Source organism: Hemitrygon akajei, chromosome 5 (genome assembly GCF_048418815.1).
Source record: "Hemitrygon akajei chromosome 5, sHemAka1.3, whole genome shotgun sequence".
Taxonomy (NCBI): domain Eukaryota; kingdom Metazoa; phylum Chordata; class Chondrichthyes; order Myliobatiformes; family Dasyatidae; genus Hemitrygon; species Hemitrygon akajei.
The window spans coordinates 52,142,612-52,381,574 of NC_133128.1; the positions used below are offsets into that span (position 1 = coordinate 52,142,612).

General features: G+C 40.7%; 2 protein-coding genes across 6 annotated transcripts; both read right to left on the bottom strand.

The window, feature by feature from the left end:
* Positions 1 to 6,512: 6,512 nt before the first annotated feature.
* LOC140727788 (cyclic AMP receptor-like protein A) lies at positions 6,513 to 198,060 on the bottom strand. Of its 5 annotated transcripts, XM_073045555.1 has the most exons (14): positions 197,421 to 197,533; positions 196,384 to 196,557; positions 192,191 to 192,243; positions 187,368 to 187,422; positions 166,169 to 166,225; positions 162,675 to 162,735; positions 121,241 to 121,328; positions 92,702 to 92,791; positions 64,692 to 64,730; positions 61,845 to 61,923; positions 53,175 to 53,222; positions 46,120 to 46,202; positions 10,274 to 10,421; positions 6,513 to 7,492 (listed from the first exon to the last, which is right to left on the bottom strand). In XM_073045555.1, exons 4-14 carry the CDS (start codon positions 187,413 to 187,415, stop codon positions 7,328 to 7,330), a joined length of 906 nt encoding a protein of 301 aa, XP_072901656.1. In that variant the 5' UTR covers positions 187,416 to 187,422; positions 192,191 to 192,243; positions 196,384 to 196,557; positions 197,421 to 197,533; the 3' UTR covers positions 6,513 to 7,327. The 5 variants fall into 5 exon arrangements, with proteins under 5 accessions (XP_072901656.1, XP_072901657.1, XP_072901654.1 ...); XM_073045556.1 differs by lacking the exons at positions 196,384 to 196,557; positions 197,421 to 197,533 and adding an exon at positions 197,915 to 198,060; XM_073045553.1 differs by lacking the exon at positions 196,384 to 196,557 and having other exon boundaries at positions 6,513 to 7,480; positions 197,421 to 197,797.
* Positions 198,061 to 210,775: 12,715 nt separating this feature from the next.
* On the bottom strand, positions 210,776 to 212,125 carry LOC140727791 (mid1-interacting protein 1-B-like). Its single transcript, XM_073045557.1, has one exon. It carries the CDS (start codon positions 211,813 to 211,815, stop codon positions 211,351 to 211,353), a length of 465 nt encoding a protein of 154 aa, XP_072901658.1. The 5' UTR covers positions 211,816 to 212,125; the 3' UTR covers positions 210,776 to 211,350.
* Between the last annotated feature and the right edge of the window lie 26,838 nt (positions 212,126 to 238,963).

Sequence of the window (238,963 nt, forward strand, 5' to 3'; positions counted from 1 at the left end):
TTAATTTTAGTGACAGTTGATGACACCATTACTCGGTGAAGCTTTTGTATTATCTATACTCCTTGTATTCCAAGGGATTATCATTCATTCTTTATAGATTGCTGATGACACCTCCACGACTAACCAGATGTCGAGGAAATCCAAAGAAACAGTGCATTTAAACAAGTGACCTGATGCCATGGGATCTCACGGGTTAGGGCTATTAATCAAAAAGTACACACATGGCCTGCAGAATTTTCTGCTGAATGTTTATTGGGTCAGTTCACCTATTATGAGGAGTGTGGGTAGATTTATTGTTAAAATAATTATTTTTGAAACTGCTTAGTTTCAAGTTTAAAGAAATTTTAATTAGTGTTTTCTTTAAAAAATTGGAGGTTGTCATTCTAGTTTACCTTAATACAAAACCACCATAAAAATGTCATCTTGATTTACAAATAAAACAAAGCCCAAAGGCGTTTGTATTCTTTACTGACCCAGTAACATCAAATGCAATGTTGCAATGTTTGCTCTTTCTGCAGTTTGTCAGTTTACAAATTTTTGCTATGTTCATATTACTCAGATTGAAGCTCAAGGATTTTGTCCTTGCTCTGGTTAGGCATATTCTTTCCCTTCTATTTTATAATTCCCAATTATTTTATTTTGCAATAAAAGCAATAATATAAGGAACATTAACCTATATGCAAACGTACTCAAGCAAAACAGTCAGTTAGTGAATCCTTGTTAATTTATCCATGGCAATCCTATTTAAAATATAAAATTGGAAACCCCCGTAATAAAGAATATTTTTTCCCTTTGTTTTTACTGAATTGGGGAGTTTAGAACTAATAATTAAAAACAGCTCGTCATCCTTCAAGCTTTTTTCTCCACCATGCATCTTTTTATTTTCTTGCAGTGAAGTCTCAGTAAGCTGTCTTCCACTGTAAGTCATTCTTTTACATATGTGGAATTGGTTTGTTTCCTTTCCATTATCAACTGTTTTTTTAAAGTTAAGCTCAGCATCAATCAAATATGACTTGCTTCTGTCTTTAACTTTGCTCATAACATTTTCATGTTAATCAACCACACATGAAAAAAAAAGTTAAATTTTCCATTTCACCCTAGCTACAAAGTTTCCCAAAGTATTTAACTAGGTTTACAGGAATTTTGGAAATTTTCTATTCTGTTGATTTTGTAACAATTGGAATTTTACACCAGGTACAGCCACAAAGATTGTATATTTGAAAAATTGTTCAGAATTTTATCAATTATATCTTGTTTTCCTTGCTGATGCTAGGTCTCCGCCAACAGTAAAGAGTACTATTCAAAGATAATTTTCATCCATCTCTAGCATGTTTTGCCTGTGACATTCATGTAAATAGTATATGAATATTGCATTGTTTGATGGTGTATTGGACTCTCAGTCTAATATATGAAATGACTGCTTTTGCATTTGGAAATAACCTTATGTTAAATAGCACTTCCAACATAAAGAAAATACTCCTAAGTACTTCGCACAGGTACTATTGGGGAAACAAATGCCAGGTCAGAATAACAATAATAGAAGTGATCTGAAGCTTGGTTACTGAGATTTGTGGGAAGCCTTAGCAGATCTAGAAGATGCAGAAAGATTAGGGAAGAAATTTCAGAGTACAAGGAATTGATCAGGCTGAAAGCTTGGCTGCCAATGGTGCTGCAGAGGGTGCAGTGCTTGAGGAGCCGAAGAAAATGGGAGGTGGGTGTTCCGCTAATATTTTACAATGGGAAAAATTGCACTGCGGGTGAAGTTACATGAGTAAGTGGGAGGGGTGAGGCAAACTAATGATAAAAGTGTACAAATTTAAAGACATTGGGAGTAAAAATGGTTCAACAATAGCAGAGGTAATAGACTACTGGGATTCAATATAGTATAGCCTACTGAGAAGAGGTTTGGATGAACTAGTCTTCCACAGGTCAGAAAGATATGGATGGAAGTTTAAATATTGTTGCATGAGGTTGCTTGTAAAGGACTGAGACTAACTGCGATCAAGCTAGCATACAGGCTATTCATCTTTACTAAGTATAGACTGCTGGAGTAGATGGGCTGAAGTGCCCTATGACTCCGTGTTATGAACAGGTTTGGAGTGAGGCAGGAGGTATGTGTGGGAAAGATTGAGATGTTTCCTGTTCCGCTAATATTTTACAATGAGACGAAATTTCACAGCAAGTAGCTTTACAGGGTCAATTTCAATGTGCAATATCTGTAGGTTTATCAATGAGGGTTGGAGCCTCTGATTATAGTTCTTGTTCTAACAACACAATTAAATTTAATTAAGTTAATTGTGTGGTCTCACTAGCCTCCCCAGGATCCTGGACACCTTCAAAAGGCAATCCCTCAAAAAGGAGGCATCTATCATTAAGGATCCCAATCACCCAGGACTTGCCCTCTTCCCACTGGTACTGGCAAAGAGGAGGTATAGGAGCCTAAAGACACACACACAATGTTTCAGAAACACAGTCTTCTGCTCCACTATTAGATTTCTGAATGGACAAGTGTGAGGTGTTGCACTTTGGGAAGGCAAACCAGGGTAGGACTTGCATAGTGAACTGCAGGTTGCAGAGGACTATATTAGATCAGAGGGATCTGGGAATACATATCCATATTTGATTGGACACACCATCAAAGGTTACCGGGAGAAGGCCGGGAAGTGGGGCTGAGGAGAGGAAAAAGGGATCAGCTGTGATTGAATGGCAAAGCAGACTCCATGGCGAAGGGTCTCGGCCCGAAACGTCGACATCGCTTCTCCCTATAGATGCTGCCTAGCCTGCTGTGTTCCTCCAGCATTTTGTGTGTGTTGTTGTTTGAATTTCCAGCATCTGCAGATTTCCTCGTGTTAATTCTGTTCTTATGTCTTATGGTCATAATTCCTTGTAAGTTTTGTCACAGGTAGATAGGCTTTTAAACAAAGCTTTTGCCACATTGGCCTTCATAAGTCAATGTATTGAATAAAGGAGTGAGATGTCATGTGAAGTTGTATAAGACGTTGGTGAGGCCTAATTTGGAATATTGTGTGCAGCTTTGGTCACCTACCTACCGGGAAGATGTAAACAAGGTTGAAAGGGTGCAGAGAAAATTTGCAAGTATATGAGGACCTGAGTGAAAATAGGGGACACCTCGCTCTCCCTTATCAGGGAGAGAGAGAGAACCTGTGGGTTGTCGAATTCTGATGAAATGTGAAACTTCCAGGGTAACTGCAAGGTCTGTGTCTTTGCTATTGCTTAGCACACGTTTGGGCTCAGTGATTGTACCAATGCGTGTTTAATTTTGCTGGTGGGGGGAAGGGGGATTGCTGCTTTGCTGCCACTTACACGCGGGAGGGGGAGCTGGGGGGGTATTTCTGGGTTGTCACCTTTAACTATCATTCATTCTTTGGGGCACTTTTCTGTTTGCATGGATGTTTTATGAAGAAAAGCATTTCAGGATGTATATTGTATACATTTCTTTGACATTAAACGACCTTTGTACCTTTGAGTTAAAGAAGAAGGTGGAATAGGCTAGGACCTTATTCCCTAGATTGTGGGAGAATGAGGGGAGATTTGATAGAGGTATACAAAATGATGAGGGGTATAGATAGGGTAAATACAAGCAGGCTTTTTTCACTGAAGTCGGGGAGACTAAAATTAGAGGCCATGGGTTAAGGATGAATGTGAACTGTTTAATGGAATCATGAGAGGGGACTTGTTGATGTGGGACAGTAGCATAGTGGTTAGCACAATGTTTCACTGTACGGACGACCTGGGCTCAATTCCCACCGCTAACTCCTGTAAGGAGTTTGAACAATTGCCCTATGACACACGTGTTTCCTCCTGGTGTTCTGGTTTCCTCTGGTTTCATTGTAAATTGTCCCACGATTAGGCTAGAATTGGGCAGCATGGCTCAAAGGGCTTATTCTGTTTTGTATCTCAATATATAAAAAAAATACTTTTTCACTCAGAAGATGGTGAGAGTGTAAATTGGATGCATGTTTGATTTCACCATTTAAGAGAATACTGGATCGATACATGGATGGGAGGGCTATGGTCCAGGTGTAGCTCAGTGGGACTTGGCAAAATCATAGTTTAGCATGGATCAGATGGGCTGAAGGGCCTGTTTTTATGTTGTAGTACTCTATGACTATAATATGATTGCACAATGGTATTTTTCAAATCAGCATGCCATTAACTAAATTTTACAGCAGTATTCAACAGTAATTTCCCTTATGAAATTGTTGTATAATTATGTGGAATGTTGATAGCTCTTCTTTATAGCCTTTGAAACATTTTTTGATACTGAATTACTCCTTACATATTGCAACAATCTCTACATCTCATAGTTTTCCCATGTTATAAACTGTAATACCATGAACTGAGAAAACCTAAAGATCCCTCCAATACAATGCTATGACTACTGAACAGGCTATCTGTTCTGAATGAGCAGTGTTAGGATTAACAGCAGTCGCTTTTCCTAACACTATAGTTGAGTACTAAGAAAAGTAATTTCAACATAAGTTGTGGATCAAAGGTAACTACCTGATCATTCAGTGAGATGATTCTGTGTTTAAACCTCACTTCAGAGACCTAGGTGGACTTTGCAGTACACAACTACATAAGTGCCATGTTATTTCAGACATTCTTTTGAAGTTGATGTTGAATTGCTCTCTTTGACATATAAGATTCCATGAAACTATTTCAGGAGCAGAAGATTCTTCCCAATGCAATGGGAAATCCTGAAATGCTGAGAAGTTCCTTTAACATCAAGAATATTGTGTTATAAATGTAGGTTCTCCCATTACAAATAAAACAGTGAAATAGACATTATTGTATTTTATACATTGAATTATTTCTCAATGCCTAATTCAGTTTTGTTGTGGGATGAAAAGAAAGCCTGGTAGGGATTTAAATTTCTGACAACACACACAAAATGCTGGTGGAACACAGCAGGCCAGGCAGCATCTATAAGGAGAAGCACTGTCGATGTTTCAGGCCGAGACCCTACGTCCACCCTTTAAATTACAGGTCTTTCCCAGATTACAGTAGTGTTTTGTTCCTGTGAACTGCTTGCAACCCAGACAGTTCATAAGTTGGAAATGTGACAATGAACTAAGTTCCCAGGCTGCAGGAGATGCCTGCAGCCCTGCAGTAGCTGGCAAATCCATCATGCCAGTCTCCCAAATGCTTGCTCATATATACTGTATGGATGTTTGTAACTCGGGACAACCTGTACCTGTTGTTGCTTTCCAATGATGTTAATAAAAAAGAAAAATGGGCAGGAAAAATAAGAAAAAGAAAAAAAAGAAAAAGAATGTCTAATACTACCCATTCTACATTCACCAAAGTTGAATTTCAGTTCCCTATGCTTTAAAGGATCGCCCAAATGCATAATTATATAAAGAAAGAATAAAGAACTGAACAAAAACACAAAATGCTGGCAGAACTCGACACCCAGTTTACTTGAAAGATGAATTCTATTGTTATAATGAACTCTCATTCTCATTTAATGATTTAATGAAAATGAGAATGAGACATTACAAGAACAATTTATATATATATATATAAACATTTTTAACAGCAAAGTACCTCAATCAACTTTACACAGGTGCCATCAAATAAACTTTTACACCAAGCCTTAAAGGAAATATTGGAGGAGATGACCAAAGGCCTGGTTAAAGAGGTAGGTTTTAAGGAACATCTTAAAGAAAGAAACAGAGACAGGAGGTTAGGAAAGGAATTCCACAGCTTAGAGTCTTGCACTGGCCCTTTTTGGTCCTATTAAATTAAAAACCCAACTGCCAGAGAAGACCTATGGGTGAAGCAGCATCAGCATAGGCAAAGAGTTGGTCACGTTTCAGGACAAGACCAAATTCCTGCAACAGATTGTTCTTTGCTTCAGCTTTCAGAATCTGCAGTCTTTTGTGTTTCCATTGGTCCAATTAAATTTGGGAATGATTAAGAAACAACTCTGGAGGAGTATGTTATAAAGCTGGGGATGAATTCAGTGCTAGGGAGGGATTTAAAATTAAGGTGCTGCTTAATAGATCAGCAAATACAGGCTTGATTGATGAACAGTTATGGGCTAGATTACAAACACAGGGATGGAATGAAAATGTTGAGATGAATTCTCACTTAATGCTTCTTGAGTGGTGCTAGCTCATCACAAAGTAAGGTTACTAGTATTCTACTACTGCAGTCTCAGCAGCTTAGTGTTAATAGGATATTCTGTTTTTATTTCAGATTTCCAGCATCAGCAATATTTTATTTTTGTACAACCAGAGTGCAGAATTTCTCTGCATAATGGAATTGATTGCTTTTTTTTAATGCAAGGTTAAATTGTGCGTAGATTTTTAAAAATATGCCTTGGAGCAATTGGAACCAAGAAAGCAATGTTATCTATATTTTCTATAAACACTGTAACAAAACTAGCACAGTCAAATGAAGAATGGTTCTAATGGATGTTGTTTTGACCTTTCCAGCCACAACTCTATAATGCTCTTTAAAGGAAATCTTCAGTTTAAAAGTAGCACGTTCAATAATTTTATATGAATAAAATAAAATATCAAGAATTGACACATGCCAACATTACTAAATTAAAATGAGCAAATAAGTTAGAGTCTTGTTGTCCTGAACATTTAGATATCTGTAATGTTTTTTTTGTCTCTGAAGAGTTCTCTTCGGTACTCTGGCACCATAAGTAACATATGTTAAAATAAAACTATAAACATTTTTGAGAAGTGAAGTAGTAGTTCTGGCCTTCCACCTCTTGTCACTGTTTTCTGTTAAGGGTTCTGCAATTATTCTTTTCAACTTTCTTCTGCTTTCCTCTCTCCCTTCCCCACCCCCACAAACAGCCTGTTTTCCCTGCAGAGAGTGCTATATAAGGACAGACACAATAGTTTCACAACATAATTTGCTCCACGATCTGAACCAGATTGCTTAACCTACCAAATTGAGGATGTTATGTATGAAAAGGGTTCATACTTAATTTATGTTTAAAAAAAAACATATTTAAAACAAAGTGTCTTCAGAAAAATATATAAATGCTTACACTTAGGTTATCACATACATTTACTCCAAATATTTTTCTTCATTTTTTTTGGTCTGAAGCACAGAAAAAAGAGGCAGCTGAAAGGAACAATCTCTTTAACTGATGTGTTTGTGTTTAGTACGATGCCTCTTCTGTAAATCTGAAGCTTCTGTTCCAGTTTTATGACATTAAATATTAAGAGCCTAGAATTAATAATGAAGGTTGACAGCTCATCTCTACTGTCACAGAGGGGTTCTTCCTTTGTCTAGGAGTCCAACAGTGCACATATTCAGTTGAAGGGAGTTTCTGTTGTCAGGGCCTCCTGTCCCTAGACGTCATGGTGGATGAATAAATTGCTCCTGTGCCATCGTCACATGAGTCTGAGGAATCACTTTCCAAATGGGGCTTGTAACGCACTGGCCCGGGCTGGTACTCCATAATCAATGTTGTATCAGAAAATCTGGACTGGAAAGCAAGCTGAAAATGTTAACATGTCAGACTCTGCAATAACGGAATAACTCAGGAACATGCTCGAGATAGTTTTGTCTTTCTTCCTCCAAAAATAGCATGTGAGAAAACTTAATTAAAAAAAACTTCATAGCAAAAACAGATTATACTAAATAAACTGCACAAAATACACTTCATGCAACAAAGATATCTTCATTCTTTCAACTGTTTTACGAATATACCAGGGATTTTTAAAACCAATGATTTTTAAAACCAACACCACACTTTTTGATTTGGTTACTAATGAGAAAGTTAATCACTGATGCAATAGTGTCATATTATCATTTCCAACACACAAGCTACATTAGTTATGTTGGAAGTCAGTACTAAAGCTAAAGCCAGAATCACAATTAGAAATAAACATTAACACTAAATTTACTGGAAAAGCATTGTGAAAATGTTTGAAGGATGAGGAATCTAGTTTGAAGGTCAAAGTTAATAACAAATTATTTAACTGATGAAGCCAATGATGAGACGTAACACAAACAGTAGCTAAGAAAAGATTTAAATGTATTTTCACACTGAAATTCTATCAATTCTGGCCTAAATTCTTGAATCTGATCTTCAGTCTGATGGAGATATTGTTAAGTACTGTGTTGACATGTGAATTTTTTTGTTACATTATTATTAACTGGCAGAACAGCAGGGTGCAGTAGGAGATAACTGTAATAAACACAGATTTCTCCATGCTCTGACCCTTTTGCTCACTGGAAGCACAGAAATCACACTGGTATATCAAAAGGCAAGTCACAGATTTCCTGTGATCTCAAGGATGCTTCTGCAATCCCAGCCTAAGAGAAAGATGGTAAATTTTACTGTTGAATTTTCATGTCTGGTTCGGTTATAGGGACGATGAGTGGGAAGATAAGGGGACTCTTAGTCTAGTAAACAGCATGTAATTCTGTGCACTTTATTGTCAATATTCTATATGAAGTTTATCTGAGAATGTATTTCCCCCTTTTTCCAGAAGTAGCAGCAGCTCTGTTCCTGGCACAATCACAGAATCTTGAGCGAACAATAGTAGCGAGGGTAGCACAGCACCGACACCAACAAGCTGTTCATCGTTTAACAAGAACTGAAAGGGTATAGATTTTTGACATAAACTTAGCTTTTCTTATCAACTCTGCTGCTCTGCAGAGCTTGACAGGAAAAAGAGACTACAAGTAATGGCAATGCAGAACCATGTTTCCAAAATCTTGTCTGTGGGTTATATGGAAAAACATTAAAACATATTGGACTCTGGAGAAAAAAGAAAAAAAATAACACAGCACCAACATTCTTTGATTTAAAATTAAATTCCACTGAATTTATTAAGAAACTTAAAAGCCTGCAAGGCCTTTAAGTGATTCCACAGGATTGTTTGGAAAAGCAAGAAAATAGGCAAGGATTCAACTATTTTGGATTTCAGCCTTGACTGATACTATATGACAGACTGAATTTCTGCCCTAAAACTATAGGTATAGAAGCAGGGGGCGTGGGATACAGTTCTGGATGTTCCTATGTCTTTGCTCAGATTCAAGATACTTTTTCCAAAGTAGTTAGCAAAGGAGTAAAGGCTGTCATAAAACCTGATATCCTGATCAAGATCTTTTATTTAAATACATTCTCTTAAAACAGGCGTCATTTGGGTGTTCTTTCGGGACTGTTTGGCCTGATGTCCTTTAATGAGCGAACTTGTTGAACAACTTGGGGTCTCTTTGGTGGCTAGATAGTCTCCATCCTCTAATGATATTTGAATTAAGGGACCATGTGAAATTTCAAAGTTCAAGGTAAATTTAAAGTACACATGTCACATATACAAACGAGATTAGTTTTCTTTTGGGAATACTTAGTAAATCCAAGAACACCACATACAACAGGGCAGACAAACAGCTAATGAAAGAAAAATAATCAATAAACAATAAATATCAAGTTTGTGGGATGAAGTGTCCTTAAAAGTGAGTCTATAGGCTGTGGGTACATAGCTTGAGGGATCAGCAACTGGGATTCCTGCCAGGCACAATGCAATCTTATTCAACTTTTGGAAGTAAGAGTACTGTAGTTCTCTCCCTTTGACAGAAGCCCAGAAAAATGACGTGGGGATATTTGTCACTTCTGTGTAACTGTAGATGATGCAGTCTGAGACTAGCTTAATAAATGTTAGAGTTTGTAACTTTATAAAATTTAAATGCAAATACAGGGCAAATACACTCAGGAGAAAATCATGTATGAATCTTCATTCAAAACTGTACCTTTATGAAATATATTTAGCAACTGAGAAAATACATTTCTAACTGACAATGTTTGGCTGTGAAACAAGGGTGTCACTTCAAAGGCTGAAGATTAAAGTTTTCAAGGTTTTGTGAAGAAAACTCTGTTATATTCAAATCTCAAATGATATGTTTCTTCTGGTATTATAGATGGGGGTAAAGATGTGAGATAGCAGCCAATCAGAATTGCATTGTGAGAGTCACATCCACCTAATTATGAGAATTGCATCTTCATTCATGATCTTTTGTAGCCAGCCTAATTTTAATAGTGCAGCTGATCTGTCACTCAACAAGGCTATGAAACAATTCACCATCTTGTCTTTCAAAGTCCTCTAGCTACTTAGGGGGATGGAGTTGCTGATCTTTCAAAACTGCAGATTTGTGACAAAAATTTGTAACTTATGAAAACACTACAGAAGATTGTTCAGGAGAAAAAAAGGCATGGAAGCAAATGAAATGTTTAGGACAGGTATAGGAATTTTTACTGATTAATGATTGTTACCTGCAAAGCTGTTAAATTCAGCTGGCCCCATGTCTCTCTGTCAAACCCAAACACAATTGCATTGGCCAGTCCATGAAGTGGAGCAGTAATAACGTGAAGGAGTGTCAGGACAAAAACGGGATGGTTAGGATCAAATGCATTGTGCAACCTAATATCGGAAAGAGAGAACAGAAGACATTGAACAAATTGTGCATATTTTTAACAAACTTACCAAAAACATAAAGACTAAATTTCCCCGTCAATTTACTTTTGACAGAACCATTAATGTGTGCAATGGAAGAGAAGTCAGAGTCAAAATAAATGGAGATCATCCTGGAGCTCAGCTGCAATAAATATCCTAAATTTATTGACTTAATTTCACCATATTTGCAGTTTTTTCAATATTCACAGTGGCCATATAATTCAAATATATTTCTGTATCCAGAGACTTTAAAATCTCATTAACTCTTTAAAACATTTTCCTTTAAGTATAAGTAATTTTCAGCTAACAGCTCCATATAAGAAATATTTCAAACTTTGAGGACTCCTTATAAAAGATGGATTTTTTGTGCACAGGGATTGGAGAGCAACAATAGTGGATAGTGATCCTAAAGTAGGACATCATAACATTTTCATGAGAGCACGAAGTTATTTGAATGATTCTCTAAAATTAATAATAATTAAATTGGAACCAGCATGCAAAAATACATAAACAGTAACTTGAGTCTCAATGTGGACAAGCCGACAGAGATGATTGTGGACTTTAGTAAGGTGCAGGCTGATCGCTCATTGCTACATATAAACAGCTCCTCCACGGAGAGAATTAGGAACACCAAGTTTCTGAGAGTGCACATAATGGACAATCTCACCTGGATCCCTCAATACCACCTCTTTGGTCAAGTAGGCGCAGCAGTGTCTCCACCTCCTGAGAAGATTGAGGCAAGGAGGGTTCCTCCACCACCCCCTCCCCTCTCTCCCCATTTTAACTTTTAAAGGAGCACCATAAAGAGTATGCTGGCGAGCTGCATCACTTGGTATGGGAGTTACAAGGCATCTGACCACAAGACACTGCAAAGGATTGTGAGGGCTGCTGAGCGGATTATCAGGGTGACAGATACTTATCTGGAGCACTGTATACCCTTAGCAATCTCAATGATCCCTCCCATCTGCCCAACAATCTCTTTGGCCCCCTATCAGATACAGTAACATTAGGACAAGAACAATTAGGATGGAAACAGCTTCTTCCCCCAGGTTGTGAAACTACTGAACTCCCTGCCATCATCTGGGTCTCAACTTGTGTCATAAATGCACCTTATTATTTTTTAATTTCTTTGTGGTGATATTACTTTATGTATCATGTTGTGCACCTCGGTCCAGAGAAAGGTTGCTTCATTTCAGTATACGTGTGTTCGGTTGAATGACAATAACCTGAACTTGAAGCTACTATACAGTTAACCCTGAATTAAGTTAACTTGAAAGCAGCTTCTATTTTGCTGTGATCATGGCAGAAGGTCCTGCTGTAAAGTGCATCCCTGTTATGAAATAAAATATTTGATGACTTTATGTCTTCTGACAATTATGACTACACATCTAATGTACTTCAAAAGCTAAAGAGCTTGATTTATCCCAATGTCAGGGAAGTTGCTATATAAGTTTCTTTACATGAGTTGTGTACCAATAAAAGAGCAACAGTACAAAAGCCAGTATAAACATTGGATAACTTGTTTGTTCCTTTGCACAATAACTGAACAATACCCATGCAACTAGAATATAGCTGGAGAGGAATCGTAAAATATTACCTTGGAATATATTTTCAAAGGCCTAATTTAATTTAATACAGTTGAATTTCCTTAAAACACATCACCCTGAGATAGGAATGTGGTTAAAAGATACATATTTGGTTGCCAGGCTGTCTATCCATTTCGATTAGTGTACAGTACAAGAATTGCTTTTTATTGTGCATAAGTAAAATTGTTAAGTATCAAAATGGATGCAGCACAATCAACTTAGTTTTGTGTAATTCAATTCAGAAACTCAGTAAATGTTTCAACTAGATCAAGGCATTGAAAGCAAGGCAAATTCACTGTCAGGACAAGCAAGGTGGTTTTGAGTTTATCAGAAACATGCAATAGTTACTGATTCAGTACAAATCCATCTCCTTTAAACCAAATTTAAAATGGCACGAGAAGGTATAAGTTTTTACTTTTGAGCACAATTGGATTAAATAAATTCAGCCTATTTGCATATCTTAATTTTAATTCACTACTGCAGTAAAATTTAGGATAAAGCTATAGTATAAGCGAGCTTGTAGCTACAAAAAGAGTTAACACACAATTCATATGAACCGGTGATTGAAATGCAAACTCCTGCACTAGCATACAAGTGCTGTTTAAGCAACCCCACTGGGTGCCTGTAGTGTCGCTTCAGAGGGAGAAGTAACATTTATTTCTGACAGACCACCTACACGTTTAAATTAGCTTTTTTTTGAAGTTAAGTGCTTGGCCTTTTGTCCCAGCTAAGCTGCCCATTTTCAGATTGTTTGCTTGGGCTTTACTTTCTAAATCTGTGCTGCTCAAGCTATTTTGTTAGTCAGAACACAAAAGTGTAATCATTAGGATTGACCTTCAACAAAATAGCCACCTGAATTAGTGCGAATGCCTTTCTCCATTTGAAGCAATGAAACATGTAGTGCATTTTCCTGCAGCTAACAAGATGTAGATGCCATAATAATAACATTAAAGTTAGTTGAAAGATTTCAACTAATTAACAAAATGAGGTTTGATTGCATTGAAGTGAAACCACGTATTGAATGAACTATATAGGTTGATGTGATTTTAACAAGTTGAAATTGTTATATCGCCCTCGAAAAGATTAACATCCAAATGCTACTAACATATGGAATGACACATGAAAATAAATCAAACAATTTTTTAAACCAATTTAGGCTCAAAAATTACAAAATGTCATCAAATCTTATAATGGTTACTCAGAATTGATACTGCCAGTGGATAATAACAATAGAAAACTGGATTTTGAGCTCATTTTGCTTAATTTCTCCGAAGTACAATTGTAAAAAAAATCATTTAGAATCGCATGCTACCAACTCTGGGATATTTACCAATCTATTAAATAAGGCAATTATTTCAACACAGCCATTTTCTGTGAAAACTTCTAAAATTACATATATTTGATACCCAATTCAAGAGAAGATTAATGTCTTGTCAAATGGAATATAATTATTTCTACATAATTAACACCATGACCACACCCTAATTTTTCTGCCTTTAAAATATTCTATCCAAATTTAACCAGCTGACAACACTTCTCTGGTATTGGTACCCTGCTTCAAGGAAAATATTAGATCTCTGCTTCATCAGATCCCAATACGAAACTATCCCTAACCTTACTGAGATACCTTGCATAATATTTTCTGAAAATATATTAATGTATCCAAGGAACACAATAAATTTGTCCTGGAATATTCATCAAAAGAAATAGTCTGCTTTCTGGGTTTATAAAATAATTTTTTAATTTTATATATATGCATGCGCCAAAGGTCTTGGGGCTGAAGCTTCAGACCCTTGTTTGGACTGTGAAGGCGCCTCTCTCACAAACAAAGAAGATGATGGATTAGTTAATGAAATCCATTAAAACACCTTCACCTTTGAAATGTATGGCAAACCCAGAGATGTGCTGAATCAATAAGCCAGACAGAGGCTTACTTCCATAGAAATAGTTACCATTACCTTGATATAGTGTGTGACAACCAACAGGTTTGAGACAATACATAAAGCATTCAATCAGAATAACTGTGCTTTTATATCTATAGTTCTTTATTATACATATGAACATAATACTTAACAAGGCTTTTTGGTCCATCTCAGCACCTATATCCCCATGAAGGGTACTCCAACTGCAATGTAAGCAAGATTTCTACAATTTCATCAATTGACTTTTAATCTACCATTTGCCATTAAACGTAATACTCCATCCACTTTAATTTAGCTTATTGAATGGTTTCCTTTAATGTTTTGCAAGCTTGAACCTTCATAATCCTCTGATCCTCCATATCTCTGAACTTTCCCTTGTAAAATTCTGATGATTGTTGCTCCCTCATTTGGAATTATGTAAGTTACCTCTGACTTCATTGTTACATATAGATCTGAATACCACATCTACTAGTATTATATCCATATCACTGATATGTACATTTGAGAGAAGCACACAGAGGAGAGCGATGAGGGTCACTGCTACACATGATCAGTCCTACAGAAAACCCTGCAACTTAGTTTCTTTTAATCCAATTTGATTTTCTGTAGGTCTTCAAAGTGTTTGTATCCATAAGTCAACATCTAAAGAAAAACAATCCACTGAGAAACTATCTCCTATCTCAGTTCTGAATGATTGGCTCCTTTTGCTAATTGGATTCTCATACCAATGAAACAGACTGTTAGCATCCTACCCTGTCAATCCTTTACAGAATTTAAACATTTCAGTGAAAACAACCTTCACTCCTCTAAAATCTACCCTTCCACTCCACCTCTAATTTTCACCCACCACTGCCTCGACAGCCCTCACATACGAGAATCAATCTCTGCAACACCTAAAAGATTATTTCTTCTCCAGTAGATTTACAGCCGTACTTCAAACTTTTTAAATAAAGACCAATCTCTAGAGGCATATTAAGCCGTTATGCATATAAAGACTACTTTAATTCAAGCAGATTATTCATTGTTAAACTGCAAAAAAGAACATGACAATTAAAATTACCAGTTGGATCCAACACTTTGTCAGCGCTGGAAGCATGGTGACATTTGTGGCCTACCTCCAGCTCATCCTTGGATTGTGTTGGTCCTTGATGCAAATGATGTATTTCACTGTATGTTTCAATATTTTGATGTACACGTGACAAATAAAGTTAAGCTTTCACCTTTGGACCATTTAGTAATCCAGGTAAAAGGGCAGAGCAACTCCAGAAAACATTCCAGTGCAGAACTCCTTTTATCCAGCACCCTCAGGGCCTTAGTGGGAAATGATGAGCACACATACCAGAGCCCAGACAGTGGATGGAGTCACAGCACCAGGGGCCCAAATAGTGAAAGGGAGCACGGACTGGGGCCACCAATGAAGTGAGCATGAGGACCAGGACCCCCATCAGTGGAAGAGAGCACAGGGACCCGGGCTCAGTCAGTGAAAGGGCCAATGGGGACTGGGTCCATCAGTGGAAGGGAGCACAGGGACCCGGGCTCAGTCAGTGAAAGGGCCAATGAGGACCAGGACCCCCATCAGTGGAAGGGAGCACAGGGACCCAGGCTCAGTCAGTGAAAGGGCCAATGGGGACCAGGACCCCCATCAGTGGAAGGGAGCACAGGGACCCAGGCTCAGTCAGTGAAAGGGCCAATGGGGACCGGGTCCATCAGTGGAAGGGAGCACAGGGACCCGGGCTCAGTCAGTGAAAGGGCCAATGGGGACCGGGTCCATCAGTGGAAGGGAGGACAGGGACCCAGGCCCAGTCAGTGGAAGGGCCAATGGGGACTGGGTCCATCAGTGGAAGGGAGGACAGGGACCCGGGCTCAGTCAGTGAAAGGGCCAATGGGGACCGGGTCCATCAGTGGAAGGGAGGACAGGGACCCGGGCTCAGTCAGTGAAACGGCCAATGGGGACCGGGTCCATCAGTGGAAGGGAGCACAGGGACCCGGGCTCAGTCAGTGAAATGGCCAATGGGGACCGGGTCCATCAGTGGAAGGGAGCACAGGGACCCGGGCTCAGTCAGTGGAAGGGCCAATGGGGACTGGGTCCATCAGTGGAAGGGAGGACAGGGACCCGGGCTCAGTCAGTGAAAGGGCCAATGGGGACCGGGTCCATCAGTGGAAGGGAGCACAGGGACCCGGGCTCAGTCAGTGGAAGGGCCAATGGGGACTGGGTCCATCAGTGGAAGGATCTGAGGCAATCAGTACGTGGTGAGACTGAGGCAGAAGCACTGGGATTTCTGCATAGTCGGATAACATACTTGCTGTAGCTCAGGGGTGTCAAATTCATTTTAGGTCACGGGCTGGATTGAGCAAAATGCAGCTTCATGCGGGCCGGATCAGTCGGACGCGTGCGAACGCAGCTTTCGTTGCCTCTGTTTTTTCAGCCTGCTCTCATGTGTCTCAGTCTCTGCTATAACTACAAAGTGTTTCACTTTACAAATTCCGTTTCTTATGAAGAAGACTGCCGAGCAAGACTGCCGAATAAACACTAAAAACCCTGAAAACCTGGTATCTGAATAAACTTAGCATTAGCCATATCATACGCCATAGGCGCTTCGATTACTGGGGCCAGCTTTAATAGTAATTAGATATTATCTTGCGGGCCAAAGATAATTCCACTGCGGGCCGGATTTGGCCCACGGGCCTTGAGTTTGACATATATGCTGTAGCTGGAACCATACCTCACACAAAAGGGAGACTGTTGTGGCTATTGGAGGTCAGTTATTCCAGCCCCAGGATGTCAATGCAAATTCCTCAAGACAGTGTCCTCGGTCCAACCACCTTGAGCTGTTTCATTAATGACTGTCCTTCCATTATATCCCAGATGTGCAGATGTTCACTGATATATACAGTACATTCAGTTCACTTGACAACTTCTTAGCAAATGAAGCAGGGCAGGACCACAACAACGTTCATGCATGAGTTGATGAGTAGCAAGTAATATTCGCGGCCACAAAAGGGCCAGAAAATGACCATCTCCAATGACAATCAATGGCATTGTCATTACAAAATTCCCCACTATTGATATCCTGTGAGAAACTCAAATGAACCAGCAATGCAAATACAGCAGGTCAGAGGCTGTGTTTCCTGTTGTGGGTGTCTTAACTCATGATACCCCAAAACCTCCCAAACAAATCTTGATTTGCACTTATATTCTGACATGAATCCTGGGTCTAAATCCTGCACCCATGCCGAACTTGTCAATTTCATCAACTTTGCCTTTAACTTCCATCCTGTCCTTAAATTCACTTGTCCATTTCTGACATCTGCCTCCCCTTTGTCAATCTCTGTCTCCATCTCTAGAGATGAACTGTTGACCAACAACTTTAATAAGCCTATCAATTCCCACGGCTACCTTGACTACATCTCTTCCCACCCTGTCACCTGTGAAAATGCTATTCCCTTTTCTCAGTTCCTTCGGCTCGACTATATCTGCTCCCAGGATGAGGAATTCTTTTCCAGACATCACAGATGTCCTCCTTCTTCAAAGAATGGGGTTTCTCATTCTCCACCATTGATGCTGCCCTCACCCGCATCTCCTCCATTTGCTGGACTTCCATGTTCACCTCATCTTCCTGCCTTAACAGTGATAAAGTTCCTTTTGTCCTTACCTACCTCTCCATGAGCCTGCACATCCAACATATTATTCTCCACAACTTCTGCCATCTCTAAAGGGATTCCACCATCAAAAACACTGAACACATCTTTACCTCCCCCACACTCTCCACTTTCTGCAGGGATTGTTTCCTCTGTGATTCCTTTGTCCATTCATCACTTCCCACTGATCTGCCTCCCAGGACTTATCTCTGCAGGTGGCCAAAGTTCAACATTTGCCCATTCATCCCTTCCATTAGGTCCCCAAGCAGTCCTTACAGGTGAGGCAACGTTTCATGTTTAAGTCTGCTGGAGTCATCTGTTGTATCTGGTGCTCCTGATGTGGCCTTCTCTATATTGGTGAGACCTATTGTAAATTGGGGGACTGCTTCATTGAGCACTTCTGTTCCATCCGCCAAAAGCGGACCTTCCCAGTGGCCAAACATTTTAATTCCCATTCTGACATGTCAGTCCATGGCCTCCTCTTGTGCCACAATCAGGGTGGAGGAGCAACACCTTACAGTCTGTCTGGGTAGCCTCCAACCTGATGGAATGAATATTAATATCTCTTTCCAGTTAAAAAAAATTCCACCCCTCCCCTCTTCTATTCCCCACTCTGGCCTCTTCTCTCCTGCCTATCACCTCCCCCTGGTGCCCCTCCTCCTTCCCTTTCTCCTATGGTCCACTCTCCACTTCTATCAGATTCCTTCCTCTCCAGCGCTTCACCTTTCCTAACCCCCCTGGCTTCACCTTCTAGCTATCCTCCTCCCCCTACCTCTTTTTATTCTGGCATCCTCCCCTCATTTCCAGTTTTAAAGAAAGCTTTTGGCCTGAAATGTCAGCTGTTTATTCATTTCCATGAATGTGGCCTGACCTGCTGAGTTCTTCCAGCATTTTGTGTGTGTTGATGTAGATTAACTTAGGTTTTATTTATCTTCATTTGTCACATGTACATCAAAATGTCTTGCACTTGCTGCCAGCTCCTTAAAAATGGGAGGTTTTCACACTATACTCATCCTTACTCACCCCTTCCTATCACCACTCTCTGTGCCTCTCCAGACTCCCAACACTCTGCCAATGAAAATGGGTTATGTACCAGAACTCAGTACCAGAACATGATATGAAACCATTTTTATACGGGTAGAGGTACATGATTTTTGATTGAATGACAGACAGATGAAAAGCACCATGAAAAATGCACTTTTTAGAATTACAAACTTTTGCCTTGAATGTTTCCCTATTATTGATGCAGAAGTGAAACCTTGTGTTTAGAATTTAATGCTTATTATGAATTATTTTTGGATGGCAAACAAAGATAAAAACAGGAATTTTTTGGTTATCCAGTGGTTAAAACTGCAAAATTAAAGGACTATAACTAAATATTGATTTCTATTTACTTACATGACTGCAAGTTAAGACTTCACGGTATTTTACCTATTTTCTGAACAAAATTTAAATAAAAGATTTATATTTTGTGTTTTTAAACTGTTATTAGTGTAATGATTTTTTTCAGTGAGTGTACAATAATGGATGGATTTCCTGTGATAGTTTCCAGTCCTTGTTTCCAATAGAAGACACCAAATGGAGGCTTCAACGAATTGTACTAAAGCTTGGAGAAATTTTATAGGTATGATCTGTTGACTATCAGCTTAGAATCCCAGGCAGTGACCTGGAATCAGAGATCTTGATGCCAGTGACACCATGTAAGACATATACAGGAGAAAAAGAACACAATTCCAACTTACTCATCATTTTAAAAAGGTACATTCTTTTATTTTCTATATAATAATTTGATCAATTTACATTGTATTTTTAAATAATTTATTTTTGTTAAGTTTGTGTGTGTGTGTTTATCTCATTTAAATGTAATGTTGCACGCTCTCAGGTTGAGGCTTTTCATTCCAGGATGAAGGAGATGTCTTCCTTTTTTAAACAAAGGGGCTTCCCTTCTTCCACCATCAACTCTGCTCTCAAACGCATCTCTCCCATTTCCCGCACATCTGCCCTCACCCCATCCGCCCAGCACCCCACTTGGGATAGGGTCCCCCTTGTCCTCACCTACCACCCCACCAGCCTCCGGATCCAATGTATAATTCTCCGTAACTTCCGCCACCTCCAACGGGATCCCACTACCAAGCACATCTTTCCCTTACCACCCCTTTCTGCTTTCCGCAGGGATTGCTCCCTACGCGACTCCCTTGTCCATTCATTCCCCTCATCCCTTCCCACTGATCTCCCTCCTGGCACTTATCCTTGCAAGCGGAACAAGTGCTACACCTGCCCTTACACTTCCTCCCTCACCACCATTCAGGGCCCCAGACAGTCCTTCCAGGTGAGGCGACACTTCACCTGTGAGTCGGCTGGTGTGGTATACTGTGTCCGGTGCTCCCGGTGTGGCCTTTTATATATTGGTGAGACCCGACGCAGACTGGGAGACCATTTGGCTGAACACCTATGCTCTGTCCACCAGAGAAAGCAGGATCTCCCAGTGGCCACATATTTTAATTCCACGTCCCATTCCCATTCTGATGTCTATCCATGGCCTCCTCTACTGTCAAGATGAAGCCACACTCAGGTTGGAGGAACAACACCTTATATACTGTCTGGGTAGCCTCCAACCTGATGGCATGAACATCGACTTCTCTAACTTTCGTTAATGCCCCTCCTCCCCTTCTTACCCCATTCTGATATATTTAGTTTTTTTTCCCCTCCCTTTTTTTTCTTTCTCTCTCTGCCCATCACTCTGCCTGTTCTCCATCTCCCTCTGGTGCTCCCCTCCCACTTTCTTTCTCCCTAGGCCTCCTGTCCCATGATCCTTTCCTTTCTCTAGCTCTGTATCCCTTTTGCCAATCACCTTTCCAGCTCTTAGCTTCATCCCTCCCCTCCGGTCTTCTCCTATCATTTCGCATTTCCCCTCCCCCTCCTACTTTCAAATCTCTTACTATCTTTCCTTTCAGTTAGTCCTGACGAAGGGTCTTGGCCCGAAATGTCGACAGCGCTTCTCCCTATAGATGCTGCCTGGCCTGCTGCGTTCCACCAGCATTTTGCGTGTTGCCCTTTTTATTTTTGTTCTTTTTTTCAACAGTTGATTATGATATTGACTCCTCAAAAAAGGCAAAGGCTGGGTGCACTGGAGATTCCCTCAGACTGACCTACAAAACCAGTGGATTCAATTTTCTTGACTATTGAATGATTGGGTCTGAGAAGTCCCCAGCCAGGGGACAGAATAGCTGGTTAGTTACAACTTTTCATCGAGCAAGTACTATGCCACAAGGATTAAGAGGTGATTTACTATACTCAAAGAAACTTCAAACAACATCTTCTCTCAAGGACTAAGGACACTGGCATCTCCAACTGTGCTGTGGGTCATGGTGCTGTACTTAGTGAGTTTATCATACAAAACCCTCTGTTCTATGATCACCATCACAGCAGGAATGGAGGTTAGAGGGCCGGATGCGGCCTGTGGCAGAATGTTGTTCATTTTATTTTGAAGGAGATTCTGTGGTGCAGCAATTAAAACATATTAATCTGTGTTACTTTAATTGAACATGCTAACAGCAATAAGTTGGCAATTCTATCTTATATTTCCAATAAATTATTATGAACAGTTCAGCATTATGTTGATATGCCAGCACACGTAAAATAACACTTCAAAGATAAAACTTTAAATAAACATGTAGTAGTTATGACATTACCACATGCCACTTTTAAAAAAATGGAAATTACTTCGATTAGATTTCTTTTAATTTACCATATGTTCTATGAAGATACTGTTCAGTCACAAATAATTAGGTAGAGGTAGACTCTTAGGGTAAACAAAATTGCTGGTAATGAAAGAACAAAGATTCAAGACTGTATGATTTCACTGAATCATAGAATGGATAGAGCAGAGAAGGAGATAGAACACAGAACATGAGATCATTCAGCCCATCAGGTTTGGGTTGGCTCTTTCCCATTCCTGGCCTCTTCCCCATAGCTTTACAAGTTATTCCACACCATACATTATGCCATTTAAGGAACAATAGAACCTGTCTCGTCCACATCGGAAGGCAATGCATTCAGATTTCACCCACACAATGTGAAAATAAGTTTATCGTAATACCGCTTTTAACTCTATTCTCCTTTATTTTATACCTGTGCTACCTAGTCCTTGATCCTTCCATCATCACAAGCAACAGCCTGTCACTTTCCACCCTGTCCCATCATCTCTCAAATCTCTCCACACTTCTCCAAAAGAAAATCATTCCTTGTAATTGCAGTCCCTTATTATATGGACTACATTTAAAACATCTTTTCTGGACCCGGTCTATGGTTCACATTCTTTCCGTAATGTGGCAACTAGAATTGAGGCCAGACTTGCATTTTAGAAGAGTTGATTTGAATTTCCCTGCCTTTATAAGCTATGTTTTTTCCTTAAAGTCAGAATTTAGTAGGTTTTACTAACTGCTTTCACAACTTGCCCTGCCATTTTCAATGACTTGTACAAATAACTCCTAGATCCCTCTACTTCCGCACCCTTTTTAGAGCAGTCTTCTTTATTTTATACTGGCTCTCCTTTTACTTTACACCGAAAGTTATCACCTTATATTTCTTTGCATTAAAATTCATCTGTTATGTATTTGCCCACTCCAGCAGCCTGTTTATATACTTAGGTAGTCTATGCCTATTTTCTTTACAGTTCACAATACTGCCAAGTTTTCTGACACCCATAAATTTAGAAATTCTGGCTTAAATCTCTGCATTTTGGTCTTTAGTACAGATCACTAAAAATAATGGTCTAGCCCTAAAAGCAATCCCTGGGGAACACTGCTATTCACCTTCCTTAAGACTAGACAACAACCATTCATCACAACCCATTTTTGTTAGTTACATATTTTTGACAGCTTTGAATCCATGCCGTCTGTGTCTTTTTTAACCCCCGTGATTCAGCTTTACTGGTAGGTCTGTTATGCAGCACCTTATCAAAAGCATTCTGGAAGTCTATGCATACTAGTTTGACTGTGGTATCTTCATCAAGTCTAAGTATTATCTCATCAAAACATTCTACTGAATTTGGTTAAACAGGATTTACTCTTACCAAATCTGTACCAACTTGCATTAATTCATCAACTTTCATTTGTAGGTGTCTCCCTTTCTGATTTTTTTGTAATCAACCTGTTCTTGCTGGTACTTACAACCTGTACTTGTCACAAGCAGCCTTCTTTCAGCTTTAGCTTCTGCTGTATCTTTTGTTGTCATCCAGGGAGCTCTCCATTTGTTTGTTCTTCTTTTGCCCCTTGGGAGAACATGCCTTAACCATACCACAGCCATTTCTTCCTTAAGGGCAGCCCATTATTCTGCCGTAGTTTTGCATGTTAACATTTGGTTCCAATTTACCTGAGCCAGATCCAATTTCATCCCACTGAAATTGCCCTTCCTCCTGTTAATTATTTTCACTTTAGTTTGCTCTTTTTCCTTTTCTTTAGCTAACCTAAATCTTCAGTGTTATAATCACCAGCTCATAAATGCTCCTTGTCTGTAACTTGATGCACTTGACCCACTTATTACTTCGAACCACCCTTTACTCTGATTGTTTATTCTTACTCTGACTCTAGTTGCCCGTTCACCTTATGCTATTACACTCTGCCCCTCCCAATACATGCTGGATGTCATTGCCCTTGCCACTGCCTTTTCTGTTTTATTTGCCTTCCTAAATACCAACTAATTTCAAACATGTCTTTTGTTTCCTCTTGCCAAACCAGATTAAATCCTCCCCAAGAGCACCAGCAAACTCCTTTACAAATTGTGTTCTTTTTTGAGGTGGAATCCCATCTTGCTTGTTGAGATCCTAACTCTGCAGAAACTGTCCGCGTTTCTCTAGAATTTAAAGATTCCCCTCCCCCCCGCCACACGATCTCTCTAGCCACCTTTCATCTGGCATATCTTCTAAATTCTGCATTTACGTGCAGCATTGGTAATACGTGGCCATTACTACCATTTAATACCTTTTTTTTAAACTCAAACTTTTTCCATCCTAGATCCGTAAACTCTGCCTACAGGTCTTCATCCCTCTTTCTGCTCATGTAACTAACTTGGACCACAGCCTCTGGCTCTTACACTGTTTCTTCAAGTTGTTCAGTGACCTCTTTGACCTTGGCACAACATACGGAGTCACATCTTTAACTACATAAATCTCCACATGTTCCCCTATTAAATCCTTATCACTATTCATTGTGGCTGCTGGTCCTTAATGTGCCTTGTGGCACATCAGGCAGCAAGCTTGCAAGGAGCCAGCCAAATACGAACCCGGGACCACTTGCCTCGAAGTCCAGTACGGATGGTACTACATCATCAGCAGGCTTATCACTATTCATTAACAGCATCAATTTCTCTAGAAATGCAAGATGTTCTTTATTGCAGAAAGGTTATACCACACATCGACAAAGTAAGTCCAATATTTGACAATATTAGTAACTAAGAGATCCAAGTCACCTTTCCTTTATATTCCTGCAGCCATGAATGAGCCAAATAATGCAATATTTGAAGTGCAGTTAATGACTGTCAGTATATGCATTAAACGTTAGTCACTTTTAAATAATTCTTCAATTCAGAAGACTCACCTTCACATTTCAAACACTTGTCTATTCACAGCGGCCAGTTTGTTAGGTACATCCTGTATCTAATGATGTGGCCACTTAGTGTATGTTCGTGGTCTTCTGCTGCCATAGTCCGTTCATTTCGAGGTTCGGTACGTTGTGAATTCAGAGCAGCTTCTCTGTACACCACTGAACTAATGCATGGTTATTTGAGTTACTGTCGCCTTTCTGTCAGCCTGAACCCGTCTGGTCATTCTCCTCTGACCTCTCTCATTAACAAGGCACTTTCACCCAGAGGAACTGCAGCACTCTTTTATTTTTTGCACCATTCTCTGTAAACTCTAGAGACTGCTGCACATGACAATCTCAGAAGATCAGCAGTTTCTGAGATACTCAAATGCACTCTGGCTGGCACCAACAGTCAAAGTTACTCAGATCCAGTTGCTTCCCTATTCTGATGTTTGGACTGGACAAAAACTGAACCTCTTGCATGTTTTACACACTGAGTTGCTGCCATATAATTAGCTGATTAGATATTAGCAATAAACAGCAGTGTACCTAATAAGGTGAACACTGAGTAAGTGGCCAATATTAGTTGAATATTTCATTAAAAACAATACTGTTTTTTTTGTGTAGGTGACTGCTAAAAATGATAGTTCATTTCTGATCTATTATTTTGTTTTTATTTTGTTACACTTTATGTAGAGATACAGCACGGAATAGGCCTTTCAACTGTACTGCCCAGCAATCCCAGATTATCCCTGCCCTAATCACGGGACAATTTACAATGACTAATTAACCTACTAACTGGTATGTCTTTGGACTGTGGGAGGAGATCAGAGGAAGTGGAGAAATCTCTTGCATTCCACGGGGAGGATGTACAGACTCCTTACAGATGACATTGGAATTGAACTCCGAACTCCGACATCCCGAGCTGTAATAGTGATGCGCTAACCGCTACACTACTGTGGCGCCTCTGCAAGTTCTGACAAGAACAAACTTTGAAAAGAATACAAAAGTGTTTTTGATCTTGCCATGCTGATGGCAGCAGGATTTGACTGGAGTAACAGCCAGATTTGTCATGCTTTGGCTTAAAAATAGAAGCCAGACAGAAACCCTTGTAAGTACAAAGTACAGTTTCTCATCAGCATGAAGGCTTATATAACTTGTAACACACACAAAGTGCTGGAGGAACTCAGCAGGCCAGGCAGCATCGATGGAAAAGAGTAAACAGTTGACATTTTGGGCTGAGAGCCCTCATCAGGACTGGGGAAAAAAAACAATAAGAAGTCAGCGCGAGAAGATTGGGGGGGGGGGGGGGAAGGAAGGGAGGAAGAAGTAAAAGGTGGCTTGAATTTCCAGAATCTGCAGATTTTCTAGTGTTTATATAACTTGTGCTTGCAACTACTGTTGACAAAGAACTTCACATTATTAAGCAAGTTCAAATTCTCCAATTATTTTAATGGTTTGCTCACTTCAGTTAGACCCTCCCACTGCGTATGTCATCATGTAATCTTTAATTGGTGTATACCTGCATCAGCTGCTCCACGTGTTTAATTTTGCTCAGACTGCTTGATTGGCACCCTGCTTTATAATGGCTCATCACTGCATGTCAATTTGCCTCTGTTTCAGGAAAATTATTTCTTTAAATCATCTCACTTCCAGCAAATCTGGTAGAATGGCAAATCCACTGGCTTTAAAAGGTACTGGAAGTTAAAAAAAAATAAAAGAAAACCCAAAATCTGCAGTAGTATGGTGTCTGAAATTAATTCCAAGATATGTCCCATGTGGCAAAGCCATTTATCTTGCTGTCATAATAAGAGGCATTGCTGACATGTTGTAGATAGTTAATCATCTGTTGCGGCTTTTACAGCTAAATATACTTTCAATCATTCTACAAATCATGTTCTGTCACTGAACTATGTCCACAAAATAATTGTTTACAAATAATTGTAGAGGTGGTGTGGAGTGGGAAATAAATACAAAACTTAGTAGAGTTAATTGACTAATACAATATAAATAAACGCACAACTAAGTATTTTGATTTAAAGTTCACTGAATGTAAAGGATAGACAATCAATACTAGATAAAAAGCCACATCAACATTATTTCTCTCATTAAATACTGTGGGAAACCACAGCATGGTGACACTGACTGAAGTTGTCTGTCTCAATCAATACTAGTGAAAAACTGATCCATTAGTTTGACTTGTATTTGGAAGACAAGAAATCTCTTGATCCTGTGAAACTCTCAGACTGATAGCTGGGATTGTATCCATAGAAACAGACGTTGTCAAATGCTTCTGCTAAGAAACAGTTGCAGACATAGAACCCTCACAATTTGGGAAAAGGGATTTTACGTTCCCAGACTCTATCTCCACCTAGGCGCCGTGACTGCAATTCCAGAAAGGTTGCAAATTTGTGGAAATCAGATTTAAATATCAAAAAATCTGTGCAATGCAACTAGTGCTGATTCTATCGCTGACCCATTAACTGTACCACAAGCAACTAATAGGTACAGTGTTACCATGTCAATAAAATAGCAATGAGAAAAACAATGAGTAACCACATTCATTATTTTGCTGCAAAATGCTTTGGGCAAATAAAGTTAAGAAAGTGAGAAATATTTTTGTATTAAGAGGGGGAAAATAATGTTGTGGCCACGTATCCTGGGAGAAAATCCACGATAGTTTCAGGACTTCATATTTTTTATTTATTTATGAAGAGTTTTTCAGAAAATAAATTTTTGTCATCCATATACTTCTAGATTCCCGTCTACAGCTCAGATTATAGCATTGAAAATGGATAAAATCCAACATTAGGGATGGGTGGAGCAGGAGGGGCACAATGAAACAGTTATGTTGCTGTGTCAGCGGTTTCATTTTATTGTAAGTATTAAAATCTTATTACAGCTTTGGATTGGATACTTTAACAGTAAAATTTTTTGTTTCTCCTGATTATAAAGGAGTTGTTAAATATCTGAGCAACACACACAAAAATGCTGGTGGAACGCAGCAGACCAGGCAGAATCTATAGGAAGAAGTACAGTCGATGTCTCAGCCCAAAACGTTGACTGTACTTCTTTCTATAGATTCTGCCTGGCCTGCTGCATTCCACCAGCATTTTGTGTGTGTTGCTTGAATTTCCAGCATCTGCGGATTTTCTCGTGTTAGCGTGTTAAAAATCTGACTGTCATTATGCAACTCTTATTACGATACCACTCCCATTATTTCACATCAATTTTCCATAATACAGCTCCCTGGTTTGTGAAACTGTTCATTAAAAATAAGTAAATATCAGTCTCCCTTTGTATTTCCATTTAAAGCACCTCTTCAACTATCCACATAAATACAGTATGGAAATAAAAGAAACTTATGATCTACAGTTTTGTATAAAATCTGAAGATCTGTGAAACTATTATTTTGATTTTTGTCACTGAGATCTTTCTCCCTCTGTGTGAAGTTTTTAATTGATTCTATTGCATTTCTTTGTTCTACTGTGAAAAGAAAACGAATCTTTGGGCAGTATTTGGTGTCATATATGTACTTTGATAATAAATTTACTTAATCTTTGAGAGGCAGATAGAGGATATGATAATGATCCTCTGGCTTTTATCAGTTTGGAACAAATTCTATTAAGTTCAGCGAACAGCTTAACATTCACCAATGTACCATTACATTAAAATTTTAAGGAGACCTTGTATACACTTTCAATAGTTTAGCCCTAAACTAGAATTACTAATTTCAATTCAGTACAGAAATCTATTATGATGTGTGTTTATCACAAGACTCAGCTGAAAATGGTTTCCGTTAAAAGTATTCAAGCAAATATCATGATGTAACTCAGAGTTACCAATAATGTATTTTTCTTATCCCAACCTTTTAAGTTACTGAGAATAAAAGCAGTCTTGCATCAGAATTAAACATAATTTTCTTCCACTTGATACCAGACAGTTGATATAGAACATAGAATAGTACAGCATAGTACAAGCCCTTTGGCCCACAATGTTGTGCTGACCCTTAAACCCCGCCTCCCATATATCTCCCCACCTTAAATTCCCCCATATATCTGTTTAGTAGTCTCTTAAACTTCACTAGTGTATCTGCCTCCTGACTCAGGCAGTGCATTCCACACACCAACCACTCTCTGAGTAAGAAGCCTTTCCCTAATATCCCCCTTGAACTTCCCACCCCTTACCTTAAAGCCATGTCTTCTTGTATTGAGCAGTGGTGCCCTGGGGAAGAGGCACTGGCTGTCCACTCTATCTATTCCACTTAATATCTTGTACACCTCTATCATGTCTCCTCTCATCTTACTTCTCTCCAAAGAGTAAAGCCCTAGCTCTGTTAATCTCTGATCATAATGCATACTCTCTAAACCAAGCAGCACCCTGGTAAATCTTCACTGTACCCTTTCCAATGCTTCCACATCCTTCCTATAGTGAGGCGACTAGAACTGGACACAGTACTCCAAGTGTGGCCTAACCAGAGTTTTATAGAGCTGCATCATTACCTTGCGACTCTTAAACTCTATCCCTCGACTTATGAAAGCTAACACTCCATAAGCTTTCTTAACTACCCTATCTACCTGCGAGGCAACTTTCAGGGATCTGTGGACATGTACCCCCAGATCCCTCTGCTCCTCCACACTACCATATATCTTGCCAATTACTTTGTACTCTGCCTTGGAGTTTGTTCTTCCAAAGTGTACAACCTCACACTTCTCCGGGTTGAACTCCATCTGCCACTTCTCAGCCGACTCCTGCATCCTATCAATGTCTCTCTGCAATCTTCGACAATCCTCTACACTATCCACAAAATCACCATCCTTTGTGTCGTCTGCAAACTTGCCAACCCACCCTTCTACCCCCACATCCAGGTTGTTGATAAAAATCACGAAAAGTAGGGGTCCCAGAACCGATCCTTGTGGGACACCACTAGTCACGACCCTCCAATCCGAATGTACTCCCTCTGACTTCTGCAGGCAAGCCAATTCTGAATCCACCTGGCCAAACTTCCCTGGATCCCATGCCTTCTGACTTTCTGAATAAGCCTACCATGTGGAACTATTAGGTGTGAAACCTTATAGTAGACCATTGCTAACATAATGTAATGATGAGCAATAATATTGGAGAAGACAAATTGTACTGAAAGCAGCACAAATTGAACTGATATCAATGTATTAGAAAATAAACTTCCATATACACTATAGCATGGTTTCTAATAGTTTAAATGTATATAATTAGTTGACTGTTGGATGCTGCACAGTGAGATGTTTGCAGCAGAGTATAAAATAGTATAACTATTGTCTACTTAATGTGGGGAAATATCAAGAGCAGCAGTTGCAGTGCAGTTTAAAATGACTATCAAACTGAATAAAATTCACTCCAAATTATCAGTATATAAAATTATATAACGTACATAATAACCTTGAAAAATAACCACCTTCTTTATAAAACTGCTAAAGATCTGATGAAAAGTTAATTCTGTTTTTTCTCTCTGATGCTGCCTGACCTACTGAGTATTTGCAGCATTTTCTGTTGTAACTTCTAATTGAGGATTTACTGAACGCTGCTCAATGTTCCCATCACCACAGGGAATAGACGGTTTGATATTTAATATCAAAAAGCCAGATTAAGTAAACAAATGGAATTGTCTAATTATATTTTCTCCATAGTGAAATGGTATTGTTAGGGTCCTCTCGTTATTGAAACATGGCTTTAATACATGGTAGGTTAGTTATACTGGCACATTAGGTCAAGTAGCTGAACTGCTGAAACTGTAATAAAAGGAACATTCAAGCAAAAATGCCATTCTTTAGATTGTATTTCCTGGGATGTTGCATAATGGTTCAAACTAGATCAATAATGTCCACAATGAACAGTACTAAAATAAAAAAATAAATTCCAGATTTAATACATTCACTGGCAGTGGGGGTTTAACGATGGACTCAGATGTCAATGCTTCACTTCGGTCTACCCAGGTACCCTCTAAGAAATCCAGTGGCAAAGTAATTTTACCTGGGAAAATCGACACTTGCGCCCAAGTTAGGGTCTAAAACCCCGCAGATTTCAATGGGAATTCTAGACCTGAAGATTGAGAGGCACATTTTAAACATTATTTTGTTTTAGTGCTTTTAAGTGCTGTAATGCATTTTAAACTAACTTTACTTTTCATTGACTTCAATCTTTATAATTTTATCCATGTATTCATGTTAGAGATATTGTTGACAAAAAAGCAGCCTTGCCTTTTGTCAGAGACAATTGTGGGCATTTGGGGAGGTGGATCACTCCGCTATGTTGCCTGTGGCCTGCTGCTGCCCTCAGGAACTAGAACAGATAATTGAGCAAGTGCAGGGATCACGACAGCATTCCAGCAGCAAGCCCAGTTTAGTACGATCTGGCCCAATGAGATTGTAATTAAATTTAAATACTGCTACCAAACAAGTCTGAGGCAAAGGCACAATTCCAATACACACCATATAACTTACTGTGGAATTGATAGAATATCAACTTAATAATAAACTCATGGACGGAGGTGAAAGTTTCCTGATTTTAAGTTACGGATGCCAAGTAAATGAATAATTTCTCAAACATCCTCCAAACAAAGAGACTGCAGATGCCAGAAAATGGAGTGAAAAACAAACTTCTGGAGGAATTTAGTAGTTCAAGCAGCATCAGGGCTAAGATCATCGGGGAAACTAAGTACAGCCAAGGCGACCACTTTACTGAACACATTATAAACATGAGATACTCTGCAGATGCTGGAAATGCAGAACAACCCTCACAAAATGCTGGATGAACAGTAGGTCAGGGAGCATGTATGGAGAGGCAAAATGCAGTTGGCAGTTCAGGCCCTTCATCAGGAAAGGAAGGGGGAAAAGCCAAAATAAGACGGTGGGTGGAAGGGAAGGAGCACAAACTGGCAGGTTATAGATGAAACCATGTGAGAGGGAAGGTGAATTGCGGGGTGGATGAAAAAAGTTCACAAGTGGTGGGTGGAAGAGGTAAAAGGCTGAAGAAGAAGGTGGACCATGGGAGGAAGGAGGAGGAGGGGCATCAGAGGAAGATAGTGGGCAGGCGAGGAGAATAAAAGGGATAAGAGAGGAGCCAGAATGTGGAATAGAAAAAAGAGAGAAGTGGGGGGGGGGGGGGGAGAGAAGTTACTGGAAATTAGAGAAATCAGTGTTCATGCCATCAGCCTGGAGGCTACGCAGATGGAATATAAGATGTTGCTCCTCTACCCTAAGAGTGGCTTCATCAAGACCACAGAGGAGTTCATGGACTGACATATGGGAATGGGAAATAGAATTAGAATGGGTGTCCTCTGGGAAATACTGGCCTTTGTGGGGTACAGAACAAAGGTGCTTGACAAGGTAGTCCCCCAGCTCTTACCAATGGACAGGAGGCTGCACTGGGAGCACCGGAAACAGTAGAAAACTCTGATACACTCACAGGTGAAATGTCTGGGTAATCTTCTGACATTTCTTCCCCCATCCCCACTCCTTCTCACTTTTTCCATTCCCCACTCTGGCTCTCCTCATACCCCTTTTCTCCTCACTTAATCTGTCCATTTCCACTCTTCTTTTCTTATCTCTATTATCCATTCTCCTCTTTTATCAGATTCCTTCTTTTTCAGCCCTTTACCTGTTCTACCTATCACCTCCCAGCTTCTTACTTCATACTTCCTTCCCCATCCACCCACATACCTTCTCCTCTCAGCTTTCATCGGTAACCTGCCAGCTTGTAGTCCTGTTCACCAACCCCCCCTCCCCCCACCCCACCTTCTTATTCTGGCCTCTTTCTCCTTCCTTTCCAGTGCTGCTGAAGGATCTTGACCCAAAAGGTCAACCATTGATTCCTTTTCATTGATGCTGCCTGACCTGCTGGGTTCCTCCAACATTTTGTATGTGTTGCTGAGCACATTCATTCTGTCTACAATGGCCATCTTGAGTTCCAGATTGCATTAAACTCCCTTTGCCTTTTCTTCAGCCAGAGTGGGCAAGCTGGAAGCAACCTCGCACTTCACCTGGTCTGTTTACAATTCACTGAAATTTCCAACTTCAGATAACTCATACCATCTGTATTCATTTTCCCTCTTCTTGCTGTACTCAACACCCTGTTTCCAACCTCCCCCCCCCCCCAACCCAGTTTCACAGGTGGCACAGTAGGTTAGTGGTTAAAGTAACACTTTACAGCACCAGCACTAGCTGTAAGACTGGGGTTCAATTTCCACTGCTGTCTGTAAGGAGTTTGTAGTTCTCTCCACAACTGCATAGGTTTCCTCTGGATGTTCTGGTTTCCTCCCACATTTCAAAGATGAACAAGTTAAGGTTGGTAAATTGTGGGCATGCTATGTTGGCACCAAAAGCATGGCAACACTTGTAGGCTGCCCCCAGCACATCTCGGACCGGGTTGGTTGTTGATGCAAACAATCCATTTCACAGTATGTTTCAATGTACATGTGACAAAGAAAGCTAATTTAATCTTGATGAAGGGTAAGGGCCCAAAACATCATTTCTATAGAAATGCCTGACCTGCTGAGTTCCTCCAGCAATTTTTGTGAGTTGCTTTGGATTTCTAACATCTTCAGAATCTTTTGTGTTTATAATTTAATCTTTCTTTTTATTTCCAACCTGGTTCTGTTTAATCATCACCCCTCCCTTATCTAGTTCCACATCATCTTCCTGACCTCTCAGTTTCCAGAGTCTAGAGCCCACTGCTGCATCAACATCACTTTCTAGCCTCTGACTCTACCTCTTTCTCCATCTTCACAGACGCTGTTTGACCCACTGAGCAGTTTGCTTTTTGACCTATCTTCTAATTAAAAGCTCATGACTGTACTGGAATTTTTGGTGTATGCTTTTGTTTGGTGCATCATGTTGTTTCAAGTTCAGCTACATTAATGAATGGTCCTTGAAACCATTTTCAGATTGTACATTTTTGGTTGCATTTCTAGAAATAAAGGTCCAGTCATACTTAATTCAAAGGTAAGATGTGAACAATATTAGCTATTGCTGTATCAGGGTTTATCTGTACCTGCACATTTGGAAAATACTTCAAAAATTATAATTAAAATATTATTCTTAGAGAAAACTATCAACCATTAATGATTATACTTATAGAGATGCACAATCTTTATATTCCACAATGTACACACTTTGTTCTTTTATATCAAAAACTTAATCAATTTCTGGAGACACAAATCACAAACCAATCATTATTAATGAGCCTGAATTTTGAAAACTGCGTGCTAGTGCCACTGATTGGACTTGGAATGTAATTTTTAATTAACGGTCCACTTACTAAACTGCAGGAACTTTGAAAAAGAGTTTTACCAAAGTGAAAATTAATATCCCATATGTTCAGGGACTTTACTGTTGCTAAGTTTTTAATAGAAAAAGTTTTATTTGATTTTCCTCTGTTCGCTCATCTATAAATAATGATGAGACATGGAGCAAGAAGGTAGAACAAAGCCAGAACATGAAATAAACCTTTATTCAATAAAACCATGCAACTACAAAAATCTCAAAACTCAACAGTACATCACAAAGCACAGCTACTTAAATGGATTACCCAAGAACATTCAAGACATTGATAGGAACAACAACCAATTAGTGAAAGTCAGCCTGGGTTTGGTTGTCAGCTGTTCAATAGGCATTGGTTGGTTTAGCGGTGTAATACCTCCCTCTTGAAAATCATTAACTGTAGGATTTGAGCCGAGGGTTCATTTAGATTGGAACAACCAGCTTATGCTGGTTATCAGTCCTTCTCAGTGAATGCAGGCTGCCACTTTCTTGTCACAATGTTGCTTGTGGCTGTGCTGGCATTGGTGGTTGGTTTGGTTGGGTTAATCAACACTTCCAAGCGATGAAGGTCCAGCTCTGTGTTTGATGATCAGGCAACGAACTTGTGCCTTCAGGAGCACGCAGCCACAAATGGTTGATGTGGCGACGCCAGTAATGTCTGTCCACGATGAATCCATAGAACACTTTTCCCATTTTTTGACAATCTGACATGGTACTCAGGGGTCCTGCACATCCTGATGCTGCCTAGCCCACACTACAGCTCTTGGCTTGAATGACTTCACTTGCCACAATCTTGGTTGCTGGATGCTGTGGCAGCATTGCATCCAACACTGTGCTTCGGCTAGAGACTCTCCCTTGAGGCCAGGATGTGGTGTAATTCGATGTGTCAGCAGAAATATGTTCAGAGTCTCAGCTGATGCTCCTTACCCTCTTGATTTCAGAAGCAATTGTTCTGCTTGCCCGGTTGTACTGTGGATGAAATTTGGGTGAACAGATGTGGACAATTCTGCTGTTCTGGCAGAATGCAGCAAAACACTGTGAACTGAATTGAGCTCTGTTGTCAGAAACAAGCACACTCAAAACGCTGGTCCTGCTGGTAGAATGTTTTGGTTTCGACTAGAGATTAAAACGCCATGTTGTTCAACTTAGGAGTGTTGTGTCAGCCAATCAGCATGGTGGGATCGGCAGAAAGTTCTAGAGAGAGGGGACAGAAAGAATTTTCAGTGAAGGACAGTAGTTACAGATGAGAGAGGACTGAGGGGAAGATGCCACAGAACGCTGTTGGAAAGAGGGTTGCCTTTGCTCAAAGTGCTTTGTGCAGATGAATGGCTCCAAGAAGGAAGGGCCATCACTCCTGAGGAAGAGCCAGTTTGGTCAAGAAGGATTTTGAGTGAAGTCCAGAATGTGGTGGGTGTTTTCACGCAGACTGTGGGTCCAGTGCATGAGTATATGATAAATGCAGTATGAACCCCAGTGGTCATTGTGCACATTAGACTGGCTTAACCAGAATGGGCCCTTTTATTTATTTTTTCTTTCTTTTTCCTATTAACTGTTCAATAAAGCTGAAATTAATAAATAAGCCTTCTTTATAATTTTATGTGGTGTACAATCTGTTTTTTCTTGCTCAGCACATCTCCAGATACTTCATTGCTGTAATGCCAGTCAAGGTTGAGGAGGATGTTGTACTCTTCTACTGATGTCATACACCATATCCATAATTGTGGGCAGTATTTACACAGCACTTGCTCCAATCGAGGTTTCTTTAATCGGAATATCGTAACATTCCTGTTTGCTTGAACCCCACATAATACCAACCCTAGACGTATATTGTTTATGAAAGGTAGCCTTCTCATTACTGAGTTACATGGCTGTTAAAAGAGCTGGCTAATGAGCCGTTTGTTTACGAGCCCAGTGAGGGGACTCCAGTGTCAACCAGGACAAGGTAGGTACACCTGCTGATTGGGCCACCGAAGTCAATATATACTCAGCCTGAGACCATAGTTGTGGATCTGAGTACATTGCTTGCATACAGATGTGATATCTTTGTCATTGCCCAGCCTGTACTCAAAGCTTCTTGCTAGGACTTTCATTTGATTGATGCCCAGGTGACCAAGGTGGAATTGTTTCAGTACTTTTGGTTGAAGTGTTCCTGGGCACTACTCTCTCTCCAAAATTTTGGCAAGTGCACAGTTGAGAGCAATGAATGATGTTGGTAGAAGAGTACAACTTTTTCCTCAACCTTAACCGCCCATACATCAATGAGGTATCTGGAGATATGCTGACGAACAGGATTTGCAACTGTTTCATTCTGATCTTATCAACTGTGACTGGAAGAACTTCAGCAGCATCTGATACAACCCAGTGAACTTCCTGATCAATTGAAATCGTAGCTACAGCTGCGTCTTTGTTTTCAGTAACCCATTGATTCATAAGTCTGGAGAGGGCATCTGCCTGACCAAGTTCCTGGGTACTTGATTTCAAAATCATAGGCAAATAACACCATTGCCCATCTTTGTAGATGGTTAGCTGTACCCCACTGGGATACCTTTCTAAGACCCAAAGATGGACAACAGTGGCTTGTGATCAGTAGAAAGAGTGAAGCATCTGCCATAAAACATTTTGTGGAATTCTTCACAGTGACAATGATTCCCAAGGCTTCCTTCCGATTTGTGCATAGTTTCTTTCTGCTGCAGTCAGTGATCTGGCTGTATTCACACAGCTTTATGGAACTATCAGGGAAGATATGGGATATGACAGCTCCCACATGTAGTTGGACAAATCTGTCATAACAACTGGCAACTCTGGGTTGAAATGCATCAAGAGAAGATCAGATGACAGTGTATTCTTCACCTAATCAAAAGCCTCTTCTCATTCTTTGGACCACTTCCACGTGGCACCTTCGTTGAGCAGGGTGGTGGAGTGGCTCCTTTCAGCCACTGCATTGCTGGGTGGAATGCTGAATAATGACCGATCGTGGCCAAAAATTATCATAAAGTGCTGACACCAGATGATGTCCTTAAGAAAGCAGTGATATTTTTGGGATCTGGGTGTCAACCATGCTCATCTATGATAAACTCCATATATTTGATTGAAGACAGCAGTAGGTTGTAACCTTTCTGCCCTAAGCTGCAGTCCAAAGACTAGTAGTTTGCACAAAACATGTTCCAGACATAGTTTTGTCTGATCCGTGCCCATCACAATGATGTTGTCAAGGTAAGCAGCAACACTATTAATACTTCTCAGCATGATGTTCATAAGCTGTTTGAAAACTGAAGGAGGTGCCTTTACTTCAAAAGGAAGACGGGGGAAAAACAACCCCTTAAATGTTGTAATGGTGAGAGGCTTCCGTGAATTTTCCGCCACTCCTAACTGGAGATAGGTTATAGCCAAGTCAAACTTTGCAAAGTAGCAACCACCGTTCAATTTTGCAAAGGTCTGCAGGTAGTGGTGATGGGCACTGGCCTGACTCCAGAGCCACACTGAGACTAGCTGAGAAGTCTGTACACAACCTCACTGTGCCACTGGCTTTCTTAATGATGATTTTCAGAGCTTCCCAATATGAATAGCTGAAAGCTTTATTCACACCAGCCTGTTGACTTCTAGCCCTTGCCCAACCATTGGTAAGCCTGCATATGGTACTGGTCTTTAGGGACAGAATACGAGCTTTGCACTTGGGCAGAGAAGTCTGCTTGCAGTTTGGTGCAGCAACCTAAATTTTTTTGAAACATTACCGCACAGCACTGTTGTAGTTGTTGTCGTATGGTCTCACGTACTGATATTGGTATGGCGATGACTGACATGATTTGAACAGCCAATGTCTTTGTACAGACCTCCTCCAGAGATCACGCTTGTCCATCCAGTCAATGCCAAGGACATTTAGATCTTACTGGTCTGTTAGGTAACACACACCATTGACTTGATAACTATTCAGCTTCACCAGTTTGCAAATCAGCTGGAGGGTTCCAGAGTGATGAGTTGATTTGACTGGTGGGGACCCAAGTGCCTAACACATGCATTTGGAGGTAACGGTGATGTCTGACACCATATCGAACTGTGCTTCGGCCAAATGATTGTTGATAAATACACTGACATACCACCTCCTGGACTGTAAGTCAACTTTGAATGTGGCCATTAAAATCTTTGTAGATTTTGATGGCTTCTGAAACTTCTTGTCCTTGTGCTTCACTAGCCTCGAACACAGTGAAGGATGGCAAAAGCATTCTTTGTGACCACAGCATTAGCATTAGCAGGATGGCCAAACACTGACATTCTTGAGTGACAGCTTATAGAGCCACATCAGGAAGAGCGCACAAGTCTTCTGCTGAAATTATTCAAGGTGATATATTACAGCACCTTGTCACCAATTTGTTGTCCAATCACAAACAAGAGAAAATCTGCAGATGCTGGAAATCCGAACAACACACACAAAATGCTGGAGGAGGGGTCTCAGCCGGCCAGACCTCATCTAAGAAAAGAGTACAGTTGGTATTTCGGACCGAAACGTCAACTGTACTTTTTTCCTAGATGCTGCCTGGCCTGCTGAGTTCCTCCAGAATTTTATGTGTTGCACCAATTTGTTGTGTTCACTTGCTTACAAAATACTGATCAGATCTGAAGCCAGGAGATAAAACCAAGCCAGAACACAAAATAAACAAATTCTCAAAACTCAACAGTGCATCCCAAAGCACTGCTATTTAAATAGTTTACCCAAGAACATTTGAGATGTTGACAGGAACAACGACCAATCAGTGAAAGTCAGCCTGAGATTGGATGTCAGCTGACCAATAGACATTGGTTGTTTCAGTTCCCCATTACAGCTTTACATATTCAAAGAAAAGATCACTTTATAGCTATAAGAAAACAAAAATTAATAACCAAAAACTGAGCTTTGACCAGCAACCAATCGGGAGATCAGAAGCTTGAGAAGATAGAATTTCACTCAGGTCTGCGGACCAAATATAAAAGGCAGTAACTTGCAGGTGAGAACAAGATTCCTGGATGACATGTTGCCTTCTGGAAGCCAGGGTCTGGAACATCTCAGACTGAGTCTTCGGCATTCTTAAGTGGCAGGGTAAACATAGCAGGTATGGGCAAGTAGGAACAAATGAGGTGCTTAAGGAGTCTAAGAAATGCAAGAGTACACTTAAGAAATAAATCAGGGGGGCTAAACGAAGGCATGAATTTTTTTTTCTACAGATATGTAAAGAGCAAAAGGATTGCAAGAAACAAAATTGGTCCTCTGGAAGATCAGAATGGTAATCCATGTATGGAGCCAAAACAAATGGGGGAGATCTTAAATGAATTATTTGCATCTGAATTTACTCAGGAGATGGACACAGAGTCTATAGAAATGAGGCAAAGCAGCATCAACTTCATGGACCCTGTACAGATTACAGAGGAGGAGGTGTTTGCTATCCTGAGGCAAATCAGGATGGATAAATCCCCAGGGTCCGATAAAGTGTTCCCTCGGACCCTGCGGGAGGGAGTGCAGAAATTGCTGGGGCCCTAGCAGAGCTATTTAAATCATCCACTGCAACAAGAGATGTACCAGATTATAAAGAGAATATTCAATGTTGTTCTGCTGTTTTAAAAATGTTTCTAAACACATACCAGGAAATTATAAACTGGTGAAACCAACATCAGTTGTGGGAAAGTTATTGGAAGGTATTCTAGGAACCAGATATGTAAGTATTTGGATAGACATGGACTGATTAAGGACAGTCAGCATGGCTTTGTATGTCAAACCAATCTTACGGAGATTTTTGAGGAAGTTACCAGGAAAATGGATGAAGGCAAGGCAGTAGATGCTGTTTACATGGACAAGGCACTTGACAAAGTCCTGTATGGGAGGTTAGTCAAGAAGGTTCAGTTGCTCAGCATTCAAGATGAGGTATTAAATTGGATTAGACATTGGCTTTGTGGGAGAAGCCAGAGAGTGGTAGTAGATGGTTGCCTCTCTGACTGGAGGTCTGTGACTAGTCGTGTGCTGCAGGAATCAGTGTTGTGACCATTGTTGTTTGTCATCTATATCAATGACATGGATGATAAAGTGGTTAACATGATCACCAAATTTGCAGTTGACACCAAGATTAGGGGTGTAGTGGACAGTGTGAAAGGCTATCATGGCTTGCAGAGATCTGCATCTACTGGAAAAATGGCAGATAGAATTTAATGCAGACAAGTACGAGGTTTTGCACTTCAGTAAGACCAACCAGAGTAGGTCCTGCACAATGAATGGTAGAGCACTGAGGAGTGTGGTAGAACAAAGTCATCTGGGAATATAGATAGCAAACACGAGGAAATCTGCAGATGCTGGAAATTCAAACAACAACACACACAAAATGCTGGTGGAACACAGCAGGCCAGACAGCATCTATAGGGAGAAGTGCTGTCGACTTTTTGGGTCCTGACGAAGGGTCTCGGCCCAAAACGTCGACAGCACTCCTCCCTATAGATGCTGCCTGGCCTGCTGTGTTCCACCAGCATTTTGTGTGTGTTGTTGTGGGAATATAGATGCCTAATTCATTGAAAATGGTGTCGTAGGTAGATACCATTGTAAAGAAAGCTTCTGGCACATAAATCAATATATTGAGTACAAGAACTGGGATGTTATGTTGAGGTTGTATGTTGGTGAGGCCTAATTTGGAGTATTGTGTGCAGTTTTGGTCACCTACCTACAGGGAAGATGCAACCAAGGTTGAAAGTTTGCAGAGAAAATTTACAAGGATGTTGTCGGGTTTGGAAAATCTGAGTTATAAGGAACGATTGAATAGGTTAGGACTGTACTCTTTAGAATGTAGAAGATTGAGAGATTTGTTAGAGGTATACAAAATTATAAGGGGTATTGATAGGGTAAATGTAAGCAGACTTTCCTCTAAGAATGAGTGGGACTACAACCAGAGGTCATGGGTTAAGGGTGAAAGATGACAAGTCCAAGAGGAACAAGAGGGGAAACTTCTTCACTCAGAGGGTCATGAGAGTATGAAATGAACTGCCAGCACAAGTGGTGTATGTGGGCCGGGTCTCAACATTTAAGAGAAGTTTGGATGGGTACATGGATGGTAGGGGTATGGACGGTTATGGTCCCGGTGCAGGTCAATGGGAGTAGGCAGTTTAAATGGCTTTGGCATGGACTAGATGGGCCAAAGGGCCTGATCTGTGCTGTACTTCTCTATGACATATCTGAGGAGTTGTAGGAGATGGGATGAAAGTAAGTTTTGATTGGAGTTCAAAATAGGTTTTAATCAACTGGCAACAGCCTTACATTACAGGATCTCATCAATATAATGGATTTGCAGAAATTATTTTGTAGAGTGTGAATAGAAAATAAAGTAATTGAAAATGAAATATGGCAGAAACACTGAAATTTTAGAGACAAAACCAAAAGGAGATTACAAGGCGTAAAAGGAGATTACATTTTGTGGTTCAAATGTAATACATTGTTCAAGCTTCATTATACTGACATTGAGGATTGTGAAAGCTTTTGTTAGATTACCATCTGGTAATCATTGTTGGAAGCACTTTTTATTCTAAAAGATACACAATTTCAGCAGTGGTTGCATACATAAAAGGCTGAGCCTCTAGAAGTAGAACAACATAATGGTAGATACAGTGTACAACATAATGTCAAAGCTTATTATTTTTATTTACGTATTTACTTACAGTACTGTGCAAAAGTTCTAGGCATACATATATAGTTAGGGTGCCTAAGACTTTTGCACAGTACCGTAGTAATTTTAGATATTGCACTGTACTGCTGCCGCAAAAAAAACAACACATTTATGACATGTGAGAACTGATAAACTGATTCTGATAAGGGTCTCTGTTGTGGACTGAGAGTGGGAAGGGGGCAGGGAGAGGGGAATCATGATTGGGATACAGGGGAGAGCAGAGGGAATAGGAAGTACTTGAAAGACATTCTGTAATGATCAATAAACCAATTGTTTGGAATCAAATTACCTTGCCTGGCGTCAGCACCTGCGCCACCCAACTTCCCCACCCAAGGCACTCCTCCTCTCTCACCTGTATCACACTCCTCCCTCGCCATTTCTAACATCCTTTGCTCCTGCCAGATTTACAAACTCGCTGTCTGCTCCACATCAACAAATACAGTACTGAGCGAAAGTCTTAAGCACCCTAGCTAAATATACATGCCTAAGATTTTGCACAATACTGCAGAGTAGGCTGTTCTGTCCACTGAGCCTCACTGCCCAGCAACTCCTGACAAACCTGTTTCATCCTAAGCTAAACACGGGACAATTTACTGTGGGAGAAAACCAGAGCACCCGGGAAAAACACAGGCATTCTAAGGAGAGGACGTACAGACTCCTTACAGGTGCTGTAATTGAACTCCAAACTCCAGAACACCCTGAGCTGTACTAGCATTGATCTAATCACTACGCTACCATGGCACCCACACTACCATTATCACACAAACTTCGGTACGGTGTAATGATGGTACATGGCACAGTGGAAGGGCCTGTTCTATATCCCCAAAAGATCATATATCTGCAGATTCTTTAAAGTTGAAATAAAAACAGAAAATGGTAGACATACTCAGCTGGTCAGGAAGCATCTGTGGAGAGTGAAATAAATCTACTTCTCTACCACCTCCATATTCTTCCTTTTCTTCTCATCATTACAGCACTTACTTAATTTACCATGGAAATTGTAATTATTCAAAGTATATTTAAAGACAAATGTCAGAAATTTTTAATTCTCAAGAAATATTTGCTGAGACTGATGGTTAACTAAGCAAAAGACAAATTGCAAGAGGAATTCACTGGGCCGATTACCATCTGTGGGAGAAAAAACCGCCAATGTTTTAGGTCAAAACCCTGCATCAGGACTAAGGTGGTCAAGAAGACTTGTGATACAAATCAGAACACTTAAGCAGTGTATTTGAAATTACAAAAGTAAAGGTAACAAATCTAGCATTCATAGAGAAGATATTAGTTTTAAGAAATCATTACTTTATATTAAGATTAATATTTTGTGATTTACATACTATCTGCAAATATACTGTACTTGCAACAAGAACAACTATAGGTGCTGAAATCCATTAGGGAGTGATCAGAACATAAGCTATGAAAAACAATTTTGTGAACAAAAACAAACACAACAACAAAGGCTGTGGATGAAGCATGCGATTCATAGTCTGCTGAGGGCTAGATCTGTCGCATTCAAGGCCAGTGATCCAGAACTGTACAAGAAGTCCAGCTACAATCTAAGTGCAAAAAAAAATTCCAACTGAATGAATTGGAATAAAGGAACCCTTAAGATAAAGGAACCCTTAGGAGAGAATGATCATAATATGATAAAAGTTCACCCTGCAATTTGAGAAGGAGAAGCTAAAGTCAAATCTATCAGTATTACAATGAACTAATACTGTAAATAATGTAAGGTCAAATATATCAGTATTACAATGAAGTAAAGAAATTACAAAAGCACGAGAGAGGAGTTGTCCAGAATTGATTGAAAGGGGGCACTTACAAGGATGACGGCAGATCAGCTGAAGTTTCTGGGAGCAATTGGGAAGGTGCAGGATAGATATATCCCAAGGAAGAAGTAGTTTTCTAAAGGCAGAATGACATAACTGTGACCAACAAGGGAAGTCAAAGCCAACATAAAAGCCAAAGAGAGGGCATACAGTAGCGTAAAAATTAGTGGGAAGTTAGAGGTTTGGGAAGCTTTTAAAAAACAACAGAAGTCATGAAGAAGAAACAGATGGAAAATGAAGATAAGCTAGCCAATAATATTAAAGGGGATACCAAAAGTTTCTTTAGGTGTATAAAGAATAAAAGAGAGATGAGAATAGATATTGGACAACTTGAAAATAATGTTGGAGTGGCAGTTATGGGGGGAGGGGCAAGGAAATAGCAGATAAACTGAATAAGTATATTGCATCAGTCTTCACTATGGAAGACACTAGCAGCATACTGGAAGTTTGGAAGTGTCAAGGGCAGAAGTGAGTAAAATTGCCATTACTAGGGAAAAGGGACTTGGGAAACTGAAAAGTCTGAAGGTAGATAAATCGCTAGGCCAGATGGTCCACACTCCAGGGTTGTGAAGGAGGTCACTGAAGAGATTGTGGAGATAGACGTAATAATCTTTCAAGATCATTACATTCTGGCATGGTTCCAGAGGCCTGGAAATTTTCAAATGTCACACCGCTCTTCAAGAAGGGAGAGAAGCAAAAGAAAGGAAATTACAGACCAGTTAGTTTGACCTCAGTGGTTGGGAAGATGTTGGAGTCCATTGTTAAGGATGTGGTTTGGGTGTTCTTGGAGGCACATGAAAACATAGGCCAAAGTCAACATGGTTTCCTCAAGGGAAAATCTTGCCTCACAAATCCATTTGAATTCTTTAAAGAAGTAACAAGCAGGATAGACAAAGGGGAATCAGTGGATGTTGTGTACTTGGATTTTTGGAAGCCTTTGACAAAGTGCCACACGAGACTGCTAAATAAGCTAAGAGCCCAAGGTATTACTGAAAAGACACTAGCATGGATAAAGTTGATTGGCAGCAATGATTGGGAATAAAGGAAGACTTTTCTGGTTGGTTGGTGACTAATGGTGTTCCATAGAGATCTGTGTTGGGACCACCTCTTTTTATGTTATATATCAATGATTTGGATGACGGAACTGATGGCTTTGTGGCTAAGTTTGCTGATGATACAAAGATACAATAGGTGGAAGGACAGGTAGGGTTCAGGAAGTAGAGAGGCTACAGAAGGATTTAGACAGATTAGGAGAATGGGCAAAGAAGTGGCAGGTGGAACAGTGTCAGGAAGTGTATGGTCATGCACTTTGATAGAAGAAGTAAAAATTGAATTTTGAATGTTTTGAATTTTCTCTCTGAAAAGGGACTTGGGAGTCCACACATAGGATTTCTGAAAGGTTAATTTGCAAGTTGAGTTGGTGATGTCGAAGGCATTTTGAGAGGCCTAGAATATAAAAGCAAGGATATAATGATGGTGCCTTACAAGGCACTGGTGAGGCCTCACTTGGGAGTATTATTAGCAGTTTTGGGCATTTTATCTAAGAAAGGATGTGCTTAAATTGGAGAGGGTTCATAGGAGGTTCATGAAAATGATTCTAGGATTGAAAGGCTTATCGTATGAGCAGCGTTGATGGCCCTGGAATTCAGAAGAATGGAGGGGTTGGGGGGTTGGGGAGTTGGGGGAATCACAATGAAACCTTTCGAACGTTGATAAGTCTCGACAGAATGGATGTGGAGAGGATGTTTCCTATAGTGGGGAATTCTAAGACCGGGGGCACTGTCACAGTATAAGAGGGACATCCACTTAGGACGAAGATGAGAAGGGGTTACTTTTGCCAGAGTGGTGAATCTGTGGAATTTGTTGCCACTAGCGGCTGTGCAGGACAAGTCTTTGGGTACATTTAAGGCAAAGGTTGATAGGTTCTAGAGTAGTCACGGCATGAAGGGGAACAGGGCTGAGAGGGAAATGGATCAGCCATGATGACATGGCTGAGCAGGCTCGATGGGCTAAATGACCTTATTCTGCTCCTACGTCGTGTGGTCTTAGATTGTAAAAGGGAAGCCTCAGTCTGCCAGTTGCTGCCTGCATCTGTTAGCTCCCTATTGATTATGTGCCCAAAACAGTCCATACCATCGATGACTAGGTAAGAATGTCAACTTTTTTTTCTCAATTTACAATGTCATTTGTTCGTTATTTCTTCCATTATGTGCATTTTCTTGTGCACCTGTGAAATTTTCTCAAAGATCATGATGGATTTGAGATTAAAGGATGGTGTGACATAATTTCTACATGGACTTGGATACTTAAATCAATCTTATATACTGACACCAAAGATACAAAATCCCCCGTGGGTAGAAACTTAAACTTAATATCCTTACCATATGTCCTTTGTCTTCCACTTCCAGAATTCAGGTAAATTTAAGTTGAGTTGAATTTTGAAGTGAAGAAGAATGTACACCCATTATAATATTGTAACTTTAGCACAGAACCTAGAGTTAATTTCTAGTCCTTCACATCTGACATCTAAGTGTTACATTTTCAACTGTGATCGTCCTTTTAATGTGGGGTATTCTTGGGGGAGAGTATGAGTGGTGCAGATTAGCACATGGAACATTAACTTCCAGATATTTTCTTGGATCTCTGGTTGCTTTTTCACTCTTTTACCAGAATTTATTTTATTTTGCAAATAGAAGTCCAAATAAATTGATTGTAATTGACTAATTGAATACACTTTCATCACATTTATCAGTGAGATTCCAACTGTGAATGAAGTGGATAAATGATTTTGGAACATCCATTAAATCAGAAGAAATAGGTTTATTTTTAAAAAATTATGACACTTGCTTAAAAATCATATTGTTTTGTGGACTGAAAGATAGGCTCAAGACTTGAAAATTACATTAATTTCTGCAATGAGGATAACTTTGCCATTTGTGAACAAAGCATCATGGTAGAATTCTCTTAAATAAGAAAATAAAACCAATTTCCCTACCCCCACCCAATACACAGAAGATATAGAATGAGTCATCTTTAATCTGACAGTAATCAGCTGGTAGTCATGCTTCTTGGCTACAGTAATCTATAATTACTGTAGCTTTATTAAGCTCCAGAAGCAGAAGTCACACTTATTTTCACTCACCTGTTAATAAGAGGGAAAAGGGATACTGCCAGGTATACAGATGGGTACCACTTAAGTGGCTTGATTTCCAGAGCTAATAAGATCTATAAATGAAAACAATAATCTGTAAATCATTTGTAAATAATTTCTTACAAAGATAATCTTATCAAATAGTTGACATAAAGTTCATTGTTAAAAATAGAAAGAAAGGCAAACCTGTGCATCTATTTTAAAATAATAATATTCATTCTTCTCTAAACATCCAGCTTCTAGAAAATATATTAATGTGGAGAAATGTAATAACTCAGAGAAACACAAGAACAGATACCATGGTCATGAAATAGATTAAATCAGAGATATAGCTGACTTGGTTGAGTGGTGTCACAACAACCACTTCTCACTCAACATCAGCAAAACTAAAGAGCTGGTTGTTGATTTCAGTAAGGGGAAGCAGGGCCAGTTACATTGGGATATTGCCAGTGGAGAGCTTCAGAAATTTTAAATTCATGGGTGTTAACATATCAGTGTACCTGTCCCGGGCCCAACACATAGATGCAATCATAAGGAAAGTGCCCCAGCATCTTTACTTTCTTAGGATGTTAAGGAGGTTCAACTTGTCGCCAAGCACTCTAACAAGCTTCTACAGATTTTATACTGGAAGTATCCTGATTGGTTGAATCATGGTCTAGTAAGGCAATTCTAAAGTGCAGGAATGTAAGAAGTTGCAGTGATTGGTGGATTCTGCCTAGCACAGCAGGGGCACATCCCTCCCTACCACTGTTAGTATCTACAGGCGGCACCACACATCAAAGACCCCTGCCATTCAGTCCATGCAGCTAGGAGGAGGTACAGAAACTGAGGTCCCATGCCAACAGGTTCAAGAACAACAACCTTCCTTCAACTACATGGTCCTTGAACCAACAAAGGGCCTGTAATGTGCTGTAAATTTCTGTTCTATGTTCCACAATTTAACAACATTAGGACCACTCTAAACAATTTGCACTAAAACTGCCTTTGTTCTTTATTTCTTTCTTTTAAAAAAAATCTTTTTATTAATTTTAAACAAACATAAATGAAACATGAATACAGAGAGTTTGAGAGTACATAATTAATAGATTAAGTATACATTCAAATAGATGATAATCCATTTATATATAATAACCTCCCAAACTCATAGTAATTACGAAAAAAGGAGAAAATAAAAAAAATCCCCCGCCAAAAAAGAAAAAAAAAACCTAACCAACATGGGCCATTGCATTATGTCAAATATACACAGTAGCGTCAATAACTCCGTACCTCCATCCAAATAATTAAGGATAATGAAAGTAAGGTTTAGGAAAAGTCGGTTTAGCTCATATGAAAATGTTGAATAAATGGTCTCCAAGTTTCTTCAAATTTAACTGAAGGATCAAAGACAACACTTCTAATTTTTTCTGAGCTCAAACAAGAGATAGTTTGAAAAAGCCACTGAAATATAGTTGGAGGATTAATTTCTTTCCAGTTCAATAGGATAGATCTTCTAGCCATTAATGTAACAAATGTAATCATCCGCCGGGCTGAGGGGGATAAACAACTATTATCCACCATTGGTAAACTGAAAATTGCAGTAATAGGATGCAGTTGCAATTTGATATTCAGAACTGTTGAAATAGTGGTGGCGTGTTGGGGAGGAAGCATTAAGAAGAGGGACGCCTCACGTCTTAATAAGCTGGTAAGGAAGGCGGGCTCTGTCGTGGGCAAAGTACTGGAGAGTTTAACATCGGTAGCTGAGCGAAGGGCGCTGAGTAGGCTACGGTCAATTATGGATAACTCTGAACATCCTCTACATAGCACCATCCAGAGACAGAGAAGCAGTTTCAGCGACAGGTTACTATCGATGCAATGCTCCTCAGACAGGATGAAGAGGCCAATACTCCCCAATGCCATTAGGCTTTACAATTCTACCGCCAGGACTTAAGAACTTTTTAAAAGCTATTATTAATGCTTTTTGAGATAGTGATTTAGATGCATATCATATTCTTTACTGAGTTAAGTATTATATGTAATTAGTTTTGCTACAACAAGTGTATGGGACATTGGAAAAAAGTTGAATTTCCCCATGGGGATGAATAAAGTATCTATCTATCTATCTAGTACCGAAAATATCTTTCCAATAATTTTGCAAACAAGGGCAAGACCAAAACATGTGGGTCAATGAAGCAACTTCAGAATGACATCTGTCACAGGTTGGATTAACATGAGAATAAAATCGAGCAAGTTTATCCTTGGACATGTGAGCCCTATGAACAACCTTAAATTGTATTAGGGCATGTTTAGCACAAATAGAGGAAGAATTGACTAATTGTAAAATTTTCTCCCACTGCTCAGTGGGTATAAGACAATGAAGTTCTTTTTCCCATTCCTTCTTAATTTTTTCTGATACTTCTGGCTGATACTTCTTTATTTCTTGTAAAAGTTATGCACAGTACATGTTTTCTAGTGAATGCTGCTTATAGAACACCACGTGTTTGTGAAACTTTAATTGCACCTATGCATTGATGTACCCGTGCATAAGATAATAAACTTGAACTTAAATCGATTCTTTTTTAAGCCACATTTTACAAACTGTAACAGGAGTGCTTCAGTTTATCAAGATTCAAAGATATACTGAATATACAAAAAAGGCTATTCATTATTTCATTAAAGATTAAGGTGGCTGTGTTTGAAAATTTGAAAAAAATAAATTGACTAATTACAGATGTCTTGTTAGAATACAACATGGCTGATGTATGACAGAACTTCTTTAAGTTAAAAATATTTTTATTTTAAATTCTATTTATAAGTGCAACTTTATCCAAACAATATTCAAAAACATATCTATCTATTAAATGGAGTTTGTGAAAGATCTAATCTTTCTGGCATCTAACATCAATCAAATAAATCATCAATGTCAATCAGGATTTAAAATCCATATTTAAAAAGACATCTTTTGGAGTTGGGACAAAAGGGAGAATATACAATTAATAGGGTTTTTTTTGCATTCAGATGTACATTCTTTTAGAGATATTCACAAAAATAAGATGCAGATATTTGGTGGCAATATACAGTAGTTGTCAGTATTAGCAGAAGCCACAGAGTGGCAGCATTCACCTTTTACTGTTACAGAATTAACCACGGCTTCCATTTTCAGTTCTTATAACAGCGAATAGAAAAGCATAACTAAGTCCTGTAACTGTTGGCGGAAACCACCTTCCATAATTATAAGAGATACATTCATTCACCTTTGGAACTTAGCTTACATTCAGATAATGGAAAACATTAAACATTCTCAAAATATGGCTGACTGCATCTAGGATTCCACAGGTGCACTGCAAGGCTGTGTGCTTAGCTCCCTGCCCAACTTGCATTACATTTATGACTGTGTGGCTAAGCACAGCCTTAACGCCATATTCAAGTTTGCTGATGACACCACCCTCAAATACCAAATCAAAGGTGGTGATGAATCAGCATACAGGAGGGAGATTGAAAATCTGACTGAGTGACACCACAGCACCATCCTCTTACTCAATGTTCAGAGACCAAGGAGCTGATATTGACTTTAAGAGGAGGAATAACCAGAGGTCCATGATCCTCATCGGAGGATCAGAGGTGGAGAGGGTCAGCAACTTTAAATTCCTCACTGTTATTAGTTCAGAGGACCTGTCCTGGGCCCAGCACGTAAGTGCAATTACAAAGAAAGCATGACAGTGCCTTTTCTTGCTTAGGAGTTTGTGAAGATTCAGAATGACATCTAAAACTTTGACGAACTTCTATGAATGTGCAGTGGAGAGTATATTGGCTAGTAGCATCATAGTCTGGTATGGAAACACCAATGGCCTTGCACAGAAAATCCTACAAAAAGTGGTGGATACGGATCAGTCCATCACAGGTAAAGCTGTCCCCACCATCGAGCACATCCACATGAAATGTCATCGCAGCAAAACAGCATCCATCATCAAGGGGCCCCGCCACGTGCTCTCCTCTCACTGATGCCACAAAAAAAGGTACAGGAACCTCAGGACTCCAGGTTCAGAAATAGTTTGTATCCTTCAGCCATCAGGCTCTTGAACCAAAGGCAATAGCTTCACTCAACTTCACTTCATCATTGAAATCTTTCCACAACCTGTAGACTCACTTCCATGTTCTTGGTATTTATTGTTTATTTAATTATTATTATTTCTTCCTTTTTGTACTTGCACAATTTGTATCTTCTGTACACTGGTTGAACCACAAGCTGGTGTGGTCTTTCATTGATTCTATTATGGGTATTATTATATTATTGTTTTGTTACATCTGCAAGAAAATGAATCGCAAGGTTGTATATGTACTTTGATAATAAATTTATTTTGAACTTTGAATTTTGAAACAACTTGAGATTGCTACCTACTGTCCAAAGTAACACAATAACACATTGCTAATGCTAATTTGCACCAATTAACAGAATTATATAATGATCATCTGTTGAAGCTGCATATAACCAATAGAGCAACTTCCTACTTGTTTTCTTGTATCTGTGGTTTACAAAACCAATTACATTCCACTGCACATATCTAACAGACATATCTTAAGCTTGATCAGGTCCAGTATATCCAAGAATATTGTGGGAACCTGAAAAAGAAATTGTGGGAGCCCTATGTGAGATACATCTATCACCGTTTGCCACAGGTGAGGTACCAGCAGACTGGAGCGTAGCTAATGTTATGCTTTCATTTGAGAACGGCTGCAAAGGGAAAACTGGGAACTGTAGACCAGTAAGCGTAGCATCTGTTGTAGGTAATTTACTGGAGGGGATTCTGAGGGATTAGATTTACAAGCACTTAGAACAACATGGCTGATTAACAACAGTCAGCAGAGCCTTGTGTGTGGGGGATCATGTCTCATGAACCTGATTGAGTTTATTAAGGAAGATCAATGAGGGTAGGGCGGTAGATTTATTCTACATAAAAATCAGTAAAGCCTTTGATAAGGCAGTGGCTGCATCACTGCCTGCTATGGGAAATGTACTTCCCTCAATGACAGGACTCTACAGATTGGTGCAGACAGCCCAGCACATCTGTAGATGTGAACTTCCCACTATTCAGGACATTTACAGAGACAGGTGTGTAAAATGGGCCCAAAGGATCATTGGGGAACCGAGTCACCCCAACCACAAACTGTTTCAGCTGCTACCATTTGGGAAGCGGTACCGCAGCATAAAAGCCAGAACCAACAGGCTCTGGGACAGCTTCTTCCAACAGACCATCAGACTGATTAATTCTCACTGATACAATTGTATTTCTATGCTATATTGACTGTCCTGTTTTACATACTATTTATTACAAATTACTATAAATTGCACATTGCAAATTTAGACGGAGACATAACTAAGATTTTACTCCTCACGTATGTGAAGGATGTAAGTAATAAAGTTAATTCAATTCAATTCATAGTAGGCTGCTATGTAAAGTTAGATTGCATGGGATCCAGGAAGAACTACCTAATTAGATACACAATTGGCTTGACTGAAAGCAGAAAGTGATGTGGAAGATTTTTATTTCAACTGGAGGACCTTGACTATATAAATGACAAACTATTGTTATTTCTCATCTATATCAACTACTTGTATGAGAATGTACAATGCTAGTTAGTAAGTTAGTTAGTTACAAAGCTGGTTAGTAAGTTTGCAAATGACACTAAAATAGGTGGGATCATAGACAGTGAAGATGATTACCAAGAATTACAGTAGGATCTCGTTCAGCAGGATCAATAGACCAAAGTGTGGAAAACACACAAAATGCTGGTGGAACACAGCAGGCCAGGCAGCATCTACAAGGAGAAGTACTGTCGACGTTTCGGGCCGAGACCCTTCGTCAGGACTAACCGAAAGGAAAGATAGTAAGAGATTTGAAAGTACTATCTTTCCTTTCAGTTAGTCCTGACGAAGGGTCTCGGCTCGAAACGTCGACAGTGGTTCTCATAGATGCTGCCTGGCCTGCTGTGTTCCACCAGCATTTTGTGTGTGTTGTTGTTTGAATTGCCAGCATCTGCAGATTTCCTCGTGTTTGTAAAGTGTGGAAAATGGAGGTTCATTCAGAAAAGTGTGAGGTGTTGCATCTTGGGAAGTGAATCAGGATAGGACGTTTACAGTGAATGGTATGGCCCTGGGGAAAGTTATAGAACAGAGACCTAGGAGTATAAATATAATGTTCCCTTAATATGGTGTCACAGGTAGATAGAGAAGAAGGCGGCTTTTGGCATGTTGGCCTTCATCAGTCAGGACATTGAGTATAAAGGTTGGGACATTATATTGCAGTAATACAAAACGTTAGTGAGGTGACATTTGGAGTAATGTGTTTAGTTTTGTCATTCTGTTGTAAGAAAGATGCCATTAAGCTGGAAAAATGCAGAAAAGATTTATGAGAATGCTGCCAGGACTTGAGAGACTGAGTTAAAGACAGAGGCTAGAACTTTCTCCATGGGAGCAGAGGGAATGAGGGGTGATCTTATAGAGGTCTATAAAATCATGAGGGGCATAGGTAGGATGAACGCATATGGTCTTCTCTCCAGAGTCAAGGAATCAAGAATGAGATAGTTTGGGTTTAATATGACAGGGAACAGATTTAACAGGAACTTGAGAGGAAATGTTTTCACCCAGCTGGTGGTCCATATATGGAATGAGCTGTCAGAGGAAGTGGTTGAAGCAGGTACATTGACAACATTTAAAAGACACTTGGACAGGTATATGCATAGGAAGGCTTTAGAGATACATGGTCAAACATAGGCAAATGGGTCTAGATTAGATTGGCACCTTCGTTGGCATGGACTGGCTATGCCAAAGGACCTGTTTCCATGTAGCGTGACTTGAAATACAATAAACTTGCAAGACCCACATCTCAAAAAGGAAAATATAAAACAGAACTTCACGAGGACTCCTTAATTATAGGCAAACTGGAAAAAAAAAATCCTGGTATCTGCAACCTGTGATGAAATGCCAATATCCAACCCACAACTGTTGCTTGCTGTAAATGTTTCTACTGCTTTAAAATGATTTTATCTTCACAATATTGGAAAAAATGTACCTTGCTTCTTTCCCTTTCAGGATCATACGGGCCAGACCAAATTAAAACCTGAAAGAGAAAGACAGGACACTGAAAAAAGACTTAAGTAACAAACGCTACACCATTCAGATCAGTTGAACTAAAAGCTTGAGCACTATGAACACCACTTAGTTATCAAAATGGTGTCTTCTTTCGTTAGGGTATCAGCACACCCATGGAATTCCTGCAAGAAGTACACAGTGTGGGCAAGGCATCAATCCCCATATAAGGCTTGGTTGATGACAGTACTGCCATTTTAGAATTAAATACTTACCAGCTAAAACTCTCTCTTCAAAACATCTGCAATATACTTAGTTCAGCACTGGGCTGAGAGCTTTTTAAAGGGTTCTTCCACTAATATAATAATTGCTAGTTGATCTATTCTGGCACATGGAGCAATTCTACCAATCCCTGATGCTCTCTACCAATAGATTTTGCAAATTGTAGTTCAAATGACACATAGGCCTAAAGAATCAATATTACCGGTGGAATGGGTAGAGGATGTGATGAATATAAAGTGGTAGAAAAGGAAGAAGTGAAAATAGTGAAGGATAGTTTTCTCCTACCTCAAAAAGTCAGAAAGAAATATGGGGTTTGCTGAGCTTCTATAAGAATAACTTCACTGAAAAGTAGTAGTACTGCAAGCAGAAGACCAATAGAAATACCCCAATCCCTTCTCTCTGAATCCCTTCATGCTGTGTCCAATCAAGGATCTATCAATTTCTGCCTTAAATATACATAACGACTTGGCCTCCACAGCTGCCTGCGGAAAAGAATTTCACAGATTCACCACTCTCTGGTTAAGGAAGTTGCTCTTCATCTCCATTCTACAAGAATGCCCCTCTATTCTGAGGCTGTGTCCTCTGGTCTTAGACTCTCCCACCGTAGGAAACAACCTCTCCACATTCACTCTATCAAAGCCTTTCACCATTCAGTGGGTGACCTCACTGAAACTGCTCATCCTTCTGAATTCCAGTGAATACAGGCCCAGAGCCATCAAACACTCTTCATATGCCAAGCCATTCAATCCTGGAATCTTCTGCACACCACTGTTGGAGAATGTGGTTATTGTTGCCTTCCTGTCTGCTTGAACCAATTTGGCCATTCTCCTCTGACCTCTCTCACTAACAAGGTTTTTTCACCCACAGAACTGCTGCTCACTGGATTTTGTTTTGATTTATTCTCTGTAAACGCTAGAGAGTGTTGTACGTGAAAATCCCAGATCAGCATTTTCTGGCACCAACAATCATTTCACAGTCAAAGTCACTTAGATCACATTTCTTCCCCATTCTGACTTTTGGTCTGAACAACAACTGAACCTCTTGCCCATGTCTGCATGTTTTCGTGCATTGAGTTGCTGCCACATGATTGGCTGATTAGATGTTTGCATTAACAAACAGGTGTACAGGTTTTTCTTGGGGAAGAATCGTGTTATAGTGAAGTTAGTGTACTAGCAGCAAATTTTCTGGACTACTGATCTAGAGATCAAAGGTAAAATGGCAGTAGGAGAACTTAAACTCATTTAAGATCTGGAATTAATATAAAGTTTACCTCAGTAATGAAACTGTGAAAATCCATCTAATTCACCAATGCCTTTTGCTTAAGGGAATCCACATCCTTGGCCATTAAAGCCTAAATGTGACACCAGGCACAGCAAAGCAGCTGATTCTTAACTGCCTTTTCATTTCATAAACGATAGCATTGTCAGTGACAAGTCTTGTGAAATAATAAGTAATGAATGAGCTCAAAATTACCCTTTGCTCTGTCACAATTACTCTTAACACTGGTGGTTGTGTCCTCAGCTCCTAGTCTATTCCCTTTACACTCATGACTGTGTGGCCAGATTCTCTTCTGACTCCACCTGCAAGTTTTTTTTAAGTTGATACCACCGTAGTGGGTCGTATTTCAAATAGCAATGAATCAGAGTGGAGGAAGGAGATAGAAAGCTTAGTTACATGGTGTCGCGACAATAACCTTTTCCTCAACATCAGCAAAACAAAAAAGCTGGTCAGGAAAGGGGCAATGCATATGCTCCTGTCTACATCAATGGTATTGTGATTATAAAGATTGAGAGCTTCAGCTTCCTAAATGTGAACATCATGTAGATGCCATGATGCTGAATATACTTTTCGCTACCTCAGAAAAGCAGTCAGCATAACACAGGCCCTGCCCACCCCACACTCTCTCTTCTCCTTTCATCCTTTGGGCAGAAGATACAAAAGCCTGAATGGACACACCACCAGGCTTATAATGACAGCTTCTACCTTGCTGTTATAAGGTTATTAAATAGCTCCCTAACAGAATAAGATAGCTTTGTGACCTTACAATCTACCTCATGTTGATCTTGCACCTTTCTGGTTACCTGCATTGCACTTTCTCTGTAGCTGTTACAATTTATTCTGCATTATTACTGTTTCACCTTGCACTGTGTAATGATTTGATCTGTATGAACAATAACAGTAATTACTAATTTTCTTATCATTCTGCTACACCTAATGACAAATCGGACACTAAAATCTCTGTCCCCCACTGATCTTTGGCTCACACTCATACTAATCACTCCCCATTTATGATTTCCTGCAAGTGACTCTCACCTTATCTCACCAGCTCACATCAAGTCTTGCCCTCCTGTGGCTACTCTCCCAGTGCACTATGGGGCCAGAATTAAACCACTTCCTTCTTGCATTCTACAATACATTTGATTGCTTGACTTGTAAGGCCTTGTATGCTTCTGAATGTTATTGCAGTGGGTTAATAAATGTTTGTTGGTTCAAAATGCACTGTGACATTAATGTAGCTAAACAGTATTGATGTGTCTGAACAGGTGCCATTCTATTCATAGGTCTACAATGAACACTGCTGGATTTAGTTAAATAAAAGAAAAATATTTAAACATAAAGATGAAGGACTCTCATGATATTTTAACACTAGCATTTCCTCTCCACTGTTTCATACATAATAATTCTACTTCTATGCTATTTTCTAAATTAACATATTGCAAGTATCTGAGGTTCAAACTACAAATACATAAAATCATTAGTATCTTCTTGCTTTGCCTCGCGTGGCCCTCCCCCAAATTGTAATTCTCATGCGTCAGAAATGAGAGGGTACAAAGATGGTTGTAATGTGCAAACTGAAGTGGAAGAAAGTGAAAGATACACTTTCAGAGAATAAGGTACATATGAAGGAATGAAGGGACATCACTGAGACAATGTGAATGAGAGTAGAAGTCAAAAACAGGAAGGGAGTAATCATCCTACTGGGAGTATTACACAGATCGCCAATAGCAACAAGGACACTGAAGAGCAGATAAGCAGGTAGAATTTGGAAAGGCACAAGAAAAAATGGGCTCCTGAGGGTGTAAAGGTAACCAGGAAGGACTTAAGAAAGTACTTAGAAGAGCTAGAAGGGGAAGGCCTTGGTGAGTAGGATTAATGAAAACCCCCAAAGCACTCTACATATGAAGAATAGAAGAATGACTGGAGTGAGAAGACAGCTCAGGGATAAAGGTGGAAACATGTGCCTAGAGTTGGGGTAGGTAGGGGAGGTCCTTAATGAATGCTGGTCTTCATTAAGCACCTTGATGAATGTGAGGTCAGTGCAGAAGAGAGAAGCAGTGTGTTGACGTTAAGATAGAAGCAGTATTGGAGCTTTTGAAAATCATGAGGATAGGTAAATTCTCAGAGCCAGATGGAATAATCCCCAGATTACTACGGCAAGTGAGGGAGGAGATTGCTCAAGCACTGAGGGTTATCTTCGCGTCTCATTAGCTACAGGAGAGTACCAGAGGATTGGAGGATAGTAAATATTGTTCCTTTATTCAAGAACAGTAATAGGGATAATCCCGGGAATTGTAGATCAGCAAGTTTTACATCAGAGGTGGGCAAACTAATGGAGAGAATTTATGAGCATTTTGAGAAGCATAGTCTTATTAGGGATAGTCAGCTTGGCTTCATGAGGGGCAGGCAGGTTGTGTCTTAAGAGCCTAACAGATTTTTTTGAGTAAGTGACAAAACAAATTGATGAAGGTAGAGCAGTGCATGTGGATTTTAGTAAGAAGTTTACAAGTTTCCCCATGGAAGGCTCTTCAGAAAATCATGAGGTATGGGATCCATGGAAAGTTGGCAGCATGGATTCGGAATTGGTTTGCCCACAGAAGGCAGAGGATGGTAGTCGGTCCAAATTTTGCCTAGAGGTGGTGACCAGTGATACTCCATTGGGATCTATTCTGGGACCCTTGTTCTTTGTGATGCTTAGAAATGATCTGGATAAGGAAGTGGAAGGATGGGTTATTAAGTTTGCAGATGGTGGTGTTGTGGATAGTGTAGAAGGTTATCATAGGTGGAAGAGTATGATAGGATGTAGAACTGGGCTGAGAAGTGGCAAATAGAGTTCAGTCTGGAAAGTGTGAAGTGATACACTTTTGAAGATCAAATTTAAAGGCACTGAATAAGTCGAATGGCAAGATATTCAGTAACGTGGAGGAATCTTGGGGTCCACATTCAGAGATCCAACAAAGTTGCCACACAATTTGACAAGAGTAGCTAAGAAAGCGTATAGTGCGTTGGCCTTCATTAGTTTGGGCATAGAATTTAAGAGCCCCAAGTTAATGTCATAGCTCTATAAAACTCTGGTTAGACCGCAATAGGAATATTGTATTCAGTTATGGTCGCTTTATTATAGGAAGGATGTGAAAGCATTAGAAAGGGTGCATAAGTGATCTACCAAGACACTGTCTGGATTGGAGACCATGTCTTGTGAGGAAAGGATGAACCAACTGGGTTTTTTGCTCTTTGGAGACGAAGGAGCACGAGAGGCAACTTGATAGAGGTATATAAGATTATGAGAGACATAGATAAGTTGGACCATTTTCCCAGAGTGGCAAAGGCTAGTACCAGAGGTCATCTTTTTAAGATCAGTGGAGGAAATGCAAGCAACCATTCTTGCAAAGTCACTAACCTACTGCCGGACTGCATCCAGACAGTTACATTGACTTCCTGATTTCCCAGCCTTTAACCTTGTCTGAAAGGCCTTTTGCCTAAAGTTATTAGATTGTTATCTAATAATTATTAGATATTAGATAATCCAGTTATTAGAGTGCCTTTTTTTCTACTAAGGTTCCTACCACGGTGTGCAAAACCCTTGCAGTATGCTCCTTTAGTTGTAGTGCCATTGTTTCACTGTTTTCTAGATCAGTTACAGATGTAATATACTGCATTTTAGCCAGTGGCCAGCTAACTTTAAGAAATGTAGATTAGTAGTAACTGGTGTTATTTACTCACAATACTAGCTCTTTGTTGAAATGAGCAGCAAAGAAGTGCAATGTAGCTGCAATCAATATAATCTGCAGGCAGAAAGAAGATGGCTTGCTGCCTGGATTGGAATGAATGGGTCTGGGCTAATTGCAGATGATGATTCCTCCACCATTTTTGGGAATCATAAAACTTAGTTCCCTGGCTTAGACAGTTAAACAATCAAATAAATGGTCAATGTCCCCTTTCACATGGTGATAAGATACACATGAATGCAAAATTAATGCATTTTCAATGGTAGCCCATGTTAACTGAACAAGGCAATTAGTGAACACTTCTGATATAACATTGTGTGCATTTAAGAAAAAGAAATAAGGATATTGGATAAAATCAATCAATTGGGAGACCATTAAGAGTATTTCATACTTAACACCACAACCTGGTTGAAAAATCAGTATTTAATCTTTAGGTTTCATTCATCTATTATGAAAGAAAATATCTAATATTGAAATATTCATCTTTATCTGATTCATTTTCTTTAAGATTCAAGTTTTATTATTTTTGAAAACTGAACCCAAATAGTAAAAATACAAATTTTCAATCACAAGCTGGGCATTTAAAATTTTCTCTATAACAACTATCATCCAAGAAATTAAACTTGCAGTATTAAAAGATTGCATTTTCATATAATATTAGTTATGCAAGAATTTGTGGTGTTTAAAAAGATCCACCGTTACAAACTTTTTTTTAATTGAAGTCGGAAAGGAAAAAGGACTGCACACAGATTTCAGTCAAATTTACTTATACTTAATACATCTTATTAATGATAAAATTTAAAAATATATATATATACTATTTTTTCCCAACAAATGAATGCTAAATACAGATTATAGCAAGAGGTAATCTTTGAAGGAAGCATTAACAAAGCATGGATCTTGTAGAAATTAAGCAGACTACACGGTAGGTGAGTGCCCGAGTGTTGATTCAGTGGGAGGCATTAGCTTAGACAACCTCAAGCAATTTATTATCACAAAGAAGCTTTCATGAAAACGTACACGCTCACTATGCCAGGCATTGTTAGCTATATTGATCCTATAGAGGGCAGAGATGCACATAGTGTCCCCTTCCATTAGGAACACAGCTACCCAGCAATTTGAAAAAAAAATTACCAAATGGCCATCAATTACTTTCACTGCAGCACTGAATAAAATAGGATGGTCCTGAATAGTTCTACTCTAAAGTTAGGCTTAAGATAATTTAACTGAGAGCTGGCAAGTGGGCAGCTGGAGTGAATGTTGGTGGCTTGGTGGGAGTGGGGAGGAAAATCAGCATTTAATGTTATACAAAGACATATCTCATAAAAGAACATATTGACTAATCATCACTTTAAATATACACTGAATCATTTTCTGAAACAAAATGTCCCAAACAATTTCAATAGTTCAAGGTTGAAAAAGTAAAATTAGTGTTATATTTTATTTGACACTATTAACAGTCTTCTTCACTGAACAAGAGCTACCAGACACATTCCAGGATTTAATAATAAAATATAGCTCTAGAAGAGTTTAAAAGAATGAAAAAGTTACAAGTTACAACTGATGAAGGTAAAGCTATGACCAATGAAATTTACAACAAACATCAAAAGAATCGACTGTATATTCAGCCCTCTGGGACAGATCTACATTCCAGTTTTAAGCAAACAAAATGTTTAATGCAGTACATAAACAAAATTTGGCATCCAGCATCCTAAGGACATACTTCTACTCAAAGTGGAAAGAGATAGGGAAGTTTAGGGTAGAAAACTCCAGAGCTCAGAACCTTGAGAAAAAAAAAGCAAAACAGAAGTAAACACAGTCACCAATGGTGCAGTAATTATATTTTAGCATTATACAGGCCAAAATTACTTATTTATGATACTGAAGGAGACTATTCAGCCCATCAGATCCACCTGGCTCCCATGTCAGTAACACCGTGAGTTCCATTTCCCCTCTCCTTATTTCCTTGTGTAATAGTCAGAGAATTATAAACAAGCACCCAGAACTGAACATCCGACATTTTCACCTTGAGTAAACATTTTGAAGTTGCCACTTACAAGGATGGTTAATGATCTATGAAGTTCTCTGAAAATGCTAAGAAAATATAAGGAGATTGAAATGACTTAAATTTGAAAAGTTGTATCTCCGGGTATTGATTGATTGATCACAGATGTATCCATCAGGAACTGTTTTGAAAAGCCATTAGCAGTGATTAAATTGTGAAGCAGACATAACTACAGATCATCATGAGATCAAGGAACAGTGCTGCAGAGTAACGTATTCTCATTCTCATTAATCTCATTGGAGAAATGCCTGGCTTCGCTGGGTCTCAGAGGCCTAATAAATTGAAAAAAGTAAGACAGCAACCATCTGCTTGTACTGAGATAAGAAATAATGGGTCCATTCTAAAACATCTGCCATGGCATCCATGGCCTCAACAGTGGGCAGAAGAGCTAGCTGTTGCTATGGCAATAAGAGATAACTAGAGGCCTAGGTTACGACAGCAAAATACTTACATGCTGAAAGCAGAATATACATGTGGATATACATCAGTAGAGATCAATTCTATGTTCTTTTGTGCCTGATTCGCTCAATACCAGTAACAAGGATGCTCTACAATTGAGATGTAAAAAGAACAAGCAAAAGTTCAGTTGCAACAGAATGAAAATAGCCAAAATGGATTGGACCTGGACTGGAATTAAGATGTAATACTATTTCACTGGAATAAAACAAGGAAATAGAGGGAAATAGGACTTGAAAACAAGATTGCTCTCCTTACTGAACCCTGGAACTGTATGAGAACTTGGGATCTCATACTAACACTCTAAAGGAAGAACCCTGGATCTGCGATTTAGAAAACAACGGGAAGCCATAAGCCTAACTATCACTGATCACTTTGTACCATGGCAGTTGGCATATTATGCAAGATGTGAGTGAAAACAGTATTTTCACTGATAGTGCGGATATGTGGTTTGAAGCTTATTGCAGGTTAAATTTAAAACAAAGATTGTTAACATTCTAGTTCTATTTCTGATGGTTAGTTACCAGTTGATGTTAGTGGCTTTATCTCCATTTTTGTCCCTTTGCAAGATGCAGAATATTTACAGCAATTTTCCAAATTTACATACTGCAAATATCCAGTTTTCTTTCCCCAGCAAAAACACAACAAATTCATCTCAGATGATATCCATTACATAAAGCTAATTGATGGCTTAAGAATTAACTTACATAACAAAATACCTTGATCAACTATTTATGAGGATCCATTAACAAGAGGAAGTAGATTCACAGAAGCAATCAAACGTGTTGAATATGGTTCTTTTTTTGTCAGACTTTACTTCAGCAGTTTAAATCTGAATGCTTACCCTCTGTTTGGCTACATAAAATATGTGAATGTAGCAGGACATCATCAAAAAGATGAGGACAAACAATGGGATGTACCATCTGCAAAAAACAATTGAACAAAATAAACACAACAGTTTACAGCATTGCTTTTTTAACGAAAATGGCATTATATTGTTCATAAACAGCACAACTACTAGCCACTACACAGAACAATCAGAGTAGATCCATATAATACCATTATTGTATCATGAAAACATAAAGTTTGGGAGACTGAAAAACAGAGAATATTTTAAATGCAATAAAAGACACTGAATTTTAAATGTTTTAAGCCTGTGAAAACAAGATGCAAAAACATACATTCCAGGTACAATGGAATAAGTTATTATCAAAGACTCAGCTAGAAAGGTACCACAATTGGCCTTTGAAAGAGCATTTCTACTCCTCTCTACTATCCAGTGAAAAAGTATATTCCTGACTTCAGCAAATAACACATTCAATTTCAGCATTAATTTAACAATATGCCTAAAATATACTAAAATAAGACCCACTGACTAAAATAGAAATAGATATTGACTTAGAAGTCCGTGACAGAAAAGGGCAAAGTAAAAATATAATCCTTCACAACATGAGAACATTCAAAGGGCTTTACGAAGAAACACAACAGTCAATTTGTTCTCAAAATCACCCACAAGTATTATAATCATAAATAGATAACAAACAGATAATTTGTTTTGCGAGGGTGATTGACTAAGGTACAGGGAATCATTCTTAAAATAGTGCCGTGAGAAAATGTATGGTCACAAATGAGGGGCTGAACGACTGGAAGACAGAAAATGCAGTCCCTTAATTCAAGAAAGATGGCAAGGGTAAGTCAGGTAATTACAGGCAGTTAGTCTAATATCAGTGGTCGGGAAATTACATTAAACTCTCTTTTATCAGGCATTCATGTGTCTGGAATTCTCAAGCAAAATTTTGCTTTCATTAAAATAAGCTAGAACAGTGAATTTTATTTCAGGTGTCAGCAAAATATATGCGAAGAGACTTTTTTTAGTTTATTTAAGTTTATACATAAGGACAATGCAGTTGTAAGCTGAGTAATAGCAACATTCTTTGAAGACCTGGCACTTCATGTTATGGTGTGTTCAGTAGTTCATTTAATTCATTTTTGTGGCACTTTACATTAATATTGCTTAGCATTAAACTACAGAAGTATACTGTAAAACATTCTTATTTAAAGGGGTAAGGAGATGACTTATAGTTCAACAATTCATTTAAAGGTTTAGCCATAGCAAACCAGTGTGTGTGGTTTAGTGTTTTCATTCCATTCTCATGCAATCAGCATTCCTATGAATGCCTGACAGCTCACAGTATATTGTAATGGCAAAAACTCTAAGAGCCGTGACTGAAAACATAAGGATTGATCAGTAACAGTCAGCACAGGTTTGTTAGTGGTGAATTTAATTAAGATTGAAGTGTTAAATGAATGTATTGATGAGAGCAGTGCAGTTAATTTAGCTTACATGGATTTCAGGAAAACCTGTGACAAGGTCCCAGATGTCCAAATGATTAGAGCCCATGGGATCCTAGGCTAGTTGACAATTTGGGTCCAAATGATTAGAGCCCATGGGATCCTAGGCTAGTTGACAATTTGGGTCCAAAGAAACAAAAAGATCTTGATGTACAATTCCAATAATCCCTGAAGATGACAGCACAGGAAGATATGGTGGAGGTCAAGGCATAAAGAATGACTGCCTTATTTAACCAGCACTTCGAGTACACAGGTTTTGGTAAAACTTTATACATATTGTGAGAGGATACACTAGGGTGTAGCCTTTTTCAGTTATGTGGAGCATAGGATGGGATAGATGGCAGGGAATTATCTCCCATATCGGATGCAGATAAATTCAAAGGAAATAGAATGGGGGTCCGGGTAGGAGATTTAGATGGGATCTGAGGGTGACGTTTCTCACCAAGAGAACAGTGGATAGCTGAAACACAGTGCCCGAGAGTACTGCAAACAATCTTGACAGCACTTAATAAGTATGTAGATGAGCACTTGAATCTCCTGGGCACAGAATGCAATGGGCAAAATGATTAGCATAGACATGGTGGGCCAAATGGCCTGTTTCCATGATTTTACGGCTTTATGAGAATAGATGGCAAAATTTGAGTGTCAGCAGTGAAAATGTATTCATAAACAAACTGTCAGCCAAGCTCTGCTGTGTTTAAATTAGGGACACACTAAGGACAAACATGAAGTTAGAGGTCCAAAATCAGAGTTAAGAAGCACTCTGTTGGATGAAAGTTGTAGTTAATGACTGACTTCTCTGCAGCAATAATGCAGTATTTTTGGAAATTAAGGTCATTAGAGATAATGGCACTTTGGATGGCAATGCTACGTGGAATAGAACTGATAGAATCGCTGTGCATCATGAGCAGCCTACAGATTTCGGGGCAGTCTATTTCATATTTAGAGTGTTCCTGAACAGTCACTTTCAACATAGGTACACCAGTATCATGGCATATGTTTTTCAGTATATTCTAGGCAGTTTTGGTTATTAAACTACATGGAAGCAAAACCTCTGGTATCTTCAGAATATTCACCAGTTTTAATATGTAATATAAATACGAAGCTTGCACAAAACCTTATTCAACAACATGTTGAGGGATGGCAACAAAATAGGGAGCATACATCGTTTACAATAAGGATTTAAGTGCCATGATCCTTTAAGGGCACTGAACCTCAATGTTAAAGTATGGCAATGAATTTTTATAACGCTATACTTGATAAGTATAAGAAAGAGTACATTAAGATGGCGATCAACACTAGAAGAAAAGAGAATGTAAATAACTTGAAGTATACTTACATGCCAAATCTCCAGATAACATGTTCATCTGAAATCCAGCTGGAAAGAAAGAAGTATTCTTTAAAGAGGAAATAGAAATAAAGAGCAGCTGAAACCATTAAAAATTACTAAGTACATAACACAATATGTACAAGGTGCAGAACAGTTGTAGTAATAATCTAATTTTACACGCTTCAAAGAAAATGGATACAATCTGCATTTTTAAAAAAAACTATGAATAACATAATCAGTTTATCAGAAGACTCCTGCTTCTAAAATCAACAGTTCATTCTATCAACATAATTTATAACTGAAGGATTAATTAACATTACTGATAAAATATCTTTAGCATTCATCCAAAATATGATTTCTATATGAAAATATTTATTCCTATAAAGAGAAGAAAATAGCTTCATACATATTGAACATTTTGTTGGCAGGCTTTATTTCAGAAGTTTAATTCTTAATGCTTACCCTTCATTTAACCACATAAATAAAGGCAGCACATGTAACAGCATCAAAAAATGAACACCTTAATTTACAATTAACAGAAATCTTCTCGGTCACAGAGTAAATAGATCATATAATAAATATGACCAAAAATAATGGGAATTCTTAAATGTGTTCATATCATTAATCAAAGTTCAAAGTAGATTTATTATCAAAGTACATATATGTCACAACATACAACCCTGAGATTCATTTTCTTGTGGGCATACTCAACACATCTATAGACTAATAACTATACCAGGATCAATGAAAGGCCACCCAACTAGGGTGTTTGTCCAGAGTGCAGAAGACAACAAACAGGGCAAATGAAAATATAAATGAACAGCAATAAATAACAAGAACATGAGATGAAGAGTCCTTGAAAATGAGTTCATTGGATGTGGGAACATTTCAATGACGGGGCAAGTGAAGTTGAGTGAAGTTATTCTCTCTTGTTCAAGAGTCTGATTGCTGAAGGGTAGTAACGGTTCTTGAACCTGGTGGTGCGAGACCTGAGACTTTTATACCTTCTACCTGATGGCAGCAGCAAGAACAGAACATGGCCTGGGTGGTGGAGATCCCTGATGGTAGATGCTGCTTTCCTACAACAGTTTTTCAAGTAGATATGCTCAATAGTTGGGAGGGCTTTACCCATGATGTACTGGGCTGAAACCACTACATTTTGTAGGATTGTCCATTCAAGAGCATTGCTGTTCCCATACCAGTCTGTGATGCAGCCAGTCAATATATTCTCTACTACACATCTATAGAAGTTTGTCAGAGTTTTAGTTGTCATGCTGAATCTTCACAAACTCCTAAGGAAGTACAGGTGCTGCCGGGCTTTTTTTACAATTGGACTTATGTGCTGGGTCCAGAACAGGTCCTTTGAAATAGTAATTTAAAGTAACTAACCCTCTCTACCTCCAATCCTCCAATGAGGATTGACTCCTGGACCTCTGGTTTCCCTCTGCTGAAGTCTACAATCAATTTCTTGGCCTTGCTGACGTTGAGTAAGAGGTTGTTGTTATGGCACCACTCAGCCAGATTTTTAATCTTCCCCACCAACCCCCCAGTATGCTGATTCACCTCCACCTTTGATTCGGCCCATGACAGTGGTGTCATCAGCAAACTTGATTATGGCATTGGAGCTATGCTTAGCTATACAGTCATAAGTGTAAAGTGAGTAGAGCAGGGGGCTAAGTACAAAGCCCTGTGATACACCTGTGCTGATGGAGATTGTGGTGATGATGTTGCCAATCCGACCTGACCCGAGTCTACAGGTGAGGAAGTCGAGAATCAAATCTGAGTCTTGTCACTTGCATAAGTTCGCTGATGACTCTGCGGTAGTTGGGTGTATCAGAGGTGGGCAAGAGTTGGAGTATAGAGGACTAGTGGACAGGTTTATGGAGTGGTGCAGGAGGAATCACCTGCTCCTGAATGTGGCCAAAACCAGGGAGGTGGTGAGTGATTTTAGGATTGTGATGAGTCCTGGGAGAAGACGTTGCGGTGGTGGAGAAGTACAGATACTTGGGTGTTCACCTCGACACAGACTCCACCGGAAAACTGACATCAAGGCTGTTTACAAGAAGGGGATGAGCAGACTCTATTTTCTAAGGAAGCTGAGATCCTTCAATGTGTGCACAGAACACTGGAGATTGTTTACCAGTCTGTTGTAGCGAGTGCACTCTTCTTTGCGGCTTTATATTGGGGGACCAGTATCAGTGCTAGAGATGCAAGAAGACTAAATAAACTAAATAAAAGACTAAAAGGCTGGATCCATCCTCGGCAACAACCCGGACTCTTTTGAGTTAGTGATGAACAAGAGGTCACTTAACAAACTGTTATCCATTACAACAATCTGGCAATCCTCTCCATGACCTACTGAATAAGCAGAGGAGCACGTTTTCAAACAGGCTCATTCAGCTTTGCTGTCACAAGGATCATTACAGAAAATCTTTCCTATCAAATGCAATAAGCAAATACAACAGTTCATCTCTGTTCGACAGCAGAACAAAGATCATAGTACAATAGTCTGTTTTATTACTTAGTACATTATTATTGCACATTGGTAATTTATTATTGTGTATATTATCATTCCACACTTTATTATCAGTTACGTCCGCACACTGCTAAGTGTGTTTTTAAATGTTGCTGCTGTAACAGAAGTGTATCCCACCTGGGATCAATAAAATACTTATTATTGTTATCCAATTGCACAAGGAGATATTGAGGCCAAGGTTTTGAAGCTTACTGATTAGTTTTGAGGGGATAATGGTATTGAATGCTGAGCTGTAGTCGATAAAGAGCATCCTGATGTATCCATCTTTGCTGTCCAGATGTTCCAGGGTAGAGTGAAGAGCCAATGAGATGGCATCTGCTGTTGACCTGTTGCTCTGGTAGGTAAACTGGTGTGAATCCAAGTCACGTCTCAGGCAGGAGCTGATATATTTCTTCACCAGCCTCTCAAAACACTTCGTCATTGTTGATGCAAGTGCAATTGGGCAACATTGATTGAGGAAGGTGACCATAACCTTCTTGAGCTTGAAGCAGGTGGGTACCACACATTGCCAAAGTGAGAGGTTAAAGATCTCAGTGAACACACCAGCCAATTGATCAGCGCAGGTCTTCACTATATGACCAGGTACCCCATTCAGTACGGATACTTTTTGTGGGCTCACCCTCCTGAAGGCAGCCCACACATCAGCTTCAGAGAATGAAATCACAGGATCACTGGGGGGATATGGGTGTTGGCAATGGTTCCTCAGTGTTCTGACGGCCAAAGAGAGCATAAAAGGCATTGAGCTTATCTTGAAGTGAAGCCCTGCTGTCTCCCATGCTGCTTGATCTAACTTTATAGAAAGTGATAGCATCCCTCATTGACTCATTTGGTCTGGGATTTCCACTTCACCTGTGAGATGGCTTTCCAGAAATCATACTTGGACCTCCTGCAACTTTCTTGGTCTCCAGTGTTAAATACCTCTGATCTGATCCTCAGCAAATTTCAGATCTTATGGTTCATCTAGGGCTTCTCATTGGGGGAAGATCCTGAATGATTTAATGGGGATACACTCGCCTACAGCCGTTTCAAAACAAGTCAGTTACAACCCAGGTCTAGATGAGTGCTTGAACCCAGTCCAGTCCACTGAATCAAAGCAAACTTGTAACCACTCCTCTGCCTCCCACAACCACTCTTTGTTGTCCCAATCCCTGCAGCATTGCACTTTGGCCTCTGCCTGTATGCAGGTAACAGAAGGACAACCAAGTGATCCGATTTACCAAAATGTAGTCTGGACAAGGAACGATAGGCATTCCTTATCTTAATTGAGAAAATGTAACTGAAAATGAAAACAAATAACAGAATTTGCATTCTCATGGCATTACGTAAATCTATTTTCAATATTCAAATTATGGTGTTATGATTCAAAATTAATAATACCACTTCTTTATATGACTGTCTCGTGCCTGAAGGGAGTGGGACAAGCAGTCCATGAGCAGGCTGGGTGGGATCCTTCATGGTAAAGCTAGTCTTCTTTCCGGCACCTTTCTGTACATTTGCTGGTGGGGCTGATGCATTCGGAGTTCTGATTCTCTGTTGTAGAGCCTTCCGGTCTGCTGCAGTGCAGTTTCCGTTCAATGCGGTTATATTAGGACGCTTTCTACTGCGCATCTGCAGAAGGTCGTAAGTAATGATGTACATAGTGAGCTTTGATTGCACGATGTATTCTGGGACCAGGAGAAGTTGTGCGACATGTGCATGCCCAGGAATTTGAAACTGTTCACAGCTTCCACTGCTGTGCTGCCAGTGTAAGGAGGGGTGTGATTGGTGTGAGTTCTCTGAAGTGGTTAACTATCTCCTTTGTCTTGTTGACATTGAGGAAGAGGTTATATGCCTGGCACCAGGCCTCAAACTCTTCCACTTCCTCTCTGTAGGCCATTTCATCATAGAAGAGCCCCACCACTGCCCTGTCATCAGCAAAGCTGACCATATGATTACTCAGGTGTTTGGTCGTGCAGTCATGTGTGAGCAAAGTGTGCAACAGTGGACTCAAATGCAGAATGGTAACTTATGGCTCCTTGTTCTTCTCATCTTATCCGAAGACTCTGACATGACTGGTCTTAGAATATCCTCCCTGCAACTATGTGTTACTATCACGTATCTAAGGTTATCCATATAGTAGGCACTACTCAACAGCAGCCAAAAAAATTGCAGGCAAAGTGTATCAGTAACAATGTTGTGAAGTCCTTTGGAAAGTTTTGCTAGTTAAAGCTACTAGATACTGTTTACATAAATGGTCAATTTTAATAATTTGGCTAGCATGTAGTTAGCATGGTTAGTAAGATAGTAGGTGATACCTAAATTTGTGGATATAATCAATAGTGAAGAAAGTATTCTAAGATTACAACAGGACTGAGATCAACTCGGAAAGTGAGCAAAAGAATAACATGATATTTAACTTGGATAAACATGTCATGTTGCATTTTAGGAAGTTAAACCAGGGCAGACTGGCACAGCAAATGGCAGGGCCCTGGAGGATGTTGAGGAACAGAAAGACAGAGGTTACAATAGCATCAAAAGCAAATGTACAGAAAGGTGCCGGAAAGAAGACTAGCTTTACCATGAAGGATCCCACCCAGCCTACTCGTGGACTGCTTGTCCCACTCCCTTCAGGCACGAGACAGTCATATAAAGAAGTGGTATTATTAATTTTGAATCATAACACCATAATTTGAATATTGAAAATAGATTTGCGTAATGCCATGAGAATGCAAATTCTGTTATTTGTTTTAATTCCTCAACACTTGGAATACTGTGCATTCTGCTTGCCTACCTAATTGGAAGGATGATTTCCTTAAGCTGAAAGGTGTGGAGAAAATATTTACAATAATGTTACTGGGACTGGAAGGTAGGAGAGAGAGTGGGGGAATCTCATAGAAATACAGTATATAAAATCATGAGAGGCATAGTTCAATTAAAATGTCACAGTCTTTTTTCCAAAGTAAGGGAGTCCAAAACTAGGTAGCATAGGTTTAAGGTAAGAGAGGAAAGATTTAAAAGGGATCTGAGGGCAATTTTTCACAGTGTTGGGTACATAGAACAAACTGCCACAAGAAGTGGTAGAGGCAGGTACAATTACACCATTGAAAAGACATTCAGACAGATACTTGGAAAGGAGAAAAGGGTTGGTGTGATAGGGGCCAAATGCAAGCAGTTCAATTTGGCTACTTAATTGGCCTGGATGAGTTGGGCCAAAGGGTGTGTTTCAGAGCTCTATAACTAAATGTCCCTTTACTGCTTGGCTAATGTTAATTGATGGCTAAAAAGTGGCTAGCGCAGCTGCAGGACTCCCCTACCTTTTCTCCAAATGATGATTAGACACACCCAAGAATATAGTCGTGGTCTCTGTTAACACTGCTGAAAAACAGTGTCTCCTTGATTGGTCTGATGTTAAATGCAAATGCTAAGTTTAGGAAGATCAAAAGTTGAGACACTATTAAAAACTAAAGAACACAATTTAAGAAGAGAACAGAGACAGCAAGACCTGGTATATACTGTATGTGCATCATTTTCACAAGTGGAATGGTAGGGTAGGCCAAGAGTGGTTGAGAAAATGTGCAGGATATGGGATTTCGTAAATTGCTTTGCTTAATTAAACCTACTCAGAAGTTGAATAGGATTCTGTTGAAGGAACGCAATGCTGGCTGTTGTTTGTGCATGCTGACTAGCCAAATGGCTTAGATTTGGGTGCGAATGACCTGCTTCTGGGTACAGGACTTGATATGGGAACATATATTCCTTGGCTCCAATACTACATCCCCAATTTTGTTCCAGTGTAATCCTTGTCCTCCACACCAAATCCCTAATGGTCTTTGACAGTACTATGGAAAAGGATATATTAACTTTTGGAAAATTAATTGAATCTGACAATAATTTACAATTCAGTATATCTTTGTTTCCAACCATTACCTAAATGCGGTATCCCCTTGACACCCAGTGAGCCGAGAATGTCATCCTGCACAATAACAGTTCAGGTAATGGAAATTTACCCTGAACTGATTCATAAATCATTACCAAAAGAATTGAGATACAGAATAAAATTTCATTCCTACAGAATTTATGTGAGAAGAAATAATTAAGTAAATGTAAAATACAAAAGAAACAAAATAAATTGTGAATATTTGTCATGCATTTACTTTATAGATCACAATATGGATGGTTTACGAGTAACTCAATCCCTCCATAATGCAGGGGTGTAACTGTATACTTCTGGCTGAAATTGTGTTTTCAAATACAGGATTCAGCACCATAAAATTGAAAACTAATTGCTACAAAACCTATCCATGCTGCAGCAGAGGCAACCTGAACAGCAAGAGCTAAACAAAGCAAATCAAATATTAATGAATTTGAAAATCAATTTTTTTTAGGGGATGAGTGAGGATGGCATCGTCAGCATGGGGAGTATTAAATTGGAGCAGGGCAAATTATGTGAGTATTAGGCAGGAACTAGGGAGAGTTAATTGGGAACAGTTGTTTTGTGTAAGTCCACAAAAGGAGGATGTTTAAAGACCAACCCCAAGAGAAAAGGAGAAGTATATTCCAGTAAGATCAAAGGACAATGAGAGCAAGGTCTGCGAACATTGGATATAAAGAAATGTGGTGAATTTAGTCACAAAAAAAAAGGAACCATATTCATGATTTAGGAAGCTAAAATCAACCAACGCTCTTAAGAATTATAAAGATGCCAGAAAAGAACTCAAGAAGGGAATTTGGAAAGCCAGGAGCGGCCATGAAGAGTGCTTGGCAAGTACGATTAAAGAGAATCACAAGACATTTAATCATTCCATCAAGACCACTGAACAATAAAGGAAACATGTGCTTGGAGGCGGAGAATATGGGTGAGGTCCTAAATGACTACTTTGCATCAGCATTTACCAAAGTGAAGGACATGGAGGATAGGGAGATCAGTGTGGAATGTACTAATTTGCTAGGGCATTTCAAGACAAAGAAGAAGGTAGTGTGCGGTCCCATAAAGATTATTAAAGTAGTTAAGTCCACTGGCACTGATAGCATCTACCCCAAGAGCAGGCCATTCTAGACTGGGTATTGAGCAATGAGGAAGGGTTAGTTAGCAATCTTGTCGTGTGAGGCCCCTTGGGTAAGAGTGACCATAATATGGTGGAATTCTTCATTAAGATGGAGAGTGACATAGTTAATTCAGAAACAAAGGTTCTGAACTTAAAGAAGGGTAACTTTGAAGGTATGAGACGTGAATTAGCTAAGATAGACTGGCAAATGATACTTAAAGGGTTGACGGTGGATATGCAATGGCAAGCATTTAAAGATCGCATGGATAAACTACAACAATTGTTCATCCTAGTTTGGCAAAAGAATAAACCAGGGAAGGTAGTGCACCCATGGCTGACAAGGGAAATTAGGGATAGTATCAAGTCCAAAGAAGAAACATATAAATTAGCAAAAAAAAGCGGCACACCTGAGGACTGGGAGAAATTCAGAGACCAGCAGAGGAGGACAAAGGGCTTAATTAGGAAAGGGAAAAAAGATTATGAGAGAAAGCTGGCAGGGAACATAAAAACTGACTGTAAAAGCTTTTATAGATACGTGAAAAGAAAAAGATTGGTCAAGACAAATGTAGGTCCTTTACAGTCAGAAACAGGTGAATTGATCATAGGGAACAAAGACATGGCAGACCAATTGAATAACTACTTTGGTTCTGTCTTCACTAAGGAGGACATAAATAATCTTCCGGAAATAGTAAGGGACCGAGGGTCTAGTGAGATGGAGGAACTGAGGGAAATACATGTTAGTAGGGAAGTGGTGTTAGGTAAATTGAAGGGATTAAAGGCAGATAAATCCCCAGGGCCAGATGGTCTGCATCCCAGAGTGCTTAAGGAAGTAGCCCAATAAATAGTGGATGCATTAGTGATAATTTTTCAAAACTCCTTAGATTCTGGATTAGTTCCTGAGGATTGGAGGGTGGCTAATGTAACCCCACTTTTTAAAAAAAGGAGGGAGAGAGAAACCGGGGAATTATAGAACGGTTAGTCTGACATCAGTGGTGGGGAAAATGCTAGAGTCGGTTATCAAAGATGTGATAACAGCACATTTGGAAAGAGGTGAAATCATCGGACAAAGTCAGCATGGATTTGTGAAAGAAAAATCATGTCTGACGAATCTTATAGAATTTTTTGAAGATGTAATTAGTAGAGTGGATAGGGGAGAGCCAGTGGATGTGGTATATTTAGATTTTCAAAAGGCTTTTGACAAGGTCCCACACAGGAGATTAGTGTGCAAACTTAAAGCACACGGTACTGGGGGTATGGTATTGATGTGGATAGAGAATTGGTTGGCAGACAGGAAGCAAAGAGTGGGAGTAAACAGGACCTTTTCAGAATGGCAGGCAGTGACTAGTGGGGTACTGCAAGGCTCAGTGCTGGGACCTCAGTTGTTTACAATATATATTAATGATTTAGACGAGGGAATTAAATGCAGCATCTCCAAGTTTGTGGATGACACGAAGCTGGGCGGCGGTGTTAGCTGTGAGGAGGATGCTAAGAGGATGCAGGGTGACTTGGATAGGTTAGGTGAGTGGGCAAATTCATGGCAGATGCAATTTAATGTGGATAAATATGAGGTTATCCACTTTGGTTGCAAGAACAGGAAAACAGATTATTATCTGAACGGTGGCCGATTAGGAAAAGGGGAGATGCAACGAGACCTGGGTGTCATTGTACACCAGTCATTAAAGGTGGGCATGCAGGTACAGCAGGCGGTGAAAAAGGCAAATGGTATGTTGGCATTCATAGCAAAAGGATTTGAGTACAGGAGTAGGGAGGTTCTACTGCAGTTGTACAAGGCCTTGGTGAGACCGCACCTAGAATATTGTGTGCAGTTTTGGTCCCCTAATCTGAGGAAAGACATTCTTGCCATAGAGGGAGTACAGAGAAGGTTCACCAGATTGATTCCTGGGATGGCAGGGCTTTCATATGAAGAAAGACTGGATTGACTAGGCTTATACTCACTGGAATTTAGAAGACTGAAGGGGGATCTTATTGAAACGTATAAAATTCTAAAGGGATTGGACAGGCTAGATGCAGGAAGATTGTTTCTGATGTTGGGGAAGTCCAGAATGAGGGGTCACAGTTTAAGGATAAAGGGGAAGCCTTTTAGGACCAAGATGAGGAAAAACTTCTTCACACAGAGAGTGGTGAATCTGTGGAATTCTCTGCCACAGGAAACAGTTGAGGCCGGTTCATTGGCTATACTTAAGAGGAAGTTAGATATGGCCCTTGTGGCTAAAGGGATTGGGGGTATGGAGAGAAAGCAGGTACAGGGTTCTGAGTTGGATGATCAGCCATGATCATACTGAATGGCGGTGCAGGCTCGAAGGGCCGAATGGCCTACTCCTGCACCTATTTTCTATGTTTCTATTGAAGGAGGCAAGTGATGCTGGGACCTTGACCAATACCTTTGTGTCATGTCTAGCCACAGGCAAGGTCCTGGCATGTTGTTCCATTGTTAAGAGGAATCTAGATAATACTGAAAACTATAGACTGTGAGTCACAGATCATTTGCACCCAAATGCAAGTCATTTGGCTGGTCAGCATGCACATACAACAACCAGCATTGTGTTCCTTCAAGAGAATCCTATTCAACTTCCAAAAGACCCTCTAACAGAACAGCAGGTAAAGTGAAATCCCAAGAGTCTTCACTGCATCCAGTAATAATTCATGGACAAGGCATGAGGAATGAAAAGCAATAAGATGAATGTCATATACAAACAGACTGCTGGTGCTGCTTCTACTATGATTTGAGTGGATAAAAAGTCTGTGGTGTCTGTGGTCGCTAGTTCGAGCCAGACAGACAGACATACTTTATTGATCCCGAGGGAAATTGGGTTTTGTTACAGTCGCACCAACCAAGAATAGTGAAGAAATATAGCAAAATAAAACCATAAATAATTAAATAATAATGTTAATCATGCCAAGTGGAAATAAGTCCAGGACCAGCCTATTGGCTCAGGGCGTCTGACACGCCGAGGGAGGAGTTGTAAAGTTTGATGGCCACAGGTAGGAATGACTTCCTATGACGCTCAGTGTTACATCTCGGTGGAATGAGTCTCTGGCTGAATGTACTCCTGTGTCTAACCAGTACATTATGGAGTGGATGGGAGTCATTGTCCAAGATGGCATGCAACTTGGACAGCATCCTCTTTTCAGACACCACCGTCAGAGAGTTCAGTTCCACCCCCACAACATCACTGGCCTTACGAATGGGTTTGTTGATTCTGTTGGTGTCTGCTACCCTCAGCCTGCTGCCCCAGCACACAACAGCAAACATGATAGCACTGGCCACCACAGACTTGTAGAACATCCTCAGCATCGTCCGGCAGATGTTAAAGAACCTCAGCCTCCTCAGGAAATAGAGACGGCTCTGACCCTTCTTGTAGACAGCCTCAGTGTTCTTTGACCAGTCCAGTTTATTGTCAATTTGTATCCCCAGGTATTTGTACTCCTCCACCATGTCCACACTGACCCTTTGGATGGAAACAGGGGTCACCGGTGCCTTAGCCCTCCTCAGGTCCACCACCAGCTCCTTAGTCTTTTTCACATTAAGCTGCAGATGATTCTGCTCGCACCATGTGACAAAGTTTCCCACCGTAGCCCTGTACTCAGTCACATCTCCCCTGCTGATGCATCCAACTATGGCAGAGTCATCAGAAAACTTCTGAAGATGGCAAGACTCTGTGTTGTAGCTGTAGTCCGAGGTGTAGATGGTGAAGAGAAAGGGAGACAGGACAGTCCCTGGTGGAGCTCCAGTGCTGCTGACCACTCTGTCTGACACACAGTGTTGCAAGCACACATACTGTGGTCTGCCAGTCAGGTTATCAATAATCCATGACACCAGGGAAGCATCCACCTGCATCACTGTCAGCTTCTCACCCAGCAGAGCAGGGCGGATGGTATTGAACGCACTGGAGAAGTCAAAAAACATGACCCTCACCGTGCTCGTTGGTTTGTCCAGGTGGGCGTAGACACGGTTCAGCAGGTACCTTGGCTGGTACCAGAGCCTTGGCTGAGGCTACGTGTGTGTCCTTGAGCAAGGCACTTAACCACACATTTCTCTGCAATGACACCAGTGCCAAGCTGTATGGGTCCTAATGCTCTTCCCTTAGACAACATCGGTGGTGTGGAGACTTGCAGCTTGGGCAACTGCTGATCTTCCACAAAAAAAACCTTGCCCAGGCTTGTGCCCTGGAAACTTTCCAAGGTGCAAATCCATGGTCTATCGAGACTAACAGAGGCCTACACACACTACACTGTCAAACAAAAATGTAGCTTCCCAAAATACTGTTTGAGAGAAGACTTTTGAGTAGGTTTAATTAAGCAAAGCAAGTTACAAAATCCAACATTCTGCACGTTTTCAATTGTAAAGGAAGCATACTGTTAACGACCTGGCCCTTAAAAGCACTGATGTGTGGAGGGATCTTAGGGTCCAAGTCCATAGCTCTCTGAAAGGGGCTACACAGGTTGATAGGGTGGTAAAGAAGGCACATGGTGTGTTTGCCTTTATTAGTTGAGGAAATGAATTCAAGAGTCAGGAAGTTATGTTGCAGAATGATGAGTGCCTAGAATACAGTTGGGATGGTAATCACATGAGTTGTGTTCTTAGATGGTCACAGGAACTGGAAGGATATGGACATTATGTTGGCAGAGCAAATTAGTTGAGTTGGGTATCTGAAGACTAACTTAATAAGTTTGGTGCAACATTGTGGGCCAAAGGGCTTGTTTTTGTGCTGTATAGTTCTGTTCTATGCTCAAAAAGGGGTCATTTTCTGCGTTCTGCTGAAGGCAATGGTGCAGATTTCACCAGTAATACGGTACAAAAGCAATCCAGCAAGGTCATTGAGGGTTTGTTGGAAGGCATGTACTGCATGAACATCCAGCTTTCTAACCACAGAAGGGAAACCAACCCATGATAGGAGTTACAGGATAAAGACAACATCTTCCGATTCTGAGCTGAAGTATGATGTTAGTCAAGAGACCTCATACTCGCCCCGTGATGCAGCATGGACTGAAGACACGATGATATTTCCAGACCAAGGACTGATTGATTTTATCTTGAATCCCACTTTAGTAAGATTGACAGTCTCCTAATAGTGTAGCAAAGTGAATGATTACTCACATCAAGTGCATCATTTTCAATACCTGCCTAAAACAGCAAAGCATTTCTTGAAGGAAGATTGTAACCTATGCTTGAGAGCTATTTACATGAAAGTGCTATTCTCTAACAAAGTGTAGAAATGGATATCTAACCACGCACTGTGGTCATGGTCTCTTGTTTAATGTCTGCTGTTGGCCAGTGTTTTGATGCCCTTGCAACTGTACTCAATATAGCTGAGAAGGAGTGGAAGCAAAGATCAGCAGGTAAAATAGTGAATGAAAAATCAGTCACGAGGAAATCTGCAGATGCTGGAAATTCAAGCAACACACACAAAAAATGCTGGTGGAACACAGCAGGACAGACAGCATCTATAGGGAGAAGCACTGTCGACATTTCGGGCTGAGACCCTTCGTCAGGACTAACTGAAAGGAAAGATAGTAAGAGATTTGAAAGTAGGAGAGGGAGGGGAAAATGCAAAATGATAGGAGAAGACCGGAGGGGGTGGGGTGAGAGCCAGAAAGGTGATTGGCAAAAGGGATACAGAACTGGAGAAGGGAAAGGATCATGGGATGGGAGGCCTAGGGAGAAAGAAAGGGGGAGGAGAGCACCAGAGGGAGATGGAGAACAGCCAGAGTGATGGGCAGAGAGAGAGAGAAAAAAAACAAACAACTAAATATTGTCAGGGATGGAGTAAGAAGGGGAGGAGGGGCATTAACGGAAGTTAGAGAAGTCAATGTTCATGCCATCAGGTTGGAGGCTACCCAGCCGGTATATAAGGTGTTGCTCCTCCAACCTAAGTGTGGCTTCATCTTGACAGTAGAGGAGGCCATGGATAGACATACCAGAATGGGAATGGGACGTGGAATTAAAATGTGTAGCCACTGGGAGATCCTGCTTTCTCTGGTGGACAGAGCATAGGTGTTCAGCGAAACGGTCTCCCAGTCTGCGTCGGGTCTCACCAATATATAAAAGGCCACACCGGGAGCACCGGACGCAGTATACCACACCAGCCGACTCACAGGTGAAGTGTTGCCTCACCTGGAAGGACTGTCTGAGGCCCTGAATGGTGGTGAGGGAGGAAGTGTAAGGGCAGGTGTAGCACTTGTTCCGCTTACAAGGATAAGTGCCAGGAGAGAGATCAGTGGGAAGGGCTGGGGGAATGGACAAGGGAGTCGCGTAGGGAGCGATCCCTGCGAAAAGCAGAAAGAAGGGGGGAGGGAAAGATGTGCTTGGCAGTGGGATCCCGTTGGAGGTGGCGGAAGTTACGGAGAATTATATGTTGGACCTGGAGGCTGGTGGGGTGGTAGGTGAGGACAAGGGGAACCCTAACCCGAGTGGGGTGGTGGGTGGATGGGGTGAGGGCAGATGTACGGGAAATGGGAGAGATGCATTTGAGAGCAGAGTTGATGGTGGAAGAAGGGAAGCCCCTTTGTTTAAAAAAGGAGGACACCTCCTTCGTCCTGGAATGAAAAGCCTCATCCTGAGAGCAGATGCGGCGGAGACGGAGGAATTGTGAGAAGGGGGTAGCATTTTTGCAAGAGATAGGGTGGGAAGAGGAATAGTCCAGGTAGCTGTGAGAGTCTGTAGGCTTATAGTAGATATCAGTAGATAAGCCGTCTCCAGAGATGGAAACAGAAAGATTAAGAAAGGAGAGGGAGGTGTCAGAAATGGACCAGGTTGAAAATGAAAAATCAGTAACTTTCAACAAGGAGTTCAAGCATGAAAAAGCATAAATAAACTGAGTGAAGAAGGACGGCCAGCTCAAGCTACAGATTCCTGGATGATTAAAGAAATTAAGATTAAATGAAAATGAAAAAAAAGTAGTTCATGAGAAATATAAACACGGTATTCCAGCAATAGACCTCCTGCGTGTTGATTTATGGCAATACACTGTACCAGTGGCCTTCAAAGTCTGATTGCTATGGATAAGCCACTGACATATTCAGTACACAGATGCATTTAAGTGGATATTAATATCCTGTTTACCATGATAGGGCGGTAATACACCCAACATGTTTTTATCAGTACTTAGCAAAAGAGAGTTCAAGGGTTTCTAGCAGTCACCAGATTCTCCATGTCCAATGTTGCAATTTTAAAAAATCAAAGCGTTTTGTTCTATTGTACCCGTTTTAGCTTAAATCTACATAGTATTTCAGGAATGTATCACACACAAGAAACTGCCACTGTAGCATAGTGATTAGCTTGACGCTATCATAGCTCAGGGCATCGGAGTTCGGAGTTCAATTCCAGCGTCCTCTGTAAGAAGTTTGTATGTCCTTCCCGTTAACATGTAGATTTCCTTCAGGTGCTCCAATTTCCTCCCTCAGTCCAAATGGCATGCTGGCTAGTAGGTTAGTAGTCCTGTGGCTAGGCAAGGGTTAAATAGCTGGATTTCTGGGTGGTGTGGCTCAATGGACTGGAAGGGCCTGTTCTGTACTGTATTTCTAAATTAAATAAAAACATGAGGTCGCTTAAATATACCTCAGATCAATAATTTGAAGCAATTAATAGAGTGAATGCTGCATTTCAAAATGCTTATTATGTTCACTTGAATTTGGAACAAGTTACAATGGGGAAATGCAGCCATTTTAAACCTATGTGAACTCTTTTCGATAGTTGAAATTACAGAAAGCATACACAGAAGAACAAATGCAGACCATCAAAGCTATGAGTTCAAGAGACAACCAAAGCAAACAAATCAGCAAGCCTTTGGCTGGGGCAGAGATAGGCAATGTTACAGAGTTAAGGCATTGTGTGGATCTAGGGCTTAAGCTCTATTTGAAACAGAACATTCTGCTTTATTTCAGCCTGACATAATATTGGACAGAATGATGGGAAGAGGAAAGGGAATAGAGATGATAGGGCTAAAAATGTTGGCTTTGCTGTTGAAGTAGTACTGGATAGAACAGGCAGGCACGTGCGGGAGCTGATCCCATGTATGTACATGAGATCATCAAAAGGTAGTATGAAGACAAGGAAGAGGAGGATGCCAGCAGCAGGTACGGTAGTTTATACATTTTCAGCAATATAGGAAGAAAAGCCGCAGCTGGACAAGCATATTGCATTTAGGCAGCTTCTAATGGAATTCATGAACCTGGACAAGAGTGGAATAAAGCAGCAAGCCATCAAATAAATGCTCAATAGTTCATGTCTAAATAACTCACCTAAGTCAACATAACAGGTTATGACAATGTGAGAAGCAAACATGAGGAAATCTGCAGATGCTGGAAATTCAAGCAACACACACAAAATGCTGGTGGAACGCAGCAGGCCAGGCAGCATCTATAAGGAGAAGCACAGTTGACGTTTCGGGCCGAGACCCTTTATCAGGACAGAAGGGTCTCGGCCCGAAACGTCGACTGTACTTCTTCCTATAGATGCTGCCGGCCTGCTGCGTTCCACCAGCATTTTGTGTGTGTTGCATGACAATGTGAGATTCTGGTCTAGGTGGACTTGTACCACATGTACTGAGATATGGTGAGAAGTTTGAATTGTATACTTCATACTGATCAAATCATTATACAATGCATCGAATTCGAAAAAGGTAAAACAATAACAGAATGCAGAACAAAGTTTAACAGCTGCAGGGAAAGTGCTGAGCAGGTAAACAATATGGTGTAAGATCATAACAAGGTAGATTATGAGGTCAAGGGTCCAGCTTGTTGCAGTAGGGAACCATTTAAAGGTCCTATAACAGCAGGCTAGAAGCCGTACTTGAGCTGGTGAAACTAGATATAGATCACTTACAGACATGGACAGTTGGAGTTTAATTTAAGCATGTGTGAGGTGTTGATTTTTGGAGGTCAAATGAATGTAAACAGTTGAAAGGACACTCCCCTAATAGCATTGAGCTACAGAGAGATCATGGGGTCCAGGTCCATAGTTCATTGAACATGGCTACACAAGTGGATAAGGTGATGAGAAAGCATGTAGCACAATTGCCTTCATTGATAGGGGTGTTGAGTATAACAGTAATGAAGTCATGCCTATATAAAATTTTACCCAGACCTCACTTGGGATATTGCATGCAGTTCTGATCACCCCATTACAAGAAGGGTGTGGACAGAGTGCAGAAGAGGTTTACCAGATTTCTTCCTGGATTAAAGGTTATGAGCTACAAGGAAAGGTTGAAGAAACTTGGTTTGTTCTCCCTAGAGCAGGAAACTAAGGGGAGACCTGATAGAGACTTACAAAAATTATGAGAAGCATAGATAGAAACAAAGACAGTTAGAATCTTTTCCCCAGAGTAGAAAATGGCAAATACTAGAGGACGTGGTTCTAAGGTTAGAGAAAAGAAGCTTACAGGTGACTGGAGGGCAAGTTTTTTTTTTGATGCAGAGTGGTAGGTGCTTGGAAATAGGTTAGCAGGGGTAATAGTGGAATCGTGCAGTTTGGTGGAGTTTAAGAGACTTTTAAGAAACGCAAGACTGAGAAGACAGGCAGGCAGGAAAGAAATCAGTCTTGGGTTATAGATGGTTTCCAGGTAATTGTGGAGTAGGAGAAAGGTTAGCCAAAGAAAACCAGGTATAGCAATGTTCAACATGATCAAATCAAATGTGGGATTTAATTAGATAATGTGTCAGAGTCTGCAGCCCTTCTAATTTAAAGAAACCAGGAAATGGAGAATTGGTAGATTTAAATTACTAACTCCTAAGAATTTACTGAGCAAAGCAAAAATTGAAATAGGGATGGAAATTAAATAATTAAGATGTTGATAGATATGATGATACAACAGATAAAACATTCAGTACTGGACTGTTGTACATGGATTATATTAGATCATTATTTTGTAAGACAACTTGAGTTAAAGGAATAAATAACAGACCTTGAAAAGTACTGCATTATAGGATTACAAGTAGTCTAATCCAAGATGATTACAAACCAAAAGTAATACAATCTGCCAATTCCATCTCACCAGAATAAATTATTTAAGTTGCACAGTGATTTATTTTTTAAGAGCTGGAAATACTTGGGGAGCTGAAGAATGCAGAAGCATGACAAGCAGATAAAAATACTATTCATTTATATGTAATTTATGGGACTCTACATCTCAAAATCAGAAGGCCTTGGCATTAAATACTGCTGGGTAAAACTCAAATGGTACACAAGGTGGTAAACTGGCAAGATTCATTAAAAACTATCTTAGCCTAATTGAATTTCATCCATTTAAAACTACATGCTGTTAAATACTGATTCGTCATTCATTTATTTGTAATGCCTTGGTTAAGATTTCTACTGCCCTGCTGTGAGCTATTTTTATTTTAGCAGTTTTCTGCAAAAGCAGTGTGTCCTGTTAGTCAGAGTGTTTTGGCTTTGGCTAAAGAAAAGGAGCCATGTTGTCCAACTTAGGTATGTTGTGTCAGCCAATCGGGGTTATCTTGGTACAGGTTATAACCTTCTGCCCAGTGAGTTGTCATGGAACATTCAAGAGGATTGGGTGGGATCAGATTTCTGAAGGACAGTAATCTGGTTTCAGGTCTTTTTGGGTGGGAGCTACAGAGCGGGGCACAAAGGAAGATGCAGAATGCCGCTTGAAAGAGAGACCTCATTATAAGAAGTGCTTTGTGCAGAATCAAGGTTCAAAGGAAGAAGTGTCAATACTCCTGAGTTAGCCAGTTTGTTCAAGGTGGTCTTCAAGGGAAGTTCGAACTGTGACTGCTGTCTTTCAGACAGAACGTGGCTTCAGCAAAGCAATACACCTGGCTACTCCAAAAATAACCTCCAACATTTATGTGCACATTGGACTGATTTAACTTTGTTTATGAAAGGTGGCCTTCTCACTGCTAAGTAATGTAGCTATTAGCAGAGTTAGCTAATGAGCCAAGTTTGTATTCGAGCCTGGTGAGAGGGTTACGTATTGATTTCCACTGTAACATTTATTTGATTACAACTTTGACTATTCTTATTGTTTTAAAATTAATATTTTGGACAAGTATTAATTCTTTTCCTAAGCATTTTGTTATCCAAAGGATGTGTTTGGATAATATTCCCATCTTGTGGGGAAACTTCTAATTGTAAAGGGAGAATGCAAGAAGTTTCAGAAGTGAAAGTTACCTGACAAAGGCAAAGTTCACTTAACATGTAAGTGTACTGTATACAGTACCAACAAAGAATATGTGGAGGATGGATGGATTTTAAAAGTAGACATGTAAAATTGAAGAGATGCAAAGTAATTTTTTTTTAAAAAGGAGTTGGTATTGTACATGTTAACAACCAGCTGGAGAAAGATGCTGAACTAGTGTAACCACATTTGTAACATTCTGAAGCAAAGACAGTAATCCACTAATTGCTTGAGGCATATCTGTTATGCTTTTTAACTCCAAAACATAAAACGAATGAAAGAAAAACACAGAGCCAAGAATGCGTGTCTATTTCATTCGTACTTTAGTGAGGTGTGCATATATGATGCGGTGGCGTAATGATGTATGCCATACACATATTTTCACATGTAACCCCTAATGATTAATTTAAACAAAGAATGCTTAATCAAATAATATTTGTTACGATACGCACCAAACACAACATCTTCTGGGGTTTAGACACTCTAACCCTCCAGAATATGGATAGCTGGTGTGGCCCCTTTAAGGATTCAGGGCTGGCCCGCTAATAGGCAGCCATGTTTTGTACTTTGTTCTCATTTCAATCTCGCATCGTGTCTCGATTCATCTCAGATACTCCAGCACTTGTACCCTAACCATCCTCGCCTAGATCTTTCATCACAGTACAACTGAGCCAACATGGATCCAGTGGGGTATCAGAGTCTCTCGTCCACTGTAGCCAGTCACAGCAAGAGATTCCTAGACAGAGGCTGGAGATACATGACCTCCAGGTCACCGTGTGCCAACTTTCACAAGGAGGAAGTCAGAGTTGCTCAGGTAAGGCTGCTTGTCGCTCCGCAGAGCTAGTACATCTTCTGACCCCGGGTTCTTGCCACGGCTTCCTCATTCAATACTCATTGGTTCTCAAACTGCAGCCTTCCCGATTCTCTTCAGAGAATGGAAGGGGGGCCTTAATTATCCTGACTGGGGAAGCCCTGGCCTGGGCCACAGCACATTGGGAAGGAAGGTCGGAGATTTGCTCAGATTCAGAGGAAACTACGGCCGCCATGAAGAGGTTGTTCCATCATTCTGCCAGAGCAAGCCGAGCCTCGGACCATCTGATGCCGGTGCATCAGGGCAGACGGTCAGCAGCCAACTACACTATTGAGTTTTGGACAGTGGCCCAAGAGAGTGACTGGAATGTGGAAGTCATGACCACTCTATACTGCCATAGACTCAGAGACAAACCAAAGGATGCCCTCACCTTGGGAAAGCCAGCAGAGGACCTAGAGGGTCTGACTGATCAGCCCATTTGCCTTGATAATTGTCTGGCCGGGCATAAGTGAGACTATTTCAAGAGGACAAAGAGGGCTAGCCCAAGCCTGGCCTGAATGCATTGCAGTTCCACTCCCTGATCTCGGACAATTACCTGCTCAGGACTCTGTTGAGCCCACGCAGATGGGTTACACAAGGCTCTCTACCGACGAAGGGTCTCACTGCAATTACTGTGGGAAGGCAGGCCACCTGCAGTCTGATTGCCCCAGGCTGCAGCCATCTGAAAACTGCTAAGACGGTCCAGTGTTGGGAGGACTGTGACAGTAGCAGCCACCACTCCCAACCCTACAGATTCTGACATCACACCTAAAGGTGGAGATCTCCTGGGGGGAAAGAAAATGTAAAGAGATGAATACCCGGCTGGTAATTTCCTGGACTTGGGAACTGCAACATAATGCTGCAGGAGTTGAGCCAGATCATGCCCGCAACTGTCCTGGACGGCCATCCACCAGGTTCCAGGCAGATCCTGCAGCAGACGTTGCTTTTGTGGAAGAGGATCAAGGATCACGTGGAGGACATTAGTTAATCATCGATTTGCCTCTCATATCCCTGATCCTTGGACACCCTTGGCAGTCCCAGCATAAACTTCCTTCCACTTCATGGAAGGAAGGGAGAATCATTGCTTGGTCCAGTCATTGCAAGAGGATATGTTTTTGGCGTAGGGTTTCAACCCCCAGATTCTCTCAAAACAAATGATCGACAAGGGGGCAGACTTTGGTTCAGGGTAACCCGGACTCTTCTGAAGATCCAGTCCTGTCCTCAAGGGCAGACCAGCTGGCTCTAGCCAACAGGGCTGTGTGAGTCCCAACCCTGTCTAGTCGGGTGGGGGGGAGGTGTGCTAGAACTAGACGGAGGGGATCTCTAGTTCAGGATCAACCCGAGGAGGCACCCAAGCAGTCTGGAACTCCAGCAGCTAAGCTGAAGGGATCCAGCTGCCAGGTCCCAACTAAGGGAAAAACTCCTTAAACGCAGATCCTTGAAGCTGAGTTGATGGGAGCACAAGGACCATCTGTAATGCCTGGTTGCCACTGGCTGAGAACACAGGCGAGGATTTGGACTCTGATTTGGTCACTGTTTCAACAAAAGAGGAGGAGACTCTGAGGTTGGTTGAATCTACCCTGCTACCCAAGGAGCCTCAGGAGACATCCCTGGACTGGGATTTGGAGGTAATTGCAACACCCAAACCATTCAAGATCCCTTCTGTCTACAGGAGTTTGGAAGAGGCCTTCAGCAAGGGAAAGGCCTCAACTCTTCCAATGTATCAACCTCAAGACTGTTCTATAGATCTTCTACCTGGTACTTGTCCAATGTGGGGTCGATTACAGGTGCTCTCTGGTCCAGAGAGAAGTGCAATGGGAAAGTATATAAAGGAGACTCTTGCCATGGAATTCATTCAGCCCTCCATCTCACCAGCCAACGCAGCCCTTTTCTTTGTACAGAAAAAGGATGGGAGCCTGCAGCCATGCATTGATTATAGAAGGCTGAATCACTTAATGGCCAAAACTCATTACCCACTTTCACTCATGAATATGCCTTTGAGATTCTCCAAAGGCCAGGGTATTCGCAAAGCTAGACTTGTAGAGTGCGTACAACTTAGTCCGCATAAAAAAGGGCCACAAGTGGAAAACTGCATTCAGCACACCTACAGGGTATGAGTACCTGGTCATGCTCTTTGGCCTCACGAATGCTTGAGCAATTTTCCAGGCCCTTATAAATGACGTGCTCCAGGATGTTCTCCATAATTATGCCTTTGTCTACCTGGATATTATCCTAATCTTCTTGAAGTCCATGGAGGAGCACGTTGCTCAATTTGGGGGCATTTTAAAAAGGCTTCTAGATCATGGACTTTATGTCAAGCTGGAGAAGTCTGAATTTCATGTGGCTACCGTTTCATTTTTTTGGGTTTTATCATCTCTAATGGCAATTCAAGATGGACCCTACCGAAACCCAGCCAATCAGAGATTGGTCACAACCATTCAACAATTCCTGGACTTTGCCAATTTTTACCAGAAGTTCATCAGGAACTCCAGCTCAGTGGCATCTCTGCTGACAGCTCTAACGAAGAAATCCACAGGCCCATTTGTTTGGACACCCGACAAAGATGCTGCTTTCACAGAGCTCAAACAGCAGTTCACAGCAGCTCCCATTTTGGCTTCATGTAACCCGGACCTTCCCTTCATCATGGAGGTGGACACCTTGGACAGCGGAGTGGATACAGAGTTGTCTCAATAAACAACTTCGGACAATAAACTGTACCCATGTGTGTACTCCTCCAGGTGGCTATCCCAAACAGAGATAAACTACCACATCTTTAACAGAGAACTGCTTGTGATCGAGTTGGCTCTGGAGGAGTTGCATCACAAGCTTGAGGGAGACTATATTCCAGGCAGGCCAGGTGCTCTCTTTTCTCTAACAGCTTTAATTTCACCCTGACCTACCAACCAGACTCTAAGAACCAGAAACCAGGTGCCTTGTCTTGTCAGTTCGACAAACCTGGAAGAGAGGAGCAGCCCGTCACCATTTTGCCACAAACGCAGGTGATAGAGCCAATTAACTGGGGAATCAACGCACTTGTTTGCAAGGCCCAGGTGCAAGGAGTGAATCCTAAGAGTGAATCCTGATTGAATTTCTTGAGGATGTGACTAAACACGTTGATGAAGGTAGGGCCGTATATGTAGTGTATATAGATTTTAGCAAGGCATTTGATAAGGATTATTGAGAAAGTAAGGAGGCATGGGATCAAAGGTGACATTGTTTTGTGGATTCAGAACTGGCTTGCCCACAGAAGGCAAAGAGTGGTTGTGGACGGGTCATATTCTGTGTAAAGGCTGGTGACCAGTGGTGTGCCTCAGGGATCTGTTCTGGGACCCCTACTCTTTGTGATTTTTATAAATGACCTGGATGAGGAAGTGGAGGGATGGGTTAGTAAATTTGCTGATGACACAAAGGTTGGGGGTGTTGTGGATAGTGTGCAGGGATGTCAGAGGTTACAACAGGACATTGATAGGATGCAAAACTGGGCTGAGAAGTGGCGGATGGAGTTCAACTCAGATAAGATAGATAGATAGATAGATAGATAGATAGATAGATAGATAGATAGATAGATAGATAGATAGATAGATAGATAGATAGATACTTTATTCATCCCCATGGGGAAATTCAACTTTTTTTCCAATGTCCCATACACTTGTTGTAGCAAAACTAATTACAAAATACTTAACTCAGTAAAAAAATATGATATGCATCTAAATCACTATCTCAAAAAGCATTAATAAGTGTGAGGTGGTTCATTTTGGTAGGTCAAATATGATGGCAGAATATAGCATTAATGGTAAGACTCTTGGCAATGTGGAGGATCAGAGGGATCTTGGGGTCTGAGTCCACAGGACACTCAAAGCTGCTGCACAGGTTGACTCTGTGGTTAAGAAGGCATATGGTGTATTGGCCTTCATCAATCGTGAGATTGAGTTTAAGAGCCGAGAGGTAATGTTGCAGCTATATAGGACCCTGGTCAGACCCCACTTGGAGTACTGTGCTCAATTCTGGTCGCCTCACTACAAGAAAGCTGTGGAAACCATAGAAAGGGTGCAGAGCAGATTTACAAAGATGTTGCCTGGATTGGGAAGCATGCCTTATGAGAATAAGTTGAGTGAACTCAGCCTTTTCTCCTTGGAGTGATGGAGAATGAGAGGTGATCTGATAGAGGTGTTCAAGATAATGAGAGGCATGGTGATTGTGTGGATAGTCAGAGGCTCTTCCCCAGGGCTGAAATGGCTAGCACGAGAGGGCATAGTTTTAAGGTGCTTGGATGTAGGTACAGAAGAGATGTCAGGGTTAAGTTTTTTTATGCAGAGAGTGGTGAGTGCATGGAATGGGCTGCCAGCAGTGGTGGTGGAGGCGGAAATGATAGGGTCTTTTAAGAGGCTACATGGAGCTTAGAAAAATAGAGGGCTATGGGTAAAGCCTAGGTACTTCTAAGGTAGGGACATGTTCGGCACAGCTTTGTGGGCCGAAGGGCCTGTATTGTGCTGTAGGTTTTCTATGGTTCTATGATTCACCCACTACCTGTTCCAGACAGACATACCCATGCACATCTCCACAGGCTTTGTCATGGGTCGCCTGCCTTCCAAGGGGAAGAGCATCACCATGGTAATAGTCAATCGTTTTTCAGAGGTCTGCAAATTCATTGCCTTGGACAAGTTACCATCTGCGCTGGAGACGGACAAAATTGTCCTGTATCAGGTCTTCAGGATCCATGGATTTCCGGTGGACATTGCGTTGGATGTCCCTGTTCAAATACCAATTCTGGAATTCTCTGGCAATCTTCCCTGAGCGGGAGGCCACAGCTGGGGTTCCTGCAACCAAAGATCTTGTCCAGCAACGCAAGGAGAAATGGACTGGGGCAAGGGAGATTTTGTTGTCCTCTACCAGATAGGCTGAAATCAAGACTAACCACAGGAGAAGGCAGGGACCCACTTTGCAGCCTAGGTAACTGGCCTGGCTGTCTACTCAAGATTTGCCTTTCCAGGTGGAGCTTAGACAGCTGGCACGCAAGTGCATTGGACCCTTCGAGGTTCTCAGGAAAGTAAACCCAGTGGCTTATACCTTGTAGCTCCCCAAAACACTGAAAGATCAATCCCACTTTCCACATCTCCAATTTGAAACCTGTTAACTCCCGTCCTTTGGCCCCACCACCATCAGTCCCACCGCCTGCCAGGTTTGTTGATGGTGAACAGGTCTTCATCATTAGAGGAATTCTGGATTCATGAACTGTTTGGAGTGTTTGGCAGTTCCTCGTGGACTGTAAGGATTTGGAAATGAGGAACGGTGCTGGGTTCCTGAAAAGGAATCTTGGATCCGGCTCTCATCCATGTTTAGCATCTAGTTTTGTACTCTTTTCGTTTCCGACTCGCATTGTGCCTCGATTCCAGTCTCAGATACTCCAGCACTTTGGTCCCATCTTCACCTAGCTCTCATCACAGTATCAGACATCCCACCTCTCCTGAAAGTTCCAGGAGTCTCCCGCATATTGATAGCAGCTCCCTGACATCCGCAAATTATAAACAATATCCCAGAAATCGACTTTTTTGAGAGGGAGAGGGAGAGCGAAAGGGAGCATCCTGATTAGTCTCTCTTCATGCTAAGTAGACCTATCAGTTTTCTCTGTGGGTGAGCTTTACAGACGACCACAAAAATAATGACAGTGTTGCTCGCTGCACTGTTAGCAACAGTGACTTTTCTAATGCCCATGGTGGGTTAAAATGTAAAAGACATGTTGAGGTGAATTTAACAGGTGTCATTCACTCATTAGCATAACTAATGTTATTTAAATTAGCTGGCTAGCTGCTAAGGAGCTACTCTATTGATGTCCTCCTACGTGATGAGGCCAAACTCCCTGTAGACTTGCTTAAAGTTGTAATAGAATAAAAAAGTCGACTCCATGATAATATAAGTACATATTTTAATGTCATATTTTCTGCATACTGTGTACCCAACTTGGTTTACAGATTAGGCAAAATCAGTAAACAAAGTATTACATACACCCTTGGAGGTCGACTGGGGGGTGGGGGGATATGGGGTTGCAGGGGGCAGGGTGCTACCTCCCTGAAATGAGTTTTTGCAGGGTGGGATGTCTGCAATATTTACAATATGACTCGAATATTACTGAAATATTAAATACACAACAGTGTATTTACTCGCTGAACACACACCTTACTGAGCCAGACAAAAAGAATTATTAAGTAATACATTTCAAATGTCACATGAAATTCTGCTCCAGTAATTTTACAAAGCAATTTCCAGTTAATGTCTATGTTGTGATTCACAAATCCACCCATAACCGCATGATATATCAGATGAGGAGGGCCCACCAAATTACTTTGCAGAGAAAGCAGCACCCTGCTGTTAATAAAGTTGTCCCAGTGAGGCAAGGAAAGGATGGGAGGGTGAAGGAACCATGGTTGACAAGTGGAGCATGTTGTCAAAAAGGAAAATGGAGGCATACTTAAGGTTTTGGAAGCAAAGATCAGCGAGGGCGCTAGAGACAGGAAGAATATGGAGAGATCGAAGGTCTTGATGGGTAAAATGAGGGAAAATCCCAAAGCATTCTAATAGAATGGATAAGTCACCAGGCTGGATTAGATATACCCCAGATTACTTTGGGAGCATGGGAAGAGACTGCAGTGCCTTTGGCAATGATCTTTGTGTCCGTACTGGCCACCTGAGTAGTACTAAAAAATTGGAGGGAGGCAAATGTTATTCCTTTGTTCAAGAAAGGCAATAGGAGTAACTCCAGGAATTATAGGCCAGTGTGTCTTACATTTGTGGTGGGCAAATTAATGGAGAAGATTCTTAGGGACAGGATTTATTAGCATAGTCTTATTACGGATAGTCATCATGGCTTTGTGAGGGGCAAGTCATGCCCCACAAGCCTAAAAGAATTCTGTGTGGAAGTAACAAAATAAATTGATGAAAGTAGAGCAGTTGATGTGATGTATATGGACTTTAGTAAGGCATTTTACAAGGTTCCCCAAAGTAGGCTCGTTCAGAAAGTTGGGAGGCATGGGATTCAGGAAAATTTGGTTACGTGGATTCAGATTGACTTGCCTACAAAAGACAGAGGGTGGCAGTAGATGGAGCATATCCTGCCTGAAAGTCAATGATCGGGGTGTTCTGCAGGGATGTAACCTGAGATTCATGTTCTTTGTAATTTTTATAAATTACTTGGATAAGGAAGTAGAAGCGTGGGTTATGGGTTAGTAAGTCTGTAGCTGATATGAAGGTTGGTGGTGTTGTGGAAAGTGTAGAAGGTTGTCATAAATTACAATGGAACAATGACAGGATGCAGAGCCGAGCCGAGAAGTGGCAGATGGAGTTCAATCTGGAAAAGAGTGAAGTGATACACTTTGGAAGGTTGAACTTGAAGGGTTAAAGGGAAGATTTAAGCAGAGTAGAGGAACAGGCATATATTGACAGTAAATATTTGATTTGACATTGCAATGATAATATTCAAGTTATTGGTAGAGAAGAAACTGCCCAAATAGCTAGGTGGGTATCACAGTTAAATTACAGGTACAAACTCTGGTGATTTAACAGCTTTTATATATTTACTTACAAGCTTAAGAAGAAGGTGAGGCAATAACCTTGAGTATTTTTTCACAATGGTACTGCAGAAACAGCAGACAAATTTGAAAACTTGTAAGTCCTGTTAAAGGCTGTGGTATAAAAAAATGACCGGTTCTGGTCAGAAATGCAAGTCTGTCTTCAAATTGAAGTCCAGATTGCAGCTTCTTTGATGAATGCTGTCAAGGATCTGACCAAACGTATTTCACAGAGCCAATCTCAGTGAAGATCGGCATCAAACAAGGATGTGACACTACCACGTTTTCTTTCAATTCTTTCCCCCAGCGAAGCTGCGCCTCACCTCCAAAAGCCCTCCTGCAAAGAATGCAGCTGATCTCCAGAATCAATGGGAATCTATTCACTCTACTTCAGAACCAAGTCACCAAACCTTAATATCAAGTGCAATATGAAAAATGATGCCAGCATTTGTGTGCATTCAAAGGCTCAGTTTCAAACTATTGATTATTCGTCCACGGAGGAATTTGCTTAGCCTGGAACATTCTTATTATGTATATCAACATATACAGTCCCTGCTATAACACAAAATTCTTTTTGGATCTATGAAACCATGGACTCGAAATGCTTCACTAACTTCAATGGAGGAAATGAGAAGAAGGCAAAAGCACCAAACACTGAAAATAAGTTTATAATTTGCTTCCTCGGAAAGTAACAAAATATTTTAATACTTTACAGATTTAATTTATAACATCTGATTCTTTTTTTAAACAATAAATTTATAACTAAAAATATAACACAATTCCTGAAACTATTTTTTGGGTATTAATTATTTTTTTCTGCTTAAAAAGACACAGTTGACATGCTCTAAGCAAAATTTGCATCATCTACGGTCACAATCAGATCCTTACCACCATGCTCCAGCAGGGCCATAATAATCACCAAAGAGTGGAAGACAGGACAGAAAAAATGGCACACCCCAGGCGGCAACATAATACACCCTGCAAGGGATAATGCATGATAACCAAATTAGTCATATTTCATACTGAACAAATAAACTAAAATGAAGTGCATTGTAAATCATAAAACATTTTGTTCCAAAGCAGTAGAGATATCATTCTAGTGCAAACTCTTGCTAAATGAAGGATGGATACAGAAATAGAAAACCTGCTTAATAGCAGATTACATTTTCAATGCCCCAATAACTTGGAGCTGTAGATTAACCATTTCAACATCATACTGATTTGTGCAAAGAAAAATATTGAAAACAATCTAAAAAGCAATAGATAATGTCACAAGATTGTGTGCTAAAGAACAAATGACAGACTTAAGTGATCTCACAGACAATAGGCCACATTGAAACTCTGCAAACCTGCCACATCAGTCATGAATGGTGACAGCCATTCAAATAACTAACAAGACAAGAAGGCTGGAAGAATTTCTCCAAGCTCAATTATGGTGATTCATTTCACAAGGTAGCATGATTCAAATGAAAGTGTTAGTCTCAGCAAAAGCTATGGAACTACATAACATACCAGCAGTAATATTATTGAGGAGAGCAGAATGCCTTTGTGCAAGGCAAGTCCTATCTTAGTAACTTGATTGAGTTTTTTGAGGAGGCGATGAAGGGAATTAATGAAGGTAGAGCAATGAATGTTGTCTACATGGATTTAATAAGGCATTTCAGAAGGTCCCTCATGGGAGGCTTATCCAGAAAATTAAGATGCATGGTGAATTGGCTGTTTGGATTCAGAACTGGTTTGCTTATAAGACAGTAGTCAATGGGACTAATTCTGATTGGAGGTCTGTGACCAGTGGTGTTCCATAGGAACTTATACTGGGACCTCTGCTGTTTGTGAAGTATACAAATAACCTGGATAAAAATGTAGACGGGTGCATTAGTAAGTGATGCAGATAGCATTGAAGACTGGCAAAGGATACAGTGAGATAATAGATCGGCTCTAGGTATGGGCAGAGAAATGAGAAATGGAGATTAATCTAGTCAAATGTGAAGAGCTGCATTTTGGGAGATCAAATGTGAAGACACAGTACACTGTTAATGGCTAGACTGTAAACAGTATTGAAGTGCAGGGGGGGATCTTGGGGTCCAGGTCCACAGCTTCCTGGAAATGGATATTCAGGTTGTTAGGGTGGTAAAGAAGGCTTAATGCATGCTTGCCTTTATTAGTCAAGGAACTGAGTTCAAGATCATGCTGCAGCTTTTAAAACTCCATTTAGGCTGCATCTGGAATATTTCATTCAGTTATGGCCTTTTCATTATAGGAAATAGGATTTGCCTGGATTAGAGAGCATATATTGTTAGGAGCTATCGGACAAACTTGGGCTGTTTTCTCTGGAGTGGCAGGGGCTGATGGGAGATCTGATGAATGATTATGAGAGGCACAGTTAGAGGAGACAGACCTTTTCCCCATGGTTTATATATTTAATACCATAGGGCATGCATTTAAGGTGGGGGCAGGGTGGTTTCAAAGGAGATGTTGGGGCAACTCACAGAGAGTAGTGGGGTCCTGGAATGTGCAGGATGGAGTGATGGTGGAGGCAACACAAATTCAAGAGGCTCTTTGACTGATTATTGAATATGCATGAAATAGAAGGAAATTGACATTGTGAAGGCAGTAGGGATTAGTTCAGGTGACACTTCATTACTAATTTACTTAATTCAACACAACATAGTGGACCAAATGATCTGTTCCTCTGTGTACTGTTCTACATCCTTTTAAAGGAATATACTGTAGTCAAATACACATCTGACATCAACCTGAAAATGTGGAAAATATGCCAAGTTCACAAAAATCAGACGTATCAGTTTGGCTAATTACCCTCCAATCAAAGTGATGGAAGGTGTCATTGATTGTGCTATCAAGCAGCAGTCATTCTCCAGTAATATACACACTGATGCTCAGCTACCACTTGATTCCAGAACTTGGATCAAACATGGACCACACGGCTAAATTCTAGAGAGAAAGTGACTATCCAAAGTAGTATTGACCACGTGTGGTAAGAGGGCACCATGGTAAAACTGAACAATGGGCATCAAACAGAAAGTATTTCAGTAGTTGGTCCATACTTCACACAAAAGAAATTATTATCAACGTTAGAGGTTAATCACCACAGCCCTGGAACATCAATGCAAGAGTTTCTTAGGGAACTGCCAACCATCTTCCATTACTTCAATGACTTTCCATCTAGCCAAATATTATAAGTGGGTATGGATTCACTGATAACTACACAATATTCAATTCCATTCACAACTCCTCAGCAAATGAAGTAGCCTATGTTTTCATACAACAAGATCTAGACAATATATTGTCAAGTATCCAAGGTATCAGACAATAATTATTTCCATCAGCAGAGGTTCTAATCATTTGTCCTTGACATTCAGTTGCATTACCATTGCCGAGTTCCCCAGAAACAATATCCTGTGGTCACCACTAACCAGTACCCCAACCAGACCAGCCACAGACACATTGCACCGACAAGAACAGATCAGAGGTTGGATCAAAAGCTAGTAACTCACTTCTTGGCAACTTAATGCCTTTCCACCATGGACAAGGGACAAGGCAAAAGTTTGATGGAATACACTCCACCTATCCTCATGAATGCAGCTGCAACAACTTTCAAGAAACTCAAAACTGCAAAGGACAAGTAATCAATGTTCTTTCAGCAGTCAGCAATGAATAGATCTGTAGAAAGTAAGAAATCAGATGGAGGCCCAGGTGGATGAGAAGTACTGGAATTTGGAGAAAGCGTCCATGTTTACTGAGAATGGACAAGGAGGAACTGTGCCCAACTTCTTGACTTGTATAAGTGGGAAATATTTGTCCTCAGAGGGAGGGAGGAACATGTGAACCGTTGATTTTTGACTTGGAGAATTAGCCTTTGACCTTAACTCTGAACGTAATAACATGCTTTGAGTTGTACTTGAAAAAAAATAATTAAATTTTGGCAATGACTAATTGGCATATTCTGTATTGTATTTCACTTTCCTCTTTGATTTACTTAATCTCATTTCATCCATTTCCCACAATCACATATGACAAACTGGCCCATTTACCCTGTGTGGTAGCATTGACTTAGTCACAAGAAGCCTTAGCCACATAGGGTGCTGGTCAAGGTCTTTTAATCTGCAACTGGATAAAGTAAAATCACAAACGTGCCACTGGATAAATGTACAGTAAAATCACAAACATGTAAAATAGAACTAAGTTTATGATTTTGGATATTTTATCATTTCCAATGTATCCGACAATGTGGTAACTCTACTTATGAAATACAGATAGCAAAGCCAGGTTTTTCAATTGAGCAGACACAGGTGCCAGACATTTGGTCTTTAGAGTTATTACCAGATGAAGGCAGTTCAAAAATAAAATGCAGCAAGTAGTATATGGAACACAAAACCCCTTCCTTAGAAGTCTGCGACCTCAGGTGACACTACTACACTTTTTATAGACAAGTCTCAAACTCTAGATGTATCCACAGTTAAAGATATATAATTTATTACAAGCTCTAACGCCAGAGTCACCATAAAGTTTTATGTGAAGACTTACAATATTCAAGTTCTACCTTGAATCTTTCTATCACTGAAATAACAATTGTCTTCATATGTAACCAATTAGCGTAATTTTGTCAAATCTGAGACATTTGACTTGATCTTTGCTGTTTAGATTAGCTACTAGAAAATAGTTGCTTCTGGATATTATGCTGATCATTCAAAGGACCTGGCAATGCCAAATAACAAGCACTCAATTACGAAGATAACAATTTTGATTTCAGGCACTAAGTATTTAACATTCCTTCAAAAAATTTTTGAATCATTCTCATTTCAGAGTATGTATTACCAATGAAAGAATAGCTGGCAAGGAGATAACACAGGTGATAGGCTGACTGCTTAGAATGAGTAGCCTGATTGTGAAGCAGCACATTCTTCATTACAAGCATCAAATTGTAATTCTTTTCATTGTCAATAAAAAACACTGCAGTACTACACCATCCACTTAAAAATGTAGATCTTGGTATCCTTGACCATCTTTCACTGTGCACTGTTTTCATGCAATACGTGGAGGGATGTTGAATATGCAGGCTCTTTGTTCATGAGACTGCCAGACACTCAAAGTAACTTCATATGGGATGCAATACATGTTTTGAAGTTACTTGTGCAAGTTATTCTGCATAATGAAGACAACCCTAAATGGAGAATGAGATTTTTTATCTATTGGTTAAATGGAAACTGATTGAATCTAGTTTACAAGTGTCCATTCCAAGGCAGGTTCTAAGTATTTTTCTTAGTGATTGTTTCCTCCATTTCAATACAATACTGATGTTGTTAGACCCCAGAATAACTAGTTTCCATGAACCTGATGACAGCCCACTAGCTAACCCTTTGCTTCCCTGACTGAATGCAGGACACACCCACCATAACTTGCCTTCTCCTTAACTTAGCCCAGCCACGATCCACAGCAATCTTTCCTCAAACCAGTGCTGAACTGACTCCTGCTATAAGCACTTCAATGGTGGAGTCTGTCAACAAGGCCTTTTCAATTCTTTTAAGTTTGCAAATATTATTTTATTGCATATGATGTATTGGGCCATGATAGAACATTGCTTCTGTGGGCCTCACATAATCACTGTAGGTTTTTTTTTAGGAAATATACAACATTTTGTGCCTTGAAAATAACTTTTTGCAAACTGCATTTCTCATGCACACTGCAATTTGAGGTAATTTTTCTGTACTTGTTTCCTGTTTGATGTGATCGTCATTTACTTGTCATTAATTCAGATAAGTACCTCTTAGCAAAAATCAGAAAATGCTAGAACTCAGCCAGTCAAGCAGCATCCACAGAAAGAGAAACCAATTACCGTAATATTTTAGCCTAGGAGCAGTTCCTCAGACATCCTGCCCATAAATGTTAACAGTGTTTTCAATATCAGGTTAGCATGGAAACTTACAAAAAAAATTTTGGGCATGGCTGATGCACTGGATAATTATCCTTTGAGGCCCTGTGTTGGTCAATCCATTATCGTACGTTAATCCCATGGCAATTAACTAATCTTATTTAGTTCATTATGCTTCCATACTGAGAAATTAAAGATTGATATCTGTAGTTGACCATTTCCAGGAATTTGCACATTGGGAAAATATTCCACAGCAATGAAAATTCAGTAATTATTTGCTTCAGAAATAAGGGATTCCTATTTTTCTTAACTTTCTTTTTGTCCTCTCTCTACCTGAAATTTTCAAACATTTTTTATTCTTCTTTTGATAGACAATATTGTAATTTACGAGCTTGATTAGATCTCTAACTTTATGTACTCTCTTAGAAAAAATAACCATGACATTTCTTTTTATTAATTCAAAGAAAAATTGAGAACCTGTTTTAAAAATTTGAAGCTGGAAACAGACAGTGAAACTCATCTAAAGGGCAATTCAGTACTGTGTTTTCACTGGCGCTTGCATTCAAATTTCCTTTCTGTTATTCAAGAGGACATAAATTTAACAGTTTTAGCTTATTGAATGTAAATCCACAATATAAAATGGTAATTGTTCAGTGTTGATCAAGGACAACATTACTTAGGAAAAATATTATTTGGGAGGAAGGAGAACATTACTAAAAGAGGTTGGGTCGATCAACATTACCAGTGTAAAATTCAGAGCTTAATCCCATAATGCAACGTGTTCAACGCTCACAGGAACTTTCCATTTAACTAAAGCAGTTACAAATTTGAGGAAGTTTACAGAAAAATTATCTTCAAAATGTCCGCAAAATTTTTGACAGTTTACAAAACATTGTGATGAAAGCTGACACCACTCACATAAACTTAATCATCATTGTGCACTTCTACATCAGCTGCCCAAATTGTTTCCTGAGTGTTAAGAAATAAACTGTGAAAGGTACCTGCTGTGGGTAGTACCTGTGAACAACAAGGTCTACTCTGACAACATGCAGGTAAGAAAACAAAAAGAAAACAAAGTATACTGTAGGGCATTCTGATTCCACTGAGGATGGTGATGCACTATCAATAACTCCAAAAGACTGGAAGTAGAGTAAATACTGAAAGGCTTTTATTAGCAGTAAAACGGAGCAGGTCCATGCCGGATGACTGCCCTGGACTGTGGGAGGAGCAGAGACACAATCACCTTTATCCAGGGGTCTGTGGGAGGAGCGACAGGAGCAGTCAGCAGAGGGGCGTGTCCAGACAGATATACATGGTTTACCACAGATGGGATACTTTGAATAACTTATTGTGGCTTAGCTTAATGCAGAACTGCTCCAGGGTGTCTCTTAGACTGTGCATACTTTCCCTGGAGTGTGGTTTACAGTTCACAGATTCCAGAGTTGGTGTCCCCATGCACTGACTGGGTGAAACCCTACCTTTCTGGAGATTGGCCCAAGAGGGCCTGATATCACTTGAGACCATGGCAATTTAAGCAGGCCCAAACCCAGTATTGGGAGAGATAAGTTTGCTATTATGGAAGCACCCCAGATCAATAACGCTATTATAATAAAGGAACCCATGTCCTCCTACCTCTGCTGCACAGCCAGTGCCTGGCATGGGACTTCTAAGTTTAATGTAAATTGCATGATTACATCATTGTATGCTCCTTTAATGGGCTTGAGCTGGACTGGGGATTCCTGGCTTCACACTGCAGCTTTACAGGAAACCTGGCATACCCTATCAAAATCACACAGGGCAGTTGTTAACTTTTAGAGATTGGACAAAAGAAGGCAGTTAGCAACCACTGTCTCTGCTTGTGACAACATCTGACACCTTTTATAGGCCAATGTTAATTTCAATCAAAATTGCTATTAGTTAATTTTAAAGCATCAATTAAGATACTAATTACTATCCACCAATACTACTACACAAAATCAGGTTACTAAAATTTAGTGGTCTATATAAAGTTTAAAATGTTTCTCATTTTGTCATAAACCTATTCAACCAAATTGTACTAGTTGTCCACTCTTAAATACATCTAGAAAAATACATTGAAACATTATGTAAAGCACAAAATTACCTTAAAAAGGATTATTCAATTTAATTTGTTCATGCTATATTCTACATTTAGTGAATACAAACAAGTTTCAGTGATAACTTGAAGGAAAAAGAATTTTTTAAAATTAGAAACACAAGAGATTCTGCAGATGCTGGAAGTCCTGCACAACACACAAATTGCTGGAAGAACTCAGCAAGTCAGGCAGCATATATGGAGGGGAATAGAGAGTTGATGCTTCAGGCTGAGATACTTCATCAGTACCTGATGCGTGTTCTTTTTCAAACTAACCAATCCAATTTCTCAATTTATTAATGTTGCATATGGAGAATATCTGTCAAAACAGAGCAATATTGCAACAGAATAAAAGCTTAGAATAATCAGAAGAAAGAAAAATGAAAAGAAACAGTTTTACCTGTGTGCTTAAATGGAAATCAAGACACAGCTAAATGGTAAAGGCATATTAGCATGCCAGATAACAAATTTTCAGAATTTCCTGGGTTTTTTTCAGATTTCCTTCAGCTACAACTGCTTACCTCTAGCAATCTCTAAAAATACACTTCTGTCTTATAATAAGATTAACTCCTTATTGCCCTCTCCTACTCAAAATGTGATCGGCTTATTTACATTATGCCTCTTATCCAAAACCCTCATGGCCTCCTCCCATCCTGCTTTCAATGACTATCTCTCCATAATGCTTCCAGTTTCCAAATTATGTTTCCTATTCCATATCTAGTAATTTTCTTCTTCTCTTAGTATTATCTATTTAATTCACCAACTTCTGTGGTCTTTGATGTAGTCCTCCCTTGTTCAGCTTCACTCAACTCTTGATTCTAAAATTGGCTTCTTATCCCAATCATGCAGTATTAGCTCCATAATCCCCAACGCATCCTTCCAAAGCCCTGACTTCTGGATCAAAGCTTTGTCTCTTGTCAATATAGTATGCCAATTTGCAAGTGTTCCACTTTATCCAACCCTTCCATTCTCTCTACGCTGTCAGTCCACTTGAATAAAATGCAGTTTTGAATGAGTTAAAAGTTCATCTGCTTAACCACTGGGAAAGATGATGGCATAACCTGTACATACCGCAAATCTAATTCCCTCGTCAAATGTTCTTACGTGAATGTCTTAGACTAAATCAGACTATTCAATGTTAGATCTTCAGCAGTGCTTTCACACTTTTATTCAGAGACTTTAGTAATTTTATTCATCTCTAATTCAGTTTCATTCTGCTTTATTCCATTGTTCTGCTGGTCAATTTATCCTCCAACATTTTCTATATGATTTCCCTCATGTAAATTTTTGCTGCACATTCCCAATAGTAGATCAAGTCCAACATTTATAAATCAGCCTTTTGTCTGCCAATGCCACAAAAAAATAAGATCATCCTGTAGTGAAACTCCTCTTTAATCTGTCCTTCTCTAACTCTACATCCATCTCCAGAGGTAGAACATTTTCTCTAAGAACCCACAACTGACTCCAGTTTTAAGTGCATTTTACTCTTTCTCATGATTGGCAGCATGCTAGTAACTGCTTATCATCATACTTTACAATCTTATTCCCCTGCACTCCAGTTCTATCATCTATTTTTCACCCAGAACCTATTAAACTCACCTCTTTTAGCATACTTTTGGTTTGATATTGAAGTCTTCCCTTTATTCTTACCTCAATGAACTAATCGATCCACAAGTGGAAACTTGGTCCACAATTGTCAAAAGGATATTTAATTATGGAAGATTTAATTTAATGTTGAGCCTTCAGTATTTTTCAGCAGGAATATTTGATAAATAATACTGTAATTTAATAAATATGATATTACTAAAGGACAGATGATAGAATGCTAACTCTTAAGCACAGAAACTCTGAGACCATATTCTATGTTCTGGCTTTAATCCACTTTCTCAACACAAATCCTGTACTGATCCATGGATTTTCTTGTTAGAAAAAATTGTGATATGTTTGCTTATTCAGTTGCATAAATAAGAATATGAGAGATCTGCTTTTTAAAATAAGAAACCTTAAAAAAAAGAGGTGCCATTCTGTAGGTTAATAATTTTATTAACTTAGGAACTGCTTAGTTAAAATTTCAACAGTGGTTTTGTGGGAGTTGCCCAAAATAAATCACACATTTGGTAACAGAAAGAGGAAGAAGTGTTTTCCAATGACTCAGGTACCTGATACAGTGGGTAGTTGAGCAATCTACTTCAGGCGGGACTGTGGAAAATTACTGAAATAAGATAGGTGGCTTTCGTGGCAGGATTTCAAGACTGATCACCTTCATTCAAGGTTTCCATTTATAAAGGTCAGATGAAAACAGAATCAAATTCAATTGTAATGCCTCTCATTAATTAGTCTGTCAACAGGCAAAACCAAGGCTTGCAAATAAACAGAAAGAATCTCCACAGGTACTTGTGGAGATACTCAATGATACTGGTAAACCTGTATCAACACCATTAAATGAAGTAAAACATATATAAGCAAAGTATTTTTTCTGGAAATGAAAGAGTTAAATGAATAGCATGAAGGCTCTGCTAATTATTGAAAATGCCTAATTTTCACCCATGACAGGGACAAGGTTACATACAATTCTTGTTTGGAAAGATAATCTTTTCCTTTTTAAGTATGTCATACAAATCAATTATTAAATAATTATGCTAAGTTTCCTGAATAAGTTTCAAGTAACATAAACAGGATACCGAATACCTCCAACAACAAAGTACCGGTACAAATATTAATTAACACTGAGCCCTTACAGTAACTTAAAGCCATTTTAATTATATCAAATATTGCTATAAAAGAAGGCCTCAAGAATTTGCCATCAGCAATTATTCACGTGCATTTTATTCTGCACACCTATGAGAGTCATTTGGGTTTTGCAACAATGATCCTCTGTAATTTTACCAGGTCTTTGAACTAACAATCCACTCAGCATCACACAACCCTGAACTGGCATATTGCCTAGGAAGGAAAATCACCAGACATGTGTCAACTGTATTTTCAGAATCTATTTATGGTTCTGCTTTTCACTATTGTAATTACATGCAGTAAAAATTTGCAGCGGAACCAATCAGCTACCAAGTGACAGGGGTGTGGGTGTCAGCTTTGTGAAATCAAACTGTCGCTCTAATGAATGGATCAAGCCCTGACATGCATATTGCACTAATAAGCCTCATCTTGAACAAAAATACAGCTGAGCCATTGTAAGACTTTTCCATGACATCTCAGCACCTATGGTAAGTATACATGCATAAGGGTTGAACTGCAAAATGAAACATTATGCTGCTTAATTACTCCACTAAAATTTCGCCAATACCAAGCTCAAACTAGCAGCCTTCACAACATTCTTTAACTTTTCCTTACGTGATCTTGGGACAATTTTTTTTCATTCAGGATGGTGAATTTTTGAGCTGTGTTTTCTCCGTCAAATATTATGCTCAGTAGTTTATAATATTTGGCTCATTTGGGCAGAAAACTCCAATATGAACTGGAAAAGCCTAGCAGAAATTATGAGAGTTCATTCAATAACAATCGTAGTCTTTATACAAACTTGCCAAGTGAAAATGCCACATATTGAAGATTGTATCCTTCTTCCTGAGATAGTATATTAGTTTATTTCAAATATAATTAAGGCCATACAATTCAATTCCATGATAATGCTATACACTACATGTAATAGCCTGAGAAGTGCAGGTTTACTTGTTAAATATAATGCATAACACTGGCATAACCTTGTTCCAATTTCAGATGACCAATATATTTGATTAATATGCAAAGACCTTCAAGTTATCAGTTTCATGATAAAATCTAAGACACACAAATACACTGAAGGAGTGACCAATTGATGAACAAGTTGAAAAACATCGGTGGGAAAATGTCAAGCAACTCGAATAGTAACAGATATGCTATATTTTAGAGACAGATTGGAAATTTGCAAAGGAAGCTCATGGACTGAAGTGCAGGAATTTAGAATCCTATTTCATTTTGTCCTCATAGTGCAAAGAGCTATAAAATTACACCATAAAGTAAATCACACAAATCTTTAGTAAGATAGGTTCTCAGTTTAAACTTTCTAGCTATACTATTACCTATATAGTAGTCAGAGAGCTAGTGTAAGAATGTGCTGTGGTGAACTACATATACCTGTCTGGACACGCCCCCTGCTGACTGCTCCTGTGGCTCCTCCCACAGACCCCTGTATAAAGGTGATGGAGGTCTGAGCCCAGGATGTAGTATGGTGGTCAATCACTGCTTGATCCTTCTTCCAGTCAATAAAAGCCAATACCTCGCCTTTACGTCTCAGAGTGAGTTATTGATGGTGCATCATGTGCAAAGGTTATATTTTTTATTATATCCAATAACCCAATTTCTGCACAGATTTTACACAATATTTCCTATAAGATTTGCATTATGCAAAGAAACAGAAACTTCACTGTGATATTTCACTCTTCAGTATTTCACAAATAGTTGGATCTACTCATTTCAAAACATTACATATAATGTGATGAAAAGTACAAATTTACTTCTTGTTTAGACATGACAGCACATTAATGACAAAGGTCTAAATTGACAGTAACAATATGTGGCCAGTGAAACAGCATGTCAGGAATTATTTAGCCGTAATAATTGATACTAGTTAAATTTCCATACTTTTCAACAAAAGATAAAGCCAAGTGCAGAACTGAAGACAGACAGATTTAAACAAGAACATATAAATGAAACTAGACTTGAAATTAATAAAGGGGGTGGGGGCACAATTGCTGAGAAAAGAAATGGTGATGAAACTAAGGGGGAAAACACGTTAAAGGTTGTGGGAGAAAGGAAAATGAGGGCAGACGTGTTGGGTGGAAGGTAAAAATGGGGAATGTGAGGGTGGGGATGGGGGGGGGGGTCAGACAAATGAGGATGACACATATGCCTGCCATCCATGTGTATTATTAATGTATCTGTAGCCATGGCTGGTATGTGTCGTATGTGAGTATACTGTGCCTATATGTGGTTAGTGCAGGCATGGGCAAACTACGGCCCGGGGGCCATAAAAAGCCCGTTAAGCTTTTTAATCCGGCCCGCAGAATTTGATGAAATTATATTAATAAACCTTGTTAACGTTTTTTTCCCCGCAATTCTGGCGTTTTCACCACAACAAAACTAAATCCAGACTTTGATGCGCTGGCTAAAAAGGGAGACCAACAACACTGTTCCCACTGAAATTAAAAATAAGTTTCTTCGTTGTGTTATGTAAAAAATGCATTTGAAAATATTCTTTTCAATAAGCCTTACATGTTACATGTCATTTCTGTTAAGTGATGGACATGAGTAGTGCGCAGGTGCACGTACGTTCTCAAAATAAAAAATGCGCTCCAGATCAAATAACGCGCTCCGCATACTGGCGCGCTGTCACTGTTCTGTCCTTGTGCTGGTCGTTGTTGAGTTTTGGCACAGGGGACAATTGAATAAGAAGGAGCAGGACAAGTAGACCTGCATCTCCTACCGTTTTTGAAATAAAGACAGTCAGGAGGAGAGTGATGATGATAATATCTTGAAGGATAACAGAATTTTCAGTGCTTTAAAATAATAACTGTTACTATTAAAAAAGCTGTATTTTATTCATTTAATTTTCAGTGTTTTAAAAGTCATTTCAATAAATAGCTAAATACCATGGGACTTCAAAGACAGATATTTTGTTGTAATGCATTTGTTCATTTTCAATTGAAATTAAAGCACATGTTTTCTACATATCCCATGATATTTTATTTTCTCTTATGAGGTGTATTACCAAAACACTCCGTCCATCTGCTCCTGGTCTGGCCCCCTGTCAAATTTTAGAACTCTTTGTGGCCCACAAGTCAAAAAGTTTGCCCACCCCTGGGTTAGTGTGTATGCAGGTGTGCATTTACATATAGGTCACACAAACTGCTGGAGGAACTCAGCAGGCCAGGCAGCATCAATGGAAAAGAGACTGTATTCTTTCCATAGATGCTGCCTGGCCTGCTGAGTTCCTCCAGAATTTTGTGCGTGTTGCTTGGATTTCTAGCATCTGCAGATTTTCTCTTGTTTGTGTTTACATATAGGTCTTCCATTTTGTGGAAGAAAGTCATTTCTTGACTCTAAGGAACTATATTCCTTTGATTCTGCATCGAGAATGGCTTGAACAGAGTCTTGTGAACTCAAACACCTAAGTGCTGCTATAATGTATAGCTGATGCTTGGGAAAAGAAGATAGAGGTGGAAGAGACAGACAAGAAATTTATTAGAATGATTAATGCTAGTTGCTATCACAAATGCAGGTTCTGTAAGGCCTTTCAACACTAAAGGGAGAATTATTAACAATTCATTCAAAACTATGAATGGGTAAGCTGCCAATGCTGTTGCCTTTGTTCTCTGTTCAAATATAAAAGGGAGTGCTTTGTAAATATCTCGGTCAAGTTCAAAGTTGAAGTTGAGTTTATTGTCATATGCACGGGTGCAGCAGCTTCACATGCACGTCATCTAAGCAATATTCACAAGAAAAATATTAATTAAACAGAGATTATACAATTTTTAAAAGGAACACAATTAGTACAAACAAAAATCTAGTTTAGTGCAAAACAAACTTAGTGTTGGCAAACTATAGTGATTAAAGTTGTGCCATTTGATCCAAGAACCAAGTGGTTAAAGGGAAGGAGCTGTTCTTGAACCTGGTGGCATAGGACTTCAGGTTTCTATACCTCCTATCCAATGGTAGCTGTGAAAAGATGGCATGACCTGGACTGTGGACATCTGTGACGATGAATGTTGCTTTCTTGAGGCAATGCCTTCTGTAGATGGTGGGGAGCAATATGCCTATGATGTATTGGGCAAAGTCCACCACTCTCTGCAGCTTCTTTTCTACACATATGAATTACTGCACCAGACCATGATGCAACCATTCAGGATACTTTCAATAGGTCGGCTGCAGAAGTTTATGAGAGTGTTTGCTGATAAGCCAAACCTCCTAAAAAAGACACCGGTGCACTCCCTTTGTGATCTCATCTATGTGCAAAGCCCAGGACGGGTAATTTGACATGTCGATGCCCAAAAATTTTAAGCCGTTGATCCTCTCCATTGTCAATCCCATAATGTAAACTGACTCATGTTCATCCTCCTTCCCCTTTCCTAAGTCTACAATCAGATTTTTAGTCTTACTGATGTTGAATGATTGAGTGTTCAAGACCAACCAGGTACCTTGTTTGGGTAAACTGATTCATCACCAGCTGTGATTCGCCCAACGATGGTGTTATCAGTGAATTTGTACTGTACATGGGATTGAAGCTGTGCTTAACCACACAGTGCGGATAGTGAATAGGGCTGGAGGCTAAGCACATTTGAGGTGTGTCTGTGTTGATGGTTAGCGAGGAGGAGATGTTGTTACCAATCCTCACCCACTGATACATAACAATGCTGATGAATAATTACTTTACATTACTCACGGTTATCTGCCCTTAAAATGCTTAACTGCTATTTTGACTTACAAAGTCCTCAGTACTCATAATTCTTCACAAAGAGCCACATTAATATTTCCTGCTCTCTTTGTACACCATCACATTTATAACACAATGTAAAAGTGTCATTAAAAATTCTTACATGCACATTGCAACACTTATACTTTCTTTGCTCCTTTTCGTGACATGCTTTAAATACACCAAAACAGAACAACCCAGAATGCTTGTGATGACTTTCATTTCAATCTACTACATTTATCGACATTTCACCGCTACAACAGATTTCTGGAGTTTAGAATTTTGGGGCTGTCAAATAAATTAAGACACTGCCCTGCGTTTTCAATGTTTCAACTTGCTTAATTCATTTAATCTACTAATATTGCTTTCTAATACCAACTCTACTGGCAGAACTTCTGCAGTCCTAAAACTGGTCACCGTTATTATATCTAGTATCCATAACTGAAATTATCTATAAAAAAAGGCAAGATGAGAAATGAGAAATATAAAGCAGCAGAAGCAAGAGAGGAAGTAATCAGAAGTAATAAATGAGCTCAAAGGAAGAACAGACAAGTGACAGATTTTATAATGTGGTAAACTGAAACATAAAAAAGAGGAGGAAGTCTTTTTTGTCCCTCATGTCCATTCCATCAGTTACTCAGATCAGGTCTGAATATTTACCTCAGCACTACATTCATCTGCTATCAGTTTGCATAATATAACAATTTATCAATCTCATTTTTAAATTGCCCAGCAGCTGAACATTCACTGCTCTATTAGGTAGAGAATTCCGAAGAAAACTGCAGAGTCAGCGTGTCAGGCCCATGGATTTCCATCCAAACTGGAGAAGTAAGAAACCAAAATATCACACACAAAATGCAGGAGGAACTCAGCAGGTCAGGCAGCATCTATGATATAGTGTAAACAGCCAAACCTTTGGGCCAAGTCACCCAAAATGTCGACTGTTTACTCTTTTCCATAGATGCTGCCTGACCAGCTGAGTTCCCCCAGCATTGTGTGTGTGTTGCTTTGGATCTCCAGCATCTGCAGATTTTCTCGTATTTGAAACCAAAGTTTCAAGTTTTGAGCTTTAAAAGGAAGAGTTAGAAAGTATAAAGTGAATGCCTGTGATAGGATAAAGACAAGAAAATTAAAACAAATTAAAAGGTGATGAAGGTTTGTTACTCATGGATGATCTGACTAGAGGAGGTATAAATAAGGACACACGAGTTAAATATGATATCTGCACATTCTTCAACAGTTTTGTTCATTTACTTAATCTACTAATATTGCTTTCTAACGTAATGCTTCTATTCACAATACTTACAATAATATCTACCTGACAATTCATTTGTGGCCTCACCATACAGAGAAAAGTTGAGGCCACATCCTTCTAAAATACTGTCATGTGATATCAATTTGAGCATTTCCTCTCTTTTCGTAGTTTCTGTTTTCTGTCACCAACATTTTCGTTTAGGTCAGTAATCTGCTTTTAGCTAACATCTTATTTCCGAAACTAGACTTTATTAATTTGTCAAAATACTTGAGAGAGCATTCGGGAGAGCTGTTTGAGAAGACAGTTTTAGTAGAAGTAAGAAGTTAGTGCTTATCTTTGCATTTCAGGACGATCTAGAATAGTGAGCAATTTTGACAGACTGCAGAAAGACCTTTTCAATGTTTCATCTAATCAAATAGCTGTATAAACTATACATACACATTTGCAGATTCCTTTGGAAATTAACCAATTGCAGCTCTCAAGCTTTTGAAGTTTACATTATTTAGATTTTTCAAATCAGAGGTATCTTTCAAAAATGACTTTATAATTTTTCCAACTCAACACATAAAAATCCACATTTCATTGTTTATCTGATTCAATTAGCTGTTATGCCTCACTGACAACTAACATTTTGTTAACTACTAACTACAATTCTCATGTTAGCCAATTAAGTCATCTAACCATGAGAGACTAATGAAGAAATTCATGAACAATGGCCCACTATTGGCAACTTTATACTTTCCTTACACAGATGTGTCCTTGAAAGAAATCATTCCTAGCCACGTATCCCATAACAAAGGAAACCTGTTTGTCTGCTGCTGAGTTTATCAGTTAAAAATTCTCCCTGCATTTGTCATCTTTAATTTAAATAACATCTTAAAAGAGTAATCAATTCATTGATGCATTTTCCCATAGAATTTGTTATTCTTTGACTACTGATATTTGCTCTACTTAAGTTTCATGTTAAATCAGAAGACAATTTTGGTGTATTTTATTTTAATAAACAGGTCAGCCTTATGCTTCTTTTGAAACCCTTAACAAAAATTAGTATACTGTACTCCATCTGGACACAAGCTGGGGTCTGATCAGCCCTGGCTGGGTCACCTGGAGAAGGGTGTATGATGTTGAAAGACCCGAAACACCCGATGATTCCAGAAACATCACTGATGATGTGTCCAGAAGCATCAGTAGATGCATGTACACAGCTTGAAACCCTTAACAAAAATTAGTATACTGTACTTTTAATATGAAAGGAAGCCTTTCACTAGTTTTACTACTACCTCAATTTGTTTCTTGCTAAACTGATTACCATCCAATAAATCTTCTGTCACTCCAACCCCACCAACACCAAATTATTAATGGTCTCCAAGTACAATCAAACTTTCTTTCATCACCACCCTTGTTCTAAAAAAATTCACTTGTGAATTGTGTCCTTGTCAGTATCACCATTTTCCAGAATGAAGGAGATGTTCTCCTCCTTCAAAGAAAGGAGCTTCCCTTCCTCCACCATTAACACCGCTCTCAACCAGACCTCTTCATTTTCCCACACGTCTGCCCTCACCCGTTCTCCCACCACCCTGCCAGGGATAGGGTTCTCCTTGTTCTCACCTTCTACCCCACCAGCCTCTGCATCCCTTCATCAGGACTCATATAATAACCTCTGTGACTATGGCTCCCCATGAAGAGTTCTTCTCAGCTCTCTGCAGCCTTTGATCTATCATCATCACAAAATGACAGGTGTGGTATAGTCCGAGCTAGTGTGAGGAGTTACACTTTGGGAGGTCAATGCAAGGGAAAAGGATACAATTTGTGGATGGACCCTTAACAACATTGATTTACAGGGGGATCTTGGGGTTCAAGTCCATGGGTCACTGAAAGGGACAATGTTAAGTAGATAGGATGGTAAGGAAAGCATATGGCTTAAGTGCCTTTGTTGGTAAGAAAAGAAGTCATACTGGGGCTACACAAAACCTTGGTTAGGCCACATGTGGAGTGTTATGTTCAGTTCTGGCCACCCCACTTCAAGAAGTATATGGAGGCTTTGGAAAGGGTAGAGAATTAGTTTACCAAGATGCTGCCTGGATTAAAGGGCGTGTGCTATAAGGATAAGCTAGACAAACTTGGGTTGTTTTCTCTGGAGCACTGGAGGCTAAGAGGACACCCGACAGAAGTTTAAAATTATCAGAGGTACAGACAGGGGGACATTCGTAATATTTTTTCCAAGGTAGAAATTTCAAGTACTAAATGTCAATAGAAAGAACACTGTTGAAAAGATGATCACAGGTTAAGGCACAGGAACAAAATTGGGCCTTTTGGCCCACTGAGTCTATTCCACTATTCAACCATGGCTGATTTATTTTCCCTCTTAACACCATTCTCTTGGCTTTTCTCCATTACCTTTGACGCCAAAACTAATCAAGGACCTGTTAACTTCCACTTTAAATATACCCAGTGACTTGACCTCCACAACCGTCTGTGGCAATGAATTCCACAGATCTGACACCTGGGATTTGACCTCTCCAAAAAAACCCTCCTCAACACTGTTCTAAAGGGACGTCCTTCCTTTCTGAGGCTGTTTTATCTAGTCCTGGACTCTCCCACTATTCAAAATATCCTTTCCATATCCACTCTGTGCAGGTCTTTCAATATTCAGTAGGTTTCAATAAGATCTCACCACTTCCCCCACCCCCATTCTTCTAGGCTCCAGTGAGTACAGGCTCTTCTCACACATTAACCCTTTCATTCCTGGGATCATTCTCATAAATCTCCTCTAAACCCTCTCCAATGTCAGGACATCCTTTTTTCAGATATGGAGCCCAAAACAGCTCATAATAGTCCAGGTGTGGTCTGATCCAAGCTTTATAAAGCCTCAGCATCACATCCTTGCTTTTATATTCTCTTCCTCTCAAAATGAATGCTGACATTGTATTTACCCTCCTTCCCACCAACTCAATCTGCAAGGTAACTTTAGGAGGCAGAGCAGAGTCAAGATGGCGCACAACGGCGACTCCTTTGCTTGCATTTTCGGAAACAGTTCTACTTCTAACTTTCATATCTTTTTTTCCTTTTCACGGTTCTTTTAAAGACCCTGACCTGGAGTTACACTCTGACTTTAGTTCTTTGCAGGAATGGGACCCGCTGTCAGGGCCTCACGACCGGCCGGTTTTCGATATCCCAAGGGGGCAGCCTGGAAGGCGAGCATGCCTTCAGGGTGCTGGATTTTCATGGCTCTGGAGACATGCTGATTCTAGGCCAGTGCCCCTGACTGAAGTGTTGTGGGAGAACATGGAACATCGGAAGCAGTGGGTTAGCTGCCGGGGGTTGTGTGTCCAGAGAGCTGGGCCTTTCTGGGGCTAACTCTCTGGGCACAGAGCTCGGAAAAGGCTACACAACAGACTTTTAACATCATAAATCAATGAGTTGTTTGTTATGTCTCCCCTCTCGCTGTGAAATGGGGACATCTCTTTTTCCCTTATTAGGGAGAGAGAGAGAGAGCCTGTGGTATAGAACCATAAAACATTACAGCACAGAAACAGGCTGTTGAATAAGCGGATGAATGAGTAGTTTTTGTGGTACTGCAAGTGTGTGTCTTTATTGTACCTTTGCACCTCCAATTTCTGAGTTTGCTCCCTGTTCAGAAACTCATCTATGCCTTTATTCATTCTACCAAAGTGCATGAACAGACACTTCCCAAGTCAAGTTTATTGTCACTTAACCATATACATGTATACTGTCAAAAGAGGCAACGTTTCTCCGGACCAGGGTGTAAAGCACAGTAGTACACATAAAACACAATGACTTAGGAAACTAAGAATTAAATCTACAAGTGAATTATGCATAAATAAACAAAGTAAAGTGCATGAATTAAATATAGTAGGGTACAGAACAAATTATCCGGTGACACTTTGAATGCGATGCGGCAGGGAGCTCAGAAGCCTAATGGCCTGAGGGAAGAAGCTGTTCCCATCCTAACTGTTCTTGTCTTTATGCATCGGAGTCTCCTGCCTGATGGTAGAAGGTTAAAGTGGATGCTGGATGGATGGGTGGAATCCTTGATAATACTAAGGGTCCTGCATACGCAGCACTCCTGATAAATGTCCCAGAAGGATGTAAGGGAGAGCCCTATGATCCTCTTGGCTATTCTCACAGTCCTTTGTAGGGACTTCCGGTCCAATGCTCGACTGATCCCATACCAGTTGGAGGTGCAGCTTGTCAGGACGTTCTTTACAGTGTTCCTGTAAAATTCAGTTCGGATGGATGGGGGGAGGGGGAGCCTCACTTACCTCAGTCTCCTCAGGAAGTGGAGGCGCTGCTGTGCCTTCTTACTCAGGGAGGTAACATAGAGGGACCAGGTGAGGTCATCTGTGATATGAAATCCCAGGAACCTGGTGCACTTAATTCTCTCTATGGAGGAGCCATGTACGCGCAGAGGGAGATGGTTCATCTACACCTTCCTAAAGTCCACAATCATTTGCTTGGTCTTCTTCATGTTCAGACTTGGATTGTTCCTCTCACACCAATCCACCAGCCGCTCCACTTCCTCTCTGAACTCTGACTCACCATCGTCGATGAGGCCAACCACTGTTGCGTCATCCGCAAACTCGATGACACGGTTTGTGCTGAATCCCGTGACACAGTCAGGTTGAGCACATAACCCTGGGGAGCACCACTGCTCAGAAACATTGCTGCCCACACGGACTGACTGTGGCCTTTCTGTTAAGAAGTCCAGGATCTAGTTACAGAGGAAGGTGTTGAGACCTATCGAGGACAGTTTCTGGGTTACGATGGTGTTGAAGGCTGAACTGAAGTCTATAAACAGCAGTCTGGCATATGAGACCCCATTTTCCAAATGGGACAGGGCAAAGTGGAGGGCAGAGGTAATGGCATCATCAGTGGATTGATTCAAGCGATAAGCAGACTGGAAAGGGTCCCATGTAGCCGGGAGTAAGGCTTTATTGCACTCCATGACCAGCCACTCGAAGCATTTCATAATGGCTGATGTTAATGCATTTCACATCCCCAGATCTACAGTCCACTTCACAATCCCTCAGCCATGCATGTACCTCTGCAGTAAGCCATCACTTCTGATTTACCCTCACCCAGATGTGTTTCGTGATGGTAATATCCTCATAGAAAGCAGTGCAGAGATTGCACCCTTTCACCACCTAAAGAACTGGAATGGCCCAGTTGATCAGTTTATATGCTGAAATTAACATTACAGACAAGTGATCTGAGGCTGCATCCACACTAGACCGGATAATTTTGAAAACACCGGTTTCGCGTAAAAACGATAGGCGTCCACACTATGCATTTTTGAAAATATCTCTATCCACATTGAAATGGAGATTTCGGCGACTTTCGTCCTGCTGTGCATGCTCAGGACACATCTACCGAAAACAAGTGACAGGTTTGGCGTTGAATCTTGTCGTGAAAGTGCGCGTTTGTGTAGTTACAGACTAGAAAAACTTAAAACAACGGACAGCTGTTGGCTCTCGCGCAGGAGAACTTAAAACTAAAAAAAAAAACAAATATTGGAGCATATGGAGGCAACCAACAGGGAATTCACGGAAAGATTGACCCAGCTGACGATTGAACATTGAAAAACTGACCAACCCTGTTACATTAATAAAGCACCTTGTTAAATGTATACAACATGTCTGCATCAGTATTATCTTGTATTTCCATATAATGTTACATTAGGCTGTTACACATCTATTGTCAGAGAAGTACTTGCATAAATAGGTAAACCACCTTCATACAAGCAAAGACAGAAAACGGCAAAGTGAGTACAGTATACTTATTTATTCAGTAAGTTATGGGTCAAAGTATTTGGTGAGTACATTTCTAACTCTTCTGGCTTCAGTCTCGTTGCAGTCTGTTCTGAAATTGTTAGGTTGCGTTCAAGAAAACAATGAAATGGCGCGCTGCCATCTGACAGCATTTTCAAAAATCTCCGGTTACTCCGTCCACACTGATCTGCCCGAGCAGCGTTTTCAAAAATACCCACCCTGGAAAGCGTTTCTGAAAAGCTCTGGTTTCGGGGGACGAAAACGCCGTTTTAGCGTGGATGGAGGGCAAAAACGAAGAGAAAAAGCTTCAGTTACGGATTTATCCGGCGTAGTGTGGATGTAGCCTGAGAGCCCAATGTGAGGTCATGGAACAGCTCCCTATTCACCTGGTATATTAGCATAAGCCAGGTCTAGTGTATTTTCACCTTTGGTGGCAAAACCAACAGGCTGGTGGAATTTAGGTTTGCATGGTTAAAATCATCAGCAACAATGAAGATACATCAGGGTGTTTGATTTGAAAGTCACCGATGGCGTTGTAGAGCTCATGCCACGCCTCCACCTTAGCAGAGGATGGGGATATATTCAGCTAACAACACAATTATACTGAACTCCCTCAGTATATAAAATGGTCTGCACTACATTAAAATGAACTCAATCATCTGTGAACAGAGGGACTCCACAGCTAAAGAATCCATACGCTGTATTCTGTCTTCCACTTCTTCACCCATTCTCCTCATCTGTCCAAGTCCTTCTGCAGACTCCTTGCTTCAACACCACCTACCCCACCACAAACATGGCTACAAAGCCATCATTTCCATCATCCATATCATTAATATATAATTTAAAAAGCATTGAACCCAACACTGATCCCGGCAGTCGCCGGCAGCCAAATAAAAAGCCTTCATTTATTCCCACTTTTTGCCAATCTTCTGTCCATGCTAGTACATTTGTTGAGCAGCCACATGTGCTGTACCTTGTCAAAGGCCTCTTAAAATGCAAGTAAAGTATATCCATTGACTTTCCTTTGTCTATACTGCTTGTAATTTCCTCTGTCTATACTGTTTGTAATTTCCTCAAAGAATTGTAAAAGATTTGTCCGGCAAGATTTCCCCTTAAGGAAGCAATGCCTTTTGCCATCTATTTTATTGTGTGCCTCCAAGCACCCCAAAACCTCATCCTTAATAACAGACTCTAACATATTGCCAATCACTGTAGTCAGGCTTACCTTTGGCCTCCCTCCCTTCTTAAACAGTGGAGTTACATTTGTGATTTTCCAATCCTCTGGAACCATTCCCGAATCCAGTGATTTTTGATTGATCACTACTAATGTATCCACAATCTCTTTATCTACTTCTTTCAAGTTTTACATGTATTTCATGGACAGTTTTATCACAGTATGTGAATTAATTGTAAAGATTAACTCAGGAAGCAAATAACAAGCTCCTTAGTTAAATTTTGCACCCTGTAGACAGACCATAATAGTATAATTGTTTTGCCAGCAAGCATGTTTGCTATGTAGGCGATATCTTTTCTGTACAGATAATGAAAGGTTAAAAAAAAGCAAAAGGCAGACCAACTAGCAGTTGAATGGGATCTTTTGAACCAGTATATTATCCTGAAGTATATTAAAGTTAATAAAAGTTTCTTGAAATATAGTCACTGTTGTAATACTGTTAAATATCTCAAAAGTTATAAATATCTGTTTTAAAGTCATTTGCTCCTCAAGAGGTATGCTACACAATGTGAAATTGCTAGACAGATGTAATGTAGCAGTGCTTTGAATTTCAGACAGCCATTCTAATGTTCTGATTGTTATGGAAATACCTAGAGTAATACCTCGAATGAGCTGAAAAATATAATTGTAACATTACCATATTCTATTGTAATCAAAACTATAAGACACTTGCAAAACAAAGCAAACCAGCTCCCAGGGAGGGGAAAGAGTGCACCTAAATGAACAACGTGTAAGCAGTAATGACACATTAACAATCAATCATTGATGCAGTTTTTAGTTCCACCAGAATCATTCAGCTGCAAGCCCTTTCACATCATTGCTCAAATATCCAGTAACTGGGCAGCATCAGCTTCCCCCCACTAAAAAAGACAAGTAGAACTATTCACCATGTTCTACATTCAACCTTCCATGACTTAAGCAATATCGATTTCAAAAAGCAACCTTACTTTGGTCTGTTACTTTGTTTACGTTTTAAATAAACACGAGATTTGGGACATTATTTTACAAGACATTGATAGGACGGCACTTGGTGATCTAATGCATATAGCTCTATTGCCCTACCAAAGGTAAACTAGACAGGGTGTTAAAAAAAGGTATAAGTATGCTACTGGGTCTGAAGGGTTTGAGTTATAAGGAAAGGCTGGATTGGCTAAGAGTTTCTTCCAGAACATAGGAGATTAAAGGATAACTCTATGGCAGTTTGTAAAATCATGAGGGGCATAGATAAGGTGAATAGCCACAGCCTTTTACTTAGGATAGGGAAGTCCAAAATTAGAGGGCATATGTTAAGGTAAGAGAGGAAAGATTTAAAGGGGACTTGAAGGACATCTTTTTCACACAGAAAATGGTCTGTATATAGAACAAGCTGCCAGAAGATCTGGTAGTTACATTTGCAAATTTTTTAAAGACATCTGGACAGGCACATGGATAAGAAGGGATTTTAGGAAGAGAAACCAAATGTAGACAACTAGGACTAGTTAAGAAACTTGGGTGGACTGGACAGGTTGGGCTGTTGAACTGGCTGACTGTGCTGTGTAAATCCAGTACTCAACGACAGGATCACATAACCACTTTCCAAGAAAAGATTCTGCAAAGGCAGAAAGACTGATGATGGAAAGAGAACAGGAGGATAGTCTGCAAGAGGAAGAAGAGAGATGTCAAGTGGAAAGTTTTAGTCTTGGGACAGTTATTACCCTACAACCAACAGCTTCCTGAACTTCATTCACCACAACACTGGACTGATTCAATGACCTACAGACTCACATTCAAGGACTTATGTACTCAGTATTATTTTTATTTGTCCATTTACACATTGGTCAGTCAGTCTTTGTCTGCTCATGTATAGTTTTTCATAAAATTCTACTGGATTTCTTGATTTTATGCAGTAAATGCCTGCAAGAAAATAAATCTTAAGGTAGTATATTGTAACATATATGCACTTTGATAACAAATTTATTTTGAACTTTGGTTCAAAGTAGTCTACAAGTTCCCTTGAAGACACTGTTAGAGATAAATATGGATGGTTGGAAGTTTGAAAGTAAAATTATAAATGATTTCATCAGCCCTTCTTTCCCAGTGAACTATGCAAAACACAGCTAGAAATGGGAATGAATTAAGCAATTAGAGATTACTTCCATTGTGATGAAGACAATAGTAACAGGTGAAAGAAGGTGCTGTGAATATGGGTGGGTAAACCAGTGGTCATTGGATTTAGACAGTCAGCTGGAGGACAAGCAATGAAAATTAATGATGCAGAGTGAGGGCAAAGACCGAGGGAAAGAAAGACAGATTTTTCAAGAAGAAAAGCAGCAGAGGGTGACACAGAGAACCACCAATATTTTAAAAGGTGGATGGGAGACATAATTGATGAAGGTAGATGTGACTAAACACATTGATGAAGGTAGAGCCGTAGATGTAATGTATATGGATTTCAGCAAGACATTTGATAAGGTACCCCATGCAAGGCTTATTGAGAAAGTAAGGAGGCATTGGATCCAAGGGGATCCAATCTTTGTGGATCCAGAACTGGCTTGCCCACAGAAGGCAAAGAGTGGTTGAAGACGGGTCATATTCTGCATGGAGGTCGGTGACCAGTGGTGTGCCTCAGGGATCTGTTCTGGGACTCCTACTCTTTGTGATTTTTATAAATGACCTGGATGAGGAAGTGGAGGAATGGATTAGTAAATTTGCTGATGACACAAATGTTGGAGGTGTGATGGATAGTGTGCAGGGATGTCAGAGGTTACAACAGGACATTGATAAGATGCAAAACTGGGCTGAGAAGTGGCAGATAGAGTTCAACCCAGATAAGTGTGAGGTGGTTCATTTTGGTAGGTCAAATATGATGGCAGAATATAGCATTAATGGTAAGACCCTTGGCAATGTGGAGGATCAGAGGGATCTTGGGGTCAGCGTCCATAGGCCACTCAAAGCTGCTACGCAGGTTGACTCTGTGGTTAAGAAGGTATATGGTGCATTGGCCTTCATCAATCATGGGATTGAGTTTAAGAGCTGAGAGGTAATGTTGCAGCTATAGAGGACCCTGGTCCTCCAGTACACTTGGAGTACTGTACTCAGTTCTGGACACCTCACTACAGGAAAGGACGTGAAAACCATAGAAAGGGTGCAGAGATTTAAAAGGATGTTGCCTGGATTGGGGAGAATGCCTTATGGGAATAGATTGAGTGAACTCGGCCTTTTCCCTTGGAACGACAGAGGATGAGAGGTGACTTGATAAAGGTGTACAAGATAATGAGAGGCACTGATCGCATGGATAGTCAGAGGGTTTTCCCCAGGGCTGAAATGGCTGGCACGAGAGGACATAGTTTTAAGATGCTTGGATGTACGTACAGAGGAGATGTCAGGGGCAAGTTTTTTTACAGAGAGAGTGGTGAGTGAGTGGAATGGTCTGCCGGCGACGGTGGTGGAGGTGGAAACAATAGGGTCTTTTAAGAGACTTCTGGATGGCTACATGGAGCTTAGAAAAATAGAGGGCTATGGGTAAAGCCTAGGTAGTTCCAAGGTAGGGACAGGTTCAGCACAAATTTGTGGGCCGAAGGGCCTGTATTGTGCTGTATGTTTTCTATGTTTCTATGTTTCTATATAAGGCAAGTAGAAACAAATGCAAGAATTTTGGGATATAGCTCCCAAATATGTACAACTGCTTGGACAAGTACTGTACATGCTGGAGATGATTGGGTAAAGTGAAATTTTGGCAGCAATGTGTCCCTTATTAGAAAACAAGTTAAGATAACTATATTAAAACCTTCTAGCAGTAATTAAACTTATGTAATCCGGAAATTACAGGCCGTTAAGTTTGACGTCAGTAATTATTGGAAGGAGTACGAAGAGATAGGATCTACAAGTATTTGGATAGACAGGGACTTATTAGGGAGAGTCAACATGGCTTTGTGTGTGATAGGTCATGTTTAACCAATCTATTAGAGTTTTTCGAGGAAGTTACCAGGAAAGTGGATGAAGGGAAGGCAGTGAATGTTGTCTACATGGACTTCAGTAAGGCCTTTGACAAGGTCCTGTATGGGAGGTTAGTTAGGAAGATTCAGTCGCTAGGTATACATGATGAGGTAGTAAATTGGGTTAGACATTGACTCAATGGGAGAAGCCAGAGAGTGGTAGTGGAGGATTGCTTCTCTGAGTGGAGGCCTGTGACTACTGGTGTGCCACAGGGATCAATGCTGGGTCCATTGTTATTTGTCATCTATATCAATGATTTGGATGATAATGTGGTAAATTGGATCAGCAAATTTGCTGATGATACAAAGATTGAAGGTGCAGTGGACAGTGAGGAAGGTTTTCAAAGCTTGAGAGGGATCTGGACCAGCTAGAAAAGTGGGCTGAAAAATGGCAGATGGAGTTTAATGCAGACAAGTGTGAGGTTTTGCACTTTAAAAAGACAAACCAAAATAGAACATACAAAGTAAATGGTAGGACGCGGAGGAGTGCAGTAGAACAGAGGGATCTGGGAATACATAATTCCCTAAAAGTGGCGTCACAGGTAGATAGGGTAGTAAAGAGAGCTTTTGGTACATTGGCATTTATTAATCACTGAGTTTAAGAGTTGGACTGTTATGGTGGGGTTGTATAAGACATTGGTGAGGCCAAATTTGGAGTATTGTGTGCAGTTTGGTCACCAAATTACAGGAAGGATATTAATAAGGTTGAACGATTGCAGAGAAGGTTTACAAGGGATGTTGCCGGGACTTGAGAAAATGAGTTACAAAGTAAGGTTGAATAGGTTAGGACTTTACTCCCTGGAGCATAGGATAATGAAGGGAGATTTGATAGAGGTATATAAAATTATGATGGGTATAGATAGAGTGAACGTAAGCAGGTTTCTTCCACTGAGGCTAGGGGAGAAAAAAACCAGAGGACATGGGTTAAGGGTGAAGGGGGAAAAGTTTAAAGGGAACATTGGGGGGGCTTCTTCACACAGAGAGTGGTGGGAGTGTGGAATGAGCTGCCAGATGAAGTTGTAAATGCAAGCTCACTTGCATTTAGGTACATGGATGAGAGGGGTATGGAGGGATATGGTCCAGGTGCAGGTCAGTGGGACTAGGCAGAAAAATGGTTCAGCACAGCCAAGAAGGGCCGCAGGGCCTGTTTTAGTGCTGTAATGTTCTATGGTTCTAATGACTTAACCTCTGTAACAGGAAGTGCACATTGCAAAATGTACTGCATCAAGCCATGAGCACATGTAATTCATGGAAATAAATCAGAGAAATTTATAACAGAGAAAGTAACCATAACATTATACGATTACTGGATGCTAATGTTGCATAGAAACTGAGAAAAAACTGGGGTGGCCATGTGACTCTTTGCTTCACTCCCTCTAAGGCAAGTATATTAACTCTTAGAACAGTAGATGAAAACTGAGCATAATACTCCAGATCTGATCTTAACAACGACCTGCATACTGTAACTGGAATAAGATACTCTTGTTCTTCCAGTCAAAGTTTCTTCCAATAAAGGCCAGTGTGTCATTTGCCTTTTTAACTGCTTGCTACACTGCATGTTTGCTTTCAGTATTTTTATATTTGGACCAAGACTTTCAGAAGGTTAGTACATATAAGGAAAAAATTACAATTCGGTACACCCTTCCTTTTTAAATTATTTTAATCTCTAAAAGAAAGTCCCGAGAGAAAATAAACACCTTGTTCAACACTCACACTGCGAGATGATCTGTTCTGGTTTCTTTCACCAAGTTGAAATATAGGTTGACGGTAATACAACAAACCCACGCCAGGGAACACCAGTCTGTATAGAAGAGGGAAATGAATTACGCATTAAAAGGAAAAGATAAACATACACACTCAGACCTAAAGAATCTTTTTCTAACTGAAGGTTTCTAGGAGGGAATTCCTCCCACACCCAATGAATTTCTGAAATTCAACTGCGCATTTGATTTAACGGCTATAAAATCATGCATATGAGAAATTGATTTTCCATTGCACACATGTGGCAGGTTAATTTTCACACCAAAAAAATTAAAGATGCTGATTTTTCTGAAGGAGACACCACTTTTCACTGAATAATTGTGTACATTACTTCAAACCAATACAAGGTAAAAACTTCCTGTAAGATTATCAGAAAGGTTGGTTTCTGTATTTTGTAAATACTTTAGAAATCATTTTGGAATAACACTAGATTTATCTGAAGAAGGAAACTCATTATTTTTGCTTTCTTTCTATCCTTCAGTTGACAAGACAATAAATGAGAGTGCTTCTCTCCTTATTCTGGTGAGATGTTCTTGCCACTTTGACCAACCTTTTGCAACATGTCCTTATCTGGTCGGCATAATATTCTGTTTGATAACAATCCTGTGAAGCACTTTTGAATTATTTTGCTGTTAAAGGCGCTGAAATATACAGGCGTTCACAAATGCTCCAAAACTTTGGGTGCATATGTGTTATTAGAAAATGAACTAAAAGTGAACACTGGATAGGCTGGGACATAGGAGGCTGAGGAGTGACCTTCTAGAGGGTGATAAAATCATGAATGGCAAAGACAAGGTCACAATCTTTTTCTGATGGCAGGAGAATCAAAAACTCAAGGGCATAGGTTGAAGATGAGTAGTAGATAGAACAAGCTGCCAAAAGACACTGTATTGGCAGGTACAATTACAATGTTTAAAAGACATTAAGACAGAAACATGAATAGGAAAGGTTGAGAGGGATATGGGCCAAACATTACATTCTGATTTGTACACAAAGCCTCAGAAAATAATTAACCATTTTGAGTACTTAGACAAATGTACATACAATAATTTAAAATATGCAGGACAAAGCTTGTTTTAATTTATTAAAACATTTATTACATTTTGTAAATGTTACATATTTCTTTTAATACAAAAAATCTTCTCTGTTTTACCTTGGAATTAAAATATATCGTAAATAGATGCTAGATAATTTTACATACTCCATTACATGGCAAACAAAAATCTACACTGAACAGAAACATGTTCCAGGAGTTGGCAAGGAATATGCAAGAATCACAACAGTAACATGTCTTAATTATGATCTTGGTACATTAATAACTCAGAATTGGAAAACCTGTAGAGTTAGACATTGCTACTTCCCCTGAAATCACAGCCAATTTATCCCCAGAGTCAAATAAACATAAGTCTTGCGTTCTTAGTGTTCTGGAAAAAAGGCAAATTGGTTCTGATTTCATCAGTTCATTATCATGGTTAAAAGTGAACAACTGGCCATACAAATCCTACTGACCTCAATTTATAAAGCTTAGTAGTCATATACAATAATATATGAAAACAGATTTAAGCAGATATTGTTGGGAGTTTATGACAATTACAGTTAATCAAAACCACTGCACTTCAGCTAATCACTGTAGACTGCTATGCCTAATACAGTGCGTGCTGGCTTAGACAAGCACACGCTTAGTGTGATGTCTCAGGGATGGGAAGGGAAAATAAATCACGAGTCACTTTAAGCATTTTTATTAGCAGCAATAGGAAGCTAAGGCCCCATATGCAAAGAAACTCAAGATTTAGAAAGACTTGGAACAGGGAAAGGAAAGAATACTTGTTTCATATAGAGAAGGAGTTAATAATAGACCTTGCCATGTCAAGTATAAAGTGGTAGTGAAATCCTACTTTAATACTGAATGGGCTAATCTCATAAAACGGTTTAAAGTCGTGAGTAATGCTCTGAGCGGATGTTGAGCATACTATTAATTATTCCTGTGTTGCTTTCATGTCTGCAACAAATTTCTTGAAATGCATAACCCCTCAGAACAGTACCTGTATAAGAGCACTTCTTATGTTATTCAAGACCATAAGTGATTTTCTTCTAATCTTCTATTGAATTCATATAGAATATATTAATTAAAATGATAGTACATTTCCCAGGATTCATCTGGCTGAAATATCACTGGATTGTTAACATATCCATCAACAGAAAATGGGCAATTCATTTTCATAAGATTTCACAATATAGCTGATGACTAATTTGTAGTTTATTTGCAATTGCAGACTGTCAATACACTGTGTTCTGACAGATGTGCAACCATACTAGGGCAAAATCTAGTTTTTTTCCACTAACTCTGCTTGTAATACTCTACCTAATGTATGATGAAAGTTATATCATGATCATTGTTTATCTAGCCTCAACATAATGTTTTTCATAGAAACTAAAAAAAAAACTCCGCACTCATGTCTTTGCAATACCAGAGAAACCAAATAAAGATCAGGTGATTGCATCGCGGACACTTGTACTCAGACTTCAGGAGTGACTCTTGAGTTTCTGATTGTCTGCAGTTTTAATTCAACATCATACCCCTCAGGGCTGTGTCCTAAGCCCCCTCCTTTACTCTCTGTATACCCATGACTGTGTCGCTACCCACCGCTCCAATGTGCTAATTAAATTTGCTGATGATACTACAGTGATTGGCCTAATCTCAAATAATAATGAGGCCGCCAACAAAGAAGAAGTCATCACCCTGACACAGTGGTGTCAAGAAAACAACCTCTCCCTCAATGTCAAAAAAACAAAGCAGCTGGTTGTGGACTACAGGAGAAATGGAAATGGGCCAACCCCTATAGACATCAATGAATCTGGGGTTGAGAGGGTGAACAGCTTTCAGTTCCTTAGCATAAACATCACTGAGAATCTCACATGGTCTGTACATATTGACTATGTGGTGAAAAAGGCACAACAGCACATCTTTCACCTCAGATGGTTGAAGAAGTTTGGTGTGGGCTCCCAAATCCTAAGAATTTTCTACAGGGGCACAATTGAGAGCATCCTGACTGGCTGCATCACTGCCTCCCTCAATTGCAAGACTCTGCAGAGAGTGGTGCAGACAGCCCAGCACATTTGTAGATGTGAACTTCCCACTATTCAGAACATTTACAAAGACAGGTGTGTAAAAAGGACCTGAAAGATCATTGGGGACTTGAGTCACCTCAACCCCAAACTGTTCCAGCTGCTACAATCCAGGAATTATGCTACTATGCAGCATAAAAGCCAGGACCAAAAGGCTCTGGGACAGCTTCTTCCACCAGGACATCAGACTGCTTAACTCATGCCGACACAACTGTATTTCAATATTATATTGACTATCCTGTTGTATATACTATTTATTACAAATGACTATAAATTGCACATTGCACATTTAGACGGAGATATGGTCAGTATCTGAGGTTTTTTTCCAGCCATTACTTACTGTTTTTTTTAAGTTAGAAGTTTTAATTGTGTTTAATTCTGGTCCAATGAAGCATTACACCTTAATTATATTAACCAATGGAACACAATGTTCAGGTCTATACTGTCAGCTTTCCAGCTTGACTTCGTTCATTCAGAACAAACTGTTGTGTTTTTCCATTTTCTCTATGTACTGTTTAAACAATGGAAACAGCTCCCTCAGCAAATATGATCGCAATATTACCGCATCTAATACCCTGTCAGAATTCAGGCACTCACTGTTCAAAAAGAAGTCATAAAGCTGTAAATATTAACACCACCTGAGAAAGATTCCAAACTAATACTGAAGTATTAAAGAGGTCTTCAATTTAACAGCTGAGGGGGGAGAGGGGGGATAGAGGAGGGCAACAGAGTGGTGGATGGAGAGAGTGGGGAAGGGTGAGAGGGGGGTTTGGAGGAGAGGGGGTATGGAGGAGAGGGGGTTTGAAGGAGAGGGGGTATGGAGGAGAGGGTGGTGGAGGAGAGGGTGAGAGAGGAGGGTGAGAAAGGGGAGTGAGAGAGGGGTGAGAGAGGGGGAACCCAATAATGAGATGACCTGCACAATTTACTTGCATAGCAATCCTGGCTTCGAGTTATTAGAGATAATCCGTGGATAATCTGTGAATGATGCATCATTACAGACAGTCCGTTTGTTCTGTTTGTCCTTCCTCCTTTACTGATCTTAAACGTGTTTAATTTCTAAGTTTTCCTCTCTACATATGATTGTGTGACTAACCACAGCTCAAATGCCATTTATGAATTCACAGATTTACTATTGCTTGTAAATTCTCAAATGGCAATGAGGAGGCATACAAGCATGAGACAGAATGGCTGGTTGTGTGGTGTCGCATGCAACATCAACAAGACCAAGGAACTGATGGTGGACCTCAGGAAGGGAAGATCAGGAGAAATTATACCCGTCCTCATTGAGTGCTCAGCAATGGAAAGGGTGAGCAGGCCCATGATCCTGAGTGTCAACATCTGCAATGATTTCCCCTGGGCCCAACATATTGGTGCAACCACAAAGATTGTACGTCAGTGGCTCTATTTCATCAGGAGTTTGTATATCACTAAAGACTCTAACAAGTTTCTATAGATGTACTGTGGACAAAATTATGACTAATCGTATCACAGTCTGATATGGAGGCTCCAATGCACAGGATCACAACAGGCTCAGAAACAGATTTAGTTTATTAGGACAGACGTATATTTCAAAGTTTGTTGCTTGTGGAAGCTGTACAGTGCAAAAACTAAAAATTACAAAATAAGTAAGTAATTCAAAAGGCAAGAAAGAAGAAGGTGTTAATGTTCATAGGCCATTCATAAATCTGAAGGCAGAAGAGAACAAGCTGTTCTTAAAACATTAAGTGTGGGTCTTTAGGGTCCTGTACCTCCTCCCAATGGAGTAACATGAAGAGGAAATGTCCTAGAAGGTGAAGGTTTTAATAATAGGTGCCACCGTCTTGAGACACCGCTTCTTGAAGATGTCATCAGAGGCAGGGAGGGTTAAGCCCATGATGGAACTGGCTGAGCCAACAACACTCTGTAGCCTCTCTCGATCCTGTGCATTGGAGGCTCTATACCAGGCTGTGATGCAACCAGTCAGAATACTCGGCAACGCACGAGTCTTTGGTGAAATACAAATCTCCTCAAACTCTGAACAAAGTAGAGCTGCAAAGATGTCTTCCTCGAGAAGGCATTAATGGGTTGGGCCCAAGATGGATCCTCTGAGACATTAATGCCCAGGAACCTGAAGCTGCTCGCCCTCTCCGTTGTTCAATGAGGATCGTCAATGGAATTCCGTGGCAACAATTCCACTCTGTAGAATTCACTGCCACAGTGGCTGTGGAGGCCAAGCCTCTGGGTCTACTTAAGGCACAGGTTGACAGGTTCTTGATACAGGGTTACAGGGAGAAAGCAGGAGACTGAAGCTTAGAGGGAAATAGATCAGATATGATGAAATGGCAGAGCAAACTCGATGGGCCAAATGCCCTAATTCTGCTCCTATATCTTACGGTCTTATGAGAAGTATTGTGTGTTTGCCGGTCTTCCCCTTCCTGAAGCTCACAATCGATTCTGGGGTCATGCTGACATTGATTGAAACATTGTTTCTGCGATACCACTCAACCTACTGATCTAGATCATTCCTGCACGCACCTCATTGTCATAGAAACATAGAAAATATACAGCGCATTACAGGCCCTTTGGCCCACAAAGCTGTGCTGAACATGACCCTACCTTAGAACTACCTAGGCTTTACCCATAGCTCTCTATTTTTCTAAGCTCCATGTAGCCATCCAGGAGTCTCTTAAAAGACCCTATCGTATCTGCCTCCACCACTGCCGCTGGCAGCCCATTCCACGCACTCACCACTCTCTGTGTAAAAAACTTATCCCTGACATCTCCTCTGTATCTTCTTCCAAGCACCTTAAAACTATGCCCTCTCATGCTAGCTATTTCAGCCCTGGGAAAAAAGCCTCCGACTATCCACATGATCAATGCCTTTCATTATCTTGTACACCTCTATTAAGTCACCTCTCATCCTCCATCGCTCCAAGAAGAATAGGCCGAATTCTCATAAGGCATGCTCCCCAATCCAGGCAACATCCTTGTATATTTCCTCTGCACCCTTTCTATGGTTTCCACGTTCTTCCTATAGTGAGGCGACCAGAATTGAGCACAGTACTCCAAGTGGGATCTGACCAGGGTCCTATATAGCTGCAACATTACCTCACGGCTCTTAAACTCAGTCTCACGATTGATGAAGGCTAATACACCATATGCCTTCTTAACCATAGAGTCAACCTGTGCAGCAGCTTTGAGTGTCCTATGGACTCAGACCCCAAGATCCTTCTGATCCTCCACAATGCCAAGAGTCTTACCATTATTACTATATTCTGCTATCATAGATTCCTCTGAGATTGTCATCTGAGATTCTGCCAATATTGGAGTATAAAAGTTGAAATTTTGCTGTGTAACCTAAACTATGTAGTCAGTTTTGAAACTTGCTATTTGCTATGCATGTATCCAATTCTGTAGGAGAACGAAATCTTAAGAATGTAGAAGACAATGGTGTGTTAATGAGAGGTAGCTAAGAGATGTTAGATTAGGACATGATTAAGTCACAAAATCTTAAGAATGTAGAAGACAATGGTGTGTTAATGAGAGGTAGCTAAGAGATGTTAGATTAGAACATGATTAAGTCAATGGGTAGAAACAATAGTGGCGGATGTACGTGTGATACGCAACTATAGACCGATTGCATATGCTAATGTAACTAAACCAGGAGATTGCTATAAAAAATGCTGTGTCCAAGGATCGGTGGGCAATCAGCGACTAGCTCAATGACTGTCTCAGCTTTGATTTGCAAATTAAAGAAGAATCTTCTGCGTCTCCTGGTCATTTGTGGGGCACGAGAAACCACAACAAAATTGGCGACCGCGGCAGGACCGGAAAGAGACCTACGGAAAGGAAACGGCAGATTGGGGACGCTTCCCAGTCCTCTAGGGACCCCCACAAGGCTAACAGAATTAAGGGTGCACCCAAACAAAAGGTAAGCGCTTTTTTGCGACAATTTGGACTAAGAATTCTGTTGGCTTTGGGTAAGTCTTGGAGTCTCAGAAGTGTGGAACCACTGCCGAAGTGTCTCTCCGGTCCAAAGAATCTGGCAGAATTGGGGGTTAACAGGAGGCTCAGAGGATTGATCAAGAACACTGCAGTGAGGGTAAGTACAAATAAGTTAATAAGAAGTTAAGAAAAATTCCACGTGGTGTTGGTAAATCCCTGTGGATACCGCTTCGTATGAAACGAAGGGCTGAACGGGCAGGGAAAGGAATATAGAGAAAATCCTCGTGGATACCGCCTTAAGAGATAAGGGTCTGAATAGACGAGGTGCAAAGAGCAAGTTCTGTGGGTACCGCTCTGAATAGAGGTCTGTACGGGCAGAACAGAATAGGAAACAAGGACAGTCCAATATATAGTTTAAAGCGCTGATAGATAGACGATAGACTAGGCATAGAATTTGAGTAAATAATATTATCCAGTAAACGAACTGTGAATCTCTCAAATACCTTAAAAGAGAGAATAACATGACAGGTAAAGGAACGGCAGCAGAGATTCTGAGCAAAAAATTCCCGATAAATAAATATGAGATCACAAAAACTTCAGAAAAATGGGAAAAAAAGAACCACAAAACCTGGTCACAAAGTGGCCAAGAGAAGGAACGTTTGATGTAAGTTTGTGCGAAGAAATGGAGGGACTAATTAAAAATTACAAACCAAAAGATAAATCTAAGAAGAGGGCAAAAAAGAGAACGAGAAATGGAAGTGCTAAAACTCTTCAGAACGGAGGGAGAAAGGCTGAGGAGGACAGGTAGAATATTGATTACAAGCGAGGAAGACACTAAGGTGCTGGAGAAACTGCCTGTTAGAGAGAGAGGAAGGTACAGTGAGAAGCTGGCTTCAGATCCGTACCCGGATGTGAAAGAAGCAGAAAGACCCCCCTCCCTATAATGAGGAAGGAACCCCTAAGCAGTGCCCCCTGCTGACGGGAACAGTAAACATGCAGGGAGAAGTACAAGTTTGGGATAATGAGGAGGAAAAAAAACAATACGAGAAGGAAAAAGCGGCGATATGGAAGGAGATACAGGCAGAAAGGATAAAGGTGGAACAGGCACAGAGAGAAATGGAAGAAGGGATTGAACAGATGAAACACTTGAGAGAGGAAAAGGAGTATGAGGAGTATCGGTTATACCATAGAAATAAACAGACTAGAAAAGAAAGTGGCTCATCAGGGCGGGAAGAGATGAGGCATTCAAGAGGAAGTGGAAAAAAGATAGGAGATGAGAGGCTTGGAGAAACACAAGAGAGAAGGGAATCAAGCACGAGTAAGGATCATGAGGAGTCCCTGCCACAGGTGTACAGACACAGACAGGAAGAAAGAGAAGGTGACTCATTGGAGGAGCAAGAGTTAAGTGGTGAGAGAGAGGATGTGAGAATTTGTGGGGAAGAGGTAGGAGGCAGAAGCCTAGAAGAGCAGAAGGAGGCGGTCGGGGAGCGACTTACGGAAGTAGAGAGAGAGCCAGATAAGTTACTGAGAGGGGATTGCCAGAGGAGATGAGAAAAATACTCCAGGGGCCAACCAAGTATTGAATCAAGACAGAAAGGAAGGACTCCACAGGGAGACCGAGGGAAGAAGAGGACCCCGGAGACATTTGTGTGGGAGGCAGTAAAGACATACCCTGAGACAGATGGGGAGTTAGGTGAGGAGGAGAGCCAGGGCAGGTGGGAAGAAGGAGGAAAAATGATGCCGTTGTTAAAGGATCAGGACAAGTGCAGTATATCCCTTGGGGATCCCAGGACCTAGAAGGGCTGAAAAACACTCTGCCCAATCTACATGAAGGAGCAGGGAAATGGATTAGAGCCTTTGAAGAAGAAACGGCGGGACGATTATTGGCTATGGGAGATTTGAAGGCACTATTGATAAGGTTGATGGGAACCTCCAAATTTAATGAACTAATGGAAATGGCTGGCATAGTAAACTCGAACGACCCAAGAACTGATGGAGACGGGTTTGACAGAGTGAGGCAGAGGGTATGGCAGGGCCTCAGAAAGCTTTATCCACCCAAAGTGGACCCCAAAGCCTTAAAAGGGGATCCACTGGGAGACACTGAAAACCCAGCAGCCTACGTAGAAAACCAATTGAAAAGGTGGAGACTTGGAGACTGAGCAAGAGGTGGAGAATAGCTTATTTATGACCTCACTGTTCCGACATAGCATTTTGGATGCAATGCCTCCACAAGTAAAATCCAAACTGGAGGAAGTGGTTGGGCTGACGTCAATGACCCCACAAGAATTTAGAGACCACGTAGTCCCAAGTGGTTGAGAAATACCGGAAAGACAAACGAAGGTTGGCTGAGCAGCAGGAAGAGGTGCAAAGAAAGTTAATACAAATGCAGCTCGAAGAACTCAAAAAGAAGGAAAAAGAGAAAAACAAAAAGATGCTGCCAGCAACCACTGGTTCGAGTACAGCCATCGAACTGGACAAAGCACTGCTATATGGAGGGACCGATCATACTGTAAGACAAGGGCTGGAAAATCCCATGCCAATAATCGTCTTTGGGGGAACATTCCCACAAATGCCCTATCAGGAACAGACTAAATTCAAACAGCCCAGACAGGACTGGAAGTCCCAAGGAGGGGGACAGAGGAGCTATGGGCAGAGGGGACCAGTGAGGAAACGGGGAAAGAGAGGTAGAGAGATTGTGCTGGGGATGTAATCAGCCAGGTCACATGAGAAGAGATTGTCTGTTTACACCATGGTCTGTCACACACCAGCAGGAACCGATAAGAAGGGAACTAAATTCCTTGTATGTGCATAGGTACTTGGCGATTAAAGTCTGATTCTGATTCTGATTCTAAAGTTTAGCCAAGGACCAGCCCCACAGGCCCAAGCGGACCTGTGAACCCCTATGCGAGGTATTAGGGGTGCCCCGAGAACTCGAGTGGAAAGGGACATTACCCAATGATAACAAGGGAGGCAGATGAGGAACCCATTGTTCAGGTTATGTTAGAAGGGCAACTGACACCAATGATGAGAGATACTGGAGCCACGTACACTTGTGTACAGCCACAGTATGCCCTTCACCTTCCCATGTCAGGAAAGTTTATTAAGACGGTAGGGTTCTCGGGGAAAACACAGTTGACACAGTGCACGGCTCCAGTGCGGTTGAGAATGGGAAATAAAGGAATTGTTTTGCCGGTGCTAGTATTTAAAGGAACTCCGATTAATTTGTTAGGCAGAGATGCCTTATTGAAACTGGAATTAAAATTAGAATGCACCAGAAATGGGCTGAGTGTGAAAAGAGCAGGGGCTCAATTGATAGAGGAAGAAGACAAGAAGGCTAATGTCTTTTGGATAGGAGACATCGCAGATCAGATTCAGGAAACCTGGGAAAAATGGAAAAAGGGCGTGCAGGCTATATTACCCAGGGCTGTAATGCCCAAATCTGAGCTACATTGTACAGTGATTTTTGACGAGACTCAGAACAGGGAGTTAGAGGAGAAATGGCACCTGGAGGCATGTACCCAACAGCACCTGGAAGGGGAGGCTATGATAATTGGAAAGCAAGGGGCAGCTTTACAAGTTAAGTGGAACACCTTTTTAGAAAAATGGTACAGGATACCGGAGGCTGCACCCCATGTAACGTTGTTGGTAAACAAGGGATATCAGTCTAAAGACTTAGGACCTTTAGTTAAGAGTGCTGAAACCGTAACAGTGTGGAGGAAAATCACGCCAGAGGTGTGGATATCAGAAGACAACAATTGCATTAAAATAATGGTAAGTGTAGAAATGGTAGGGACAGTGACAGAGGTCGAAATAACTCCCCACCCACACCTGCCCTTCCTGGGAAAGGAAAGAGGCCAGCAGAAAGATAGAAGGTTAGATGAGTTGCCATCTATTCTGTGGTCACAGCATGACACGGACGTAGGGAAAATAAAAACAGCTAGTCCAGTAGAAATAAGGCTGAAAAGGGGAGCAATTCCACCCAGGAGACCACGATACCCTCTAAGACCAGAAGCAGAAGAGGGAATAGCATCAACAGTGCAGGGGTTGCTTGAAGCAGGAGTGCTTAAAAGAACAAACAGTCCATGCAATACCCTGTTGCTGCTGGTCTTAAAAGCAGATAAATCTAAGCGGAGATTGGTACATGATTTGCGAGCGGTAAATGATGTGGTAGAGGACTGGCCAGCAGTAGTCCCCAACCCACACACGCTTTTGACTAATGTTCCACCAGAAGCAAGTTACTTTTCAGTGATTGATTTGTGTTCAGCTTTCTTCAGCATTCCTCTAGCCGATCAGTGTCAGTATCTGTTTGCATTTACTTACAGAGGTGCTCAGTATACCTATACCAGACAATGAATAAATTAAAGAATCTGTGGATGGAGGTCAAACAGAATGCAGGATTTGAACATCAGTTCTTTGATTGGTTGGAAAGTAGACTCGGAGGATGGGGAGTATGGCTGACTAAAATAGCAATAACTGTCAGTATTATATTGTTGAGCTGTGCGCTTGTGCTGTGCTGTTTTCTTCCTTGTCTCAAATCTCTTGTAGTGCGTGCTGCAACCAAACAATTTCCAATGCTCGTGGCAATTACTGAAGCAAGCTTAGTGGAGAAAGAAACACCGAAAATGTATCGTTACAGCCTACAACACCTGCAGGATGAACAAGAGCAAAACGACAGTGTGGGAGTAGATTGTAAGGGCTTCTGAGTCTTTTTCCCTGTCTCAGGTACAGAGGGACAGGTTTTTGGCTCAGCGGCCCAGGGTAACAGGGAGAGAATACTTTGAGGTCTTGGCACAGAAAATTATAGTTTAACCCGAGATTTGGGAATAAGTGCTTGAGTTTATTGGGGCTTTTGTGCGCAGACTCTTAGTCTTTTCTCTGTGTGAGACCCTCTGGGTCTCAAAGGGGGGGTATATTGGAGTATAAAAGTTGAAATTTTGCTGTGTAACCTAAACTATGTAGTCAGTTTTGAAACTTGCTATTTGCTATGCATGTATCCAATTCTGTAGGAGAACGAAATCTTAAGAATGTAGAAGACAATGGTGTGTTAATGAGAGGTAGCTAAGAGATGTAGATTAGAACATGATTAAGTCACGAAATCTTAAGAATGTAGAAGACAATGGTGTGTTAATGGGAGGTAACTAAGAGATGTTAGATTAGAACATGATTAAGTCACGAAATCTTAAGAATGTAGAAGACAATGGTGTGTTAATGGGAGGTAACTAAGAGATGTTAGATTAGAACAATGGGTCAATTAGAACAATTAAGTCAATGGGTAGAAACAATAGTGGCAGATGTACGTGTGATACGCAACTACAGACCGATTGCGTATGCTAATGTAACTAAACCAGGAGATTGCTATAAAAAATGCTGTGTCCAAGGATCGGTGGGCAATCAGCGACTAGCTCAATGACTGTCTCAGCTTCGATTTGCAAATTAAAGTTTAACCCTTCTTGAAGAATCTTCTGCATCTCCTGGTCATTTGTGGGGCACGAGAAGCCACAACACCAACAACAGTGCTGTCATCAGTGAATTTATATTATTTAGCCACACAGTCACAAGTGTAGACAGAGAACAGCAATAAGCTAAGCACACATCCTTGAGATGCCCCTGTGTCAACTGTCGTTGAGGGCAATATGTTATTACTGATCCACGCTGACTGCTGTTCTTTTAAGTCTGTCAAGGATCCGGTTGCAGAGGGCGGTACAAAGGCCCCGGTTTTGAAGCTTGTTCATTAGTACTGAGGGAATGATGGTGTTGAACGCCGAGCTGTAATCAATAAACAGCAGGATAACGTATGAGTCTGTGGAGGGCTGTACACCCAGCCAACTTCATCACCAGCATAGATCCCATCATCAAGGGGATCTTCAAGAGGCAGTGCCTCAAGAAGGAAGAATCCATCATTAAGGACCATCAGTATCCAGGAAATGGCCTTTTCTCCCAGATGGTAGTAACAAAGAGCCTGAAAACCACCACTAAATGATTCAGAAATAGCTTCTTCCCAACTGTTATCAGATTTCTGAATGGTCCCTGAACACTACCTCATTATTTCTTTTCACGTTATTTATTTACTTGGTATTAATAGTCATTGTTATGACTTTGCACTGTACTGCAGCCACAATACAACATTTCACAACATTTAAGATAGTGATAATGAACCTGATTCAAATTCTGTTTCTCTCATCATTGAGAAGAGCACAGGAAACTTTTAATTCCTCACTTATTCGAGACCCATTGTTCTCTACTAAATCTGAAAAGTTTTCGAGTCAAATTTAGCATGGATTGAGGATTTGTTATTGAACAGAAAATAGAGAATAGAAGCATTGTGAAAGACTATACAGTCGGCCCTCCTTATCCGCGAATTCAACCAACCGCGAAAGGCGAAAACCCAGAAGTGCTCTTCCAGCACTTGTTGCTTGAGCATGTACAGACTTCTTTTTTCTTGTCATTATTCCCTAAACAATGCAGTATAACAACTATTTTACATAGTATTTACATTGTATTAGGTATTATAAGTAATCTAGAGATGATTTAAAGTATACGGGAGGATGTACGTGGGTTATCGTGGATCGGGATTTAAAAAATCGTAAGTTCTCTTACTAAGTAAGTCGGAACAGGTACATCCGGTATTATTAAGTGTCAGTTAGTCAAACGTTTGTCTTAGCATATAGTATATATTTTACCTTTCTATGCATATAAAGCACTTAAGAACGTATGTTTCAGCGCCAGGCTCGGGAACTGTTCCCGAGTGCGAGCCAGTGACAGATCGCTCCCGAGAGCGCTCTCCATCCATGGCGGGATGATGTGGAGGATCAAAAACTCAAAACCCCAAAACCTAATAATTAGACCACTGTGTTGCTTAGTAATAATTGTAGCTTTCATTGGGGCAGTGCCTTTCTCACTTTATCCTTTAAAATTGTTCCAATTGTTGACCGACTGTAGCCTAACGCTTTTCCAATGACCGATGGCGTTTCACCTCTTTCCGATCACTTTATTTTTTCCCACTTTATTTTCAACCGTGATCATGATTATTTTCGTGAACAGAAACACTGCAGATTTAGAGCTCTGGTGCCAGGTCCTGATGTCCATCGCACTGAGACAGGTTAAATAAGGTCTGGGGTTCCACTGGGTCCTAAGGACCACAATATTGAGACAGGTTGAATAAGGGACTTGAGCATCCGCGAATTTTGGTATCCGCGAGGGGTCCCAGAACCAATCCCTCGTGGATAAGGAGGGCCGACTGTATAAAAGGGCCAGAGTTGCCTTTACTTCCTGAGGAGACTGAGGACCTCTTGAGTATGCAGACCTCTCCTTCACATGTTCTACCAGTCTGTACAATCTTATATGCAGTGGTGTGCTGGGGTGATGGCATCAACAGGGGTGATGCCAACAGGCTCATTAAACTGATTAGAAAGGCTGGCTCTGATACAGGAGTCAAACTGGACACACTGGAGGCTGTGGTAGAACAAAGGACTCTACGGAAAATCCTGGCAATTCTGGACAATATTTCTCACCCACTGCATGCCACCTTGGCTGAAGTGAGGAGCACTTTAGTAAGAGACTAAGACACCTGTGCTGCTCCAAAGAGCGCTGCATGAAGTCATACATTAAGCCATTATTGAATTAAGCTCTATGAGGAGTCAACCTATAGCTAGGGAAGTGATGACCCACCCCCTCCTGTTAGAGTGATTGAGATAACTTATTTTTAATTTTTTCTTACTTCTCTTCTAATATTTGTACATCTGTGCACTTTTAATGCTACTATGACACTGTAATTTCCTTTGGGATCAATAAAATATCTATCTATCTATCTGAACAGATTACTTTTTGAGACAGTGACCTATAGGTGCCACAGAAATCAATGTTGTGCCATCAGGTATTCACACTCTGAATCAATGATCTGGGTGAGTAGAGCAATGGTAATACATCCAAGTTTGCTGAATGTTATGGATGGCAATATGAGTTGTGAGGAGAATGCAAGGAGATGTTAAGGGATACAGATGAAGTAAGTGGATAGACAAGGATACAGTGGATGGAATATAATGTAGAAAAATGAAAATTCATTTACTGTGAAAGAAAAATGTATTCTTAAAATTGTGAGAGATAGTAAGGCACTGCTGTTTCAAAAGAACCTGGATGTTCTTGTACATGAATCACCAAACATTGACAAATACATGATGCAATCAAACTAGGAAAATGAACGGTGTGTTGCCATTTATTGCTATGGAATTTGAATACAACATACAGTTGGCCCTCCTTATCTACAAGGGATTGGTTCCGGGATTCCTCGCAGATACCAAAAAATGTGGATGCTCCAGTCCCTTATTCAACCTGTCTCAATGCGGTGGACCATAGGACCCAGCGGAACCCCAGACCTTATTTAACCTGTCTCAATACAGTGGACATTAGGACCCAGCGCCAGAGCTCTGAATGCACAGTGTTTCTGTTCGCGAAAATAATCACGATCATGATTGAAAATAAAGTGGAAAAAAATAAAGCGATCAGAAAGAGGTGAAACACCATCGGTCATTGGAAAAGCGTTAGGCTACAGTTGGTCAACGATCCAAACAATTTTAAAGGATAAAGTGAGAAAGGCCCTGCCCCGATGAAAGCTACAATTATTACTAAGCAACGCAGTGGTTTAATTATTGGGTTTTGAGGTTTTGGGTTTTTGATCCTCCACATCAACCAGGCATGGATGGAGAGCGTGCTTGGAAATGGTCTGTCACTGGATCGAACTCGGGAACTTCCCGAGCCTGGTGCTGAAACATACATTCTTAAGTGTTTTACATGCATAGAAAGATAAAATATATATTATATACTAAGGCAAACGTTTGACTAACTGACGCTAAATAATACCGGATGTACCTGTTCCGACTTACATTGTAAGGGAACTTACGATTTTTTCCGATCCTGATCCACGGTAACCTACGCACATCCTCCCGTATACTTTAAATCATCACTGCATTACTTATAATACCTAATACAATGTAAATGCTATGTAAAATAGTTGTTACACTGCATTGTTTAGGGAATAATGACAAGAAAAAAAAGTCTGTACATGCTCGAAAACCAGCTGGAAGGTGCTGGAAAAACAAGTGCTGGTTTTCTCAATTCGCGGTTGGTAGAATTTGCGCAAGCAGAACTCGTGGATAAGGAGGGCCGACTGTATTGTACAAAATCTTGGACAGGTAGCACTTAGAGCAGGTTCTGCTGTTTTGATCACCACACTAGGATGCTCTAACCAGTGACCAATCTGGACAACAGAAGTTTGCCGGGGGGGGAGGGGGTGGATTTCACCCAGGTTCACTGCCAGAGTAGAAAAAGGAAGCACCGGATCACGCAGATTATTTGAGCTCTGACCAGCAACCAATTGGCATTTAGGCTTGATTAGCAAAAGCAAATTTAAAAAGACAGGGGCAAGCACAGTGGCCATCGACAGAGTTAGAGTGCTGAGGCTTTAGCTCTTCAAGGCTTCTAGGTCAATTTTTTTCCCCTATCCTTCTTCACATCTGCTCAGCTAGGACAGTATAGATGCCAGGGAGGATAGCTAACTATTCCTCTTGCGGAATGTAGAAACGCAGGGTGACCTTCAGTGTCCCAGACAACAACAACTGGAAGAATTACATCCAGCTGCAGATTAAGGAGTTGGAGCTGGAACTGGATGAACTCCGGATCATTTGGAAAGCTGAAGATAGGACATATAGAGAGGGAGTAACACACAAGGTGCAGGACACAGGAAACTGGGTAACAGTCAGCAAGGGGAAAGGGGTTAAACATCCATTGCAGTGTACCTCTGTGGCCATCCCCCTCACCAATAGGCATATCACTTTGGATACTGTTGGGGGGGGGGGGCAAAATGATCTAACAGAGGAAAGTCATGGCAGTTAGGTCTCTGGCACTGAGTCTGCCTCTGTGACTCAGAAGGGAAGGGAAGGCGTGCTGAGATTCGTTAATTAGGGGAATGGGCAGGAGGTTCTGTGGGCGAGAAAGAGATTCCCGGGTGGTATGTTGCCCCCCGGATGCCAGGGTACAGAACATCTTGGATTGAGTCCTCAGCATTCTAAATTGGGAGGGTAAACAGCTATGGGTCTTGGTCCATGTAAGTACCAATTACATGGGTAGGGCAAATGGCTAGCTTCTTCATAGGGAGCTTCAGGGAGTTATGTGCCAGGTAAATGGGTAGGACCTCCAGGGCTGTGATCTCAGGATTGCTACCTGTACCATGTGCTAGTAAGTCCAGAACTAGGAAGATTTTGCAGGTTAACAACTGGCTAAGGAGTTGGTGTAGGAAGGAGAGCATAAGATTTTTGGATCATCGGGCTCTCTTCCGGGGAATGTAGTACCTGTACAAAAGGTACAGTCTGCACCTGACCTGGAGGGGACTGATATCCTAGTGGGAGAGTTTGTTAATGCTGCACAGTGGGGTTTAGATTAGAATTGCAGGGGGATGGGAACCAGAGGAACAGAACATTTAATGGAGAGATTGTGGAGACAAAGATTGTGGAGCCCTCAGACAAAGTGAAGAGTCAAAAGGTTGAGATGCTGCGACTGGGGTCCTGAGCTGTGTATATTTCAATGCAAGAAGTATGGTACAAAAGGTGGACGAGCTCAGGGTATGGAGTACTTGGCAAGTGGGAGGCCCTCAAAAACAAAATTTTGAGAGTACAAAATTTATATGTGCCTGTCAGAATAAAAGGTAAAAGTAGCAAGCGTAGGGAACCTTGGTTTTCAAGAGACGTCGAGACCCTGGTTAAGAGAAAAAAAAGAAGCTGCACAACAGGTACAGGCAAGCAGGAACAAATGTGGTGCTTATGGAATAAAGAAATGCAAGAGAACACCTAAGAAAGAAATCAGGAAGGCTAAAATAAGTTGCTGTAGCAGAAGGTGAAGGGTCATCCTAAGGCATATATGTCAAACTCAAGGCCCGCGGACCAAATCCGGACCGCGGTGGAATTATCTTTGGCCCGCGAGATAATATCTAATTACTATTAAAGCTGGCCCCAGTAATCGAAGCGCCTATGGCGTATGATATGGCTAATGCTGAGTTTATTCAGGTACCAGGTTTTCAGGGTTTTTAGTGTTTATTCGGCAGTCTTGCTCGGCAGTCTTCTTCATAAGAAACGGAATTTGTAAAGTGAAACACTTTGTAGTTATAGCAGAGACTGAGACACATGAGAGCAGGATGAAAAAACGGAGGCAACGAAAGGTGCATTCGCACGCGTCCGACTGATCCGGCCCGCATGAAGCTGCATTTTGTTCAATCCGGCCCGTGTCCTAAAATGAGTGACACCCCTGTCCTAAGGGATTCTACAGATATGTTAAGAGCAAATGGATTGCAAGGGGCAAAACTGCCAACCCAAGTTTGAAGCCGAAACAGATGGGGAGATCTTAAATGAATTATTTGCATCTGAATTTTCTCAGGAGACAGACATAGATGAGGCAAAGAGGCATTAACTTCATGGACCCTGTACAGATTATGGAGGAGGACAATCAGGGTAGTTACATCCCCAGGGCCTGATAAGGTGTTCCCTCAGATCCTACAGGAGGCAAGTGCAGAAAATTGCTGGGGCCCTAGCAGAGATATTTAAATCATCCTTAGCAGCATGGTAGGTACCAGAGGATTGGAGGATACTAATGTTGTTCTGCTGTCTATAAACAGGAAAGTTGATGAAGGAAAGGCAGTAAATATTGTTTATGTGGACTTTAGTGAGAAATTTGACAATGTGCTGTGCTGTACTGTACTTCTCATTTATTCTATGACTATAGCAAGGGCATGATTGAGCTTGAGCTGATGTGAAAAAATTAACAACGAAGTTGCCTGGATTGGAGAGCTGAAACATAGGGAGACTGGATCAATTAAGTCTGTTTTCTCTAGAGAGGTGACGCGATAGTTATATAAAATTATGAAAGGTGTAGATAGGGGAAATAACCAATGTATGATTCCCATGATAAGAGTGTCAAAAATTAGACAGCACAGGTTTAAGGTGTGAGGGAAGAGATATAAAGGGGATCTTCCGGGTAAATCTTTCGCACAAAGGGTAGTTGGTAACTTGAATGAGCTGCCAAAGGAGGTGGTAGAGGCAGAAACTAACAACACTTAAGAGGCACCTGGACAGATACTTGAAAAAATAGGGCAAAGGCAGCTTTGGACTTAACGCATGCACAAGTGTGATTAGTACAGATTGGCATGGCGTTTAACAAAAACACAGTAGGTATAAGACCTTGCTTCTAAGCTGCATCATTCTATGATAAGAGGAAATAGTCTCACAGTAATTATACCTGATGTCACCACAATAGAATATTATATGCAAGTTCTGATCTTGCTAACTAAGGAAGGATACACTTGCAAAAGAGTGAGCACAATAAGGCTCACCAGATTGATTCCTAGGATGGGACGGGCAGCATCAGAATCAGGTTATTATCACTGACGCATGTTGTGAAACTTGTTCTTTTGCAGCAGCGGAAGAGTTCAAAATGTAAAAATTACCATAAGCTACAATAATAAATAAATAAATTGATAATAATGCAAATCAATTATCTTGTATGTTCTCCCAGTGATCCTGTGATGCTCCAGCTTCCTCCCACATTCCAAAGACATACAGTTAATAGGCTAATTGGTCAAATGAATGTAATTGGGCAGTGCGGGCTCGTTGGGCCAGAAGGGCCTGTTACTATTCTGGATCTCTAAAGAAATAAATAACTGTTGACTCCTAAGAACATGAAGCTGCTCACTCTTCCCACTGCTAATCCCTCAGTGGAGTCAGGTATGTATTCTCCCAACTTCTCCTTTCTGAAGTTCACAATCAATACCTTGCTGGTACTGATACTGAGAGCAAAGTTATTGTGGTGTCACCAGACAACCAGCCAATCAATCTCACTCCTATATGCCTCATCACCATCTGATATTCTGACAATTACAATTATGTCATCAAAACAACTGTGTCAAGGGGAGATCAAGCAGTCTGGGGAGAATAAGAAACTTACAAAACTTTTGTGTGTTTTGACTGGGTACATACATATGAAGCTTCCTATAGCTAGGGTGCATCAAACCTGGGTTACCAGTTTCAAAGGCGTTAATTCTGGAAAGAGGACCAATTTCTTTATCAAGAGGGTAATGAATACTTAGAATTTTTTACCCAGAAGACTGTGGAGAATCAGTCATTGAGTATATTCAAAACAAATAGAGAGAATTTTGAATATTAAAGGAATCAAAGGAAATGGACTTAATGCAGGAAATAGTAGTGAGGTCATGTTGTTACTGAATAGCCAAAAATCTATGAGGGGTCTTTTATTTATTATAATATTTAAAATTATTTACCAATAGGTATGCTGAAATCTTTCTTTTGGGATATGATGGGATTTGGCTGCAAAATTACACAAAGAAAAATTTTGAAAATCTGTAACAAATACCTAATTTTCCTTGAGCATGTCCTATGGCTCCTAATGAAGTTACTGAAATTTCTATCTTAGTAATGATATATCTAACTGTGCAAATTAAAATGCAAATGACTAATGATTTTGCATGTTGTACCATTGTTTTGTTACTGAAACTGTGAATGGTTAGAATACATACAGCCTCTTTAATAGCTACGAAGATGAAATTTCTTCCATTTAAGGCAATACAGTACTCAGAAACTGCCACCTAATTTGGTGTAGTTTATTAGTTTGCACTGAATGTCAGTAGGTTACACGGTTGGCACAACATTGTGGCTGAAGTGCCTGTAATGTTATGTCATACAGTCATACAGCACGGAAATAAGCCCAACTGGTCCATACTCCATCCAAGCTAGTCTCATTTGCCAGCATTTGCCCCTTAACCTTCTGAACGTTATCAACCCAACCGCCTTTTATACTTAGTTATTACCCTTGCCTTAAACACTTCCTGTGATAGCTGATTCTACATGGATACCAACCTTTGGGCAGAAAACTTGCACTTCAAATTTCTTTTAAAACTTTCCCCTCTCACCTTAAACCTAAGCTCTCTCATTCTTGATAGCCCAACACTGGGAAAAAGATAGTGCCATCACCCCATTTATGCCCCTCATGATTTTATATACTTCTATAAGATCACTTTTTAGTCTCCTGTGTTCAAAGGAATAAATTTTTAGCTGTCCAACCTCTTCCTATAACTCAGTCCCTCAAGTCCTGTAAGCATCCTTATAAATCTTTCCTGCGTAATTTCTAGTTTAATAACATCTTTCCAGTAGCAGGGTGACCAAAGTTGAACACAATACTCCCAAGTACAGCCTCACCTTGTATAACTGCACCATGACCCCCCAACTTTTATACTGATTGCTTACTTCTATTCCTATACCTTATGGTCTCATGAAGGCCAGTGTGACAAAAGCCTTCTTCAACACCCGACCTGTAGCTTCATTTTCAGTCAACCAAGGTATTCCAAGGTCACCTGGTCTACAATGTTCCCAACGCACTGCAATTCACTGCAGAAGTCCTAGCTGGATTTATCTTTCCAAGTTATCCAAATTAAATGCCATTTCCCATTCTTCAGTCCACTTGCTCACCTGATCAAGACTTCCCTGTAATTTAACTTTCTTCCTTGCCTACTATACTATAGTAACTATAGCACCTTTTCTAATGTCATCTGCAAACTTATTAACCATTGATGTAGGTGACAAACAACAATGGGCCTAGCACTGACCCTCGAAGAACACTACTAGTCAAGGGTTTCCACTCCAAGAAACAACCTTCTACCGTCATTTTCTGCTTTCTACAATAAAGAAGATTGTGTATCCAATTAGCCTGGATTCCATGCCTTTCCATGCAGCCTATCATGTGAAACCTTGTCAGAGGTCTTACTGAAGTCTATAAACCAAGTCTACTACCCTCATCAACTTTCTAGGTCACATCAAAAAACTCCATTAAGTTCATAAAACAGGATTGTCCATGCAAAATGCCATAGTGACTACTGCCTTTCCAGATACAGGTAAAGCTTATCTCTCAGAATTCTCTGCTGTGACTTACCTACCACAGACGCCACTTTATTAGGAACCGCCTGTTCCTAATAAAATAAAATAATTTAATAAAATAAAGTGGCCACTGAGTGAACGTCCGGTGGTCTTCTGCTGCAGTAGCCCATCCACTTCAAAGTTCAACAAGTTGTGCATTCAGAGATGCTCTTACACACACTACTATTGTAATGCGTGGTGATTTGAGTTATTGTTGTCTTCCTGTCAGGCCATTCTCCTCTGACCTCTCTCATTAACAAGGCATTTTTTCCCACAGAACTACCACTCACTGGATTTTTTTTGCATGATTCTCTGTAAACTCTAGAGACTGCTGTGCATGAAAATCCCAGGCGATTTTCTAACCACACGGTCTAAACCAACAATCATTCCATGATCAAACTAACTTAGATCACATTTTTCCCCATTCTGATGTTTAGCCTGAACGATAACTTGACTATGTCTGCATGCATTTATGCATTGAGTTGCTGCCACATGATGACTGATTAGATATTTGCATTAATAAACAGTTGTACCTAATAAAGTGGCCACTGAAGGTATGCAGTTAGTCCATCACAACAGCATTACTGAAATTTCAGTTACCTGGTATAATTGTTATTGCTTTTAATTAAACTAGTTAGGGTGCTCTTTCTTCCAATGAGCAAATCAAAAGTTTCTCTACTTTTGCCTCCTATCTTTCCTTTTCCTTTTTTCTCTCTCTCTATCCAGTTTCTTTCTTTTAGCAGTATGAATCCTCGTCCCTTCTTGTGCCTCTTTCTATCTTGTATGTTTGCTGCTCTCTGTTCCTTCCCACCTCATCTTCCCTGTCTCCACATTTTTCTTCCTTCTTTAGCTTTATCTCTCCTTTGTTTTCAAATCTCATTTTCTTTCTAGTTTGTGTTCTTTGATTGCATTTAGAGAATCATAGTCATTTACCATAGAACAGCTTCTTCAGTCCATGACATCCATGCTGACCATTTTTGTCCATCTACACGAATCTATTCAGTCTGCATTAGGTCTGTATCCTTCTACAGTATATCTTATTGTGCAAGTGCTTATTTAAATATTCCCACCTAAGTATTCCCTAAACACAGTGATTATATCTGATTCCATCACCTTCTCTAGCAGCACGTTCCAAATATCAACCACTCTGTGTGAAACCCATGTTTTTGATAAGAGGAAGATTCTTACTATTGTTACGAACCCCGTAACTGGGTCACTTACCAGCAAAGATAGAGAGGTCCGTTGAAGTCTGATGGTACTATTTTTAACAGTATTTATTAGTAAAAATACACAAAAATAATATCAATGCAAACATACAGATAATATACGTCGTCAATACTAAATCTAAAAGTTCGGGTATAATAATAATCAATAAGAAATAAGCTCTATCGTTGTCTAGGGGATAATGTATTGTCCGATGGAAATATAAACGTCACTCAGTTCATGCAGGCTGCAGCCTTTTGGTTGTCGCTGTGTTGCACTTTGTTGGAGAGAGAGAGAAATAGGAATAGAATGGGAACAGTTACCGCTGCGGGTTTTCCAACCTTTATGATTTCGATCCTTCGGGAGTCCCATTGGGGTGGCCGTTCACTTGTGGCCTCTCCTTTAGCTAAAGCTGTTCTTCCGTGGTGAGGCCGCCAATCCCAGGCAAAGGGAAAGGACGCACACGAGCCCCCCACCGGCTGTCGCTATTAAATGCTGTCACGGGATTTCTAGTGTTCCTCCTGGTGCGTCTAAAGGGGTGTTCCCCAGACCCTCTTTTATCCTTACTCATGGGGTCTCAGATGTCAATCAGGTTGGGATGATGCAATCCCTCAACCAGCCCACTCTGGTCATCCCCTGAGGGCTTCAATGAATAGTACAGTACTCAATACACAATTCCGTCTCCAAGAGACAATAGCCGTTATCAATGATTCCGTCTTGCTGAGGCCAGGACACATTCCAAACCCTGTGTATTCTGGACGTCTCTCTCTCATTTCCTGGGTCCCAGACCCGAATTAATAGCGATCTTGCGATTCTCAAAAAGGAGGGGGCTACTTTGTACCCTTCGGCCCCTCAGAGTTGTGGCACATTCGTAACATTTTCTACTGGCCTATATGCCTCTTGTAATTTTATATACATCAATCATTTTAGTTTATACACTAATTTTTATTAATGGTTACTACTCTACTTGCCTGGATTACATATCACGCTCCCTCAGACTCTCATCAGTTCCCTCTAATTAGAATTACACATTCTTTTTTCCCTTCAATTTTCCATTATTCCCACTCAAAGCCTCTGTTCACATTCTGCCCCTTCACATCATTTCTTACCTACATTCTTTTTCCTGCCAGCCTATAATTTCACTCTTTCTGTTTCTGGCACAGCTTTCTGGGAAAAATAAATGGGTCATTCCTAAAAAGGCCAATGTTAGTGAGGCTGCTGTGACACAGCATGCAATCTCATCATTAAGAGTCAATAGCTTAACTATTTTTGACCATATGCTGTACCATGTTTTTCTGGCAAAGGAACAGTACAGACATTAAGCCACACAAAAGATGGAAGAAAACAGCTGCAGCGTTTCATGTTATGAAGAGAATATACAGAATCCTTATGCATAGACTTTCTATGGATTCTTAATGGGTGCCCTAAGCATTTCTGTAATGTAACAATATCCAAACAAAACAATGAAGCAAAGATATGGTTGCTATCATAATACAACGACATTGAGATAGCATATTTTCTGCTTTCCAACTTCCAGCATTCATGATCAAGTTGTGGACTTTTAACAGGTGAATATTTCTTATTTATATATTAGATCTCATAAGTGAATGCCATTTATGACTATTTAAATAGGTGAATAAGCACCAAAAGAACAAAGCAGTTTATTGACCACTACTGCTGAAGCAAAGAATATTGCTTCAACAAAATTAGAACACAACATTAGACAACACAAAATGGAATGAATCAAGTGCTAAAGTGATTAATGGCACTCAGCACTAACTCAGCTTCCACTGCAGGGACGGGAAGATTTTTCTGACATTTTATGCAAGTCAAAACATTCATCCTTTCTACTATCTCTTCCCTTGACAAAGCAAGGTCCTTTGGTAAGGAGGTCCAAGACTACTGGAGACCAGGCTCTGCTACATAGGCTAAGCATATGCACACAGACACACAGTATGCACAACATATACAAAGTACGCAAAGATACTTTGATCACCCATTCATCACTATCGCAGATAATCTTGCCAGCTCTTTCTCATCACCTCTCCCTCAGTCTCCCTATCTCTGACCTTTTACTCCTATCTTCCTCATTCTCCCAACTCTGTTCACAGCCCCTCTACTCATTTCCATCTTTTTTTGCTTATTCCCTCTTCCTTCCCCTCTGCTCCCCAATTAGCCGCTGATAGGTGCCTCGCTCTAGCGAATGAAGCTATCTACTAATTACTGTGGTTCACTCTCTTCAAGGCACGCTCTCAACTTTCCAGGTACCCTGCCTCTACGTGGTTCCAACAGCCAGCCACCCGAAACCTGCAGCCTACCCTTCAACAACCTGACCTTTCTCGGAAAGTCCAAGAGAATCTTCATCTCCCCTTATGGTGCTGCCCAATGTTGGCAAACTATGGATTGCTCAAGGGCCCAGCATGACATTTTCCTGTGGATAGAAACAGATTTATCCTGCAGGAGATAGGGCAAATCTCTTGGACACCATCTTTATCAAAAAGAAAAAAATAACCTGAAGCTCCAGGGGTTCTGTTTACTACATTCCTTTTATGCTCCCTTTACCTCCCTTCTCTGTGTTCCTTTTACACTGCTGTGCAGAAAAGAGTTTAATTCAACGTCATGTTCAGTGCAGACACTATGGGTTGAAGGCTCTGTTGCTGCGCTCTGCTGTTCTATGTTCCATATTCCTTGGCCTCTCTCTGCTGGAATCTCATACTTTGTACATACTGTTTGGTTGAAATATCTATAATCATAAAACTTTCTCCATTTCTTATAAGCAGTACTCAGTCCTACTTGTTATCAAATCGTTCCAGGATTGCAAAAGTGACAATGCATATTTCTCCAAATTCACCCTTCATTCCTCTGAAAATGATCTCTGTTGGAATGTATCCCACTGCAGCATTCAACCAAGCTCAACAAAAATATATAATAAAGCTCATAAAATATTTCCATGTTACCTGCCAACTGTAGTATAAAGATAAGAACTGCCAAGATTGCTATGAATTCTTTTAGGTACAAAAAGCTTATGGTGATGTAAAACTGTTAATGAATTACAGAACCAATAAAACCAGGAGGCTCCATTTTGCAGTGAATGGAGTAAGATGCATTTTACTGCGCTCCACTTTTTATACCTTACATTCCACTGATAGATCTGTTTTAAGTTTGAAGATTCATTATTTTTGCTGAAGAATCTATGACTTAACTATGATGGCAGTAAGTTGATCCGGTATTGAATTGAGAAGCAGCAATACCTTTCCCAAAATGGAACAAACGGAGCAAATAAAGAAATCGGAGGAACTTGTTACTTTAGGAAAAATACTCTCTTCAATACAAGATATGAAACATGAATTTGATTCGCTTAACACTAAGATTGATAAACTGATGGATGCTAACGGAAAGCTTGAAAAATCCATCTCTACTGTTCAAAAATCTTTGAAGAATTTGGATTTTCAATTTCAGACGCTCAAACAGACTACACATTGAATTGAGATGGAACAGGAATTATTCAGGCAAACTATTAACGAACAAGAATTGAAGATGTCACCTATGGAAAAAAAAATTAATGAAGTTACTTTGGAATTACCAAGAACAAAGAAGAAAATGATTGATTTAGGCAGCAGAGCACGCCGGAGGAATTTATGTATATTGGGTTTGCCTGAAAATACTGAAACCAGCGACCTGTTAAAGTTCTTTTCAGATATTCTATATTCACTTTTTAGTGAGATTCTTGAAGTGAACCCTGTACTCGATAGAACGCATAGAATCCCGAGATCTTGACTATCAACCGAATTACGTGAATGACCACTCATACTTTGGTTGCACTATTTTACAACCAAAGAAGCTATACTCCGACAGGCAAGAAAAAGAGGAAAGCTAATTTATAATGCAACAGAAATTCATATGGTGGAAGACTTTGCTCCTGAGATTTTTGCCGAAAGAAGGCGGGAATTGATGATTGAATTGTATAAAAGAAAATGTCACCCATCACTCCATTATCCGGCATCCCCAATTTTCCTCGGGATCAATAAAGTATGCCTGTCTGTCTGTCTGATAATTTTTCTGGTGACTGTCGGACACAAAAGATTAATTCTCCAGCCGAAGGGTGGGAATTTATTAAGAACTTTAAATTTATGCCGATTGCAAATCGAATAGGTAATTCTGAGCTGGGAGATGTTTTTAGATGCCTTGAGGAAAGTCTGTTCTATGTTTTATGGATGTCCATACAGGATTTGGCTGAATTAATTTTTTTTATTTGTTAATAATTAGTATATATATATATAGTTGCTTTGAAGAACATCTGTTCCACATTTTATGGATGTCCGCACAGGACCTGGTTTGATTTAATTGTTTTCTCTTGCTTGTCTTAATATTAACATAGCTTTGAATTTGATATATTGTGGCGACCCACTTTCTGCGCAGGCGAACCGGCTCACAAATAGCCAGCGTGCAGGGGGAGACTTTGGTAATGCACCTCTGATGTTATTTCCGCCCGGAGAGGGCGGGCGCTAGGGATTAAATGCCAGCACCGCGAAGTTTGAATAAACTAGTCTCGAAACGACTTACCGACTGCGTGTTGTTATTTCAGCGCTGTGTGTAGCACATCGCTACATTGGTGACCCCGATGGTCCAAACGGGATTTGGACCAAAGATGACCGACTCTACATCTGTTTATGCAGTTTTGCTAAAACTGCCGACTTTCTGGACGCTGCGACCACACGTGTGGTTTAGCCAAGCAGAAGCCCAGTTCCAGATTCGGCAGATATCTTCTGATTCCACGCGTTACTATCACGTGGTGAGCACCCTTGACCAGGAGACGGCCGCCCAGGTTGCGGATTTCATACAGTCGCCCCCAGAAGAAGGCAAATATGAAGCATTCAAAGCGCTGCTCATTGGGACCTTTGGCCTCTCACGGCGTGAGCGGGGTGCCCACCTGCTTCATCTGGACGGTTTGGGAGACAGACTGCCATCAGCATTGATGAATGAGATGCTGTCCCTGGCTGACAGACACAAGCCCTGCCTCATGTTCGAGCAAGCGTTCCTAGAGCAACTGCCCGAGGACATACATCTGCTGCTGGCCGACGCAGATTTCAGCGACCCCCGGAAGGTGGCAGCCCGGGCAGACGTGCTGTGATAAGCCAAGAGGGAGAGCGTGGTGTCCGTCAGTCAGATTACCAGGCCATGTGCCCAACAGCAGACCAGACCAGGCCCGGCAGGGGGGCGCACACAACACAGAGGCAGGAGTGAGGAGGCCAGTGAACAGTGGTGTTTCTACCACCAGCGGTGGGGCACAAAAGCCCGCCGTTGTTGCCCACCCTGCAAGGGCCAGGGCCAGCTGCCCCTAATGACTATGGCGGCTGGCCACCAGGACAGCCTCTTGTACGTCTGGGACAAACAGTCGGGACGCCGCTTCTTGGTCGACACCGGAGCGGAGATCAGCATCTTTCCCCCTGACTGGGTACGACACCCGCAACAGGAAGCCAGGACCCACCCAGAGGCCGCAAACAGCAGCATGATACGGACCTACGGCACCCGCACAGTGCAGCTGCAGTTCGGTGCCAGCCGGTTTACGCGGGACTTCACACTGGCCGCCGTGGCCCAACCACTCCTGGGGGCAGACTTCTTGCGAGCTCACAGCCTGCTGGTCGACTTGCAAGGGAAAAGACTGGTACATGCCGAGACTTTCCAGACATTCTCCCTGGGTGAAGCCAAGTTGCCGGCCCCACACCTGGACTCCATCACGCTGTCGGACAACGGACTCACCAGAATCCTGGCAGACTTCCCATCGATTCTGGCATCGCAGTTCACGGCAGCCATGCCCAGACACTGGGTATAGCACCACATTCCGACCCAGGGACCACCACTTCACGCCCGCGCACCAAGGCTCCCCCCAGAAAAGCTCCGCCTGACGAAGGAGGAGTTCAAGAGGATGGAGGAATTGGGGATCATATGGAGGTCCGACAGCCCACGGGCCTCCACCCTGCACATGGTGCCCAAAGCAGCCGGGGGTTAGAGACCATGCGGTGACTACCGCAGACTGAACGAGGCTACAACTCCAGACCGCTACCCCGTGCCGCACATACAGGACTTTGCAGCCAACCTGCACGGGGCAAGAATCTTTTCCAAAGTCGACCTCGTCCGGGGATACCATCAAATCCCGGTGCACCCTGAAGACATCCCCAAAACAGCACTCATCACCCCGTTCGGCCTGTTCGAGTTCCTCCGAATGCCGTTCGGCCTGAAGAATGCCGCACAGACGTTCCAGCGGCTAATGGATGCGGTGGGACGCGACCTGGACTTTGCATTCATCTATTTGGACGACATCCTTACAGCCAGCAGTAGTCGTCAGGAGCATCTGTCCCACCTCCGCCAGCTCTACTCCCGCCTGAGTGATTTCGGCCTCACGATCAACCCTGCCAAATGCCAGCTCGGTCTCGATACCATCGACTTCCTGGGCCACAGGATTACCAAAGACGGGGCAACACCTCTGCCCGCCAAGGTAGACGTGATCTGCCACTTTGCCCGGCCCAACACGGTCAAAGGCCTGCAGGAGTTCGTTGGTATGGTGAACTTCTACCACCGTTTCCTCCCCTCAGCAGCCCGTATCATGCGCCCTTTGTACACCGTGATGTCGGGTAAAGGCAAGGACATTACTTGGGACGAGGAGGCCGCGGCCGCTTTCGTTAAAGCCAAGGAAGCCTTGGCAGATGCCGCAATGCTGGTGCACCCCAGAACGGACGTTCTGACCGCCCTCACGGTGGACGCATCCGACACAGCAGTCGGTGGGGTGCTGGAGCAGCTCATCGAGGGGCGCTGGCAACCCCTGGGGTTCTTCAGCAAGCACCTACAACCACCCGAACTCAAGTACAGTGCTTTCAACCGGGAGCTGTTGGCACTGAATCTGGCAATCCGGCATTTCAGGTACTTCTTAGAAGGCAGGCCGTTCGCCGCGTTCACGGAACACAAACCATTGACCTTCGCATTCACGAAGGTGTCCGATCCCTGGTCGGCTCGCCAGCAGTGACATCTGTCCTACATCTCCGAGTACACGATGGACATCCAGCATGTCTTGGGGAAGGACAATGTTGTGGCGGACACACTCTCCAGACCGGCTGTCCAGGCCCTGTCCCTGGGGGTGGACTATGCAGCACTGGTGGAGGCGCAGCAGGCAGATGACGAGATGCCCAGCTACAGGACCGCAGTCTCGGGTTTGCAGCTGCAGGACTTTCTCATAGGCCCAGGTGATAGGGCCCTCCTGTGCGACGTGGCTACCGGCCAACCTCGCCCCATCGTCCCGTCAGCCTGGAGGCAGCGAGTTTTCGACTCCATACACGGTTTGGCGCACCCATCTATCAGGACAACCGTCCGGCTGGTCTCCAGCAAGTTCGCGTGGCACGGACTTCGCAAGCAGGTCAGTGAATGGGCCAGAACATGCGCGCAGTGCCAAACAGCCAAGGTGCAGTGGCACACTAAAGCCCCGCCGCAGCAGTTCGAACCCACCCACCAGAGGTTCGACCACATTCATGTGGATTTCGTGGGCCCCTACCAGTGTCCCGAAGAACACGGTACCTCCTAACTATGGTAGACCGGTTCACGAGGTGGCCAGAAGCAGTCCCGCTCACCGACACATCTACCGATTCCTGCACCCGAGCACTGATCGCAAAGCAGTCCCGCTCACCGACACATCTGCCAATTCCTGCGCCCGAGCACTGATCGCAACCTGGGTAGCACACTTCAGGGTACCAGCCCACATTACCTCCGACAGAGGCGCCCAGTTCACCTCCAGCCTGTGGTCGGCTGTGGCCAGCCTGTTGGGAACGCAGCTGCACCACACAACTGCCTACCACCCACAGTCGAACGGACTGGTGGGACATTTCCACCGTCACTTGAAGTCGGCTCTCATGGCCCGCCTGAGAGGACCTAACTGGATGGACGAGCTTCCCTGGGTCCTGCTTGGAATTCACACAGCGCCCAAAGAGGATGTGCACGCCTCGTCGGCCGAGTTGGTGTACGGCGCACCCCTGGCCGTCCCGGGAGAGTTCATATCAGCCCCAAGGGGGCAAGAGGAAGAACCCACAGCAGTCCTGGACAGGCTATGTGAAAGGCTCGGCAACCTGGCCCCCGTGCCGACTTCACAGCGCGGGCGGACCCCGACCCATGTACCCAAAGACCTTCAAAACTGTAAGTTTGTGTTTGTACAAAGGGGTGGACACCGGGCACCGCTACAGCGGCCTTACGAGGGGCCGTTCAGGGTGATCAACAACAACCGGTCCACGTACATTCTGGACATTGGGGGGAAAGAGGAGGTTTTCACGGTGGACCGAATCAAACCAGCCCATGTGGACTTGGCGCAGCCGGTCGAGGTTCAGGCACCGCGGCGCAGAGGCAGACCTCCCAAACAGAGGCTGATCCAGACTGTGGACATTGGGGGGTGTATCACCGGTTCTGGGGGGGGGGGGGGGTTACGTGGTGACCCACCTTCTGCGCAGGCGAACCGGCTCACAAATAGCCAGCGCGCGGGGAGAGACTTTGGTAATGCACCTCCGACCAGCACTGCAAAGTTTGAATAAACTAGTCTCGAAATGACTTACCAACTGCGTGTCGTTATTTCAGCGCTGTGTATAGCACATTGCTACTATATATATATATTTACTTTTTTTGGTATGATTTGTAAGTTTTAAAAAAAAAATTACAGTCATAACATATTATTTCCTTGGATTTATTCTTTACTGAATACATGATTAATACAGTTGGCCCTCCTTATCCACGGATTCCGCATGCGCGGATTCAACCAACCATGGATCGGGAAAACCTGGAAGTTCTCTCTCCAGCACTCATTGTTTGAGCATGTACAGACTATTTTTTCTTGTCATTACTCCCTAAACAATACAGTATAACAACTATTTACATAGCATTTACATAGTATTAGGTATTATAAGTAATCTAGAAATGACTTAAAAGTACAGGCAGTCCCCGGGTTATGAATAAGTTCCATTCCTGAGCCCCTCTTTAAGTCGGATTTGAAGTCGGAACAGGTACATCCGGTATTATTTAGCGTCAGTTAGTCAAACATTTTTCTTAGTATATAGTACATATTTTACCTTTCTATGCATATAAAGCACTTAAGAAACATACGTATTTCAATAATTAAACCACTGTGTTGCTTAGTAATAATTGAAACTTTCATCGGGGCAGGACCTTTCAAATGCTCCATTAAAATTGTTCCAATCGTTGACTGACTGCAGCCTAACACTTTTATAGACAATAGGTGCAGGAGTAGGCCATTTGGCCCTTCTAGCCAGCACCGCCATTCACTGTGATCATGGCTGACCATACACAATCAGTACCCTGTTTCTGCCCTTTCCCCATATCCCTTGACCCCGCTATCTATAAGAGCTCTATCTAACTCTCTCTTGAATGCATCCAGAGACTTAGCCTCCACTGCCTTCTGAGGCAGAGCATTCCACATATCCACCACTCTCTGGGTGAAAAAGTTTTTCCGCATCTCTGTTCTAAATGGCCTACCCATTATTCTTAAACTGTGGCCTCTAGTTCTGGACTCACCCATCAGCGGGAACATGCTTCCTGCCTCCAGTGTGTCCAACCCTTAATAATCTTATATGTTTCAATCAGATCCCCTCTCATCCTTCTAAATTCCAGTGTATACAAGCCCAGTCGCTCCAATCTTTCAACATATGACAGTCCCGCCATTTCGGGAATTAACCTTGTGAACCTACATTACACTCCCTCAATAGCAAGAATGTCCTTCCTCAAATTTGGAGACCAAAACTGCACACAATACTCCAGGTGGGGTCTCACCAGGGCCCTGTACAGCTGAAGAAGGACCTCTTTACTCCTATACTCAATTCCTCTTGTTATAAAAGCCAGCATGCCATTAGCTTTCTTCACTGCCTGCTGTACCTGCATGCTTGCTTTCATTGACTGATGTACAAGAACACCTAGATCTCGTTGTACTTCCCCTTTTCCTAACTTGACTCCATTTAGATAGTAATCTGCCTTCCTGTTCTTGCCACCAAAGTGGATAACCTCACATTTATCCACATTAAACTGCATCTGCCATACATTTGCCCACTCACCCAACCTGTCCAAGTCTGCATTCTCATAACATCCTCCTGACATTTCACACTGCCACCCAGCTTTGTGTCATCAGCAAATTTGCTAATGTTACTTTTAATCCCTTCATCTAAATCATTAATGTATATTGTAAACAGCTGCGGTCCCAGCACCGAACCTTGCGGTACCCCACTGGTCACAGCCTGCCATTCCGAAAGGGACCCGTTAATCACTACTCTTTGTTTCCTGTCAGCCAGCCAATTTTCAATCCATATCAGTACTCTGCCCCCAATACCATGTGCCCTAATTTTGCCCACTAATCTCCTATGTGGGACTTTATCAAAAGCTTTCTGGAAGTCCAGGTACACTACATCCACTGGCTCTCCCTTGTCTATTTTCATAGTTACATCCTCAAAAAACTCCAGATTAGTCAAGCATGATTTTCCCTTCATAAATCCATGCTGACTCGGACTGATCCTTCTACTGCTATCCAAATGTGTCGTAATTTCCTCTTTTATAATTGACTCCAGCATCTTTCCCACCACTGATGTCAGGCTAACCGGTCTATAATTCCCTGTTTTCTCTCTCCCTCCTTTCTTGAAAAGTGGGACAACATTAGCCACCCTCCAATCAGCAGGAACTGTTTCTGAATCTACAGAACATTGGAAAATGATTACCAATGCGTCCACGATTTCTAGAGCCACCCCTTTAAGTACCCTGGGATGCAGACCATCATGTCCCGGGGACTTATCAGCCTTCAGACTCAATAGTCCATCCAACACTGTTTCTTGCCTAATATAAATTTCCTACAGTTCATCCTTTACCCTAGTTCCTTTGGCCACTATTACATCTGGGAGATTGTTTGTGTCTTCCCTAGTGAAAACAGATCCAAAGTACCTGTTCAATTCATCTGCCATTTCCTTGTTCCCCATAATAAATTCACCCGTTTCTGTCTTCAATGGCCCAATTTTGGTCTTAACATTTTTTTGCTATTCACATACCTAAAGAAGCTTTTACTATCCTCCTTTATATTCTTGGCTAGTTTACCTTCGTACCTAATTTTTTCTTGGCGTTTTGCCTTTTTTGTTATCTTCTGTTGCTCTTTAAAAGCTTCCCAGTCCTCCAGTTTCCCACTCATCTTTACTATGTTATACTTCTTCTCTTTTATTTTTATACTGCCCTTTACTTCCCTCGTCAGCCACGGCCGCCCCTTACTCCCCTTAGGATCTTTCTTCCTCTTTGGAATGAACTGATCCTGCACCTTCTGCATTATTCCCAGAAATACCTGCCATTGTTGTTCCACTGTCTTCCCTGCTAGGGTATTGTTCCATTGAACTTTGGCCAGCTCCTCCCTCATAACTCCATAGTTCCCTTTGTTCAACTGTAATACTGACACGTCCGATTTTCCCTTCTCCTTCTCAAATTGTAGGTTAAAACATACCATATTATGCTCACTACTTCCTAATGGTTCCTTTACCTCGAGGTCCCTGATCAAATCCAGTTCATTGCACAACACTAAATCTAGAATTGCCTTCTCCCTGGTAGGCTCCAGTACAAGCTGTTCTAAGAATCCATCTCGGAGGCACTCCACAAACTCCCATTTTTGGGGTCCAGTACCATTCTGATTCTCCCAGTCTACCTGCATGTTGAAATCCCCCATGACAACTGTATGATTACCTTTGCGACATGCCAATTTTAACTCTTCATTCAACTTACATCCTACATCCAGACTGCTGTTTGGGAGCCTGTAGATAACTCCCATTAGGGTCTTTCTACCCTTAGAATTTCTCAGTTCTATCCATACTGACTCTACATCCCCTGATTCTATGTCCCCCCTCGCAAGGGACTGAATATCATTCCTCACCAACAGAGCCACCCCACCCCCTCTGCCAGTCAGTCTGTCCTTTCAATAAGATGTATATCCTTGAATATTCATTTCCCAGGCCCTGTCCGCTTGAAGCCATGTCTCAGTTATTCCCACAACATCGTACTTGCCAATTTCCAACTGAGCCTCAAGCTCATCTACTTTATCTACTTCCACTTTTTCCAATCTACTTTTTCCAATGACCAATGGCATTTCACCTCTTTCCAATTGCTTTATTACTTCCACCTTATTTTCAATAGCGATCGTGATTATTTTCATGAACAGAAACACCGTGGATTCAGAGCTACGCCGGGTCCTAAAGACCACCGCACTGAGACATGTTAAATAAAGTCCGGGGTTCCCCTGGGTCCTAAAGACCACTGTACTGATTCAGGTTAAATAAGGGACTTCAGCATCCACATTTTTTGGTATCAGCGGGGGTTCTCGGAACCAATCCCCTGCAGATAAGGAGGGCCAACTGTATACTTCAGATGAATTTAAGATGGCCGTAAGACTATTGTTTGGCATAACATTACAATATTTGAAATTTGTTCATCTCTTTTATTATGTCTAAAATCGGTGGTGTAAACATATAACTTTGTGAATACAGCTGCAAAATGGAGGTTGGGGTCAAAGGTCATAGGTTTAGCATTCTACCTTCCTATTGGGTCGCTACTACTCAGGCTTTTGCCGAGAATGGTGCGGCTGTTAGAATAGTTTTTTCTCTCTCGACTGGGCAGTTCTGAGACGTCACATTTTCTATCAATCATTTCGTCACTTCTGGTCGAGTCTGTGCTGTTTCTTTCCCCATTGGATCTAGTTTGCAATTGAACAATAGTTTTCTTTATAAAATTTAAAATTAAATCTTAAAGATAGATGCTAATAAAATATAATTTCTTGGAATTTGAACGGCATGAATCATCCTATTAAGAGTAAAAAAGATTTTTAAGAAATTAAAAACATTTCATGTGGATATTATTTTTGTGGAAGAAACTAATATATGGAGAAAGGATGAAGATCGCTTTTTTAAATTCTGGAAGGGCCCTTTACATCACTCTTTATCAATAAATAAAGTTATAGAGTGGTATCTATTTGTAGGAACTCTAAAATCCCTTTTATACATTTTAATACTGTTATTGATTTGATTGGAAGACATTTAATTGTCAATGGTCTATTATGTGGTCAAAAGGTAGCTTTGGTGTGTGTTTATGCACCTAATTCAGACAGTCCTGAATTTTTCCGAACTCCCGAACCTAAATGAATAGAAGTTGATTATGGGCAGTGACTTTAACTGTTGTCTTAACCTGTCGATTGACAGGACATCAACCAATCCGTTGCTTCCTAATAAAGCCGCAACTTATATTAATTCTTTTCTATTAGAATATGGCTTGGTCAATATTTGGAGATATAAGCACTTAAATGACATTTTTCTTTTTTTTCCACACGTACATCATAAATATTCAAGAATTGATTATTTTTTTCTAGATATACGGTTATTGTATTCCGTTACTGATTGTGCGTATGATGTCTTTGCGCTGTTGGAGCACGCACCTATGAAATTAATTTTGAGGCTCTCTGATAATATTTTGAAAATGTCACAGTGGAGATTGAATCCCATATTATTACAAGATCCAACTTTTGTTAGTTTTATCAACAAGCAAATTTCTTTATTTTTTTTGAACTTAATACAACTGAATTGAACTTAATACAACTACGTCAAATTTGGTTATATGGGATACGATGAAGTCTTTTCTTAGGGGACAGATAATTTCATATTCAGCAGGTTTATGAAGCATTATTATTAGTGATTACTAATAAAATTAGAGATAGATAAAGCATATTCAGTAAGACCTAGTGAAGATCTATATAAGGAAAGGGTTGAACTCCAAACACAATATGATCTGCTTTTGACCTTCCCCATTGTGCAGCAAATTTTTAAATCTTAAATTCAATTTTATGCATGGTGATAAATCAGGTAAATTGCTGGCTGGTCAGTTGAAGGCAAATATGGTCAGAATACAGATTTTGAAAATATGTAGAACAGATAGAACTGAAACATTAGACCCTCATGAAATTAATAAGATATTAACGGATTTCTATTCTAATCTTTATAAATCTGAATTCTCCAATAATACTATTATTATGAATAGATTTTTGCAAAAATTAAATATACCTAAAATTTCCATTCAAGATATTAATACACTAGATGCACCTATTAAACAAGGGGAAATAGGTAGGGCTATATCCTCTATGCAACCAGGGAAAGCTCCGGGACCAGATGGATATACACTGGAATTTTATAAGACCTTTAATGAAATGCTTACATCACATCTTTGTCAAACTTACACTGATTCTATATCCTCTGGGAATCTTCCAAAAACTTTTTATGAGGCATCAATTTCATTGATTCCAAAAAAGGAAAAGATCTATCTGAATGTGCCTCCTACAGACCAATTTCTTTATTGAATGTGGAACTTTAAAATTCTCTCTAAGATTCTGGTCAATAGGCTTGAGAATATTTTGCCTACTGTTATCTCAAATGATCGAACTGGATTTATTAAAAATAGATATTCACATTTTAATATTCGAGGATTGTTAAATATTATCTATTCTCCCTCAGTTAAAGAATCTGAATGTATTGTTTCTCTCGATGCAGAGAAAGCTTTTGACAGGGTGGAATGGCCTTATTTATTTCAGGTTTTGGAGGGGTTTAATTTTGGTCCGGGATTTATTTCCTGGATCAAACTGATCTATCAAGTCCCGATGGCTGCGGTTATAACTAACAATCAAAAATCTCCTTATTTTAGACTATATAGAGGAACCCATCAGGGTTGTCCTCTTAGTCCTTTATTATTTAATTTGGTTTTAGAACCACTTGCTATCGTTCTTAGGGATTCCAATTCTGTTCAGAGTATTAAGAGAGGGAATAAAGTACATAAGGTTTCGTTATATGTAGATGATTTATTAGTTTACACTTCAGACCCTAGGAAATCTATTCCCTCTATGTTATCCATATTTACTGAACTTAGTACTTTCTCTGGATACAAGTTAAATTTACATAAAAGTGTATTTTTCCTATTAATAACTATTCTGATCATTATGATCAAATACCTTTTAATATTGCTAAAAATTATTTTACCTATCTTGGTTTTAAAATTACTAAAAATTTTAAAGATCTATATAAATATAATTTTCTTCCTCTAATTGAATATACACAACAAACACTTTCCAATTGGTCGCCTATGACGATGTCGTTAATTGGTCAAATAAATGCTATAAAAATGACAGTTTTACCAAAATTTTTTATACATGTTTCAAGCTGTTTCATCCTATGTCCCGAAAACATTTTTTGATAGAATAGATTCTATGATCCTGTCATATATCTGGAATAATAGAGTTCTAAAGTGAGTAAACCTTTATAGCAAAAATTTTAAAAAAGATGGAGGCTTGGAGTTACCAAACTTTAGATTTAATTACTGGGCAATTAATATTTGTTATATTACTTTTTGGATTTACTGTATAGGTAATCAGGAATGTCCTTCATGGTTGGACTTGGAGGAGAACTCAGTAAGGGGGTTTTCTTTGGCTTCTTTACTGGGAGCTCCTCTTCCCTTTTTGTTTTCTAGGATTGGTGGACAAGATCTCAGTCCCACTGTTAGACATACATTAAAAATTTGGATTCAGTTTCGCAGATTTTTTGACTTAAATAACTTTGTTATTTCTAGTAATATCCATCTTAACTATTTTTTTAAACCATCAATTTTGGATAAGGCCTTTTTAACATGGAAAACTAAGGGAATAAAAACTTATCTAGATTTGTTTTCAGAGGATGGTCTAATGGCTTTTTCACAGCTAGTGGATAAATAATATATATATATATAATGCACAATTTTTTAGACGTAAAATTTACAAGTCAGGAATTTTTTATGCGATTTGTTACTGAATTACCCATTCGCTCATTTACCAAATATGATAGATGTTATCTTTCAGCTTAAACCATTTCAAAAAGGATTGATAGCCAGTATATATAAACGGCTATTGAATTTACGAATGATGTCTAATGATAAGGTTAAACGCGCTTGGGAATTGGAACTTCAAGAGTCACTTTCAGATGATCAATGGAATAAAATTTATCATTTAGTTAACAATTCATCTATCTGTGCCCATCACTCTTTGATTCAGTTCAAGGTAGTGCACAGAGCGCATATGTCAAAAGATAAACTAGAGCATATTTTTTCTAGTATAAATCCCACCTGTGATAGATGCAACACTGAGGTAGCTACCTTAACTCATATGTTTTGGTCCTGTATAAAGTTAAATAATTTTTGAAGAGATGTTTTTAGAATGTTATCAAAAGTCATAGGTTTGGACCTACAACTTAATTCATTTACCGCAATCTTTGAGATTATTCCAAAGGAAGCAGGAAACATTCCTGCTTCCGCTCAACGCATGATGGCTTTTCAACTTTATTGACTAGGAGAGCTATTCTATTGTATTGGAAGGACCCCAATCCACCTAATGTGTTCTTCTGGCTCTCCTCCATTACGTCGTGTTTAAGTTTGGAAAAAATTAGAAGTCGGACGTTAGATACATCTTTTAAATTTGAGCAAACTTGGCAACCTTTTATTCAATATTTTCAAATTTTTAAGTTTTTCATATTTTTCAATTTTTTACTTTTTCAGTTAATCTTTTTTTTCTTCTCCACAAAGTTTTAGATTTGACTAGAAGGATTTTTTTCTTTTTTAAAAAAAAATTGTATCCTCAAAATGGACTGCCTTTTTTTAAATCTTTTTTTTTGTTTTAGGTTAGTTTAGTGGGTTTTTTTTCTCTCTCTTAATAATAGAAATTTTTGAGTCTCCCTTTTTTCTATGAATTGTTAAAAGGAGTTGTGGTTCTTTTTTTTCTTTATATTAGCTTAATACTATACTATATATGATTTTGACAGTGTATATTCCTTTCTTTGTTTGTACTACAGGTAGTCCCCGAGTTACAAACGTCCGACCTTCAGACAACTCATACTTACAAACCGAGGAAGGAGAATGCCGTCTGCCATTTTAAGTCGTTGTCGTTGACACTGTGTTGAGTGTGTAACTTTGTATTTGGCTTAAATTTTTCTTAGCAAGATTCACCCTGACCCCGCCCCCCCCCCCCACCCACCTCTGTTCCGGTCGGCTGGTGGCGCAGTGAGATCAGCGCCGGGCTCAAGAATGGAGGTTCCCAAGTTCCATCCAGTGACAGACCATTCCTCATGACGAGGGTTGATGTCAATCCAGTGACTCCTGTACCATCTGTGCTGGGTTAATGTCAAGCTCGCAACTTGACCTCGTAAAAAAAAACACTGCCACCTCCAGTTTAAATTCCCACGTGGAATATTGTGGAGGATCAAATTCCCAAACCCAGCACAGCCCCCACTTGTCCCATTTAACCTGTCTCAGTGTGGTGGACTTTAGGACCCGGGGAAATTCAGTGCGGTGGTCCTTAGGACCCAGCGGACCTTGGGAGCCGGCAGAGGTCGGGAGCCGGCGGAGGTCGGGACCCACCGCCCGCAGTGTTTCTGTTCCTTTGATGGGAAGCAATCGCGATTGAAAATAAAGTGGAAATAATAAAGTGTTTGGAAAGAGGTGAAACGCCATCGGTCACTGGAAAAGCGTTAGGCTACAGTCGATCAACGATCGAAACAATTTTAAAGGATAAAGTGAGAATAATGGAACATCTGAAAGGCCCTGTCCCGATGAAAGCTACAATTATTACTAAGCAACGCAGTGGTTTAATTATTGGAATACATGTGTTTCTTACGTTTTATATGCATAGAAAGGTAAAATATATACTATATACTAAGACAAACGTTTGACTAACTGACACTAAATAATACCGGATATACTTGTTCCGACTTACGTACAAATCCGACTTAAAGACAGACTCAGGAACAGAACTCGTTCGTAACCCGGGGACTGCCTGTATTATTGAAATATGTATTTGAGATAACTTCTCCTCAAAAAAAAACATACTTTTTGCTACACCCCATTGTAACAAATGAAAAACCAAGATGACATTTCATTAACCTCAATTTATAACATATTGCAATTGTAGCATTTTGAGATAAACACAAGATATTTTCCAATACAGTTTATACATCAGAAAGAAATGACATACAAGTATTTATTTAAAAAGTTTAAATTTTGGGTTTTGATCTATTTTGAGTTTCTGCATGCAAAAGAAGCACACTACTTACCAAAATATGTAAGCCACCAGGCCTGGAAGTTGCACAGGGCACCATCTGGGATAACTTCTCCCTGTATCAAAAGCAAAGTTTCATACAGTAAACAAAACTCAAAAAAATACAGATACTGGTAGTAGTAGATATTGATCAGAGCCCTTGACCACATCTCATTTCTTTCCCCACCACTGCTCTCAATTCTCCTCTAAGGAGAGTGTTCTATGGTCCACACCTTTCCCTCCACCAGTTATCATATTCAATATATCATCCTTCAGATTTCCACCAACTTCTACGAAATTCCAGCACCAAACACCTTCACCCCCCTCACCCTGTTTCAGTAGTTCAAAAGAACCATTCCTTTCACAATTCCATCTTCACCAACAACTCCTCTACTTACAGCATGCAACTACAAGAATTGTGACACCTCGTTTTTTCCCCATCATCCAAGGACCCAAACAATCTTTCCAGGTGAAGCAGTGCTTTACTTGCAGTTCTTCCATTCAACTGCTCTGCACTCTGTTTTCATAATGTGGTCTCATCTATATTAGAGAAATCAAATGCAGATTGGGTAATCACATTGCAAAACACCTACATTCAGTCTGCAGGAATGACCCTGAACTTTAGTTTCCACACCATTCTCACTCTAATCTGCCCACAAAGAGGCCCCAAGACAAACCTGAGAAACAATACATCATGTTCTATAATGGAATCAATATCAAATTCTCAAACTTCTGGTTACTCCTTTCAGGTGTAGCAGAGATACACTGTAGTTCAAGTGAACTGTATTTGCTACACACAATGCACTCTTCTCTATATTGGAAGAACCAAATGAAAATTTGGTGACTCTTTACAGAGCACTAGTTTTCATTTTGCAGGAATAATATTAAGCATTCGTGTGCCTGCAAGTTTCCATCCCACCTCCCATTATATCCTGCCTGACTATGCCCTCCTGTGCTGTTATTATAATGAGGCCCAAGGAAAGCTTGAGGAACAGCAACCCATGTTCCATCGGGGTATACAGCAGCCTTCCCAAAGCAATACTGAATTTTATAACTTCAGGTGATTTCTAATCTGTATCAGAACTGGCAGGTCCACCTATGGTAAGGGCTCGCCAATGGTCTGACCTGCCGAATGCATCTTAGAACATTTGGCAGCTTCTGTGTTCCTTTGTTTTCTCTCTCGATAATTTTCTTCCTTCTATAGCTTTTACTTTGTTTAGGTTTTCGCTCTCTCTCCATCTAATTTGCCCCATCAACTCATTATCTCATTCACAAACTTATCCTCCTGGTAACTAAGCCTATGTCCTATCTATCATTGCCCCATGCTCTTTGCAACTTAATACAAATCAGATTTAATATCACAGGCATATGTCATGAAATTCATTGTTTTGCAACAGCAGTACATTGCAATACATGATGATTCTTTTTTTAAAACTAAGTTACAATAAGAATTATGTAGAAAATTAAATTAAGAAAGTAGTGCAAAAGGAGAGGAAAAATAATGAGGTGGTGTTTATGGGTTCAACGTCCATTCAGAAATCTGATGGTGGAAGGGAAGAAGCTGTTCCTGAAACATTGAGTGTTTCTCTTCAGGCTCACCAACTCAGTTCTAATGAAGGGGTTTTCACCTGAAATGTTAACCATGTCTCTTCCTATAAATGCTGCCTGACCTGTAGAGTGCTTTAAGCATTTACTGCTTTTATATCAAAGCTTCATGGAGTTGAACAAAAACCAAATCAATTTCCAAAGCATGCCAATTATTGAATTTTTATATAGCAAAATAAAGATAATGTAATGCAAGTACTTTGAATCATCATGGCAAGATATTACCACAAGGAAGAAGGACCCTTTCCAAATTATGAATGCTTGCTTTTATTCATGGAGGTCTTGAGTTCTGAAGTCAAGAGGTTGTGTTGTAACTTTATAAAACTCTGGTTAGGCCATCTCTGTTGTATTGCATACAGTTCTGGTCACCCCACTATAGGAAGGATGTTGAGGCTTTAGAGAGGGTGCAGAAGAAATTTACCAGGTTGCTGGCTGGCTTAGAGGGCATGTGCTATCACAAGAGGCTGGAAAAACTTGGGTTGCTTTCTCTGGAATGCCAGAGGCTAAGAAGAGATCTGATTGAGGTTTACAAGATTATGAGAGGAATAGATAGTGGAGAGAGAGTATCTGTTTCCCAGGGTTGAAATGTCTAGGGCATGGATTGAAGGTGTGAGGGGGTAGGTTCAAAGGGGATGTGAAGGATAAGCTTTTTTACTCACAGACACGGAGGCCTAGAATGTGTTGCCTGGTATGGTGATAGAGGCAAATACATTAGAAGCTTTTAAGAGCCGTTTGGCTAGGCACATGGATGTAAGAAAGTTGGAGAGTTATGGATGTGGCGTAGGTAAGAGGGATTAGTGTTCTGGTGTATTTGATTTGCTTTTTAGCTGGTTTGGAACAACATTGTAGGCCAAGTAGCCTTTTCCTGCGCTGTACTGTTCTAAGCTCTACGTTAAGTGGTTTCAAAGCCTCCTTGAAAAACAGTAATATCTCTTCACTTGTGATAATCCATGACTCATGAGCTAGTCATGAAGGAGAAGCATTCAGAAAGGCATTAAGAATCTTGAGCTCATTCATAAGGATACACAGAAGTCCATCTGGTAAATGGCAGAAGGAACACAATGTTTCAGAAACTAACTACCCACCCACCCACCCACACTAACAAGCAATTCTTACCCCTTCTGTGCTAGTTTGCATGTCCTACGTTGGTCATCTCATTGGTCAAAGAACTAGAGTAGCTTAGCAAGTTATCCTTGATCACATGGGCTGCCAAAGGAGAATATGCTTACTCTTACTTTGGTTAAAAAAGAAATTAAAATATTAAAATTAAGAATCTACTATACAGTACAGCACTGTGCAAAAGTCTTAAACACATATATAGCTAGGGTGCCTAAAACTTGTGCAAAATAACCTTATTTGTCAATGTGAAGCAGAGAACGAGTTTGTAAATCTGGCAAAAGCAAAGGGTGTTGGGAATGGTGAGGGTGGAGCACCATGGGAGGGGTGTACAGACAGCAGAGAAGTGCGATGGGTGGGCGTGGTGTGGGTACATATACACCCAATCCAGAGATACCATGCACGGTCACTTGATTCTACGCAACTGGTTTATTGATCATAACAGAATATCTCTCTGGTGCTTCCTGCTCCTTGCCCTCTTCCCACTTTCAGTCCACAATAGAGACCCATACCAGAATCAGGTTCATCATCACCCACATTTGTCATGAAACTTGATTTGTTTTTGTACACTGTACAAAGCAATACAGAAAATCACTACACTACTGTGCAAAAGTCTTAGGTGCCCTAGCTATATACTGTATATGCGCCTAAGACTTTTGCACAGTTCTGTATATTTTTCTACAAAGTAAATTATTAGAATAAGTTATAAGCTAAATCACAGTACTATAAGTTCTAAAGTTTTAAGGTGGTTGGAAAAAAACCCTGTAATTTAAGTTATTATCCACTTACCATTAGATAGGCAATACTGTCAAACAATGCAGCCAAAGTCAGACTCAGGATCATTTTCTAGGGAAAAAGGTGAAAATTTGCATTAGTAAAGCTTTATACCATACTTGTTGAAAACTAGTGGTGACAGAAATCTCCCTCTCTGCTGCACTTTTGCTATGTCTATTGAATCAAAACAAGGTACCTCACTCTGCCATGGCTAATGACAGACTGTATACTGGCAGTAGCAGCAGATGGAGAAGTCTCCCTCTCCATGCTGCCCAAAATGGAATCCCCAAAGATGTTAACCATTAGTGTCCTCCTGTAACACTTTGTTCAACTGAGCTCAGTTCTGAAATACAACATCAAGTTCCATCTGCGTACAGATACTCTCCAATCCATCTGACATGACTGAAAATCAGGATCATGGTGCCATGAAATTAACAACACATTGAAACTGGAATGTTTTAATGCAGTAATCCAATTCAGACGAGATAATATTTATAAACTACAACTACTCCCACTGTGTTCTCTTGCTTTGTCACTTGCGTGTCTTTGATTGGATTACTGCCTGCAATTACGTCCAAGGATTTGTTACTCCCTGTGCAAAACTCTGCTGAAAAATACATGAACAGTTAAAAAAAATTGTCTGCTTTCTCATTTTTAAAAATTTGAGACCTTATAATCTTTCTAGAGAACAGAGGTAAAGAAAATGAAATGTTTATTTAAGTTGCCATCACATATACAACATTGTTAGCTAATTCTACTGGATGCAAGGTTACCATTAGCCAACAGTGTGATAGATCCACATAATGCTTAATACCCCATCTTTCAAAAATATATCTAGCGCTCTTTTAAACTCCTCCAGTGAACTAGTCCCCACAGCCCTTGCAGTAGAAAATTCCAGAGATTCGCCAGCCCCTGAAAGGGAAATTCCCATGTACTTTCATTTACAATGAACCACGCCAAATCTTGGAACAATGATCCTCCTTTGAATCTCTCCTTTTGGTAGAAACTTCTCACTACTTACAATGCCATACCCATTTAGGAACATACGCATTTCAACATATGACCAATCGTTCTAAACTCCAATTAATGCAGAACCAACCATTTTAGCTGCCTATGAAGGCCAACATTTCATTCCAGATAATAGTACAGTGATTTGCTTCTGGACTGCCTCCAGTTATAGTATATCCATTACTAAAATAAGGGGACCAAAGCTGTTCATGGTGCTGCAGGTGTAATCCCATTACCACTCTGTTAAATTGTACTAACACTTCTCTATTGTTTTAAACCCTAACAATTAAGGCCAATATGACATTTACTTTTTAAATTCATCATCTCACATTTAGCAGATTTTGCTCCACAGCGAAAGATACCATTTTCTCCATCTATGTCTCCATTTTAAAGTTCTTTCTTTACACAAACATATGAAAAAAATGTAACACTTGTTACACTTCACCCAGCTCTGATTCCAATCTGTTCTTGGCCTAATCTCAGTTCTCTTAGCAGTTCCCACAATTCTTCACTCTCCTTTACAGTAAATATTGCCTAACTTGGTAAGTACATTCAGTGACTGCCTCCATTGCTCGCTATGAAAGAAAATACTTACAATTCACAGTTCTCTATACCTCCAACTTATATAAGCGACCCCTTATTCTGATACTGTACTCCTCATTCTAGTTCCCATCCCATAAGTGCAGAGGAGAAACTTCCTTTCAGCATCTACTCTGTCCAGCTCACTTAAAATCTTGTGGGTTTCAATAAGAGCATCTCTAATCCTTTCATACACCAATAAGCATAGGCCTGATCTGCCCAGCATATTTTCATTATCACAATTCCTTCATCCCAGGCATCAACCTGGTTTTACACTGTCTTGTAAAACCCATTGATAAGTAGCTTTCATTGTAAAGATATGGTCTGGCTGATTATTTTAGTCCTGCCCACTGCTTCTGTCTCCAGGAGCCTGAAGAGGCCGGTGGACTTCTTCTGGGGCAACAGGAGGCATTGGATCTCCGCTGCAGTCCTGAATCTTCCGATCACAGAGGGTGGTCAGTCATCGATGTGTGCACACCCAGCTGGCGGCTCTCCACCTCAGGATCCTGCAGAGATGCCTGTATAGTAACCACCCTCCAAGATGGAATGTGCTGACAATGCACTTTCTCCGCCAGGGGCACTGCTTGCAGGAGGGCATATGGCTTCCAGCAGACAGCATCAGCCGTGCTGCTTTGAGGGAACTACCTTGCTTTTACCAAGAGCAGATGAGGGCATAGGATCCAGTCTCATCCGGACTTGGTGCTCCTGCGTCAGAAACTGGTCCCCATCCTTCAAGGATGGGTGTCGAGGGAGCTCGGGGATATGGAGGGGTTTCACCTAATCGGCTGGGAGTACTCCTCAGACCCAGGTTTTGGGATACCATGCGGGAGAGGGTCCCGCATAACATGAGCCGTCTCACTAGGATGCCCACCATGCATTTCTTGTACGGGCTGCTCTTGCACACCCTTCATTTCCTTGCCTTCATCTGCCAACCAGACTCACCATGGCAATCTGTTTTACCACCCGGCAGTGAGGGGGTCCCCAGTGGAAATCCCTTACTGCAGGGGTCCTTCCCCTGCACACTGGGGACCAGGGGTGGAAGCTGTTGCATAGGGCAGCACCGTGCAACAGGTTTTTAAGCAGGTTCACTGGCAACCCTGTCCACCTGTCCATTCTGTGGCCAGGAGGGGTCAGTGTTCCAGGCTTATATGGAGTGTGAGAGGTTGCAGACCTGTGAGTATCTGAAGGGGCGGCTGCTCGAGTTCCAGCTGCACTTCAGTCCTGCGCTCCTCATATACGGACACCCAGTATGGAAGGGGGTGGGGTGCGAAGAGGATACACTGCTGGGCTACTCCTGGGTCTGGCCAAGATTGGCCCTATTCACAGGTCTAGGCAGTGAAAAGTCGAGGGCTCTGTCAGAGCTGGCTGGCTGCCTGCCCCTCTTTGGAAGATACAGTTGTGCCCAGTTGTCCTTGGAGAAGGAGCATGTGGTCACAATGGGAACAGTGGGGGATTTCCAGGAGAGCCAGGCTCCCCCAGGGAATTGACTGCTTTATAGACAGTAATAATCATACAAACTACTTTAATTTGAATTTATTCACTGTCTTGTAAATAATTAATGTTTGCCTTTGTGTATTTGTTGTGTAAATAAACTTTCATAGTTTTGTAAAAGAAGATGGACTTTTTGTGTCAGTTGTTGCACTAGAGCAATGAAATGACTCAGAAGATTGTAAATCTTCATTATTAATCTTATCAGAATTGTCTGTAGACCTAGGCCTCGAATCCTCCTCTTCAAAAATCACCTCAATGGACAGTCCTCAGCATGAAGATTTCCCTCCAATTTTCGACAATACTCGTAGTTTGTTGGCTCCTACAAGTCAGGCGGCACTGCAGAAAGGGAAGTTGAGGGAGGTAATTCAGGTAGGAGAGGCTGACATCACAACCCATGTTGGGTGAGTCTACTCAATGCACATCACGGTTCTCAACAGCCTGCCATCCTACCCTCTGTGCAATACAAATCTCTCCATCAACCTATCGTCCTCCCAATCATGCAATAGAACGCTTACCAATTATCAGCCTACCGTTCTCCCAGCCACGCAACATAGTTCTCACCAATTATCAATGGCCTTCCCTATCTTGCATTAGAAACTGAGAATGGACACAAGCAAATAAACACAATCCTACTGTGTACTGCCGTACTGAACTGAGAGACCCCTAACGAGATTGCTGACAGGGCTGCCCAGTCACTGCCCACCACTGCAAGCACTAGCATTGCAGAGTTCAAAAGATTATTTTTTTAAATCACGATCTCTCGCAGAATCCATAGCGACCTGTAACGGAACCCCAGTTGAGAAACCCTGCAGTAGGCAGCACACTAGCTCAAACAGCCCACCAGAGGATGGATAATAAATATTCAGCTCTGCCAACAATATCTACATGCTGAAAATAAATTCAAAATATATTCTTATTTGCATCATATCTGTCAGTAAACACTTTCCCAAAGCAAGCGTTTCAATGGCAATATCTAGTTGCTCATCAGTTAACCGCTTCGTTCATGCAATCAATCAGCTGTGGTCCAAAGTTCAAAGTAAATTTATTAGGAAAATGTGCATACATCTCCAAGTACTACCATAAGATTCACTGTCTTGCAGGTATTCACAGTAGAAGAAAGAAATACAGTAGAATCAATGAAAAACTACACTCTTACAAAAAGTGTCAAGCAACCAAAGTGCAAGTCAAAGCGTGCCAATAAAAACAACAAATAATAATAATAAAGATGTTTGTTACTAATACATAAATAAACAGTCCTACATTGATATGCAGGAACTGATGGGAAACTCAGCACCATCACCTATTTAGTGACACAGTGCAGATTAGGCCTTTCCAGCCTTTTGAGCTATGCTGCCCTAGCCCAACAACCCTAGTTAATGCTAACCTAATTACGGGACAACTGACAATGACCAGTTAACCCACCAGGTGCATCTCTGGACTGTGGGAGGAAACCGCGGCAACCAGGGAAAACCCACGCGTTCCACTGGGAAAGCACACAGGCTCCCTGGAGATGGCGCTGGAAATGAACTCTGAACTCCGGAAACTCTGAGCTGCAATAGCATTAGGATAACCACTACACTACCCCTTGTGGAACTGGAATCAAGCTGTTATCCTCAAATGCACTGGCTCATGTTGATAGCACAGCAGACATATATGTCAGAAACACATTTTAAATTATTTTGTTGCTTATTCTCTAAGCCACTGTGACAGGAAAGTATAGAGCAATTTTTAAACTTATTTTTCAAAGGCAGAGGTAAAATTTGCTGTAGAATTATTTCATCCTTTTTGATTAACCGTACCAACTCTTCAAAAACCTGAATTAATTTGGCTAACCTCTATTCATCTTTGTGAAGCACAACAATACTGGGAAGCAAGAAGTGCAGGTACTGTAGATGCTATTTTACATATAAACAGGGAATTACCAGCTCTAAAATCATTGTAGCTATAGAATGGATTTTGCATATTAAAGATATTGCCAGTTTAATGCAATTTGTCCCAATATTAGTGGGTTAGGGAAGAGTGAACTGGTCAGAATTCTTGGTAGTCCTGATATCCAAGCATAAACTAAAGGTAAAGCTATAAATGAGTTTGAGTCTAATACCATAAAAAAGTAATTGGCATGCTGGAACTTACTGTCTGGCTTGATATAAGGAAGTACTTGTCATATGCAAAGCATATGGACTTTAAAACCAGGCACTCAATTCCATACATGCATCAAAGTCCAATTACTGCAATCCCCAACAACTTGACTCAACTTCAAATGTAGATTTGAATTTTTTGACTCAGTGGCCACTTTATTAGACACACCTACTTGTAATGCAAATATGTAATCAGCCAATCATGTGGCAGCAACTCAAATGCATAAAAGTATGCAGACATGGTCAAGAGGGTCAGTTGTTGCTTAATCAGACACCAGAATGGGGAAGAAATGTGATCCAAGTTATTTGATTGTGGAGTGATTGTTGGTGCCAGATGGGGCAGCTTGAGTATCTCAGAAACCGCTAACCCCCAGGGATTTTCAGGCCCAACCGGCTAGAGTTTACAGAGAATCGTGTGAGAAACAAAAACATTCAATGAGCGATAATTCTGTGGGTGAAAACTTCTTGTTAATGAGAGTGGTTGGAGGAGAATGGCCAGACTGGTTCTAGCTCACAGGAAGGTGACAGTAATTCAAATCACCATGTGTTACTACAGTGGTGTGCAGAACAGCACCTCTGTACGCACATCACATTTAACCTTGAAGTGGATGGGCTACAGCAGGAGAAGACCACACCGGGTTCTAATCCTGAGGTTAATAGAAAGATCACTGAGTGTATATTGCCACAAATTCCAAACTATATAATTAAATAAGATTTAAGATATCAATGTGAGCAACTACTTCAACAACTATTTCTGATTCTCATTGGGTAAAAGTTATATATATTGTGTCTATGTGTGGATACATATCTCATAACAGCATCAATAATATACCCAGTTAAGATGATATACTGAAAACCTGCCACGTAGGCAAGATGCTTACTAAAATGGTGTGTGCGTGTGTGTAAATGTAGATGTGTGGGTTAGTAACTTTGCTGATGAGATGAAGATTGGTTGTGTTGTAGATAATGTAGAAGACTAGCAAAGGATACAGAGGACTTTGATCAGCTGCAGGTATGGATGAGGAAATGGCAGATGGACTCTAATCCAGCTAAATGTGAAGTGTTACATCTTGGGAGATCAAATGTAAAGAGAGAGTACACATTAACAGCAAGACCCTGAATGGTGTTGATGAGCAGCAAGCTCTTGAGGATCAAGTCCATAGACCCCCAGAAGTGAAAAGGCAGGTCAATTGGGTGGTCAAGAACACCTTAGGCAATGCTGGTCTTTATGAGATAAGAAACAGAGTTCAGGAGTTGGGATGTTATACTGCACCTTTATAAAACTCCAGTTAGACCTCATCTGAAATATTATATTCAGATCTGGTCGCCTAACTACAGGAAGGATGTTGAGGGTTTGGAGAGGGTGCAGAACAGGTTTACCAAAATTCTGACTGGATTACAGTGGCATGTGTACTAAGGAGTTAGGCCAACCTTTATTTGTTTTCTCCAAAGCAACAGAGGCTATGGGGGGATCTGACAGAAGTTTATAAGATTACAAGAGACATAGAAGAGAAAACAGCCAGTCCCTTTTACCCAAGTTTAAAATATCCAACACCAGAGAATGCTTAAGGTGAGAAGGGAGCAAGTTTAAAGCTGATGTACAGATAGAAACATAGAAACATAGAAAATAGGTGTAGGAGTAGGCCATTCGGCCCTTCAAGCCTGCACCGCCATTCAGTATGATTATGGCTGATCATCCAACTCAGAACCCTGTACCTGCTTTCTCTCCATACCCCCGATCCCTTTAGCCACAAGGGCCATATCTAACTTCCTCTTAAATATAGCCAATGAACCGGCCTCAACTGTTTCCTGTGGCAGAGAATTCCACAGATTCACCACTCTCTGTGTGAAGAAGTTTTTCCTCATTTCAGTCCTAAAAGGCTTCCCCTTTATCCTTAAACTGTGACCCCTCGTTCTGGACTTCCCCAACATCGGAAACAATCTTCCTGCATCTAGCCTGTCCAATCCCTTTAGAATTTTATACGTTTCAATAAGATCCCCCCCTCAATCTTCTAAATTCCAGTGAGTATAAGCCTAGTCGATCCAGTCTTTCTTCATATGAAAGCCCTGCCATCCCAGGAATCAATCTGGTGAACCTTCTCTGTACTCCCTCTATGGCAAGAATGTCTTTCCTCAGATTAGGGGACCAAAACTGCACACAATATTCTAGGTGCCGTCTCACCAAGGCCTTGTACAACTGCAGTAGAACCTCCCTGCTCCTGCACTCAAATCAAGTTTCTTTTTACACAGCAGGTGATGGGTGCCAGGAATGGATGGCCTTGGGTGGTGGTGAAGGCAAATACGACAGGGGTGTTCAACATGAATATGCAGGAAATAGAAGGATAAGATTATTGTGTAGGTAGGAGGGAGTAGTTTGGCTGGGCATTTGATCACTAATTTAATTAGTTTGGCAGAACACTGAGAGCCACAGGGCGTGTCCTATGTTCTATGCTCTATGAATTCTGTTTCACTAAGACTTGAACGTAACGGACAATTATCAAAATCCTTGCCTTCTGTAGGATTTGCTGTCAATAATCATTCATGGAATTTTTTTTACCTACCACGTTCGATTCAGCATTCCATGTTTGGTACAGGAAGGACATTAGACATTTTGAAGATCTCTTCATTGATAACCGCTTTGCTTCTTTTCAACAGCTCTCTGTTAAGTTCAACCTGCCTAACGCTCACTTTTTCAGATATCTCCAAATCCAACACTTTACTGCTCCTTTAATTCCTAACTTTCCTGAAATGCCTGCGAAAAATGCTATGGACCTATTTCTCTCCATTAATCCACTAGGTAAAGGTTTAATTTCAATTATCCAAGATAAACTAGCAGCCTTACGACGGGCCCCTGTGGATAAAATTAAAATGGCCTGGGAGCAGGATTTAAATATCTCCTTATCCGAGGAGAGCTGGGACTCAGTTCTCAAATCGGTTAACTCAACCTCTCTTTGTGCTCGCCATTGTCTCTTACAGTTTAAGATTGTTCATAGAGCCCATATGTCTAAATCTAAACTATCTCCATTCTACCCTGGCATTAGTCCGCTCTGTGATAAATGCAAGAGGGGCGTGGCCTCTCTCATCCATATGTACTGGCTCTGTCCTAGCTTGGACAAATTCTGGAAAGATGTCTTCACTACACTATCGGGTATTCTGAATAAGCACCTAGAACCTAACCCCTTAATTGCTCTGTTCGGTTTTTGGGGCGAGACAGATTTATGTCTGGGTCCGACCAAATGCCGAATACTATCCTTTGTCTCTCTCCTGGCGAGACGCTTGATCCTCCTTAGATGGAGAGATGTTGCCCCACCCACTCATGCGCAATGGCTTAACGACATTATGGCCTGCTTGGACCTCGAAAAAATTCATTATTCAGTTCTCAATTCGGATTTAAAGTTCCATAAGATCTGGGGGCCTTTTATCGAGTACTTTCATAACCTTCCTCTTGACTAGGGTTTTTTTTTCTTTTCAGTCCCTTGCTTTCAGCTCCCTTTTTTTTCTGGTAGTAGGCATTATTATCCTCTGTTGCTAAGTGTATTTACAGTCTGGGAGTTTGACTGTCCGGACTTATACTCTCTATACTGTGTGGTGGTTGGTCTGGAATTGTTTTTTTTTTCTTGTGTTGTGGGGTTTGGGGAGGACACTAAGCTCACTTGTCTTTAATTTAGGTGCTTTTTTGTTAAATTCTCTTCCTGTGTAGCATATTGTTATTGTATGCTTAACCTTGCTCTGTATTAATGCTCCTCATTGGGATTTGGGGTTTTTAATTTTGTAAAATGTTTTGAAAAACTAATAAAAATTTTTTTTTAAAAAATCATTCATGGAATGAGACCCTAAAATAACAGTTTTCAAACAAAGGTTCAGCTGCATTCACTGACTTCAAAATACTGGTTAAATAAGGTCATACTTCCAGTTTCTAGCACCATTGCTGAATTGGTTAACTTTTCCAGTGCACAGCCATAGACCTCATTTAGTTTGGGTTGAAACTTGAAAAAATCCTGCACCTGATCTTCATTTAAAAGATCACAATACAATTTCATTTATTATAAAATAATGATTGTATTTGGTTATAATGCTGTGAATGGCACACTACTCAACTTTCCACAAGCTAGTATGTTTTGATATTACAATTTTACATGCAAGCGTAAGCACTTGGAAGTATCCTTTCTACTGAAAACACACATCCTGTAGCTGCTTGTTTCATTCTTATTTCAAGTACTATTCTACTTTTTTGTCGGCAATCACAACTTCCTTGCTCCACGCAGTAGATTCATTTTGAATTAGGGCTTACTTAACCTCATCAGTACTGTCACATTTCTATGATACATAATGTAACCCAGGTCGCATAATCTTGCAGTATCTGACCTTGTGATTCCTGGCTACATTCCTACCCTGATCCGCATTGGAACCCTGAACACAACCACCACACAATTAATCTCCTTTACCTCTTCAAATCTGCATCTCGGATTTGTTTGCTTTCCCTCGCAGCAAACTTTATTCCTGATTTCTAAGCTATCTCTGTTTTTTTTTTCCAAAATTTTATAATATTCTAATTAAAACGATTTGTAAACTAAAAGTTTCTTCATTTTAAAAATAATAGATTCATGACATTTTCAACTCATACTTACAGCCAGAAAATATACTGACTGCTCAAAGCCATTGATATACAAGGTGTCAGGAAACCAGTAAAAATTAGTTTGCAAATCTTTGGAAGAGAGACAACAGTGACACTGGTCAAATGTAGTTTTATTTCACCACTCCAAAAATTTATTGATTTACTGTGCAAACATCCTTTTAAAATTTAAGATATCTTTATATTTAAATAATTTACTAGACACTTAGTGTTTTATGAATGCATTAAATTATTTTTATGTGGCATTCTATGAATTAATTCATTAATGCCTGGCAAGGTATGTGTGTCTATTTCACAGAGGATGTATACAGGTTCATTTATTTTGATTATTTTGGGAATGGCAAGGGTGAAGCACCATGGGAAGGGTGTGGGACAGGTGCGAGGGAGAGGAGATGGGGTGGGTCCAGACACACCCAGTCCTGAGACACTAGATTCCAAGGCAATTTGATTTAAAACAATTGGTTTATTGACCATTACAGAATCTCTCTCTGGTGCTTCCTGCTCTCTTTCCCTTTTCCCAACCATGATTCCCCTCTCCCTACCCCTTTCCCACTCTCAGTCCACAATAGAGACTCATATCAGAATCAGGTTTATCATCACTCTCATATGTCATGTATTTTTTTCTGTTGCGGCAGCTGTACTGTGCAATACATAAAATTACAACAGTACTATGCAAAAGTCTTAGGCACCCAAGCTATACATATGCAGTATGTACACAGTACTGTAAATTCTCCTGTTGTAGGTCCTCACTAGCTTATGAAAGTCCAATTTACGTATAGTACAGTCGATGCATTTGGAAGACAGGTTCTATGGATTTGCTGGCTGCTGCACAACTGCAGGCATCTTCTGCACGTGGGAACTCCAGTCACGGCTGCACTTCTGACTTGCCAACAGTTTGGATTATACACCCTCCTGTAACCGAGGACTGACAACGTGCACAGAAGTTACCTTGCTAGCTCTGCTGATGCTGATCACCTCGTTCAGGAACAGCTACTTTCTTACAACCATCAAGTTCTTGAACCATCCTGCACAACCCTAACTCTGCCTCTGCAATGAAACACTATGGATTTCTTGCACTACCATGGACTTATTTCTGATTGTTTTTCTTACCACTAAAGTCTTATAGTTGCAGTCTTTTTTCTCTCTCTCTATTTTCACTGTCTTTTATAACTTAGCTATAATTTATACATATTATTTAGCACTACAATTTAAGCTTATTTCCCCTCTGCATCTCCAATTGGTCAAAATTTCCTCAGTCAGTTTGGATTGACATCAACATCTCCTTCACAATTTCCATCAGCGCAGGTGCATCACAAGACTGTGTGCTTAGCCCCCCGCTCTACTCAGCTTAGGCTGTGACTGTGTGGCTAAGCACAGCATTAATATACTTATGACTACGTGGCTAAGCACAGCTCCAATGTCACATTTCTGCTTGCTGACGACAGCACTGTCATTGGCTATATCAAAGGTGGTGATGAGTCATCATATAGGAGGGAGACTGAAAATCTGGCTGCATGGTGCCACAATAATAACCTCTTACTCAATGTCAGCAAGCCAAGGATTTGATTATTGACTTCAAGAGGAGATAACCGGAAGTCCATGAACCAGTCCTAATCGGGGGGGGGGGGGGGTGGAATCAGAGGTGGAGAGGGTCAGCAACTTTAAATTCCCTGGTGTTATCACTTCACCGTACCTATCCTGAGCCCAGCACAGAAATATAATTATGAAGAAAACACAGCAACACCTCTACTTCTTTAGAAGCCTGCAAAGATTTGGCATGACACGACAAACTGCCATAGATGTGTGGAGGAGAGTATTTTGACTGGCTGCATCGCAGCCTGGTATAAAAACACCAATGCCCTTGAATGCTCAAGAATTATATCGACTGATGAACATTGAATAGACTTTCCATTGCCCACATCGCCCAGAATCATCAGGCCAAGGCAAACAAATGAATGGAACCATCAAACAATTGAAGGATCATGAAAAAGGGTGTACCATGTCCTATGGCTCTTCCTGTGATCTAACGTAGCATCAGAGCAGACCAAAACAAGAAAACTAATCTAGGTCCATTCAATGTGGTAACAGGATGTCCTATGTCACTGCACAGTGCCCTAATCTCAGAGAGATATTAATATATACATTATGGCAGACAGTTTAGTTAGCTATTGAATGAAGTTAACCCAAGCTGTCCAGTCTGTTTCTCAACAGGTTTCTGCCACTTGGAGTGACCCAAAAGGAGGAGGACACATCCTGATTCCTGATGAGTGGGTCTTGGGTAAGAAAGTGCATAAGGAACCACAAGCAGCTCAATGGGAAATCAAGTGTTGTTAATTGCCAACTCAGCTGTGAAAGTACAAGATACACGCCAGCCATTGCAAAGCGGGATAAAGTGGTACTGGACAATGACAAGTGCTGTGGTTAATTGCTAGCAGCCTCTTGGCCACCATGCCTACCTTGTTGGGTTACAATAAACAAATCACTAACCAGCCAGAAAACTTCAAGCAAGTTGACAACTACTAAACATTATGAAGTTTATTCTAATATTACTTCTTGTTGTTATATTTTTGCCAGTTTTCCCTACTCATAATGTGCCAGTGAGATAACTCCTAACATATACTTGCGAGTATCATATGAATTTAGGCATTCATCCAGGTAATGCTAGAATAGTCGTCTGTGCCTTTAAGTGGATATGGTGACGTCATTACGCACACGCGGGATAGTGGGGAGGCCATTTTGTTTTCTGCTGCAGGAGCTGGTAGGGTGTTGGAATCAAGTTCCCCCAGAGGTACTGGGCTGGGTGAGGAAAGGTGAGCATTAATTTACAATATCCATGTGAATTCATCTATGCTTGTTGGCGAATCGAGAATATCAGTAATTTGACATGTTTTACATGTGGATGCTTTAGATTTTCACGAGTAAAGATCTCAACACTGGATAGCGTGGCTTGCAAAGTTCCTCACCAGCCAAGCAGGTCAGTCTTCCTGTAATTTAACTACCAGGCAATATCTTGTAAAAGTTGTGCCAAAGTGTACCTTTTGTCTAACTTTATTGTATCATGACTGATTGTGCATGTAACAGCGTAACGTGAATGTTTAGTCTCAGTTTGGGGGTTCAGCACGTGTGTACTAAAGAGTAATAGGCATCTTAGATGAAGTGTATTCGCTTACATTTTTCGCTGCAATGTATAAGATACAGGGTTGGGGGGATTCTAATGTTGTCTGTATTGTGTTCCTTCAGAATTGCCACTACCATATTAGTACTGTATTAGTTTTGTGCGGTTTTCTTTGTATTTTTATTCTGCATATGCAAATGGTCGAGACACAAGTGTGTGGATCAAAGGTTAAACGGAGATTGTAACAGCAGGAACAGATTGTAAAGTCGTTTGTTTTGTTTTAAGACCCTCTTTCTGGCACTTAAACATCTAAAACAGATAAAAGAATTAAAATCCAAAAAAGCAGTTGTTGTCCTGATGGTGTACTTTTCCCTGGGCTACAACATTTATAATGATTATGCCCCACACATACTGGATCATTTATGTAAATATAATCAGTGCAGTTTAGGGAATATCATATCTGACCCTAATCATGTCTTATCTTGGGATATCTCTATATCCATATATAATGTTCATGACAAAACAATTAAATCTTTTCATGTGTTCACTATAAAAGGCACCTTTTGCTTGAGTTCAAAAGGTACCATTTCAGTCTGGCATAGTTCATGCAATTACACTCTTCATTGTCCTAACTGGGATAACAACTCTAGAATTTTCACTGATGATCAGAAAAATATTACAATTCAACAAAGCTCCTGTCAAGTAATAAGAAATAGTCTAAGTTCCTGGAACAGTAATGTGTCCCAGGAAATAATTCAGTCTTCCTCAACCGGAAGCTGTGGAAGAACCAAGAGATCTAGAATATGCTGAGGGCCACATCAGTGGCGCTCAGATCTAATGACCAAGTAAAGTAGAAGATGTACAGGTATGACCTCTAGAAAGCCAACTCATAACGCAAGGGGCAATTCCCAACCAAATCTGAATCGCTGAGGGATGCTCAAGAGGTGTGGCAAGGCTTGAATGCTCTCAGCTGCTACAAAGTAAAGCCTAGTCACATACATAACACAAGGTTTTGCCCAGATGAGCTCAATGCCTTTTATGCTCGCTTTGACCGCCAAAACATAGAGACATCTTTATGAACTCTCACAGTCCCCGATGACCCCGTGATTTCAATCCCTGAGGCTGATGTGAGAACCCACGAAAAGCATCCAGACCTGACGGGGTACCTGGCCAAGAGCTGAAGACGTTCAACTGGCTGGAATGTTCACTGATATGTTTAACCTCTCATTTCGGCAGTCAAAGATAGCCACCTGCTTCTATCAGCTTTGAGTTATACCAGTGCCTAAGGAGAACACTGAAATCTGCCTCAATGACTATCATCCAGTAGCACTTACGTCCACTGTGACAAAGTGCTTTGAGAAGTCGGTGATGAAGCATATCAACTCCTGCTTGAAGAGTGATTTGGATCTGTTCCAATTTTCCTACCGTCACTGCAGGTCAATATCAGATTCCATTTCATTTGCTCTCCACTCAGCCCTGGAGATGCATATATCAGGATGCTCTTTATCGACTACAGCTCTGCATTCAGTACTATCATCCTCTCAAAACTAATCAATAAGCTCCAAGACCTAGACCACAATACCTCCTTGTGCAACTGTGTCCTCAATTACCTCACTTGCAGAACCCCAGTCAGTTCAGATCGGCAATAACACCTTCTCCACAATCTCCATCAGGTGCACAATAAAGCTGTGTGCAGGGGGCTAAGTACAGCTCCAATGCCACATTCAAGTTTGCTGATGACACCGGAATCGTAAGCTGAATCCAAGGTGGTGACACAACAACAACCTCTTACCCAATGTCAACAAAATCAAAGAGCTGATTATTGAATACAGGAAGAGGAAAGTAGAAGTCCTCATCAGGGGATCAGAGGTGGAGAGGGTTAGCAACTTTAAATTCCCCGGCATTATGATTCCAGAGAATCTGTCCTGGTTCCAGCATGTAACTGCCGTAACAAAGAAGGCACTGTATTATCTCCACTTTCTTAGAAGCGGGTGCAGATTCAGCATGTCATCTAAAATTTTGACAAACTTCTGTGGTTGCATCACAGACTGGTATGGGAACACTAATGGCCTTGAATGGAAAACACTACGAAGAGTAATTACTACAGCCTAGTCCATCACAGGTAAAGCCCTCCCAACACCGGGCACATTTACAAAGAGCACTGTCACAGGAAAGCAACATCTAGAAGTTTTCTGATGACTCTGCCATAGTTGGATGCATCAGCAAGGGAGATGAGGCTGGGTACAGGGCTACAGTGGGAAACTTTGTCACATGGTGCGAGCAGAATCATCTGCAGCTTTATGTGAAAAAGACTAAGGAGCTGGTGGTGGACCTGAGGAGGGCTAAGGTACCAGTGACACCTGTTTCCATCCAAAGGGTCAGTGTGGACATGGTGGAGGATTACAAATACCTGGGGATACGAATTGACAATAAACTGGACTGGTCAAAGAACACGGAGACTGTCTACAAGAAGGGTCAGAGCTGTCTCTATTTCCTGAGGAGACTGAGGTCCTTTAACATCTGCCGGACGATGCTGAGGATGTTCTACGAGTCTGTGGTGGCCAGTGCTATCATGTTTGCTGTTGTGTGCTGGGGCAGCAGGCTGAGGGTAGCAGATACCAACAAAATCAACAAATTCATTCGTAAGGTCAGTGATGTTGTGGGGGTGGAACTGGACTCTCTGATGGTGGTGTCTGAAAAGAGGATGCTGTCCAAGTTACATGCCATCTTGGACAATGACTCCCATCCACTCCATAATGTACTGGTTAGGCACAGGAGTACATTCAGCCAGAGACTCATTCCACCGAGATGCAACACTGAGCGTCATAGGAAGTCATTCCTGCCTGTGGCCATCAAACTTTACAACTCCTCCCTCAGAATGTCAGACACCCTGAGCCAATAGGCTGGTCCTGGACTTATTTCCACTTGGCATAATTTACTTATTATTATTTAATTATTTATGGTTTTATATTGCTATATTTCTATACTATTCTTGGTTGGTGCGACTGTAACGAAACCCAATTTCCCTCGGGATCAATAAAGTATGTCTGTCTGTCTGTCATCAAGGACCCTCACCATCCAGGCCATTCTCTCTTTTCGCTTCTGCCATCAATTCCCACACCACCAGGTTCAGGGACAGTTATTACCACTCAGCCATCAGACTCCTGAACCAGAGGTCACTCATCTCAGCACTGAACCAATTCCATAATCTATGACCTCGCTTTTAAGAACACTGCGGCTATATTCTCAATATTTATTGCTTGCTTGCTTGTTTGTTTGTTTGTTTGTTTATTTGCACAGTTTGTTGTCTTTTCCACATCAGTTGTTTGTTGTGTGCAGTTTTCCATTTAATCTGTTGTGTTTCTTTCTATACTATGAATGTCCACAAGAAAATGAATCTCGGGGTAATATACATGGTGACATAAATGTACTTTGATAATAAATTTACTTTGAACTTTTAACATACTCTAAAAGTACTCTCAAGTTTTTGTTACCTAAATCAGGAATTCATTGTCTGCGTTGAAAAAAATCTTAGCACTGAAGTTCTCCTTCAGACATCTGTCCCAACTTTGTTTTCCACTAGCGTGAACCAGCAGCTCTTTGACCTGCAATTTCATTTGAAACCATACTCCAAATTTGTCTTTATATAACATGCTCCAACAAATTTCTTCTCATTCACCTTTTGGTACAAGTTTTTCTCCCTTCTCTTATAACTCAATCTGCTGATGTTAGTGGTCAGTTTTGTGGTTCTAGGCTGAATTGGTTCCAGGACTGAATTGTTTTATAGATTGAAATATAAATCATATGTTTCAGGCCACAAAGAACTCCAGAGTAAATATCAGGCCTTTGAAACTTTCGTTGTGATTGCAGTTATAAACATTTGAAATGCAGCCAGTCACAAATTTCTGGTCCATACTAGTACGACTCTGTGATAAGCTGGCTCCACATCTGAAGGTAGCAAGTTACTTTTTGTCACGTTATAGCATGATTTGCTGTTCACAACAGTGAAAGACATGATTCTATGCTTTTCTCCTATCTCTTGAAAGCTGAACATAAGAAAATAGAAGCAGGAGAAGACCTGCGTTGCCATTCAAAACAGCTGATCTACTCGACACCTCAAGACCATAAGACCATAAAACATAGGAGCAGAATTTTTTAGGGCATCTGGCCCATCGAGTCTGCTCCACCGTTCAATCATGGCTGATCCTTTTTTCTATCTCCTTCTCAACCCCAATTCCCAGGCTTCTCCCTATAACCTTTGATGCCATGTCCAACCAAAACCTATCAATCTCTGCCTCCACAGCTGCATGTGGCAACAAATTCCACAAATTCACCACTCTTTGGCTAAAGAAATTTCTCCGCAATTTTGAAAGGGTGCCCCTCTATCCTGAGGCTGTGCCTTCTTGTCCTAGACTCTCCCACCATAGGAAACATCCTTTCCACATCTACTCTGTCTAGGCCTTTCAACATTCGAAAGGTTTAAATGTGATCCCTCCTCATCCTTCTGAATTCCAGCAAATATTGACCCCAAGCCATTCCTGGAATCATCCTGGTGAACCTCTTCTGGACCCTCTCCAATGCCAGCACATCTTTCCTAAGATGAGGGGCCCAAAACTGTTCACAATATTCAAGGTGAGGCCTCACCAGTGCCTTATAAAGCCTCAGCATCACAGCCTTGCTCTTGTATTCTAGACTTCCTGAAATGAATGCTAACATGGCATTTGCCTTCCTCACCACTGACTCAACCTGCAAGTTAACCTTCAGAGTGTTCTGCACAAAGACTCCCAAGTCCTTCTGCATCTCAGATTCCTGGATTTTCTCCCCATTTAGAAAATAGTCCACCAAAATAGAAAACTATTAGAAAATAGTTCTACTACCAAAGAGCATTACCATGCATTTTCCAACATTGCATTTCATTTGCCACTTTCTTGCCCATTCTCCTAATCTGTCTAAGTCCTTCTACATCTTACCTGTTTCCTCAACACTACCTGCCCCTCCACCAATTTTCATCTAATCTGCAAGCTTGGCAACATAGCCATCTATTCCATCGTCTAAATCATTTATATACAGCATAAAAAAAAGTGGTCTCAACACCGACTCCTGCGGAACACACACTCTTAACTTGGTAAGCAGCCTCATGTGTGGCACCTTGTCAAAGGTCTTCTGAAAGTCCAAATATACAACATCCACTGCATCCCCTTTTTCTATCCTACTTGCAATCTCCTCAAAGAATTCCAACAGATTTGTCAGGCAGGATTTTCCCTGAAGCAAAACCATGCTGACTTTGTACTATCTTGTCCTGTGTCACCAAGTACTCCATCACTTCATCCTTAACAATTGACTCTAACATCTTCCCAACTACTGAGGTCAGGCTAACTGGTCTATAATTTCCTTTCTGCTGCCTTCCTCCTTGCCCCTTGTGTGCCAGTTCCCCATATCCCTTGGTACCTTAATCTTCCAAAAATATCCAACACATGTTTCAATACATAGAATAACTAAATTCTGTATACCCTAGGAACCTAACATTAAAATAGAAAATGCTAAATAATTTACCAGGTTGATCAGCAGGAAATTGCTTTAGATCAATGACTTTGTATCTATTCGTGAATAATTAACTAATAGTTAACTATGTACAAAGGAACAGAAGGAGGTTAAGTAGAAGTAAAACTCTAGGGTAAATGGGAAAAGAGAAGTTATTCCAACAGTTGCTTCCAGAAAGGTTGGGGAGCTGTAATTACAATTGGAACTTGTTATTTTGAAGGCTGTAAAGAAAATGAAATGTTGTTTCTCTAGCTTCAATGAAAGCCAGGGATAGAGGTCAGAATATGTATGGGGCAGGTAATCATAATGTTGAGTGAACCAGAATGAATGGAAATGTTCCAAAAAGCAATCATCTAATCCATGTTGGTCTTCCCAAGGTGAAATAGAATGGATTGTGAAAAGTTAATGCAGTAAGCTAACTTGATGAGAGTGCAAGAACAAGTCCTCCCCAGGTGACAACAGAATTCCATTCTTGTGAAGTTTGTAACCCAAAAGCTGAAATGTGAAGGAGTTCCTACACAGCAGAAAATGATGGAGCCCACAACAGCCAGCAAATCCCTCATGCCAGCTTTCCAAATGCTAAATCATATGTATGGGCTATACACAAGTTGGCGTTCATAAGTTAGTGAGGACCTGCACATTGAAGTTCATCTAACAAAGTGCTCAGGACAATGAAAAGGAGATAAAAGGCAGGTGCCACATCCTCTTCAATGTCACAGGAAGGGACCAATGTGTCACTTCAAGAATGATATTTTCTAAGTGTTGAAAGAGCTGTGGTGGGTTAATAGAGGAGATGTGCTTGTTGTCAGCATTAGAATCGAAATTAGAATCAGATTTATTATCACAGACATATGACATGTGATTTGCTATTTTGCAGTACCAGTATAGTGCATAGACATAAATAGCTCTAAATTACAAAATACAAATGTCAAAAAGGAGGGAATAATGAGGTAGTGTTCATGGATTCACGGGCCATTCAGAAATCTGATGGTGGTTTATTGAATAGGTAGTCTAGTGGGGTGGGAGATGAAGTAAGGGGTAGCTATCATGTTCTGGAAATTGGTGGAATGGACGAGCAAAAATTAGGACAACACATAGTTGGAAGACCTTTTAGCTATGGAAGAGGTGAATCCTCACGTGAGGAAATAGAAAAATACACCAAAATCACTCTTATGAAATGAGAAAGTTAAATTTTATTATGTTTGATCAGGATCCTTTGTTGTGAAGTCATTAACTAATCAATCTCATTTTATATGACCAGTCCTAAGATAAGCTCTGGAGTGTGGTCACCATAGATGAACAATTTCCTGTTGGCTCTGAAGATTAATTTCACTCTTGTGGGAAGTTTGTTGGAGGCAAGTTGCAACATTACAGCAAGAAAGATTAAGAAAAGTTTGGGATATTGATGCAGCTTTATGTAACATGTGATAATGGTTCTGTGGTACATTTAATATCACAGCTTGCGTGCTAGAATGGAACAAGGTTACCTTAGAGACAAATTTCTGTAGGCAACAGAACTTGAGGTGGATATTTTTCAATCCTCCACAAATGATGGAGCTGAAGACTTTGGTGAAGATGTAAAAGGCTAGAGTAGCTTTTGCTGCTCCTTCAATTTGCTTTTATTGGTGCTAATGTTGAGGGTGAAGGAGATAATTCCAATAATGAACTAAAGTCAAATGACTAGCTTTCAAAAACCACAAGCTTTAGTGACTGGCATGAACCCAGTTAATGGACAGTTTTTCTTTGGATTCCCACTGACTTTAGTTTCACTAACATGAATGTTAAAGGAGAAGACAAACAACCTAGCATCACCCCAGGTGTCATGTTCAACTTCTTGTCCCACTAATTTCTCTGGTAGCATCACGATTTACTTTAAGTATCTCATTGTCATTAAATCCTCACTATGCTGTATGCTGAATGCTTTCAGTCTGCAGAAGCGACCTACAAAATATAAAGGATATGACATATTGAAATCTCCTTTGCCTTTAAGAGATCTGCCATTTACTTTTGCTAATCTATTCCTTCTCAAGCCTTTTAAATACAAGCTTGAACAACAGAATTATTTATTGATTTAGTCATTAAAGTGTGTTTAAGGTACATAATGTTTCACAAATAAAAGACTCAATCCTTCTGCATTCTGAGCATTTATGATATAGGATATAGAATAGTACAGCACATTACAGGCCCTTCAGCCCACAATGTTGTGCTGACCCTCAAACCCTGCCTCACATATAACCCCCCACCTTAAATTCCTCCATATACCTGTCTAGTAGTCTCTTAAACTTCACTAGTGTGTCTGCCTCTGTCACTGACTCAGGCAGTGCATTCCACACACCAACCACTCTCTGAGGAAAAACCTTCCTCTAATATCCCCCTTCAACTTCCCTCCCCTTAAGAGGATGTGATACACATCCTCTTTCTTTTTGCCATTCTACCCAAAGTGCAAATAAAAAGCAAAGTTGGTATCAATTGAAGAGAGACCACTTACTTTACTAAACCAACATAACTGGCAGAAAAATGGCACAGATAAGCCACTTAATGAAATGTCATCTGACTAGTGGATATTTATATTTTTTCCTTTGCAACCTTCCTTGCTCATTGGTACCTAAAGTTGACATCAATGAAGAAAGTGAAAAATCTAAAGACAAAAGTGTCTGGAGATTGTATTGGCGGAGCACGTTAATAACAAAGCATTTAAATTATTTTTACCTGTGCCAGAGAGTTGTACTTCCGAAATAACCATATCACAAGAAGCATAAAGAGGCTAAGTAAAAACAACACAATTATTAGAATATATTCTCCTTTGCATTACAACAATTCACAATCTTATCCAGCATGCAGCTAAATGGTACAGATTATAAAGGTCCTTGGTTTAGTACCTGTGACTGTGAGATCTCAAGAACTACAAAAGTGGTTACTTTAAGTGACTCAGTGTCCTTGACCTAGGCAGAGAATGTCTAAGAATGCAGCAAGCTGCATCAACAACGTAAATGGTCTTTTTTTTTCCCTTCTCAAAACTTTCCTGCTCATAGAAATTTGTCTCCATCTTGTACCTGTTTCAGAATAGTCAAAGAGTCACAAAACACAGAAACAAATCCTTAGGCGAAGCACAACCATGTCGACCTTTCTGCCTATCGACACTATCCCCATTTCCCACATTAGATCAGTATCACTCTCTGTCTTGATTAAAGTACCTGTCTAATTATCTCCAAAATGTAGCAAGTGTATTTCGTTCCACAACCTCCTCTGCAACAAATTTCAGCTTTCATCACTCTCTGGGTAAAAAAACTCTCCTCTTAAATCTCCTTTCAGGCTGCTTCCTCTCCTCACCTCAAACCTGTGCTTTTTTTTTGATACTCCTCCCACAGATAAAAGATTTTGACTATCTATCTTATTTATACCTCTCATACATATTCTATACTTTTATTAGGTCACCCTTAGCCACCTGTGCTCCAGGAAAACAACCCCAGCTAACCAATTTCTCCTCACAACTTAAGTCTCCAAACTATGCAGTATCTTGTGTATCTCCTCTGCTCTACCTTCAGATAGCTACATCCTTTCTATGCTGTTGTGTAGGAAGGATGTGGTTGTGCTATAGATAGAGCAGAGGACACTCCAGACAGAAATACTCAAAATATAGTCTAACATGCATTTTGTAATGCTTTCACATTTAGGATTCAAAGTACATTTATTATCAATGTATGTATACAGCCTTGAGATTCATCTTCCCCACAGACAGCCACAAAACAAAAGAAACTATGGAACCTATTCAAATAAAAACATCAAAACCCCCCCACAAAAAAAACAAATAGCTATGTAACATGCTGTAATGGCTTCTCTGTAATGTTTCACTGCTAAGACTACGGAAATGGCTTCGCTGTAATGTTCACTGCTGAGGTAATGGTTTCTCTGTGGCAGCAATGTTCGGGTTATGGCTGGAGATAAGAGGACTGTGGTATGCATGCTAGCCAATCTGGATTTTGTTGCCGTCTTCTGATTCTGGAAGGCTTTTGCCGGGGAGAGATGAGGAGAGAAGACACGAATGGAGAAATTTGGTAGACTGCCAGATGGGGTGGACTCAGAGCGAGGGTCTGAAGGGCAGAGACGATCGGAGGAGGTCAATGGTGAACAATTGACTTATCAGTGAGCTCCAACTTTGCGCAACAGACTGTTTAATAAGATTGGGCCCTTTTTTTCTTATATTTCATTTCTCTACTCACCATATAGTCAAAGTAAGAATTATAACGCTTAATCATTTAATCGCGTATTGTGTACTGTTTGTTATTTCAGGGTACTGATGTGTAACGGGACACATCACGCAGCATCCACCCAAATGAGATTTCCAGCCGGGCCGGGGGTTATCAACCCCTATATTAAGTCACCAGCTGAAGTGAGAGTTACATGTAAATGGCAAAAGAAAACAAGCAAAAACTACAGAATATTAAACACAAAATTAAGAGTCCAGGTAGATTCAGTTCAGTTCAATTTAGCGCTATGTTGTTCGTTATCTGCAAGCCGCTCCAATCAAAATTGCACCAAATAGCAACAAAAGGAGCAACCAGAAACACATCATTCCGTGAACTAGAGTCCAATCCACATTGATTAAACCTTGCCCAAGACCAAGAACTCCAACAACATCCTCCAACAGCACTAAGGGATAGAGAGACCATGCAAACACAGGGACCTTCCTTTGAGGGCAGCGGGAAAGAGAAAGACAGACCATCACACACAGACACCTTCCTCTGGCAGCAGCAAGCAAGACGATGGTAGATGGCGCTGAATTGCCGCTCGCCTTCTGCACTCGCCTCGATGATTTCAATCTTCCCTGATGTTTTAATTGGCAAGATCAGCAAGTAATGTAATCGATCATGGGCTATCCACGACCAAGACTGCGTGCTTTGCTTGAACCACAGCAAAGTGCCAGATTGCTCAATTGGCTCAAATACACACAACAAAAAAAGTACAAACGTTTGTAGATCACGGCCTCCAATAGTACCAGAACCACATTTGAAAGAAAAAGAAGACAAAAAAGAAATGAAATAAGTATTTTCGTGAACTGTCTGGAAGATGTCACCCTTGGTCGTGTTATTCTCTGGCGCCATCTTATTCCGAAAGAACATAACATCCCAACGTCTGTATTCTATGCCCCAATCCTTGAAGGCAAGCATACCATATGTCTTCTTTGCTACCCTATCTACCCATATTGCCGCTTTTAGAGAACTGTGGACTTGAAACTCAAGATCCCTTTGTTCATTCTTAGGGCCCTACCATTTACTGTATATACCTTAACCCTATATGACTTCCAAAAACGCATCAATTACCTCCCACTTGCTGGGACTAATTTCCATTTACCCATGGTCCGCCATCTGATCTGTACCCTTAAATAACTGGACTGGTTTTTCACAACTGTCCCAATTTCCATGCCATTTGCAAATTTACTAATCATTCCTCCTACATTCACATCCAATATATATAGCTCAAATAATAAGGGTACCAGCACCAATCCCTGCGGCACACACTAACTGCAGATTTCCAATCAGAAAGGCAGCTTTTCAACTCCATCGTCTACATCCTAGCAAGAAGCATAGCTTAGATCCAAATAGCCAGCACATGCTGTACCCCAAAGTACCTTAACCTTACCATCCTCATTGGGTGATCAGAGGTGGAGAGGGTCAGCAACTTTAAATTCCACAGCGTTACCATCTATTTATTTACTTTGAGAAACGCAACACAGAAAAAACCCTTCGACTCATTGAGTCAATGCCAAACCACTTCAACTGCCTGCTCCCAACAACCTGTACCAGGACCACAGCTCTCCATATCCCTACTATCCATGTACCTATCTGAAGATATGTTAAACATTGAAATCAAGCTTGCATGAATTTACCCTATCTATACCCATCATGATTTTGTAGAACTCTACCAAATCTCCTCTCAATCTTTTACGTTCTAAAGAATACAATCCTAACCTATTCAACCTTTCCTTGAAAGTCAGGTCCTCAAAACTTGGCAACATCCTTGTAAATTTTCTCAGCATCTTTCCTGTAGGTAGGTGACCCAAACTGCACAGAATACTCCAAATTGCACCTTACCACTGTCTTATACAACTTCAACACAACATCCCATCGCAATACATTGATTAATGAAGGCAAATGTGCCAAAAGCTTTCTTTACAACCCTATCAACCCGTGACGCCACTTTCAACGAATTATGTACCTGTCTTCACAGATCCCTTGTTCTACCACACTCCTCAGTGCCCTACCGTTCACTGTGTAAGACCTACCCTGGTTGGCTCGACTGATGTGCAAAATCTCATGCTTGCCTGCATTAAATTCCATCTGCTATTTTCCAGCCCATTTCTCCAGTTGATTTCAGAGGATCTGTCCTGGGTCCAGCATGCAAGTCCAATTACAAAGAAAGCACAGCAGCAACTTTACTTCCTGAGCAGTCTGCAGTTTGGCATGACATCTAAAACTCTGACAAACTTCCATATAGATGTGTGATGGAGAGTATATTGACTGGCTGCATCACATCCTGGTAAAGGAAAACCAATGCCCTTGAATGGAAAATCCTACAAAAGGATGTGAATATAGGCCAGTCCATCATGGATAAAGCCCTCCCCACCACTGAGCACATCCATACAGAGCGTTGTTGCAGGAAAGCAGCATCCATCATCAGGGACCCTTACAACCCAGGTCATGCTCTCTTCTCACTGCTGCCATCAGGAAGAAGGTACAGGAGTCTCAGGAGTCACACTACCAGGTTCAGGAACAGTTATTACACCTCAGCCATCAGGCTCGTGAACCAAAGGGGATAACTTCACTTGTCCCAGCGATGAAATGTTTCCACAATCCATAGAACTTTCAAGTACTTTTCATCTCAGGTTCTTGATATTTATTATTATTTCTTTTTTTTTGCATTTGCACAGTTTGTTGTCTTTTGTACATTGGCTGTCCACCCTGTCGGTGTGGTCTTTCATTCTATTATGGCTATTGGATTTATTAGGTATGCCCAAAAGAAAATGAATCTCAGGGTTGTATATGGTGACATATATGTATTTTGATAATAAATTTACTTTGAAGTTTGAACTTAACCTTCTTGGCCATATGGTACTTTGTCAAATGCCTTAGTAAAGTCCTATGCCTTCATCAATCTTAATGACCTCCTCAAAAAACTCACATTAGTGAGACAGGAGATTCCATGTAAGCTGTAATCTTAACCAATGGATCTGTAAGAGAATGAATGGCTCTACAAAAGACCTATTGCTGTATAAACAGATAGATGCCCAACTAAAAGCAACTAACTCACTGCTAACCAGGGATCCATACACAGGATCCTTCTGAGTGAATTGCCAAGCTATCCACTCAATAAACTTACTTAAAGGGGTCCACTTTCCTCTTAATGATCTCCTATTAATATTAGGGTTTTGGTTTTCTGCAAGCACAATTGAGTCACACATATACAACATAAATGTCAAAATATAACAAGAGAATTTTGATTAATCAGAGATTATGAAATGAAACAAAACTTACCATCCAATGAGAGAGAAAGCAGCAGAGGCCCGCTTCACTGCAATGATGATGACCTGCAGATAGTAGGAATTTTATTAAGTTTTTTTTCATCAATTTAACTTTTGGCATTCAAGTGTGCTATAGAGTAAGCAATTCATTTTTAAGCTTTTATTTTTTTCAAAATTTCAAAATGCAAATCTGGGCTGAGAAGTGGCAGATGGAGTTCAACCCAGATAAGTGTGAAGTGGTTCATTTTGGTAGGTCAAATATATGACAGAATATAGTATTAATCATAAGACTCTTGGCAGTGTGGAGGATCAGAGGGATCTTGGGGTCCGAGTCCATAGGATACTCAAAGCAGCTGCGCAGGTTGATTCTGTGGTTAAGAAGGCGTATAGATAGATAGATAGATACTTTATGGTGTATTGGCCTTCATCAATTGTGGAATTGAATTGAAGAGATGAAGGGTAATGTTGCAGCTACGTAGGACCCTGGTCAGACCCCACTTGGAGTACTGTGCTCAGTTCTGGTCGCCTAACTACAGGAAGGATGTGGAAGCCATACAAAGGGTGCCGAGGAGATTTACAAGGATGTTACCTGGATTGGGTAGCATGCCTTATGAGAATAGGTTGAATGAACTCTGCCTTTTCTCCTTGGAGCGACAGAGTATGTGAGGTGACCTTGATAGAGGTGTATATGTTGATGAGAGGCATTGATCGTGTGGATAGTCAGAGGCTTTTTCCCAGGGCTAAAATGATTGCCACAAGAGGACACAGGTTTAAGATGCTGGGGAGTAGGTACAGAGGAGATGTCAGGGTAAATTTTTTTACTCAGAGAGTGGTGAGTGCATGGAATGGGCTGCCGGCAACGGTGGTGGAGGCAGATACGATAGGGTCTTTTGTGAGACTTTTGGATAGGTTCATGGAGCTTAGAAAAATAGAGGGCTAAGTGTAAGCCTAGTAATTTCTAAGCTAGGGACATTTTCGGCACAACTTTGTGGGCCGAAGGGCCTGTATTGTGCTGTAGGTTTTCTATGTTTCTATAGGTGTGTGGTGGAGAGTATACTGACTGGTTGTCTCATGGCCTGGTATGGAAACACCAATGCCCCTGAATGGAAATGCTACAAAAGATAGTGGATACAGGCCATTCCACCACAGGAAAAGCCCTCCCCACTATTGAGCACTTCCACAAGGAGGTGAAATGCATTACGCATCGTCAAGGACCCCCACCATCCAGGCCATCTTCACTTTTTGCTGCTGCCATGAGAAAGGAGGTGCAGGAACCTCAGGTTCCACACAACCAGGTTCAGGAACAGTTATTTCCCCTCGACTATCAAGCTTTTGAACCAGAGGGGATAACTTAACTCAACCAATACTGAACTGATTCCACAACCTATGGACTCACTTTTAAGGATTCTACAACTCATCTTCTCTATATTTATTGCTTATTTATTTATTATTATTTCCTTTTTCTTTTTGTATTTGCAGAGTTTGTTCTCTTTTCCACATTGGTTGTTTGTCAATCTTTGTTTATAAGTAATTTTTTAATTGACTCAATTGTATTTCGTTTTTCTACTGTGAATGCCTGCAATCAAATTAATTTCTGGGTAGAATATGGTGACAAATATGTACTTTGATAATAAAAGTATTGAACTTTGCGGTATGTAGGTATGAAAATTAAATTTTCAAAAATAAAATCAGATCTGTTATAAAATCCAAGTACAGAAATTACTGTACTCATTTGTGAAAAGAGATAACTATGATGAGAGGAGAAGTGTGCTGATATGCACAAGTTCTGAAACAACCGAACAAGTTATTCAAGGGCAATTATAGATAGATTTCAAATGTTGGCTTTGCCATAACTGTTGAACTTCAAAAAAAATCTCACCAAATTAGAAACAAGTCACTTTCACTCAGTGATACCCATTAGCATGAAATTCTCCAGTCAAAGCAGTCGCAACAGAAGACAAAAAGGCTCCAAATGCAAAAAAAAGACTGTGTCTCAGATTACAGTTACTCAGCAGACTTTTGTTTACACTTTTGAGAAGCATGGATTTAGAGATTTTTAATTAATATTAATAATAAACTCAGGGAAAAGACTAAGTTCATAGTGACAATTTTTTTTCGAATTAGATAGATTAAAAGGACTAGGGAATGCTTGAAAGTCATGCCATGACTGAAACGGTGATAGGTAAAGAATAGCAGATTATCGGTCAAGTTGTCAGTAATTGCTAATCCACTAGAGCCCAACTACAGCAGAGACTTCAAAAGGACTTGGACCAACTGAAGGAGCAGGTGAATACATGGCGACAGAACATAATGTGAAAAAATGTGAGCTCAAGCAGTTTGGGGCAGATAACAGGAATGTAGAGTATTTGCAACATAAAGAGAGATTGGGGAGCGTTTGCATTCGGGCTCTCATGACTAGACTATTTAACAGTTTCTTCCCCCAAGCTATCAGACTCCTCAATACCCGAAGCCTGGACTGACACCTTGCCCTACTGTCCTGTTTATTATTTATTGTAATGCCTGCACTGTTTTTGTGCACTTTATGTAGTCCTGTGTAGGTCTGTAGTCTAGTGTAGCTTTCTCCGTGTTGTTTTTTTTATTACATAGTTCAGTCTAGTTTTTTGTACTGTGTCATGTAACACCATGGTCCTGAAAAACGTTGTCTCATTTTTACTATGCACTGTGCCAGCAGTTATGGTCGAAATGACAATAAGACTTGACTTGACTTGAAATGGGATTTTGCATACAAGTTGTTGAAGGCCAAGAAAGAGGATGTGAATACAAGAATAAGTATGCAATGGGTTTCAATCCTCAGTGGGATCAGAAGTGCAGCTTCAAGTTCCTGGGTGTCAAGATCTCTGAGGATTTAACCTGGTCCCAACATATTGATGTAGTCATAAAGAAGGCAAGACAGCGGCTATACTTCATTAGGAGTTTGAAGTGATTTGGCATGTCCACAAATACACTCAAAAACTTTTATAGTTGTACCGTGGAGAGCATTCTGACAGGCTGCATCACTGTCTGGTATGGAGGGGCTACTGCACATGACTCAAAGAAACTACAGAAGGCTGTAAATCTAGGCAGCTCCATCTTTGGCACAAGTCTACAAAGTTACTCAGGACATCTTTAGGGGGCGGTCTCTCAGAAAGGCAGCAGCCATTATTAAAGACTTCCAGCACCCAGGGCGTGCCCTTTTCCCACTGTTACCATCAGGTAGGAGGTACAGATGCCTGAAGGCACACACTCAGCGATTCAAGAACAGCTTCTTCCCCTCTGCCATCCGATTCCTAAATGGACATTGAAGCTTTGGACACTACCTCATTTTTAAAAATATATAGTATTTCTGTTTCTGCAATTTTTAAAAATAATCTATTCAATATACGTAATTGACTTACTTGTTTATTTATCATTATGTTTTATTTTATTTATTATTTTTTCTCTCTCTGCTAGATTATGTATTGCATTGAACTGCTGCTCAGTTAACAAATTCCTTGTCATATGCCGGTGATAATAAACCTGATTCTGATTCATTGAGACCATATTTGAAGTATCATGTACAACTACGATCACCATAGTTTAAATATTTGCAATGCTATGATGAGTCATTATGCTGGCACCAGGGAGTGGCACATATAAAAAGAGACTGAATAGACAAAGACTGTACTAGAAAGCAGGAGAGGCTTCGTTATTGTATTCATTCAAATCAGGGATTCCGGGCATTATGGGAAACTTTCTGAATTGATCTCTCTATATCATACAAGACACCACTGCAATGATTCCTGGATGTTACTTGTTGTCCACATGTGCGTAATAGCACAATTGCAGCAGGAACTATATCGTAACCTAGAACAGATGTTAAGGAAATGCAAAATCTTATCATTGACTTGTCAAAAGATTTTGTTCTCAGGAACAACATTGGTAAAAACTGACACAGAATGTAGTAACCTTGGTAGCAACTTTGACATCAAATTGCGGTTTCCACCCCATCTCTATACCATCACAAAGACCTCCTTTTCTGAGCAAGGTAACAGTACTGTATTCTTCCCTTCTTCCAGCTCATATATTGTTAAAACCCTGTTTCCTTTAGACTTAACTGGCTAGCCTTCCACCAACAAGAGAACATTTGCAGATGCTGGAAATCCAAGCAACACACACCTATCATCTTGTGTTTCTCCCTCCCTCCTTCCACCTTTTAACTCTACTCACCTTTTTTCTCTCCAGTCCTGCCGAAGGGGCCTCGGTCCGAAACACCAACTGTACTCTTTTCCACAGATGCTGCCTGGCCTGCTGAGTTCCTCCAGCATTTTGTTCTTAACTCCAGATTCCAGAATTTGCAGCCAATGAGAACTAATACTTTTCATTCCTTCCATCACCAAGTCCCTTTGCCAAATATAAGATTCTGATTAAACCCATGACTTTCTTGACTTGCTTGACTCAATACTACTGCAAAAAGTGTCCACACCTTATTAATATACAATTTCCAGCAAATATGAAGTATTTTATAGTTTAGCATGTCTAATATGGGCCCTCACCACAAGATCACCAATTTGAAGCCAATTTGATCAGTACCTTCAAGAAGAGGTAAAAACAAACTGCTGGAGGAAGTTGAGAGGTATGGGCACATCTGTGAAGGGAACTGGACAGTCAATGTTTTGGGTTGAGACCCTTCATCTTACAGAAAGTTTTCGCATTTTTGGAAATATATTAGCACATGACAAAACTGATAAGAAAGTGCACCTTAATTATTTAATATTTTTCATACGATTCCAACGATTGCTTGTGCAGGAACATGTTAAGACATTAGCTGCACTGAGTCACTAAAGGAAATGATGTTTGCCTAGTTGAATCCTTTAATTTTGGGATAACACTGCCAAACAATAAATTCATGACCAAAGTACTCCACTCACATCACTAAAGCCAGCTTCTGATCAGGGTGTAGGTGATCCGATACATGAGTAACGGGTTGTGTTTGGAATTATGTTGATCAGAGGAAAATATTAATTAAAATATTAATTAAAATTATTATTTATGTCACAGGGTACAGTGGAAACTTGTTCTTTTCCCAGTAATGATGCAGAAATATTAGAAAGGCCATACTGCTGAACGAACTGTTAAAGCAAGCTGTGCAGTTATTTATTTCGTCATGTTACTTTGAATTGTTTTGCTAGGGCTAGGCGGGCCTGCAGCTCAGGCTAGGAGAGAGAGAGGAGTTAAATCAGCAACATGGGCGAGGTCATACTCACGCATCTGTAATCCTCCGAGTCCGAATTAAACATAATGCAGCGGTAATTCGGCACACCGGTGAGGTTAGTGCCCGTGTTGGTGATTTGCAGCGGCTCATTTTCCATGATAACAGGGTTTACAAAAGCTGCTGCCGCCGCCGCCGGTATATGTAACATGAACAGTTACGGCATCCGCTCTGGGACCAACAGCTAACCTCGCTCCAGCAGCTAACCTCCTCGTGTAAACATGCCCCAAACAGAGAACTGCCAGGTTCCTCCGACACACAAGAAATAACCAAACAGAGAACTGCCAGGTTCCTCCGACACACAAGAAATAAAGGCGCTCACAACTGAGTGGTAACGTTCTGATCGGCTCCAAACATACCCACAACGTGTTGGTTTTATAGTGCATTATTTCAGGAACTGCTGTTTCAGACACTTCCCACAAACTAACAACAAGGCATGTTCAAACTAGTATTCTGTATAAGAGTATTGCAAATATTTTGGAAAATTACATTTGAAGATTTCCGGAAGTCTAAGTGAATTAACTACTAAATTCATATCGCCTTCAAAGCAGTCTCATTAGGAAACGCTGTGTTCATTACAATAATACGACAAGGAATCAGGCTCTTCAATCCATCCGGTCCTTGTCCGCCTCAGTGTTCTCCCTGCTGGTCCCCGTGCCTACATTCAGCCCATAACCGTCTGGGACCCTACCCTTTATGTACCTATCCAAATACTTCCCATACGTTGCACACCTCAAGGCTGCAAATACCTCCTTCCTGGTAACAAGCATATCCAAATGAGAATCAGAATCGGGTTTATCATCACTGGCATATGTTGTGAAATTTGTTAACTTAGCAGTACAATGCGATACATGATAAATATAGAAAAAATAAATAAATGCTTACAGTAAGTATATATGTATATTGCAAAAACAGAAATAATCCAAGACCTCACTATTTATTACCCTAATTTCTTTGGCATCCATGATATTTTTCTTAGTAAATGATGAGAGAAATTGACATTAAAAGACAATAAAGCAGCTTAACATGTCATCTTTGAGAGGAGCTAGTTTCTCCCTAGTCACTCTTTTATTGTTAATATAACTGAAGAACTTCTTCGGATCATCTTAACCCGGCCTGCCAAATCCATCTAATACACTCTTTTTGCCCTCCTGATTTCCTTCTTAAGTTCCTTTGTTTTTAGATAGTCTCTCAGATGACCCAAGCTAAATCCTGCCTTATGCTCTCAAAGTTGGCCCTGCTACAGGTCAGGACTTTAAACTATGGACTGGTTCTATCTTTCCTCTGACTATCTTAAAACTAATAGTTTTACACAGGACAGAAATGGAACCCAAATGCCTCTTCAGTTACTTGGCCTGGTGCTTTCCCTAAGAGGAAGTCCAGTATTACTGTACTTCCTGAGCAGGTTCCTCTATATATTGTGTGAGCAAATTGTCTCGGACTCGCTGTACAAATTCTGCCCTATTCGGGCCCTTCGCACTCCGGGTGCCCCAGTCGATACCAGGAAAATTGAAATCTCCCATCTGCACTACTATACTATTCTCACAATTACATGTAATTTCCTGACAAATCTGCTCCTCATTCCTGCTGACTATTGGGGTGGGGGGTTCTATATAATAGCCCTACCAAAATGCAACACCCCCTCCACTCTTAACCTGTTTCTCTAAAGCATCAGTATCCTGAAACATTCCTGTCTTTCTCAACAACATTTTTGTTATTGCCAGAATATCCCAGTGACTAGAGTCAATCCATGCCCTTAGTATATCTGCCTTACCTGTTAAGCTATGGGCATTGTCTAGCAGATGCAATTTAAATCAGGGGTCCTGTCTGCCCTTTTACTATAACTATGACTACAGTATTATGATTACTAAGCTTACACACCTATTAGGAGCACAGAGGTGGAGAGAGTCAGCAGCTTGAAATTCCTTGTATTAACATATAAAAAGATTTGTCCTGGCCCAAGCACAGAAGTGTCATCACTAAGAAGGACTGATAGCATCTCTACTTTCTTAGAAGTTTGCATAGATTTGGCATGGTGCCAAAAACTTTAACAAACTTCTATAGATGTAGAGTGGAGAGTATCCTAACTGGTTGCATCACGGCCTGGTACAGAAACATTGAAAAGGCTACATAAAATGGTAGATACAGCCCAGTCCACCACAGGCAACCCATTGAGTATATTAACATCACACATAACCACAAGAAGACAGCAACCATGATCAAAGACCAGCAACATCGGGCCATGCCCTTTTCTTGTTATTGCTTTTGGTCCAATACCACCAGGTTCAGGAACAGTTCTTACTCCACAAACATCGAGTATCCTGAACTACCATGGATAACTTCAGTCATCACAACTCTAATCTGGTCCTGCGAACTACAGTCTCACTTTCAAGGATTCTTCACAACTCATATTCTCTATGTTATTTTTTATTTGCATATTGGTTTTTGTCAGTTTTTGTCTGTTTGTATAGGGTTTTGTAAAATTTTACGTATAGTATTTTATGTCTGTTTATGTATAGTTTTGTGAAAAATTGTCTTTATATATAGAATTTTATAAAATATTATTGTAAGTGCCTCCAAAAAATGAATCTCATGGTAACATTTGACAGCATACACTCAGTGGTCACTTTACTAAATACCTCCTATACCTAATGAGTGTATGTTCATGGCCTTCTCCTGCTGTAGCCCATCCACTTGAAAGTCTGACATGTTGTGCATTCAGAGATGCTTTTCTGCACACCACTATTGTAACGCATGGTTATTTTAGTTACTATCACCTTCCTGTCAGCTTAAAGCAGTCTCCTTTGACCTCTCTCATCAACAAGGGATTTTTGCCCACAGAACTGCCAATCTGTGAGCCTTTTTTTTGTCTTTTGCATCATTCTCAGAAAACTCTAAAGACTGTTGTGCATGAAAATCCCAGGAGATCAGCAAACCACCCTGTCTGACACCAGTTATCATTCCACAGTCAAAATCACTTAGATCACACTTCTTCCCCATTCCAATGTTTGATCTGAATGACTACTGAACCTCTTGACCATGTCTGCATGCTTTTATGCATTGAGTTGCTGCCACATGATTGGCAGATTATATATTTGCATCAACAAGCAGATGTACAGGTATACCTAATAAACTGGTCACCTAGTGTATATGTACTTTGAGAATAAATTTACATTGAACATTGAACATCATTTGTTGCACATACCTGTCTTGTCAATGACTTCACTCTCTTAAGTCCCACTCTCCTGGCAATTAAATTTAAACCTTCCCTGGTGGCAAAAGCAAATATCCCTGCCACGATATTGACCCCTTCTAGTTCAAGTGCAAACTGTCCCTCTTTTACAGGTCACCTCTGCCCCAGCAGAGATCCTAATGATCCAAGAACCTGATTCCCTACACCTTGCACTAGCTTTTCAGCCAAGTATTCATCTACCCTACCTTTCTATTCCTGGACTCACTAGCATGTGGCACTGGGAGTAATCCAGAGATTATGGCCCTTGAGGTCCTGAATTACTCCTTATCACTTTGTGATTGTAAGGAACTTTGATATAAGATGTCTAGAATTTATCTAACTTTTTATATAAAATTCTTTCCTTAAGCTACATCTATCAAAGTAAACAGATATATTTAAAAATAAATAAGAAAAGTTCATTTGTAACTCTTTTGGGTGACTTTGAAAGACTTTTCTGAAAAACTGGAATTTACAGCCATCTGTTAGTTTGGAAATTGGCATAAATACCTACATCATTAGCTTCCATATGGTCTTTAGTAATCTCAAGGAGACAAGCCAGAATAAACAAGTTTCCCTTGAAGATAAGTTCCACAATCATGTTTCAGATTCCAGCAAATGACATGAACTTTACCAGACAAAAATTGTAACATTAACCTGGCTGTATAGAACAAAGATTTATTTGTGAATATAACAAAGGCTAGGAGAATGCAGACTAAGAGCAGAAAGATAAATTCTACACCAACATTTTTCAAAATTGTCAAAAAACCCATTTAGACATGCAGTAAATTTGTATATCCTAACCTCCCATGAAGTTACTCTGGGGAGCTTCACATACATTCATTTGTTACATGGCCCTATCTACCTGTGCTGCCACTTTCAAAGAATTATGGACCTGTATTCCCAGATCCCTTTGCTCTACCACACTCCTCAGTATCCTACTGTTCACTGTGTAAGACCTACCCTGGTTGGTCCTACCAAAGTGCAACACTTGTCTGTGTTAAATTCCATCTGCCATTTTATAGCCCATTTTTCCAGCTGGTTCAAATCCCACTGCAAGTCCAGATTGTCTTCCTCACTGTCCACTACACTTGGTGCAATCCACAAACCTGCTGATCCAGTTAACCACATTATCATCCAGATCATTGATATAGATGACAAATAACAAAGGGCCCAGCACAAATCCCTGTGGAACTCCACTAGATACAGGCCTCCAGTCAGAGAGGCAAAATCTACTACCATTCTTTGGCTTCTCCCACAAAGCCCATGTCTAATCCAATTAACAACCTCATCTTGAATGCCAAGCAATTGAACCTTCTTGACCAACCTCCTATATGGGACCTTGTAAAATGCTTTGTCAAGTCCAAGTAGACAGCATCCACAGCCTTGCCTTCATCAACTTTCTGGTGACTTCCTTGAAAAGCTCTCTAACTTTGGTTAGACTCAACTGACAGTACCACGTACAAAGCCATGCTGACTATCCCGAGTCAGTCTGTATCTATCCGAATACTCATATAGCTGGTGCCTTGGAATACCTGCCAATAACTTTCCCACTACTGACATCAGGCTCACCAGACTAAAATATCCTGGTTTATTTTTAGAGCCTTTCTTAAACAATGGAACAACATTACATTTCCTCCAATTCTCTGGTACCTCATCTATCGCCAAGGAAGATTTAAGGCTCCTGTAATTTCTGCACTTGCCTCCCTAAAGGTCTGAGGAAACACCTTGTCAGGTCCTAGGGATTTATCCACCCTAATTTGCCTCAAGACAGCAAGCCCTCCTCCTCTGTTAATCTGTACAGAGTCCATGATCTTGCTGCTGCTCTGTCTCACTTCTATAGATTCTGTGTCTGTCTCTTGAGTAAATATAGATGCAAAAAAAAATCCATTTACAATCTCCCCCATCTGTTTTAGCCCCACACACAGATTACCATTCTGATCTTCCAGAGGACCTATTTTGTCCCTTGCTATCCATTTGCTCTACCGCACTCATAGAATCCTTTAGGATTCTCTTTCACCTTGTCTGCTAGGGCAACCTCATGGCTTCTTTTAGCCTCCCTGATTTCTTTCTTAAGTTTCTCTTGCACATCTTAGACTCCATAAGTACTTCATTTGCTCCTACCTACCTACCTACCTACCTATACCTGCTATGCATCTCCTTTTTTTTCTTAAGCAGGGCCTCAATATTTCTTGAAAACCAAGGTTCCCCAAACCTGTTATCTTTACTTTTTATTCTGACAGGCACATACAAGCTTTGTAAATTTCACTTTTGAAGGCCTCCCACTTATCTAATACACCTTTGTCAACAAAGCCTTCAGTTCCATCATCCAAGTCATTGACATATAACTTAAAAAGAAATGGTCCTAACACACACCCCTGTGGAACACCACTAGTCACTGGTAGCGAACCTGAAAAGGCTCCATTTATTTCCACTCTTTGCCTCCTGCCAATCAGCCATGGCTTTATCCATGCCAGTAGCTTTCCTGTAATGCCATGGGCTCGTAGCTTGTTAAGCAGCCTCATGGGTGGCACCTTGTCGATGGCCTTCTGAAAATCCAAGTACTCAACATCAACCAATTCTCTTTGGCCTCTCCTGATTTGCTATTTCTTCAAAGAATTCCAACAGATTCGTCAGGCAAGAGGAAATTATGCTAACTATAGCCTATAACCCTCACATCTTTACCTTTTTCCTCTTTGGGATGTATATATCCTGTGCCTTCCGAATTGCTTCCAGAAATTCCAGCCATTACTGCTGTACCTTCATCTTCGCCAGTGTTCTCTTCCAATCAATTCTGGCCAATTTCTCTCTCATGCCTCTGAACTTCCCTTTACTCCACTGTAATACTGATACATCTGACTTCAGCTTCTCCTTCTCATATTTCAGGGTGAATTTGATCATATTATGATCACTTTCCCCTGAGGGTTTTTTCCTCAGCGGTTTTGGTTTGTTTTGGAGTAACTGCTATACAGGGTTTCAATCAGTTTGGTATTCATGCCCATCCACATAAGGTATTCTACATTACAATACTTCTATCAGGATAATTTCAAAATTGGATTCAGTGGCAGTTACATGTCTCACTATTTTGTCATTTTTATTCACAACAAGAGAACCAATGAAAGTAAAAAGAGCAAACCTGAGGGGAATGACTAAAATAAAGTAATGGGCAAAAATTGGATTAATGGCAGAAGAGACTCGATGAGAGTAAACAGAGTGAACCTGAAGAGTGATAGAATGGGCAGCAAATAATCAGTGTGAAGGATCAACTAGAATAAAAGCATAAAACTAAGGAAGAAATTCACAACACAAGCAGATTAGGGGACAATAAATTTTTATAGGTAGGTGCACCTATCACTTGGACAACATTGTCTTAGTTTAATTGGAAGACCATAGCGTACTATGTGATCAGTCATAGGTCATAGGTGTTTAACCACAAGCACAGCACATCAGGACACAACAGAGAATAAAAAACAAATTGAATAGAACAGTAAAAGTGAAATCAAAGTTGGGAAAGTAGAGGAGCCCTTGAAAATCCAAACATTACAAGCACAAAGAAGCACTGAAATGAGTAAGTCAGGGTAGAATAAGGTAATTATTTCCAATCTTTCAATGAAAAGAAGATAAAATCAATAAATAAGCAAGGCTATTTAGAAACTATGAATTATGTGTTCTGATGCTGGTATAAGAGTGCTACTGGATAATTAATTTGTCCCAGGTTCTTATATTTGCAAGTCTCCACTTCTACAGCCAATATATCCTCCCTTAAGTTTAAAGTACATTTATTATCGAAGTATGTGTACTAGATGCAACCTTGAGATTTATTTCCTTACAGAGAACCACAAAACAAAGCAGCCCAATAAAACCCATTAAAAAAGAAGACTGCCAAACATCCAATGTGCAAAAAATAGAACAAATCATGCAAACAGTAAAAGGTAAGCCGATAACATTCAGAACTGAAGTTTATGAAAGTGAGTTCACAGCCATGAAGCTAGTCAGTCACAACATGAATTAGAACAAATTAAACTAGGTGCAGTTTCAGTAAAGGTGTAAATGTGGCAAGTGTTCCTTACTTTATCCTCGAAACCCTTGCACTAAAGACTAACATGTTCTTAACAACGGATCAAAGCTTTTTCAGCTCCCCCCCATGACAAATACAAAGCTAACTGGCTAATAGTTACATGAGGAATTCTGCAGATGCTGTAAATCCAAACCAACACATACAAAATGCTGGGGGAGCTGAGCAGGTCAGGCAGCATCCACGGAAATGAACAAACTGTTGATGTTTCCGGCTGAGACCCTTTTTCAGAACTGAAAAGGAAAGGGGAAGATGTTAGAATAAAATGGTGTGATGAGGGGAAGAAGGATAGCTAGAAGGTGACAGGTGAAGCCAGGTGGGTAGGAAGGAATCTGTTAGGTGAGGAGAGTGCACCAAAGCAGAAAGGGAAAGAGGAGGGGCATCAGGGAAAGTGATAGACAGTTGAGAAGAGATAAGAAGCCAGACAGGTGAATAGAAGAAGAGGGGAGGGGGAGGGAATGCATTTTTACCAGAAAAGAAATTGATACTCATGCCATCAGGTTGTAGGTCATGCAGACGGAAAATAAGGTGTTGTTCTTTCACCTTGAGGGTGGCTTCATGGTGGCACAAAAGGAGGCCATGGTCCGACATGACGACATGGGTATGGGAATTGGAATTAAGATGGTTGATCATCAGGAAGTTCTGCTTTTGGCGGATGGAAAGGAGGTGCTCAACAGCTTCCTGCTTTCTCTCCCCCACCTCTCTTGCATAGTGACATTACATTTACAGTTTTCTCAATCTAGATGATTTGGGGAGATTACCTCTGCAGCCATTTCCTTGGGAGTCCCCCATGACATGGGGAATCACATACACTGCAACTGTTGGCCACTGATCTTATTAACTTGCCTATACTTTTACTATTGTGTTGGAGGTTGGTTAGAGATCCTGCTTCCCAATAATCCCTTGAATATCTATTAGTTGAATATTTTGAGTGTTTTCTACTTTGAAGGCCAGTCCGAAATAATTACGGTATTTAGAATCTCTGCCATTTCATTATTCCACACTTCCACATTCTCACTGAAGTATCATAGATTACTTTAGGTATTTCCTTCCTTTTGTAAACCTGTAGAAATACTTGATATTATTCACTAGTTTACTCTCATTTAATCTTCACCCTGTTTATACTTCATTATTATTGTAATCAGGTTTATTTAAGCCCAATACATCAGGTTCAGACTTACGTTTCTCATCTTCAGTCTGAATTTGAAATTTGGACTATGCTATCATTCTTGCCTTGGAACTTCCTTATATGAGTTCATTTATTCATCCTTTATCATTACATAATACCAGATCTAAAATTCCCTGCTTCCTTATTAGTTTCTCAAAAGATTGTACTAAGACATAGTCCTAAATACATGCTTAAGAAATTGTCATTAAGACCAGCTTTGCCTACTTATCCAATCTATATGATGATAAAAATCATTGATGGATATTACAGTATCTGTTTTTGTAAGTTTCCTTTATATCTTGAACTGCACTCTCTCCCAGAGTACAGCAAGAGTTAAGGACCTTGTTACTGTTCACACAAATGAATTGAACTGAATTGAATTGACTGTATTTCCTGCATCCTTCATATACATGAGAATATCTTTGTTACGTCTCTAAATATGCAATGTGCAATTTATAGTAATTTATGATAAACAGAATGTACAACAGGGCAGTCAATATAACATAAAAATACAATTGTATCAGCATGAATTAATCAGTCTCATGGCCTGGTGGAAGAAACTGTTCCGGAGCCTGTTGGTCCTGGCTTTTATGTTGCAGTATTGTTTCCCGGATGGAAACAGCTGGAACAGTTTGTGGTTGGGGTGACTCAAGTCCCCAATGATCCTTTGGGCCTTTTTTAAAACCTGTCTTTGTAAATGTCCTGAATAGTGGGAAGTTCACATCTACAGGTGTGCTGGGCTGTCCGCAACATTCTCTGCAGAGTCCTGCGATTGAAAGTAGTACAGTTCCCACACCAGGTAGTGATGCAGTCAGTCAGGATGCTCTCAATTGTGTCCCTGTAGAAAGTCATTAGGATTTGGGGGGCCCATGGCTAACTTCTTCAACTGTCTGAGGTGAAAGATGTGCTGTTGTGCCTTTTTCACCACACAGTCGGTATGTACAGACCATGTGAGATTCTTAGTGATGTTTATGCCAAGGAACTTAAAACTGTTCACCCTCTCAACCCCAGATCCATTGATGTCAATAGGGGTTAGCCTGTCTCCATTCCTCCTGTAGTCCACAACCAGCTCCTTTGTTTTTGCGACATTGAGGGAGAGGTTGTTTTCTTGGCATCACTATGTCAGGGTGATGACTTCTTCTCTATAAAATGCCTCATTATTATTTGAGATTAGGCCAAGCAGTGTAGTATCGTCAGCAAATTTAATTAGCAGATGAATTCTTATCCTTACTTTTTCTTCCTTAATCTGGACTTTACATCCTGAGTTTATGAGCCAATATTACTGTTGCAGTAATCTCATCTTTTACCAACAGATTTACTTGCCTCAGTTTCCTTCCAACAAGTCAAATACTCCTGAGTATTCAGTTTTCAGTCTTGATTACCTTGCGACATTTCCTTATTGATCACCTTGCAACATTTTCTTATTGGCCATCAGGGCAAAACTATTCATTTATATTTGTCCCATCAGCTCAACTACGTTGTTTTGAGTGTAGTGAGCCTTCAGATAAGGAGCCACTAATTTTATCTTATCTCTTCAATCCTCTCCACCACCAAATTGACACTGAAGTAAAAGATTAACCGTGATCTTATTGAATACCAGAGTAGACATGAGGGACTGAATGGCTGATTCCTGTTTTTATTTATGTTCTCATGTAGGCTGAGTCAAACAAAATCTCAACTTTATTCCAAAAATCCCTCAATCCTACAACCATTCTAGCTACAAAAAAAACCTAGTGGGTTGAAAATCACAAACGAGAAAATCTGCAGATGCCAGAAATCCGAGGAGCGCACACAAAATTCTGGAGGAACTCAGTAGGCCAGGCAGCATCTATGGAAAAGAGTAAACAGCTGACATTTTCAAAACTGCCCGAAACATCGACTGTATTTTTTTCCATAGATGCTACCTGGCCTGGCCTGCTGAGTTCCTCCAGCATTGTGTGTGTTGCTAGTAGTTTAAAATTTATTTTTTATACATACAAATGTATAAGATATATTTTAAGCAACCTTATCTTTTAGCTAATACCAGCATAATCAATTTCTGATATGGTGGAATGGCTAAAAGAAGGATGTTCTTCAATATGTAGTACCAACCTGCCCTTAATCCTCACCAGAAGCAGATATTACTCAAGCTATGAAGCTTCTCTGATATGCAACATTCAGTATAACACTGCATTGCCAGCCTAAAATTCAAAATCAGATCTTCCTGGGATCTTGAATCCAGAAGTCATAGGAAATATTTGGTTATTGTTCTTGTTTTCAAATTCTTTGAAGGTGCCGTGCCATGGTACTTTGTGTCAACCACCTTAAGAGCCTCATCTGAGACTAGCAAGTATTTAAGAATGGATCTAATATGGGGTTATTTCAGCTTCAGGATACCAAGGAATAAAGTGCTCTGGTTCAGTCCAAGACATGGCATCAGTGGGTCTAAATGGGAGTTTGGTTGCTGGGTTGTAGACAATAGCTTTGTTCTTCCCACTGGTGAATGGTGTGAGCTTTTTTAAAACTCTGTACTGGGTATCAGTCAGTTGCTCTGATAACACTGAGATAGTGGAGAAATCAAAAGAGGTAATATGCAAGTGTAGTTGCCAGGAAAATCTCTGATTTTCAAGTAGACTAATAATTAAACCAGCCAGTGAAATCTTACAAGCATTAGATGCTGTGCATGTCAATGACCATGTGAAAAATAATTCAACATCAGCTATAAAATGTATGCAGTATGTTTACCCAGCATTGGTCATTTTCAAAAAGGGATTCCTTAAGGACTCTAATCAAAAGAAAACGGGCCAGCTACCAAAACACTCTGTGTCCTCATTAGTCTGCAGATGAAGATAACCGGAGTATAGTACCGTAGTTATGCCAATAGACTAGTAATGCAGAGAGTGCAAGTTTAAAATTTTACTTTTCGATGTGATCGATTAATTCAATTTTTTTAAAAAAAAATATGCTACTGTCGTAAAACTGCCAAGGGATTGCAAATACCTGGTCTAACTCCTAAATGCCCTTTAATGATTCTAGTAAGGCATTCCATAGCATCAAAACCACTATCCATGGTCCCAGAAGCTGACATATTTTTGGATCATCCAAGGTTCAGTAATAAATGCCAGCCTTCCCATTACTGTCCATGTCCTGGAAATTCAAAACAAAATCAGGCAGCCAATTTTGTATGACCAAAATGGCACAAACTTTATTGATGTTTGTTTGTGCTGCTGTTTGAGAAGGGTAAGTGGCTGCGATTGCACAAAAATACCTTCTAGTTTTTTTTTACTGCATCTTTTACATGTATATATCATAGTTTAATATCATTATGTTGATGCATATTTATTGAACTAAAACATTATGCTGCAGGACTCCTACGCACTACTCAAACGTCGTCAACTCAACCAAGTCCACACCCAGTATTTACTTTCTAAATTAGAATTTGAATTACAGTGGAACACTTTTCTGAAATAAAGTCAAAAGAACTTCACATAGAAATGGAACTATAGCCCTAAAAGGGTAAATTAACCTTCAATAACTAGCTGCAACATACAAAACTAGCCAGGACACATCATTAAAAAAAAATCAATGGAGCCAAAGTTATTTTCAAATTAATGGAATAGCCAAAAACTGAAATGTAAACAGAAAATAAAGGAGGTTATTAATTAATGTCAAAAAAAGTCTTCAGCAATTTTGTGTGCATTTAGAGTGAGCCTCTACTGGATGCCCAGCCTTTTTAGAATGCATGTTAAAATGCATTGCATTCACATTGAAATAACAACTTGTCTTAAATGATAAGTTTTGCAGTCAATAATGCTAATTGTTTACATAGCAGAACATACTGGGGGGGGGGGAAACCTGATCAAAACCCTAGTCTCTGGAAGTAACATTTCATAAAAATTAAAAACAGTAGAGGCTAGCGCTAGGGAGGAAGCCGTATGGTTGAAGATCGAACAGCTAATGAAGAGGTAAGTGTTTGGAATGAGGAAATATTTGATGTTATTATTTGATTAGTATGCAATCTGAAAGATCAGCTAATCTTAATATTTACAAGGTTAAAGTAAAACCTTAAAAATGTTCCTTCAAATTGAAAAAGATATAAAACATTTTAGTAAAATTCAGCGTGAAAAATCGCAGCTTTATTTGCAGCCAAATGTCTTAGTACAGTTCCCAAAATTCATCCCCAGCGCTATGGGAACTTAAATGTTCAAGAATATCCTCCGCCATGAGGAGTGAATGCCATGGAGTTCACTTATATCAAACATGTTTAAGATGCACACGGTACTTATTTATATACCATATATTGCAATTAGATTTCCCATTCCTTCGTTTGCTTTGCCATTCTTTCCCATAATTTTTTTCTGATTGACGCAGACCTTGTGGGCGTCACTTTCCCCTTACCGCCGTCTGACCATGTATGAGCATCTGCGTGAACTTAATGTAACAAGACCATTGTAAGTCGGCACGATTTTGCAATGATGGATGATAATGCTAAAATGTCTGCTCTACTGGTGTACATCGTCACAGGCCAGGCATACTCTCGTTTGAAACGGAAGCAGCCTCTGGATATGTCCGCTTAAGGATTTCACGCAGTTGTAAAAGGCGTTTTATTTAAATATAGAAAGGAATGCGGTAGAACCGGCAAATGCTTGCCGGCACATTCTGAAACAACCCACCCGCTGGTGAAGTCATTCGGGCGGCACATCGTGTTGCAGCCGGGCAGGAAGATGGCCTGCCCGTGGCCGGTTCATGGGCGGCTCCATAAAAACAAGTTCGAGACTCGCCCTAAACCGCATTAGGCCAAAGCTCTATTAGGGTTTCAGACACGAAGAGATTAGCCTCGACCCTGGCTGTAAAATACGTCGCACCCGGTGGTCAAGGATTTCAAAATTACTGCTAGGCTTTTTTAAACTAGTTATTTTTTTAATTTTTAAACATTGGTTTAGCATATCACTTTGTACAAAATTAGGGTTTAAATACGAAAAATGCGTCGTGACACAGGAAACCTTTTTCAGTTGGTTCCGTACAGTAAATCACCCATCGAACTACATAGCTTTAAAGTCATTGGCTTTTTCTAACAGCCTCATTTTGCTAAGAACTTTATGTACCACGTGGAGATTGTAGAAAGATACGCGTCTATCTTGTGCGTTTGTAAAACAAGTGGACAGTATACGTTACAATTTTATACATTACACATATATTACAAAGTAGTGCAAAGTACAATGGTAATCTCCGCCGGCACAGCCGCTCACAACCACATTTTCCATTTCATGAATGAAAAATTTATTAAGCATGTCCGACAAAAGCCTTCCCTTCTCCCAGCAAATAAGACGGGAAATAAGACAGAAAAAAAGGGGCATATTAAATGGTGTTAATCGTTGCCTCTATCAGTTTCTAGAACAGAGCAAAAAACCTTGCAACTTCAGTTAGGCTTGGCTTAACTTCATTCAGGAGGTTAGTCCTTGTAAGATCTGTGCTCAATGTCCCCAGCTACCGAATCCGATTTCCTGTTTGTAGCGGTTAGTTAGGGTGTTAGCCTTTCTGGTCAGTTTTGATAAGGCAGTATATAATCCATTTAGATGATAATGGAACTGTTTCTGCAAGTCGTCTTCGCCTTCCACCTCGTCCACTCTGATGTCCATGGTGGGGGCTTTATCCTTTTTCCTGTCATCCAGCTGCACCACACCCCATTCAATATCGTTCTTGATGGATTTCAGCAAGACGTAGTAGTTGTACATATCCCGCTTATCAGAATAATAGTTAGACGCTCCAGTGCTTGAGACGCCATTAACTTCGGTCTTGCTTTCGTCTTCCAAGGGAACATCCCGCAGAAGACTCGGCACCATCACTGTCTGGTCCATGTTATTGACCGCAGCTATAAATTTGTTCATGGCGTTGAATAAGGAGTGCTTCTGATTGTACGTATCCATAATCTGCATCATTTTCCTTTCAGTCCGGTTGCTTTCGCTTTTCTGTGCGGAATCTTTCAAACTCTCAGCTTCACAACTTCCTCCTCGCTGAGCTCGTCTTTGCACTGCGATCAGTTCGATTCCTCAGCGAATTTATGGAGGTGTTACTTGGCAGATTTTTTTGCAAATCAAGATGGAACCTGTCCTAAGACGACTTGAACAGCGGGCGCCGAGCCAAATGCAAAAACCCTCCTTTCTGGCTTCCGGGGCGTGGAGCTGCTTTCATGCTCCGATTTACATAGAGCGACTATCCGGCCCGGTCCCCGACTGCAGAGTACAGACTGGTTCTGCCGCACACGCGGGGGGAAACGCCCTATCCCCTGGCAACAAATCAGACCGGCCGGCGTCATGACATCAATGTCACCCTTTCTGTTCTGACCAATCGCTTCTCTCGTCCTTTGTGAATTCAATATGATAATCAGCTCCGTTTTTACAAAGCACCCAATGGCAAATGGCCACATGCGTCACTGGGAGACCTGTTAGCGGGAGCAGGAGCCTTCGATCTGATGGATGAGGGCAAGTTGTGAATTAAACCAATACCTGGCTGAAGTGGAGATTTTCATTCAAAAATATCGCTGTACTTGTCATTTCTGAAGTTAATGATTAGTTCCCCCCCCTTTGAGTATGAAAGAAAGAGGGAAGGATTTTCTTTTCACTGTACTTGGATACAAATGATAATAGTACAGCAAAACCAATTTGTATTAAAAATAAAACTATCTCGCATACTGTTCATAGAAATCAATTCATTACATGGTACACAGAGAGTACGAGGTAAACCAATATCAGAATGCACAATAAAGGTGTAACATCTACAGAGAAAGTGCAGTGCTGGTAGGCAATAAGGTGCAAGGTCATAATTAGGTCATTTAGTCAAGAACAAACAGGAGAAAATCTGCAGATGCTGGAAATTCGAGCAACACACACACACACACACACACACACGCACACCTGGAGGGGTGAAGCTGAGAGCTGGAAAGGTGATTGGCAAAAGGGATACAGAGCTGGAGAAGGGAAAGGATCATGGGACAGGAGGCCTAGGGAGAAAGAAGGGGAGGGGAGCACCAGAGGGAGATGGAGAACAGGCAGAGTGATGGGCAGAGAGAGAAAGAAAAAAAAGGGGCGGAGAAAAAAACTAAATATATCAGGGATGGGTAAGAAGGAGAGTTGTGGACACAGCTCAGCACATCACAGAAACCAGCTTCCTTCCGTAGACTTTGTCGACACTTCTCACGGCCTCAGTAAAGCAGCCAGCATAATCAATGATCTTACCCACCCTGGATATTGACTTTTCTCCCCCAGCCTTCTGGGAAAAAGTTACAAAAGCCTGAAAGCACTTACCACCAAGCCTAAAGAGCAGCATCTATCCTGCTGTTATAAGACTATTGTGTGGTGCGTGGCCAAGTGGTTAATTAATGCCCCTCCTCCCCTTCTTACCCCATCCCTGATATATTTAGTTTTTCTCCCCCCCTCCTCTTTTTTTTCTCTCTCACTGGCCATCATTCTGCCTGTTCTCCACCTCCTTCTGGTGCTCACCTCCCCTTTCTTTCTCCCTAGGCCTCCTGTCCCATGATCCTTTCTCTTCTCTAGCTCTGTATCCCTTTTGCCAATCACCCTTCCGGCTCTCAGCTTTACCCCACCCCTTCTGGTCCTCTCCTATCATTTTGCATTTCCCCCTCCCCCTCCTACTTTCAAATCTCTTACTATCTTTCCTTTCAGTTAGACCTGACGAAGGGTCTCAGCCCGAAACGTCGACAGCGCTTCTCCCTATCTCATTCCCATCTAGACCAGTTGCCACCCACTTCAACTCTGCCTCTCATTCCCATCTAGATATGTCCATACATGGCCTCCTCTACTGCCATGATGAGACCAAACTCAGGGTGGAGGAGCATCTACCGTCTGGGTAGCCTCCAGCCTGGTGGTATGAACATTGAATTCTCCAATTTCCAGTAATTCCCATTCCCTCCCCCTCCCCCAGGTCCCTCTCTGCCTCTCTCCCCTTTCAGCTTTCTGCTTCTTTATCTCTACAGTTAAAGGGGGGCTCTGTGGGGGCGTTGAGGAGGTCACTGAATGCACAACGGACTATATTAACTTTTGTGTGGATGCAGTTGTCCCTGTTAGAACTGTTCGCTGCTATCCCAATAATAAGCCCTGGATCACTAGTCACATCAAAGGCTTCCTAAACCAGAAGAAGAGGGCCTTTAAAGATGGTGATCAGTTGGAGCTTAAAAGAGTTCAGAAGGAACTCAATAGAGTACAGATAAGGGGGGCAAAGGAGCAGTATAGGAGGAAGCTAGAACAAAAGCTGCAGAAAAAAAGCATGAAGGAGGTGTGGGATGGGATGAAGATCATCACCGGATGCAGTGCAAAGCGGGGGGCGAACATAAGTGGAGATGTGGAGAAAGCGAACCAGCTGAACAACTTCTTCAACAGGTTCGACAGCTCAATCTCATCCTCACCGCAGAAATCCACACCAGGCTTACTTCCCTCACAGGAAAATAGCCACTCACAGGAGACCTTGCCCACGCCCAGGATTACGGCTGCACAGGTGGAAGGTCAACTGAGGAAGATCTGTACTAGCAAGGCGGCTGGACCGGATGGAGTTTCCCCACGATTACTAAGGGCCTGTGCGACTGAGCTGGGAGAACCACTACAGCGCATCTTCAACATGAGCCTGGAGCAGAGAAGAGTACCCAGACAGTGGAAAACATCCTGTATTGTCCCGGTACCGAAGAAACCACAACCAAAGGAGTTGAATGACTTCAGACCTGTTGCCTTGACGTCGCACGTGATGAAGACCATGGAGCGGCTGATAATACAGAATCTGAGGCCACAAACCAGGCACGCCCAGGATCCTCTTCAGTTTACGTATAAGGAGAAGGTGGGAGTGGAGGATGCTATCACGTATTTGCTGCACAAATCACCCTCTCACCTAGAGGAGGTCAGTTGTGCTGTGAGGATTACATTCCTGGACTTCTCTAGTGCCTTTAACACCATCCAGCCCAAGATCTTAAGGCACAAACTAACGGAGATGGGAGTAGACTCTCACATGGTGGATTGGATAGTGGACTACTTGACAGATAGACCTCAGTATGTGCGGTTGGGAGACTGTAGGTCTGACACGGTGGTCAGCAGCACAGGGGCGCCGCAGGGAACCGTACTCTCTCCGGTCCTGTTCACCCTGTACACATCAGACTTCCAATATAACTCGGAGTCCTGCCATGTGCAGAAGTTCGCTGATGACACGGCCATAGTGGGGTGTGTCAGGAATGGACAGGAGGAGGAGTATAGGAAACTGATACAGGACTTTGTGATATGGTGCAACTCAAACTACCTGCGTCTCAATATCACCAAGACCAAGGAGATGGTGGTGGACTTTAGGAGATCTAGGCCTCATATGGAGCCAGTGATCATTAATGGAGAATGTGTGGAGCAGGTTAAGACCTACAAGTATCTGGGAGTACAGTTAGACGAGAAGCTAGACTGGACTGCCAACACAGATGCCTTGTGCAGGAAGGCACAGAGTCGACTGTACTTCCTAAGAAGGTTGGCGTCATTCAATGTCTGTAGTGAGATGCTGAAGATGTTCTATAGGTCAGTTGTGGAGAGCGCCCTCTTCTTTGTGGTGGCGTGTTGGGGAGGAAGCATTAAGAAGAGGGACGCCTCACGTCTTAATAAGCTGGTAAGGAAGGCGGGCTCTGTCGTGGGCAAAGTACTGGAGAGTTTAACATCGGTAGCTGAGCGAAGGGCGCTGAGTAGGCTACGGTCAATTATGGATAACTCTGAACATCCTCTACATAGCACCATCCAGAGACAGAGAAGCAGTTTCAGCGACAGGTTACTATCGATGCAATGCTCCTCAGACAGGATGAAGAGGTCAATACTCCCCAATGCCATTAGGCTTTACAATTCAACCGCCAGGACTTAAGAACTTTTTAAAAGCTATTATTAATGCTTTTTGAGATAGTGATTTAGATGTATATCATATTTTTTACTGAGTTAAGTATTGTATGTAATTAGTTTTGCTACAACAAGTGTATGGGACATTGGAAAAAAGTTGAATTTCCCCATGGGGATGAATAAAGTATCTATCTATCTATCTATCAGTTCTTTCATGCTTATCCCCTCCCCCCTTTATCTTTCCTCTGATTGGTTTTCCACCTGGCGCCTCTAGGCCCTACCCCCTCCCCTATCTCTATTACTGGGCTTCGGCCCTCTCTTCCCCCCCCCCCCATTCCTGATGAAGGGTCTCGGCCTGAAACGTTGGCTACTCTTTTCTCACGGATGCTGCCTGACCTGCTGAGTTCTTCCAGCGTTGTGTACGTATTCTTTGATCCACAGCATCTGCAGTTGTATTTTTGTGTCCCTATAGATGCTGCCTGGCCTGCTGTGTTCCACCAGCATTTTATTTGTGTTGCTTGAATTTTCAGCATCTGCAGATTTCCTTGTCAATGCTGGAGGAACTCAGCAGGCCAGGCAGCACCTAGGAAAAGAGTACAGTCGACATTTTGGGCCAAAACCCTTCGGCAGGACTCAAGTCCATTTTATTGTTCTAAGGAACTACTGTATTCAATAGATTTCTACATATTTATTAAAATTGTGCTTTGATTAATCTACAGCCTTTCAAGTTATTGAGAATTTCAAGACAAATTCCACCTTTAATTCTCACTTTCATGGACGTTTCACCTCATGTTCTTGATATTTATTATTATTTTTAGTTGTTTTACTCAGCTCAAGCTGGTAAAACCTGAGGTACAGGCATAGCCAAGCACACTCATTCCTCAATTGCTAGAAACTCTCGGACTATTCTAGTGGTGTTTAGTGGCTTTCTGGAGATTTACGTGAATATTGCAGTATGGGCCTAATTGTTAATGCTACTGACTTTGGGATGATACCAGTTATAGATATCACTATTGGGACAATGTGTACTGTACCCTGTTCATGTTCCATAGTATTTCTATTTCCACTTTTATTTCAGCATATTTCTTGTGTTTTTCACTTATTGATTTCTGTATATTTTGTGTGTTTGGAATGGCCATATCTACTAAATTCATTGTTCTTGTTTGTTTATCTTGTAATATTATATCTGGACAGTTATTATGGATTGTCCTATCTATAATAATTGCAATATAATTTGTAGGATTCTGACTCTAAAACTGGATCATGCTTGTATTTATAGTAAGGTATAGTAAGGTGTCTTTTTTGAGTTTGTATTTTAAAGCAAGATTTTGGTAAAGATGTTTGCCACAATTGTACCTGTGTAAGTAATCAGATTTAATTAATCTGCTGCAGGATCCTGTAATATGTAGGATTGTTTCTAGTTTTTCTTGGCATTTTCTGCAATTATCGTCTTGAATGTATTTGTCTTTTACTATGTATTTTTGGTCATTGGTTTTTGTTAACCACCTAGTCTTGTATGCCCCATGGAACCCCTTTGTTTCTGGTCTACAACTCTTAGCCAGGTGTTTGATGTATCCTTGTCTGGTTGGACGTGGGGATGGCTTCCATGGATGGTCATGCTCTTCCATTGGTTAATTTTTTTCTTCTGTAGTGATAATTTCTTCATTTTCTGGGTCATGCTCTTGTGGAGTGCTGAATGAATTCTGTTTTTGTTGATGAAAATGTATCCTTAGAAGTTTTATGTAACTGTTGTGTAATTTTTTTTGTCTGTTCTTCCTCTTCCTCTTCCTGTTCTAGGTAATGTTAATCTGAGAGCATTTAGTGTTTTCTAAAGTTTGTCATTTCAGTTCTTACTGGTTTCGAACAAGATATTATGCCAAAAGAAAACACTAATATGAGTATAGCAGAAGTGTTTATGTTCTATTTTTACTGTTGACCTCTGTTTGGCAGATTTTCTGAAGCCTTGAAGTAAATTCTGTCAAAGGTTTTCCCTTTATTGCACTATTTTCTTTGCTAATTTCTTTATCCCAGATATGTACATGTTTCATTTTCAGCCATCAGTTGTATTGCATCCTGCTGCTCTGTTTTATATTCTACTAGCTCCATTGCATCTTTCTTTATGTTTAATATTCTGTGCCGTGAAAAAGTATTCAGCCCCAACCCGTGCTCACACAAGTAAGTATTATAGCCAGGGATTTTGATCAATTTAACTGAGAACTTTTATTTGCGAATCACATGCTCCTTCTTTCACAATGGAGGGTTAAAAACAGGTAAAATTGCTCAAACTGTGCCAGGTTAGTTGGGGAATGCAACCTTGAGGTCTTGCCAAATATGTTCTTGATTGTCCCAGTCAGAGTCCTATTCCTTATCCCAATCAAACACCTCTGAAAGGAAGGATGGGTAAGTCTTGTTCCGTCACATTGTGAGAAGCTAATCGAGTCTTATCCAAAAAACTACTGGCTGCAATAGATGCAAGAGGTGGTTCAACTAAGTATGCAGCAAAGGAGGTGAATACTTTTGATCTGCTGACTTTTCAGTTTTAAGTTTTTAGTTGTTATGCTTTACAAGTTTCCCTGATTATTTAGGCTCTACTTTGGAAAAATAGGAGCATGTGATTCACAAACTTAATAAATTCTGTTAAATGGATCACAGCCCCTGGTTGTAATACTCCTTTATGTGAATAAAGGATTGGATGCTGAATACTTTATCAAGGCACTGTATCTAGTCCAAAGTTCATGTTTATATCTTTAGATAAAGGTGCATTTCGTGTATCTATTTAGTCTGGCTTTGTATGCATTCAGCTCTAATTCAAGGGCGGTCGAGGTGGCGCCATGATAAGGTGCTGCTGGCTCTTGTTGACACACTAGAGTGAGAGAGATGCAAGAAGAGGATGGCCGGCACCGATTTGAGGAAGGCCATCACCTTCATCAAAGAGGGAGCCAGGCCTTTTGTAACCAAACAACCAAAGCCAAATCTGCTGCTAAAGGCCAGGTCCTGGGAGATGAGGGACAATGTGGGAAGGAGGCTGCAGTTCCCGGAGGTAGTGCACACAACCCTCCGTCCGGACATTGTATTGTGGTCAACTGAAGACCGGAAAATAACTTTGGTTGAGCTGATGGTGCCGTGGGAGGAGGGATGGGAAGAGGCCCACGAGAGAAAGGCCTTGAAGTACCAGCCCTTAGTGCAGGAGTGCAAAGACAAGGGATAGCAGGCATGGTTGTTCCCTGTGGAGATCGGCTGCAGAGGTTTCCCAGCCAAATCAGCATGGCGGTTGTTGTCAGCTCTGGGCCTGGACGAAAGGAGCAAAATGCAAGCAGCTTGTAGGATGGTGGAAGAGGCAGAACGAGCCTCTTATTGGATTTGGAGTAGGTGAGAGGAGGGAAGCTGAAAGCCAGGAGCAGATGGGCAGTGATTTGGCCACCACTGTCGGCCCACCAACTGGAGAGTGTCGTGGTTAAGGGTCGAAACACTCTGTGGAAGTTGGGAACCACCTGATGACATCTGCTCCTGGCTGAAGACTATGGTTACCTCATAAGGTATCTGGAGAATGCACCCTAATAGGTGTATGTAACAAGTGTAATATGATTAAGTTGATCATATATTGTATGGACCTTATATTTCCTTAGCTTTTCTCTTAACTTTCTTGCTTGGGTTATCCATTTTATACTCCTTTAGGCAGGCTATTTCTGCTCTTGTTGTTTTAGTTTTGTTTTTTAATCTTTTCTGCCATTTTGGTGTTCTCATTTCATTGCTCAGTTTTGGGTTTCTATTAATGAGTCCCTATACTTTAGAGCCATTGCACTGCACTACTGTTAATGCTGCACAGTATGTTATTGTGTGTAGTTCTTCAAACATTTCACGTTTTCCTAAATATAGTGGTAATATAATATAGTTGAGCGCATTCACAATTTTTGTAAATTTTGATTTGTTTTGGTACAGAGGGTCTTTTTGTTGGGTCAGTGGCCGATGTATTCTGTTAGTATGGTGTTAAATGTTAGGATAATTTGGTCTGTAAGGTCAGCTTCATCATCAACATTCACTGGAGGTTCTACATCTGTGTTGTTGCTATTACCATCAGCTTGTGAAGCAGTTGTTGAAGTAATTCTATTTTCAACAGTGCTTTGGGAGTGGCATCTTCGTTATTTTCTTGTACATCATTGTTGTGGTCTTTAAGTTAGTTTCTTTCTACCTCTTGTGCTATGTCATGTTTTATTTGGTTTAACATGTCTATAGTGATTAAATTATTTTTTATTATCTCTCTCTGTTGATCTGCTATTCATTATGCATTTGCTTGTATGAAGGGATATTGTGGTATAAACTGTTGATGAAGTTTGTCCCTGTATGTTGTCATGTCAGTCTCAAGTTCCGTACTCGATAATATACATGCATTATGAATGTGTTTACTTCTAATGACCATTTCATGCACATCTTTCTTTTCCCAGCTGCTTAAATGGTCTCAGTTGTAAGTGAACTGCTCCCCTGAGAAACACCTACGGCAGTCACAGCCTGTGGTGTTGGGAGGCTACTTTGAATGCTGGCTGTATCTTTTTTGGGTTTCCCAGTGCTTGCCCATCTATTCAGCAGAGCAGCAATATCAGTTTGCTTACTGTCACACCCAGCGCTAGCTCCAGACATGCCTTGGAGATCCCCAGGCAGTGGGTGTATTACTCCACTCTGTAGGTATCTCTCATTTTCTAAAGTGAAAGGGTATAGCTTTTTATACCTACAGCCAGGGTTTGGTTTCATCCACCCCTAACATGGAGGTTTAATGCTGACCAGAGCACCGCTCATTCTGGGTACAGATGTGCCTGGATTTGTTTCTGTTTTGGACTGTGGATGATATTTTATTCCCCACTTGCCCCGCATTGGATGTTATGTTGCAATTTTACAAAACACTAATTCGAAGGCACTTGAAGTATTTTGTGCAGCTCTGGTCCCACACCACAGGAGGAATGTGGTTGTATTGGAGATGGTACAGAGGAGATTCACCAAGATGTTGCCTACATTAGAGGACATTAGTTATGGAGAGAGATCAGAAGGACTGGGCTTGCTCTCCCTGAAGTAAAGGAAGCTGAGGGGTGACATAATAAGCAAGGAAGCATGATCAGAGCCTTTCCCTCATGGCACTGGTATCAAAAACAAAAGGACATGGTTTTAAGACATGGTGAGAGCAAGGAGTTTTAAAAATAATTTGAAGGGCAAGGTGTTTTTTTTTACACAGGTAGTGGTTGATATCTGGAACTTGATGCCAATTTGTTGGAATTGGATAAAATCACTAAGTTTAAGAGACTTTTAGCTAGTCATTTGAATAGACAAGGTAGAGAAGGCTATGGATCTAATGCAGGCTAAATGGTTGCCATAGGCATTGTGGGCTGAATGGCCTATTTCTGTGCTGTATAGCACTCTGAGTCAAATGGGTAAAAGGTTGCCATGATCTTAATAAATACTGAATCATCCTTATGGGGTTGAATGACCCACTCTTGATCATAGTCTTTCTTATAGGCATCCGTTAGTCTCGAGAGACCATGGATTTGCACCTTGGAAAGTTTCCAGGGCGCAGGCCTGGGCAGGGTTGTATGGGAGACCGGCACTTGCCCATGCTGCAAGTCTACCCTCTCCACATCACCAAGGGAAGGGCAAGAGCCGATACAGCTTGGCACCGGTGTCATTGCAGAGCAATGTGTGGTTAAGTGCCTTGCTCAAGGACACTTTCTTTCTTTCTTGTATTTAACTTTTATTGAACAACTACCCTCATTGCATCTCAAGATGCATCTTTAATGTCTGGCGATGGCATATGCATGGTAATTATTTCCCACATAGAACTGCAGTGGTGTTTTCTGGTTGTGTTTTTAAAAACAAACTTCAGTTTCATCCAGAATTGGGGGTTGGTGGTGGGAAGAAATCTAAATTAGCTCAGGAGCTGGTGGGTTTGGAGAAAGGCCATTAATTTGCTTCTCATACTACAGAATGCCAATCAAAACAATTGATTATTAACACCGATTGAAGTATGACTTTCAAGAAATGTAGAGGAGGCTTGATCCAAAGCAGAGCAGTGACAACTTATAATAGACTACAAAAAAACAAAACTGAGAGAGAACAGATACTAACCACCACAGGCAGCGAGGTAATTGAAAGCTAGGAGTAACTGTTTGAGACTGAACAGGGACTGTGGATAAGAGCTGGGTTTAAATAGGCTGCAGGTGATCAGTTGGATGTGAGTGGCAGATGACTCCAGTTAGCTGGGTGGAGACTGGGAGGTGCCTGCTTGTGCAGGCCTGACAATGGCAAGTGTAAGATATTTAAATAGACTATTTCCCTGACTACTCAATATATTATAGTCCTTTCATTATCATGCCACTGAGTGGGGGTCCTGTGTTGGGTGAGGTGAACATTAGGGAATCAGAAACCTTGAAGATTTGCCATAAGAAATTCACTCTAAAATACTTGTTCTTATCAAAGGAATTGTAGGTTTGGTTGACTTGCTCTCCATGATTTCTCTCTCAGTAACTTTTAAATGGTTTGGTCAGCATAAATTGGATTCACTCTCACACAGTTTCTCCCATTCTAGGTACTCATCAAGATAATTGATTAAAAAGTGGAAATCATTAATCGGTTTCAAGGAAAAGTTGTTGAAGATTGTGCTAATTATGTTGCCATTCATGTTAATAATGGAATGGATAAAACCAACACAAACCATGTCATAAAGATTTCCCCATTGTTCATAAGTTCACAAGATAAGTGTGAGGTGGTACATTTTGGTAGGTCAAATGTGATGGCAGAATATAGCATTAATGGTAAGACTCTTGGCAGTGTGGAGGATCAGAGGGATTTTAAGGTCTGAGTCCATAGGACACTCTAAGCTACTACACAGGTTGACTCTGTGGTTAAGAAGGCATACAGTGCATTGGCCTTCATCAACTGTGGGTTTGAGTTTAATAGCTGAGAGGTAATGTTGCAGCTATATAGGACCCTGGTCAGACCCCACTTGGAGTACTGTGCTCAATTCTGGTTGCCTCACTACAGGCAGGACGTGGAAACCATAGAAAGGGTGCAGAGAAGATTTACAAGGATGTTTCCTGGATTGTGGAGCATCTCTTATGAGAATAGGTTAAGTGAACTTGGCCTTTTCTCCTTGGAGTGACGGAGGACGAGAGGTGACCTGATAGAGGTGTACAAGATAATGAGAAGCATTGATCGTGTGGATAGTCAGAGGCTTTTTCCCCAGAGCTGAAATGGCTAGCATGAGAGAGCATAGTTTTAAGGTGCTTGGAAGCAGGTACAGAGGAGATGTCAGGGGTAAGTTTTTTTTACACAGAGTGGTGAGTGCGTGGAATGGGCTGCTGGCGGCAGTGGTGGAGGCAGAAACGATATGGTCTTTTAAGAGACTCCTGGATGGCTACATGGAGCTTAGAAAAATAGAGGGCTATGGGTCAGCCCAAGTAGTTCTAAGGTAAGGACATGTTCGGCACAGCTTTGTGGGCCAAAGGGCCTGTATTGTGCTGTAGGTTTTGTATGTTTCTATAAGATTAATGAATGACCTTTAAATTAACATTATCTCAGCTATCTTGAAGGGTTGTAACAGAACTTATTGAATTTTAGCATTACAGGCAGTTCCCAAGCTATGATGTGACTCTGTTTCTAAAAACTGTACATAATCCAAACCATTTGTAAATCAGAAATGAACAAAAGCAATACAGGTCCAAAGACTTACTAGGAAGGTTAATTGGATATTGTAAATTGTCCCTTGATTGGATTGGGATTGCTGGGGACACAGCTCGAAGGGCTGGAAGAGCCTATTCTGCGTTGTATTTCCAAATAAAAATGTTTAAAAATGGGAGAGGATCTCAAAGAACAGCTTTGATGAGAAAGCAAGTTGGCACAAGAGGAGCGGCTGCCAGCAGTGAGTTTAGTTACTGCTATCAGCTTAGCTCATCTCGAACCAGTCCTCAATTGTTGCAGCTTGGGATGGGGTCGTGCTGGTGGGGATAGAAGCTACGAGGAAATAACCTCATTTTCACATGGAAGAAGATAACTGTAGCAAGTCCATCCCATCAGTCGACCAAACACTTTCCGTTTACTTATTGATTGATTGATACACATGGAATAGGTCCTTCCAGCCCTTCAAGCTCCATCGCCGAGCAACCCCTGACAACCCCGATATAACCTTAACCTAATCACAGGACAATTATACAGTAATAAGTTAACCTACCCAGTACATCTTTGGACTGTGGGAAGAAACCAGAGTACTTGGGGATAACCCATGAATTCCATGGGGAGGATGTACAGACAAATGGAAAGTGTGAGAAAGTTTTAAATGTTATGAGAAGTATTGCTGGATGTGATGGGGAGCAGGGCGGGAAACTATGTATTTAATATATCTAGCTACGATTAGATCAGTTATTGATCATGGTTGTATTGCTTATGGTTCCGCTACTACGGCAGTGCTTGAAAAATTAGATACGGTGCAGTCCAAAGCATTTAGACTCTGTTGTGGAGCTTTTAGAACAACATCAGTCCCTGCATTATGTGTGGAGATGGGAGAAGCACCTCTACATTTAAGACGAGTTAAGTTGGGCCTGCAGTATTGGGCAAAACTAAATGGCTTCAATCACAGCTGTCCATCAAAATGTCTTTTGCAGGAGACGTCGGAGCACCAAAGTAAAATTAAAAGATATCTATTTTTAGATTTGGTTAATAATTGGGCTGTGAAATTGAAACTGATTGAGGAAGACATAGCTGACCAAATTTGCTTGCCACCTGTTCCTTTTTGGCTTTTGCAGAAACCAGAAGTAGACCTATTCCTCTTTTTTTCCAGCTTGAAGGAGGCAGAGCAATTTCAAGAGCATCGATCATAAATGAATATTTAAATAATAAATGGGGATCTTACCTGAAGATTTTTATTGATGGCTCAGTGGACCTAGAGAGCAGTAAGGCAGGATTTGGGATGTACGTGTCTCAGCTTGGAGTTGAGATTGGTCAGCGGGTTTCAGATGGTGTTTCTGTCTTTGCAACAGAATTATTAGCAATCCTCTGGGCCTTATGGTGGATAGAAGACTCTCGACCATGCAGGGTTATCATCTGTTCGGATTCTGCTGCTGCCTTAGAGGCTATAAACAGAAATAAATCAAAAGCTCGTCCTGACATAGTTATTGAGATTCTCTTAGTTTTGTTTAGAGTAGGGAAGATAGGTTGTGAAGTCAGATTTACATGGATACCTGGGCATGCTGGGGTGGAGGGAAATGAAATTGTGGATGGCATTGCAAATTCTTCCTTACAGAGTGGGCAAGTAGGAATTAGAATACCCCTAGGCAGAGCAGAATTGAGAAGTAGGATAAAAAAAAGGCATAGAGAAGAAGTGGCAGGAGGATTGGAAAAATGAATTAAAGGGAAAGCATTTCTTTTCTAGTCACCCTCTAGTTAAAAAGGTCTCAGACTGTTACTCTTTAAAACATAGAGATATGGTGGAATTAACAAGACTTAGGTTGGGCATTGTGGGCTAAACTATTATTTAAAGATAATAGGAAAACATCCAACTGGATTATGTGACTGTGGTAGTCCAGAGACAGTTCAGCGTGTTATGCTGAGTTGTAATCAATATAAAATTGAAAGAAACATATTGTTCAAGAGGCTGTCTGACTTAAATGTATTTCGTTTTTCTATTAAATTTTTGTTTGGCTTCTCTCCTGGCTAGACGTTTAATCCTCCTTAGATGGAGAGATGTTGCCCCGCCCACGCATGCTCAATGGCTTAATGATATTATGTCCTGCTTAGACCTTGAAAAAAATCATTATTCAGTTCTTAATTCGGATATAAAGTTCCATAAGGTCAGGGGACCTTTTATTGAGTACTTTCATAACCTTTCTCTTAACTAAGCTTTTTTTTCAGTCCCTTGCTTTCAGCTCTTTTTTTTTGGTAGTAGGCATTATTATCTTCTGTTTTTAAGTGTATTTACAGTTTTGGGGATTTGAATGTCCTGATTTATATTCTCTATATTGTGTTGTGGTTGGTCTGGAGTTTTTTTTTTGTTGCGGGGCTTGGGGAGGATACTAACTTTACATGACTTCAATTTGGGTGCTTTCTCAATTATCTTTTTTGTATTATATTATTATTGTATGTTTATTTTTGCACTGTATTAATTTTCTTCATTTTGATTTGGGTTTTTTTTTCTATCTGTAGTGATGTAGGAAATGCATTAAAAAACTAATAAATAAATAAAGAAAGAAATAGATTTTTGTTTGGTCACCAAGAGAGCCACCATCTGATTGAAGAGTTTATTATTCAGTTTCTACGTGCGACTAGTTTATATTCGAGAATTTGAGTTTCTTGAAATTTTATAATTACCGGTAATTATACATCCTGTGGCGGGCAGTAATACGCCTAGATGTGTCTAAGCTGCTGGAAATAGAAGAAGAAGACTCCAGAGGACACCAGGATTGAACTCCACCTTTACACTAACCACTACACTACCATAGCACCCTTCTTATGTCAGTTCGTAACCTGGGGAGAACTTGTACATTGCTTTCTGGTATTGGAACTTACTGTAGCTAATTTTAAGAAATAGGTTAAAAGGAAATTTACCTCCAGTTTCATCTTCCTTAGCTGAAAATACAAAGTTATTGTTCAATACTGCTCTGTGCATACGTGCTCCTCTTGCATCTCGCCCAAAATCCATCCCTTACATGTATTCTGAACTTTATGTTAATTGCAAGCACAACTGAAGGAAAAAGCACAAAGTGTACAACTTTATTAATGCAAGTCATGTCATTTATAGCTTCTGCCATCAGTTTCTAACTACAGGTCGACCTTCACTAATCCAGCACCTTTGGGACCTGTGGAGTGCCGGATTAGTGAAAAGGCCGAATTACAGAAGGATCACATTAAGCAATTGCTAACCACCTCATCATATCTTTAAAATACCATGTAATCAGTACAAATTAGTTTCCTCAAAAACTGTTGATGTTGGTGGCAGTACACCTGGGTGAGCAGAAGCAGAAGTCAGAGAAAGGAGGTCTTCTATACGCCACATTTCATGCAACCACCAGCGGCCGGTGACTTGGCACTGGGCTCTTCCCTCTTCACTCACAGTTACTGAGGGAATCCTCATTAGCTTCTTTTCCTCCGCTTAGTAATATGCTTAAATTCAGTGGGTCACCATGTCTGATCTGGGGTCGTAGGCAGAAGAGAACGGAGCGCTGGCTGGGTGATGCCAGAGGGCAGTGCGTGACTGCCGGCAGGTGGGCAAGAAGGCGGACCGACCCAGCGCGCACCAGCTCCCCCGCCACTGGCGGGTGAGACGGGTGGGTGCCGGGCAGCCGCGCCTCATGCAAATGATGTTAATAAATGCAGGAAAACAAGCAGGAATCGTCTGTCTGTGCTTATAAGAGCGCACCAACACATGAATAGATCTAGCACAACCAAAACAATGTGCAGCAGATTGGTACGGTAGCCCGGGAAATTTGAAATTACAGTTGTGCGGAAAATTTGAAATCAGTGCCGGATTATCGAAGGAACCAGATTACAGGTAGTCAGATTAGTGAAGGTCGACTGTATTAAATATCAGGACAGACACTGAATATTGAACTGTAATTGGATTTATGGCAAGATGGCAGGATTGCACTCAGAGATTTGCTAGGTGTTTTCTGCTCATTCTTTAGGCTTCCCACTTTCATACCTGTTGACTGAAATGCAGAAGTTGGAGCTGAAGTGGAGGTAAGATTCCAGCAAAGCTAACCTGGACACAACAGATTTTATAAATACTGGAAATCTTGAGCAACGCATACGAAATACCGACAGAGCTCAGCAAGTCGGGCCGGATCTATGAGGGGTCTTGATCTGAAATGTCAATTGTGTATTTCCTTCTATAAATGTTGCCTGTCTTGCTGTATTCCTCCAGAACTTTGTAAGAATAGCAAACCTCCTGCTTTGTAGTTGGACTTGCTGCTGAATCCCAACAGCAGAGCATGAATGTACTAAACTAGCGCTAGATCGTGCAGGAATCAATACTTGAGTTTTTAAAAAAGTCCTTTTAAGTGCTTTACTTTGTTTTGACAGTTTTATTTATTTCTCGTACATTTTTACTGTTATTATTTAAGAGTATTTGAGCTTTTCTTTAATTTATCTCCCAATGAGAAACTCTTCCTTCTCTAGATGTGATTTATAATGAAGAAACTACAGGCTCTGGAAATCTGAAATAGAAACATTCAGCTTGTTAGGCAGCAGCAATGGAAAGAGAAACATTTGTTTTGTTAAATTAACACCTCGCTTTCCATAGATGCTGCCTGACATGCTGCCTGTTCCAATATTTTCTATTTTTACATCTCTGTACAGTCCTTATTTACTATTGTTGATGGTGGAACTAAAGTGCTTACGTCAATTTTAGCTATTCATAGTATTAATAGGGAATAGCCAGCAGACCAAAATGATGCTTTAAAATGGATGGAACAGCAAGTCAGTACAAGAGCTCAATAAGAACTTAAAGCTAATTAATTTTGGCTTCAGCCAAAGATTTTGTTTGAATATGCCTACTGTGGTGGAATTCCAAATGGCTATTTATTACACTATTTATCTATTTACTAATTACAATTACATAATTACAACATAGAAAGTTACTGCGATGACCATCTCAATCAGGTCAGTAAAGTGATTTTGTGATCTTGGCCTTGTAAAAAACCTTTTTCAAGTATCAGACAAGTTGTTCTAACCATGTAAGTAGTCATAACTACCACCTTTAAATCAAAAACTTAGACTACTTTAAAGTAGATTAGCAGAAGAAATTATTACATGGATGTTATCTAGAGAATGCATGCTGAGGTATTGTGGAAGAGTTTAGTTTAATTACCTGATTATCAAAGCAGATTATTTCTTTTTCTTTTTCAGCAGCATATTTAAGGAAATAATTTCCTGGAAAATGAACTAATTTTGCACACCATGTTTTGCATGAATTGTGCTTAAGAGTGGTTTTACCCAGGCTAGATTATGCTCACCATCATTTCCAGGTGCATCGATATTCTTGGGAAATTGATCTAGGTACTTCCATAGACAAATCATTTACACATGCAGATGCTTGCTCTGTATGAATTGCATACGGTACCTCCTGCTGTAATCAGCAGTACAGTTTCCTTGTTTATTCGAAGAAATCTTAAACTTTGGAGCAATGATGATCTTTCGCGGTCAGTCACAAAGAGGAAGAAGCAAATTGTGCAGGGGTTCAAAGAGAGATGGCAATTGCAAGGTCTGCATAGCGACATTGATGTCTCGAACACAGTAGTTTGTACCTCTGTTGTTGATGGTCCATGTAATGGGAAATGATTCAGGTGAAGTCCCTTCACTGTTCAATTTTTAGTTCAGATCACCTCTGAGCTGCAAGCTGTGATGCCTGGCCCATTGATCTGTCTGCATTTCTGGATGACTTGGGGCTACATGCAGCACAGGAGTTAATCAAGATGGACCATTGTGTGAGAAGTGCCTTGATAACAAAAGCTCCAGGTCTTTGTCAGCAGCTGTTGTTGCCACAGGAGAGTTCTTTAAGCTCTGGCTAGCTCCCCAGTGTTCAGCACGATAATGATGTAGCAGCTTTAAGCTTAGTTAGCACTCCAGATGGGATCTGCATTGTTCTGTTTTGGGAGTCGATTCAATGCACAAAATACCTTAGTCCTTTTAATGTGTTTATGCTCTATTTCATGAATCTTCTTGGGAGAGCTAAGTGGGTGTTAGAGTTATGCAGAGAACATATTTAGCATATGAAAAATCCATTTTCTAAGCATTGAAAAACAATGGCTACTTTAATCTCAGGCTTCCTTCTTTGCCACAAAATCAAATTTATTTTGACTCATTGATCCTGAAAATAAAACTGTTTAGAGTTTCCCTGGCATTTGTAACATTTTGACTTTTAGAATTACTGCCAGTTCAGTGATGTAGTCAGTATTACTCAGTCAAAATGTGCCTAATTCAATTGGAAAATTTCTCACCTTTTAAAACATTTTTTTCTTGAGACATTAATTTTCAATAAATCAAAGGCTTATCATCTGTGATTTAAAATAGTAATAGATACATTACCCCATATTTTAATGTGATGATCTGAGAACATATCGGAAAAGAAAGTTTTATCTTGGAAACTGCATCTCATTTGTATAAGAAGACAATTTAAGATTTGGGTATCAGTTGAAAACTGGCAAAGTGATAAGTAATATTGTCACCTTCTTTGACGTTCTTTACAGATTTCTATTCTAACTAAAGACCCACAGCTGTGAAGGGGAATATTTATCAATTTATCTTCAGGAAGGTTTGTTTTAATCTGGAGAGGAGCCTTGATTCCTGTTGTTATATAGGTGACAACAATTCTGGCTCACAATAGGATGTCATACAGACAAGGTTCATTGGTCTGTATTTTAGACTATTTGTATCCACTTATCCAACTCGTTCTTAACTTGGTCTTAATTTTTGTGTCTTTTAAGCAGTCTAATTTTAATCATTGCTAAGATTGAACTCTCATTTGTTCATTTATATGCTGTGATGTATGACATGGGTGGGTGATCAAGGTCTTTCCTGAACCATGATTGTTCTTGGCAAATTTTCTACAGGACTGGTTTGCTATTCTGGGTGGTATCTTTACAAGATGGGTAACCTAGCCATTATCAATACTCTTCAGAGATTGTCTGCCTGGAGTCAGTGGTCGCATAACCAGGACTTTTGATATGCACCGGCTGCTCGTATGACCATCCACCACCTGGTTCCACGGCTTCATGTGACCCTGGTCAGGGGGTCGGGGTGGGCTAAGCTGTTGTTACACCTTGCTCATTGGTGACCTGCAGGCTAGTGGAGGGAAGGTGTGCCTTCTAGAGATGTATCACTCCATCAAACAATAACCACATTAATAGCTTAGTTTTGACCACACCTTGTCTGAGTAGACTCGCTAGCTTACATTGATCAGCCAGAGAAATTTTGCTGTATGTTTCCAGTTGCTACTTTGTCATCAGAAACACCAGGATCAAGAGGAATGGTAAGATCACTGAAGTTTGCCCATTTCTTTTTAGGGATGAGGATTTTTATACACTACCAGTAGCGAGCAGACCCCAGGCACAACTGTTCTGAGAGAACTCCACTGCTGCCATCAATATACTTGACAGGTATGAGGACACGTCTCAGTGTCTCGGAAAGCACTTTACTGAGGAACTAGCAAAGTATATGCATCCTTTTGGAGCTGTCAGTGGGAAGTGTCGTCCAAAGCTACATGTGAGTTTGATTTTCCACTGGCATACGTGGGAAATGGGTCCTGGACATTGCCTGTTATGAGATTTCTGGATATCACTAAATTAAAAATTTTTGCCTCGCATCTCTCTAGGACTGCCTTGTAGATTTTTATGTTTTATTGTTAAATATTAATGTAATAACTTGTGACAGCTGTTTTATATTTTATTGTGCTTCTTGCTTTTATACTGTGATTCCTCACTTTTACTAATACATTTTAGCTTTTAAGTATTTTCTCTTCAACACATTAAATGCTATAATTATCAAAGCATATCGAGAATGTGACAGCTATGCTTGCGTGAGAACTGCACGCCTGTTAATTGATTGCTCACAGATTGATGTCATGGAATTTTGCACAAGGACTCCCAAGTTCCTTTACACCTTATATTTTTGAATTTTCTTTTCATTTAGAAAATACTGCATGCTCTTATTTCTTCCAACTAAGTGCATGACCATCTGCCACTTCTTTGCCCATTCTCCTAATCTAAGTCCTTCTATAGCCTCTCTATTTCCTGAAAACTACCTGCCCTTCCACCTACCGTCGTGTCGTTCAAAGCCATCAATTCCATCAACCAGGTCATTCACGTATAGTTTAAAAAGAAGCGGACCCAACACAGACCCTTGTGGAGCACCACTTGTCACTGGCAGCCAACCAGAAAGGGCTCCCTTTATTCCCACATTTCACCTCCTGCCAATCAGCCACTGCTTTATCCATGCTAGTAATCCACTACATTATATGTAATTCACAGCATGGTAACCATAAAAATAAAAGACACCCGGAATCAATTGTAATTAACAGTTTTTATTAAAACAGAACTCACAATGTTGCAGTTATCTTGCCAAGCTGGGTTATGGCAGTTTTAAAATGTATTAGTTTTACCTACAATTTACCTCTGTAATGTTCTTTTGACTTGCTTAACACTAGCTCATCATATTAAATAACCAATTTTATGGGTTGTACAGTGCTGGACAGGATTGATAAAATTCTTTAGCGTGGTGATCTCAAGAGGGGGAAATGACAAGTCTGGAAATTTCCTGCTCTGTTCCAAGCACAGCTCTTTTTGGACAATGATTATTTCACAACTTTTTACGCATTCCCCATTGTTGGTTGTTTTCAGTATTATTTTGTTACATCTTTTAGATTTATTGCACTTTTGCATTTAAATGTATGCTTCTTTAAGTAATAAATACTAGATATCACAATTTCATCTCCACATTAAACAATAGCATTTCTGCCCAACCGCATGCTTGTAGAATACATAGATGAGCTACATAAAGCTTGAAGTAGAAAGCTTGACTTTGCTAAGTATAGATAGCACTGCACTTTATTTGCCTAGTGAGCAGCAACAGGATGGGGCCTATACTCCATATCGAATAGCTGAACATCTGGTTATTTAATACAGCCTACACCCACTACTCCAACTTCCATGCTAGATTCAGCAAAGGTTTGTCATCGAATGGAGGGAAGTTCTGCCGTTCAGTCTGTGGTTGGGTCACCTGTGAGAGCAAAGGGAGGAAGACCTGTCGAATGACAAAGAACCTGAGGAGTTGCCATGAAATGTGGAAGGAGGGGTGTGGATAGAGGGGGTCAAGACTAGAGAATGCCGAAGAGCTCTTTAAGATTAGATGTCTGGGTGAGTTTTAGGCTTTGGTCTATAGAACACAGAGTGCCGGAGACTTGTTGCCTTTGAAATAGGGCCAGATTTTGTGTAATGGGACAATCTGGAGTTGGTCTGAGAAACAGGCATTAGTCTCAACTTGGGAGATAGGTTGTCTTGCAAATTGAAAGCAATTTTCTAAAATTTTATAAATTCGATTTGTGATTTTATATCTATGTTAAGAATGGCTGTGTGTACATAGTTTACAGAGGATGTATGTGTTGTTCCTTTCAACCATTTTTTCACACAGTACCTGTCTATTAGCTTAAACCTTGACCTCAAACTACCCGTCAGAAATATTCCCAATGTACTATTCACTGCTTTCAACTTTCTTTACTTAAACCTTGAACATTACAGCAAATTGTACTATTTAATAATAAAAGCATTTACTGTCGTTTTCATTTGTACTCTTACTTACACTCCTTCGTACTAATGAACCCTGGCTTTAATGGAGCCTTACTATATATGGAGATAGAGTTCCAGTCAGCAGTACACAGCACTAGAACCAGCATTCAGCCAGTCTGATATGACATGTCCACCATTGCCATTTATAACTTGCTATAATTGTTATAGCATGTTAAAATTGGCAATGGTGCACATGTCATATCAGGTCTGACTTACTGGCCTGTTATAAAGGTCAATTGCATTATTCACTGTCCAGTAGAATGGGTGCAGCATTTTGAGGTTTTCTATATATAAATCTGAAATAATCAGCATTTACTGCTTTGCATCAAATGCATGTTGTGGATAAGGAATACTTTCACCCAAAATGTCTGCATTAAACATTGTGCTCAGATATAGCCATTGTAACGATGGCAACACCATGTTAGGAAATTAACAATGTTAGGAAATTCCATTGGTGGAATGTTTATCCAGTTGTTGTGCTGACTTTGTTTTGCAGGTTTCACCATGGTAACCATTGTTGATGTGCAACTTCATCACATGATGAAATTGACACCCAATAAATAGCGGTAACAGCTCTGGACACATTCTTATTTCTTCTTGATGCACCATCAATAACTCTCCGAGACATGAGGCGAGATATTGGCTTTTATTGGCTGGAAGAAAGAACAAGCAGCAATTGAACACCATACTACATCCTGGAGTCTGAGGACAGGGCTCCGGCTCCAATCACCCTTATACCGGGGTCTGTGGGAGGAGCCACGGTCAGTGGGAGGAGCCACAGGAGCAGTCAGCGGGGGGGGGGGGCGTGTCCAGACAGGTATATGTAGTTCACCACACTTCTGAAGACTGTGAATAAAAAAAATATTAGGTTTGTTGGGGTTGAAGATGGTGCAGGGTGGAATCAGTCATGTTCCGAACCTCTCTCGATTTATCAGGAAAAAGACTAGCACAGCAAGTAGTCATTGCAAGGGAGTCAAGCACTTTGAACAATGATAGGATGGAATAAGCTGATCTGAGTACTGAACAGTGTCAAGTCATTATAGATATTAGACCCAGAACATTGAACATTGGAAAAAACCAAATAGCTGGAGACAAGGCCAAAAAGAATAGAGCACGAGCCCATTTGTTATGAAATCCAGCAGCCATTGAGCCAGACCACACAACTTTAATCAAAGTTTGTGAAGCAAAGTCAAGGATTTCTGAGTTCCCAACAAGGCATTTAGTGAACCTTTACTGGGGCTGCCATCTGGAAACATTTGATGTTCAAGCACACAAACCAAAACATAAATCAAGATTTTTTGACCATATAAAAGAGCAAAACAAATGAAGATTCAAAGAAATCTCACAAGACAGTGAGAAGGATTTATTGTTAGGACTGAAAGGACAAACTGTGAGTGATAGACGTGAAGAAATGGAGGCCATCAAAATTCAAAGTTCAAATTTATTATCAAAGTATATATATCATATACAACCTTGAGATTTATCGCCTTGCGGGCACACACGAAAACAAAGAAACAAAATAGAATTCACTAAAAACACACAGACAAAACATAGCTAATTTGCAAAGGTGGTGAATTCGCACAAACAGTAAAAAAAAGTAAACCAAAAGCCAAAACAAGCCACGTGAACTGCATTGTCCCTGAAAATGAGCCCAGAGCTGAGCAGCCTGTTCAACTGTGCGGTAGTAGTGAGAAGAGAGAGAGAGAGAGAGAGAGAGCGATCAAATGGAGGCTGACATCGCTGAACACGTGTTCATTTTCCATTCTTGTCCTCCACTGTGAAGTAAAGGAGCTGACCACGGGTTTATCTTCTGCAACCAGACCTAGACGCAGTGATTGTTGCCTTGGCCATACCCTCACTCTCGAGAGTCTAGTTTGCCGAGTTCCCCAGGAGATCACAAAATCACCAGATTGTTTAGCTAGTTCAAAAGTACATCCTTAAAATGGAAATTACAGGCTGTGAGTTGCAGTGATCGCAGTTCGGAAGTATATCCACAAAGTGAGCTGTCTGTTAAATGTCGCTGTTGATCGCCAGCACCATCTTTCAGGTTCCTTGTTAAATGTGACTCGTTAAAGAGTTTGCATAGTTTTGCTATTGCCAATGCTCTGGAGCAGGAAAGAATCAATATGGTGACAGAAAACATTTGTATGAAAATCTGCACTCTTGGTTTCAGCACACTAGGCCCTGGCTTCACCGTCAGCTCAGAATTTCACAGGAACTGCCATTTCCAGCCACTTTTATAGTGATCACGTAAATATTTTGTAAAAAAAACCTTTTTTATTAATAGAAGTAAACCGATATGTTTAATGATAAATCCATTTAGCCACAATCCAGTTGAAGTGGAAGGAATTATTTGTTGGTTACGGGTCTTTCTGTCAGTGGACCAAGGTCCAATACAGCAATGTACGAAAGTGATCAGCAGGAAGTTATGTCCTGAAGCTGTGAACTATCCAGTCAATATTGCAGTCCTGGGAGCCAATCGAGCAATATGTTGAGACTTTATCCACTTTGTCAAATAGAAGTTCATACACTACCAATAGCAGTGCAACGTCAACAGCCATATTACTTGGGAAGAACTTAGGTACTTTAAAAACATGAATTAGTGCTCTATTTAATTGTTCTATAACATGAATTTTGTTATGAGGGGCATAAAAGATAAAAATTGCCAAGGAAACTGATGATGTTAAATAAAGAGAAGATGCTATCATATTAAAACACTGACCTGGAAGCACAATGCAGAAACATACACTTAATGATACACCCCAGGCAATAAAGATCAAAATTTAACAATTCCCCCACAAAATCCTCCAAGTTAAGAATTAGCCTACCAGATCTTGAATATGTATCTTTATAATTATTTTGTCTGCATAATATCACCATTTTAATCACTGGCTTTTTAAGGAGGAAAATTAAATACTAGTTAGAGATTGCATTCTAGGAAAAATTATAACTTTAAATATTATATGTAATTCACGGCAGGGTAGCCAGAAAACACCACCTGGAACCGAATGTAATTAACAAGTTTTAGTAATACAGAACTCACCGCCATGCTGGCTGTAAGTGCATCAGTTTCAACCGCAATTTACTTCTGTAATGTTCTTTTGACTTGTCTAACACTAGCTCATCATATTAAATAACCAATTTTATGGGTTGTACAGTGCTGGACAAGATAGGTAAAATTCTTTAGCGTGGTGATCTCAAGAGGGGGAAATGACAGGTCTGGAAATTTCCTCCTCTGTCCCAAGCACAGCTCTTTTTCAGACAGTGATTATTTCACAACTTCTTATGCATTCTCCATTATTGGTTGTTTTCAATACTTTTTAAAAATCAATCTTAAATTTATTGCAATTTTGGGTTGAAATTTGTGATTCTTTAAGTAATAAATACTGTACTAGATTTTTACAATTTCATCTACACTTGAAACAATGTAATTACTGCTACCGCTAACCCAGGCTTTCTGTATTGGTAGACCTATACTGAACTCGTGTCCTCATACCTCAACTCCATTCTTTCCCCCTTTGGTCCAGTCCCTTCCCACCTATATCCACAATACTTCTCATGCTCTGTCTCCTCAGAATCTTTCAATTCCCTGGTCCTGACCTCCTCATTTTCACAGTCCCTATACACATCTATCCTTCATCAACAAAAGTCTCTGCTTCTTTCTCAATTAAAGAACCAATCAGTTCCCCTCCACCACCACCCTCCTTTGACTGGCAGAACTGGTCCTTATTCCCAACAATTTTTTCTTTGTCTTCTCCCATTTTCTCCAGACGAGGTGCAGCCACGGGCATCCACATAAACCCCAGCCCTGCCTGCCTCTTTGTTGGCTACGAAGAACACTCCATGTTCCAAGCGATAATTCCCCCCAACTCTTCCTCCGCTATATTGATGTCTGCATTGGTGCTGCTTCATGCACCTATGCTGAGCTCGGGAATTTCATCAACTTTGTGTCTAACTTCCACCTGCCCTTAAATTCAATGTCCATTTCTGACACCTCCCTCCCTTTTTTTGACTTCTCTGACTCCACATCTGGAGAGAAACTGTTGACCAACATCATTTATAAACCTATCAATTTCCACGGTTATTTTGACTATACCTCTTCCCATCCTGTCTCCTGTAAAAATGCTATTCCCTTTTCTCAGTTCCTTCAACTCTTCTGCATCTGATCCCAGGATACAGGTTTTTCTTTCCAGGACATCAGAGATGTCCTCCTTCAAAGAACAGGGTTTCCCTTCTCCACCATTGATGCTGCCCTTACCTGCATATCCTCCATCTCCCAAACATCTGCGTTCACCCCATTTTCCTGCTGCCTTAACAGTGATAAGAGTTCCTCTTGTCCTTCGGTGCCATTCCATAAGCCTCCATATCCAACACAACATCCTCCACAACTTCCGTCATCGCTAAAGGGATCCTACCACCACATACCTTCTCCCCCTCAATCCCAGCCCTCCATGATTCCCTTGTTCATTCATCCCTCCCAATTATTCTGTCTCCTGGTATTTATCTCTGGTGCTATGCCTGCCCATTCAGCTCTTTTCTCACCTCTCTTCAGGGCCCCAAATGTCCTTCCAGGTGAAGCAAAACTTCACCTGTGAATCTGCTGGGGCTGTCCGTTGTATTCGGTGCTCCCGATGTGGCCTTCTCTAAATTGGTGAGACGTATCATAAATAGGGGAACTACCTCGTTGAGCATCTCTGCTCCATCCACCAACGCTGGAATTTCCTGGTAGCCAAACATTTTAATTCTGATTCCGATTCAGACATGTTGGTCCATGTCCTCACCTTGTGCCAAGATGAGGCCACCCTCAGGGTGGAGGAGCAACACCTTATTCAGTTGAATTCAATTCGATTGAGGTCTAATTGTCATTCAACCATACATGAATACAGCTAAATGGGTTACTCCGGGGCCAATGTGCAAAACACCAACAGTCACACAGCACAAAGCACTCATAACACATACAAAATGCTGGAGGTACTCAGACCAGGCAGCATCTATGGAAAAGAGTATAGTCGATGTTTCGGGACCCTTCATCTGCACGTACAAGATATTAAGATCTTGTAAGCTATCTGTAAAATATAGCCATGCAAAAAAAAGTCTGGATCCTGAGGCCATGAATGGCACAGAAATCTGCAGTTGACCACAGTACAGCTTGTCTTCTGCTGAGTGAACACTGGGTGGCAGCACAGATTCCAGCCTGGATGTCACACATCCATATTCTGTCTGTCCAGCCTCCAACCTGATGGTTTAAATAGCAATTTCTTCTTCTGGTAAAAAAAAATATTTTTCTCTCCTCCTCTCTTCTTCTATTCCCCACTCTGGCTTCTTAGCTCTTCTTACCTGCCTATCACCTCCCCCTGGGTCTCCTCCTCCTCCTCTTTCTCCAATGGTCCACGCTTCTTTCCTATCGGATTCCTTCCTTTCCAACCCTTTATCTTTCCTATCCAACTGGATTCACCTATCACCTTCTAGCTATCCTCTTTTCCCTCCCCATCTTTTTTATTTTGGCACCTTTCCCCTTCTTTTCCATTCCTGAAGAAGGGCCATGGCCCAAGTGTTTGTTCATTTCCGTAGATGCTACTTGACCTGCTGAGTTCCTCCAGCATTTTGTGTGTGTTACTGCATTGTTTTTTTATAAATTTGCAAACAATAGCATTTCTGCCTTACCTCATACTTGTATACATAGATGAGCTACGTAAAGCTTGAAGTAGAAAGTATGACTTTGCTAAGGTTAAATATCACTACCTTATTTATTTGCAACTGGTTGTTGCAAGGGAGAGTCGAGCACTTTGAACAATGATAGGATGGAACAAGCTGGTCTGAGTACTGAACAGTGCCGTCATTATAGATAACACTGAACATTGGGGAAAACCAAATAGCTGGAGACAAGGCCAGGAAGAATAGAGCAAGAGCCCACT

Coding starts and splice junctions, on each gene's coding strand:
- LOC140727788 (XM_073045552.1), bottom strand. CDS start 197,576: ATGTTACATATACCGGCGGCGGCGGCAGCAGCTTTTGTAAACCCTGTT. Junction 187,423..192,190: donor GCTTTCTCTCTCATTGGATG/GTAAGTTTTGTT, acceptor GTTTTTACTTAG/CCTCTTTATGCTTCTTGTGA. Junction 10,422..46,119: donor CTTTTCCCTCTTATTAACAG/GTGAGTGAAAAT, acceptor TTCCGATATTAG/GTTGCACAATGCATTTGATC.
- LOC140727791 (XM_073045557.1), bottom strand. CDS start 211,815: ATGATGCAGATTATGGATACGTACAATCAGAAGCACTCCTTATTCAAC.